The sequence below is a fragment of the Rattus norvegicus genome, chromosome Y (assembly GCF_036323735.1).
Source record: "Rattus norvegicus strain BN/NHsdMcwi chromosome Y, GRCr8, whole genome shotgun sequence".
Classification (NCBI taxonomy): Eukaryota; Metazoa; Chordata; class Mammalia; order Rodentia; family Muridae; genus Rattus; species Rattus norvegicus.
In genome coordinates this window covers 16,085,006-16,373,363 of record NC_086040.1, presented here as the reverse complement: position 1 = coordinate 16,373,363, position 288,358 = coordinate 16,085,006, and positions in this window count along the sequence as shown.

The window sequence follows — 288,358 nt, the reverse complement described above, 5'->3', positions numbered from 1 at the left end:
CCACTCTCAGAAAGATTTTTATGGTCTTAGACAGCAATAGAGAGTATTGGATCTGTGTTGGGATACAGGTATCTTACATGTATTTTCAGTCACAAACAATCATCCTTTTAAACTGTGAAAATATAAAATTATTAATTGATTGAATGAAATCCTAAGATATAATTCCTTACATGAAACAGTACTGTCTGTATATATGACTTTCATACTTAGTATAATATTAGGAGATGAATTCATTTAAAAAATTGTTAAAAGTGTTGTTGTATAGTGGTGAAATACAGTATCTAAGTCTTACAGACTGGGATGGAATATTGGCTATCCATTATCTAATCGTAAAGGAAATAAAAATGTAAAGAGACATGTGACACTAAGAAAACATTCACTATAAAATATAAAATGCCCTTATACATTCAAAAGAATACTATAAATGTTTTAGATCTTCTAAAAGGACATAAGGATGATCATTTTAGAATGGGTTCATATGGTGGCTCCTACCGCTATGTGGTTAGGTGGAATTATAGGATGGATTCTGTGCAACTAAGTGAAAAATGTAAAATCACCGAAGGCCAATGCCAACCAGACTCCCTCGTGTTATTATGGACCTACTGAAGTTGAGATATCTCTGAACTTAAAGCCATTCCTCTTCCTGCCCATCCTCCCGACTCTTGTGTTTGACATGAAGAAAGAATCTTGGTAAAAAATTCAAAACGCTTAAGTCTGGCCCTGGGAAAGCAGGAGGGTAGATATTATAGAACAGATATGTAATGGAACTAGAGATCGTCATTCTATAATCCATGATGTTCTTTGCTTTACTGATGTCTCATAATTTTTGGATGAAATAAGGATTTGGAAGTTTATCATTTGAATGAGTTACACAATATTTTCAGTGTTATATTCACTCTATAGCTGGGCAGGCTTATTTGCTAATTAATTGAAAAAACTGGAATTGCAAAACAATTTTTGAGTACATATTCAGAAATATATACATATAAAGTCTCCTATAAATAAAAGTACTATACAAAAATGATGTACAATATTCAATCAATTAAAGATATGTAGGGAAAATATTGACCTTCAGGAACAGACAAAACCTAGGAAATTGAAGTGTATGTCACAGTAATGGAACTGTTAATGGAATCATTATCCAGAATAAACTCCTTCATGTTTCTAGATGTTTCTAGATTTTTTCTACCCATGCCACGTGTCTGACTAACTTTCTCCATTCTGAGCAAGAAACCACTAATGAAGGAAAAAGAAGTCTCTAGATTTAGAGAGATGGAGAAAATAAAGGTTTCCCCTGTGTCACAGGAGACATACATAGAAAAGGCACTCTTGAATCTGGTCAATGAAAGGAAAGCTGTTCAGAAGGTAGGACATGGCAGTTCTCAGAGACATCATCATTAGGCCCTGCCTGAAAAATATCATGTAACCTGGAGATCCCTATCTTCTTCTGTGAAGTCACAAGTGTTGTCGTGTCTGCAACTGCCTCTCAGATATTCCGTAAGTACGTCTAGGGTTTACTAATTGGCCTCTAGTTCAGAGTAAACATCAATTTGGGATGAAGAACAAAAAGGATGAAAAGATCTGATATGTGGAGAATGATGGAAGGTGACCTTTGTCTTGGTATAAAAAAAGGAAGAAATACATGGTCCTTGGTACAGCTCAGTGAGTACTTGGTAGGGATTTATTGGGATTGCTAAAGAGATAGCCTAGATCTGAGCTTTCCATCTATGGGAATCAGGAGCTGGGAGCCTCTCAGAAGCATCTGGACTTCCCTGTTCTTGGTTCCTGGAAATCAGAGGGTTTATATAATTAATTTCTTTATTCCAAAAACCAAGAGTTGGGAAGGGCACAGTTGTTTTCCTGAGAGATCATGGCCTTTACCCTTTTTGACAAGAAGAAAAAGGACCCAAGGAAAGGGAGAGACAGGTATTAAGTCCCTAGCTCAGAGTAAACTCCTCCATGTTTTGAATATCTATAGTGCAGTCTGGGAAGCAGCAGTGCTATTAGTTGAGACTTCCTCATCTCATTCTTTCCACTAATATTTCCACTGACTACCACTTTACTTTTATGAGTCAATAGGAATGATTTGCTGTCAGTTTTCTCTTCTTTTATTTCTTTCATTTTTTTATTTTTTATCAATTTTTATTGCTTTTTTTAACTTGATGTGTCTATATTTACATTTAATGTTATTTTGCTCCCCCTTTTCCTGCCCATAGGATTCCTACCCGTACCCTTCCCCTTTTTCTCTAACCCTCATGACTGCGACTTCACATTCCCTTGAACTGGGAGACAAACGTAGAGGGGAACAATAGCTTCTGCTTCCATTCGTGGTGAACAAGGCCATCCTTTGCCACATGCATTTTGAGCCATAGCTTTGTCTGTGTACATTCATTGAATATTGGACTAGTACCAGAAAGCTCTGTTTCATTGACATTGTTGTACTTTTGGGATTGAAAGCTCCTTCAGCTCTTGTAATCCTTTCTCAAAATCTGCCAACAAGAGGTCTGTTTCAGTTCACTGGTTTGCCACTAGAGTTCTTGTTATGGTTTGCTCTGAAGGTATCTGTGTTTGATGCTAATTCCAGTGCCCCAAGGTCAGCTGCATAGTCCTGTACTCAGAACTCAGGTAACTTCCCCAGAACCACCTCCCCATTGAATTTTAAAGTATATGTGAATGGTAGGAACAGTATAGAAGGAGGGTTATCATGGAAGTAGAAGGAAGAATGGGCAGGAGAGATGTTTGAAGAAAGAGGAGGGGACTAGAGGAAAAAAGAGAGAAAGGAATATGACAGAGTGAGAAGCCATGGTTGGTGAATTTAAGATTCTGTTCTGTGAATTTACATGTCGTTATTAATGTTCCTAACGGATGGATGGTACCCGGGATTACATGTTTAATTTGTCAATATCTAATCAACTGAATTAAAGATTATTGTGTTGTGTGTATTTTATGTGAACGTTTGAATATAGGGAAGTGTGTGGCGGCACGAAACACTGCACAGCTGAGGAGTGAGAAGATGTTTCTGCCAAGATATCTAGCAGAGAATTTCAGACACATCGGTGATACAGTTAATAGGGTAAAAGAAAATTTTACTTTTATATTTTTACAAGAACACATTCACTTCTGTATATAATATGCTCTAGCTGTGTCTCTAAAGAAATATCTATATCTTTTTCCTGGCAGAATGCACTTCGTAGGTTCACCAATCTTATCCAGCTTTGATGGTTGAATATATATTTGTGTGTGTGTGTGTGTGTGTGTGTGTGTGTGTGTGTGTGTGTGTGTGTGTATTTGGTGTTTCCTACACCTATTAGGTTAGGTGGAATGTTAACATAGATTCTGCACAACTAGGACAAGAATGTAGAATTTACAAATGACAATGTCAAATAGACTCCCTCCTGTACTTATGAAGGTATTGAAGTTGAGGTTTCACTGTTCCTCGTGCATTTCTTCTCCCTGCACATCCTCCTGTTTCTTATATTTAGCATTAAGAAAGAATCATGGTAACACATCTAGAACCTTCAAGTCTGGCAATGCGAACTGATTAAGATAGATACTGTAGTATAGATATCAAATGTGACTTGAGATCTGAAATGTATAGTCCATGTGTTCCTTTGCTATATTGATGTCTGTTAATCTTTGTATAAAATAAGGATTTGGGAGTTTATCATTTGAAGTAGGTACACAGTATTTTCATTTTTATACTCACTCTATAGCTGGAACCATTTTATTGCCAAAATCATTGCAGAAAATGGAATAGGAAAACAGAATATTTGAGTACATGTCCCGCCCTATCGTCTTGCCAGCAAGAAAGCATGCAGACACCAGGATCCTTCTGCAGCAAAGCGTTCATTGCATCTTGAAGAGGAGACGCTGTGGCCCCAGAAAGTGATAGCTTTTTATCCCCCAAAGCAACGTGTTACTTCCTGATTGGCCATGGAGCTGTGATCTAATTGGCACACCCTGGGGTGGGCAAAGACTTTGTGCAAACACACCCTTGCTCATGTGCACAAAGTTTGTTTACAGAGAGGAGCCAGGAATGGATTCCAGCACCATCTCGTAACGCCGGAAGCTATTACAGCTTTCTACATCTCCCCCTTTCTGTTTTACTAGGACGAGGCTGGTCTAGGCTTCTGCAGTTGTGTCTATCTGCTGTGGTTTCTGACTTACTTCATTCCTATAATTTCACAGCCTTATCCTTCATAGGGAAACCTTATCGTCACCGGGCCCCATGTCTTAGATTGGACAGTGTATGAGGAAAGTTGCCCGCTTCTGGATACCGCAGTATCGTGTGATAATAACTGTTAAATTGCCTAGGGCGAACTCCACAAAAGAGGCCAGCCAAAATTGAATTAGTGGGGAAATGATGATCACCCTATAGCTTGCAATGAGGAAACCTCGGTGGTGTGCAAGGGCCTATCAAAGAATCATTGAGTCTCTCATCCAGTGCAATGGATCCACAAATCCATGGTGTGCAAGGGCAGAGAACTCAGATGTCAACTAATTTTTGAGGATAGATAACCAAATTTCAGGGGAGGCCCCTTGTTCATTGGCCACAAGTGCTTGAGTGTTAATGACCTTGTCACGTTTCTGTTGAGATCTGCGTTTGCAGACCAATCATAGCATGAACATTAATCCACAGCATAGGGCTGCACCAAACATAGCCACTGCAACCCATTCTTCAAAGTAAGAAAAGGCTGAAGAAATCCAGGAAGAGAGTCCCTCCGTGGGATATACAAGTGTTTTTTGGGGGAGAAACTGGGCAGAGGAGCATTTGACGTGGCCATACCTTTAAACGGGGTGTAGCCACCTCTGTCTTAGGATCGACCTCAGGAACCCCAGCCTTATATGTCATAGGATCACCTTGTCACCCCCAAGGTTCCATGTCTTAGATTGGTCAAGGGTCAGAGAAAGTTGCCCGTCTCTGAGGAAACTACATTGGGTCTCATTCCTCTTACTTGAGCCCAGGGGTGAAAGAGTAATAATTTTGGAGATTGTGGAGGTTGAGACTCACCCGATGATAAGTAGTGGGCACCTCATCTGGTTCTCCTCATCTGCTATGGCCATACCACCAAGGGCCATAGTCAAGCCATTCCTATAATAGAAATTAGAATTCCCAATTGTTAGCAACTACTCCAGAAAGTTCACCCACTGTGATTGCCTAATAATAGATTGGGGGAGGGTAACTCCAGGCACTGCAGACACAATGGCTGCAGCAGTAAGGGCTGCTACAATAGCAGCAAAAATGCCAAGGTCTTTCCCAGGACAGTTCAGGATCAGTCATTCTTCTCTGGAACAACCAGCAGGCAATGGAACCATGTCTGAGATCTGCAGAACCAGTGCAGAGATCCCCAGTCCACAGCAGCTTCATGCAGATGGCATTCCTGTGAAGCTACAGACTTCAAAATGACAATACCAGTCAAGGCAGCAAGAGTCGCCAGGGGAATGAGGGGGGTAAGGGTAACAGCTGTAGTCCAGTCTTCTCCAGCAAGCAGCAGTGCACATGGGGTCAGAGTGCAGGCAACCGTGGGACAGGATAAAATGACTGCAGCAACGCCAAATTCTCTGTGATGACAAAAGATGAGGGGGAATCCTCCATCTTCCTCTAAGGGCACAGAAATGACACCAGGGACCCAAATCAGGAGAGCTGAATCTTCCTGCTCCCAGGATCAGCAAGTCTCACCAGCCACTCAGGCAGCTGGCACACTCCTGTAGCATCCTGTAGAAAAAACACAAACATTCCCTTTTCCCCATATAAAATACCTGGACAGGATCATGCCAATATGTGGATATTTCTATTTCACCTAGGCAGAAGTATGCCTAGTTGTTGGGTGCCATAAACCTTGGTATCCAAATTTTAAAATTGAAATAAAAAGAGTAGTATTTAGCATACAGGGATAACTCCCCCTTTTTATTTATCGAAATTTTGTTAAAATATTATTTATTAAGATAATTCCTTGAGGATTAAATTGAGGACATGAGCACTTGTATTTATAAATTGTCTTGTATACCAAATTGTTGTTTCCAGCATTATTGTTTTGGTGATATAAAGAATGAGATATTTTGACAAATTGTTTCTATGTAAGACCTATAATCTGCCTGGTATCATTGTCCTCCCTTGCTAAGGGGTCCAGGCAAACCAGTTCAGTTCTTAAATGGCCTATAAAGGAACAGTACTTAGTGCTCTTAACCACTAAGCATCTCTCCAGCCCCTCACCAGCTTTCTTTACCTAAATATAAGAATTAATTAGAAATGCCAAATCCTGTAAACAAGGTCCAGATTTACCCTTATTTAGAAATCCCTGAGTTGGCAGGGTGAGGCTGGGCATTGAAAATAAGCAAATGGAGTCTTCCTCTTTTCGTGATGGTGTGTTATCAACTCCATTACCATTTTCAAAGAGCTGTGTCTATGATTTTGTTTAGTTGTCTGAGCCAGAGCACTGAAAGGACAGTGAGTTGTCAGACATTCACACTGAAATCATCATTCACTGATTTCAAGTAGAAAACCTGCCTCTAATAAAGCGTAAAGTAATTGTAAAATTTGAGGGCTAGTAGTATCTAAAAAAAAAAAAAAAGAATAGTTTTTAATCAATTGTAAAACCACAAGCCACACATTGGCTATCAGTATATGAATTGAAAGCTTGATTTTTAACATTTAAAAACAGTATCTACAGCACATAATTGAATAGTCTGTGTTGAAGCAGGGGAAACTCAAGAGAAAAAACAAGTGATCCAATCATACATGGAGCCTTTTCATTAGATGAACCACCTATAAATACACTAAGAGCATTTTCTATGGGTTGCATGCAGAAATTTACAATAAATCCAAAAGCATGCAATGAGTAAAATTACCAATTTTGCCTGAAAGTTGTATATGTAGTAGGTCAAATATCAGTATTTTTTAATAACCAATTTGATTGTTGTTTGGAATAAGGAATGTTACACCAGGTTTCTTTTTAAAATACTTCCATGACTCTAGCCTACAATTTTGTACTAATACGACAAAAGCTTTATCTCCAATGAGTATAACAAAGGCTTAAGTCCTCTGGTAAGGTGACGTATTTTGGCAATTAACATACTTGGAAGCTTAAAATAAGTCTCAAATATTCTTTCCTCCCCAAATATTAAAGCTCATTTTGAGATCAAAGGTTTGTAGTAAAAATTTCCATATACACCGTAAGACTAAAAGTTCTAACTTCTTACATTGAAGGAGCAACAAAGTTACATAATACAAGGCTATTAGCCATTCTTATGTAAAATTTTTAATGATATCACTTAATGGGCTCTCTAAAATTATAAGGAATCTCTAGAAATAAAAACTCACAATCACCAGGATGTAAACAAATTGCATAAAATCAATCCTCTAAATCTGTCTTGAATTGGCAGTTGGAGTAAGTAAACTGACTGTAATACTCTCAAAAGTTCTAAAACCTCATCAATCCTTTGTAAATCCTGTAACAATCTCTACCTGTTTGGTTTTTTCTCAATTGTAAATAAGTTTGCAACACTGGCAATCCTTAATCACAATCCTTAAATTCTCCTTGTAACACCAGAGTACAACCACAAGGTCACCTGAGTTCTGAGTAGTGACTAGGCAGGTGTCCTTGGGGCAGTGGAATTAGCATCAGAATACAGATAACTTCAGGGCAAACCACAACTTTGGAAAGCAAAACCCAACCTCCAACATCCTAGTATCCAAAAAATCCAGTCTTCAAAACGCTGAGCCTGTCCTTCATTCTACAAAGTTTGACTGCCAATTCCTACATGTGAACGCACAATGGTGCGGTCTCCGATACCTCAAAGAGACATTGCCCTAAATTCTTTTAGAAGCCTGGTTTCTAGAGTAAGAATTCCATAAAGATATTATCTCAATTTAGACCTGTTTCCCTAGGTTGGCTCATGCCACATCTTGTCTAGAATGACTCCATACAAATTACCAGTTTTATGTCAACTTTCTTTTACCAATATAATACCTTTTTAACCATATCCAATAACTTAAAAGCCAATAGTCCATAACCAAGGCATGTAGAGCATATTTTTACATTTAAAACCAATCAGAAACAAAATTGAATTGGCTACACAAGTCTTTAATATTTAGACCAAGCACCATTTTTACTCTTCTTGCTATGATTTTAATAGAAGCACCTTGTCACCTGCTAAGTGTAATAATAAGTCAGGGATTTTTCTAAGAGAAACAGCCATCAGCTCCTGTACCAAAGAAGCTGAGGAGCTGCTGGCACCTTTAAGATCAGCTCGTGCAGACGCTCAGCCCCCCGGGCCAACTTCTCCAGCTGACCTAGACCCCTGGCTACAAGTACAGGGCTCCAAGGACTGATTGAAACTGCTTTTTATTCATTTGTTCCTTTTTTGAAACGAGTTAAAACCAAATCAAGGTGTGAAAGACCAGCAGATAAAAGTTTGTTTTTGTTGTTTTTTTTGTTTGTTTTTTTTTTGTTTTTTTGTTTTTTTTTAACCATTTTCTCTTTTGAACATAAAACATTTAAGCAACAAGAAACAAAAACCACAGACATAAACTGACATATATGGACATCTTGGTGCACAAAGGAAAGACAATAGACAGAGGCGAAAAAACTAGATGGTGTCCAACCAAAGGGACCAAGATTCCAATAGGAGTCAGCAGAGAGGTAGAATTTCCCCTTTACCACCACTTCCATGGTGACCATTCACTTGAGTTGAGTTGATATGGACGATGGATTGTCTCAATTCCTGGACTAGTCCATCAACATGTTGAAACCAAATTCCTGTAAGATACTGAGATATAATAAGGGATATCTGAGCAGCACGACTGATATTCACAAATGGTATGGGAGTGAAACACAGTCCTGAATATTTCCACTCACAACCCAATTACATTACCTTCATCAAGCTGTGCCTGGGCATTGAGATGTCCTTGAGGGTGGGGGTAGGAAAAATGAAACTAATGCTGTAGCTGATGTGTTCTGAATGGTCCCAGCTAAAAGTCCTTGAGACCAGGAATCCAAGTAGGCAGGATCTGTAAAATATAACTCTGAAGATAAAAGTTTAGAATTGAGATATCTTTTTATTTGATTCTCCTGAATAAATGTTTCAGGCGGTCTACCTCTACCATATCTGATCAGTATAACTCTGTGTAGTTTCAGTATAAATCAGTGTAGTTTCCAGAGCCTAATCACACCTTTTACAAGAACAAAGACAAATTTTTTCCCCAAAATACTGTGTTCCTTTTATTTCCTTCTTGTTTCTCTCCCAGGGCGTCCTTTCCCTTATCTCTTGCTTCCTCGGATCCTAGGTCCTTGGCAGGGCCTCTTTTCTTAGGTGCACCTTTCCTTCTTAAAGCTTCTAATCTTTCACCTCGCTCTCTTTCTGACATGCTGTCCTGTAACTCCTCTAATACGTCTTCTCGTGCTATTACTTTTTGGTGGCATGTCTCATCTTCTAGGCATGAATTCTGACTGTGCCTAGTGGCAGCCGCAAAATTGAAAGCCAAAAGAAAAAGAATGAGCACTGCCAAAACAATATAAAAGCTTCCACCGCATTTTCTAATGGGGGAAAGAAATGACAGAGATCAAGACCAAACATGCCTCTGAGCCTACCTTCGTCCTGCAGTTCTGGACCCTCTCCACGAACGGAGGGTTTCCATGGCGCCGGAGATGGTATGGCGTTTTTCCCAGGTTTCGACACCAGATGTCGCATGCCCAACGTCTCGCCAGCAAGAACGATGCGCTGACACCAGGATCCTTCTGCAGCTAAGCGTTTATTGCATCTTGAAGAGGAGACGCCATGGCCCCAGAAAGTATTAGCTTTATATCCCCCAAAACAACGTGTTCCTTCCTGATTGGCCACATAGCTGTGATCTCAGTGGCATGCCACAGGGTGGGCAAAGACTTGGCGTGAACACACTCTTGCACATAGTTTGTTTACAGGGAGGAGCAAGGCTGCCACAACAAAAGCCAGAGCAATCTTGTAAAGGCGGAAGCTATTACGGCTTTCCACAAGTACAAATTCAGGAATATTTATAAAGTCCCCTATCAAGGAATGTACAATAAGAAAGTGAAATACAATATTCATTCAGCTAAAGGTCTGTAGGGAATGTATTGGTCTTTACAAACAGAGAAAACATATAAAATTGAACTGTATATCACAGGAATCTCCTCCACTCCAAGTTCCTAGATCATTTCTACCAATGCCAGGACCCTGAATAACTTTCTCCATTCAGTGCATGTAACCACTATTGAAGCAAAGAGAAGACTCTAGCTTTAGAGAGTTGGAATACATAAAGGTTTCCCATGTGTCACAGGAGACATATCTGGAAAAGGCCTTCTCAAAAGTGGTCAATGTAAGGAAGCTGTTTAGAGTTAGGACCTGGCAGTTCTCAGTTACATCATCATTAGTACCTCCATGAAAAATCTCTTGTGTCCTGGAGTGCCCTAGCTAATCCTGTGATGTCACGATTGTTGTCGTGTCTGCAAATGCCTCTCGGATATTCCTTCAGTACCTATAGGTTTTACTAATTGGCCTCTAGTTCAGAGTAAACAGCAATTTGCGATTGAGAACAAAGAGGATGAAATGCTCAGAGATGGGGTGGACCAAAATGGCCTTCTGTCTTGGAAAAAAAAGGAAGAAATATGTTGACCCTGGGAAATCTCACTGAGTCCTTGGTAGGAATGGAGTAGGTATGTTGAAGAGATAGAATTTATCTGAGCCTTCCACACATGGGATCAGGAGCTCAGTGCCTTTCAGAAGCATTTTGACTTCCCTGCTTCTAGTTGTTCCTGGAAATCAGAGAGTTTATATCATTAATATCTTTATCCCAAAAGCCAGTTGTTGGGAAGGGCACTGTTCTTTTCCTTAGATCTCATGGGTTTTACTTTTTGGCCCAGAAGAAAAAGGTCCTAAGGAAGGAGTGAAAGACAAGTATTGTGTCCTCAGCTCAGAGTAAAATCCTCGATTATTTGGATAACTGTAGTGCAGTTTGTGTCTGATACTGGTATGTGGAAGAGAGACCTTTTTCTAGTTCATCATATCAGTCTTTCCAATAGTATTTCTCTGACTCCAATTGCCTGGTAGTGACCCTTTATATTTCTCAGTCAATATGTGTTTATATGGCAGTTTTCTTACCTTTAACTTATTTAATTTATTTATTTTTAGCATTTTTTTGCTTCATTAATTTGATTTGGCCATTTTACATTTCAAATAGAATCCCTGTTTCCTGACCATAAGTACCCTAACCGGTCCCACTATCCTACTTGTATAATCGCTCTTATTGCCTTTTGACATTCCCTTGAATTGGTAATAAAACCTCGTTTACACCAAGGGCATCTGCTTCCATTGGTGTCCAATACGGCCATTCTCTGCTACATATGCAGTTTGAGCCATAGGTCTATCGATGTACAGTCTTTGAATATCCGTATAGTACCAGAGAACTCTGGTTCGTTGGTATTGATTTTCTTATCGAATTGAAAGAACCTTCAGCTCTTGTAATCCTTTCTCAAAATCTACCAACAAGAGATCTGATTTCAGTAAACTGGTTTGCCACTACCATTCACTTCTGTATTTGACATGCTCTAGCTGTGTCTATCAGGATAGACCTATAGCCGATTTTTTTCGATTCATGCAATTATAAGCTTCATCAATCTTATCTAGTTTTGGATACATATGTGTGTATGTATCTATTTATGCATATCTATATCTATATCTGTATCTGTATCTATATCTATATCTATATACATATATATATACATACCTACATATATATATATACATACATACATATATATATATATATATATATATATATATATATATATATATGATCTACAGCTATGAGGTTAGATGGGATTTTAAATTGGATTCTGGGAAACAAGGTCAAAAAAGTAGAATCCACAAATACAGTGCCAAATAGACTCTCTTCTGTTCTTATGAATCTAATGAAGCTGAGATTTCACTTTAACTCAAGACATTCCTAATCCTGCACATCCTCCTGAATCTTGTTTGGCCTGAAGAAAGAATCATGCTAAAAAATCCAAATCCCTCAAGTCTTTTCCTGGGAACACATGAAGGTAGATATTAGAGAATTGATATCTAATGGGACTACAAAAAACATTCTATAGCCCATGCTGTCCTTTCCTTTAATGATGTCTTGTATTTTTTGGATAAAATAAAAATTTGGAAGTTTATCATGTGAAGAAGATACACAATATTTAAACTTTAATATTCGCTCTATGGCTGTGCCCCTTTTGTTGCCAAAATTATTGCAAAAAATCAATTGGAAAACAGAAGTTTTCAGTATACATTCAGGAATATATATAATGTCAGAAGATAGAATCATGGTAAAGCATCCAAAACCCTCAAGACTTTCCCTGGAACCACAGGAAGGTAAATATTAGAGAACTGATATCTAATAGAATTACAGAACCATATTCTATAGTCAAAGTTGTCCTTTGCTTTAGTGATGTCTGGCAATTTTTGGATAAAATAAGGATTTGGGAGTTTATCATTTGAAGGAGGTACAAAATATTTACACGGTTATATTCACTCTATAGCTGGGCCCTGTTTGTTGACAAATTCATTGTAAAAATGGAATTGGAAAAATTAAATTTTTGAGAACACATGCAGGAACAAATATAATGTGCCCTGTCAATGAATCTACAGTCAGAAATTGTAGCACAATAGTCTGTAGGGAAAATACTGGCACCTGGCAAACAAACAAAACCTAGGGAAATGAACTTAATATCACAGGATTGGACTTGGAAAAAAATTAATCTGCAGAAGAATCTCCTTCCTTCCCTGTTCGTAGATCTTTTCTACCCATTACGAGCCCCTGACTATCTTTCTTCATTCAGAGCATGTAATCACTAATGAAGCAGAAAAAAGTCTCTAGCGTTAGAGAGGTGTAGCATATAAAGGTTTCTACTGTGTCACAGGAGACACTCCTGGAAATGGCACCTTTGAATCTGGTCAATGTAAGGAAAGCTGTTCAGCGGTTAGGCCATGGCAGTTCTCAGTGACATCATCATTAGGCCCTGACTGAAAAATCTCTGGTATCCTGGAGAACCCTAGCTTCTTCTTTGATGTCACAAGCGTTGTCTTGTCAGCCACTGCCTCTCAGATATCCCTTCCATATATCCATGGTTTACTAATTGGCCGCTAATTCAGAGTAAAGAGCCATTTGGTAGGGAGGACAAATTGGATGAAGAGATCAGAGATGGGGAGAAGGAAGATGGCCATCTGTCCTGGTATAAAAGAAAAGAAGAAATGTGTGGTTCTTGGGAAAACACACTGGGATGATGTCTTTAGTTCTTTTGTTCTCTACGTTCACCGAGCTCTTGCAGAAGTTCCTAAACATCCTAAAGACATTTGAGGCATATGGCAAAGATTCTAGATTCCTTTTTTTTTATTTCAATGGTCCTGGGGATTGTATGGCTGATGGAAAATGTTTCCCAGGAAGAGTTCTAGACCCAGATAGATTTTTAGATGCTTTAGAAGACATGGAATATTTCTGATATACTTTGGCTAGCATCACAAGGTCTAAATGATTTTTTTTTTCGATGTGGACTTTCCTTCAGACTTTTGGAAATATAAAAAGGTTTTATATTTTTTGAGTCTAATTTGCACAATGAAAAAAACATTTTGAGCATGGAGAATACTTTTTGGAGCCCTAGAGAGGGGTGAAGAAATTCCCTGAAACCCTGGGGATGACTTTTGTTAGTCAGAGGAGTTACTTGAGCATCTTTGGATGATATGGAATATCCAGCATGCCCTCCTAAGGGTTGGCAACTTTCAACATTTCCTTGGTTATTTTAGGAAAATTCCAAGGCCCTTGGAAAGATGGAGAAGGCGTGGGAATCACCTGAGGAATAGTTGTAGGTTTTTGTGTCTCTTTGGCAGCAGAGGCTGTCACAAGATCCCTTTTGGCAATCTTAACCCTTTGTTTCTAGAAACTGGATGCCTGTGGTCAACTTTGGTAGAGGGAGAATGTCCACTATTTCTCCACTGACTGGACATGTTAAATAAATCTACTTGGGTAGATGGGAATAGTTGTAAAGCATGCTGTTCAGATGCAGTAGATCCTATGACATCCTTCACAGATGAGAAAGGTCATAATGTACCATGTATATGTAGAAATCCTGAATGTGACGACAGAAAAGGGGGAAGGTATTAGAGCTACCTCTGAAGATGTGACCTCTCCTAGAGCATTATGGACATATGTGAGAGGTCTGAGAGCCTCCTGAGCAGATAAGGATATTTCTAGATATCGTTGTGTAATTGTGTAAATTCCAAGAACAATTTCATCTGCTGGAGAAGTGAAAACAGACTTTCGAATAAAAGTGCCAGGTTCCCTATCCTGCTTGATAGGCAAAACAGGATTCAAGGCCCTTCAGAAGATAAGGTAAAATCCAGAGTCTTTGATGTATTTGGCAGAATTCCTGGGCCCACTTGTGGGTATAAAGAAAGACTGTCAACGCTTTGTGCATATTTGGAAGAGTGTTTAGCATCTTCTGTAGTTGGGGAAGATGGCCTTATCTTGAGGAGATGAAGAAGTTCAAATAGCCTCCTGTGAAGTTTGTGTAGGATGTATGCATTCTTTTGCACAAATGGAAAATGAGGAATCCCTTTCCTCGTATATCGAGGATGCTACAGACACTGGGGTTTGCATATCATGTTCCCCCGTTCCTTGTTCACATATGGTTGGATCAAAAACATTCTCTACAGATGGAATGTGGCCTATTCTATGGAATGTGTACATGTGTCATATCCACAAGCCATTTCTAAAGATGTGGCTGTGGGTAGAACTCCTTTTGTTTCTTGTCACACAGTCTCTTTATGAGATAGAGAACTTCTCAGAGAATCCTGCTCATTTTGGAAAATTCTAGCATTTCTGATATATATGTGGAAAATTTTGGAGCCTCTCCTTTCAGGACAGAATGACCTAGAGTCCCCTGAGGAGGAAGAGGATGTTTACTCTTCTCTATACATTGTAGAAATATGGACTGTGAATGGCACATTGACTGTGTGTTATGATAAACTTGGCTCTTTGGGGCCTGATGAAAAGTCAAGAGGGTCCTTTTAGATGGTAGAGGATACTTGAATAATTCTCTGTTGTATATGGACATTGGAAGTACTGGGCGAGTTGGTGAGTGTGCTAGATCCCATTTTTCATATGCAGAATGTACAAGAGTTCCTTGGGTGGACTCAGAATTTTCTACCATATCTTGTGTGGGTGGGGAACTCTCAAGAGTCTCTTCTGGAACTGGCAATGGTCCTTGATCTTATAGTGTACATGCAGAAAGTTTTGTCTCTGCTTTGACTGGTATGTGTGTTATGAGGTTCACTTGGGGAATTGTGACTGCATTTTTCCCCCCTTGGACCATAAGAGATTATTTAAGCCCATTTTTTTTTTATAGTGGAGGACTTTGAAGGTCCTCTTGGTTTAATAGGGAAGTTCTGAAATCCCCTTTGTCAGCAGAATCAGGTTTCTAACTCACTTTACTGGAAGCAGATTGCATAAAGCACTGTGGTGGAGATGGAGCACATCTTTGACTGTCTTTTTGAATAGACATAGCTCTCTGCCCTGCTTTGGCAGATGTCGAAGGTCTTAAAGTATCTCCTGGAGAGGGGGCAGAACTTTATTCATTTCTGGAATATGAAAAATCTCTGAGATTACCTTTAAGAAAAGATGTTTTGCAGCCCTCTTTGTCTGATGGGGCCTGTTGTACTTCCCCTGGACTAGAGGTGTCTTCTCCAACACACTTTGGAGGAGAATTGGAAAGATTGGAGGTGTGTAGTATAGGGAATGAACATTTGAAACTCCTTTGGAAACGCTGTGGGACAGAAAGCTGATCAACCAGAAGTGTGGGCAATATTGAGACCTCAGGGATGTAGAAACTGTCACTTCTGCCCACCTAGGCCCACATCCCTAGCCCAAGAGGAAACTGCCTAGTGCTTCTGGACACATGAATATAGGAGCAGTCAAGCTACAGGAGCCTTGGAGTACAAGCTGGGTCTGAACTGGTACAAACAGCAACCTACTCCCAAATCTCATGTGGGATGGGGAAGACATAGACCATTTGAGGAGCATAAACCCCTGACAACTCTTCTCACATTTCTGACTCAAGAAAAAAACACCTAGATCCATCTGGACCTCCTGTGCATAGGGCCATAGTAGCAGTAGGGCTGATCATTTCTGAATGCGGCCATCATGGAGAGCTGAAAGTCAGCCCGAGGAGCGACTTCAGGCCTGAGACCAGAGGTGAATCCAACTTTTCTGCTCAAAGTCACCTAACTGGTGGACTCAGGACAGGCAGAGGCAGAACTCCTCCGGGTTCAGGAACATCCAGTTTCTAGCTGACTCCAGAACCACGCTGATCCTGGCCCAGTGTTCCCTGCTCCTAGATGCCTTGGGAGAGAGAGAGCTGATCACCCAGGAGTGTGGAAAATACTGAGCCTACAAGGCACAGAGACTGACACTTCTTCCCACCATTGCCTACATCTTTGCCCCAAGATGAAACTGCAAAGTGCCTCTGGACAAAGGAATATAGGAGGAATAAATCATCAAGAGCACGATGTTCCAGATTGTGCCTGGATCTCAAATGAACAGGTCAAACAGCTCCCTGCACCCAAATTCTGAGGGTGGGGAACTAGAACTTCAGAGCAGCAGACACTCCTGGGAAACCAGAGGAGATTACTCTCTGCCCAGATTACTGACTCAAGAGAAAAACATCTTGTGCCATCTGTGACCCCTCCCCCAAAGGAGGGACCTAGGAGAAGTATGGCAAGTTCCTTCTGGTTCCTGCCTACAGGGACGGCTGAAAGCCAGTGGACAGGAGCAACCTCATGCCTGAGAGCACAATACTTTGTTACCACAACTGGGTAAAAGGAAACAGGAAAACAGGTCTACAGCAGTCCTGACACACGATCCTACAGGACGGTCAACCACTGTCAGAAAGAGCAAGACAAGCTAACTCCAGAGACATCCTGATGGCTAGAGGCATGCACAGGAACACAAGGAACAGAAATCAAGACTACTTGGGCTCATCAGAACATAATTCTCCCATCAAAACAAACACTGGATACCTAAACACACCAGAATCGCAAGATCTAGATTTAAATTTATCATGACGATGGAGGATGTTATGAGGGACATAAATAACTCCCTTAAGAAAATACAGGAAAACATAAAATGCAGAAGTAAACAAGTAGAATGCCATAAAGAGGGAACAAAAATTATCTTAAAGAACTACTGGAAAAACAACAAAACGGGAGAAGGAAATGAACAAAACCATCCAGGAGTTAAAAAAGGAAATAGAAACAATAAAGAAAGCACTAAGGAAGACAACCCTGCAGATGGAAAACCTAGGAAAGAGACCAGGAGTCATAGATGTGAGCATCACCAACAGGATAAAAGAGATAGAAGACATAATCTAAGGAGCAAAGATTACATAGAAATCATTGACACAACAGTCAAAGATAATGTAAAACAGAAAAATCTTCTAGCCCAAAACATACAGAAAATCTAGAACACAATGAGAATATCAAACCTAAGGATTACAGGTATAGAAGAGAGTAAAGACTGCCAACATAAATGGAGAGTAATATCTTCAACAAAATTATGGAACAAAGCTTCCCTAATCTAAAGAAAGAAATGCCCAAAAATATACACAAAACCTATGAAACTTCAAATAGATGGGACCAGAAGTAGAAATCCTCCCATCACATAATATTCAAAACACCAAATGCCCAAAACAATTAAAAATACTAAAAGCAGTAAGGGAAAAGGTTAAATAACATATACAGGCAGACCTATCAGAATTACACCAGAACTCTCACCAGAGACTATGAAAGCCAGAAGATCCTGGACAGATGTCATACAGAAACTAAGAGAACACAAATGCCAGCCAAGGATACTGTATCCAGCAAAACTCTCAATTTACATAGATGGAGAAACTAAGATATTCCATGACAAAACCAAATTTACACAATATCTTTCTACATATCCAGTCCTACAAAGGACACTAACTGGCAAACCCCAACACAAGGAGGCAAGTAAAATCATAGATAAAGCAAGAAATTAATCTTTTCACAACAAAATAAACAGAAGCAAACAAACATAAACTAACCTCCAATTATGAAAATAAGAGAAAGTGACCATCAGTATTCTTTAATATCTCTCAACGTCAATGGACTCAATTCCCCACTAAAAAGACCCACATTGACACACTGGATATGTAATGAGGACCCAGCGTTTTCCACTACAGGAAACATAATTCAGAGACAAAGATAGACACTACCTCAGAGTAAAAGGCTAGAAAACAACTTTCCAAGCAAATGGTCTGAAGGTCTAATATCATATAAAATCGACTTTCAACCAAAAGTCATCAAAAAGCATAAGGAAGGACACTCCATATTCATCAAAAGGAAAGATCCACCAAGATGACCTCAAAATCATAAATATCTATGCTCCAAATACAAGGACACCTACATCCAAAAAAAAAAAAAAAAACCTTACTAAAGCTCAAAGAACATATTGCACCGCAAACAAGAATAGTAGGAGATTTCAACCACCGAATCTCATCACTGGATAGATCATGGAAACAGAAATTAAACAGAGATATAAACAGTTAACAGAAGGTATAAGCCAAATGGAACTAACTGTTCTTTAAAGAACATTATATTCTAAATCAATAGGATATACCTTCCCCTCACCACTTCATGGCACTTTCTCCAACATTGATCATATAATCAGTCAAAAATCAGGCCTCAAAGGATACAGAATCACAGAAATGTTCCAACACATCCTATCAAACCACAATGGGGTATGGCTGTTCTTCAGTAAAAATTAAGAAAGAACACCCACATATACATGGAAGTTGAACAATGCTCTACTCAATGAAAACTTGGTCAAGGAAGAAATAATGGAAGAAATTAAAGACTTCTTAGAATTTAATGAAAATGAAGGTACAATACACCCAAACTCTTTGAACACAATGAAAGCTGTGCTAAGAGGAAAACTCATAGCTCTGAGTGCCTGCTGAAAGAAATAGGAGAGAGCATACAGCAGCTGATTGACAGCACACCTAAAACCTCTAGAACAAAAAGAAGCAAATACATGCAGGAGTAGTAGAAGGTAGGAAATAATCAACCTCAGGGCTGATATCAACCAAGTAGAAAAAAAGGGACTATACAAAGAGTCAAAGATTCAATACCTGATTCTCTGAGAAAATCAACAGGATACATTTACCCATAGCCAGACTAACCAGATGATACAGAGAGTATGTCCAAATTAACAAAATCATATAATAAAAAGAGAGACATAACAGCAGAATCAGAGGAAATTAAAAAAAAAATCATTGTACTACAAAAGCCTATGTTCAACAAATCTTGAAAATCTGGAGAAAAAGGACTATTTTCTAGACAAATACAAGGTACCAAAGCTAAATCAGGAAAAGATAAACCATTTAAACAACCCAAAAGTCCCAAAGGAAGACAAACAATCATCAAAACTCTCCAAACCAAAAAGAGTCCTGGACCAGATGGTTTTAGTGCAGAAATCCATCCAAAATGCACTGAAAATTTCATAACAATACTGTCCAAACTATTCCATAAAATTGAAACAGATGGAGTACTACCAAATTGCTTTCATGAAGCTACAAATACTCTTATAACTAAAACACAGAAAGACCCAACAAAGAAAGAGAACTTCATACCAATTTCCCTTATCAATATCGACAAAAACATACTTAGTGAAATTCTTGCAAACTTATTCATTCAACAAATTAAACAATTATCCACTATTTTTAAGTAGGATTCATCCCAGGTTTGCAGGGATGCTGTAATATACAGAAAACAAACAATGCAATTCACTATATAAACAAACTCAAAGATAAATACCACATGATCCTTTCATTAGATGCTGAGAAATATTTTGACAAAATTCAACATCACTTCTTGATAAAAGTCCTGGAAAGTACAGGAATTTAAGACCCACACCTAAACATAGACAGGAAATCCGTAGCTAACATTAAACTAAGTGGAGAGAAACTTAAAGCAATCAGACTGAAATCAGGGACTAGACAAGGCTGCCCAGTCTCTCACAACTTATTCAATATAGTTCTAGACATCTTAGCAAGAGAAAGCAGACACTGAAGGAGGACAAAGGGATATAGATTGGATAGGAAGAAGTCAAAATATCACTTTTTGTAGTTGATATGATAGTATACTTAGTGACCTCAAAAGTTCCACAAGATAATTACTGAGCCTGATAAACAATTTCAGCAAACTGCCTGGGTATAAAAATAACTCTGCACAAAAGCTAAACAAGTGGAGAAAGAAACTAAAGATATGATACCCTTCATAATAGCCACAAATAATATAACATATCTTGGGGTGACTTTATCCAAGCAATAAAATATATGAGCATATGAGCAGAACCTCAAGTCTCTGAAGAAACTGGAGGAGATTTCAGAAGATGGAAAGATCTCCCATGTCCATGGATTGGCAGGATTAATACAGTAAAAATGGCCATTATACCAAAAGCAACCTACAGATTCATTCCAATCTCCATCAAAATTCCAATCCAATTCTTCATAGAGTTAGATAGAAAAATCATATATTCATCTGGAATAACAAAAAACACAGATTAGCTAACACTGTCCTCAACCATAAAAGGACTTCCCTGGGAATCCTTATCCCTGAACTCAAGCAGTATTACAGAGCAACAGTGATAAAAACTGTATGGCATGAGACAGAGGCAGGCAAATAAACCAGTGGAATAGAATTGAAGACCCAGAAATGAACCCATACACCCATGGTCACTTAATTTTTGAGAAAGCAGCCAGAACCATCTATTGGAAAAAAAGTAGCAATTTCAGTAAGTGGTGATGGTTCACCTGCAGGTTAGTGTAGAAGAATGCAGATCAATCCATGCTTATCACCCTGTAGAAAGCTTAAGTCTAACTGGATCAAGTACCTCCACTTCAAACCTGATACACTCAAACTGATAGAAGAAAAAGTGGGGAAGCATCTCGAACACATGGGCACTGGAGAAATGTTCCTGAACAAAACACCAAAGGCTCATGTTCTAAGATCAAGAATGGACAAATGTGATCTCATAAAATTGCAAATCTTGTGTAAGGCAGAGGACACTGTTGTTAGGAATAAATGGCAACCAACAGATTGGAAAAAGATCTTTACCAATCCTACAACTGATAGAGAGCTTATATCCAAAATATACAAAGAACACATAAAATTAGACTGTACGAGACAAATAACCCTATTGTAAAATGGGGTTCAGAGCTCAACAAAGAATTCACAGCTAAAGAATATCGAATGGCAGTGAAATACCTAAAGAAATATTCAACATCTACAGTCATAAGGGAAATGCAAATCAAAACAACCCTGAGATTTCACCTCACACCAGTGAGAATGGCTAAGATCAAAAACTCAGATGACAGCAAATCCTGGTGAGGATGTAGAGAAAGAGGAACACTCCTCCATTGTTGTTGGAATTGTAGACTGGTACAACCATTCTGGAAATCAGTCTGGTGGTTCCTCAGAAAAGTGGACATTGGGTTAACTGAAGACCCACCTATACCTCTCTTGGGCATATACCCAAAAGATGCCACAACATATATAAAGACTCATGCTCCACTATGTTCATATCAGCCTTATTTATAATAGCCAGAAGCTGAAAAGAACCCAGATTCTCTTATCAGAGGAATGGATACAAGAAATATGGTATATCTACACAATGGAGTGTCATTAAGTGATACCAAGTTAATAACGATGGAGAAAAGAAAACTTTACTGGCTCTTTATCTGATGTATGGATCATATCTATAAGACACAAAATACCTTATTCTTCAAAATGAAGTAATGCAATTAAATAAGCTATATTTGAATAAATGCTTAAATAATGGCACAGTAATTATCAAAAATTACATGAAAAAGACTAAAACCACAAATCGTTGGTGAAGAACAAATATAAATGACAGTGTTTGTATAGTTTTGCTGGGACAAAGAACCCTGGTATATGTTTGTTGGGTCTAAAATTTAGTATACCTACTAAAGAAATTAATATAAAACTGAAAACTGAAATTATTTGTGATTCAATAGTACCACTGAAGGAATATATACCTTGAGGAAAATGTCTATTACAGTTTTAACTCCATGAATGTATTTACCTTCTCGCTGTTCAAAATATCCTTGTTACAAAATTGGAAAAATAATTTATATAGGCACTAGACATTAATTTAACCATCAAAAAAGCAAAATTATATCATTGGCATGGATATTGATGAAACCAGATATCATTGTGCCAGTTGAAAATTAAGAAGTTTAAAGACAATTATCTAAATCTTATAAAAGAGGGCAACTGTTTTTTGTTTGAATTTGAAGCCTCTTCTATAGAAGGAAAGTCAGATGTCATATTATAAAACGGTCACAGTTTTCACATAGCTTACAGGGCCATAGAGAGGATCCCACTATTTCTGTTTTGCTAAATGGCCATGTTGTGAAACTGCCTTCCAATTCTTACTGTTTTTTTTTTTCATACATTACTGTTTTATGAGCTGTGGTCAGAGAAATGTATAGGTGTAGTGTGGAGCAATTACTATATATCTGTGTAACTGGTATAAGGCTAAGACCGTGAGAAGAAGAAAGCTGAGCATAAGGCTGGGGAAACATTGCAGAAAAGGAGAAGGCAGAACCTGAGGAGCGAGAGGATGCAATTTTGACATCTAGACATGACACAGTAATTGGACCTATGGACTCACTGCATCTACAGTCGTATGCACAAATCCTGTACACAATTAAGACAATGAATTAGGGAAGATCCCAACAGGCAGTACTCAGTGAACCAATGTATTATAATGAAAATAAAACAGGGAAATATATAGAACATGAAGCTAGAAAGGGAATTTATCCAGAGAGAGTAGAACCAAGTTAATGATCGGTGTGATCAAGGTACATTGTATACATGTGTGAAGAATAAATAAAAATTCCAAAATAAGAAAACAGTTCTGAAAATATATTAAGAATTTTTATATCCTATTTAAGTCATTTTTCCCGAAAAGTAGAATAGAGTATCCTAACTTTTTGTAAATTGCAGAAAAGTCAGTGAAAAAACGTAGTTACCTTAGTCATTAAATGCTGTCTCCATTATGGACATATCAAAATGAGGCTCATTAATTTGTACAGTTAACTTATATCACCTGTTCAAATAAAATAAAATGAAACCCTGTGTAATGATCCACCAACACCAAACTGCACACTGGAGATATAAATGCAAACCGAAAAATGCCCTGTTCTTAACCTCAACCATTTTACTCTTTGAAACTCTGAATACTTATGAACATAAAAGATCTAACCTGATACGCAGCATATATTATGGTGTCTTTGTGACTTACATGGTAAGACTTTTAGGGTTGCACATTGCCATCAATTATGTCATTATTTTTTAAAATCCTAGGACAACAAGATCTAAAATCCATGGGCTTTAGTCGTGACAGCCAGGGATTGCACTCTGTATGTGATCACTTTGTATTAATTAGCTAAACTCAGAAAGGTAATTTGCTGCCTCACAAATTTAAATTGATTCATTCCTATTGTTATGAGAAGGGGATTGGCCCCAGGTTCTCTGGAAGAACAGATAGTGTTATTAATCACCGAATCATTATTTCATCTTCAGCAAACAGCATTTTTTGTAAATATAGTGCCTAAGCTGCCTGTCTTCTGCATAGACCACTGTTTTCTCAAATGTGCTAATTTAATATTAAACACACAGAACTGCTTCTTACCATCATATATATATATATATATATATATATATATATATATATATATATATATATACTCACACAGACAACACACACACACACACACACACACACAACTGCTTCTTTCCTCCAAGTAGACTTAGTTATGTTCATGGTTATTTGTTTATTTATGCACTTTACATGCTGCATACTGGACCCTCCATTTCAACCTTCTCACAATCTTTCTCCCAGCCCTTTCTCCTCTAAGGAGTTTCAGACCCCACAGTGTTATCCCCTCATAATGCATATCCAGTCTCTGTGATGCTAGTCACATCCTCTGCTACTGACTCCAGACACAGCAGTCTAGATGGATAGGGGTGGGGAGGTAGAGGTCATATCCAGAAAGAGGCATAGAGCTGTGCTAAGAGAGACGCCCATGAATCAGTGGGTGTTTCCTTAGCTGACAGTCACAGCCTCAGTGATATCTACCTGAAGTGCCCTCCTCCTGTAGCCAGAGAGCACCCAAAATGGAGTGATAGAGAGACTAAATTTTGACCCAAAATTTATTCTGACCACAGGAAATGCAGGGTCTGTGCATAGAGCAGAGAGTGAGGAATGGTCATCCAATGGTTAGTACAGATTGAGAAGTCCAGCATGGATCAGCACTGATCCCTGACACTATTAATGACACTCTGCTATGCTTGCAGGCAGAAGTCTAGCCTGATTTCTCTCTCAGAGACTACACTAAGCTGCTCACTCAGACAGATGCAAAAACCCATTAGTCAAACCACGGTTGGAGCGTGGGGACTCAGATGGAAGAAGAGAATAAAAAGGATTATGGCCTCTAGGGACAGAGTCACTCCACAGGCTTTGTCTTCCTGTGGGTACCAAACAACTAGAATTGGACTTTCCCAAGACATTTTGTCTGTGATGGGATATCTGTTTCTTTAAAATTCATTTATTTATTTACTCACTTTACATCCCAAAATAGGTGCTCCATCTTCATGGAATGTCCACACACATTGTCGGGGGCACTTGTAAAAAGACAAAGCTACACATTGCTACCTATGTCCTGGGGGCTCAAGTTCAGTCCATGTTCACTCTCTGATTGGTTGTTCAGTCTTTGGCAGACCCCAAGAGTTGCTGTGAGTTGACTCTATTGGTCTTCCTGTGGACTCCCTCATATCATCATGGCCTCAATTCTTCACCTGTTTTCTTTAAAGACTCCCCAAGCTCCAGCTAATGTTTGGTGGTGAATCTTTACACTTGTTTCTCTCAGCTGTTGGGTGGAGTCACTCAGAAGACAGTTATGCTAGGATTCTCTCTTCAAGCACGATACAGTATCTTTAGTAGTGTCAGAGATTTGTGCTAGCCCATATGGTAGTTCTCAATCTGTGCTAACCATTGGTTGGACAGACCTTTCATGTCTGCTCTATCTATCTTTGTCTCTGATAATCTTGTAGGCTGTGTACATTTTGGATTGAGGGTTTTGTGGGTGTTTTTTTTCTTTTTCACATCACTGGGAATCATGCCTGGCTACAGAGTGGCAAATTAAGGATCTGTATCCCCACTGTTAGAGTTACCCCCATAGACACCCTGGGGATTCACCTTTCCCAGGTCTCTGACACTTCCTAGAGATACCCACCCCACAATTTTGATTTACATTCCCTTTTCCCAGCATTCCCTATACCTAAAATCCTACAAACCCACTATACCTAATTCCTCCTACCCATTCCATTCTCTACCTCTCCTACAATTCAGTTTCTGCCCTCCCTCCATCCTCCTCAATATCTATTGTGCTAAATGCATTTTAAAGTCAATATTTAGGAAAAAACACTGAGTAAGTACAGGAAGTATCCCATAAGTAATCGTGGCGGATGTTTAGGCAAGATAAGAACATATTAAATTTTATAGAGGCCAAAATTATTACATATATTCTTAGAAGAGACACTGTCTTCATTACATTCAACATGAAGGAAAACCATTTATATATTGTATTAAGTTATACAAGGAAATCTATTAAATGAGTTACACACATCACACAACTTTATTACTTTGAAAGTTCTCTTTATTGCAAATATTTACACAATGAAAATACAAAGGTTTAAACTCATGTGAGTGTACTTTGCTGTAAAGTTAAAGTTTATATATACCAGATGATGACAAAAGTCATCTCAGATTCGCAAGGGATAAATACATCATGGAGTTCTCTATTACCTTACCTGTCTTCTTTCCTTTATTCCTGATGAAGACTCATCTCATTTTCAGCCCCTACTGTGAGAGATGGATCAGAAAATGCCTGAGAGTCTACAACCCAGAATACATTGGTAGAAGATACAAAAGATAACATCTCCAAATAGTATACGCAATCTAAACTTTCTTGTAGATCGTGAAACAAAATGCAAAGAACAAACCCACACCCTAGGATATTACCATTTACAGGAAACGGTAGCTGTAGGTAGCATTCTCAGGGGATTTTAAACATCTGCACCTAAGACTGAAACTGCCTCCGTGAACATGAAGATTTATTCCTTTGGCAAGAAAGTCAGTCTGTCTCTTGACAGTCGTGTCATCTGTCCATCATTAGAGCAACGACCATGCTTTATGAATGTGTACAGATAAACACATACCATTTTTCACATCCTCAAAGAATTTAAAGAAGAACCTTAAAGAGAATATATAATACAAGAATTTAAGTTATCCAGCATACATATGTTGTTGAAATTTTCTGCCTAATATTATTTAATAATTTTGACTATTCCTTCTGTGAATGAAAATATGGTTATGTAATGTCTACCAATCCCCAAAGCCTGAAACATTGTGAAAAACTGTCTTCTTTCTCCCTAATGTGGGTCTTTGGTCACCAAACTTTTCATTGCTCGTCTAAATTTTGTTTCTCAAATAGATCAGAGGACTACGTGAGGGTGTCCCTCTCATGTAGAAGACCAAGGAACTTTCTGTATTTGCATGTGTTTTCTCTTGGGAACATGTAAATAAAACTTTCAGTTTCGAGAACCAAAACATGGCCGTCCAATCAGACCCACGTGAATCAAAATGTTCCTGCCATCAGTGAACATTAGCACACTGGTAACAGCACAGACAATAATATAATGGAATTATCCTGGAAAAATAAATAATATATGATGATGATGATGATGATGATGATGATGATGATGATGATGATGATAATAATAATAATAATAATAATAATAATAATAATAATAATGGAATAATCCTCTCAAGGGATTACAGAATAAGGAAAGAAAATGTTGAGATGTGTTTTTCAAGGGTTATTGTATCCATGAAAGCTATTTTCACTAGGACACACTCCTCATACATGAAAATAACTCAACCTGTCATGACTTCATAGAGAGAGTTGAGAAACAGGGTGCACTTTTCTTAGGACAAGAGAAAGATTTGCCAACCTTCCAAAAAGAAAAACAATCCAGACAGTCTGTGTGTGAGGATGGTTAGCTTGTGTATGACTAACAGACACACACACATGCACACACACACACACACACACATGCACACACACATGCACACACACATGCACACACAAACACACACACACACAAAGACACACACAGAGAGACATAGATAGATAGACAAATAGACAGACACACACACATATACACACGTACACACAGAGAGACACACACAGACACACACACATACAAACACTCACAAACATAAAAATACACACACACATACACACACATACACACAGAGAGACACACACAGAAAGACACACATACAAACACTTACATAAAAATACACACATACAGACACACACACACAGACACACAGACAGACACACAGACACACACTCACATACAGACACAGAAACACAGAAACACACACACACACACACACACACACACACACACACACATCTCTGATGTGTGATTCCTAGAGTGTCCAGGTGCAAAAGGATGAATTGGCCCGAGGAACTAGTCGGTCAACAGAATATTCGTCTGCATGCAAGTGAGTTGGGGATTGCTCCAAGGTATTCCGTGTCACAGCTCTGTTAGAAGGTATTCAGGGATGCACTGTGTGCATATATTTTACTCAGGTTGAACAAATGCTATAGGAACCTTGGAGAGCGGGAAGGGGTTTTCGGGTGCATTTGCATCGATGGAGGCTTAAGGTACCAGGAAGGCCTCTTTTGCTTGAGCTTTTATAAATCTCTGTCCCAGCATCGGTCTGTTGTTCAGAGATCTCCATTTGACCTCCTCAGAAACCGACTCTACTGAATGTGCCCCATCGCCTACCCTGGGGTCCCACTTGCTTGATTTCAAAAGATTGAAGGTTCGGATTCTGCGTTCTCTATCAGATTAAATCCTCGGGAGGTTGCCCTCTAGATGCCATGAATTAACCAGTGCATCCATCGAATTTCTTCATTAACACGTATGTCCCCTAATTCTGGCCGGTTCTCTCTGCACCGCGCTATCCCTCCGTCTTCCCCACCGACCCTCTGCTTCTGTCCTCAGTCGCCCTCATTCACCCACAGAATCAGTTCCAGTTTTCCTTTCAGAGATCGATGCTTTTCCCATCACGGACCTTCTTGTTTCCTTTGTCCTCTCTGCATTTGTAGATTGTAGATGGAATAAGATTTATCTAACAGCTGATACCATGCATAGGTAAACGCCAGCCATGTCTGTGTGTCTAGGTCTCAGTTCCCTCTCGGGCTGTTTTTTTTTTTTTTTTTTTTTTTTAGTTTCATCTATTTTCTCTTAAACTTCATGATGGGATGCTCCACCCAATGATGTCAAATCCAGCCCCCATTATGTAATATCCCCGCCCCCATGATGTCATGCCCCACCCCAATGATGTCAAACCCCGTCCATGTGATGTCATGTCCCCATCCCCTCTTTGCCAGAATGGTTGTATCTATTCAGCAGGTAACATTCTGAATGCTGCCCTGGCACCACAATCCTCCAGGCCCCCATCATTTACAATCCCTCCTTCTATCCTCTCCCCTTCTTCTCTGAGAGAGTGGATGACCCCTCTAGGTGCACCCTCTCCCCTGGCTCATCAATTCTCTGCAGGACTAGATTCATAGTCAACCACCAGGTACTGAAAACACAGCCCAGGTAAGAGAACAGGATCCACAGACAGGCGGTGGGTTTAGTGACTCCACGTGAAGATTATTGTGCTGCTCTGCCTCTCCAGCCCTTCCCTCAGCTCTTCAGTGAGACTCTGAGTTCCATCAAATATGTGGTCGTGTGCCTCTGCTTCTGTGTCAGTCGACTGCTGGTTGGAGCCTTGCGGAGGACAATAATGCTACCTCCCCGTCTGCAAACATAAGAAAGGACCATTAATAATGTCAGGGTTAGCCGCCGGCCCATAGGTTAAGTCTCACATCCGGCCACTTATCCTGTCGCCATTCCCTCATTTCCTATTCTATCTCTGTCCCTTTGTCTCTTATAGAGAGGGCAATTTCTGGGTCAAATTTTTGGGAGTGGGTTTGGTTCCTTGTCCTTCCACCTTGGCTCCTCCGCGGCTACGGAAAGTGAACATTTCAGTATCCGTATTCCCACTGCTAAAAGTCTCAGCTAAAGTCACCTTCATGGATGCCGGGTACTCTCACCCATCCCAGATTGCTGGCAAATCATAGAGATAGCACCCACCATGGACAGTCATTGATTTCTGTTTATTCTCTTTACCGTCTGTTCCTTTTGGCCGTCTCTCCCAAGAAATGATTCTCAAACCCCATTTCCCTTCCCATAACCACAGCCACCCAATCCTTTCCTTACTTCTGCCTCCTCTCATTATTTTATTCCTCCTTCTGAGTGAATTTCAAGCATTTTTCTTAGGTCTTTCTTCATGTTTAGCCTCTTTGGTTCCATAGACCGTAGTGTGTGAATGCTGTACCTTATAGCTAAAACCCTCTTTTAAGTGAATATGTACATGTTATTTTGGGTCTCAGTTACCTCATTCAAAACAATACTTTCCCATTCCATCTACTTGACCGCATCTTCACAATGTCCTTATTTTTATTAGCTGCGTAGTGTTTCATAGTGTAATTGAACCACATTTTCTGTAGCCATTGTTTGGTTTAGGGGCATCTTGGTTATTTCTATTTTCTACTCATTATGAAAAAAACAGTTAGGAACCTTATGGAGCACATGACCTTGCGGTATGGCAGATGTCTTTTCAGATATAAGGCCAGGAGTTGTATAGCTAGGTCTTTAGGAAGAATATTCCTTGTTTTCTCAGAATCCACTGGATAGATGTGCAAAGTCATTTTTCGATTTTGGTCTTCACCCAGCACATGGTATTTGTCTCCTGATATTTATCTGCTTCCTCAAAGGAGGTTGCCCCTAACTATACATCTATCATGGATTAAGGAGATCGCATATGATTCTTATGTCCATTTTAACTGTTCAGTAAATGCTTGAGACTATGACAGGGAGCCAGAGGAAATTTGATACTGGAGTGTTGAGGGTGGGGTTAGGTAGAGAATCAGAAGAGGGTAGGAGAGATATAGTATTATTACTATGTAATAATTTAATATACCAACATAATATATAAATATTAATTATATTATATCATATTAATACTTAATAATTTAATATATTAATATAATATATCTGTATTTATTATTTATTATAATAATATAATTCAATATATTAATATAGTATAGTAATATTTATTATATATTATCATAAAGTTGATATATAACAATATATTATAATAATGTTGATATATAACAATTAAATATGTTAATATATTATATTAATATTACTTATATTATTATGTTAGTATATAATAATTTAATATATTAATTTATTATAACAATATTTTATATCTGTATAGATACACACACACATATAAATATATTGCATGGTAGGCAACATCCACAAAGTTAACTCCAAGTGGAGCTCGCCTGTTAATGGGAAATGCTGAAGGTAGAGTATTCTTTTTTTCATTTCAGTTTGCTTATATGGTGGATCTCTTTTATGGGTTTTCATAGATTGATCCACTCCTGCATCCTCAGGAAGAAGCCTACATGATGGCATTGAAAGGCGGTATTGATATGCCCTTTGGTATTATTTTCGAGCATTTTACCTAGTATTTTTTCCACCAAGTTCGTAAGGGAAATTCGTCTGAAATTCTTTCTTTGTTGAGTCTTTTGTGATTTAGGTGTCAGGGCAATGGTGGTGTCGTGGAATCAGTTTGGCGATTTCCCTCCTGTTTCTGTTTTTTTGGAGTAGGTTCAGAATTCTTTGAAAATCTGGTAGGACTCTGTGCTCAAACAATCTGGCCCTGGGGCTGTTTCAGTGGGGAAACTTAATTACTGTTTGTAACTCTTTAGATGTTGTAGAGCTATTTACATAGTTTATCTAACCTAAATTTACCTGTGGTCAGTGAAATCAGTCTATACAATCATCCACTTTGTTCAGAGCTTCTAATTTGTGAGACAGCAACTATTTGAAGTGAGACCTAACGATTCTATGACTTTCATCAGTGTCCATTGATACGGCTCCCTGGTTCATTTCTGATTTGTTATGTGGATGCTGGGAAGTTGCTAGGGTGGGGTCTCTCCGGTTTCTTTATAAAAGCGCCCTGTGCTGCATATTCATGTTCCTCCTAGCACTGCTTTCCTTATGTCCCTTAAGTTTGGAGAAGCTGTGCCTTCATTTTCATTGAATTCTAGGAATGCTTTTTTTTTTTTCATGTCTTCTCTGCACTGGTGGTTATTCAGTTTCGAGTTAATTTCAATTATTTTATACAATATTTCTTATTGTAGAAGTCCAGTTTTAATCCACTGTGAACTGAGAAAATCCTATGGTTAGCGCAGTCTTCCTGTATCCGTTGTGGCTTTTTTAGAGTGGGAGAACATGGTCAGTTTAGGATAAGGTTCCATGAGGTACTGAACAGAGACTGTGTACTTTTGTGTTCGTGTTAACTATTCTGTAGATGTCAGTGAGGTCAATTTAATTGATCCCCGTGTTAGTTAAATCATTTATTTATTTACTTTTTAGTTTCTGTCTCAATGGCATGCCCTTGGTCATAGTGGGACATTGATGTCTCCCACTATTAATGTGTGAGTTTCGATGTGATATTTAAGCTTCAGCAATATTTCTCTCACCAATGTTGCTGCTTTTGTCTTTGGCATATAGACATCCTGAATCAAGATGCCATTTTGGTGGATTTTTCCTCTGATGCATAGGAAGTGACCTTCCCCATCTCTTTCGATTAGTTTTGGTAGAAACTCTGATTTGCTGGATGTTAGAATGGCTACACCATCTTGTTTCTTGTGTCCATTTGCTTGGAAAAACTTTTCCAACCCCTTAGTCTGAGGTTGTGTCTATCGCGGTTGCTGGATTGTGCTTCTTGAGTGCAACAGAAGGATGGATCCCGTCTTTAAATCAATTGTATAGAGACCATTAATGCATAAATGTATTAATGAGAAATTATATTTAGTTGATGCTATTTTGATGTTGCTGGAGCAGTTTTTTTTTTTTTTTTTTTTTGCTGGCATGTTTTTTGGTTTTTGTTTTTTCAATTGGGATATTTGAGTATGTATGTGAGTATTAGATCTGTTCTGTAGGGTACATGGATTTTTGTTTGCATGTTTTTGTTTTTGTTTTTGTGGGGAGCTGTTAGAGTATGCATGTGAATATGAGATCCCCTCTGAAGATTATGCTGTGTAATTATTAATTTCTAGTAGGAGTCAGGAATGGTTCAATTTCTAAAAATCCATCAATATAATCCAGAATATAATGAAACTGAAAGAAAAAAAAACACATGATAATCTTATTAGATGCTCAAAAAGCTTGCAAAAATATTCCAAACCCCCTTCATGTTAAAAGCATGAGAGCGATCAGGAATACCAGTTCTATGCAGAAACTTAATAGAGGAAATGGACAGCAAGCCAGTACCCAACATCAACCTAAATGGAAAGAAACATAAAGCAATTCCATTAAAGTCAAGGACAATGTAAGGATCCCCACAGTCCCTACTCAGTATAGTATTTGAAATTCTATCCAGGTTAAAAGCATGGTTCAAATTTGGTTCAGACATGGAGTATGGCCAAGGCCTGTGAAGGAGGAATGACACAGAGCTTTTGAACTCCTGGGGTATGGCCCACTCTTCAGCACAGTCTCGTTGGACCTTGGTGAGTCATGAAACCAACGAGGACTTCATGCAGAGTGTCGCTCGGTTATTGCACTCATATCTCTCTTAATCTAAGAAGTGCATGAAAATCCTCAAGGAGCTTCCCACCACTCGGAGGGCAGCACCATTAGTATTTGCAATAACAGTGGTCAAGGCCTATTAGGAATTGCCTCTGGGGCAGATCAGTGCTTCCATCATTGCCCAAGGAACTGTAGAATGGTCAGAGACGACCACCAACCTTAAAACGCATTTCAAAAAGTAAATTGTTCCTGAAGCTGTCTAAGATGTTGTCCCTACTGACTTTGATGTAAAAAACAATTTATGTAACAATTTGAAGTTTGGAAATGCTGGGACCTTTTAAGGTCAGGGATCAAGAACAATGGCGGCACAGGCTAATGGAGTGACTGTCACAAAGGCTGGACTGTTGATGACTGATTTCTGACTGAGTTTTACCCTCAGCTTCCTGATTGATTTAATAAGGATTGCCAATTACAGATGTGCATTCTTATCAATAAAAGCAGATTTGACATTTTATACAGTTTTTAGATTTCTGTTTTTTTTCAAGATTCTTATAAGAGTACTTTTAAAGATAAATAATACAATACTTAACCATTTCTCCGTAAATTCAATTTGCTTACTTATGAAGTTACGTTGGCCTTGAGAGTAATTTGTTTTCTTTAGGTGTACTATGTAATATTTGTTCTAATACTGTATTGGGTATCACCTTTTTTCAGCAATAAGGAATAGAAGAAAACAAGAACATGATCACATTTGTGTAATACAATATTGAATAAATTAATGGACTATAAGGAAAATACTACCCGTTGGGAAACAGAGAAAACCTAGAAAATTGAACTGTATGTCACAGCAATGAACCTGGGAAGAAAAATATTATCTAGAATAATCTCATATACTCCATGTTGTTAAATCTTTTCTATTCATGCCGAGCCCATTAACAACTTTGTCCATTCAGAGCATGTAACCACTAATGAAGCAAAGAGAAGTCTCTAGATTTAGAGATATGGAGTTTGTAAAGGTTTCCACTGTGTCACAAGAGACTCTCCTGGAAAAGGCACTCTAGAATCTGGTCAATGTAAGGAAAGCTGTTCAGCAGGTAGGCCATGGCAGTTCTCAGTCATCATCATTAGACCCTGCCTGAAAAACCTCTTGTACCCTGGAGAGCCCTAGCTCCTTCTGTGAGGTCACAAGTGTTGTTGTGACTGTATCTGCCTCTCAGATATTCCTTCAGAACTTCTAGGGCTTACTGATTGGCCTTTAATTCAGAGTGAACAGCCATTTTTGAGGGAGAAAAAAGAGGATGAAGAGATCAGAGATGTAGAGAAGGAAGATGCCTTTCTGTCTTGGTATATAAAAAGAAAGAAATATGTGGTCCATTGGAGGGCTAAATTAGTCCTGGGTAGGTTTTTAGTGGGCTCCCTAAAGAGAGCATTGATCTGAGCTTTCCACATATGGGAATCAGGAGCTAGGAGCCTCTCAGAAGAATCTGGACTTGCCTGTTCTTATGGTCCCTGGAAATCAGAGAGTTTATATCATTCATTTCTTTATTCCAAAAGCCAAGTGTTGGAAAGGGCACAGTTGTTTCCTCAGAGCCCATGACCTTCATTGTTTTTTGTCAAGAAGAAAAATGTCCTAAGGAAGAAGGGATGGGCAAGTATCTTGTCCTCAGCTCAGAGTAAACTCCTCCAGGATTATGATCCCTATAGTGCAGTTTGAGTCTGACACTGATAAATGGGAAAGAGAAGTGATTCTAGTTGAGATTTCATCATCTCAGTCTTTTACTATTATTACTCTAACTACCATTCCCTGACAGTGACAGTTGAGATTTCTGAGTCAATAGTTGAGACTAGCTAGCACTTTCTTTTCTTTTATTTCTTCCATTTTTTTTCTTTTTAGCAAATTTTTGGCTTACTTAATTGGATATTTCTATATTTACATTTCAAATGTTATTTTCTTTCCTAGTTTCCTGTCAATAAGAACCCTAACCGATCCCCCTACCCTTCTTCTATAACCTCCCTTACTGCACCTTGACATTCCCTTGATCGGGGAGTCAGACCTGGGAAGGACCAAGGGCTTCTCCTTCCATTGGTGCCCAAGAGGGCCATCCTCTGTTACATATGCAGTTGGAGCCATAGGTCTGTCCATGGACAGAATATTGGTTTAGTATCAGAAATCTCTTGTTCTTTGGCATTGATTTTCTTATGGAGTTGAAAGCACCTTCAGCTCTGTTTGGAGGGACAACCTTGATGCCCTCCATTGTTGATGTTATTATTATGGTTAGAATTAAGTATGACTATTTTCATGGAAAATCCCCAGCCAGCATCATAATACTAATACAAATCTGGTTGTCAAGAAAAATAATAACATTTTAAAGTTGTCCTGCTGACTAATAATATGACAAACCTGTGACTTTTCTGATATTTTGTCAACATCAGCTAATTCCCTGACCACATCAATATTGTGTCTTTGGCCTGAGTAAATGTTTCTTACTTCTCCCCTCACTATGTTACCATTGTTATGGTATAAATTCAGCATTGGAGGAAAATAAAATTTCACCTTGATCAGACTCTTATCTCAATGACCTACTTTGTGACCCTTGTCCCCAGTTCTAATCCAGGTACCCTCAGACCTCTCTCTTACAAATGGCACCCAAGGAGCGGCTCTTTGAAGGTGTCCTAGAGGAGAAAGTCATTCCCTGTGAATAGGCTGGTCTGTCTTCTTTGTTTTTGAAATCCTTTGCCCCCCCCCTTGGAGTTTTTGCTCCACCCCCACCACCTCCCAGAGCTTCTGCTGAGAGATGGGACAAGCATTTTACAGTTATCTTTTGTGATATGACTCAGGCTGTCATTCACAACACAAAGAATACGGTTAAAACTTAAAAATAAAATCTTTGATTTTGTAAAAATATTTGTCCATAGTTCCCCCAGGAGGGAACAATTGATTCATAAGATAGTACAGAGTTAGTGATTGTTTAATGGATGGGCTAACACTTTTACTGAAGTCTACCCTCTGTAATGAATAAAAGTTATGTTCATTTTGGGTACAAGGTTGACTCTCCATGTGTGAATGAGCAACACCAAGTACATGGATTAAAAACCTTATACCCTCATGCTACTACAGCGGTCACTTTGTCAATCTATTCTCCGTGGTTGAGCTCCAGAAGTGGTCCACTATGGAGTCTTACAACATTTTGGTGCATCACAAGGACTGTGATCCCTCCAGACCACAATTGGCTAAGAGATCGGAGGTAAGCTCAAGCAAGTCTGTGTTTTGTGTTCTGTGTTACTTTCTGTTTGTCTCTGTGTCATGTTTCGTCTTTGTTTCATGTTGAATTGAGTTGTCCGCCTCTCCTGTCTGAAGGGTTTTAGTCCCCGGTGGAGAAGGTTTATAGTCCACTCGGTGGTCCTATTGGTCCTGTAAGGGGTATACAGTTGTGACAGGTTGACTTGCTAGTTGTCACAAGCCATAGGCCCTTGAGGATGCTCTAGGAGGAGAAAGGAATCTAGGGGACACTCTAGAATCCCATTGGGAGGTGGGATCAGATGGTCTGCCTCATCCAAGAAGCAGCTAAGGTTAAGATGCATTTTTGGCCAGGTCCTGAAGGTAACAGGCATCTGTGGAATTCACTTACAGAATGATTTTTCTTGGTCTTTTTTTTTCTAGTTTGTTTTCTTTGGTATTGTCGTGTGTCTTTTTTGGCTTTTGTTTCATTTTTGGACTAGGGCTGATGATAGTGTTTGAAATCATGAAACTGTTTGCTTTGTTTCTCAAGAAGTTTTACTTGGTCCTCTTGGTGCTTAACTTGGAAATAATTTGCTTGAGAGAAATTGCTTTCTGCCAGGGAGCCTGCCTTATCTGCTGGCCCTATTGCAAGTGAGGAGTTGATCTTCAGCATTAAGTCACCTTCATTGTTAGTCCTCATTGACATAGACAGTGCCTCTGTTCCTATCCCTGCAGCAGGCAGTTCTTGCCACTATGGTCAAAAAGCTCCAGGTTGGGGGTCAGTGTAGTCCCTAAAATAGTTTCAGAAAACGTCTGCAGCAGATTGCGAGGAAGTTTGTTGTGCCAGACAAACATGCTTTACTCTAGGATGACAAGAGGAGAAAGTCATTGCACCGACTCTTCAGCTTCCTCCAACTGGAGGTTGTGGCCAAGGTCAGGATCAATATTTTCTTTTCCATGGCCCTCTTACTCAGTGAGAGGGCTTGGTGAAGGGTTACTACTGCAGTCCTGGGAGGAATATACTTCTTTAAAGATCAGTACTCCAGTGTTAGTAATCTATTTATTGGTTGCAAGAGGCAGGAAATCCAACGCAATTGTGACCCCTGTCCAGAAATGACAGCTGAAAGAGTCATTAAAACCAATTGTCTGTAACTATAGCTTACTCTCTGATATCTGAGCCTTCAGTTGGATAACACACCATTCAATTCTCAAATGATATTTTTTCCTGATCTTTTGGCTCAAGGTCACCAGGCATGTCTGACAGCCTGGGAGAAACTTCCCCCCTAAAGCAGACGAACCATACAATTATTTTATCAGCCACTTGGCATCTAGCACTCAGGTCCTAACCATCTCTCCATCCTTCTTTTATTACTTCTTACTGGAAGCCTATTGTCCTTCAGAGGCTGAGTCTCTTGAGAGGCAGAGACACTGAGCTGACTCTAAGGAGCTGAGCTGAGCTGAGGAGAATCTAAGTCCAGAGAGAGAGAGATGTTAACAGACCAGCTACCCATCTGCTCTCCTTATTGTTTCACAGGCACAAAGCTTGCCCTTGATTGTGGGCTGGCCTTTTCGCCCCAAGAAAGCTTGCTCATTTAGCTGTGCGACTGAATGTTATTTGTCACCTGATCTGGTTGTTCCAACCACTCTCACTAGGCCAACCCCTATCATTCTTGCCTGGCCCCTTACCACTGTTCTTCAGAATTTTATCATCTAAGACACTGTTCTTTGACTTAAAATATATCCCATCCTGCTAATATGCATGTCCCAGATTCATGTTCTGAAGGTCATAATTCTAAAACAAGGGGATGGTGCATCCTCCTAAATATTAAATTTACCTCTATGGTCTAAACCATGATTGATATATCTGGGGTCTTAGAATGTTTCAATCAGGTGCTGATACAGAGATTATATTTACTATAAAATTGTTAAAAGAGACATTGCATTCCTACTGCCCCGCTTTTGGGCATTGATCCAAAGAAGGAGCCCAGGGTGGCTCTGAACATGTCGCAAGGTACTCACGACTGCATCTACAGCCTGCACTCCACAGAGAGGAGCTGCTTCCTCAAAGAACTGCACTGCTTCCAGAAGAATTAGAAGCCTACCACCCACTCCAGGACAGCTAAAATATGTATTCTTCAACAATGCAGTACATTTCATAGGATTTGAATTTTTGGATAATGCAATTATGATTGTTGCAGGAACACAAATTATATTATCTATTTGATTTATTTTGAGAATTCAAAAAATGTCAATCAGCATGCTATTTTTCCTTCTACGTATCAACACATTATTTATTTTTCAGTTATTGATGCTTTACTTTAATGACATGGGGTTTGCTTATTTCTTATATGACATGCATGGGATACCTATTTATCTCTTTGTCTTTTGCTTATATATTTTGTCCCTTAGAGATTTAATCACTTAACAGGCCTTGTTAAATAACAGTGAGTTAATATAGCAACAAAACATATTCACTTCTATTCTAATAGGCTAAATATTGACGATGCTTTGATGAGGGCCAAGCTCACCTACAAATCTCCATCCCAGTCCATGCAAGGACATTTTTGTTTTTCAGTCAAAGGAGGCAAACATTCTTTTCTGCCTACTGTCCTGATGCCTTTGCAGAAAAACCAAAAAAAAAATTGTCACCCCTGCGTGCTGAGCTGGACAGTCAATGGCGGATAAGTGAGTGATATATTCATGAATAAAAGTCCTAAGAGAGGAGGGCCGACATTAGCTGCTGCCTTATTTCATGATGAGCCTTGGTGACAAGATTCCCTTGGCCATGTGACAAGTAACACCCCAACCTAAGAGAGATGCAGTTTCCAAGGGGTTCATCCCAGGACATGCATGGCCACTGGTCACTTTTACATTTTAATATAAGTAAGGGGGAGATGTTGGTTGCGATGCCCTTGAAGCCCTCCATTGTAGATGTTATTATTATGGTTAGAATTAAGTATGAGTAGGTTCATGGAAAATCCCCAGCCACCTGAAGAAAGCTAATACAAATCTGGTGGGCAAGAAAAATAATAATATGATAATGTTGTCCTGCTGATTAATAATATGACAAACCTCGGAACTCTCTGAAATCCTTTCAACATCAGTTCCATGACCAAATGAATCCTGTGTGGTTGTCCTGAATAAATGTTTCTTAGTTCCCCCTCACTCTGTTACCCCTGTTATGGTATAAATTCAGCCTTGGAGAAAAATAAAATTGATGCCTTGTTCAGACTCTTGTCTTGGCATCCTTCTTTGCATCCTTGTCCCACATTTTTTTCCAGGTACCCTCAGAACCCTCACTTACACAGCATTTGTAATCCTTTCTCAAAATCTACCAAGAACAGATCCCTTGTCAGTAAACTAGTTTGCCACTCACATTCACTTCTGTATTTGATATGCTCTAGCTGTGTCTCTCTCAGGAAAGATCTGTATCCTGTACCTGGCAGCATACACTTCATAGCTTCCTCAATCATATTTAGTTTTGGTGGCATATATATCCTACAGCAATGAGGTTAGGTAGAATTTTCGCAAGGATTCTGTGCAACTAGCTCAAGAATGTAGAATCCACAATTGACAATGCCAAATAATCTCACACCTGTTCTTATGAACTGATTGAAGTTGAGGTTTAACTGGACCTCAAGCCATTCCTCTCACTGCTCATCCTCCTAAGTATTATGTATGGCCTGAAGAAATAATCATGGTAAAACATCCAAAACCCTCAAGACTGACACTGGGAGCACAGGTAGGTAGATATGAGAGAACTGATACTTAATTGGAAACAGAACCGCATTCTATAGTCCATGTTTTCCTTTGTTTTATTGATATCTGTTATGTTTTGGATAAAATAATGATTTGGGAGTTTATCATTTGATGTAGGTACACAATATTTACACTGTTATATTCACTCTACTGCTGGAACCACTTTGTTCCCAAAATCACTGAAAAAAAAATGGAATTGGAAAACAGATTTTTTGAAATCACATTCAGAAATACATATAAAGTCCCCTCTCATGGAATGCTCAATTAGAAAATGAAATACAATATTCACTCAATTAAAGGTTTGTAGGGTAAATACAGGTCTATAGGAAACAGAGTAAACGTAGGAAATTGAACTGTATGTCACAGGAATGAACTTGGTAATAGAATTATGATTCAGAAGACTCTCCTCCATTCTATGTTCCTAGATGTTTTCTTCCCATGCTAAGCCACTGAATAACTTTCTCCATTCAGACCATGTAAACACTAATGCAGGAAAGAGAAGTATCTAGGCTTAGAGAGATGTAGTATGTAAAGGTTTCCACAGTGTCACAGGAGACACCTGCAAATCGCACCCTTGAATCTATTCAATGTAAGGAAAACTGTTCAACAGGTAGGCTATGGCAGGTCACAGTGACATCATCATTAGGCCCTCCTTGAAAAATCTCTTATATCCTGCAGAGCCCTAGCTTCTTCTGTGATGTCACAAGTGTTGCTGTGACAGCAACTGCCTCTCAGATATTCCTTCAGTACCTCTAGGGGTTACTAATTGACCACTATTCAGAGTAAAGAGTTATTTTTGAGGGAGAATAAAGAGAATGAAGAGATCAGAAATGGGGAGAATGAAGCTGGCCTTCTGTCTTGGTATAAAAAAAAGGAAGAAATACATGGTTTGTAGGAAATCTCAGTGAGTCCTGGGTAGGAGTTGAGTAGATTCACTTAAGACACAGACTTGACTTTAGCCCTCCACATGCAGGATTCAGGTGCTGGGAGCCTCTCAGAAGCATCTGGATTTCCCTGCTTCTTTATGGTTCCTGGAAGTCAGAGCATAATATCATTAATTTCTTTATTCCAAAAGCCAGGTGTTGGGAAAGGTACCATTGTTTCAGGAGAGTTCATGGCTTTTATTCTTCTTGCACAGAAGATAAAGGTTCAAAGGAAGAAAGGAAGACAAGTATTGTGTCTTCAGCTGAGGGTAAACCCCCTGATTCTTTAGATTCCTATAGTGCAGTGTGTGTCTGACACTGATATATGGGAGAGAGAAATGTTTCTTCTTGAGACTTCACCATCTCAGTCTTCCACTAGTATTACTCTGAGTGCCATTCTCTGATAGTGACTCTCTAGATTTCATAATTAGTAGGTGTGATTAGCTAGCGTTTTATTTATTTATTTATTTATTTATTTATTTATTTATTTATTTATTACTTTTTACCAAATATTATTACTTTTCTGATTAGATATTTCTATATTTATATATCGAATAATTTTCCTTTCTTTATTTCCTGCACAAAAGTTCCCTAACAGACCCCCCTCCCCTTCTTCTATAAACCCTCTTGCTGCCCTTTGACATTCCCTTCAACAGGGTGTCAAAGCAAGGGAAGACCAAGGAATTCTCTTTCCTTTGGTGCCTATGAAAGCCATCCTCTGCTAAATATCCAGTTTGAGCCATAGTTCTCTCCATGTACAGTCTTTAAATATGAGTTTAGTACCAGATAGTTCTGGTTTGTTGGCCTTGTTTTTGTTATGGGTTTGAAAGTCCCTCCAGCACATACAATCCGATCTTAAAATCTACCAACAAGAGACCCTTTTCAAATTTACTGGTTTTCCAGTAGCTTTCATTTATGAATTTGATATTCTCTAGCTGTGTCTCTCAGGAAAGTTCTATACCCAGTTCCTGGCAACAGGGACTTCTTAGCTTCATCAATTTTATCTAGTTTTGGTGGCTGAATATCTATATACTTTTGGTGGCTCCTACAGGTATGAGGTTAGGTAGAATTTTAACATCGATTCTGTGCAACTAGGTCAAGAATGTAGAATCCAGAAATTACAATTCCAAATAGACTCCATCCTGTACTTATGAAACTATTGAAGTTGAGGTTTCCCTTGACTTCAAGCCATTCCTCTCCCTGCCCATCTTCCTGACTCTTATCTTTGGCCTTAAGAAAGAATTATGGTAAAACATCCAAAACCCTCAACTCTGGCCCTGGGAATACAGGAAGGTAGAGATTATAGAACTGATATCTAATGGGACTACAGAACTCCATTCAATAGTCCATGCTTTATAGATGTCCCGTAATTTTTGGATGAAATATGCATTTCAGAGTTCATCATTTGAAGAAGGCACACATTATTTTTACTGTTCTGTTAACTCCATAGCTGTGCCCTCTTTGTTACCAAAATCAATTCAAAAATTGAACTGGAAAACAGAATTTTTGAGTGCACATTCAGGAATATATATATATTCCCCTATTAAGTAATGTACAATAAGTAAATGTAATACAATAGTCATTCAAGTAAAGGTCTGTAGGAAAATACTGGCCTTTGGGAAACATAGAAAACCTAGGAAATTGAATTGTATGTCTCAGGAATGGACCTGATAATAGAATTATGATCCAGAAGAATCTCCTCTGAGATTCTGAGATCATTTCGCCCATGCCAAGCCGCTGAATAACTTTCTCAATTCAGAGTATGTAACCACGAATGAAGCAAAGACAAGTCTCTAGCTTTAGAGAGATGTAGCATGTAAAGGATTTCACTGTGTCGCAGGAGACACTGTTGGAAAGGGCACCCTCAAATCTGGTCATTGTAAGGTAAGCTTTTTATCTGGTAGGCCATGACAGGTCTCATTGACATCATCATTAGGCCCTCCCAGAAAAATCTCTTTATCTTGCAGAGCCCTAGCTTCTTCTGTGATGTCACAAGTACTGTTGTGAAACCATCTGCCTATTAGATATTCCTACAGTACCTCTAGAGTATACTAATTGATCTGTAATTCAGAGTAAACAGCCATTTGAGAGGGAGAAAAAAGAGGATGAAGAGATAAGAGGTGGGGAGAAGAAAGCTGGCCTTCTGTCTTGGTATAAAAAAGGAAGAAATACGTGGTCCATGGGAAAGCTCTGTGAGACCTTTGTATGGGGTAATTGGGCTCGCTGAAGAGATAGACTTGTTCTGAGCCTTCCACATATGGGAATCAGGAGATGGGAACCTCTCAGAAGCATCTGGACTTCGCTGCTTGTTATGGTTCCTGGAAGTCAGAGATTTTCTATCATTAATTTCTTTATCGCAAAAGCCAAGTGTTGGGAAGGGCACAGTTTTCTTTCCGAGAACTCATGGATATTATTCTTTTTGATCAGAAGAAAAAGGACCTAAGGAAGAAGTGAAGGACAAGTATTGTGTACTTAGCTCAGAGTAAACTCCTCCATGTTTTCTATATCTATAGTGCAGTTTGTGTCTGACACTGATATCTGGGAGAGAGAAGTGCTTCTAGTTGAGACTTCACCATCTCAGTTTTTCTAATATTATTTCTCTGACTACCATTCCCTGACAGTGACCCATTAGATTTCTGTGTCAACAGATGTGATTAGTTAGCAATTTTTTTGTTTTATTTCTTATTTTTTTTAATTTTTACATCTTTTATTTGTTTTTTAAATGTATATTTCTCTATTTACAATTATAATATTACTTCCTGTAAGAGTTTCCTCCCAAAAGATCCCTAACCGGTCCCTCTCCACTTCTTCTATAACTCCCCTTACTGTCCCTTCAAATTTGCTTTAACTCTGAATCAAACCAAGGGAGGACCAAGAGCTTCTTCTTTCATTGGTGCCCAACAAAGCCGTTCTCTGCTATGTATGCAGTTGGAGACATAGGTCTGTTCATATTCAGTCTTTCAATATTAGTCTCATACCAGAAAACTTTGGTTCATTAACATTGTTGTTCTTATGGGGTTGAAAGTCCCTTCAGCTCTTGTTAGTCTTTCTCAAAATCTACCAACAAGAGGTCCATTTTCAGTTCACTGGTTAGCCATTAGCATACACTTTTGTATTTGACATGCTCTAGCTGTGTCTCTCAAAACATATCTATATCCATTTTCTGGCAGAATGCACTTCTTTTTTTTTTTTTTTTTTTTGGTTCTTTTTTTCGGATCTGGGGACCGAACCCAGGGCCTTGCGCTTCCTAGGCAAGCGCTCTACCACTGATCTAAATCCCCAACCCCCAGAATGCACTTTTTAGCTTCTTCAATCTTATCTATTATTTGTGGCTGATACATACATACATACATACATACATACATACATACATACACACACAAACATATATATATATATATATATATATATATATACATGCTTTTGGTGCCTACAGCTATTTGGTTAGGTGGAATGTTAACATGGAATCTGCGCAACTAGGTCAAGAATGTAGAATTTACAAATGACAATGTTAAATAGACTCCCTTCTGTACTTGAGGATGAGGTTTCACTGTTCCTCAAGCTTTCTTAACCCTGTCCATCCTCCTATTTCTTATATTTGTCCTTAAGAAAGAATCATGGTAAAATATCTAAAACCTTCAAGTCTGGCCATGGGAACACAGGAAGGTAGATAGTGTGGTACAGATATCAAATGTGATTAGAGAACTGAATTTATAATCCTGTGGTCCTTTGTTTTATTGATGTCTTGAAATTTTTTGATAAAATAAGGATTTGGGAGTTGATCATTTGATTTATGTACACAATATTTCCACTGTTATATTGACTCAATAGCTGGGTCAAGTTTGTTGCCGAATTCATTGCAAAAAAAAAGGAATTGGAAAAATGAAATTTGAGTACACATGCAGGAATATATATAATGTCTCCTGTCGATGAATGTACAATCAGAAAATGTAAAACAATATTCGCTCAATTAAAGGTCTTTAGGGAAAATACTGGCACATGGGAAACTGAGGAAACCAAGGGAATAGAACTGAATGTCATAGGATTGGACCTGGGAATAAAATTAATCGCCAGAAGAATCTCCTTCACTCCTTTTTCCTATATATTTTCTACCCATTTCAAGCCCCTGACGAACTTTCTCCATTCGGAGCATGTAATCACTAATGAAGCAGAGAGAAGTCCCTAGCTTAGAGAGATGTAGCATGTATAGGTTTCCACTGTGTCGCAGGAGAAAGGGCACCTCCAAATCTAGTCAATGTAAGGAAATCTGTTCAGCAGGTAGGCTATGGCAGTTCTCAGTGCCATCATCATTAGGCCCTCCCTGAAAAATCTCTTGTATCCTGGAGAGCCCTAGCTTCTTCTGTGATGTCACAAGTGTTGTTGTGGCTGTAATTGCCTCTCAGATATTCCTTCAGTACCTCTAGGGCTTACTAATTGGTCTCTATTTCAGAGTAAACAGCCATTTGAGAGGGAGAAAAAAAAAGCATGAATAGATCAGCGATGGGCAAAGGAAGCTGGATTTCTGTCTTGTATATGGAAAGGAAGGAAGATGTGCTGTATGGAAAAGCTCAGTGAGACATGGGAAGGCATTGAGTGGGATCTTGAAGAGATAGACTTGATCTTCCACATACGGGAATCAGGAGCCGGGAGCCTCTCAGAAGCATCTGGACTTCCCTGCTTGTTATTTTCCTTGAAAGTCAGATAGTTTATATCATTAATTTCCAAATCCCTAAAGCCAAGTTTTGGAAAGGACTAAGTTGTTTTTCTGAGAGCTCATGGCCTTTATCCTTTGGAGCCAGGAGGAAAAGTTCCTTAGAAAGACGGGAAAGACAAGTATTGTGTCCTGAGCTCATAGTAAATTCCTCCATGCTTTGGATTATTATAGTGCATTTTGTGTCTGTCACTGATATCTGGGAGAGAGAAGTGCTTCTACCTAAGACTTGATCATCTCAGTCTTTCCACTAGTATTACTCTACCATTTCCTGACAATGACCCTTTAGATTTCTGAGTCAATAGTTGTGATTAGCTGACAGATTTCTCTTCTTTTATTTCTTTCATTTTTTTTTATTTTTTAGCAAATTATATTGCTCTTTTAATTGTATATTTCTATATTTACATTTATAATATATTTATTTTCCCTATTTCTTGCCCATAAGATCCCTAACCGGTCCCCCTCTTCTTCTTCTATAGGCCCCCTTACTGCGCCTTCACATTCCCTTTAACTGGGATCAAACCTAGGGAGGACCTAGGGCTTCTCCTTCCATTGGGACCCAAACAGGTCATCCTCTTCTACAGATGCAATTGAGGCCTAGGTATGCCCATGTATAGTCTTTGAATATTGGTTTTGTAACATATATATATATATATATATATATATATATATATATATATATATATATATATATATACACATATACACATATATATTGGCTCCTACAGCTTTGTCGTTATGTGGAATTTTAAAATGGATTCTGCGCAACTAGTTCAAGAATGTGGAATCCACAAATAACAACGTCAAATAGACTCCCTTCTGTTCTTTTGAACCTATTGAAGATGAGATTTCACTGGTCTTCTAGCCATTCTTCTGCCTGCTCATCCTCCATTATCTTATGTTTGGCCTTAAGAAAGAATCATGGTAAAACATCCAACCCTCAAGTCTTGCACAGGAACACATTAAGGTTGCTATTGTAGTACTGATATCAAATGGAAATAGAGAACTGAATTCTATAACCCCTGTGGTCCTTTGCTGTATTGATGTCTGGTAATCTTTGGATAAATTAAGGATTCAGGAGTTTATCATTTGAAGTAGGTACATAATGTTTACACTGTTATACTCATTCTAGGGCTGCGCCCACTTTGTTGCCAAAATCATTGCAGAAAATCCAATTGGAAAAAAGTATTTTTGAGTACACATTGAGAATTACCCAATCAAGGAATGTTCAATAAGAAAGTGAAATACATATTCATTCAATTATATGGTCTGTATGGAAAATACTGGTCTTTGGGAAACAGAGAAATCTAGAAATTTGTACTGTATGTTAAAGTAGTAAAACTGGGAATAAAAATATTATCTAGGAGAATCCTCTCCATGTTCCTAAATCATTTCTACCCATGCCAAGCCCCTGACTGACATTCTCCATTCAGAACATGTAACCACTAATGAAGCACAGAGAAGTCTCTAGCTTTAGAGAGATGTAGTAAATGAAGGTTTCCACTGTGTACCAGGAGTCACTCATGGAAAGGGCACCCTTGAATCTGGTCAATGTAAGGAAAGTTGTTCAGCAGGTAGGCCATGTCAGCTTTCAGTGACATCAGCATTAGTCCCTCCCTGAAAAATATCTTGTATCCTGAATAGCGTTTTCTTTTTCTATGATATCACAAATATTGTCTTAACAACAACTGCCTCTCAGATATTCTTTCCTTTTCTCTAGGATTTGCATATTGGTCTCTAATTCAGAGTAAACAACCATTTGGGAGGGAGAACAAAGAGGATGAAGAGATCAGAGATGGGGAGAAGGAACCTTCCCTTCTATCTTGGTATCATGTAGGGGTTGTGTGGATTCACTAAAGAGATAGTCTAGACCTGAGCCTTCCACATATGGGAATAAGGAGATTGGAGCCTCTCAGAAGCATCTGGACATCCCTGCTTGTTATGGTTCAGAGAAAACCTAGAAATGTGTACTGTGTGTCAAAGTAATGAAACTGGGAGTAAAAATATTATGTAGAAGAATCTCCTCCACTCCATGTTCCTCAATCATTTCCACCCAGGCCAAACCCCTGACTAAGTTTCTCCATTCAGACCATGTAACCACTAATGGAGCAAAGAGAAGACTCTAGCTTTAGAGAGATGTAGTAAATGAAGGTTTCCACTGTGTCACAGGAGTCACTCCTGAAAAGTGCAGCCTTGAATCTGGTTCTCCTAAGGAACACTGTTCAGCAGGTAGGCCATGGCAGCTTTCAGTGACACCAGCATTAGTCCCTCCCTGAAAAATATCTTGTATCCTGAATAGCTCTTTCTTTTTCTATGATGTCACAAGTGTTGTCGTGACAACAACAGCCTCTCAGTTATTCTTTCCTTACCTCTAGGATTTGCATATTGGCCTCTACTTCAGAGTAAACAACCATTTGGGAGGGAGAACAAAGAGGAAAAATAGATCAGAGATGGGGAGAAAGAACCTTGTCTTCTGTCTTGGTATTAAAAAAGGAAGAAATGGGAAAGCTCAGTGAGTCCTGTGTTCGGGTTGAGTGGAATCAATGAAAAGATAGCCTAGACCTGAGCCTTCCACATATGGGAATAAGGAGACTGGAGCCTCTCAGAAGCATCTGCACTTCTCTGCTTGTTATGGTTCCTGGAAATCAGAGAGTTTATATCATTACTTTCTTTATTCCAAAAGAGAGGTTTTCATCTTGGCACGTTTGTTTTCCTGACAGCTTATGGTTTTTATTCTTTTAGTCCAGAATGAAAACCTCCTAATGAAGAAGAAAAAGACAAGTATGGTGTCCTCAACTCAGAGTAAACTCCTCTATGCTTTGGATACCTATAGTGCAGTTTGTGTCTGACACTGATATCTGGGAGAGAAAGTGCTTCTAGTTGAGACTTCATCATCTCAATCTTTTGACTAGTATTACTCTGACTACCTTTCCCTGAAAGTGATTCTTCAGATTTCTGAGTCCATAGACGTGGTTAGCTGGAAATTCTCTTTTCTTTTATTTTTTTCATTTTTCTTTAATTTTTAACAAAATTTATTGCTTTTTTAATTGGATATTTCTATATTTACATTTCAAATGTAATTTCCTTTCAAACTTTTCTGCCCATAAGATCCCTAATTGGTCCGCCTCCCCTTCTTCTGTAATCCCCCTTACTCTTCCTTGACATTCCCTTGAACTATCAGTCAAACCTAGGCAGGACCAAGGTCTTCTCCTTCCATTGGTGCCGAACAAGGCCATCTTTTGCTACATATGCATTTGCAGTCATAGATCTGTCCACAAACACTCTTTGATTATTGTTTGAGTACCAGAATGCTCTGGTTCATTGACATTGATGTTCTTAGGGGGTTGAATGCACCATCAGCTCATGTAATCCTTTCTTAAAATCTACTAACAAAAGGTCCATTTTCAGTTGACTGATTTGCCACTAGCATTCACTTCTGTATTTGACATTCTCTGACTGTGTGTGCCAGGAAAAATCTATATCTGGTTTCTGGCAGCTTGCACTACTTCTTAGCTTCATCAATCTTACATTGTTTTGTGGTGCATATATATTCTCTTGTACTGCTCTGACTATCATTCCCTGACAATGATCCTTTAGATTTCTGAGTCGATAGATATTATTAACTGACAGTTTTCTATTCAGGTATATTATCATAGGCTAACTATGGAAGAGGATTTGATGAGGGACAAGCTCACCTACACATCTCCTCCCAGCCCAGGTAAGAATATTTTTGTCCTTCAGTCAAATGAAGCCAACATTCTTTTCTGCCTATTGGCCTAATGCCTTTTTTGAAAAATTAAGAAATTGTAAACCCTGTGTACTAACCTGGACAGTCAATGCTGGGTAAGAGTGATATATTCACGAATAAAGGGCCAGACACATGGAGCGGGGGGGTGCCATTACTTTGCTGCCTTATTCTATATCGGACCCTGAGTAAAATATTCTCTTGGCCGTGTGACAAATATCACTCCAACCTAAGACAGACAAAGTTCTCGAGGGGTTCATTCTCGACAAGCACAGCCATTTGACACCTCTTCATTTGACTATAAGTAAGGGGGAGATGTCTGGAGTGAAGCCACTGAAGCCCTACGTTGTTGATGTTATTATTAGGGTTAGAATTAAGTATGACTGGGTTCATGGAAAATCTCCAGCCAGGATCAGGAGACTATTCCAAATCTGGTGGTCAAGAAAAATTATGTGATAAAGTCCTGACGACAAATAATATGACAAATCTATGAACTTTCTGACATCCTGTCAACATCGGGCAATTCCCTTACCACCCAAATATTTTGTCCTGGACTGCATAAATGTTTCTTACTTCCCCCTTCCCTTTGTTACCCCTGTTATGGTATATATTCAGCCATGGAGAAAAAGAAAATTGACGCGTGGTTCAAATTCTTGCCTTGGCATCCTTCTTTGTGTTGCTGGTCCCCAATTCTCTTCCAGGTACCCTCAGACCCCTCATGTGCACAGCTCTTGTAAACCTTTCACAAAATCTACCAACTAGAGGTGCATTTAAAGGTCACTGTTTTGCCCCTATCTCTCACTTCTGTATGTGACATGCTCTAGCTGTGTCTCTCAGGGAAGATCTACATAAAGTTCTGGGCAGGATGCACTTCTAAGCTTCATCAATTATACCTAGTTTGGATATATATATATATATATATATATATATATATATATATATATATATACATACACACAGACATTTGGTGGCTCCTACAATTTGGAGGTTATGTGGAATTTTAACATGAATTCTGAGCAACTAGGTCAAGAATTTAGAGTCCACAAATGACAGTACCAAATAGACTTCCTCCTTCTCTGATGAAACTGTTGATGTTGAGTTTTCCCTGGGCCTCAACCACTCCTCTCCCTGACCCTATTCTTATATCTTAGGTTTGGCCTGAAGAAAGAATTATGGTAAAATATCTAAAACCCTCAAGTCTGGCCATGGGAACACATGAAGGTAGATATTAGAGAACTGATATCTAATGGGACTACAGAACGGCACTCTGTAATCCATGTTGTTCTTTGCTTTACTGATGTCTGGTAATTGTTGTATAAAATAAGTATTTGGGAGTATATCATTTGGAGGAGTTACACAATATTTACACTGTTATATTCACTCTGTACCTGAGCCCCTTTCTTGCCAAAATCATTGCAAAAACTTGAATTGGAAAAAAATTTTTGAATAAACAGTCAGGGATATATATAAACTCCCATATAGAGGAATGTAGAATTGAAATGTAAAAAAATATTCATTCACGTAAAGGTCTGTAGTGAAAACACTAGCCTTTGGGAAACAAAGAAAATCTAAGAAATTGAATCATATATCAGAGGAATGGTCCATTGAATAAAATTATTATCCAGAAGAATCTCCTCCACTCCAAGTTCCTAGAACGTTTCTACCCATGCCAAGCCCCTGACTAACTTTCTCCATTCAGGGCATGTAACTACTAGTGAAGCAAATGACCTCGTACCTGTAGAGAGAAGTAGTACATAAAGATTTCTACTGTGTCACAGGGACACTCCTGGAAATGGAACCCTTGAATCTGGTCAATGTAAGGAAAGCTGTTCAGCCGGTAGGTTATGGCAGTTCTCAGTGACATCATCATTAGGCCCTCCCTGAAAAATCTCTTGCATCCTGGAGAGGTTTAGCATCTTCTGTGATGTCACAAGTGTTGTCGTGTCTTCAACTGCACCTCAGGTATGGATATTCCTTCAGTACCTCTAGGGTTTACCAATTAGACTTCCTTTCAGAGGAAACAGCTATGTGGAAGGGAGAACAAAGAGGATCAAGACATCAGAGATGGGGAGAATGAAGCTGGCCTTGAACTGTCTTGGTATAAAAATGGAAGAAATATGTGGTCCTTGGAAAAGCTCAATTATTCCTGGGTAGGGGTTCAGTGGTTCCACTGAAGAGAAAGCCTTGATCTGAGCCTTCCACATACGAGAATTGGGAACTCTCATACTCTTAGAAGCATCTGGATATCTCTCCTTGTAATGGTTCCTGAAAGTCAGAGAGTTAAATCCTAAAACCTGGGTTTGGGATGGGCACTGTTGTTTTCCTGAGAGCTCATGGCTTTTATTATTTTTGCCCTGAAGAAAAAGGAGCTAAGGAAGAAGGCAAAGACAAGTATTGTGTCCGCAGCTCAGTGTAAACTACTTCATGCTTTGGATTCAAATAGTGCAGTTTGTGTCTGACACTGACATCTGCGAGAGTGAAGTGGTTCTAGTTGAGACTTCATCATCTCAGTCTTTCCACTAGTATTACTCTGATTACCATTCCCTGACAGTGACCCTTTAGATTTCTGAGTCAATAGTAATTAGCTGGCAGATTTCTTTTCTTCAATTTTTTTCATTTTTTTTAATTTTTTAGCTAATTTTATTGCTTTTTTAACTGGATATTTCTATATTTGCATTTCAAAATTTATTTTCTTTCCAAGTTTCCTGTCCATAAGAGACCTAACTATTGCCCCTACCCTTCTTCTATAACCTCCCTTCGTGCATCCTGATTTTCCCTTGAACTGAGAGTTAAACCTAGGTTGGACCAGCAAATTCTCCTTCCATTGGTTACCAACAAGGTCATCCTCTGCTACATATGCAGTTGGAGCCATAGGTCTGTCCACGTACAGTCTTTGAATATTTGTCTAGTACCAGAATGCTCTATTTATTGGCATTGTTGTTCTTATATATTTGAAAGCCCCTTCATCTCTAGTACTCCTTTCTCAAAATCTATCAACAAGAGGTCCATTTTCAGTTCACTGCTCTGCCACAAGCATTCACTTCCCTATTTGACAGACTCTAGCTCTGTCTCTCAGGAAAGATCTATATCTGGTTCCTGGCAGCATGCGCTTCTTACCTTCTTCAATCTTATCTGGTTTTCATTACATATATATTTTTTTTCATTTTATATAACATATTATATATATTATATATATTTTCCATGTGGATGTAATGCTAGGAATGGGATTCCTTCAGTTTCTGCTCTAAATTCATAGATATTTTTATTCCCCCTTTAAAAGAAGTGAAGCATGCACATTTTGGGTGTCCTTCTTGGGCTTCCAGTAGTCTGTAGTCTGCATCTTCGGTAATTTGAGCTTTTTTGGCAATATCTGTTTTCGGTGATTTCATACCATGTGTGTTTTTCTGTGGTTGTGTTACCTCAGGAAGTATATTTTCTAGTTCAATCCATTTGTCTATGAATTTCTTGAAATCATTGCTTTTGATAGCCGAATAGTACAGCATTGTGTAGATGTACCATATTTTCTGTACCCATTCCACTGATGAATGCCATTAGGGTTCCTTCTAGCTCCTGGTATCATGAATAAGGCTGCTATGAACATAGTTGAGCATGTGTCTTTTTTGCATGTTGGAGCATGTTTGGTTTATATGCCCAGGATAGGTATGCCTGGGAACTCAGGTAGTGCAATTTCCAATTCTCAGGTTATCTCCAGACTCATTTCCAGAATGGTTGAACCAGTTTGTAATCCCACCAACAAAGAAGGATCATTCCTCTTCCTTGACATCTTTATCAACATCTGCTGTCTACTGAGTTTTATATTTCAGCCATTCTTACATGTGTGAAGTGGAATCTCAGGGTTGTTTTCATTTACATTTCCTTGATGACTAAGTATGTTGAACATTTCTTCAGATGCTTCTCAGATATTTGATTTTCCTCAATTGAGAAATCTTTGTTTAGTTCTGGAACATAATTTTAATAGGGTTATTTGTCTCTCTGAAGTCTAACTTCTTGTTTTCTTTCTATGTATTGGTTTTAGCCCTCTATCAGGTGGAGGATTGGTATAGACCTTTTCCAAATCGGTTCCTTGCTGTTTTGTTCTAACAGTGTCCTTTGGCAGGCAGTTTTCTACTACAGTGAAGAACTGTCATTTAGTAAACTAGTACATGGCCTGGCTCCACCCTGACTTCCCTACATGTTCTGAATAGTAATTGGGGATACTAAACAACCATGTTATACCCCTACAAGGCATGCCTATCTATATTCGTGTGTCTAGAGAGACCTATCAGTGATTCTGGGCATCTGTCAAGGAAATGTAGGCTGGTGGAGTTTGCAGTTTTCATCTTGGCTTTTTTAACTACAGGGTATGGTGTTGTGAAGACAAGAAACACCATGTGCAGCTGTGAATAAGCCTGAGAAAGCTGACTCTTGGATTTCTGAAGTGTTGCTAAGGGAGTGAGAGGAAATCAGGACCCCTTGCTCAACAGAGCTCTGGGAATGCTGACACTCTTGCTTCAACTCTATATGAAGCTAGGTCAAAATATCACCAGTCAGGAATGTTCTTGAATATCCTTCAGTGTGCTAGCATTGGACTGCAATGAAATACTATGCATGAGAGGTGTGGGAAACACCTGAACTCTTCTTCCATTCAGAATCAGAGAGATGAACTGTATTCACATTCAGTTGACTGCGTATGTTCCTGCTCTTTGGCTTTGATCATGCAGATCTATTGTCTCATACTTAATTGTTCATGTGGCCAAGTTGTGTGTAACCATGACACACAATTATTTCCCACTTTCCCATTCTTCATTCTAGGGTAATAGATTTTAGTGAAACCCTTCACATTTTATATAGTCGCCCAACTGACCTAATTTTTCTTCCATAAGCACTTCTCTATTATCCCTACACCGTGTGTGTGTGTGTGTGTGTGTGTGTGTGTGTGTGTGTGTTTCTGTTTGTGTGCTTAAATGGTTGTTTGTATGCAACTTTACAGAAACCTTGTCACTAAAAGGAGTCTATGTAAGAAATCTATAAAGTGTGAATGGGGCAGCTTCCAAATGTTCTCCCACAACATGACCTTCTAGAAAGAGTAGCATAATCGGCAATAAAATAATACATTTGAAAGTAAAACTTGGAGGAAATGCCCTGGCATGGCTACATTATCACTGTTAACTGTGACATTTTTCTCTTGGATTCTGTGTCCAGACATGAAGGCTCTGAAGCAAATTTGCATCCTGTTGATCTGTGAATAAGCTGAAGGAGGCTGTCAACTGGGTCAAATGAAGCATATGAAAGGCGTGACAAGACAGTATCAGGCCATTGTGACACTGCCCTCCCAATGGAAACATGGAAGTGTTGAAAAACAGAGTGGGTTCTCATGTCTGAACTTTAACACCCAGCAAGGCAAAGTGTAATCTGTCAGTTAGCTTCCTGAGTACCATCCACAAGCCAAGGGTAGGCTCAGATGAAGCAATGTTGAAAATAGCTGCTATTCCTTGTAAGTTACTTTTCAGGGTATGTGGAAGACCATTCAGCATGTTGTGACAAGGGAGGTCAGAGTAATGAGAGGCAGACAGAGGGGACAAATCTGTGCTTTTTCTCTGGGCCACCATAACTGCATTATCCAGGCAAAGATTTTCTCATGTAAGTCTACTTTCTCACATTGATATGAAGTCTCAATAGCACAATTGGCTCCAGGATTCTTTCTTAGTTACTAGGATTTACAGACAGTCATTTATACTTTGTCTTTTAGATATACAATTTTTTCTGGCTTCTTTCACTCTCTCTCTCTGTGTATGGATCTTTCTCTGTCTCTCTGTCTTATCTCTCTTTCTCCTTTTGTCTACCTCACTTTCCTATTTTTAAGCTTTCCCAAAACACTCTTTACTAAGGATAACATATTTCATGTCAGTTTATGCATTTTATTCTCTCATAAACCCCAGTGTGATTGGAACTTGCTGGCTACTGGAGAACCACAATTTAAAATAGAATTGATGTCCAAATCTGCTACACTAGAATTTTAACAACTCAGAAGACGAAGAATATTCAACAACTCCCAACAAGCCTAGGGGCCATAGATTATGTATGGAAGGAAAATGTTCAGAGATCCATGAAATGCATGCCAGTCTGATCATGGACTGGCTTCTCTTTACAGGGACTGGCAGCATCAGGAGAAACTTAACATGGGGCTTTAATAAACATGCATCGTGTAATAATACCTAGTCCCTTCCCTTACGTTACTTTTGGACATAATGACTAACTTCTCTGAAAATTCTGTTGGTTCAATGGTTCATTTCTTCATGTCTTGGCCAGATTTTTTTGTTAAGGGCCAGGGGGACTGCAGCAGGGAGTGAGGCACATGTGTAGTGATCATGGTTGGGAGAAAGAAAATAGCTAATAGGTCCAGCTTGAAGAGAGCTTTCCTCCTATTTCAGTGCTTCCAAGTGTCTGTAGATTTCCCCTTTCGTCATGCTTCATTAGTTGAGTATCATTTTCTGTCCTGTTTCTGGGACATTATTATGCAAGTTCCCTTGTATTTATCTACAGGGTCTGCTGGGTAGGCATCATCCCAACATTCCACCATCAATGAGCAAGTGCAACAGATTAAGAAGTTGTAGAAATTGACTAATGAGCTCCAGAAGATGACCTGTGAGTTGGAAAACTCCCAGGAATGTTGAAACATTAAACCAACAGCATTTTCAGAGAAGTTAGTCATTTTGCCCACTTCTTTGTTGACTGTCCTGACACATCTGTGTTAACCACAGTTTTCTCACACCACAGGAAAATTCCACTGTAATGTCCTCATGTACAAACTAATTTTCTTATGTGCTTCTCAGAGGCACTACATGAAGAAAGGATAGGAGTGTGATAGGAAGCTATTTCTTTTCTCAGAAAAGCAGAAGCTGTGGTTTGAATAACTGTCTTGGGAATCGGCATGTAATGTGTGAGGCCTCATCATGGATTTTAATGGACAGAGAATGCATTTTCTGTCCTCAGAGGAACACAGAAATCTGGTCAGCTACAGAAGCACAATAACTTAAATTTAGATAAGTAAACTTTTATTTTTTTATTTTAAAGATTTATTTTATTTGTTTTGTATGAGTATTCTATTAATGTCAGACACAACAGAAGTGGGAGTTTGATGCCATTATACATGGTTGTCTGTCACGATGATTTTCCTGGGAATTGAACTCAGGACCTATGGAAAAACAGTTAGTGTTCTTAAGTGCTGAATCATCTCACCAGCCTAAACTACTTTTGATGATCATGGTGATGTTGATGGTGGTGGTGGTGGTAGTGATGATAATGATGATGATGATGATGATGATGATTATTATTATTATTATTATTATTGTTATTATAGTGCAACTCTAAATGGATCAATATTTACCCTCCTCCAAAGTTCTTCCCCCTCTTCTGTCTCAAGAAGAACCTACAATAAAATAGACACCATCACAGCTGCCCATCCTCCCCAGCACTAAAGAAAGGAAAGTTTTACTTTGTCTTGGTTATGGAAATATTCTTGTTGACTGGGCTCATAGCTTCAGATCTGAAGCAGGGAGACAATAGATAAGGGAGCTCCTTTAGGAGGAAACTGCATACCTTGGAGGAACGGCTAAAGTGAGCAAAGGTAAGATGTTGTTCCACCACCTTATCCCTAGCTGAGAACAAAATCCCCTCTTCACAGCTTGGGAACTGGGTAAGCAGGCTAAGCAAGCATTTCTAACAATCCAGACCAGATGGGTAAACCTTTGTCAATTGGGTATAGAGGTGGAACATTTTATTGACTATGCTGCCTGTATCTCATGTCCACTGGGTTCTAATCCCTTACAAGGAAAGTTTGGTGGATTTTGTCTGTCCTGTGTCAGAAAAATAGTGTTTCCCATTCTGAATGCTCTTTCTTCACTGATATGAATCTTGAGAGAATGGAGAGAGCCAAGGAAACCCACAGCCAACAACATTCTACATTCTAGAATAAAAAGGTCTTCTCAAAAGAAACACTTTCTTGTAGCTGTGAATTCAGCAGGGAGGAAAATTACAAACAACCTTTGATCATGCCGGATAAAAATTAGCATGAGATAAAAAAAAAATACTTAAAGTGAGTCAGATCTCTGATACACAGCAAGAAGTGGTCCCAGGCAGGGTCACAAATAACATGAAGGTTATTTTGTTGAGCAAGAGTTACTCTCCTGGAGTCCTCAGATATTCATATGTGGTTGAAAATCTGTCACGGAAGACTGTATTGATATCATACTGTAATCCAGAGATACCAAACAAAAAAGTATATTATTCCTTCTGAAGTACTTGGTTGAAATTTATTCACATCACACATTTGTATGTGAGGCTGAATTTAATGTTCTACATAGATAAAAGCATTATCTCAATCCTTGCCTTAGTAATTTCTTTTGTTTTTTTTTTTTAATTTGGAAAATTGATGAGTATTCTTCAATTCCACAACTGAACTGAAGTTACTGTTCCTCAGACTGTATACATAGAGGTCTTCTGAGAAGTAGTTCACATTTTTCATTGAATAATCAAGCATAGACTTATTTCAGCTAAGGGAATCATGTAATATCCAAAACATTACAGGATCCATCTGCTGTAAATATTTTCTTTTACACAGGTGAAGGTAGGTGTATCAAAGGCTGTGTATAAAAGGTTGCAGATATTACACCATCTATAGAAGATAATATATTAAGAAGAATTCTGTAGGGCTACACAGATTGATATAAGTATCCCCACACAATTCTAAGACAGGATGGAGAAGATATCACTTCACCAGGGAACTTTAAATAATATGATGCTATGGTATGTGGAGTGTTAATAGATAAAGTAAAGCCACCTAAAAAGCACATGCATACATACAAGATGCTATTCAAAAATTATCCAGAGGCAGTTTGCAACCTACATTTAGCATAAAGAGATTGATTCCCCACTTCACAGATTCTGACCAGAACCATTGAGTATTAAGAAATCTATATTAGAAGTCACTTGCATATCACATGACTGTATTACTAGGCAGTCACAGCAAACTTGACATTCAAAAAGCATAGCATGAACTTGACAAGAGTGAATGCAGTGCATGTAGAGGATGAGGTTTGGGCATGAAACTCAAAAGTGTCAAATACAAGTTAGATTTGAGTTTTGAGGGCAATAAATATTTAATGAGTTTTGGGACAAAATTTCAAGCTAAAGACTCCAAAAATCATTTGTCAATCAGCTCTGAGTCCCTATGGAGATTGTGGATATTATGAATTTAGTCAATGCCCCAGAGGTATAAGTAAATGGTGTAATTTGAAGTGACTAGATATGCTAAAAAGGCATGCAAAACAAAGTAGGCCATGGTATCTTTGAACAAGTATGCTTCTCCAAAACGTAGCATGATTTACTGTGGAGTGTCCTAGACACTAGACACACACACACAAACACACACACACACACACACACACAGACACACAGAAACACACACACACACACACACACACATACACACACACACACACACTAACCCACAAATAACTGACTTCCTCTGTGCTGTGTGTGGCATGTTGGATTTATCCAAGATATGAAGTGTATTCTCCACAGGTAAGTGAAACCTGAAGTCAATGAAAAATTTAGAATTCCTCCTCCTTTCTTGAGAAAGCATTCTGTGCATGAGCAATGCTTACATTTTAAAATTTAAGAGGGATGAATTGAAAACAATAACTACCTAATCCCACTTTAAAACAGCATTTCAGAGATGTGTAGTGATTCAATTTTGATTTTATGGAACTGTAGTTGCACAGTTCTCACGATTGTAGTACTGAACCAGTTCGTTACTGGACATAACTCTGTAGGGACAATAAGAGCTTGGAGAGTTCTTCAAGTTGAAAACCTAAGAAAAGGTATTGGCAACAGCTTAATTCATAATGGAGAAAATTGTGCTTAAGTAAGGTCCTGTACCTAAGACCGAGCAGCTGGTTCAAAGCCAAGGACAAACAGTGCATGTAAACCAGGACTACTGGGTACAGAACCTGTTACTAAAATGAAGAAAGCTAAGGGCTTCAGGAAACATGCATGAGGAATACTTTGAATGGTAGAAATTATATGCTATAAATTTAGTGGTACACATTGAGTGTATTAATTTTTGAAATATTTATCTCCTTAGGAGTGTAAACATTTGAACTAAGTAAATGCTATAGCCTAGTTAGGAAAGGGAAGTGAGTTTCCATTCAGACATTGGAATACCATTTATACTGAACATGAACATGGGAGGGTTTCAAAGAAATGTTGAACCACATCAAGAGCTTCTGAGAATCCAGTAGGAGTCTCAGAGGATTAATTTGTTCTTTTTATGGGGGATTTTCAAGTTTATTATTGGAAATCAGTCAAGAGAATTTCAAAGTCTAGAAACCAAATTCTGTACAAGTCTCATATTAGCTTTGTAAGACCATGACCTGTAAAGGCCCCAAAAAGGCATAGCTAGATTCACCTTTTAAAATGTATTACAATTGGTGACTGACTGTCTTTCCGCTATGTTCCCAAGGCCAGCTATAGGGTACGACTGTGGTTCTAAACCTTCAGCAGGAGAATTCTGCTTAGCTTAATTACTGTGTTTTGTTTTTGATTTGAGTTGTGCTTGCTTCAAGTATTATTACTGTTGGTTTGGTTGGAAGTTTAGTTATTCATTTTTTATTAATTTTTGTTCTTTTGGTGAATTTGTAGTTCTGCTAATGTCATGCACATTACATTATGTTTGTATCATTTAAGCCCTTTTTAAAAAAATTATTATATATTTTTCAGAATATAATGTGTTTTTCAACTCATAAGAAACAAGTTTTTTCTTGTGTAATGTTGCATCCTGTAATCCCAGAAAACATATGCAGACAGAGGTCACTGAAATTTGCAGGGTCTTGGAATTCACAATTGTTCCTAGCAAGACAGAGGAACACATGTGGATTGGCCTTTCGATGTGGCAAGTGTGGCCTACTCTGTATACCAATTTCATGATGGGAAAGGTATCCATACTGTATCCTTGTGGTCATATATTTAGCTAATCCTAAAATATAGTACTTTAGGAAAGATCCTATAGAACAAATTAATGAGAAAATCAACAGTATTGGTCTAATGACTCCCCGGAAATGAAAACATTCACCTATGGATTGGAAATAAAACTCAGGAAAATCAGACCTAATCTGTCTCTGGTTTCTTGAAATATAGTCTCAGTGGGAACCACAAAGAAGAGATAATGATTTCAATGTCTTTAAAACCTTTTATATACTTAATTTTTATGTTGTTGGCCTTGAATATGTATTTGGTACCTATTTTGGATAGTTGATTGGTTCAGATTTTTATAAATACTGTTATTATTGCTATTATTTCATTTATGCATAAGTGTCTCGCTTGATGTAAGTGCTGTGCACCACAAACATGCAATTACCACAGAATCCAGTCAGGGTCCACGATTTCTACCTGGAACTGGATTATCCATTGGTTCTTTGTTAAGAAAATGCTCAAAAGGGATGAACTATCTCTCCAGGCCCTGCCCATGACATTTATCCATACTTCTGTACTGTATTAGTTGAACTGGATCAAACTCAACCAAAGAGAGAAGTTTTATGAGAACTACAGGAATACATATATGGGATAGGAATGCTTATTGTCTAAACTGCCCGTCATCCATCAGGTCATTAGTGAATACAGCATCATACCGCAGCATCTCTTATTGTAAGGGTTGGAGCAGAACTGCCAAATCTCATCCTGTGTTAAAACGTAGATTAGACACATCAGATTAAATTAAGAATTGAAAAACTATCCTGGGGTTGAAAGGGGTAAGAAAATCATGCTGATGTATCATAAATGCAGTGCAAAGAGCAGGATTCAAACCAGTCTGGGGGGATGAAGCCTGCAGCAGAGACCACAGATCTTTGGTGGAGAATGATTCAGTTCAAAACTGGAAAGGGAGAAGGATGGTTGATATTGTTCTAGAAGATCTCCCAACATTAAAAAAGTGTTTCTTTCAGATCAGTGAATGATTTTTGTAAAGCAACTCCTGGAATGAACTTCTGAGGACAACCATCAGCCAGAGAATTTATGTGTGAAAGAAGAAATTCTGTGTCTCTCCAGACTGTTGCTTTCAAAGCAACAGCCAAAAGTGTCCATCCTATGAATGATACATATATACACACACACACATTATAGCAGGATGGATACCGAGAATCTTCAGGTCCAGGAATGAGGTATTCAGCAGTAGACCTGGCTCAGCAATTAAGGAAATTTGTGCCAACTCTTGAGACCTGAGCTCCTTCCCTATGAGCCCCATGATTGAAGAAAAGAACAAACTTCAGACAACTTGTCTTAGAATTTATGTAGTTGTGGTTTCCTGGTATTGGTCCATAGAAGGATGGAAATCTAGTTTTCCAATTCTTGTTTATCCTATAATAATATTTCCTGATAAACTCATGCAGATATATTACTGTGCATTTCATTGATAGATTATGTTTGTTATTTTAATTCTGTTGCCAATAATTATAAGAAATAAGAAGCCCTGTATCAAAGCATCATATGAAAATCATCCTAAGGGAATGGGGCCATTGGCAATTTGTAATTGAGCTGAAACTCTTCCTAGACACAAACTGGTGTAAAAGGTCTTCTCTAGATTCCTGGTGTAGAAGTTGGTTTTCCTTAATAGAGAATAGAGGATGGATCTCTCTGTACAGAGAAAAGGGATTTATCACAATGATCACAGGCTGTGGACCACAAAATTTAACAATGAATGGATATTTTGAAAGTCCAAGATTCCAGGAGTTGATCAGTCCACAAGACTAGATGTCTCATCTGGTCATTATTATATGGTTAAATCCTCAGTGAGCAGGTTATATTGTCTGTGAGGGTTTGGTAGCAATGTGAGTGCAAGCTAGAATAAGTAAAAGCTTCTTTCATCCATGTTTTCTATGGGATTCAGGTAGAATTCATTGTTACGAATACATCGAGATTGCCATTTTTCAATAGACCAGTCCCTTAAACTGAACATTCTTTTCAGGGAAGCTGCAGCCTCACAGCATGGCTCAGGTGTATGGAAACTGTAAGACACAGTCTGGGAAGATGTTCCTGTTCATCAAGCCCACCTTCCAGTATTGCAGAAACACCGAAGAAATCCTTAATCAACTCCTTTTCTAACATGGTCTTCTGGGATTTGTTGACATCACAGCTACTAACAACACCAATTCACTTCAAGATTACTTACAACAGCTCATTGGAGTGAGAATAGTTCTTGGGTCTTTATAGGTAATCAAAGACTTCACAGGCAGACACAGTGATCTAATCTTCCTGCAACAGAATGGGGAGCTGAAGCAGATTGGTGCTCTTCTGTTATGAAAAGGGTGGCAGTAAATCCCATGCTGACAGCTGTCATCCAGGCATGCTGAAGGCCAGCGCACCTGGGAGTTGATGTGCGTCATGGAGGAGGACAGTATTTTCTTGTGACTTGGATTTTCTAAAAATTTTCTTTTATTCTATTCCTCAGTACTTAAATATGATGATGTTTACATGAAACCATGGGGTAGGGAAGCTTAACAGATCACACAGAATTGATTATCGATACTTCATGTACTGACGTGTCTCTACCTCTAAGCCCACGGTTAACAATCCAGTGCATCTAAATCTCCAGTGAATCAATTACTGTTTTTATACCGTGCTGCTCTGCTGAAGTCATTTTGAAGAAGTCCACTTCCTAATTATTATTAAAACAATGAATATTGTGAAGTTGTTTATGATCTACACACAGGCCTTTCCCACTTTGGCATTTACAGCTCTCCAATGGTGTTCTCAAACTTTCCCTCCCACAAGCACAGAAGTCCACAATGGTATGAGGATGCTGTTTGAAATATCAGACGAAGAGTTTTAACTTATTTGTTCCTCCCTGTAGAAATATTAGCATAGATGACAGAGCATATGTAGAATTCTGCTCTGTTCAAAACTGGTTAATTGTCAAGAAAATCCCAAACGGTTGTGAGTTGATTCTAGTCAGAGTCCCAGAGAACTCAAATATGAAATGTAAAATTTCAGAGCTCTATGTCAAATACTGTCTATGAAAGAAGTTGCTTGCAAAACACTGTCCTAAAGTATTTATTCCATTCACAGTTTTACATTTTGCTTTCATGTCTTGCAATGACGTTTATTAATCATGGAACTGCAGGTCGCTTCTCTGGTCTCCAGTGAGAAAGATTCATTCCTAAAAAGGATGTATCTGAAGATGACTAATAATATAAAAATAATGAATTGACCTTGATTAAAGTTCTGGGTTAAAAATGCAACATCCTACCACAAAGATCAGATTAAAAGTAGATTTGACATATATATATATATATATATATATATATATATATATATATATATATATATATATGTGTGTGTGTGTGTGTGTGTGTGTGTGTGTGTGTTTGTGTGTGTGTGTGTGTGTGTGTGTGTGTGTGTGTGTGTGTGTGTTAAATCAGACTTGTGTTTTTGGGGATTTAGCTCAGTGGTAGAGCGCAAGGCCCCGGGTTCCGTCCACAGACCCAAAAAAAAAAAAAAAAAAAGGTATTTTAAAAAAAACTCAGACTTGTGTGTCTGGTAATTTAAGAAACCTTACCTGGTTGAAGATTATTTTTAATGTCGTCTTGAATCAGTTCACAAGGATTTTATTGAGAATATGTGTGTATCGGTCTTCCTCTCTTTCTGTCAGTCGTCTGTAATTCTTTCTCCCTCTCTTTGTACCTTTCTGTTTACCTCAATTTCCCCCTACCTCACTCTCTCTCTCTTTTGTTCTCTGTCAATTTTTGGATAATTCCAGATTCAAAATAGAATTTTAATGTAATCAATCCTTTTGTCTACTTTGTGGAATCGTCTAAGAAAATTTCAATGCTCTATAAATGAGTAATAAAATTTTTAAACTAATACATGTGGTCCTATGATATTTTAGGAGGGTGATATTAAATGCCCAATTATGTGCCATTGTTCAGTATAGCGGTGTTTAAATTATGCATATTGAGGTGATTTAATATTGCTATATCCAATAAAATCAGTAAATCATTAATGGTTTTAAGGATATTCTAAATTTGGGACAGTAAATATAAAAAGTGTTTTCTCCATGTCTCCTCTCTTCTCTTTAATTTTGATAATTCTATCTTTTCTTTAACTTACTTGGCCAGAGGTTATGACAATCTTGTTAATACTTTCCACAAATGAACACTTACTGTCATTCATTATATTATTGTCCTCATTTTATTGATTTCTGACAAGATGAGTTGGATGTACATGTTATACACCTTCCACAAGACTCAAAAGCCACCCTGAAACAAGATGCAAAGAGACTGTAGGTGCCCAAAATGTGGGGGTGATCAAAGGGAAATCGTGTCTTCTGGATACACAGAGTGCTCACCTCATGACACATAGCAGCTGTGGTTCCCTGCACAGCTTCAAGCCAATCAACAGTCCAGAATGCAGTGTAAATGCCTGAAAGTTGTTACTACTAACTGACACACTATGAACAGTTAGTGTCTTTTGTGGGAGTGTTGAGCGATTTTTGTATGGGATCATCATGGGGTTATTAAACAGTATTTTAATGTAGAAGATATACGAAGGTAGGATTCAAAGAAATATTGTGATGTAGGTAAAATAATTGGGAGAATTATCATCAAAATATTTTGGTGGAAAATCTCAAAAAAATAAAAGAATTAATATATATTCCTCAATATTATCTACAAAGAGAATGTTTTACTATATAGGGATGTTTCATAAAATGACCTTAATGAATTCTGTTAGTTACAACCGATCTGCCAATTCTGTGAGTATAGTGGTAGCACATTATCTGATTTGAACTAAGTAAATTTAAAGTGGCTGTTTTCAAACATAGTAAGCGTTTTTTCCATGTACATGTTCAGCAATGGGCTTTTTTAAATCATAATGAAAAAAATAAAACTGTATATACAAAAAAACATAATTAATTTGTACATATCTAAAAATATTCACAATTGAAGAAACTTAAACGACTAAGAATCTAATGCAAAATATATATCATCCTTTTCCGTTCCAGAAATGCAAATCAAAATTATTCTGACAATTTTCATCCCTTTCAGAAACCTTAGTTTAATAACACATGAACCAACTTATCTTTACTGTGTTATGGAGAGAGGAGAACATTGCTATTCTCCTGGTGGGAAGCCACACTTCTACAGCAACTTTAGAAATCAGTATGATGGTTCCTCAAGAATGTAGAAATGGATACACCTAAAGATATAACTCGAGGACATATATCCAAATGTTGAATTATTCTAGTAGAGAGATCCTTGATAATTTGGAAATATTCAAGGTGTTCTTTAGCAAATGAATTCATAAGGAAAATATGGTGCATTGACAGACTATAAAAAGGAAAGCATGTAATTTTCAGGACAGTGAATGGATCTTGTGAAAGTCATCATAGGTGACTTAACCCAGATCAAAAAGGGAAAATGGGATACTTTTCACTTTAATCTGAATGTTAATTCAGCAAACTGTGTATCTGTATGATCAATTTAATGTCCGCTGTCCCCATTTTGGGAAATACAAGTGCACTTATGAATTGCTGAGGGACACTGTCAGGAACAGGAATGTCAAATGTGAAGATACAGGGAAGAGGGCGACAATGGAGGAAATATAGAGATGTACAGCTAAAATTGAGTGAATTTCAGTCACAGAATGTAAAGCTAATGGTGGAGAAACACTTATTTTAATTTTTATCAAAGCTAATAAAGATTTATAATAGGTACAGGGACAGAAGTTAAAATATTGATTGGGATTATCTATGTAAAATTTCAATAATAAGCACATCTCAAAAATTATGGATTTCAGCTTTCAGTAAATCTGTAGTACACATAATGACTGTATAGTCCTTAAGGAGTGAGATGTGAATGTCTCTGTTAGAAACATAAATGTGTTATATAATAAACATTATATGTATACAATAATCTCATTATTTCTTTACATTTCAAATGTCATTTCCCCAATTTGTTTTTCTTCCTTGAATCACCCAACCATTCCGATGCTCCTTTTTTTCTAAGATTGTGCTCTCCCATCTACATGCCCACTTCCACTTTAGTCCTCTACCATCCCCCTTCTCTGAGATATGATGTCTCCACAGGAGCAATTGACTCCCTTCCCAGATATGGCAGATGAGGCAGTTGTCTTCCACATATGCTCTGCTATCTGTGTAGCAGAAGTCTTGGACTGGCCAAAGCATACTCTAGGAGGTGGAAACTTTCCTGAACCTTTGAAGGTTAAACTTAATTGATCCTGTTGTTCTTCATATTGGGTTCCAATCCCTTCCAGATCCTTAAGGCATTCCCCTAACTCTTCTTTTGTGGCTGTAAGGCACTGTCTAATGCTTAGGTGTTTCTGCTCTGTCACAGTCAGGAAATGGCAGAGCCTCTCATAGGCCATATTAGCATCTTATCTGGAAGCACATCTTGACATAAGGAATAGTGTCAGGATTTAGAGTCTGTGGATGAAATTGTTCTTTTGGTGGGGTGGTTCCTGAAGGGACTTTCCTTCAGTCTCTGCTCCATTTTTTATTTACATTTTTTTAGATTTGATATTTATAGGTAAAAAAATTGTGAGCTATGTGGGCAGCACCATCCCTTCACTGGGGGGCATGTCTAACTATAGGAGGCAGATTCTAGTTGTTCTAACTTTTTGCTGCTCGGTATTTAAACTACCACCATCACATTAAGTTTCTGGGAGACACTTGCATCCCTGGCATCTGGGATTTTCCTGGGGATACCCAAGTTCATCACCCACCACTGATGCTTATTTTTATTTACTCCACATTTCCTCTGAACTTCTCTCTTGTCTCTTTTAATTGTTCCAACTCCCACCACATTGTCCATCATTTTCTAACTCTAGCTAATTTCTTCCACCCCTCTGCCTTCCATGATTTTTTTTTCTCCCTTCTAAGTGGGTTGCAGGCATCCGCAATTTGGCCTTCTAAATATGTTATCCTTCATGTTATAAAATATTTGTATAGTGGGTATTTTGTTAGCAGGGTAACATCTACTTTCACTAAGTGCATCCCATGTCATAACCTTTTCGATCTCTGTTACTTCACTATTTTCCTGTTCCATCTTTTGTTTACAAAGTTCTTGATGTCCTCATTTTTAATACCTGAGTAATGTTCAATTGTTTAAATATAGCACACTTTCTGTATTTATTCCTGAGTGGAGATGAGGTATATTATGATTGTTTCCAGCATTTGACTATTATAGGTAGGATGCTGTGAATACCTTCAACCACATGCCCTTGTTATGTGTGTATCAAGTTTGGGTATATGTGTTGAAGTGAGTGGTAAAGCTGGGTTTTCAAGTAAAGCTATTTGCAATTTTCTCTGAACCTCCACACTGATATCCAAAGTGGCTATCCAGCTACTAATCCCACAAGCAGTGGAGGAGTGTTCAACTTTCTTTACATCCTAGACCACTCTGCTACCACATCAGTTTTTTGTCTTAGCCAATCCAGATTTCATCCCTCTCCCAGCCCATACTCTGACTGATCTACATCCCATACCTGCTACCCTCATCCCCATCTGAATGAAGCTGTCTCCTACTCCACCCCCAGTCTACCAGACCTCTCCACTCCCTGGGGACTCAAGTCTCTTGATGGTTAAGTGCATCTTCTCTTCTTGTGTCCTGAACCAGCACTCCAGTCTTAGAGGCCTCATATTTGCTGGTGCATGATGCCACATTGATGGCTCAGTGTCTGAAGAAATCACTGGGGTCCAGGTTAGTTAACACTGGTGGTCCTCCTACAGGGCTTCTCCCCTCCTCACCTTCCTCCAGTTTATTCCTAGTTCAACCACAGGGCTTAGCAGCCTCTGTTCATTGGCTGAGTCTAATTGTCTGCATCTGACTCTTCAGCTGCTTGTTGGGTCTTTCAGAAGGCAGTCATAACAGGTCCGTTTTGTGAACATGACAAGGCATGAGTAATAGTGTCAGGAACTGGGGGTCTCTACTTAATCTGGTTGCCAAATATGGCTGGTCACTGGAATTCCTTTTACTCAGGTTCTTCTCTGGTTTTGTCCCTGAAGTTCTTTCAGACAAGAACAAATTTGGGTCAGAGTTTTGATTGTGGATTGCAACCCTATCCCTCAATTGATGCTCTCTCTTCCTAGTGGAGGTAGACTGCACAAGTTCCCTCTCCACTCTCCTGGATATTTCACTGAGTCCTGATAGTCTCTTACCTGTCATATCTCTGGAATATTCTAGAGCCACCCCCCCAACCACTTCCATGTTAGCTCCTGCGGTTTCCTGCTTCCATTTATTCTGCTAGCACTCAGGGCTTCAGTCCCATTACCCATCAATAGCTGACCATATTCCCCTCGTCCCCTCACTATCTCCTTTCTCATTCAGGTCCCTCACTCTCCCCTCCTGTGCTTCCTTTTTTTCCCTTAAAAGTGGGATTGAGGCATCCTCTCTTTGGCTGTTCAGTTTGTTAAATTTTTATTTTTTCTGTTTTTAAAATTGGATATTTTTTCTTACATTTCCAGTATCATTCACTTTCCCAGTTTTCCAGTCGTAAGACTCTTATCACTTCCCCCACAATTCTAAATGATGTTCCCCCTCGTCAACCACCCCAATTTCTGCCAACACCTTCATTTCCCTACATTGGGTTATAGTAGGCCCAAGACCTTCTCCTCCCATTGTTGTCCAACAATGCCATCCTCTGCTACATATGCAGTTGGAGCCATGTGTACCCTTTGAATAGTGGTTTACCCCCGGGGAGCTCTCTTTTGTTGGTATTGTTGTTCTTATGAGGTTTCAAGCTCCTTCATCTCCTTCAATCCTTTCTCTTATTCCTCCAACTGGGACACTGTTCTCAGGTCAATGGTTGGAAGCTAGCATTCACCTATCTACTTGACAGGCTCTGGCTGTGCCTTCAGAACACAGTAATATCTGATTCCTGTCAGCATGCACTTCTTAGGTTCATCGTTCTTACCTTGTTTTGGTGGATATATATATATATATATATATATATATATATATATATACATTCATACGTACATACATATATACATACACACACATATTTATGTATGTGTATATATATATATATATATATATATATATATATATATATATATATATATATATGTTCCCAAAATGGGGCAGGCTCTGAATGGTCATTCATTCACTCTCAGTTCCAAACTTTTTCCCCATATAACCTCATATAAATATTTACCTCTTTTAATAAGGACTGAAACATATGCACATTGATTTCCTTTTTTTTTCAGCTTAATGTGGTCTGTGAATTGTCTCTTGGGTAATTAGAGCTTTGGGGCTAATATCCACTTATCAGTGAGTGCATACCATGTGTATTTTTTCTGTCATACGGTTACCTCATTCAGGATGATATTTCCTACTTCCATCCATTTGCCTATAAGAACAACAATACCTACCAACTAGAGCTCCCAGAGTCTAAAACACCATACAAAGAATACACATGGACACATCCATGGCTCCATCCTCATACGAAGCAGAGGATGGCATTATTGGGCATCAATGGTAGGAGAAGGCTTTTGTCCTGCCAAGGCTTGACCCACTATGGTAGGGAAATGTTAGGCAGGAGGGCAGGAAGGGTGAGAGAATTAGTGGAGCAAAACCCTTATAGAAGCAAGAGGAGGGGCATGGGATAGGGCATTCATGGATCCGAAACCAGTGAATAGGAAAACATTTGAAAGTAATAGTATATTCAGTAAAAAAAAAAAAATTAATTGCTTCTGGGAAAAGGAAAGACAGTTTTCTTCTTAGTAAAAAATTATTTTACTTGTTATCATGTGTATATCTGTATCATATATTTTTGAATATGTGCCGTGAGTAGGTGACAATGAATCCAGAGCCACTGGAACCCCTGGAGCTAGATTTAGAGGCAATAATGTGTCCATGATATGGTTCCTGGGAATCCATCTTGGATCACCTGTAAGAGTAAAGTGTGTTCTTGAACAACAAGTAATTCCAACACTCAAAGATTAGTAGTTGTTTACATTGGTGTAACTATCTGTTAGGCCAATCACAATACAGACAAAAACCAATTCTCAAGAGTACTTGAGCAGGACAAATTGAACATGGTGTTTGTTTTTAATAAAAAAAATTCGCAAAATTGGAAAACATTAATTACAGAGCTTAACAATAAATTCTCTATTGAGGAATTTTGAATGACCTAGAAGCACTTAAATAAATTTTCACTATCTGTAGTCATAAGAGAAATTAATATCAAAACTATCTTGAGAATCCACCTTACAAAAACCAGAATAGCTATGAAAAAAACAAAAACAAACAAAAAAAAAACCTCTCGTTACATCAGATACTGGTGACGATGTGGAGAAGGAACTCTCCTCAATTGTTGGTGGAATAGGTAGCTGGTAGCACTACTCTGAAAACCACTCTGGTGCTTCCTCAGAAATTTGGAAATTATTCTCTTTGAGGACACAACTATATCACTACTGGATTTATATCTAAAAGATTCTCCAAAATAGAAGAAGGACAAATGCTCCACTATGCTTATAGAGGCCTTATTTATAAGAGCCAGAAGGTGGAGAGAACACAAATGTCTCTCAACAAAGGAATTGATACAGAAAATATGATACATTTACACACTGGTCTACTACTCAGCTATTTCAAAAATGACTTCATGAAAATGTTAGGCAAACGGATAAAACTAGAAAATATCTTCCTGAGTGAGATAACTCAAATACAATAGGACACACGTGGTACGCACTCACTGATAGGTGGATATAGGTCCAAAAGCTCATAATACCTTAGAAAAAATTCATGGACCGTATGAAGTTCAGAAGAAGGACAAACAAAGTTTACATGCTTCAGTGCTTCTGAGAAGGAATAGCAAAATATTCACAGGATGAAATATGGAGAAAAAGTATAGGGCTGGGACTACAGAAAAGGTTATCCAGAGACTGCCCCTCCTGGGGATCCAACCCATAAACATTTACCAAACCCAGGGACAATTGTTGATGCCAAGAGATGCATGCCGACAGGAGCCTGATATGGGATTCTCCTGAGAGGATTTACCAGAGCTTTACTGATACAGATGAGGTTGTATAACCAACAGATTGAGCACATGGACCCCAATAGAGGAGTTAGAGAAAAGAGAGAAGGAGCTTAAGAGTTTTGGAATCCTGTAGGAAGAACAATAATATAAACCAAAAAGACCCCCTCCTCCATTGAGAACTCCCAGAGATTAAACCACCAACCAATGTGTTCTCATGGATCCACCTGCCTACGTAGCTGAGGATGGTCTTGTCAGGCATCAGTTGAAGAAGAAGCCCTTGACCTAGTGAAGTCTGCTTCCCCAGTGTAGGGAAATATCAGGGCGTTGAAGTGGGTGTGGGTGGGTGGAAGGGGGAGCATCTTCATTGAACTTGGGGTATGTGGTAAGGAAAATAGAAGAGGGGTGACCCAAGAAAAGGGATAATATTTGAAACATAAATACATGATGTATCCAATTAAAAAAGTTAAAGAATTGAAAAAAATCTTCCAACTGTAATATATTTTCTTTCTTTTTTAAACTTTTTGGATATGTTCTTCTTTACACTTCAAATGTTATTCCCATTTTGGGACTCCTACCCATAAGCCCCAAATCCCATCCCCGTTATACCTTCTTTTATGAGGGTGTTCCTCCAACCCCTACCCCTTTCGCCTCTCCACCCTGACATTCCTCTATGCTGGTGGTCTCTAGCCTTTTCAGGACCAAGGGTGTCTTTTCTCATATGTGTAAAACAAGGCCATCATCTGCATACACATATGCACCTTGAGACATGGGTCTGTCCATGTGTAATTTATTGGTTGTGGTCAAAATTTTTATTATTTATTTACTTTTACACTCCAGATTTTATTCACTCCTGGTTTACTCCCTGACATTTCCACATCCCATACTTCCTCCCCACCTAATGCTTAGCTACATTTTTTCTAACTGATACCAGAAACAGGAGTCTCTCCTGTATGTGTGCTGGAGGCCTTATCTCAGCTGGTAAACATTGCCTGATTGGTGAGCCAGTGTCTGAGAGATGTCAAGGGTCTAGGTGCTCCTCCTGGAGGGATGCCGTCATCCTCAGCTTCCTCTATCTTTTCCGTAATTCAAGCATAAGACTCAGAAGCTTCTGTTCATTGGTTGGGTACACATACATGCATCTGATTCTTACAGCTACTTGTTGGATGTTTTCTGTGGGGGAGCAGTCATGATAGTTCCTTTATGTGAATGCCCAATAGCATCAGTACTGGTGTCTGGTGTTGGTGCTTCCATTAGAGCTGGATCCCGTTTTGGCTTTCTGTTCCTCAGGCTTTTCTTCATTTACATCCCTGCATCTCTTTCAGACATGAATAATCATGAGCTTTGTCTGTAGGATAACAACCCAATCACTTACTTGATGACCTGTCTTTCTACTGGAGGTAGATTCAATAATTTCCCTCTCTCCACTGTAGGGGATTTCATCTATCCACCCATCCTGGAGTCCTGAGGGTATCTCCCTTCCCAGTTATCCAGTACACTCTATAAAATCCTCCTAAGCTACTTTCTCATCGGTTCGCGTGTTTCCCTTCTTTCTGTTGGCCCTCCGGTTTCAGTCCTGTTTTCCCACATAATAGAAAAACATGTCCCCTCTCCCCAAACCTTTATCCTTTATCATTCCTCAGTCCCATCCTCCATCTCCCCTTCTGGTTTCTTTCGTATCCCTCCAAATTGGATTGAAATGTTTCCACTTGCACCTTATTCCTTGATGAACTTTCTGAGTACTGTGACCTGCATCTTGAGTATTCTTTACTATTATTGTCTAATGTCTACATATTATTGAGAATATACAATGATTGTTCTTTTAGGTCTGAATTACCTCACACAAAGTGATATTTTTTAACACAAATGTATAATTCCATTCATTTGCCTACAAAGATAAGGAAGACACTTTAAAAAAAAATTAGGTACTTTTCTTACTTACATTTCAAATTTAATTCCACTTCCTGGATTCATGTCCAAAATCCCCCATCCACTCACCTTCCACTTCCCCTATGGTTATAGCCCCACACATTCTTCTTACCTCCCCCCATATTACCCTGGACTGGGTTCAAACCTTGAAAGGACCAAAGGCTTCCCTTTCCACTGGTGGACCAACAAGGCTATTCTTTGCAACATATAGAGTTGGAGCTCCAGGGTCAGTCCATGTATATTCTTTCAGTAATGGGTTAGTCCCTGGACTCTGGTTGGATGTCATTTTTGTTCTCCTGGAGGTGCAAGCTACTTCAACTCTTTCCATGCATTCTCTAATTCACCCATTAGGTCCATTTCTTTGTTCAGTGTTTTGATGCTACCATTGACCTCTTTATTGGAATGCTCTGGATGTGTCTCTCAGGAGAGATCTATATCTGGTCCCTTTCATTATCCGTTATTAGCATAATCAATCCTATCTAGTTTTGGTGGATAGGCATAGATGTAGATTAGATATAGATATAGGTAGATATAGATATGGATATGGTTATGGATATGGATACAGATACTGATATATATATATATATATATATCATATGTATCAGATATGATATATATATAGATATGTATATATATAATATGTATCAGATATATATATATATATATATATATATATATATATATATATATATATATATATATATACATGCCACATGTGTGCCAGACTTTGAGTGGCCATTCCTTGAGTTGCTTCTCTAATATTTGCTTCCATTTCCACTACAATTTATATTTTTTCCCTTTTTAAATAGGAGTGGGAGCATCTGCAGTTTGGTGATTCTTCTTCTTGAGCTTTCTGAGTTGTGTAGATTGCATCTCAAGTAATCGAGCTGTTTGGCTAATATATATTTATCAATGAATACATACCAAGTGTGTTTCTCTGTGATTCAGTTTCCTAAATCAGGATGATATTTCTAGTTCATTTCATTTGCCTGTGAATCTCATGATGTTGTTGTTTTGGTAGCTGATTAGTATTCCATTGTGTATTTGTACCACTTTTTTTGAATCCATTCCTCTCCTGAAGGTCATCTTGGTTCTTTCCACATTCTAGCTATTACAAATATGGCTGCTATCAACACAGTGGATCATGTGTCTTTTTCTTATGTTGGATCATCTTTTGGTTATATGCCCAGGCGTGGTATAGCTGGGTCCTTACGTAGTGTGAATTCCAAATTTCTGAGGAACCTGGAGACTGATTTCAAGAGTGGTTTTACAAAGTTGCAATCCCACTAAAAATGGAGGAGTGTCCCTCTTTCTCCACATCCTCACCAGCATCTGTTTTCACCATAGTTTTTTTTTTTTTTTAACTTGGCCATTCTTACTGGTGAGAGGTGTAATCTCAGGGTAATTTTGATTTGCATTTCCCTGATGACTAAGGATGTCGAACATTACTTTTGGTGCATTTTGACCATTTGATAATCCTCAGCTGAGAATGTTTAGCTTTGTACCCTACTTTTAATAGGATAATTTGTCTCTTTTGTGTCTACCTTCTTGCGTATTTGTATATTTTGGATATTAACCATCTCTCAGATGTAGAATTGATACTGACCTTTCCCAATCTGTTGGTTTCTCTTTGGTCCTAATGACAGTGTCTTTTGCCAGGAAGGCATTTTCTTAAATAGTGATGGATGTTGGGAGGGATTATGGGTGGTATCATCCTTGGGCTGATGTTCCTGGGTCCATGGGTCAGAAAGCAGGCTGAGTAAGCTATGTGACTCACACTAGTAAGCAGCATCCCACCTATTCTCCCTGCACCAATTTTTTGACTGTAGGTTCCTGCCCTGCTTAAACTCCAGTCTTGCTGAAACTCCTGTCCTGACTTCCTTTGGTGATAAGCAATGATGTGGAAGAATAAATCAGATAAACCCTTTCCTCTACAAAAAAGATATTTTTTAAAGAAATTTTCATGTTGAAAGTGTTAAAGTTGCTTTTAGAGTTCAAAATAGCACAATTTTGACTATAGAACAAGGAATTTTTTTCGAATTTTCAATTTTTTTACAATCAAGTGTTTGCCCCCCTCCTTGACAACCAACCCACAGGTCCTCATTTCACTCCTTTCAAACTCCAGATTTTTCTAAGCTCAGGAAATAATAGCAATGGCAGCCCCATTCCTACCAATAAGCATGCCTTTCTTGCGAAAGCTGGCCTGGTAATCAGGTGATGATTAGTGCCTTGTACACATTTTACCATCAGTTTAATGATATTATTTGATAAGAAATAATGAATAGATGTACACTGTGAGAATTCAAGGAAGAAATGGCGAATTGTTTTATATAAAAGTTTAGTTTTATAATTTTTTATGAATTTCATAAGATTGCTTTTTTCAGATAAACAATAAAGAAATTGATCCTTTCTTTGTAACTGCAAATTGCATACTGCCAGTAAGAGAAACTGGCTTACAAAATTACCTTTTTTGCTTATACCTTGTTAATCTATAACACGTTTCTTAGTTAGAAATGTGTGTGGGTTCTTCGCAACAATTCATCGTTTTAAGTCCAAAATTTATAAACAGTTGATCATGGTGAGATATTGGGGAGATGCTTTTTCTTACATGTATTCACAATTACACTAGAAGAAAGTAGAATATAATTACATTTTCATTTTTTACTACTTCGTTTTGCTGGAATATGTAGGAAATGCTTGACAATAATAAAGTTTAGACTTTTTCCATTCAACAAATAATAGCATGTATGCAAAGTGGTTGAAGATTTACTTTATCCACCAAATGTGTAGATGTGTATGCATTTATTAAAAATTGTTACATCTCTTAATGGTTGCTTTTTCCACTAAGTCTGTAAATGAATCTGTACCTGCTTTACATGCTACCAAACCAAAATCTCCTCCTTGAATCACTGAACACATTGTCCTAGCTAATCTTAGACAAACAGGCATACATCCAAATGCTTATTGATGTGGCTTGAGCACGCATGCAATCCTAAACCCCATATCTACTCCAATAAGGCTACACCTCCTTATACTTGCTAAAGTCCTATGGGGACCAATTACATTCAAACCACAACACATACCTAGCTACATGCATACCTACATTCATAGATGACAACTAAAGAAAGAGGTAAATAAACAACGAGAGTGATATATAGATGATAGTATTTGGAAACATAACTACCTAAGTTCATTCATACATATTTACATACATACATACATACATACATACATACATACATAGATACATACATACATACATACATACATATGTACATACATACTTATATACAGAGAAGATTGATAGAGAGACACATAGAAGTGATTATATTCTAAAAATTATTCCCTTTAATGGTAATCTAAAAATTATTCCCTTTACTTCACATACACACACACACACACACACACACACACACACACACACACACACTGAACATAGTCTCTTATCCCCAATTAAAACATAAAGTTGGGACATACAAATTTCAAAGTCTTCTACAAACACCTTCACAAAACACAGAATGTTTTTGGATATAGATTTGATAAGTAAACTAGGGTTTCCTTTGTTTCTGGCTGTTTCTATTTACTGTACCCTAAAATCTCTTTCCCATACTTGTTCATTACTTCAGTTATTGCTGTGTAGTAAATGATACTTTTAAACCAATGGACAGCAATGCTACAGAATCTGTTTTTTGTGCTGGAGATATTCAATCATATACTCTCAGCTCCAAACAACATCTTTTAAAGACACATCAGAAAGAAATGATCTTCCAAATGACTTCAAATGAAGCTGTCACCCAGTGAAAAAGAGCACATAACAGGAAATAGATTTGTATATAAAATATATACTCAAGTGAATATTGGTTAATATGATTACATTTGTAAAAGACATTTACATTGTGCTATGTCTTTGGAACACTAGGGGAAAAGATATGTATACATTGTGATTTCCAAATAGAATAGAAAAATGTGAAATATTTCAGCAGCAAGTTGTTGGTTTTTAATGACAGTAGATGACTATCAAAACCCCAATATTACAAATAAGGCTGCGATGAACATAGTGGAGCACGTGTCTCTTTTATATGTTGAGGCATCTTTTGGGTATATGCCCAAGAGAGGTATAGCTGGATCATCAGGCAGTTCAATGTCCAATTTTCTGAGGAACCTCCAGACTGATTTCCAGAATGGTTTTACCAGTCTGCAATCCCACCAACAATGGAGGAGTGTTCCTCTTTCTCCACATCCTCGCCAGCATCTGCTGTCACCTGAGTTTTTGATCTTGGCCAATCGCACTGGTGTGAGGTGAAATCTCAGGGTTGTTTTGATTTGCATTTCCCTTATGACTAAAGATGTTGAACATTTCTTTAGTTGTTTCTCAGCCATTCGGCATTCCTCAGCTGTGAATTCTTTGTTTAGCTCTGAACCCCATTTTTTAATAGGGTTATTTGTTTCCCTGCGGTCTAACTTCTTGAGTTCTTTGTATATTTTGGAAATAAGGCCTCTATCTGTTGTAGGATTGGTAAAGATCTTTTCCCAATCTGTTGGTTGCCGTTTTGTCCTAACCACAGTGTCCTTTGCCTTACAGAAGCTTTGCAGTTTTATGAGATCCCATTTGTCGATTCTTGATCTTAGAGCATAAGCCATTGGTGTTTTGTTCAGGAAATTTTTTCCAGTGCCCATGTGTTCCAGATGCTTCCCTAGTTTTTCTTCTATTAGTTTGAGTGTGTCTGGTTTGATGTGGAGGTCCTTGATCCACTTGGACTTAAGCTTTGTACAGGGTGATAAGGATGGATCGATCTGCATTCTTCTACATGTTGCCCTCCAGTTGAACCAGCACCATTTGCTGAAAATACTAGAGACTGAAGGAACACCCATTCAGAGCCTGCCCCACATGTGGCCCATACATATACAGCCACCCAATTAGACAAGATGGATGAAGCAAAGAAGTGCAGACCGACAGGAGCCGGATGTAGATCGCTCCTGAGAGACACAGCCAGAATACAGCAAATATAGAGGCGAATGCCAGCAGCAAACCACTGAACTGAGAATAGGTCCCCTATTGAAGGAATCAGAGAAAGAACTGGAAGAGCTTGAAGGGGCTCGAGACCCCAAAAGTACAACAATGCCAAGCAACCAGAGCTTCCAGGGACTAAGCCACTACCTAAAGACTATACATGGACTGACCCTGGACTCTGACCCCATAGGTAGCAATGAATATCCTAGTAAGAGCACCAGTGGAAGGGGAAGCCCTGGGTCCTGCTAAGACTGAACCCACAGTGAACTAGTCTATGGGGGGAGGGCGGCAATGGGGGGAGGGTTGGGAGGGGAACACCCATAAGGAAGGGGAGGGGGGAGGGAGATGTTTGCCCGGAAACCGGGAAAGGGAATAACACTCGAAATGTATATAAGAAATACTCAAGTTAATAAAAAAAAAAAAAAACAATATTACAAGACGTCCTCCTCTAAAATTACATGAAAACAACATCACCAAGGACACAGCAACAATCAAAGTAACTATGTCATCTGTGGAGCCTTCAGGAAGAGGTGCAGCAACCTGAACATGGTTCCAAGATGTGGGTTAGTATGTAGTGCTTTGTCACCCAGGTAGGTTGACAGTGTAATGAGAAAGTAATGTCTGAAGTGCACTTGGCCAGAGATGGAGTTTTAAGATTCCATTAGAGTATGTGGTCACTGTGGATGTCTTCATATACAGACTGAAAATGACCCAAACATTAGTCAGGGACTGACTACTGGAGAGAGACAAAAGGACAAGGAGCATTGGGAAGAAATGAGGCCTGAAGAGCCATTAAAATTATACAAGAGTCCGAGTGTCAGAGGGGAAATATGTGAGGGTATCTTGGGTTGATATTGGAAATCTAAAGACCTTTGTAGAGGGAACCAGCATATTAGGTGGGGTAGAGTTTAAATTTGCATACTATTTCCTTGACAAGAGATCAAAGACCCAGTCTACCTCATGGAGTATAGCACATTCCAATGAATGTCTTTTCAGTCACTACATCATCATCAGAGTCTAGAGCATCTTCCCAATCTAGTGAAAGTGCTACACATTCAGGTTGCAGGCCGAGCGTTCATAAAAATCTGGGTGACATTCACATGTTGGTTCACCTACTCTACCATATCTTCACCTGCTAGGTATGAATGGTGGAGAATTTATCATTATGTTTTCTTCCTGGAGACAGTGAGTTTCTGTTCTGGACTGTACTTGCTAATCCTGGGTGATCTAGAGGCTCCTTCTGGAGGATGGAAATGTTATAGGTCCTAAAATTTAGAGGTCTGTGTGTGTGTGTGTGTGTGTGTGTGTGTGTGTGTGTGTGTGTGTAAAACTTACTGTATCAGAGGAAGACAATACGACTTCCTCCTTGTACAGAAAGGCATATTTGAAGACTTATTAGGAAAAATCAAATCAGAGGGCCATTGAAAATATTCAGAGGTTAAAATAGAAATTCCTTTGGTCACAACAGAAGGACTGGGGGCCCAATTAAATTGACTAAGTAAAAGCACTCCCACAAGATAATATATAGAAGGTCTCAAAGCCTTTTGGATTCTGGAGGTCAGTAGAATTTTATTCGAATAGGCAGGGTTGGGATCCTTTGATGAGAAGACAAATATTTGGGATAAAATTAGAGATAGGAAACAGCTTAAAAGCCATTTCTGTCAAAAAGGACACTGAGTGTACATAGGAGCAGTCCATAGTAGGAATTGGCTTCTTTCTTCCAGTGCCTAGAACTGAACAAAACCAGTACCATAGCTCCCTGCAACCATGGGGAAGAGAGCTGGATCTTCAGAAATGCAGAAACTCCTGAGAATCCAGAGGAGACAAGTACTTTCTGAGTACATTCTTGAACAAAGAGGAAATCACCTAGTGCCGTCTGTCCACCTTGGGCACAGGGACCTAGGAGAAGTCAGCTGAAGGACATTATTGTTGTCTGGCTGTGCTGAGAGCTGAAAACCAGTTGGTAAGAGTGCCTACACACTTGAAAGTAGAGGTAAGACCTACTTTTCTTCTCAAGTTACATGCCGTTTTGACTCAAAGACACAATGAGAAGATCGAATGTAAGAATAATAGGTATAAAAGAGAGTGAAGACTCCCAACTTAAAGGGCCAGTAAATATCTACAAAAAATAGTGAAGAAATCTTCCCCAATCTAAAGACAGAGATGCCCAAAAACATGCAAGAAGCCTACAGAACTCTAAACAGAATTTACCAGAAAAGAAATTACTCACATCACATGACAGTCAAAACATCAAATGCACAAAATAAAGAAAGAAGTTAAAAGGCAGAAAGGGAAAAAGGTCAAGTAACATATAAAGTCAGACCTGTGATATTTACAGAAGGTTTCTCACCCGATACTATGAAAGTCAGAAGACCCTGGAAAGATATTCCCTAGACCATAAAAGAACACAAATGCCACTCCAGTCTACTATAGCCAGGAAAATTCTCAATAAACACATATGGAATAATGAAGATATTCCATGAGAAAACCAAATTTATACGGTATCTTTCTACAAATCCAGCCCTACGAAGCATAATAGGTAGAAAACTCTAACACAGAGAGGGGAACTACACCCTAGAAAAAGCAAAAAACTAATCTTGCAATGAAATCAAAAGAAAAGAGACACACAAACATGATTCTACCTCTAACAACAAAAACAAAAGAAGCAACAATCACTATTTCTTTATATCTTTTAACAACAATGGAGTCAATTCCCCAATAGAAATACATAGATTAACTGAATGGATACATAAAGAGGACCCAGCATTTTGTTGCATGTAAAAAACACAACTCAGAGACAAAGACAGACACTACATGAGAATATTAGGCTAGAAAACAAATTTTGAAGCAAATGGTCTGATAGAAGGAAGTTGGAGTTGCCATTCAACTATGGAATATAATCGCCTATCAACCAAAAGTTTTCCAAACTGGTAAGGAAGGAAATTGCATATTTATCAAAAGAAAAACACACCAATAGGAACTCGCAATCCTAAATATGCATGGTCCAAATACATGGGCACTTGCATACATAAAAGATACCTTACTAAAGCTCAAACACCCACTGCTCCTCACATAATAATAGTGGTAGATTTCAACACCACATTCTCATCAATAGACAGATCATGGAAACAGAAATTAAACAGAGACCTAGACAAACTAACAGAAGTTATGAACAAAATGGATTTTACAGATTTTTATAGAATATTTCATCCTAAAACAAAAGAATATACCTTCTTCCCAGTACCGCATAGTACCTCCAAAATTGATCATATAACTAGTCACAAAACAGGTCTCAACAGATCCAAGAAGAAATAAGTTCATGCATTCTATCAAACCATGACGGAATAAGGCTGGTCTTCAATAGCCACAAAACCATGAGATAGCCCACAAATACATCGAAGTTGAACAGTGCTCTACTCAAAGATAACTTGTCTAGCAAGAAATAAAGAAAGATTAAAGACTTTTTTTTAGAATTTAATAAAATTGATGGCACAACATACATATGCAATACTCAATAATAAAAGAACTTCTGGGGGAATCACCATTCCTTACCTCAAGCAGTACTACAGGGCAATTGTAATTAAAAAAAAAAATCTGTTGTATTTGTACAGAGCCAGGAATGTTGATAAGTGGAATAGAATGGAAGACCCCAAATCAACACACATATCAATGGTAACTTGATATTTGACAAAGAAGCTAAAACCATCCAATGAAAAAAAGATAGGATATTCAAAAACTGGAGGTCAGACACCGCCGGAACCTGAAAGAAACAGACCGGATAAACAGTTCTCTGCACCCAAATCCCGTGGGAGGGAGAGCTAAACCTTCAGAGAGGCAGACAAGCCTGGGAAACCAGAAGTGACTGCTCCCTGCACACACATCTCGGACGCCAGAGGAAAAAGCCAAAGACCATCTGGAACCCTGGTGCACTGAAGCTCCCGGAAGGGGCAGCACAGGTCTTCCTGGTTGCTGCCGCTGCAGAGAGCCCGTGGGGAGCACCCCACGAGCGAACCTGAGCCTCGGGAACACAGGTAAGACCAAATTTTCTGCTGCAAGAAAGCTGCCTGGTGAGCTTGGGACACAGGAAAGCAGAATTTCTCTAGGACCGGGCACGTTCTGTGTTTACCGGAAGTCCCACACCCGCGGATCCCGGCCCGCAGCAGCTCTCTGCTCCCAGACCCGGTGAGAGAGAGACCCAACCGCCTGGTCAGGTGGGCACTCCTGAGGCTGCAGAGTGGAAGAGACCACCAACTCTGCTCACCCCTGCCCACATCCCTGGCCCAAGAGGAAACTGTATAAGGCCTCTGGGCTCCCGTGGGGAAGGGCCCAGGAGCGGCAGGACCCGTGTGCCTGAGACACCGCCGGAACCTGAAAGAAACAGACCGGATAAACAGTTCTCTGCACCCAAATCCCGTGGGAGGGAGAGCTAAACCTTCAGAGAGGCAGACAAGCCTGGGAAACCAGAAGTGACTGCTCCCTGCACACACATCTCGGACGCCAGAGGAAAAAGCCAAAGACCATCTGGAACCCTGGTGCACTGAAGTTCCCGGAAGGAGCGGCACAGGTCTTCCTGGTTGCTGCCGCTGCAGAGAGCCCGTGGGCAGCACCCCACGAGCGAACCTGAGCCTCGGGACCACAGGTAAGACCAAATTTTCTGCTGCAAGAAAGCTGCCTGGTGAACTCAAGACACAGGCCCACAGGAACAGCTGAAGACCTGTAGAGAGGAAAAACTACACGCCAGAAAGCAGAACACTCTGTCCCCATAACTGACTGAAAGAGAGGAAAACAGGTCTACAGCACTCCTGACACACAGGCTTATAGGACAGTCTAGCCACTGTCAGAAATAGCAGAACAAAGTAACACTAGAGATAATCTGATGGCGAGAGGCAAGCGCAGGAACCCAAGCAACAGAAACCAAGACTACATGCCATCATCGGAGCCCAATTCTCCCACCAAAACAAACATGGAATATCCAAACACACCAGAAAAGCAAGATCTAGTTTCAAAATCATATTTGATCATGATGCTGGAGGACTTCAAGAAAGACATGAACACACTTAGGGAAGCACAGGAAAACATTAATAAACAAGTAAAAGCCTACAGAGAGGAATCGCAAAAATCCCTGAAAGAACTCCAGGAAAACACAATCAAACAGTTGAAGGAATTAAAAATGGAAATAGAAGCAATCAAGAAAGAACACATGGAAACAACCCTGGATATAGAAAACCAAAAAAAGAGACAAGGAGCTGTAGATACAAGCCTCACCAACAGAATTCAAGAGATGGAAGAGAGAATCTCAGGAGCAGAAGATTCCATAGAAATCATTGACTCAACTGTCAAAGATAATGTAAAGCAGAAAAAGCTACTGGTCCAAAACATACAGGAAATCCAGGACTCAATGAGAAGATCAAACCTAAGGATAATAAGTATAGAAGAGAGTGAAGACTCCCAGCTCAAAGGACCAGTAAATATCTTCAACAAAATCATAGAAGAAAACTTCCCTAACCTAAAAAAAGAGATACCCATAGACATACAAGAAGCCTACAAAACTCCAAATAGATTGGACCAGAAAAGAAACACCTCCCGTCACATAATTGTCAAAACACCAAACGCACAAAATAAAGAAAGAATATTAAAAGCAGTAAGGGAAAAAGGTCAAGTAACATATAAAGGGAGACCTATCAGAATCACACCAGACTTCTCGCCAGAAACTATGAAGGCCAGAAGATCCTGGACTGATGTCATACAGACCCTAAGAGAACACAAATGCCAGCCCAGGTTACTGTATCCAGCAAAACTCTCAATTAACATTGATGGAGAAACCAAGATATTCCATGACAAAACCAAATTTACACAATATCTTTCTACAAATCCAGCACTACAAAGGATAATAAATGGTAAAGCCCAACATAAGGAGGCAAGCTATACCCTAGAAGAAGCAAGAAACTAATCGTCTTGGCAACAAAACAAAGAGAATGAAAGCACACAAACATAACCTCACATCCAAATATGAATATAACGGGAAGCAATAATCACTATTTGTTAATATCTCTCAATATCAATGGCCTCAACTCCCCAATAAAAAGACATAGATTAACAAACTGGATACGCAATGAGGACCCTGCATTCTGCTGCCTACAGGAAACACACCTCAGAGACAAAGACAGACACTACCTCAGAGTGAAAGGCTGGAAAACAACTTTCCAAGCAAATGGTCAGAAGAAGCAAGCTGGAGTAGCCATTCTAATATCAAATAAAATCAATTTCCAACTAAAAGTCATCAAAAAAGATAAGGAAGGACACTTCATATTCATCAAAGGAAAAATCCACCAAGATGAACTCTCAATCCTAAATATCTATGCCCCAAATACAAGGGCACCTACATACGTAAAAGAAACCTTACTAAAGCTCAAAACACACATTGCACCTCACACAATAATAGTGGGAGACTTCAACACCTCACTCTCATCAATGGACAGATCATGGAAACAGAAATTAAACAGTGATGTCGACAGACTAAGAGAAGTCATGAGCCAAATGGACTTAACGGATATTTATAGAACATTCTATCCTAAAGCAAAAGGATATACCTTCTTCTCAGCTCCTCATGGTACTTTCTCCAAAATTGACCATATAATTGGTCAAAAAACGGGCCTCAACAGGTACAGAAAGATAGAGATAATCCCATGCATGCTATCGGACCACCACGGCCTAAAACTGGTCTTCAATAACAATAAGGGAAGAATGCCCACATATACGTGGATATTGAACAATGCTCTACTCAATGATAACCTGGTCAAGGAAGAAATAAAGAAATAAATTAAAAACTTTTTAGAATTTAATGAAAATGAAGATACAACATACCCAAACTTATGGGACACAATGAAAGCTGTGCTAAGAGGAAAACTCATAGCGCTGAGTGCCTGCAGAAAGAAACAGGCAAGAGCATATGTCAGCAGCTTGACAGCACACCTAAAAGCTCTAGAACAAAAAGAAGCAAATACACCCAGGAGGAGTAGAAGGCAGGAAATAATCAAACTCAGAGCTGAAATCAACCAAGTAGAAACAAAAAGGACCATAGAAAGAATCAAAAGAACCAAAAGTTGGTTCTTTGAGAAAATCAACAAGATAGATAAACCCTTAGCCAGACTAACGAGAGGACACAGAGAGTGCGTCCAAATTAACAAAATTAGAAATGAAAAGGGAGACATAACTACAGATTCAGAGGAAATTCAAAAAATCATCAGATCTTACTATAAAAACCTATATTCAACAAAATTTGAAAATCTTCAGGAAATGGACAATTTCCTAGACAGATACCAGGTATCGAAGTTAAATCAGGAACAGATAAACCAGTTAAACAACCCCATAACTCCTAAGGAAATAGAAGCAGTCATTAAAGGTCTTCCAATCAAAAAGAGCCCAGGTCCAGACGGGTTTAGTGCAGAATTCTATCAAACCTTCATAGAAGACCTCATACCAATATTATCCAAACTATTCCACAAAATTGAAACAGATGGAGCCCTACCGAATTCCTTCTACGAAGCCACAATTACTCTTATACCTAAACCACACAAAGACACAACAAAAAAGAGAACTTCAGACCAATTTCCCTTATGAATATCGACGCAAAAATACTCAATAAAATTCTGGCAAACCGAATTCAAGAGCACATCAAAACAATCATCCACCATGATCAAGTAGGCTTCATCCCAGGCATGCAGGGATGGTTTAATATACGGAAAACCATGAACGTAATCCATCATATAAACAAACTGAAAGAACAAAACCACATGATCATTTCATTAGATGCTGAGAAAGCATTTGACAAAATTCAACACCCCTTCATGATAAAAGTCCTGGAAAGAATAGGAATTCAAGGCCCATACCTAAACATAGTAAAAGCCATATACAGCAAACCAGTTGCTAACATTAAACTAAATGGAGAGAAACTCGAAGCAATCCCACTAAAATCAGGGACTAGACAAGGCTGCCCACTCTCTCCCTACTTATTCAATATAGTTCTTGAAGTTCTAGCCAGAGCAATCAGACAACAAAAGGAGATCAAGGGGATACAGATCAGAAAAGAAGAAGTCAAAATATCACTATTTGCAGATGACATGATAGTATATTTAAGTGATCCCAAAAGTTCCACCAGAGAACTACTAAAGCTGATAAACAACTTCAGCAAAGTGGCTGGGTATAAAATTAACTCAAATAAATCAGTTGCCTTCCTCTATACAAAAGAGAAAGAAGCCGAGAAAGAAATTAGGGAAACGACACCCTTCATAATAGACCCAAATAATATAAAGTACCTCGGTGTGACTTTAACCAAGCAAGTAAAAGATCTGTACAATAAGAACTTCAAGACACTGAGGAAAGAAATTGAAGAAGACCTCAGAAGATGGAAAGATCTCCCATGCTCATGGATTGGCAGGATTAATATAGTAAAAATGGCCATTTTACCAAAAGCAATCTACAGATTCAATGCAATCCCCATCAAAATTCCAATCCAATTATTCAAAGAGTTAGACAGAACAATTTGCAAATTCATCTGGAATAACAAAAAACCCAGGATAGCTAAAGCTATCCTCAACAATAAAAGGACTTCAGGGGGAATCACTATCCCTGAACTCAAGCAGTATTACAGAGCAATAGTGATAAAAACTGCATGGTATTGGTACAGAGACAGACAGATAGACCAATGGAATAGAATTGAAGACGCAGAAATGAACCCACACACCTATGGTCACTTGATTTTTGACAAAGGAGCCAAAACCATCCAATGGAAAAAAGATAGCATTTTCAGCAAATGGTGCTGGTTCAACTGGAGGGCAACATGTAGAAGAATGCAGATCGATCCATGCTTATCACCCTGTACAAAGCTTAAGTCCAAGTGGATCAAGGACCTCCACATCAAACCAGACACACTCAAACTAATAGAAGAAAAACTAGGGAAGCATCTGGAACACATGGGCACTGGAAAAAATTTCCTGAACAAAACACCAATGGCTTATGCTCTAAGATCAAGAATCGACAAATGGGATCTCATAAAACTGCAAAGCTTCTGTAAGGCAAAGGACACGGTGGTTAGGACAAAACGGCAACCAACAGATTGGGAAAAGATCTTTACCAATCCTACAACAGATAGAGGCCTTATATCCAAAATATACAAAGAATTCAAGAAGTTAGACCGCAGGGAAACAAATAACCCTATTAAAAAATGGGGTTCAGAGCTAAACAAAGAATTCACAGCTGAGGAATGCCGAATGGCTGAGAAACACCTAAAGAAACGTTCAACATCTTTAGTCATAAGGGAAATGCAAATCAAAACAACCCTGAGATTTCACCTCACACCAGTAAGAATGGCTAAGATCAAAAACTCAGGTGACAGCAGATGCTGGCGAGGATGTGGAGAAAGAGGAACACTCCTCCATTGTTGGTGGGATTGCAGACTGGTAAAACCATTCTGGAAATCAGTCTGGAGGTTCCTCAGAAAATTGGACATTGAACTGCCTGAGGATCCAGCTATACCTCTCTTGGGCATAGACCCAAAAGTTGCCTCAACATATAAAAGAGACACGTGCTCCACTATGTTCATCGCAGCCTTATTTATAATAGCCAGAAAATGGAAAGAACCGAGATGCCCTTCAACAGAGGAATAGATACAGAAATTGTGGTACATCTACACAATGGAATATTACTCAGCTATCAAAAACAACGAGTCTATGAAATTCGTAGGCAAATGGTTGGAACTGGAAAATATCATCCTGAGTGATCTAACCCAATCACAGAAAGACATACATGGTATGCACTCATTGATAAGTGGCTATTAGCCCAAATGCTTGAATTACCCTAGATCCCTAGAACAAACGAAACTCAAGACGGATGATCAAAATGTGAATGCTTCACTCCTTCTTTAAATGAGGAAAAAGAATACCCTTGGCTGGGAAGGGAGAGGCAAAGATTAAAACAGAGACTGAAGGAACACCCATTCAGAGCCTGCCCCACATGTGGCCCATACATATACAGCCACCCAATTAGACAAGATGGATGAAGCAAAGAAGTGCAGACCGACAGGAGCCGGATGTAGATCGCTCCTGAGAGACACAGCCAGAATACAGCAAATACAGAGGCGAATGCCAGCAGCAAACCACTGAACTGAGAATAGGTCCCCTATTGTAGGAATCAGAGAAAGAACTGGAAGAGCTTGAAGGGGCTCGAGACCCCAAAAGTACAACAATGCCAAGCAACCAGAGCTTCCAGGGACTAAGCCACTACCTAAAGACTATACATGGACTGACCCTGGACTCTGACCCCATAGGTAGCAATGAATATCCTAGTAAGAGCACCAGTGGAAGGGGAAGCCCTGGGTCCTGCTAAGACTGAACCCCCAGTGAACTAGTCTATGGGGGGAGGGCGGCAATGGGGGGGAGTGTTGGGAGGGGAACACCCATAAGGAAGGGGAGGGGGGAGGGGGATGTTTGCCCGGAAACCGGGAAAGGGAATAACACTCGAAATGTATATAAGAAATACTCAAGTTAATAAAAAAAAAAAAAAAAAAAAAAAAACCTGGAGGTCAGCATGTAGAAGTATGTAAATTGATTCTTTTTTTTGCCCTGTACAAAGCTTAAGTCCAAGTGGATAAAGACCTCTACAAAAACCCAATATACTGAAACTAATAGAAGAAAAAGTAGAGAAAAGTCTTGATCACATGGGCACTGGGAAAAAATTCCTGAACCAAACACCAGTGGCTTATACTGTAAGATCAAGAATCAGAAATGAGACTTCATAAAGCTGCAGAGCTTCTGTAAGTCAAAGGACATTGTTATTAGGACAAAATGACCACCAAATAATTGGCCAAAGATCTTTATCAATCCTACACCTCATACAGAGCTAATATCCAAAATATACAAAGAACTCAAGAAGTTAGACACAAGAGAGCCAAATAATCCTATGAAAAATGGGGTCCAGAGCTAAACAGAGAATTCTCAACTAAGGAATATCAAATAGCTGAGAAGTGTGTGAAGAAATGCTCGACATCCTTAGTCATCAATGAAATAAAAATAAAAACAGTCCTGAGATTCCACCTCACACCAGTCAGAATGGCTAAGATCAAAAACTCTTGTGACAACGGATGGTGGTGAGGTTATGGAGAAAGAGGAACACTCCTCCATTGTTGGAGGGATTGCAAACATGTATGATCATTCTGGAAATCTGAGATCATTCTGAAGTTTCTTGAGAAAATTGGATAGTGCCCTAACTGAGGACCCAGCTGTACCTGTACTCTGCATACACCCAAAAGATTGTGCAACATACAACAATGACACATGCTCCACTATGCTCATAGCAGCCTTAATTATAATAGCCAGGTACAGAAATAATCCAGATGCCCTTCAACTGACGAATGGATACATAAAATGTGATACATCTGTACAATGTTCTACTACTCTGCTTTAAAAACAATGAATTCATGAAACTCATAGGCAAATGGATTGATCTAGAAAGCATCACCCTGAGTGAGGTAACCCAATCACTGAAAAGGACACATAGTATGCACTCTCTGATAAGTGGATTTTAGCCCAAAAGTTCCAATTCGGCAAGATATAATCCACAGACCACATGAAGTTCAAGAAGAATGATCAAAATGTGGAAGCTTCACTCCTTCTTAAAAGGGGGAACAAAAAACATTCACAGGAGGGTTTGTGGAGGTAAAGGTAGAAGCAGAGACTGAAGGAATTCATGCCCCACATGTGGCCCATATACATATATACAGTCACCAAAAGTATATAAGATTGATGAAGCTAAGAAGTGCATGCTGACTGGAACTGGATATAGATGTCTCCTGAGAGACACAGCCAGAACAGGTCAAATTCATAGTTGCATCCTAGCAGCAAAACATTAATCTGACAATGCAACACCTGTTGGTGGAATTATAGAAGCGATTGAAAGACCTGAAGGGGCTTGCAACCTCAAATGACAATAATGCACAACAACGAAAGGTTCCAGGGAGTAAAGCATAACCAAAACTATATACATGGATTGACTCAAGGCTATAGATGCATATGTAGAACAGGATGGCCTTTTTGGGCACCAAGGGCAGGAAAAGCCCTTAGTCATTCCAAATGTGGACTCCTAGTATAAGGAAGGTCAGAAAGACTAGACGGGTGGATGATGTGGATAGGAACACCATTATTGAAGAAGGGGAGGGAGAGCAAATAGATGTCTTATTAACAGGAAACCAGGAAAGGGCATATTTGAAATTTAAATTAAAAAATCCAATAAATAAAAAGAGGATACTCAGATTCCTTTGAATAGGTGGATGCATATCTAATTTCCCTGTGTGCAGAAGAGGAATTGTCGCTGTCCCTCCAGGATCAGGTGATAGATCTATGACATTTTAAAGTAGAAGGGTGGAATAGGATCTCCCCTGGACTGTACGGAGTGTGGATAGCTTCTCTTCCTCTTATGTCTGGAGCACTATTGAGCAGAAGTTGAAGGTTGATTGATACCTTGAAAATTATAGAACATTCCAGCCAAACACTACTTCTGCAACTCCAAACTGGAAATCACAGTAAAGAATACACATGTGAAAGTCCATGGTAGGCAGTCAACAGTCTTAGAAGTCTTGTTAGAGGCTCTAATGCAGTAGTCTTAGGTTCAGTGTCTTATTCAAACATAAGTGATCTACACATTCCTCTGCATGTGAAAGGACATCTCCGTGTAAGGGAACACAATGAAGACAGTGTGCTTGCTTTTAGACTCTTGTTTGAGACCTCAGTCCAGATTACTCTGAGATCTCTTATGTCAGAACAATGTTTCCCAAACCAATAAACTTAGAAATTGTAGAGAGGAAATGCATTTGGGATATGGGGAATCTGTGGTAATTCCTTGGCCTCCTGGAATCCTCTTAATTGTGAAAGTCTAAATCATACTGGGGAAGATGGTGGAGGTAGGGAACTTGCACAGAAGTAAGAATGTTGTGTCAGTCATCAAAAAGTTAATATGCCAGACTTCATGGGCAAAAGCTGTTATTGCACCGTGGACATCACCCGGATTTCTGAGAAAATGTGCAAAGGAGTTATTCTATAACTGTTTGTTAGAGGGGTAAAATCTCTGGCTATTTTTAAAATAATAAGAAAGACCATTTCTGGAGAAATTGCAAGTACCTTGTGGAGCAGAGGAAGATTCAGTATTGCTTGATCAGCTTCCTATTCTTTTTCAGTATTTAGAATGTCCATATATGTTTGTGCCATTTGAAAGTCCAGGCAGAAATTCTTCCATTATTCCTACAGGTTGCATTTTATTCCAACAGATGTCTTTGGGCTTTGAAGACTTTTGTCAGACAGGAAAAGATCAACGCCCCTTTCTTCAGTGGAGGAATGTCTCAGACCACATGTAGCAGGAAGAAGTTTGGATGTAATCCTAAACAGTTGGGATATAGCATGCTCACAAAATCAAGAGAAGAGGTGTTATTGATGGCTACAAGAGAGTGCAGGTATGAGTACACCTTGGGCAAAAGAAGATATTTCAGGCCAATGTGGGCTTTTGGTGAAAGTGTTCTTGCCCAGTATACAGAGAAAAAAGGTGAAATCCTTGTGTGTAGATGTGGAGTGTTGATACTCCCATAGGGAAAAGGAGAGACACTGAAGCTCTTCTATGAAAGGATTACATTTACAGACCCCTTGGACAGATGGTGTGAATTTGAGAACAACTGGAGCCAAAGGTGTCATTCTGATGTCCCTCCCAGAGGAAGTTTTGAATGTGACACACAGTTAAGTGTAATTCTTGTGCCATCTTTCATCAAAAGTAGCATGGTTCAGAATCATTCTTTGTCAAATAGGGTAGCTCCTGTGGACCTTTTTGACTGGAAGTGGAGTTTGAGACCTGGATGCCAGAGATGATCTCAGGAATTGTCAGTCTTATAAGACAGATATCGGACACTCTTATATACAGAATGTACATTTGACATACAGTGGACATAAATTGGTGATCTAAATTAATGACGTTTAAGAGTAGAATATTAAAGAACACGTAGAATCTGCTTAAAGTGACAAACCTATTTAAGGGTAAGTGAGTTTCCAAGCCTACCTTGAGCAGGAAATCTAGGACTACTTCACATATTCCCATCTTCAGTTATAACATGGTAGGCCTGTCTGGAATCCAAGCATTAGTATTATTCAGCAGTCATGATTTTCAGTCTCTAAGTCCTCTTGAAGCTAATCATCAACGACATGGGTATAAGCATGAAGGATGATATATAGGACAAATAATGAAAGTTTTACCATCTACTAACACAGATCATAATTAGGTGAAGTACTTTGGTCACACCTGTATTTTGTTAGTGGTCATAATTAGATGGACATGATCTAAAGCTCCCTATTAGAGCGTTATATATGAAGCCCATATAAAGGTTGAGTATGCTCTGAGGACTCTTTAATCTTGGTCCCCTAGGGCAAAAAGAAAATTCTGTGATCTCAATAGTAAACTCCAGTCATTCTCATAACTGATCTTGGACAGAAGGGGATGGTGTAAGGTATTATTTGTCAAAGAATAAAGGCCTGAAATCCACCAATCAAAGTGAAGTGCTGATTCCCCTTCGTCTAAAGGGGATGGTGTTGAGATTTCTAGGAAATAGGTGCATTTTCAGTAACGTGTGTTCAAAACTGCAACTTATGGGGTCATCCTGAACTGCCTTGCTTAACAAGAAAGTGCCTGGTCATTTTAAACCAATTACCAAGATCCAGTCACCTAACTGTGAAGAAGGGAAAATTCTAGCTCACCTTTGATGGTGGGAAAACAGTATCGTATTGCATAATTGTTTTCCCATTATTCTTTCCAGCTTCCATTAGTCAGCATGCTCTTCCATCAGGGTAAGTGATTGAACTCTGATGCTCCATCTATACATATATATGTATATGTATATATATATATATATATATATATATATAATGTATGTATGAATATATATTATATATATATGATTTATATATGTAAACATATGATTTATATATGTATATACATATGATGTATATATGTTTATATGTGATGTATACATGTATATATATATATATGTATATGTATATATATATACATATATATATGTATATGTATACGTGTACATGTGTACACATCCATGATTTAGAGATGGGAAAATTGCATTTCTAACAACCATCTGTAGTAAGATTGCATATATGTTTATTTTAGCTTTCTATACTCTGCCCTCTGATCTACACCAAGAATCTTATGATGTCCCATTGGGAGATTTCAATTACGATTGCCTGGCAATCTTGGTCAAGATTGGCCATTCAGTAAAATGAGTTTAAATCAGGTATAAGATGCCCTTGTAATTAAGTGATACTCTTGTGCCTTCCAGAGCTAGAGGCTACAACTGAAACTGCTCACATGTATAGATGGAATCAATGAGACTTGACAATAGGAGCCAAACCTGAGATATTTCTGTTAGCATCATTCCATAGCATATACACCCTTGACCAGGAACTGGCTGCCTATAGTTTTTGTGGTTAAAGCTCCCATTTTGTACTACATTGAACTGCATGTTAGTGAATCTGATTCTGGCTTCTACAGATGTGTGCCATGGTACCACGGGGCCTCTTTAATCAGAAGTGAAGTGACTTGAGCCGACTTTTAAAGAATCAAAGTTTGGTGGTCTTTATATGAGTACCTGAGAGGACAGAGGACATAAGGCAAACAGGGAATGTGCAGAGTAGGCACAATTTTAGGAGGGAGGTCTGACATTCTGTTCAATGACTTAGGTAATTGAGGGAAAAAGGAAGCTCTCCACCCCTATAAGAAAGAGAAAATTTTTGTATTTGATTTTGCAATGGTATGTCTTAGAAAACCCTTGGAGTTGTCGTTGGTAACATGCAACATCCTGTGAAACATGGATGTCATTGTTACCTGATTTGGTGAAGAAAGTTCCAAACAATGCTCTTCAGTTTCTACACTTCTTTAGTTGGTAGAAATTTTACATCTTGTGTTCAGACTGGGGAAGTTCAGGTATCATCCCAAGCCTTTTTTAAGCAGCCATCATGACTGTCTCTGGCTCTGTTGCTCCTTCAGTTTGTCTTAATATGTCCATATATGGGCAACAACAAAGTGTGCTCTTGATTTCTAGTGATTGGATTGAAGAGCATAACATGGGAATCAATCAATGATTCTATATATAGGACGTGGGACCTCAAACCCGAGTGGAAGAACATATTTCCCTATCCACCATGGTAAAAAGTAAAAGCCTTGAATCTCTATTATTTAGAGTATATCCATGTGAGGTAATTCAAATTCATGAGGGAATTCTTTAGAATACAAGGAATGGCACACTATTATTTGAAAAAGTATGTCTGAAGTCACCCTGTGAATAAAGGAATTTGTGAGTTTTCTTTGGTCAAAGACAGTGTACTCCATCAAGAGGTGGGCGAGATGCAAGGCCACACTGATTGGGAAGGAGTCACATCATCATTCAGGGTAGTTCTCAGGGCCTCTTTAAAGAGGAAGGAGTCTAGGAGGTATCTCAGAACAGGAGAATTCTGAGAAGAGATTCGCAGAATGAGAATTTCTGAGAAAATCTTTAGCAAAAGAGAATTTCTGAATGTATTGTTTCACGATGTGGAGGTACCTAGTCATATATTGTAGAAAAGAAGTATCCACTTCACCCATGGTCAGCAGTGGAAGGTTTTCAGCTACATTGGGTTGTTGAGGAATGTTTTGTCTCTGTCTCAGTAACTTCTAAGTATGTTCCCTATATGTATACCCTATATATCTTTTAGTCCAGGCAATGGTCACAACAACAGTAGAAGTGGTTAAGGAAGCGATGATGTTTCTTCAAGGATGTGTTCAGCTGCACACATATGTGAATAAATGATAGGAATGGTGCATATTTTGATGACGTACTTTAAGGCAAATGGTATAAGGGTCAATTTAGCTTTGTGTCTTCTGAATTAGGAGTCAGAAGCAGAGATATATTAGATACCAGTGGTTGTATATGTGTTGTATGAATACCTTGAATAAAGAGGTTAATTTTAAGCAAACTTAGTTAATAGGGGTGTTGTAAGACATAGGCCGAAGTGCAGCTCTAGTGATTCATTACTTCTACAGGTACTCCAAAATTCCCATAGTGCACAGGGTGGAGGTCTGAGACAATCGATGTGCACTGGGATTAATTTTTAGAGCCCTTTCAATAGAATTGTATTTCCCAGGCTCCCATTTGCAGAAGATGAAGGTCTAACATCAACTTAGTGGATTGATGTAGACAATTTGCCCACAACCTACTGGAGAGACAGGGAATGTTAGATGTTCTTTCATGTAGGATGAGTTTTATAAGGCACCCTTGGTCTGGCAGCCCTTTAAGAAGAAAAGACAAAACTACTTGATGGGAATAGGAATATAAAAGGGCTATGTAAGGCTTCAAACAGTTTTTAGGCCCCTTTACCAAAAAGGGTGTAGGGTAATGTTATACTTAGGCAAGTACTGACATACTCTACAATATAATCAGAAGGAGTAAGTTAACACTGGGTAAAGTGAACCCCATGCAAGAGAGGAAAACTCTAAAGCCCTATTGAAAGTGAAGAGAAACTTCTTCAGGCATAGGCTATATAGGTGCCATATACATTTCTGTCAACAGAAAAGGTCCCTGGTACCTTAAACAGTGGATAAAGTTTCCAGCAGTAATCATAAGTTTCAAATTCTCATTAAGAGCTTTATATTTCATAATTTCTGTTAATGCAGGAGAGGAAAGACAGGAACATATTTCTTCTGCCAAAGGCTTTGGATAATTGTTGCTAGCTAGGTTAATACTTCTGGTTGTTCAGCTGTTCAGATCTAAGCAGAAATGTTGAAATTATTACATTTCTATTGATTTGCCTGATGGCAGTTGGCAAGAGTTACATACTCTGATTCTAAACTTCGACTCTGGAACTTCAAACTGGAGTGGAATATAGTCCCTGGTTTATAAAAGTAGTCACTTTTGAAAATATATCTGATCAGTTAGGTATATGACTACTTTGTTGGAAAGTCATGTGCCCGTTATTCAGAGAGAACATTTTAGGAGGATAGGAAAGAGCGAAAAGTTCACAGAATCCTTCAAGCAAAAGTTTTCCTTGGGAACTGGAAGAAGGCAATCAGATGCAACTGTTTTCACAGTCCAGAATAACCATGTGTCTGGGGACTCTGAGGCGTGCTTGCCAGAAATTAGGGAATTTGTTACTACAAATTGTGTGGTAATCTCTGGATTTATGTTTTCCACAAGTTGTTCAGCAGCAGGAAAATCATGAACAAAGATGAAACTGCTCCATTATCAGTGACAAACCTTAAAGGCAGAACTTAGGTTAGGGCTCAGGTTTGCACTGACATGTCTGAGGACATCATGTCCATGTGGTCTGCCATCCCTTCAAACATTTAGGTATGCCTGACCACCCAGGTCAGAAAGGAAATATTAAGACCTCTTAGAAGAATAGAACTGAGATTCTATGGATAGAAGTGGATTCTCTGAAGAAGCCATTGTCAAGGGATATAAATTTAAAGTGTCCTTAAGAAAAAATAAACATCTGTATGAGATTTCATTTCATTTGCTTTTCTGTATGTTCTTTAATCAGAAGAATTTGTATTAAGCCCCATTCAACTTTAAGGGCATGTCTAGATTTTCTTATTCAAAGAAAGTGGAATTTATTCATCCTACTTTATAGAATATGTTTGTCAGGGGATCTTCATTGCATCACAATTGAACCGCCAGTTTACCTTGACTTTAAGGAGAAACCTGGGAAAAATTAGGAAATATATCTGTGTCACAGTCCATAACATCAGGAAATAGTGTGGGTTTCCTCACCCTAAATTAATATCTAAAACTACTTTGGACAAACTAGAATGATCTGAAGTAACCTTTCCTTCAGGGATGAAATGTGATGACTCCTTAATCAAAGAAAGAATGGATGAGTACCCCCTAGAAAAGAAGAGTTGCTGATGTACCTGTGATAGGAGAATTGATTAGAGTATTCAAATTCTCCTAGTATTTGAGAAAATTTAAAATGCTTACAATAGCTCAGGAGGTCATAGCATTGCATCATCTTCTAAATGTACTTCAAAGTCTACCATATCCACATCTTTAAATGAATCTGCAAGATACTGAATAAAGATTCCATGATTCATGAAAAGTTGAGGGTGTCCTAAGCATGATTGCCTCCTAAAACCTATATGCAACCAAAAAGAAATGAGCACCAGACTGATGACTTCACAACATATCATATGACTTTACTCAAGGAAGTAGCATAAGATTCCAGGATTTACTCTCCCCTTTTGGATTTCAGTGAACCTTGACCAGAGGGAGCAATGCTCCTTGGTCCGAGGTGAAATATCCCATGGGCCCCAAGCAGAATGGATTGTTCTGAGAGACCATTTGGTCCAATAGGTAACTCTAAGGCCTAATCATCCTGAGTATAAAAATAAAAACAATGTTTTTGAAAGGAGAAAGGTCTTAACCGAGTTTGAAAGTAGGGGACTATCCCTGATTACCTTCTATAGAAGATGATGGTCCCTGCACTCCAGGCCTCCACATTTTCAGAGAACTCAAGAAAATTCTTATCTCTGAGGCCTCCACTACAGTCTTGACAGCAATCTGAGGTTTCTTCTGAAATGTTGGGTCAAAGTCACTATCCCTATTTCAACTTACTATAATCCGCACAGGTATGGGTGTGAGGGATATTGACCCTTCTGTTGAGAATCTTAGATAAGTGTCCTTGGATCCAGGCTGGAATTTTTATTCATTGGCCATGGGACTTCAATCCTTTGTTCTTGGAGATTTTTTGGTGGTCAAAGTTGTATTGGCTACGCAATAAAGTGTGAGGAACAAGTTCTCTTCTTTCTTAGTTGAATAGTATAACTGAGTCAGCCACGAGCAAAGTGAGAATCTCCTATGGATTCTTGTTCACAAGGATTCAGTCTCAGGTAAACTATAGCAGAGGCTGAATGTTTGAGACACACTCCTCAGTCACAAGGTCAATTCTAGATCTTGTTCCATCAGATGGCCATGTCTCTGACCCCTCCATTTTAGACAGCGTACGAATAAAGTGTTTTAATTCCAGGGCAGTTGACTTCTATTATATGTCGTTTTATGGGTATTTGAGTTCTTTGATGTTTAATGATATCAGGGACAAATGATTGGTTTTCTCTATTATTTTTCTTGTTAGATGTCGAATTATGTTTCTGTGGTTATCTTCTTTATCTTCTTTTGTGTTTTTTCAAAGGAGATTATTTTCTATCTTTTCCTGGGTGTAGTTTCTGCCTTGTCCTGGAATTTTCCATCTGTCATCTTTTATAGGACTGGATTTGTGAAAAAATATTGTGTAAATTTGCTCTTCTCATGGCATATCTTGGAATCTCCATTTATGGTAGTTGAGAGATTTTATAGTAGCCTGGGCTGTCATTTTTGTTCATTTAGGATCTGTGTGATATATCCTCAGGATCCGCTAGCTTTCATAGTCTATTTTAAGAAATGTGGAATTCTAATAGGTCTGCCTTTTTATGGTACTCGACGTTTTCCCTTACTGCTTTTAATACTTTTTCTTCGTTTTGTGCATTTTATGTTTTGACTATTATATAATGGGAGAAATTTCTTTTCTGCTCCAATTTTTTGGGAGTTCTTTTTGCTTTTTGTATTTAAGGTTGTCTGTCTCTTTAGGTTAGGGAAGATTTCTACTATAATTTTGTTGAAGATATTTACTGACCCTTCAAAGTGGGAGTCTTCATTCTCTTCTATACCTATTATCCTTAGGTTTTATCTTCTCATTTTGTCTGGGATGTCCCGGATGTTTTGGGTTAGGAGTTTTTTGTTTTGCATTTTTTGACAGTTGTGTCACTGTTTTCTATGGCATCTTCTGCCCCTGAAATTCTTTTCTATATATTTATATTCTGTTTGTTGATGCTTGTGTTTATGACTCCTAAGCTCTTTCTCAGGTTTTCTATATCCACAGTGTCTCCCTTTGTATGGTTTGTTGTTGTTGTTGTTGTTGTTGTTGTTTCCATTTTTACTTCCTGATGGTTTGTTCAACTCCTCCAGCTGCTTGGTTATGTTGTCCTATAATTCTTTAAGGGATTTTTGTGTTTCTTCTATAAGGGCTTCTATCTCTTTACATCTGTTTTCTTTTATTTCTTTGATGAAGTTATTTATATCCTTCTTAAAATCCTTTAACCCCATCATGTATAGTGATTTGAAGTATAAACCTTTCTTTCTCTTTTCTGGTGTGTTGAAGGTATACTGTGATTGTTTTGGTGGGAGATCCGGGTTCTGATGATGTCTAGTAACCTCAGTTTATGTTGGTTAGGGAATTATACTTGCCTCTCACCATCTGGTTATCTCTGGAGATAGCTGGCTTTGCTGTCTCTGACAGTGGCTTGAATCTTCTCTAAGCCTATGTGTCAGAATTAACGGGAGAGTTGCTCTCTCTTGAAGTATCTTTTGTACCAAGAACTGTGGATCAGGTTCAGCTATATGGAATAGATAGAAACCAAAAGTATGCTGTAACAGACTGCACCTCTTTTCGTGGGTTTTGAGTGCTCCAGGAAGTTACCTCTGAGAAGAGGTTGCCTCTCCCGTGCTCTTGAGTGTGTCAGCACTCCTGGAAGTCCATATATTTCCTTGTGGGATCTGAGGACTGAGAGCTGAGGTACAGGTTCAGCTCTGGGAACACAGCTCAGGGTCGTCATGGTTTTTAATCTTTCACTGGAACAGCTCACAGAAGAAATTTGACTGCCTGATCATTAAGCGCCTAAAAATGATCATCTCTCTGTCTCTTAAGAGATGGGACCAAAAACATATGGCACTTGGCATTGTCACATGGGTGCTGTGAATTAAACTTAGGAATCTCATTCTTTCATGTCTAATATATTCCAAGCTAAGATAATTGCTCAGTGAACAAAGTATTGTGTTGAATATGAAATAGACTATCTGTGACAAATTAAAATGTTTAGGCAATGTCAACTAGGTCATTGAATTGTAATATATTGAAGAACTCCCATAATTACTACATGTTGGTCTAACCAATGTGTGGAATGCATATTCATTAAAATGAAGAATAGTATAAAGTTTATTTTGACAACTTACTGAATCATGTAATTAACAATAAGTCTCCATTACTGTGCCAGGTCCATAATAGTGGTATAGATTAGGAATGAATAAAAAGTATTATGAACTTTCTTTTATAAAAATTGCATTATAGTATAAGAAAAAAGAAAGAAATTAATGCATAAATCAGTGTGTTGGACTTGATAGTATGCAAGTATTTAAAGAATCTATTTTAGAAATAAGGTCATAGAGATTGTCCTAAGGAAGTGACATTTAAGTTAAATTAGATGAAAAACAATTGATCTATATTTTGGGCAAAATCACAGTAAATATAAGGTCGATAAAAGGACAAAGACCTTGACATATCAAAAAAGTAAATATAAGAGTAGTTGGTATTGATTAAGAGATAGAAGAGTGGTCCAAATAAAGCTGAAGCTTAGGCAATGTCACATATGAGAATATAAAAACAATATTAGAGATATAATTTTTATTCACTGAAAATTTCTTAGAAATCAATGAATAGTTTTAAATAAGTTTGTTTTAATCACCATGTATATAGTAAGGGACTATGGTTACTTATGTATTATTAAATGATACAGAGAATGATTTGAAGGATATTTTTGAAGTCTATCTGGAAGTAGTGTCAATGTTAATGAAAAAGAGTCATACCAGAGAGCTATGTTGAAAATTGATGTGTTTTGTAGTAGAATGAGGGTGGGGTGGGCAGGAAGAAAAGAAGGCCAAAGTCTTTTTTTTTTTTTTTGAGCAAATGAAAAGATGTTGGTGTTAATTACTCTGAAGTGGATTATTTCATGATTAGTGCGTTTAGGAGAATTATAAATGAATTTATTTTAGATCCATTTACTTGAAGATGCTTGAAAGAACCTCTAACTCACTAGATATTCCTACTTACTGTTCATGGTTTGGTGATTTAAGCCATTACTCAGACCATTATTAGCTTTTATATAACAAAAACACTTGGGGTTGGGGATTTAGCTCAGTGTTGAGCGCTTGCCTAGGAAGTGCAAGGCCCTGGGTTCGGACCCCAGCTCCGAAAAAAAAAAAAAAAAAGAACAAAAAAAAAACAACTTACATTTTGGATTGCAATTAGAATTTAGTCCAAGTTTATGGGGGCTGACATGACTGTTTGATTAGAATTTAAAAGCTCATGAATGTGAATTTCACAGAAAGAAATCATTTGCTCAGATTTTGTAAATTTACAAACCCTAGAAGAGTAAAAATATGTAGTAAATTCTAGCTCTTCTACATTATATCTTTAGTATTTTAGTGTTTTATGATATACATGAAAAAATTCCGAATCCAGATGATTTTAACTATAATATACAGTACAATTAAACATATCAACAGCATTTTACAACTATGAATAATATAAGCTTTCAGAAAATTTTCATCAAATGAGCCAGAAATTCTTCATGATTTCAATACACCATGGCCATTAGGAACAGAATAAAACAAAAATAAGGAAAGGCAGAAAATGATTGACACATGAACTGTTCTTGGTTTTAAATTTAACAATCTTGCAAGTTACAGGATAGAGCTTTGAAAGTAGAGTCAACGAGAGGATGAAAAATACTGAGGAAGAGTAGGTAAATTGAATTCTTGTTACATGAAAGAAAACATGGGATCTGAAGGTAAGGTACAATTTTATACAATGACCTTTATCTTCTGCCACTATTTATTCAATGCTTTGGTATTTGTTCCTATATTATGTTCCAGAAACATATCAATGATGTCCCGCGCTATCTCGCCAGCAAGAACACGCAGGGACACATGAATTCTACTGCAGCTAAAATTTTTATTGTATCTTAAAGAGAGGGCCCTGGGCACCAGCATGGCACAGCTTATATACACCTTAGCGCAGCGCATCCACACCTGATTGGTCGCTTACCTATTATCTCATTAGGCATGCCCAGGAGTGGGCAAAAACCTGGCAAAAACACACTCATGCACATGCGCACACAGTTAACTTCCTGAAAGGAAGTCGGCTGGCGCGGTGGAGGCCAGCGCCATCTTGTAATGGCATAAGCTATCCCGGCTTTCCACGTGGGGTGCAGTGGAAGCCAGTGCCATCTTGTGCCGAATGTTATTGCAGTTCTCCACATCTCCCCCTTATTGTTTTATTAATATGATCCCCCGAATTGTATTATTACTATGGGGCTGGTCTAGGTCCCTGCAGTTACGTCCGTCTGCTGTGACTCCTGTCTTAGTTCGTTCCTCTATGTCACACCCTTATCCGTCGAAGGGTAACCCTATCGCCACCGGGCCCCGTGTCTTAGATTGGTCTGTGCATGAGGAAAGTTGCCCGTCTCTGGATACCGCAGTGCTGTTGGACAGTAACTGTTAAATGACCTAGGGCGCACTCTATAAAAGAGGCCAGTCAGTAAATGAGTTAGTGGGGAAATCATGATCACCCTATCGCATGCAATGTGGAAACCTCAGCGATGTAGACGGGTTGATCAAAGAATCATTGAGTCTCTCTCATCCCAGTGTAAGAGCAGAGAACTCAGATATCGACTAATTCTTGAGCATAGATAATCAAATTCTAGGGGAGGTCCCTTGTTCAATGGCCACAGGTGCTTGAATGATAATGACCCTGTCACGTTTCTGTTGAGATCTGAGTTTGCAAACCAACCATAGCATAAACACTAATCCACAGCATAGGGCTGCACCAAACAGAGCCACTCCCGATAAGTAGTGGGTACCTCATTTGGCTCTCCTCAGCTGTTACCACCAAGGGCCATAGTCAAGCCGCTCCTATAATAAAATTTAGAATTCTCAATTGTTACCAACTACTCCAGAAATTTCCCCCACTGTGCTTGCCTAACAATAGATTGGGGGAGAGTAACTCTAGACACTGTAGACACAATGGCTATAGCAGTAAATGGCTGCTACAATAGCAGCGGAAATATCAAGGTCTTTTCCAGGACAGATCAGGATCAGCCATCCTTTTCTGGAACAACCAGCAGGCAATGGAACCATGTCTGAGATCTGCATATCCAGGGCATATTTCTCCAGTCCACAGCAGCTTCACGAAAGTGGCATTCCTGTGAAGCTATAGACAGCAAAATGACAACACCAGTTAAGGCAGCAAGAGTCAACAGGGAAATGAGGGGGGCAGCAACGGCTGGAGTCCAGTCTTCTCCAGCGAGCAGCAGTGCACAGAGGGTCAGAGAGTAGGCCACAGTGGGACGGGACACATGCAGCGGTAACACTGACTGCAGCAACACCAAAATCTCTGGGATAAGAAAAAATGAGGCGGAATCTTCCATCTTCCTCTCAGGGCAGAGGAATGACTCCAGGGACCCGAACCAGGAGACCTGTATCTTCATGCAACCAGGACCAGCAAGTCTCACCAGCGACTCAGGCAGCTGGCAAACTCTTGTAGCATCCTGTAGAAAAAACACAAACATTCCCTCTTCCCCATATAAAATATCTGGACAAGATCGTGCAGATATGTGCATCTTTCTATTTCACCTAGTCAGAAGCATGTGTATTTATAGAGTGCCATAAACACTCAGAGTGTTCCTTGACACCCAAAGTTTAAAATTGAAATAAAAGGAGCATTATTTAGCATACAGGGATAACTCCTGCTTTTTATTTATTAAGATATAGTAAAGATATTCTTTATTAAGATAAGTCCTCGAGGATTAAATTGAAAACACTGAGCACTTGTCTTTATAAATTGACTTGTGTACCAAATTACTGTCTCCAGCATTATTGTTTTGGATATATAAAGAATGAGATTTTTGACTAATTGTTCTTATGTAAGACCTATAATCTGTCTGGTATCATTGCCCTCCCTTGTTAAGGAGTCCAGACAATCCAGTTTGAGTTCTTAATGTCCTATAAAGTAACAGTATTTAGTGTTCTTTACCACTAATTTATTTCTCTAGCACCTCACAAACTTTATTTACCTAAACATAAGCATTAATTAGAAATGTCAAAACCTGTAAACATTGTCCAATTTCAGTCTTACTAGAAATCTCTGAGCTGGCAGGGTGAGGCTGGGAATTGAAAGTAAGCAAATGGAGTCTTCCTCTTTTCATATCAACTCCATTAAAAAACTCCTTTTTAAAAAGCTGGGTCTATGGTTTTGTTTCATTTTCTGAGCCAGAGCACTGAAAGGACAGTGAGTTGTCAAACAATTCACACTGAAATCATCACTCCCTGATTCATGTAGAAAACTTGTCTCTAGTAAAGCATTAAGTAATTGAAATCAATTGTAAACCACAAGCACACATTGACTATCAGTTTATGAATTGAAAGCTTGATTTAAAAATAGTGGCTAAAGCACAGAATTTAATAATCTGTGATGAAGCAGCAGAAACTCAAGAGAATAAACAAGTGATCTAATCATACATGTAGCCTTTCATTAGATGAACCACCTATAAATACAGTAAGCACATTTCCTATGAGTTGTATGCACAAATATACAGGCAGTACAAAAGCATGTAAAGAGTAAAATTATCAATTTTGCCTGAAAAATTTGTATATGTAATAGGACAAATATCAGTATTTTGTAATAATCAATCAATTCTTGTTTGGAATAAGGTATGTTTTACCAAGTTTCTTTTTAAAATACTTCCATGACTCTAGCCTACAATTTTGTATTAACACAACTGAAGTTTTATCTCTAATGTGGATAACAGAGACCTAAGTCCTCTGGTAAGTTGAGGTACTTAGCCAATTAACATATCCTTAGAAGCTTAAAATTAGTTTCAAATATTCTTGTCTGGAGTAGTGTAACAGCTACTTCCCAAATATTAAAGCTCATTTTGAGAGAAAAGATTTGTAGTAAAAATTTCCATGTACGCTGAAAGATTTAAAGTTCTAACTTCTTACATTGAAGAAGCGACAAAATTACATAATAAAAGGCTGTTAGCCATTCTTAATGATATCACTTTATGGGCTCTCTAAAATTATAAGCAAGCTCAGGAGATGAAAACTCACAATCGATCCTCTAAATCTATCTTGAAATGGCAGTTGGAGTAAGCAAACAAGCTGTAATGCTTTCACAAGTTTCAAAACTTCATCAATCCTTCATAAATCCTGTAACAATCTCATCTGTTTGATTTTTTTTTCTTAATTACAAATAAGTTTGATTTGGTCAAGAAACACTGGCCATCTTTAATCACAATCTTTAAGTTCTCCTTCTAACACCAGAGCACAACCACAACTTTGGAAAGTCACATGAGTTCTGAGTATGTGACTAGGCAGATGTTCTTGGGGCAGTGGAATTAGCATGGAAATACAGATAGCTTCAGGGCAAACCACAACTGTAGAAAGCAAAATAAACCTCCAACAAACGATCCAGTCTCCAAAAACACCAAGTCTATCCTTCATGTTACAAAGTTTGACTGCCAATTCCTACATATGAATGCACGATGGTGTGGTCTCCAATACCTCAACAAAGAGACATTGTCCTAAAATCTTTTAGAAGCCTGGTTTCTAGAATAATAATTCCATAAAAATATTATCTCAATTTAGACCTGTTCCCCTAGGTTGGCTCATGTCACATGTTGTCTAGAATGACTTCATCCAAATAACCAGTTTTATGTCAACTTTCTGTTACCAATATTATACCTTTTTAACCATATCTAATAATTTAAAAGCCAATAATCCATGACCAAGTCATGTAGAGAAAATTTATACATTTACATTATATATTTAGACCAAGCACCATTTTTACCTTTTTATCTATGTTTGTAAGAGAAACACCTGTTGAGTCAAAGACTTTCTAAGGGAAACAGCCATCAGTTTTATTACCATAGAAGCTGAGGAGCTGCTGGTGCCTTTAAGATCAGCTCATGCATACGCTCAGCCCCCGGGGCAGCTTCTCCAGCTGACCTTGACTCCTGGGTACAGGTGCAGGGCTCCAAGTACTGATTGAAACTGCTGTTTATTCATTTGTTCCTTTTTTGAAATGAGCTAAAACCAAATCAAGATGTGAATGACCGGCAGATAAAGTTTTTACCATTTTCTCTTTTGAACATGAAACATAAAACATTTAAGCAACAAGAAACAGAAACCACAGACATAAACTGACATACATGGACAGCTTGGTGCACGAAGGACAGACAACAGACAAAGAGGAAAAACTAGATGGTGTCAGCAGAGAGGTAGGATTTCTCCTTTCCCACCACTTCCATGGTGACTATCGAGTGGGGTTGATATGAATGATGGATTGTCTCAATTCCTGGACTAGTCCATCAACGTGTTGAAACAAATTCCTGTAAGATACTGAGATATATTACAGGATATCTGAGCAGCACAACTGACATTCACAAATAGTATGGAAGTGAAACACAGTCCTGAATATTTCCACTCAGTACCCAATTACATTAACTCCATCAAGCTGTTCATGGGCATTGAGATGTCCTTTTGTTTGATTCAGTGAATAAATTTTCAGGCGGTTTACCGCTATCAAATCTGATCAGTATGACTCAGTGAGGCTTCCAGAGCCTAATCACACCTTTTACAAGCACAAAGACAAAATTATTGTCCCAAAATATTGTGTTACTTTTATCTCCTCCCTTTTTCTCTCCCGGGGCGTTCTTTCCCCCAGCTCTCGCTTCCTCAGATCTGAAGTGTTTGGAAGGTTCTGTCTGCTTATATTTATCTTTTCTCCTCGAGCTCTTTAATATTTTATCGCACACTGTTTCTGACATGCTGTTTTGTAACTTCCCTAGCACTCTCCATCACGACACCACAGTTGAGCGGGATTTCCCATCTTCTAGGCGCAACCTCTGATGGTATCTAGCAGCAGCCACAAAACCAAAAACCTAAAGAGAAAGCATGAAGGCTGCTAAAACGATAATAAAAACTTCCGCCACATCTTCTAGCAGGGGAGAGAAGTGGAACAGATCAAGACCAAGCATATCTCTCAGAGCCTACCTGAAAAAACACTGCAGTTCTGAATTCCCTCTGTGGACAGATAATCCCTCTCTCGGCGCCTGGCAATGGTGTGGCGTTTCTATCCCGGGTTTCGGGACCCAATGCCCCGTGCTATCTCGCCAGCAAGAACACGCGGGGACACTCAAATTATTCTGCAGCTAAAATGCTTATTGTATCTTAAAGAGAGGGCCCTGGGCACCAGCATGGCGCAGCTTATATACACCTTAGCGCAGCTCATCCACACCTGATTGGTCGCTTACCCATTATCTCATTAGGCATGCCCCGGTGTGCGAAAGACCTGGCAAGAAGGCACTCGTGCACATGCGCACGCAGTTAACTTACTGAATGGAAGTCGGCTGTCGCGGTAGAGGCCAGCGCCATCTTGTAATGGCAAAAGCTATCCCGGCTTTCCACATGGGGCACAGTGGAAGCCAACGCCATCTTGTGGTGGCGAATGTTATTGCAGCTCTCCACACAATGATTCTGGTTATTCTTAATTAAATGAACATGCAGTTCCGCTGATTTAATATTCCACATTATCTTAATGTTCTTCTGTATCGTTAGATATTAAAATTATAGAGAATTATTTTGATTAGAGTAAACTTTTATTGTTTGTTTATCATATGAGAGAAAAAATTATTAACAAAGAATGGATACCTGATATTTTCTAAAAAATGTCAATAGAAGTTGAAACCGTATATGTAAGCTAAACCATTTATACCTTCTTCAAATGAAACTCATTGAAATGTCACTATACATATAGTACGTAGAGAGAGTGATATATAGGAATAAAAACATCCTCCATGCATCCAGAATCATCTATTATCCCCATGATGAAGGCCAATATTAGGAAGAGATGATGGTACAGCCACATTGCAGGATAAAGCAGCTTCAATCAAAATGAAGATAGAGCTGGAAAGTGATTTGAACTAAGTATAGTTAAGAATAATGTAAATCCCCCAAAATAGCAATCTCACTAGGTGGTATGTCCTTGTTGCAGGAGGTATGTTGTTAGGGGTAAGCTTTGAGGTTTCAAAGGACTGAAGGTATTTCAATCTAGTTTTCTTCACCTTCTGCTTATGGTCTGAGATGTAATCTTTCAGCAACCTCTGCCTGTGTATCTTTGCTCTGATATCACCCATCACTGACTCTGATATTCTGGAATGTAAGCCCAAATAAAGTATTTCTTTTATAAAGGAAAGAATAATATAAATGAGTTGAATGTTATGAGAAGCAGACCTGGTTTACCTGATATGGTTGCCTTTTCCCTTCTTAGCTTGGGCCGTCACACTTCTGCTATGTTGAATGAGACGTCTCCACATTCTCTACTCTCACATACTGCAATTTGTCACTTGGTCCTCAGGACCTCGTTATACCTGGGGCTCTATTTTTGTTCTTGGAATTTAGAAAGTTTGGATTTCCTGACTTCGGAGGCAGGGTAAAAAGTAAATGGGAAGTGAGTGACATACCATAACTCTTCTGTTTTAGTCCCTAAATGGGGGTTATTAGAGGATGGGATTATTGAGGTGAGAAGAAAGGAAAGGTGCTGCTTTATTTGAAATGTTTTCTTACCTCATTCTGTGCCCCTGTAAAGGACCAGCCTTATCTCTCAGGCCTGGCCATGTTCCTGTAACTGCTCCCCAGCCTATCTCTTGCAGCTCTTAATTCCAGTACCTGATTGCCACTCTACATTTCATCTTGACCATATTTAGCGCATTTTCCAGTGCTCCTGCTCTGAAACATACACAAGTGTTTTTTTCTTTTGTTTTATTTTCAATCTTTTAATGTTTCTCTTGGTTTTTGTTTTACCTATTTTATGGAAGCCTTAGAGGAGAATCATTCATGGATGTCTGATTTGACTGGAATGAGTAAATAATGAAAAAAAATCTCTTTTTAAAATTACAGGAAATTTTCATGTCTAAGTTTTTCTCTTATATACACCCGCCATGCTGGTTTATTTCCCTGTCTTGTGCTTAGTTCTTTCTTCCCATGACTACTTCGATACTGCCTCTTAAGATTTAGTGCAGACACATGAATGCTGGCATACACAAGGAACATGTTGATTCTTCACCACTTTTCTAACCCTTTTTTCTTCCTTCTCTCTTGAGCTGTTTGAATTAATTTGGATAACTGTACTTAATAGTACAGTGTTATAGTGATTGGGCCTTGAAAATATCTGTTATTATTGCCTTCTCATAGTTTTACAGCTCAGGGTTGGGCCTAGTAACACTTTGGAATCTTAGTCCAAGAAGTTTGAGAAATTTAATAAAACCTTGTCAGGAGCTAAAGATATTTTAAATGATTCCTTAATACATGAGGCCTATAAAACCCTTTAATAAATCATGGAAAAAGCAGTCTGAGATTCTTGTTTCTGTAAAGAACTTGAAAAACATGAAAGCAAGAAAGGCCATGGCTTGCTTACTCCTGTTATCAGATAGGGCACTCAAACATGACTTTAGTTTTCCTGCGATTTCTGGTTAGAACATAAAGATGTCTGTGGTAATTTGCATTAGCGGATTGCTTATATTAATTCCCCCTTTTGCTATTGTCTTGGTTTTCTGCCTTCATTGTTTCCATTAGGGCCATAGCTCCCCACTCTAAGTAGATAAAAGGTGGGTTCAGTCTAGCTGTTATTGTTATGGCACACAAACCACTTTTTGGGAACAAATGTTCACCATTGTATAGTTGACAGTGGTTTGAAATTCTTCCCTTGTCCTCACTTTTTTGTAACAACATACTTCTTTACATCTTCTTCAATTAATTGTATTGACGACCCTGTAATCCTTTTATGTATCTGTGAGTATGGAAGAAAGTGTTTCTTTATATTTTCTGTGTTTGTGTGTTTTTTACTTCCTTAAACTATTTCTGAACAGCTCATGACTTCAGGCCATTACTGGACATTATTGTATGCTGGGATCATTGGTGGAGGATACTGTGAAATTCATCACTGTCCTTTGTTTCAGAGATTTTTTATTTTTAATAAGTAATCCATACTATACACATAGCTAACTAACTCTTGTCTTGTCCTTCCTGTATGGCGGCTGGTGTAAATAAATTGAAATTTTTGATTGATAAACAATAATAAAATCACATAAAGACACAAACATCCTTAAAGACAGAAAGCATTCACAAAGAAAAATCCATTTAAAATGGAGATAAAATATAAACAAAATGAGATTAATAGATCTATTCAGAAAACATGATATTAAAAATGTCATTATCAATCTACAAATTTGTAAGATGAGATAATAATAATATATTTTTAAGTAAAGAGGAAAAACATTAAATGCACTGTGTGCCCAAAGAGTTCACTCAAAATGAAATATATAAACCAAGAATGGAATGGGGCTTTCACTCTTGCTACTATAGAGGCAAAATGGAAGGATTACTACTATGCTAAACCAAACCTGGATTGCATAGTGCTAAAATATCAAGAAAGATGATGTTTCAAAAATACCACATAAAGAAAATATTGATAATAAAAACAAATATAAAAATAAGAATATATTGAAGACCAGCCCCAGTCCATGGTAATCTGATAGGGTGCATGGGATTTTTTCAATATTCTGTTATCTATTGAGACCTGTTTAGTGACTGGGTATATGGTCATGTTTGGAGAAGTTACTTTCAGGTGCACAAAAAAAGGTATATTCTCTCGTTTTAGGATGAAATATTCTTTAAATATCTTTTGAATCCAATTGGATAATAATTTCTGTTATTTTTGCTGTATCAGTTTAGTTTCAGTTTCCACAAAAGGTCCATTGATGAACGTGGAGTATTGAACTCTCCCACTATTATTGTGTCGAGGGCAATATATGCTTTCCGATTTAGTGATGTTTCTTCTGTGAATTTACGTGCCTTAGTATTTGAAACATAGTTGTTCAGAATTGATAGTTCATCTTAGTATTATTTTTTTCTTTGACAATTATTTTGTCCTTCCGTATCATTTTTGATATCTTTTGGTTGAAAGTCAATTTTATTCAATGTTAGAAAGGTTATTCTGTTTTGTTTCTTCTGACAATTTGCTTGGAATTTCTCTCCATCCTTTACCTTGAGATAGTGACTGTCTATATAACTAAGGTGTGTTTCCTGTATTCAGCAATATGTTCGGTCCTCTTTATGTATCCAATACCTTATTTTATATCTTTTTATTGGAGAATTAAGTTCATTGATGATAAGAGACACTAAATAAAATGTATTGTTGTTTCCTGTTATTTTTATGGTTAGAAATGGAGTTACGTTTGTGTGGCTATCATCTTTTGGGTTTTTGAAAGATTAATTCTTTACTTTTTCCTAGGGTGTAGTTTCCTTCCTTGTGTTGGAAGTTTCCATCTACTATTCTTTGTAGGGTTGGATTTGTCTAAAGTAATTTGTATATTTGGCTTTGTCATGGAATACCTTGGTTTCTCCATCCATGGTAATTGAAAGTTTTACCAGATATGCTAGCCTGGAGATCCACAAATGAATGCAAACACCTATGGTCACTTTATCTTTGACAAAGGTGCTAAAACCATTTAATGGAAAAAGACAGAATTTTCAAGAAATGGTGTTGGATCAACTGGAGGTCAGCATATAGAAAAATCAATTATTTAAACAAACTCACAGGGTGGGGGAACAAATGATCATCTTGTTAGATGCTGAAAAAAATGAAAAAATAAATCAATCCCTCTACATGTTAAAAGATTTGGTACATATCATAAATTCATGGTCCATACATAAACATAGTAAAAGCAATATTACAAAAAACCAGTAGCCAACATCAACCTAAATGGAGAGAACCTTGAAGCAATTTACCAAAAATAAGGGAATAGAAAAGGATGCCCAATCTCAACTTACTTATACACAGAAATTAGAAAACAAAAGGAGAACAAACGGAATTTAAGAACTGAAAATATCACGATCTGTACATGATATGATAGTATATTTTAGTGACCCCAAAAAATCAACCAGGGAAGTCCTTAAGCAAATAAACAACTTCAGGAAAGTGGCTGGATATAAAATTAACTCAAACAAATCAGTACCCTTCCTCTACTTCAAGGATAAACTGGCTGAGAAGAAATTAAGGATATGACAATCTTCACATTAGTCACAAATACTTAAAAATACCTCAGTTTAACTCTAATCAAGCAAGTAAAAGGTCTGTGAGACAAGAACATCAAGTATGTGAAGAAAAAAATTAAAGAAAATGTCAGATCGAAAGATTTTCCATGCTCATGGATTGGTAGAGATAATATTGCAAAAATGGCCAACTTGCCAAAAGTAATCAACATATTCAAGGCAATCACCGTCAAAATTCCAACTCAATTCTTCATAGAGTAAGAAAGAGCAATTTGAAAACTCATTTGGAATAACAAAAACCCTATGATAGAGAAAAATATCCTCAACAATAAAAGAACTACTTTGGGAATCAGTATCCCTTACATCAAACTGTATAATAGAAAATAATGATAAAAAATTAATGTTTATGATACAGAGACAGATACCCAGATTAATGTAATAGATTTGAAGACTCAGAAATGAAGGCAACACCAGGAACTTGATATATGACAAAGGTGACAAAACCATCTAATGGAAAAAAGATAGCATTTTATACAAACAGTGCTGTTTTGACTGGAAATTAGTATGTAGAAGAAGGGAAATCAATCAATTCTTATCACAGTGTACAAAGGTCAAGTCAAAGTGTATCAAGGATCTCCACATAAAATCATATAACCAAACACTAATAGAAGAAAAATGCGAAAATGTCTCAAACACTTGCGCACTGGGGAATTTCCTGAATATAAAACCAATGGCTTATGCTCTAAGATCAAGATTTGATAAATGGAACTTCATAAAATGGTAAAACTTTTGTAAGTAAAGTGCACTGTCATTAGGAAAAAGGAGCAACCAACCGATTAAGAAAAGACCTTTTCCAATTCAAAATATGATAGAGGGCTAAATTCAATCTATACAAAGACTCAAGGATTTATGTTACAGGGAATAAATAGTCTTTTCAAAATCATGTATAGATCTAAACAATGATTTTTTTTTATTAACTTGAGTATTACTTATATACATTTCGAGTGTTATTCCCTTTCCCGGTTTCCGGGCAAACACCCCCCTCCCCCCTCCCCTTCCTTATGGGTGTTCCCCTCCCAACCCTCCCCCCATTGCCGCCCTCCCCCCATAGACTAGTTCACTGGGGGTTCAGTCTTAGCAGGACCCAGGGCTTCCCCTTCCACTGGTGCTCTTACTAGGATATTCATTGCTACCTATGGGGTCAGAGTCCAGGGTCAGTCCATGTATAGCCTTTAGGTAGTGGCTTAGTCCCTGGAAGCTCTGGGTGCTTGGCATTGTTGTACATACGGGGTCTCGAGCCCCTTCAAGCTCTTCCAGTTCTTTCTCTGCTTCCTTCAACGGGGGTCCTATTCTCAGTTCAGTGGTTTGCTGCTGGCATTCGCCTCTGTATTTGCTGTATTCTGGCTGTGTCTCTCAGGAGCAATCTACATCCGGCTCCTGTCGGTCTGCACTTCTTTGCTTCATCCATCTTGTCTAATTGGGTGGCTTTATATGTATGGGCCACATGTGGGGCAGGCTCTGAATGGGTGTTCCTTCAGTCTCTGTTTTAATCTTTGCCTCTCCCTTCCCTGCCAAGGGTATTCTTTTTCCTCATTTAAAGAAGGAGTGAAGCATTCACATTTTGATCATCCGTCTTGAGTTTCATTTGTTCTAGGGATCTAGGGTAATTCAAGCATTTGGGCTAATAGCCACTTATCAATGAGTGCATACCATGTATGTCTTTCTGTGATTGGGTTAGCTCACTCAGGATGATATTTTCCAGTTCCAACCATTTGCCTACGAATTTCATAAACTCGTTGTTTTTGATAGCTGAGTAATATTCCATTGTGTAGATGTACCACATTTTCTGTATCCATTCCTCTGTTGAAGGGCATCTGGGTTCTTTCCATTTTCTGGCTATTATAAATAAGGCTGCGATGAACATAGAGGAGCACGTGTCTCTTTTATATAATGAGGCATCTTTTGGGTATATGCCCAAGAGAGGTATAGCTGGATCCTCAGGCAGTTCAATGTCCAATTTTCTGAGGAACCTCCAGACTGATTTCCAGAATGGTTTTACCAGTCTGCAATCCCACCAACAATGGAGGAGTGTTCCTCTTTCTCCACATCCTCGCCAGCATCTGCTGTCACCTGAGTTTTTGATCTTAGCCAATCGCACTGGTGTGAGGTGAAATCTCAGGGTTGTTTTGATTTGCATTTCCCTTATGACTAAAGATGTTGAACATTTCATTAGGTGTTTCTCAGCCACTTGGCATTCCTCAGCTGTGAATTCTTTGTTTAGCTCTGAACCCCATTTTTAATAGGGTTATTTGTTTCCCTGCGGTCTAACTTCTTGAGTTCTTTGTATATTTTGGATATAAGGCCTCTATCTTTTGTAGGATTGGTAAAGATCTTTTCCCAATCTGTTGGTTGCCGTTTTGTCCTAACCACAGTATCCTTTGCCTTACAGAAGCTTTGCAGTTTTATGAGATCCCATTTGTCGATTCTTGATCTTAGAGCATAAGCCATTGGTGTTTTGTTCAGGAAATTTTTTCCAGTGCCCATGTTTTCCAGATGTTTCCCTAGTTTTTCTTCTATTAGTTTGAGTGTGTCTGGTTTGATGTGGAGGTCCTTGATCCACTTGGACTTAAGCTTTGTACAGGGTGATAAGCATGCATCGATCTGCATTCTTCTACATGTTGCCCTCCAGTTGAACCAGCACCATTTGCTGAAAATGCTATCTTTTTTCCATTGGATGGTTTTGGCTCCTTTGTCAAAAATCAAGTGACCATAGGTGTGTGGGTTCATTTCTGGGTCTTCAATTCTATTCCATTGGTCTATCTGTCTGTCTCTGTACCAATACCATGCAGTTTTTATCACTATTGCTCTGTAATACTGCTTGAGTTCAGGGATAGTGATTCCCCCTGAAGTCCTTTTATTGTTGAGGATAGCTTTAGCTATCCTGGTTTTTTGTTATTCCAGATGAATTTGCAAATTGTCTGTCTAACTCTTTGAAGAATCGGATTGGTATTTTGATGGGGATTGCATTGAATCTGTAGATTGCTTTTGGTAAAACGTCCATTTTTAATATATTAATCCTGCCAATCCATGAGCATGGGAGATCTTTCCATCTTCTGAGGTCTTCTTCTTCAATTTCTTTCCTCAGTGTCTAGAAGTTCTTATTGTACAGATCTTTTACTTGCATGGTTAAAGTCACACCGAGGTACTTTATATTATTTGGGTCTATTATGAAGGGTGTCGTTTCCCTAATTTCTTTCTCGGCTTGTTTCTCTTTTGTATAGAGGAAGACAACTGATTTATTTGAGATAATTTTATACCCAGCCACTTTGCTGAAGTTGTTTATCAGCTTTAGTAGTTCTCTGGTGGAACTTTTGGGATCACTTAAATATACTATCATGTCATCTGCAAATAGTGATATTTTGATCTCTTCTTTTCCGATCTGGATCCCTTTGATCTCGTTTTATTGTCTGATTGCTCTGGCTAGAACTTCAAGAACTATATTGAATAAGTAGGGAGAGAATGGGTGTAGAGAGCGGCGCGGCGAAACAAAGATGGCGCCGACATCCAGCCTTGTCTGGATATAAACGACTTACTGCGCATGTGCAGGCTTGTCCCCTTGCTAGGGCTCCCTCTAGTGGTGAACAGCGGTACTGCACATGTGCGGTTTATTCACCAGGTGTTAGTTGACCGTTAATATGCTAATGAGGTGATTCATTCTCCACCAATCCCTGGAGGACAAGTAGTGGGGTGATCCAAGCCCCACCAATCCCTGAGAGATAATTAGCATACTGTTGTCTATATAAGCCGAGCGATTTTGCTGCTCGGAGTCCCTGTTCAAGAGAGCTGTAACACTAAGAGAGCTGTAACACTAAGAAGAGCTGTAACACAGTAAAGGCTTGCTCGCAGAAGAATCCTGTTGCCACGCGTCGTTCTTGCTGGCGGGACATTGGGCGCGCGACAAGTGGTGCCGAGACCCGGAAACCAACATCGCCGGTGCCAGGGGACCCTTCAGTGTGCTGTAGAGGATTCAGAACTGCGAGAAGGTAAATTAAAAGGTAAGCTTCGAGAGGCATGCCCCTTTTTGGAAGAGAGCATGTCAGAAACGGAGCAGAGTGAGAAATTAGGCTTCGAGAGGCATGCCCCTTTTTGGATTTAAGAGAGCATGTCAGAAACGGAGCAGAGGCAGAAACGGAGCAGAGTGAGAAATTAGGAGCTCAAATTAGGAGCTCGCTAAAAGAAAAAGGTTACTAAAACAAAAGTGAAAGAGATACAAAAGGCAGAAAAAATGCCGCTGGAGGAAAAAATAAGAGTGCCCCGGAGGACGAAGTACAAGTCATCCGGAGAGGATACTTTGTATCCATTAAAAGAATTAGAAGCCTTAGAACTGGCTGGCAGTGACTCTGAGCAAGAGTTGTCAGAGTCCGAGGAGGAGGAATTAGAGGAAGAGGCAGCCATATATGAGGAAGAAAGATATGGGCCTAGGTGGAGAGCCACTGTGAAGAAACCTAAAGTTATGGATCCTTTGTGGGCAAGGCTGGTAATTTTGTTTCTTTTTTTCTTTGTGTGGGATAGAGAAGCCACAGACGGCAAGCTTAAGCCCGGACCAAAACCTCTTTGGCAAATGGTCCCTGCCTGCTTAGAGGATAAACAATGTGAGGAAGCCATTAGAGCCGTTAGGACAGATCAGAGGGTCCTTGCAGAGCAACAAAGTATGTCAGAGGGAGAAAAGGTCTCCAAAGAAAAAAAGAAAAGAAAAGGAGATAAAAGGAACAGAGAGAAGGCAGAGATAAAAAAAGAGGATAATCAGGACCAGGAAACAAATAAGATATATTCTTTAAAAGCCTTGACCTTAGAAATGTCAGACAATCTAGAAAGCATCACCGACAGCTTAGAGAAAGTGAAACTAAAGGTAGAACCATCGGGTCCCGGGCCTCCCGCAGAGCAACAAAAGGAAGCGCAGGACTCGACCTCAGTTCGACCACCAGACTCGTATTGACCCCTCGAATGGGAACTCAGGTGGTGGATACAGATTTTAAAGGCCCCAGTAAGCAGAATTCAGTAGGATCACAGAAACTGAAAGCATGTGCAAAGATAAAGATTTGGGGTAGTGGTAGTGGACAAGGTAATAATGGTAAAATGTTTTTGTGTATGTGTTCTTTTAGAGTTATGTTAAAATCTAGAGAAGCAAAGTCGATTCTCATAGATGCTTCTAGTCTTTGAACCCTGACTAGAGACAGTTTACACCGTGGACAAGAGAGAGAATGGGGTTGAGAAAAACATTCCTCCCGAACTCTCCACAGATGCTTTGGCAAAAGAAGGAAATGAGCTTAAACTTTTTGGAGCTCTCCTGGGAACAGAAGGAGGTGGGAGACGTCTTGCCTCCTTGCTGGCTCCTATTGGAGAAGTGCTTATTTCTGGTTCTGGGTTCTTTAGGTAGGATGTTTGGGTCCTTTTGGTGGAACACCATCTAGTTCTTTTCCTCTGTGTCTATTGTCTGTCCTTGGTGCACCAAGCTGTCCATGTATGTCAATTTATGTCTGGGTTTTGCTTCTCCTTGCTTGAATGTTTTGTGTTTCATGTTTAAAAGAAAAGGTTAAAATTTTAAATGCTGGTTGATTCACCCATTGATGTAGCTTTAACTCCTTTCAAGAAAGGAACAAATAAATAAAAAGTTTCAATTGGCTTTTGGAGCCTGCATCTGTAGCTAGAAGCCTAAGTCGGCTGGGCAAGCTCCCCAGGGGGCTGGCTAAATGTTTACACTAGCCGATCCTAAAGACACAAGGAGCTTCACAGCTTCTAAGGTAACAGAACTGATCGCTGTCTCTCTTAGAAAAATCTTTGACTGTGATTATTGGACTCAACAGGTGACAAGGTGTTTCTCTTAAAACTACAGCTAGAAAAAGTAAAAATGGTGATTGATTTAAATATTAAAGGTATGTGTAGCCACTTCAATTTTGTTTTCTGATTGGTTTTAAATGAATGAATATTCTCTACATGCCTTGGTTATGGACTATTGGCTTTTAAGTTATTGGATATGGTTTAAAAAAATGTAACATTGGAGGAAAGTAGAAGATTAGAAAAGGCAATGCTAAGAAGGTACAAGGAAAAGGAAGATCTGCTTTTGTGTATACTAAGAACCTTTTGTCAGCCTACAGGAGTGCTATGGCAACAAGGTCCACTTCTTTGGATTTATCCCCATACTTCTCCAAATAAGACCCTTGAATATTTCACTTCTGCTGTTGCACAGCTTGCTGTGTTAGGCGTTAAATCTTGTATTCAGCATTTTGGTATTTTACCTAAGAAAATTATTATACCATATACAACAGCTCAAATAGAAACATTGTGTGCCTTGATAGATGATTGGGCCATATTACGCTGTAGTTTTGATGGAGAGTTTGACAATCATTATCCTAAGGATCCTTTGCTACAATTTTTTTTTACTGAACATCCAGTGATCTTTCCTAAGATCACTGCCTCAGAGCCTTTGCCAGAGCCTTTGTTAGATATTTATACAGATGGCTCCAAAACAGGTGTAGGTGCCTATATGGTTGATTCTCAAGAACCAGTATTAATTCAATACAGTCCAGGTACCCCCTAAATTACAGAATATAAAATTGTATTGAAAGTTTTCAAAAGATTTCATGATTATTTTAATTTAATTTCTGATTCTGCTTATGTAGTTAATGCTGTGCACTCACTTGAAATTGCAGGGCCAATTTGGTCGAGTTGTTACCGTATGTCAAATTCTTTTAGAATTACAAAATTTGATTTGGGCCAGAAAAAATAAAATTTTTATACAACATATTCGAGCCCATACTAATTTGCCTGGTCCCATGACCAGTAATAACACCCTGGTGGATGCTAGTACTCGTAGAGAGTTTATTTTTCATGCCACTCCGGTTGATCTCGCTAGAGGATTTCATCAAAAGTTTCATGTACCTGCTTTTACTCTTCAACAAAAATTTAAAAATCTCTAGAGCTGCAGCTTGTGATGTGGTGTTACGTTGCCAAAATTGTGTTCAATTTCACCACCCTCCTCATGTGGTATTAACCCTCGTGGTCTGATCCAGCTAAAACTTTGGCAGATGGATGTCACACACATATCTCAATTTGGAAATTTAAAATATGCTCATGTTTCTGTTGATACCTATTCCGGTATTATACATGCTACTCTGATGACTGGTGAAAAGGCTCGTAATGCCATTAGCCATTGCTAAAACTTTGGCAGATGGATGTCACACACATATCTCAATTTGGAAATTTAAAATATGCTCATGTTTCTGTTGATACCTATTCCGGTATTATACATGCTACTCTGATGACTGGTGAAAAGGCTCGTAATGCCATTAGCCATTGCTTAGAGGCATGGGCAGCCTGGGGAAAGCCTGATAGTCTCAAGACAGACAACAGGCCTGCCTACACTGCAAAGTCCTTTCAGGCATTTTGCCAGACAATGCAGGTCAAACATACTACAAGATTGCCATACAATCCCCAAGGTCAAGGAATTGTGGAAAGAGTACATCGTACCTTAAAAGAGCTTATACAAAAACAAAAAGGGGGAATTGCCAGCAGCTGAACACCTAAAGAACAACTTTCTTTAGCTCTTTTTACTCTAAATTTCTTAATTCTGGATGCGCATGGCCGTTCTGCCATGGATCGCCATGCTGCTACTACACCTATAACTAATGTAGAAGTAAAGTGGAAGGATGTCTTAACTGATGAATGGCGTGGCCCAGATCCCGTGATTTCGAGATCTAGGGGAGCGATTTGTGTTTTTCCGCAGAATCAAGAAAATCCAATTTGGGTACCTGAGTGTTTGACTCGAAAATTGCCTTCTGCTCTTCCTGAAGATGAGACTACGAACCCTACTATTACTACTGGGAATGGTAATACAGGTTAATTTGCTCACCCTGTGGGCTATTGCCAGATCCTGGCCAGTACCCATGCCAGTTCATAGCAATTCTACTGTTTTGAGAATAAGACTGACAAGCATAATCTCTGGTCTTGGTTTCAATGGGTGCTGTCCAATGAGCAAGGGTTATATACATCCCTGACCCCCTTTGCTAGGTTGATGGGAGAGAACTTCGTGCTGTATAATGTTTCAGCTACCAGAAAAAGGTGATACCAGGTTGATCAATATTCAATATAATAACCTCTTGGTAAATAATACTGCCACTAGTACTTCAGTATGTGCTAGATCACCTTTTTTCTGATAAGCACTAATGTAAGCAGTGGTGCTTTAAATTGTAATAGCTCTGATGTAGTCTGCTATTTAGCTGAATGCTGGGATGGCACTAATGACACCGCAGTGATAGTTAAGATTCCCTCCTTTGTGCCAATCCCAGTGGAGGCAAACCCAGATAGCTTTCCTATTCTTAATTTGCTGAGAGCCAAAAGAGATTTTGGAATTACGGCAGCCATAATTTCAGCCATTGTGCTGTCTGCTGCCGCAGCTACCACAGCTGAAATCGCTATGACCAATCAAATACAGACGGCTGAGACTGTCAATCAGATTGTAGAAAGAACTGCAGTGGTGCTAGAGATACAAGAAGAATTTAATACCCATTTGGCATCTGGCCTTCTATTAGCCAATCAAAGGATAGATTTAGTTCAAGAACAAATTGAAGCACTGTATCATATGACACAGCTGTCTTGTGTTTCCTCCCTTAGAGGTTTATGCATTATTCCTTTGTGAGCTAACTTTTCTCAGAATTTTCAACAGAGCAAAGAAATCTCGAATTATCTGAAAGGAAACTGGTCCGTGAAAGCAGAGCAACTATCAAGACAATTGCTGAGCAGATTGCTGTCCTCAACAGCACTAGGCTGGACCCCATCACAGTTGAAGACTTTACCTCATGGATTACCAATGCTTTCTCCCTTTTCAAGGAGTGGGCGGGCATGTTTGTCCCGGGGAGCTATTGTCCTCCTGGGATGCGGAGTAGGTCTCTGGCTTATTGGCTGTTTAAAAAGAGAACATGCCAGACACAAAATGGTTGTTTACCAGGCTATGACCACCATTAAAAAGGGTGCTTCTCCCAACATATGGCTGGCCTCTTTGAAAGATCAAGAGTTCGCCCTAGATCATTTTTGTCACAGTCATGTGGAGTCATTGTATCCAGGGACGGGCAACTTTCCTCGAACTCGGACCAACCTAAGACACGGGGCCCGGTGGCGATAGGGTAACTCTATGACGGGTAAGGCCGAGTTTGGATGAGAACGACCTAAGACAGGAGCAATGACAAGATTGACGTGACACCCAGATCTAGACCAGTCATTTTATTAAACAAAAAAGGGGGAGATGTAGAAACAAAGATGGCGCCGACATCCAGCCTTGTCTGGATATAAACGACTTACTGCGCATGTGCAGGCTTGTCCCCTTGCTAGGGCTCCCTCTAGTGGTGAACAGCGGTACTGCACATGTGCGGTTTATTCACCAGGTGTTAGTTGACCGTTAATATGCTAATGAGGTGATTCATTCTCCACCAATCCCTGGAGGACAAGTAGTGGGGTGATCCAAGCCCCACCAATCCCTGAGAGATAATTAGCATACTGTTGTCTATATAAGCCGAGCGATTTTGCTGCTCGGAGTCCCTGTTCAAGAGAGCTGTAACACTAAGAGAGCTGTAACACTAAGAAGAGCTGTAACACAGTAAAGGCTTGCTCGCAGAAGAATCCTGTTGCCACGCGTCGTTCTTGCTGGCGGGACATTGGGCGCGCGACAAATGGGCAGCCTTGTCTACTCCCTGATTTTAGTGGGATTGCTTCAAGTTTCTCTCCATTTAGTTTAATGTTAGCAACTGGTTTGCTGTATATGGCTTTTACTATGTTTAGGTATGGGCCTTGAATTCCTATTCTTTCCAGGACTTTTATCATGAAGGGGTGTTGAATTTTGTCAAATGCTTTCTCAGCATCTAATGAAATGATCATGTGTTTCTGTTCTTTCAGTTTGTTTATATAATGGATTACGTTCATGGTTTTCCGTATATTAAACCATCCCTGCATGCCTGGGATGAAGCCTACTTGATCATGGTGGATGATTGTTTTGATGTGCTCTTGAATTCGGTTTGCCAGAATTTTATTGAGTATTTTTGCGTCGATATTCATAAGGGAAATTGGTCTGAAGTTCTCTTTCTTTGTTGTGTCTTTGTGTGGTTTAGGTATAAGAGTAATTGTGGCTTCGTAGAAGGAATTCGGTAGGGCTCCATCTGTTTCAATTTTGTGGAATAGTTTGGATAATATTGGTATGAGGTCTTCTATGAAGGTTTGATAGAATTCTGCACTAAACCCGTCTGGACCTGGGCTCTTTTTGGTTGGGAGACCTTTAATGACTGCTTCTATTTCCTTAGGGGTTATGGGGTTGTTTAACTGGTTTATCCTTTCCTGATTTAACTTCGATACCTGGTATCTGTCTAGGAAATTGTCCATTTCTTGAAGATTTTCAAATTTTGTTGAATATAGGTTTTTATAGTAAGATCTGATGATTTTTTGAATTTCCTCTGAATCTGTAGTTATGTCACCCTTTTCATTTCTGATTTTGTTAATTTGGATGCACTCTCTGTGTCCTCTCGTTAGTCTGGCTAAGGGTTTATCTATCTTGTTGACTTTCTCAAAGAACCAACTTTTGGTTCTGTTGATTCTTTCTATGGTCCTTTTTGTTTCTACTTGGTTGATTTCAGCTCTGAGTTTGATTATTTCCTGCCTTCTACTCCTCCTGGGTGTATTTGCTTCTTTTTGTTCTAGAGCTTTTAGGTGTGCTGTCAACCTGCTGACATATGCTCTTTCCTGTTTCTTTCTGCAGGCACTCAGCGCTATGAGTTTTCCTCTTAGCACAGCTTTCATTGTGTCCCATAAGTTTGAGTATGTTGTATCTTCATTTTCATTAAATTCTAAAATGTTTTTAATTTCTTTGTTTATTTCTTCCTTGACAAGGTTATCTTTGAGTAGAACATTGTTCAATTCCCACGTAAATGTGGGCATTCTTCCCTTATTATTATTGAAGACCAGTTTTAGGCCGTGGTGGTCCGATAGCACGCATGGGATTATTTCTATCTTTCTGTACCTGTTGAGGCCCGTTTTTTGACCAATTATATGGTCAGTTTTGGAGAAAGTACCATGAGGAGCTGAGAAGAAGGTATATCCTTTTGCTTTAGGATAGAATGTTCTATAAATATCCGTTAAGTCCATTTGGCTCATGACTTCTCTTATTCTGTCGACATCACTGTTTAATTTCTGTTTCCATGATCTGTCCATTGATGAGAGTGGGGTGTTGAAATCTCCCACTATTATTGTGTGAGGTGCGATGTGTGTTTTGAGCTTTAGTAAGGTTTCTTTTACGTATGTAGGTGCCCTTGTATTTGGGGCATAGATATTTAGGATTGAGAGTTCATCTTGGTGGATTTTTCCTTTGATGAATATGAAGTGCCCTTCCTTAACTTTTTTGATGACTTTTAGTTGGAAATTGATTTTATTTGATATTAGAATGGCTACTCCAGCTTGCTTCTTCTGACCATTTGCTTGGAAAGTTGTTTTCCAGCCTTTCACTCTGAGGTAGTGTCTGTCTTTGTCTCTGAGGTGTGTTTCCTGTAGGCAGCAGAATGCAGGGTCCTCATTGCGTATCCAGTTTGTTAATCTATGTCTTTTTATTGGGGAGTTGAGGCCATTGATATTGAGAGATATTAACAAATAGTGATTATTGCTTCCCGTTATATTCATATTTGGATGTGAGGTTATGTTTGTGTGCTTTCATTCTCTTTGTTTTGTTGCCAAGACGATTAGTTTCTTGCTTCTTCTAGGGTATAGTTTGCCTCCTTATGTTGGGCTTTACCATTTATTATCCTTTGTAGTGCTGGATTTGTAGAAAGATATTGTGTAAATTTGGTTTTGTCAAGGAATATCTTGGTTTCTCCATCAATGTTAATTGAGAGTTTTGCTGGATACAGTAACCTGGGCTGGCATTTGTGTTCTCTTAGGGTCTGTATAACATCAGTCCAGGATCTTCTGGCCTTCATAGTTTCTGGCGAGAAGTCTGGTGTGATTCTGATAGGTCTCCCTTTATATGTTACTTGACCTTTTTCCCTTACTGCTTTTAATATTCTTTCTTTATTTTGTGCGTTTGGTGTTTTGACAATTATGTGACGGGAGGTGTTTCTTTTCTGGTCCAATCTATTTGGAGTTCTGTAGGCTTCTTGTATGTCTATGGGTATCTCTTTTTTTAGTTTAGGGAAGTTTTCTTCTGTGATTTTGTTGAAGATATTTACTGGTCCTTTGAGCTGGGAGTCTTCACTCTCTTCTATACCTAATATCCTTAGCTTTGATCTTCTCATTGAGTCCTGGATTTCCTGTATGTTTTGGACCAGTAGCTTTTTCCGCTTTACATTATCTTTGACAGTTGAGTCAATGATTTCTAGGGAATCTTCTGCTCCTGAGATTCTCTCTTCCATCTCTTGTATTCTGTTGGTGAAGCTTGTATCTACAGCTCCTTGTCTCTTCTTTTGGTTTTCTATATCCAGGTTTGTTTCCATGTGTTCTTTCTTGATTGCTTCTATTTCCATTTTTAATTCCTTCAACTGTTTGATTGTGTTTTCCTGGAATTCTTTCAGGGATTTTTGCGATTCCTCTCTGTAGGCTTCTACTTGTTTATTAATGTTTTCCTGTGTGTCCCTAAGTGTGTTCATGTCTTTCTTGAAGTCCTCCAGCATCATGATCAAATATGATTTTGAAACTAGATCTTGCTTTTCTGGTGTGTTTGGATATTCCATGTTTGTTTTGGTGGGAGAATTGGGCTCCGATGATGGCATGTAGTCTTGGTTTCTGTTGCTTGGGTTCCTGCGCTTGCCTCTCGCCATCAGATTATCTCTAGTGTTACTTTGTTCTGCTATTTCTGACAGTGGCTAGACTGTCCTATAAGCCTGTGTGTCAGGAGTGCTGTAGACCTGTTTTCCTCTCTTTCAGTCAGTTATGGGGACAGAGTGTTCTGCTTTCAGGCGTGTAGTTTTTCCTCTCTACATGTCTTCAGCTGTTCCTGTGGGCCTGTGTCTTGAGTTCACCAGGCAGCTTTCTTGCAGCAGAAAATTTGGTCTTACCTGTGGTCCCGAGGCTCAGGTTCGCTCGTGGGGTGCTGCCCAGGGGCTCTCTGCAGGGGCAGCAACCAGGAAGACCTGTGCTGCCCCTTCCGGGAGCTTCAGTGAACCAGGGTTCCAGATGGTCTTTGGCTTTTTCCTCTGGCGTCCGAGATGTGTGTGCAGGGAGCAGTCTCTTCTGGTTTCCCAGGCTTGTCTGCCTCTCTGAAGGATTAGCTCTCCCTCCCACGGGATTTGGGTGCCGAGAACTGTTTATCCGGTCTGTTTCTTTCAGGTTTCGGCGGTGTCTCAGGCAGGGGTCCTGCCGCTCCTGGGTCCTCCCCCACGGGAGCCCAGAGGCCTTATACAGTTTCCTCTTGGGCCAGGGATGTGGGCAGGGGTGAGCAGTGTTGATGGTCTCTTCTGCTCTGCAGCCTCAGGAGTGCCCACCTGACCAGGCGGTTCGGTCTCTCTCTCACCGGGTCTGGGAGCAGAGAGCTGCTGCTAAACAATGAATTCTTAACTGAGGAATATCAACATCCTTAGCCTTCAGGTAAATGGAAATCAAAAAAAAAAATCCTGAGATTCCACAGAACACCAATCAGAATGGCTAAGATAAAAAAAAAATTCACTTGACAAATGATACCTAAAAGGATGTGGAGAAAGAGGAACACTCCTCCAGTGTTGGTGGGATTGCAAGCTGGTATAACCAGTCTGGAAATCAGTCTGGAATTTTCTTACAAAACTGGTACTACATGTGTATCCTGCAATACCATTATTTGGGTATATACCCAAATGATGCTCCAACATATAACAAAGACACATGATGCTATATGTTGAAAGCAACCATATATATATATATATATATATATATATATATATATATATATATATGCCAGAAGTTGAAAAGAACTCAGGTGTCCCTCAACAGTGTAATGGATAAAGAAATGTGGTATATTTATACACCTGTACTTCTAAGCTATAAAAAACAATGTTTGCATAAAATTCTTAGGATGTAACTAGAAATTATCATTCTGTGTGACGTAAGAACACAAATAGTATAAACTAATTGGAACTGTGTATCAATCCAAAAGTTTGGAATGCATAAGAAAGAATCCACAGGTCATATGAAGCCCAAGCAGAATGAAGACCAAAATGTGGATGCTACATTCTTTCTAAGAATGGAGAACAAAATATTCATGGGAGGAAATACAATGATAAAGAGTTAAGCAGGGACAGAAGAAAGGGTCAATCAGAGACTGCCCCACGTGGGAATTCATCCAATATGCAGTCACACAATCCAGACTTTATTGCTGATGCCAACAAACCCTTGCTGAAAGAAGTCAGATATGGATGTCTCCTGAGAGTCTCTAACAGATCCCTACTGATATAAATGAGGATGGTTGCAGGTAACCATTGGATTAAACAAAAGAGGGTTTCAATGGAGGTTTTAGAGAAAATACTTAATGAGTTGAAGGGATTTGCAAAACCCCAGGAGGAACAACAATATGAACCAACAGGATTCCACCAGAAATTCGGGTTATTCAACAACCCACTAGTGAGTACAGATTGAGGAACCCATGATAAATGCCACATATGTGGCAGAGAAATGCACTGTCCAGCATGATTGGAATGAAAAGTCCTTAATCCTGTGAAGACTTGTTTCCCCACTGTAGGGGAATGCCAGGGCATTGAGATTGAAGTGGGTGGGTGGGAAAGGGAACATCCTGAAAGAGGCTGGAGGGGGGGTTTATAGGAGAGGGAGGAAAGGAGATAACATTTGAACTGAAAATAAATAAAATATTCAGGAAAAATTATTAAATAAAAATGACATTTTGTCTCATTCAATTAATAGTAATATATCATTTTCCATTTCTGATATTGGAACAAATATTAGAGTTTGGCATTAATTCCCTTTGGTCTCTTTTGCTCTCTATAGCCAATATGTCCCTTTTTGTTATGACTTATTTAAACAATACTGTATTTTAAAATTTAAAGGAATATAGAATGAAAAAATACTGACATCATTTGTGATTCAAAGATACTATTTTACTATATTTCCCTTTACTAAAAGTTAGACAACTCCTTGAAGAAATTCCAATGAATAATATGTAAATATGTTTATAGGAATGGTACATCAAATACTATATGTTAATAGCCTCAATCAGGAAATGGTTCTAATATTTATGCATTATGGCAATTGATTATGGAAGAAACTGAATGTTCTTAGATTCTGAAATAATGTATATAAATCATTAAGTCTTAATGTTTGTTGACAGAAGGAAGTTATCAACGAATACACATGTACAATGTGGCATACGTTTTTAATATAAATAAAGCAAATTAAATATATAATTTATGAACTAATGTGAGCAATCATGTAAAAAATATATATATATATATATAATTGATTCTACCTACAGTTGGAGTTAAGATATAATTCATGCATCCATGTATTTCTTTCTAGATATATAATGAGATAAAATTAGTGTGGAAAAAGCTAAAACTGCAATTATCAGGTTTGATCTAGTATACATATTTAAAAATTTCTTTTGAAACAATACACAGACAATATTTTCAAGGTTATATATATAGCATATACAAAAATTCACTGTGTCCATAAATTATCAATATTGCTCAAACATTTTCTCTGGTCTTATTAGATTTGAATTATCAAAAATACATACATATGTATGAATGTATACACACACAGGAACACTAACACACACACACACAAACACAAACAAACACACATAATTCTTCTAAAAATTTAAAAAAAATAGTAAATAATAGTCATTCAGAGAAAACTAATGAAAAAGGATGAACCAAATTTCAAGTATAATGTACTCCCAAATGTATACTTTCTATCATATAAAACTTTGCCTTATAATTTTTAAAATATACGTATGGGTCCAATATATGTAATCAGATCACATTTGGACTTATCACTCAGAATTGAAGAAGAAATTGAAATGGAGAGGGAAAATATTAAATAACAAGATTTAGCTGTATTTTTTCAATTATACAAAAAAATCTGAGAAACAGTGAAATGACAAGATAAGTAAAATTGCTTTCTATTAAGTATTGATATCTAAGTTTAGACTTCATAGTCTATATAATGGAGAGAACAAAATCTCACAAGTTATTTCCTGGCTTAAATACAATTTTCCTGGCTTGTGAATATACACAGAACCAATCAATACAGTGAAAATGGATAGATGTTGTGTTACAAAAAGTAAAATACATTTTGTTTATTTATTCGCTATAAATTTATTTTTGTAGAATTTCTTCCCATGTTTCTGTTGGATATTTTATAAACCCTCACTTTGGTGTGGTTGGTGCTTAAATTAAACTGAACATGGCTGAATATGACAATATAATAGAAATGGATTCTTGGGGCAGAGAATATGTTTGGGTTAAACCTTGTATTAATGAAATGGTGGTCACAGTGTGCACAACCAAATAGAAGGTAAGAAACTGTGGCTTCAGGTACAAGAGTCATTATAAGATTTCACTTTGTAGTGTTGGAAGAATAGTTACGTGATATCATGAGATTGTGCAGTGAACAGTCCTTTTCTTTATTCCTGTAATAAAAGCCATAATTTGTTGTTTACAGTTACTTCAGAGGGCTTGCTAGGTGACTAGATCAATCAGGAACTGGGGAAGAGGGACTTAGATGTGCAAAATATATTTTTGGCATTGGATTTCTTCTGGGCTCTTAAGCGAATTAACTTCATATGATTTGGAATATAATGAGACAAGAGCTTGTTAAAGATGTAGAAAAGCACAGGGTGTAGGGGCACAGGCCTTTAATCTTAGCACTGGGGAGCAGAAGCAGGCAGACTCTAAGTTCGAGGCCAGCTTGGTCTACAGAGAGAGAAAGAGAGAGAGAGAGAGAGAGAGAGAGAGAGAGAGAGAGAGAGAGAGAGAGAGAGAGAGTGTGTGTGTTCTGGTACTTCCAGTTATATAAAAGAAACACTGTCTCAAAAAATGTTCAAGAATAAGTTCTGTATTATAAAAAGAAAAAAAACTCTCATTTTATTTTAGAAAGATGTTAATAATTTTATCTTGATTCTACTGAAATGTCTTAGCTATAAAATAATGTGAAGGCACCGAAAATGTATGAAAAGATGTTTTCCATCACTATACCCCTTAATCTATAAGCTGAATTTGTATTTAATAAACCTATGTAAATACACTTTGAAGGCTTTTCTGTGATTAGCTAAAGGGTTTTTACATTGTGAATTAAGAATGGTGGATTTCAGGCCAATCTTGAATGCTCATCACTAAGGTGTAGAAGCATATTAAGCATACAAAATCAAATATAAAATTTTGCACAATATACAATGAGAAACTTTAATTGGTTTTCCTCTAATGTAAACACCTTCTATTTGTTGGAGTGAAGATCAGATGATTTGAACTAATTTTGTGAGAAATACCACCTGCTCTCAGAAGAAAAGAAACAGAGAAACATAAGCAAAAACGTATGCTATGGAACAACGAAATGGGAGAGAGTATTCTATGGAATATATAGAACAATAAACTTAACCTGTCTCTACTGGTCAGCTGGGGACTTCATTACACATATCAATCTACTTTAAAACGTTTTCTTTTCCTTCTTAAGTTTGTATGGGTGCTCTGTAAATTCGGGGTTTTGTGTTAAGATCTTTGCATATTTAATGATTGTTTTGAAATGTTAGTGTTATAATCAAAACCGTGCTTTGTACATAGGTTTGAAGCAACAAAAAAGAGAAGTGTCTGCTTGGGTTTTATGAAGAAAGTAACTATGTTAAAGATAAATTTATTTTTCTGATATATACATTCTCTTCATGTACCATGCTTGTTGATGAAACCTTAGCGCATAGGAATGCATAGTAACCATCTTAGTAGAGTTTAAGGATTTTATTGTATTTTGTTTAACGTGCACTTTTATTAAAATGCTACCTTTTTCCTAAGTCTCTTAATTTACCTGGAGAGGTTTTCAATAACTCCTAGTCTGTTGTTTATTCATATAACCGGTCTTAGGTGTTGTTACTGAGTTTTTTGACAGTAACTTCTTAATGTTCTTTAATATATATATATATATATATATATCCAAAATATGTTATAAAAAGATGAAATTTTTAGTGGAAATATCACTTAGTGATGTGCAATTTTATAAGCATTCTCTAAAGTATTGAATATTCTACATTTTTAGTTAGTATAAAATATTATAAATACCACATCATTTATTAACTTTATCATACACTGCTCTAGTTAATATAACCACAAATAAGTTAGTTATTTTTATCTTTGAACATTTTTTCTTAGTTTGTCAGTAATTAATCTTGACTTCTCTATCTGAGCTTTGTCATCGATATTCACAGAGAAATCTATTGCTCTTTTATTGAGAATATTAAGGAATGTTCATTGATACATAGATACATAAGAATGTGCCAGTATACACAATGGTACTTCATTCTCCCCTAGGAAAACTAAACTATGATGGTTTCAGGAAAATAGATGTAACTAGAAATTATACCGAGTAAGGTAACAAAGACTCAGTAAGGCAAGTACCATGTGTTCTTTCTCATATAGATCAAAGAATCTCATTTTAATATACTTGCATTTATGTGAAGCTGTGGGTGGTTTGAGTTCATTTAACTGGTATAGGTCACAGAGATTAGAAAGTAGGGTTTTAAACAGTGTGGTATGGAAGATATTGGACATGTTGGATATGAATGTAGAAGTAATAATAATGAAGAGAGACTAGTATAAGTGGTGAGGGACATAGGGCAGGTGGGAACAAAGAACTGAGGAAGCGAGGATGAGGTTGAATGTCTACAAACATAACATAAGACAGCCTGTTACTTTATAGGTTAGGTTAATATAAATATTAAAATTTAAAACTAATACCATAATGTTTAATGCTATATAAATAATATTTGAGGAAAAATGCCAGGAAGTGATATCAGAATGAAAACAATATATTTATCTCATTTGATCTTAGTCATATTATCCATAATTATTTGGTTAAAACATCATTTGTCTCACAAATTTATGGTACCAATTAAAAAATTGCCAATGATATAATAATTCCTTATGATAGTAGAGAATTTTTATTATTAGGTCAATTTTTAAAATCTGTGATTTGATCTATGTTTTAAGTTTCCTTTTACTTAAATTTGCTCCCCCTGACATTCAGCAGGGTTTTTGAAATTGCTCAATTATAAGTAATATTATCCATAAACTACAGGACATCCTCCACTAAGCTCATAGAGACAAAGAAGATAAACAAGAAGAATGGCCCAAGTGCATATGATTGACTCTCATGTGGAATGGGGAATAAAATAATCTAGGAGGCAGATTGAGGAAAGGAACTAGATGGGAGATAGAAGGAAGAGGAGAATGGATCCTGTGTGGGAAGGGGCAGGAGATATGACCCAATAGTCAGGAGAAGGAAAGGAAATCTTGAACTTTTAGAGATGAGGAGGTAGGGGAAATCTCCAGGATGAGAAAGAGACCTGGAATAAGGGAGGTACCCATCAATCAACGGGGGTAACCTAAGCTGTTACTAACATTGGTGATATGGAACATTAAGAGGCCAACTCCTGTAGCCCGGAAGGACCACCAGTGGAGGGATAAAGACACAAATACACCCACAAAACTTTCTGGGAAAAATTTTTCAAGCCTAAAAGAAATTCAGAACCGCATTTTTGGGTCCATGCTGTCCTTTGCTTTACTGATGGCTGGTGATTTTTGTATAAAATAAGGATTTGGGAGATTAACATTTGAAGTAGGTATACAATATTTATATTGTTATATTCACACTTTAGCTGGGCCCACTTTGTTGTCAATATCATTGCAAAAAATAAAATTGGAAAACAGAATTTTTTTTTCCTTTGGAGCTGGGGACCGAACCCAGAACCTTGCACTTGCTAGGCAAGGGCTCTAACACTGAGCTAAATCCCCAACCCCAAAAACAGAATTTTTGAGTACACATTCAGGAATATATATAAAGTCCTCTTTCAAAGAATGTACAATAAGACAATGTAATACAATATTCATTCAGTTAAACGTCTGGAGGGAAAATATTGGACTTTGGGAAACCGAAAAACCTAGGAACTTGTACTGTATGTCACAGGAATGGACCTGGGAGTGGAATTATTATCCAGAAGAATCTCCTCCACCCCATGTTCCTAGATCTTTTTTACCCATGCCAAGCTCCTGACCAACATTCTCTATTCTGAACATGTAAATACTAATGAAGCAAAGAGAAGTCTCTAGCTTTAGAGACATATAGTATGTAAAGGTTTCCAGTATGTCACAGGAGACACTCTTGGAAAGGGCACCCTCAAATCTGGTCAATGTAAGGAAAGCTATTCAACAGTTAGACCAGGGCAATTCTCAGTGAAGTCTTCATTAGGCTGTCCCTGAAAATTCTCTTGTATCCTGGAGAGCCCTAGCTTTTCTGTGATGTCACGAGTGTCATGGTGACAGCAACTGCCTTTTGGATATTCTTTGAGGACCTCTAGGGTTAACTCATTTACCTCTTATTCTGGCTAAACAGTCATTTTGGAGGGAGATAAAAGAGAAGGAAGCTGTCCTTCTGTCTTTGTATAAAAAAAAGGAATAAATAATTGGTCTATGGGAAAGCTCGGTGTGTCTTAGGTAGGGATTGAGAGTGTTCTCTGAAGAGATAGACTTGATCTGAGCCTTCCACACATGGGAATCAGGAGCTGTGGTCTTCTCAGAATCATCTGGACTTACCTGCTTGATATGGTTCCTGGAAGTCAGAGAGTTTATATAATCAATTTCTGCATTCCAAAAGCCAGTTGTTGGGAAGGGCACAGTTGTTCTCCTCAGAGCTCATGGCTTTTACTCTTTTTGCCCTGAAGAAAAAGGCCCAAAGAAACAAAGGAAAGACAAATATTGTGTCCTCAGCTCAGAGTAAACTCCTCCATGCTTTGGATACCTATCGTGCAATTTGTGTCTGACACTGGTATCTGGGAGAGAAGAGTTTCTAGTTGAGACTTCATCATCTCAGTCTTTCCACTAATTTTACTCTGACTACCACTTCAGATTTACGCGTCAATATGTGTGACTACTTGGCAGCTTTTTCTTTCTTTTATAACTTTCATTTTTTTTAGCAAATTTTATTGCTTTTTTAAAAGGATGTTTCTGTATTTACATTTCAAATATAATTTCCTTTCCCAGTTTCCTGACTATAAGATCCTTACCCATTCCCATTTCCTTCTCTAACCAGCCTTTTTCCTGCATGACATTCCCTTGACCTGAAAGATGTACAAGGAAGGACAAGGATTTCTCTTTCCAGTGCTTCCCAAAAAGTCCATAGTCAGCCACATATGCATTTGGAGCCATAGCTCAGTCCATGTACTTTCTTTGTATATTGGTGTAGTATGAGAAAGCTCTGGTTCATTGGCATTTTTGTTCTTAAGGGGTTGAAAGTACCTTCAGCTCCTCTAATCCTTTTTCAAAGTTTACGAAGAACAGTTCCGTTTTCAGTTCACTGTTTTGCTACTAGCATTGACTTCTGTATTTGACATGCTGTATCTGTGTCTCTCAGGAAATATCTTTTTCCGGTTCCTGGTAGAATGCACTTCTTACCTTCATCAATCTTATCTAGTTTTGGTGTCTGATGTATACATATATACTTTTGGTGGCTCTTACACCTATGAAGTTAATTGGAATTTTAACAAGGATTGTGATCAACTATGTCAAGAATATAGAATTCAAAAATGACAATTTCAAAGAGACTACCCCTGTTTTCTTGAACCTATTGAAGTAGATTTTATTTTTTCTCTTTTATTCAGAGCTGGGGACCGAACCCAGGGCCTTGTGCTTGCTAGGCAAGCGCTCTCCATTGAGCTAAATCCCCAAACCTGAAGTAGACGTTTAACTGCTCCTCAAGTCACACTTTTCCCTGCACAATATCCAGTATCTTACATTTGGCCTGAAGAATCATGGTAAATCATCCTAAACCCCCAATTCTAGCCATGGGAACACTTGAAGCTAGATCCTGTAGTACTGGTATCAAATGGGACAAGAAACAGAATTCATATTGTCCTTTGCTCTCCTGATGTCTGGTAATTTTTCTATAAAATAAGAATTTGGGAGATTACCATTTGAAGTAGGTACACAGAATTTACACTATTATACTTACTCTATAGCTGGGGAACATTTGTGACCATATCATTCCAGAAAATGGTATTCAAAAACAGAATTTTTGAGTACATTGAGAAATATTTACTACGTCCCGTATCAAGGAAATTATAAAAATAAATTGAAATACAATATTCAATCAATTATACGTCTGTAGGGAAAATACTGGCCATTGGGAAATAGAGAAAACCTACAAAATTGAACTGTATGTCAAAGGAATGAACCTGGGAATACAAATATTATCTAGAAGAATCTCCTACACTCCATGTTCATACATCTTTTTCACCCATGCCAGGGCCACAGCATGTAACTACTAGAGAAGCAGCGAGAAGTGTCTAGCTTTAGAGAGAAGGAGTACATAAAGGTTTCCACTGTGTCACAGGAGACGTACCTGGAAAGTGCAAACTTGAATCTGGTCAATGGAAGGAAAGGACTTCAGCAGGTAGGCCATGACAGTTCTCAGTGACATCATTATTAGGCATTCCCTGAAAACTCTCTCGTAACCTGGAGAACACTAGCTTCTTCTGTGATGTCCCAAGTGTTGTTGTGACTGCAACTGTCTCTGAGATATTTCTTCAGTACGTTTTGGGTTTATTAATAGGTGTCTACTTCAGAGGAAATTTGGGAGTGATAACAAAGAGGATTAGTAGAACAGAAATAGGGAGAAAGAAGCTGGTCTTCCATCTTGGTATAAAAAACAAGGAAGAAATAGGTGGTCATTTGGAAAGCTCAGTGGTTCTTTGGTAGGGGTTGAGTGGTATCGCTGAAGACATAGCCTTGATCCGAGTCTTCCACCAGAGGGTATCAGGAGCTGGGAGACTCTCCAAAGCATCTGCACTTCTCTGTTCTTATCTGGACTTCTCTGTTCTTATGGTTCCTTGAAGTCAGAGAGTTTATATCATTAATTTCTTGATACCAAAAGCCAAGTGTTGTGAAGGGCATAGTTATTTTCCTGAGACGTCATGACCTTTATTCTTTTTGTCAAGTAGAAAAGGTCTTAACGAAGAAGGGAAAAACAAGTATTGTATCCCAAGCTCTGAGTAAACTCCTCCATACTTTGGATACCTATAGTGCAGTTTGTGTCTGACACTGATATCTGGGATAGAGAAGTACTTGTTGTTGAGACTTCATCATCTCAGTCTTTCCATTAGTATTACTCTGAATAACTCTTCAGATTTCTGTGTCAATATGTCTTTTTACTTGGCAGCTTTCTTTCTTTATATCATTCTTTTTATTTTTTGGCAAAATTTATTGATTTTTAACTGGATGTTTCTATAATTACTTTTAAAATATTATTTCCTTTCACAGTTTCCTGCCCATATGGTTCCTACCCATTCCATTTCCTTCTGTTCAAACAAGACTTTCTGCCACAATGCATTCCCTTTAATTGGGAGACAAGGTAGGGAATACAAGGGCTTCTCTTTCCAATGTTGCCCCAAAAGGCCATCTTCTGCCACATATGCTTTTGGAGCCATAGGTTAGTCCATGTACTTTCTTTGTATATCGGTCTATTATGGGAAAGCGATGGTTCACTGTCATTGTTGTTCTTTTCGGCTTGACAGCAACTTCAGCTCTTCGAATCCTTTTTCAAAATTTACCAACAAGAGGTCTGTTTTCAGTTCACTGGTTTGGTACTTGCATTCACTTCTGTATTTCACATGCTGTATCTATGTCTCTCAGGAAATATCTAAATTCAGGTCCTGGCAGAATGCATTTCTTCCTTCATGAATCTTACCTAGTTTTTTTGGCTGATGTGTACAAATATAGTTTTGGTGGGTCTTACACTTCTTTCGTCAAGTGGCATGTTCACATGGATTCTGCCCAATTATGTCAAGAATGTAGAAAAAAGAAATGACAATGCAAATAGTCTCCCTTCTGTTTTTAGGAACCTATTGAAGTAGAACCTCAAGCCATTCTTTTTCCTGCCCATCATCCTGTATCTTACTTTTGGCTTTAAGAAAGAATCATGGTAATATGATTCATTTCTTGCCATGGGAACACCGGTAGCTAGACAGGGTAGTACTGATATCAAATGGGACTAGATAACTGAATTCATTAGTCCATGTTGCCATTTGCTTTCCTGATGTCTGGTAATTTTTTGTTAAAATACGGATTTGGCAGTTTATCATTTGAAGGAGGTACACAGTATTTACACTGTTATACTCACTTTACAGCTGGGCCCATGTTGTGACCAAAATCATTGTAGAAAATGGAATTGGAAAACATATTACTGAGTACACATTGAGGAATATTTACACAATCCCCTATCAAGAAATTTACAATAGGAAATTGAAATATAATATTCAATTAAAGGCTGTAGGGTAAATACTGGCATTTGGGAAACAGAATTGAGAAATCCCAGAAAATTGAACTGTATGTCACAGGAATGAACCTGGGAGTAACACTATTATATAGAATTTTCTTCTACATTCCATGTACCTAAATCTTTTCAACCCATGCCAAGTCCCTGTCTAACTTTCTCCATTCAGAGAATGTAACCACTAGTGAAGCAGAGAGAAGTCTCTAGCTTTAGAAAGATGGGTTATGTATAGATTTCCACTGTGTCACAGGGAACATATTTGGAAAGTGCAAACTCAAGTCTGGTCAATGTAAGGAAAGCTGTTTAGCAAGTAGGCCATAGCAGGTCTCAGTGACATCATCATTAGGCCCTACCTGAAAACTCTCTTCTATCCTGGAGAGTCCTAAGTTCTTCTGTGATGACACAAGTTTTGGCATGACAGCAATTCTCTCGGATATTCCTTCAGTACCTCTAGGGTTTACTATTTGGCTAATAATTCAGAATAAACAACAATTTGAGAAGGAGAACAGGGAGGATGGAGAGATTAGAGATGGGGAGATGGAAGTTGGCTTTCTGGCTTGGTATAAAAAAAATTGTCATCCATGGGAAATCGCAGTGAGTCCTGGGTATGAGTTGAGTGGGTTCTGAAGAGATAGCCTTGATCTGACCTTTCCACATATGGGAATCAGGAGCAGGGAGCCTCTCAGAAGCATCCGGTCTTCACTCTTTCTTATGGTTCATGGAAGTCAGAGAGTTTATATCATTAACATCTTTATCCCAAAATCAGGTATTTGAAAGGCACAGTTGTTCCTTAGAGTTCATGGCTTTAACTCTTTTTGCCCAGAAGAAAAAGGTCCTGAGGAAGAAGGTAAAGACAAGATTTTGTCCTAAGCTCAGAGGAAAATCCTCAATGATTTGAATTCCTATAGTGCAATTTGTGTCTGACACTGATATTTGGGAGAGAGAAGTGCTTTTACTTGAGATTTCATCATCTCAGTTTTTCCACTAGTATTAATCTATCATTACCTGACAGTGACCCTTTAGATTTCTGAGTCAATATGTGTGATAAGCTTGCAGTTTTCTTCCCTTTTTCTTCTTTAATTATTTTTTAGAAAATTTCATTCCTCTTTTAAATTTATTGAATATATATTTATTTCAAATGTTATTTTCTTTACCAGTTTCCTGCCATAAGATCCCTACCCAGACCCCTCCACTTTTCTATAACCCCATTTACTGACCCTTGACATTTCCTTGAAGTAGTTGTCAAAACTATGTTGGACCAAGGGTTTCTCCTTACATTGGTGCCAAACAAGGCAATCCTCTGCTACATATGCAGTTGTAGCTATAGGTATGTCCATGTACAGTCTTTGAAAATTTGTTTAGCAACAGAAATCTCTGCTTCATTGGCATTGTTGTTCTTATGGTATTGAAAGCCCTTTCAGCTCTTGTAATCCTTTCTTAAAATCTACCAAAAAGAGGTACGTTTACAGATCACTTGTCTACCACTATCATTCACTTCTGTATTTGACATGTTCTAGCTGTGTCTCTCAGGAAAGAATTATATCTTGTTCCTCTCAGTGGCACTTCTTTGCATTATCTAGATTTGGTGGCTGATCATATATATACATACATACATACATACATACATACATACATACATACATACGAACACACTTTTGCTGGCTTCTACAGCTATGAGGTTAGGTGGAAGTTTAACATGGATTCTGGGAAACTAGATCAATGTTGTGGAATCCAGAAAGAACAATTCCAAATATACACCCTCATGGTATCAAGAAACCAATGAGGTTGAGGATTAAATGGACCTCACCCATTCCTCTCCATGCCCATCCTCCTGAATCTTATGTTTGGCCTGAAGAAAGAATCATGGTTAAATATTCAAAATGTTCAAGACTGTCTCTGGGAACACAGGAAGGTAGATATTAAAGAACTGATATCTAATATGGATACAGATCCACATTCTATAATCCATGTTTTCCTTTTCTTTACTAATATCTGGTATTTTTTGGATAAAATAAGGATTTGGGAGATTATACTTTCAAGTAGTACACAATATATACACTGGTATAATCATGCTATAGCTGGGCCCCCTTAGTTGCCTAAATCATTACAAAAATTGTATTGGAAAACAGAATTTGAGTAAACATTCAGGAATATATATAACGTCACCTACAATGAAAAATGTAATAATATATTCATGCAATTAATGGTCTGTAAGGAAAATACTGGCCTTTTTGAAATAGAGAAACCATATAAAATTGAACTGTATGTCACAGGAATCCACCTGGAAAAAATATTTTCCAGAAGAATCTCCTCCACTCCATGTTCCTAGATCTTTTCTACCTATGCCCAGCCCCTGACTAACTTTCTCCATTCAGAACATGTAATCACTAATGAAGCAAAGAGAATTCTCTACCTGTAGAGAGTTGTAGTATGTAAAGGTTTTCACTGTGTCACAGGACACACACCTGTAAAGGGCACCCTCAAATCTGGTCAATGTAAGGAAAGCTGTTCCCGAGGTAGGCTATGGCAGTTCTCAGTGACATCATCATTAGGCCCTCCCTGAAAAATATTTTGTATCCTGAAGAGCCCTAGCTTCTTCTGTGATGTCAAAAGTGTATATGTGTCTGCAACTGCCTCATCGATATTCTTTCAGTACTTCTAGGGTTTACCTATTTGCCTGCAATTCAGAGTAAACAGCCATTTGGGAAGGAGAACAAAGAGCATGAACAGATCAAACATTGGGAGAAGTAAGCTGTCCTTCTGTCTTGGTATAAAAAGAGGAAGTAATATGTTGAAAATGGGAAAGCTCAGTGATTCCTCGGTAGGAGTTGAGTGGGTTCGCTGAAGAGATAGCCTTGTCTGAGTCTTCTCCCACATGTGAGATGGGAGCCTCTCAGAGCATTTGGATTTCCCTGCTTGTTATGGTTCCTGGAAGTCAGAGAGTTTATATCATTATTTTATTTATTCCAAAAGCCAGGTTTTGGGAAGGGCACAGTTGTTTTCCTGAGTGCTCTGGCTTTTACTCCTTTCCGCTCATGTTTGTAAATATTTTAGTCCTTGATAACTTGATCTCTTCAAATCTGTAGGAAGGCATATCACTTTTGCCACAGTGTTAGAGTCAATTGCTCACTGTTATTACTAATAACACTACTCGCTGGGGACAGCACACACGATACTTGACCTTTGGCCAACACTTAGTTTCCAAACAACACCCTTCGTATTTTATCACTTACACAAACAGGAAATCTGATTACTGTGTCTTCATATTCTTTGAATTTTATCACTCTTCACTCTATCCATTATTACTATCTTTGTCTCAAGAGTTGTTTCTTGTTTACCATACAACAGTGTGCATCTACCGTGAGCGTCATCTAACCACGTGTCTGTGCAAGTTAATTTTCTTCTGTTCTCTTTTCTTCATCCTCTCCTTCTCCATAGTAAAGAGTATGTTTAAGGATGTTGAACCTTAGTTGTTGGTTACTTCCTGTCTTGTCTTTCTCCCCGTGTTCACTCAGTTGTATTCACTAGTCTTTGAACACATCTGTTGCTTAGGGAGCTCTTTCCCAGGTTGTCTCTTTGCCTTATTCTTTCCCTTAATTTAGATCTGTTTATTGCTGTATTTTCAGTGAGGCATTCTGTGATCACACTACACTAAAATGGTCTCCTTTCCCTTTTTCTATCCCTTTAGCCAATATTAGTTTTCTTCAGATGTTTGGGACATGCCAGTGCATCACATACTCCTGTCTCTACTTGCCACTTATATGTAAGAAATAGTTGCACTTGGTACCAAACACCTTTATGCCTGGACTGTTGTCTCTAAGTGCTAGAATACTACATGGAGCATAATAGGAGTTTAACAATATTTGGAGAAGTTTGAATGGATCGAAGAGAAACCAATTGAAATTAAGTGATGTACAGAACTTTATTATTTCTTGGATGCTTTTTCCTCAGAATTGCCTATTTTATATCATAAAGTTATAACCCTAGTTGCAAGCGCTTTTACATGAACATTCCTACTGACTGTATGTTTTCATTGTATTATTAGAATTCTGTAGCTAGAAAGACAGGTCAAACATTACAGCCAAAACTTTAAGGTTCTCATTTCCACTAGTTGCTAAAAGTATTATGCACCGAAGTCATAAAATTTAACATTGCTGAGAGTTATGATAATTTTGTAACCTGTTTCTGTGCATATAGGGTAATTATAGTTTACAGTCTAGGATACATGAAATGTTTACAGTACACATGACCAACCAGATTACCAAGCTGCCATGGAAAGAGCATAACTCGGCCTGACATTCAGTTCCAGCTCCACCATTGGTGGGTTGCTGTTTTGGTCGTATGGACAATTCTTCTTTTCTAAATCAGTGTCCTCATCTATTCAATAAACACAGTACCTTAAATTTACAGGATTACTATAAATGTATCTTTATTTGTTCATGTGTAAGTAATTTAAAACCTGACATGTTTGTATTTTCCATGAATGTAAATGTGAGCCCCTGCACTGGTAGAATATCAGAGGACCACGGTAGGCATTGTTCCATCTTGTTTTGATGCAAGGTTTCTATTGTTTACCTCGGCTATGCCAGTCAAGCTGGCCTATAGGTGTCTAAGATTCTCCAATCTCACCCTGCCATACAGTTGCCGGAGCACAGGGATTATAGACTCATGTTTATAAAATCTAGCTTTTTATGTGGATTCCTGGCACTCAAACTCAGGTCCTCACACTTGCACCTTAAGCTCTATGCTCACTGTGTTATCTCCCCAGTAAACCCACAAGTCACCTCTATGTATCTAGTAACTGGCCTTGACCCCCAAGAGTCTTCAGACAAAAAAAGTGTTTGGGGGTCCAGAGAAAGGGGAGGGTTGTGTAGCTCAGTAGCAGAATGCTTGCCTGTCTCAAATGGACTCCTGAGTTCAGTCCCCAGTACTGAAAAACAGGAGAAGTCACTCCTTAAGAGTTTAAGTAAGTCAGGGAAAGATTTCTTTCTTTTCATGTGAATTAAAGGGAAAGGTTTTTTTTTTTATTTTTTAACTTAGTTGACAAGCTGAGTTTTTAGTAAACATAGACTGTATTACTCTGAGTTTATTTTTAATGCATGCATTTTATACATCCAATATTGTGCATTATACTCTAACATCAGAACAATTTTTTGTTTGATATTTGTGTGCATTGGTGAGGGGGAGGGTAAACAGAAAAGGCCAGCTGTCTGTCTTTTTTTATCTCCCCTCAGGTACTGAGAAGATAGCTATCATGAGAGTCAGAGGGAGACGCAGCAGCAGTAATGCATGTGCAAGAACAATTCTTTTCTTTGAGAATTCACATAAAAAATTATGTGAATATGTAAAAAATTGCTATGGTCTCTCAAGGGGACATGACCTAGTGTTCAATAATTTGCCATAAAAAAAATTCTCATATATTTTTTCTTTCTATACAGATTTTTGTTTTTCAGTTTTTCTTCTATTAACCTTTGCTCAATTTGAAATAATCAAATTATGCCAGATTTCACTTACAACTTAAAATTTGCAGTAGACATAGGATATAAAATAAGCACTTGTAAACTAATGGTAGGACTATTGATTGTTCAAATAATTATTGAGTATAGTTGGTTGTATATGTAAACCGTTGTAATCATTTTAATTAATTTATTTTTTACAAATGTGCAGCCTAAGAGGCTACAATACAAAGAAATAATTTTGTGCCATGTTGCCTACAACAGTAGCAGCTTAGAAGCCTCTCACATAGTCATAAATTGTGGAGTGTGTACATGAGTTGTGTTGCCCTGTACAGTGGCACATCTCGGCAGTAATGCTGGAAGTGAAAGGTAGGCATAGCACTTCAGAGTGCTACTAGGCACTATTTACCAAAACGGAGGTAACCTATGTTTGTGGGCAGTAACCTATGATCCGTCACTAGGAAGAGAGATGATGGCATAGATCCAAGTAAGCACTCGAGAATATTAGCAACTGTACTATGTTAATGTCCCCAAACTGGAACAATCCAAAGTTCTATCAACAACGTGATAGATGTTATTTCCCAATGGGATGTTGTGGAGAAAAGAGGAATGAAGTGTAGACACATACAGGACACAGTTGAAAGTTTATAAGTGGTTTATAGTACATGAAATTAACCATTTAAAAATAAACAAAAGAAGCCAAACACCAAAAATACACATTATTTGATTTACCTTGCAAAAAGATTGACAATTCGTGTTAGAAGACAGTGCTTACTTACCATGGCCGGAAAGTGATGTAAAGTGCATGCACTGTTTTGTGATGAGTTTCAACAGTAATTCAGGACCCAGAACAACAAAAGAAAACATATCCAGCAACTGGACGCAATGCAGAAAAGACTATAATGAAAAGATTTAGAATAGAATTCTGTTTGGGGCATTGCTTTTTGTTTTGAGTTAACATCCATGTGGTCATTTGTATATAATTTACATACAAATCAAGAAGGATCTGAAACCAGATTACTGAAATTAAATTTTTGTTTCCTTAGATTGAGCACTTGATTTAACTGTTTCTTCATATTCTGTAAAATAATGTATGTTTTTACTGTGAAAATTAAATTAGTACAAGCAAGCAAGCAAGCAACACATAGCATCACTTAGCCCAGGAGATTCTAATGAATGTTAGTATCCACTCACTAAGAATTTAAACTATGTGAGAGTTTAGAAAGGAACAGTATGCAACTTTTATTATATGGAACCGTTATTCACAGAGATGGCATTCTTATTCTTAAATAGAAACTCTATGAACTCAGCTTATCCCATAATTACTTGAGTTTTTTGGGGGCCCTCTCATATCAGCCATCAGTCAAGACAGTCTCCCAGAGACACAGTCACAAGCACATTCTCCATAGTGGTCCCTCTTCCCAGGTCACTCTAGGTTATGTCAAGTTGACTAGAGAGGATTAGAAATTTTGGGGGGTGGGGGATTTAGCTCAGCAGTAAAGCGCTTGGTAACAAGTGAAAGGCCCTGGGTTCGGTCCCCAGCTCTGAAAAAAAAGAAAAAAAAACAGAAAAAAAAAGAAATTTTGTAATGTTAGAGCAAACCTGTGAGTGGTAAATAGTTAAAACAATTAAACTTAAGATGGAATTGCAATGTCAACTTCAATATTTTATTACTTCCCCCTTTTTTAATTATTTCTTTTAGTGAAATGAAGTGAATAAAAGATGAAGACTATTCCTTTCTCTCTCTCTTTCTATCTCTCTCTCTCTTTCTCTCTCTCTCTCTCTCTCTCTCTCTCTCTCTCTCTCTCTCTCTCTCTGTGTGTGTGTGTGTGTGTCTGTGAGTCAGATTCCTGTATACAGGTATACCCAGCATGTGTCCATGTAAAAATCCAAAAGAGGACAATTGGTGTCTTTCTTATCCCTGCTTTATTCCCTTAGGCCAGGTTGCTCACTGAACGTGAGGCTGGTCATTTTGCTCGGCGGCTGGTTAGTGAAATTTCCAGGCCTGCCTGGCTTCATGATACAGCAGTAAATTATAAGTATCTATGACAAAGCCTGCTTTTATATGGTGCAAATTCACTTTGTCACGCTTGGTTAGGCTGTTTCTTTGACTTCAGAATTAACTATTTTACAATAAGAAGTCAGTGTTGTTGCACAATCTATCTATATCTTTTATCGTACTAGAAGGAAGCCCAGTCACAAATGTCTATTGCTCCAGCTGTCGACAACTACTGTCCTTTTCTGTCTTTATGGATATACCTCCTGTAGATAGTCCATGTGACTGAAGTCTTGTGGCCTTTTAACTTAGTGTGTACTCAACATGCATTCATGTTGTGGCATCATTCTGTACTACATTCCACATATCACAGTTTGTTTATCTATTTGTCCATTCATAGATTCTTTGGGTCTTCTAAGTTTAATATTTTTCATTGCTTGTATTATTATATTAGGAGCTATGGGCATGTGCTTGATATGGCTCACAGGTAGTGATCAGAAAACACTGTACTGGTGACGTAAGTAAGCAAGTTGTTTCCCTCCTATTAGGGCAAGAAATGGACAAAGGTAGGTGTGCAGGCTTGGGGTATGTTTAACTTTATAGGAAAGCATCTTATTTTCTTCTATAAAGGTTAAACCCCATTCCATTTCTACCAGTAATGTATGAGGGTGCTGTTAGTTCCATCCAAGTGGATGAGAGATATTATCTTAATTTTTTTAATTTGCATTTTCCTAATACCTAATCATTTTAAGCATTTGTCTTTTAGACCAGTATGAGAACATGATATTTCCATTGACCAAGAGGAAACTGAGAACCAGAAAGTCTAAATTAAATAATTTGTCCTACTAGGGTTTGATATCTGATTTATATATTTGATTTCAAAGCAACACTTTCTCTGACCTGTTATTTTTAATTTACTAAATATTTTTATAAACAATAAATGATTAGTTAAATTAAGTAAGTATAATTTGGTTGAGATGAAATGGAAGAGCACAGTAGGTGCTGGGGAAAAACTCACTTTTTAAAAAGATAAGATGCATTGGGACTGTCACTGGGAGTAGTGCAGGGTAGGTTTGGGAAAAGTAACTTGGAGAGTAGATGCCTTTAAGAACTTGAATGTGCAGAGCTAAGGTGTTTGAATATTAGAATTGTAGGAAGCTGTAGATCAATAGTGGTCCCAAGTGGTTTCAATGGGCGTATAAGCAACATAGTACTGGAGAGCACCAGCTTCATGCACAATTATAAAAGTTTCAGCCAGGTGTGGAGGCAGAGGAAGATGGGTACCTTCAAGTACAAGGTCAGGCCAACAAAACGCTACATTTTCTCAATAATCCAGAGCATATTACTCAAACAATCTCTGCTCATGTTTTCTCAGTCAATATAGGCATAGTAATTTAAATTCAGGAAACTATTATAATGATTTAAACTATTTTACATGTAAAAGTACCAAAACTAACTAAACTCTTAGCGTACTAATCACTCCATAGATGTCAACTATTATTATGTGATATTTAGATCCCCACATTGCCTTTTGTTTTGTATCTTTTAATTTTACAACAAATCTGTGCAGTAGATCATTTAATTAGTGTAATGACAAAGAAGGCAATGGAGAAGAGGTTTTATCATATAGAAAGCTCCCATTGACAAAACTAGTCTTTTACTAGGCATGGCAGATATTTAATGTCAGCATACAGGAGGCAGAAGAAAGAGGATACCTATGTTTGAAGCCAGCCTGGTCTACATAGCATACTCCAGGATACCCACGACTGTATATCTCAAACAAAAACAACATCTGGTCTTACTGTTCAATGCCATTTAACCCTGCTGTCATATAATTTAGAAAATAAATGGAAATTAAAAAACATATAGAACAATGGAATAACATGATTAAAAAAGTTTGATGAAAATTATTCTAATGGCACTCTGCAGCGTAAAGAGGCAGAAGAAATATGCCTAGAGGCACATTTATTGACCCTTAAGATTATCTAGATTCAGATTGTCTTTGTAGAAACATTCTGTCCTAGGTCTGTGTCTTAGAGAATGATGAGAAAAGATAATTAAAGGGAACATGGTAGATAACTAATGAATAAATTTCTTTCGTCTGTATATAAACTTGAAATAAATAGAACTGTATTGGCCTTGATAAGAATCGATTGGGGTAGCTATCTTCTGATTGAATTCCTTTTTCTACTGGGCATCAACACAAATGGTTGGAGAAAAGCTGGAGTAAATCATGTCCTCGACTTTCAACTTAATTCAAGAAACAATTTGTCTCATCACCATCTCTTTGAGGTAATAAAGCACAGAGTCTTGTGAACATGTCCTCGCTAAATGAACGGCCAGCTCATTGGGAGTCTCATGAGTGTTCTCCACTGTCAGAGTGTCTTACTCACTGGGATTCCATGGATGTAATCCACTCTGAGTGACTGACTGAATGGGTGTTTATGAATAACCTGATCAGTGATCAAGTATATCTCCCACTAGAGGATTATTGAACTGTTCATCATTTTTCATATCTTTGTTTATTAAAGGCTATTCTGTGTAATGATAAGAAGAAACTTTCTCTCTTTTGTCTTCCCTCTGCTTTACAGATTGCCGAATTCCTGGGGATATTATGGTGCCTGAGCCTTCTGCCATGCTTCTTTGCTCCAATTAGTATCATCCCTATATATGTGTACTCACTTGCCCTTTATGGGTTTATGGTCTTCTTTCTTATCAATCCCAACAAAACTTCCTACTATAAATCCAGATTTGGCTGTTTAAACTTCTGATAAGTCTAGAAGGCATGCACAACATTTTGAGAATAGTACAATAGCATTGACTTCCTCAAATGTCTAACTCAACTGTTGGATTGCACAGCATTAGAGGCAGGATTCACATTGGGACAAGGGAATAGTGGCCAGATTCAGGAGTTAGTGCTTTTGTTGGATACCAGATAACCTTGAACATTTATAACATGGTAGTCAGATGGTGAATTGATTGTAAATATTATAATTAATTAATCAGTGCGGTAATATATAGCACTTTTTTTTCTTTCTAAAGAAAAGAGAGTCAGGCAGAGTGTCATTGTGTAATTCCTTACTTAGGATTTGAATGTAGAAGGATCAGAAATCCAAGGCTAATTTATACTTCATTTACTTCAGTATTCTCTTAGATTACCTATATCTATAAATCCCTATGAAGTGTTTATTTTTGTCTGAATCCTAAAAGTGAGTGTCTACATATACGTATGGGTACCACGTGTGGGGTTTGTATTCATGAACACCAAACGAGTGTATCTGATCCCTGAAGCTTGAATTGTAGATAGTGGTGAACAAGCCTGGGTGATGGGAACTCAGCCCCTTCTTCCACAAGAGCAGCAGTACAAAACTACTGAGCCACCGCTCTAGCTTTTCTATAAACTTATTTCTAAACGAGGTTTTTGGAAGATTCAGAAAGCTTACTGTGATGATGTTGCAATTGCAGGATGGTATAGATGCATACTTTGTGTGCAGTGCCTCAGTGAGTCCTTTTTTTAAGTAGGAAGCCATCATTTAATGCATGGTTACTTTCTCTGATGAGTACAATGATCCCTTTTGAATGGATGTGTATCTGCGTCTTAACTGTGTGATGATAAATTTAGACTGATTGGTTGAATAGGCTGGAGTGAAGTATAAAAGGGATTAACACACTAGTAAAAGTCTTCCCTGAAGCAGTGATTTGTTGCTTTTGAAATATCGTTACTAAAACACATGTGTTATTGGGTATAGGTCATTTAAATTCAGTTGGACTATTTATTCAAACATCATTAATAAAGTTATTCCCTATAATGTATGTCAGAGTATTAACAGAATTTTTTCACCATATTTTTATTTATTGAAAATGTTTTGTAAACACTTGTCCTAAAATAAAAATCTTATTTCCCTGGTTTTTTACCTTTACTTTTACTGAAAAACACTTGGTCTTAAAAATATAGATTGCTCACCATATATATTCATAGTTATGTGGGAATCTTTGTAATTGACTTATGCTACCTTCCCTCCCCAAAAAAATAAAATTAAGAACTTTAAGTACTAACTTTCTGCAATGTTAGTGTGTCAAATATAGTTCATTCTATTTATACTAAGTAAGTCTTTGTCCTCTATCCTATCATTGTATTTGCACCAACTAGCAGGACAATTAGATAGCACAAAGTCCCAGACTTTCCAATAGTAACATTACCTCATTCTTCTAGTAAGCTAACTAAAGTTTTAAAATAGAGTCCTTAGTTATCTCATTAGCGATCAATTATTTTGTTTTGTTTAGTTGTTGTTGTTGTTGTTGTTGGTGGTGGTGGTGGTGGTGGTGGTGGTGGTGGTGGTGGTGCTGCTGCTGCTGCTGCTGCTGCTGCTGTTATTTTTCAAGGCAGGGTGTTTCAGTGTAGCCCTGGTTTTCCTGGAGCTGGATCTACTGAACTGGCTAATCTTGAACTCACCCAGATCTGCTGCCTCTGTCTCTAAAGGCATGTGCAATGACTGCCTGGGCACAGATCAGGTTTTACCAATTTTTTTATTTTTTGAGTTTAATCGTGTGTGTATGGACATGAACTTATGGGATCTAGAGAGGTTTCAGTGGTTGACAGCACAGGCAGAGGGTCATGGAATCAAAATATATCGGCTCCAGAGACCAATATCTCAAAACTTGTTATTATTGCTTCCATAGCTAGCTTCAAGCAGTATCTGATATAGATGATATTCAAGATTGATTCATATTATATAATCATGTATCCCTCTGAAGAGAAATGCTTATAGAATAAAGAGAAAGAACCAACCACATCTGAGGGGAGGCCTGCCATAGATTCCCAGGTTGAATGTGTCTACTAAATCAATACAGCTATATATCCAGAGAGGTAGGAATTTAAACTCATTTTCAGAATTACTACAGTGTCAGAGGAATGCATTATTATCTATGCATTTTCTTCTGTATGATAAAGTCAAGGGAGTCTAAGAGGATAGAGTTAAAAGCTATCTCTATCCATTCTCCTCCATGCAGTCAAAACCAGGTCCTCTGCACAACTTGAGTTTATACCTGATGGTTGCATTAGGGTCTGGTTTTGCTCTGCCATGCCAGGATTTTTTTTTTTTGTAATTATAACAGATTTAGAGAGAACAAGTCAAGGTGAGTTTCTGTTGATGGGAATAACAAAGGACTATCTTAGGAATTGCTATGAGAAAGTTAACCGTGCTGTTACAAACTATGATCCTGGCACTTAGTGAGTGAAAGCAGGAGAATTTCAAGTTAGAGGCCAGCCTGGGCTACATAGTGAGTTCTGTCTCAACCTACTCCCCTTAAAAGTATTGTTATAAGAATTGAGCTATAGCATTCCATAATCTCTAAGAGAATATATTGCATGAGTTAGTTGCTTAACAGATTTATAATTATTTTCAGAATAGTGGTCAGAGGTGATTTTTGTGGAAAATATAAGGCGAACATAGCCATTGCCATTACATTAGTGAAATCAATATTATATAGTCTGGGGGTGCACTCAAGTGGTAGAGTGCATGCCTCATATGCATAAGATCCTGGCTTGAAACCCAATGCTCTAAGAGTGTCATTTAGGTTAGAGAATGCAACAGGCTTCAGATGATGTAATCACACTCCCTGCCTGTTTTTCTCTCCCTGATTTTCTGAGACAAGGTTTTTCTGTGCAGCTGTCCTATAACTCACATTGTAGACCAGGCTGGCCACCAATTCAGAGATCTGCATGCCTCTTCCTCCCTGTTTGGGGATTAAAGGCATGAGCCACCACTGTCTGGCCCTTCCTGTCTTTTATAGGCAAAGAAGAGCTTTGTAGTCAGCCAAGTGTTCCCCTGTCCAACAAATGCTTTGTAGGCTAACACCGGGTTGATTCTTGTGCTTCCATCACTTATTTTTTTCTTGAAAGTGTCTTATTCGGTAGCACAGGCTAGCCTCAAATTGTTGCATTGCTGCTTCAGGTTTCTAAGTGAAGGCCTACAGGAATGAACCACTATGGCTCGCATATTCTCTCTCCCCTTGTTTTCTGCTTTCCCCAACCACAACCACACACTCATCCACTGTTTGCGTTCCAATTTTGCATTCAACTCCTTCCTACTTTACTACTTTACTCACCCTCGTTGTCTGGGCATTCTGTATGTGTCTGATTTATTGGTTTCCTTTTTACCAGCAGTCACTCTGAATGATCAGCCATTGAAGTAGAGAACTGTTTCTATGTTTTCTCATTTTTTCCTTTCTTTTTCTCAGTTTCGAGTATTTACTGCTCCTTTCCATAAGGTAGGCTTTGCCAATTTCTGGCTGGGTGATCAGCTGAACAGACTGTCAGTGATTCACATGGACATGGAATATATGATTGGCTTTTACAATTTGAACTTGAATGAGATGAGAGTAAGGGCCTATTGCCAAATGATCCACAAGTTAGGGTATGATTTTTGTATTCACACTAGTGAATAACAGAATAAACAAAGAACTATTGGTAATGATAACTACGACAGTTAAGGTCATGATGAAAACTCATCCAATAGCATTACACATGTAATTAAATGTGCTTGGCACCCTGTTCACAATCTCCTTATCTGAAATCATTTATTTGGCTTTTAAATTGTGTTAGGATTTTAGTTAACCACTTGCCAATACATTTTCAACTTACACTTAAAGAAATCTGCAGTTATCTCTCAACTTTCATATGTATTGGTAGCTGTATCACAACTGCTAGAGTGCCAGCAACTTGACCTCATAGAAATGCTCAGGATGCCATTTTAGGTGCCAGTGGTCCAAGTACTGATTGCTTAGAATCAGGTCGATGCCTTGAGAAAGACCATCCTGGTAAATTCAGAAGTCTTGACCTTCTTCTGGCTCTTTATCCATGCTTAGGTGACGCCAAGTTCATTTAGTTAGTAAGTTTGCATTAATAACAAAGATCTAATGGAGACAGATCTAGCATGTGTCACAAAAGATAATGGTAAATTGGATATGGCAGGCCATCACTCCCTGCAATCCCAGCACTGAGGAGACTGAAGTCATAGGATGGTCAATCATCCCGGGGTGCATAAATGAAATCCTGTCCCCAAACCAAAACTTCTGCAGAGCAGTAATAAAAAAATAATGAACCATAAGCTTTCTAGGATTATGAGGAGGTAATAGAGCGCGTGCTCTGGGTGTATGTTTATAGTAACTTGCACTTACAAAGCTGTCTCAGTACCCATGATATTTCTACATATTCCTATGTTTAAAGTCATAGAACAAAGCATGTATTTTTCTTCCTTTTATTCATAGACTCTTTTCCTATAGTTTTAGTTCCTTTGAAAAGTCCAAAATTATTTGAGTTGGTTCTAGGATATTCAGAAATCACAAAAACCATTGCCCAGTAGTCACCTCAGCTTTTCCGGTTTCTCAGTCACTAAAGAGGTTGAACAAGTATTGTCTGCATAGGAGAAAGTGACTGTGAACCCACGGATTAGTGTTTTATGGATATGCTGATGGGTAGTTGTTCTGTGTGACTAAATGGTATGAACAGTTTATTTATTTGAATTGTGATATTGTTTTCCTTCTTCTTTGAAATCTCCACAGAACCAGAATTTTGCCACAGATATACATATGGAGTGCGAGCCACTGTTCAGTGCATTGGCTTCACTTAATCCATTGCCTGTTCTATACCGTGACACAGAAGAGCCTTTCCTCGTCCAGTAAATGTTGCCTGGCAAATACTCTACGACATTCTTCACCTTGACATTTCCAGCCCTTTACATCACCCACAAAGGTAACCTGAGGTCTCCCATCTGATCCCTTACTACTGCAATCTGTTGCCCTGGACTCTGCCATCCCTGCTGCTGGTTCTGCTGAGGCTCCAGAACCCAGTCATCTCAATTTACCCATGAATACAGTTTTAATCTCATTTCAATTAACAGTTATTTTCAGTAAGACTTTCAGTCAGTTGGTAAGAATTGCGATGCTGTTTCAGGCCTGTCTGTTGGTCAGTGGCTTTAATCTATGGGTGCCTTGGATTTTAATTTAGTGCTTTAGAATTTTCTTTTTTTTTTTTAGTTTTGTTGTTGTTGTTTTTTCTTGGGGGGGTTGGGGAGGTTGGAATTTCCTTGTTTATTAATGAGGTTAAGAAATGGCTAGGTGCACAAGAATCCCTCTGGCAATCAAGTATATTTTTAATCATTTTCTTTGATGAACTTGTAAAGATTGTTTACAGCCCATTTAACTGCAAATTGAGTTCTCTGATCCCTCCAAGTTTCTCATATCCATGCCATCCTGCTGTGACTTGCTACTGCTCTTCTGTTGGGAATAGAAAATAAGAAACTTTTTTTTTCTTTTCTTTTCTTTTCCTTTTTTTTTATTAACTTGAGTATTTCTTATTTACATTTTGAGTGTTATTCCCTTTCCCGGTTTCCGGGCCAATATCCCCCGAACCCCTCCCAGTCCCCTTCTTTATGGGTGTTCCCCTCTCCATTCTCCCCCCATTAACACCCTCCCCCTTACAACCTAGTTCACTGGGGGTTCATTCTTAGCAGGATGCTGAGCTTCCCCTTCCACTGATATTCTTACTATGATATTCATTGCTACCTATGAGGTCAGAGTTCAGGGTCAGTCCATGTATAGTTTTTAGGTAGTGGCTTAGTCCCTGGAAGCTCTGGTACTTGGCATTGCTATACATATGGGGTCTCAAGCCCCTTCAAGCTCTTCCAGTTCTTTCTCTGACTCCTTCAACGAGGATCCTGTTTTCAGTTCACTGGCTTGCTGCTGGCATTTGCCTCAGAATACACCAAAAAAAAAAGCTTTTAAGTTCAGAACCACATGCAGACACTCCTTTTGAATTTTTAACCTTTTCCCAAGAACTGTCAATCAGTGACTTCCCATCCTTGCATTAAAATGCATTCCTTCTTTGTCTGCTGAGTAGAGAGCATCAGCCCACACCTTACACAGTGCAAAGAGCTGTGACTAATGCAGATTAGTAAAGTGCTTTTTAAATACTCACATAAATTGTTCTCAGAAACCTTTTCTGTGCAGCTCTAGAGGGAGATATATTTAGAAGTACAAGACTACAGTTGCTCTAACATTTATCTGATGCCATGTCAGATGAGGGCACTGTTAGTACCGTGATATTGGTCTCCCTGAGTATTCAGAGTATGACATAGGGTCTGTGCTAGACTAGTATTGATAAATGTAGCCATTCTAGTTAAGTGATAGAATTTAATTGAGTACCTCAGTGAAGGAAACATATCCCCACGACTTCCATAATTTTAGTTCTTGCTAAGGAATGACAGTAGTCAGTACCAGTATGCAACCGTGATTTATAGAATTGACACTTGATTTGGTAAAAGGTGCTATATGGATTCTATTACTAAATTATTACTAAATTATCAGAAATTATTACTAAATTATTACTAAATTATCAGAAATTATTACTAAATTATTACTAAATTATCAGAAACGTCTGCCTCCCTTCTAAGATATAATTGAGTGCTGGGATAGATTATACTAGTAATATGTTCATTAGGAATTTAAAATTGCTGGTAGGTAGGTACTATTGACACAAAATACAGCACTCACCTCAGTAAATAAGAGATAGTTAATACTTGAGGCAAACTTAAGTGGTAGTATCCTGGGACCACAGACTCAGGTTATAACCACTGGAGGTGATCACATAATATGTTATTTAATACAGAACAAAGAAAAACTTAAATCAGTGCATTTATAACATTGGTAGTCACTGCCAGTAAGCAGGCTAGACCAAAACAAGGGGAACTCTGTATAGATCTGGGATGTCTGATAACATGTCTAGCTTTCAGATTGGTAAGGGCTGGTGCCCTGCTTAGCATACATTATTGGGCTGTAGAGAATTTGGTCCCTAACACCCATGTAAAGGCTATGGAATGCAGCAAACACCTATTACTCCAGCTCTGGGAAGATAGACACTATGACTTGCTTGCCTGTCATATTATGGTGTCATTGAGCTGCAGGTTCATTCAGAAACCTTGTCTCAAAAAATAAGGTAGAGAATTCCTGTAAAGACACTGATGCCAAGCTCCCCACACACAGAGAACACATTTGACATACTTCGATAATGACAGGCACATTCAGACACAGGCGTGAACAGTGAGTAACTTTCAAAGGGACAGTCTAAGGTAGTCTTGTTAGGGTCTTCACACCATCTACACTCACAAATCTCAGAATTGAGACTCAGCCTTGAGGATCTTACGTTTACATAAAGATCTTTAACAACACAAAAGGATTACAAGTCCAAGGCCTGTCTTATTTACAGAATGAGTTCAGGCCAACGTGGTAACATAGTAAGATCCTGTCTTAAAATAAGCAATATGTAGCTTACCTGTCATTAATGGAGCTCTGTGGTCAGTCCTTAGCACGATGTAAGAAGAAGTATAAAGGAGGTTGGGATGGGCCAGCAAAATGGATTCACAAGTAAAGGCACCTGAAGCAAAACTTGAAAGCCTGAGTTCAGTCCCTGAGCACCCATGGTAGAGAAAACGAACTGGCTCCATCAGGTTGTTTTCTGACCCCTGTGTTTTAACAGTTGGCTAATGAGGAAATGGATGCTTTGTCCCCAGTATCACAGGGGGCTGGGGAATGTGAACAGAAGTTTGAGCCAGCATAATTTATTTATACATGATGCAGTTCTGTACTAGTAAATATATATACTTCCTATTTACGATAGTTTAATGTGGTATAGTTTTACCTTGATATATGTGATGCATTGATGACTTATCTGATGCATATATATGCAAACTGATAGTAAATTATATTATTTTCTCAAAAACAAAAAATAACAGATTACATTATTCTTTCATTACAAGGTACTAAGAGAAGTTTCCTTATATCTGATTTAAAATTATAGAGCTTTGTTTAACTTTATATACTATAGAATGATTAAAGTGGTAAGTTTATGGAGGTTTAAAACCACATATTTTGAAAGGCTTCTATTATACTAGTTTGTGCAAGCAGGGATCACTAAAACCCTTAGCACAAATCTGTCACACAGCCTGCTAGGCCACAGATAAAAGTTGACATTCAGAGAACATGCAGCTGAGAATGATAGTGAAGGTCTGATCCTCCTGCCATAACCACTCAAGTTCTGGGATTAGAGAAGTGAGTAACCATGCCTGGCTCCTTATTTTTATTTTCTGATACCAGAATAGTGCTCAGGACCCTGAATGTGGTGTGCCATGTGGTCACTCTTCCACTGGGCTCATCCAGCCTCACCTTGCAGTGTAAGGGAGACGTAATTCTGCTTCCTTCTTCTGTTTCCCATGACCCCATTTGTCACAGCTGTTTTTGTCTTACACATAGATATATCTTTAAAGTGGAGATAATAATACCTATATCTATTTACTTCACAGAATCTTTGTTAGAATTGTCCTGAAACCATAGTATAGACTTTATAGGTGTGCTTGCTGCATGAATGCCATGGAGAGAAAAATGGAGTGGCTATTTATTAATTTTATCATATCCCTAACGTTTTTAAAATATTCAAATATTGCTTCATATTGGATACATAAATAATTTTTGTACCAAAAAGTCTAGAACTTGTCATGGGAAATTTTTGACATTGAATTGTGATCAGGTTTCATTTCCTTCCATCCATTCTTCCTTCCTTCCTTGCTTCCTTCCTTCCTTCCTTCCTTCATTCCTTCCTTCCTTTCTTCCCTTTTTTCTTTCTTTAAGATGGGGTCTCATGTCTGGTGATATCAGTGCATAGCTTTAATCCCAGCAGAGGCAGGTAGATCTATAGACCCTTGTCTATAGACTGAAATCCGGAATAGCCAGATTTACGCAGAAAAAAAACCTGTCTTGAAGGAGAAAAAAAAAAAAAAGAACAGAACAGAACAAAACAAAACAAAACAAAAAGTACAAGTCTCACATAAAAATTAAAGAATGACAGGGCTAGGCCACACATAGGTCTGATTAGGTTCAAATTCGTTATGTAGCAAGCATGACTTTGAACTTCTGTCTTCCTTCCTTCTCTTTCCCTCTTAAGTGCTGGGATTACAGGAATGTGCAACAACAACAACTGGTTTTATGTGGTGAGGGACATCAAACTCATGGCTTCAGTTTGCTAGGCAAATGTCCTACAAGTTGAGCCAACACCCCAGCCCTAGTTAGGTTATTTTATTGGACAGTGTCCTAAAAAACAAAGTCTTTAGAAATAATTACTGAGATAAAAGTATCTAGTCAATATGGCTAATTATGTAGATACTGTTCTATTGAGGCCATTGCAAAAGAAACAATAGTGAGGAAAGAAGAATAAAAGACCATGACATGACATTGTTTAGACTCCGATGTGATTCTTTCAACGAACTAGTCTGCCTGGGTTACCATAGTAACAGCACTGTATTAAGTGCACTTTCAAAATTGTTAAAGTGGTTGTTTTTATTTTATGCTGCATGATTTGTTAAGATAGAGGTGTATGCATTAACTCTGCACTTAAAATGATTGTACATGAGGATTTAGGCAGCCTATTTAGGAAGAATAATCATGACAATATTTATTTGGCCTCTTTTGTTATATAAAAAAAGAAACATATGAAATAAGTTATTTGCTATCATTTATTTTTGGAGACAAAAGAATTCAGCTATCAGCCAATCTCTGTGTTCAAAGATTTATATTTCATTCATGATCACATTTGAAACAACTCCTACAAGTGTTTTCTTGGAAATTTGGATTGGAAAAGGTGGGAATTATATTTAATGTGTTTTTTTTTTTTTTTTTTGCTTTGGAAAGAAAGGTATTTGGGAAATATAGGAGCAGAAAAATGTGACCTTAATGCTTCTAGCAAATTGTAAGGAGAGAGTATTTCATTAGATTGAATGGCATTTGTAGCTTCTGACTTTTTTTTCGGAGCTGAGGACTGAACCCAGGTTCTTGTGCTTGCTAGGCAAGTGCTATACCACTGAGCTAAATCCCCAACCCCAACTTCTGATGTTTTGTAATACACATAAAATCCTAGTTAATTATAACCTTACTGTTCACATAAATAATAGGGATTGGAGTCGAGTGAGAGCTGGGGAGTTACATTTCATGTTTCCTGAGACTTCTTAGGTTGAGGTAGGATTAGCTATTGCATTTTTGAAGGAGACACTCTGTAGAGCTCACTCACATCCATGTTATTGGTGCCCAGTTCTTGTCTGGGTATCTTTGTACACTCTGAAGGCTGATCCTCTCAGAGAGGTTTTCTCGGCTCCAGTCTAGACCTCTGCAGATGTAGCTGCTTCATTATTCTGAGTAAGCACACATAGTCCTGAAGTGCTGCTTCTCTGGGGTTCAGCCAGTTGCTCCTCTTTTGCTTCCCTGAATAATAGGCTTCTGGTCCACATTTTAATCTGCTTATAGTGTAATAAAAATGTTAATTGTGGCTTTTTATAATCTAGGGAAATTTTTGTTCTATTAATATTAAAACATATATGTGCTATTAGCAAAAAACCAAAAAACTCATTTGGATAAATGTTCTCATTTTTGCCTTACTATTGAATGTAGCTCAAAGAATTAACTCTTTTGGAAGTTATTATATTCTGTTGCAATGCCTGCACACAGGAAGAAAATGATTTACAATCTGTCTCAAAAAAATTAGCTGAAGACCTGTTGATACAAGGAAACCAAAATATAAATATACTGTTTTTTTTCCTAATTAGTAATTGACATTTTCTGCTGTTATTATGCTGATTTTTAAACTGGTATAATTGTTTTTATATATAAAACATGTATACATAAATTATTTCTCTATATAATATTAATTTTAGCTTTGAAAAAATTAAACCTTTACCTTCTTCACTGAAGACCTGTAAAAAGTAACACCTGTGGTGACACCTAAATTCTGTTTTGATTCTTTTCTCTTGTCACATTAATTTTTTAATTGTTCTTATAATAAAAACAGCATTTCAACTGGATAGTGGTGGCAGATACCTTTAATCCCCACACTTGTGAGGCAGAGGCACGCTTATCTCTGTGAGTTCAAGGCCTGGTCAGGATAATCAAGGCTATACAGAGAAACCCTGTCTCACAAAACAAACAAACAAACAAAAAACAAAACAAAACAAAACAAAAAAAAAACAAAACAAAAATAAAAAGCAACAACCAAAAACCAGCATTTTAAATATAAGTTATATAGCTTTTGTAGTACTCATACAAAATAGTATAAAGATTTTAAGGTATCTATAATATTTTATTGTTCTGAAGTTGTAAGATTTTTGAGGCTTAAAGGAAGCAAAGATATTATTATTGAATTTAACTTATACAACAATGTCTGATTGGAGAGAAAGATGAGACATGGTAGAATCCTAAATTTTCATTTTAATCAATACATATGACTTCATATTGATGCTATCAGTGAAAATCAATGAATTTATTATATTGACATATTTTTGCTGGAAAAGAAAAGGCAGAAGAAATGAGCAGGCAAATAGAAAATAAGGCCTCATTTCTACTATATGTCATACTTTGGGATCAGTCAAGACTATATATTGAATAGCTCTCAAAGAGAACTTTCCCTTGGGAAGGAGAACCTCCAACCCAATGATCAGACCGAGACCACAGGATGCAATCAGCAAGAGGATTTGGTTTATTGTCAGGATACACAGGCACCTGTGGGCGCTTCAGTCAACTCTGGGGACTGGTGCGCCCAGCAGAACCAAGAATGGGCTTTTTATAGGGCTCTGGGAAGCAGAAGCAAGCATACAGAAGCAGATGCATGGTTACAGGGATATAATTGGTGGATTCTAATGTGGCGAGGGTTCAGGCCAGGGGCAAGTTGCCTAGCTGCCTTCCTGGAATATAATGTCTGGCTCGGCCCCCCACCAGGGTGCGGGACCTCTCCCTGGGCATTCCACATTCCTCTTTTTCATTGTCAGGCGCTCAACCGCAATCATCCTGTAGCCAGGCTCTCAACCACACATGTCCTACTTGGCAGTTGCTGTGTACTCAGTGTTCTGACCTTTCCCTGAACTAGTCAGTTTAAGTACAGTCTTGCAAAATGGCATTACTGCTGCTAAGCTGTAGTCTTTCAATATGAGTCTATTCAAAGTGTTTTATAGTTCACCATAGTAAGAATACTCATCAGCTGTTGTTGCCACATATAAATGCACCCAAAATTTTGTAACTTAAATAATTGTAACTTGTTCTTGCTGGAAACTCTTTGGGTCAGCTGGAAACTCACTGGAGTAGTTTGAACTCATCCAGTAGAACTGCTTCTGCCCTGTTTTATCTGTGTTAGCTCTTATTTTTTCCTTTTTTTTCGGACTTGGGGACTGAACTCAAGGCCTTGTGCTTGCTAGGCAAGTGCTCTATCACTGAGCGAAATCTGCAACCCCTTGTGCTTAGCTCTTAAATGTCTATTGAGAGTGCAGTTGTTCCATGGGTGTTAATTCTAGAGCCCCACCCCCTGAAGCAAGCCTTCCCAAGGGTATCTCCTCCTGTGGGACTGAGGAAAGCAAGTCCTATTGCACAAATGCTTTTAAAGCCTCTTTTCTTGCTGTCTAAGAAATCCCACAGCAGGTCCAAAGGAAGCCTGCCCTGCCTAACACAAAAGCAATCACCAAACCCAGCATCACTGAGGCAAAGAACACTCTTACCTTGGGAATGGGGAGCTGAAAGGAATGATATTTCAGCTGCAGCCTGACCTCTACATGGAAAACAATCAAAATTGACTCCTTAATTGGCAAAGGTCTTAATCATAATATTGCAGAATAAACACATTAGCAGTGTTTCAGTTCACTAGAAGCAGAATAATGCAAGTTAAGGTAATATCTGCTGGGTGATGGTGTCACTGCCAGTAAAGTTACAGGGCAGTGAGCATTTATTCTCAGGTAGTTGTTATTTTGTAAAATATATCTTGTATGAAGGTGTGGTAGTTCATGCCTTTAATCCCAGCACATAAGAGGCAGAGGTAGACACATCTCTGAGATGAAGGCAGCAAGGTCTACAGAGTGAGTTTGACACAGAGAAACCGTGTCTCAAAAAACCAAAATATATATCTTTCGATCTAGTAAATACTTTTCCATATCTAGATTAGGAAGAGAATTTGGGGAAAGTTAAGACTTTCTTATGGCATTCTACAGTAAGAAAATGAAAGCATGTAACCAGATTACAGTAGATTTAGCAGCTGCAGGACAATACACATCACATGGTAGCCTGACAAAAGATAATACCATCACCTGGAAGGAGTAGGCCAACCAGTCCTACTTGACAAGTTTAAGGGTAAGAGAGGCCCTATCGCAGGGGGTAAATGAAGATGGATGTCCCTGAGCAAAGACCTCTGACATTGTCTCTGGCCTTTATGCCCACAGAAGAAGCACAAAAAATATTGATGTCAAATGTGACATTTCTGGACTGTGTCCATGGCTAGACACTATTGGAAGTATTTAACATGTACTAATTAACTTTGCTCATAGCAGCCCTGGATACAAAGAGCAGAGCTAGGCATGTCTAAAGGTGGCATTTTGTGGATAAACATTGCTATTGTAAAAAAGTGATCATTATTCTTTCTGTGTTTCCAACTCCACTTACATCAGTAATAAAGAAATGAGGGTTTATAGCCAAGAAGTTAAGGAAAGGGAATTCCTAAAGGGAAAATTGGATTAGAGACCCTGGCTAAGTCAACCTGTCAGATTCTTACTGAAGACAGATGTAGGTGCTCCGATGCATGTTGGGTTTGCACAGTCTAGACTTACTTAGCAAGATGCTTGTTAGGACTAAGTGATATACACCCCATGTATAAAGTACAAAAGCTAGGACTGAGTCCTGCAGAGGTTAAAAACATTTAGCTAAGCAAATCAAGGAAAGAGTCTTTGAGAGAGACAAACGCTTGATTTTCATTTTATAGTGAAGGGAATTAAAGAAGTGGTTAAGATATTTTCCCAAGTCCCCCGTTTAGGAAGGAGAAGAACCAAGGGTATGAAAATGCATAAAAGATTGAACTTCAAAATCAACACTACCAAATGGATAACTCTGCTAGAATTCACTTCAAGGGCTTGTGATCATTTCTGTTATACTAGTCTTCTTTCTAACCTTGCTGAATGCCCCAACTACTACCCAATGTCACAGTGTTAAAATCTAGGTAAACAAAACAGAACCAATCAGATAGGGTGTTAAGCTGTCATTCCATGTTACAGAGTTGTGTTTGAGAAAGCACAGAAGTACAGTGAGCAAGAATAATGCAAGGTGTGTTTATCAGAAGATACACCCATTTCCTGCTTCCCTGTCCTAATCTTCACATTCACTGAGTGCCAAGCCAGGAACTTGCCCGTCCCACTAACGGCCACAGCATTTGTTCAGGCAGTGTGGAGTCACCTCCAATACGAAAGTAAGTCCTCCCTCTGCCATGGAATTAGTTATCTCTGAATAAGTGGAAAACAGAGCCATTAATGCTATTTCAAGTGGGAAATGATTTAGCTAGTATGTTTAATTTGCCTAGCATTATGTTCATTGTATATTTTTATTTCATTATTAATGTATATGTAATGGGGGCTCTGTGCATGCTGTTATGTGCATGTGATATGCGAAGCCAAATTTGTGCAGTCTGTGTTCAACTCCCTTTTATGTGGGGATGGAGATCCATACATATGTGTGTGTATCTATATCTATATCTATATATCTATATCTATATCTATATCTATCTATCTATATCTATCTATCTATCTATCTATATAGATAGATAGATAGATAGATAGATATTCAGATTCTTCTGGAACTGGAGTTGAAGACATTTGTGAGTCCTGCCATGTAAGTCCTAGGAATTATACCCAGATCCTCTGGAGGAACAGCCAGTGCACTTACCATCGAGCCATCTGTCCAGCCCTAATAAAAAACATTTTAAAGGAAGTATGGGGAAAAAATTAGGAAGTTGGCTGTTGTGCTAATAAATAAGTCATGTCATCTATATATCTCTTAGAATGTAGTGGACAAAAATGTGCACATATTGCACATACACATGATGGGGATTTACAACAAACCTTGAGCATGCTAAGCATATCCTTATACTCAGCTACACCATGGACTGTTCAGTGATACTCTGAATACTATGAAGTATATGGTTTTCATTGAAACATTGAAAAAAATTTGATTCATACAGTAAAATAGTGCTTCTGTTCTATTTAGTGGAAAAGAAAAGAAAAATCTAGTCATCACCTAATTGTTCATCGACACATAGCATTTGCATTTGAGTCAGACAGGCTTCTCAGTGCTTGGTACACATTTATTTAATGGTTTTGAAGGAGATCCTAGAGCATATCTTCTTTAAAGGCAAAATTTTTACCTGTTTACACAAGAGGAATCAACACTTACCAAATAAAGTGAAATACTATAACCTACTCAATATATTTTATCTCTGGTACAGAAAGACTAAAGCAAAGAAAACTGATACAAAGTGTAGAAACTGCTGGGTGGTCCTTCTTGTCCCTGACACTTACACACACACTATTTTGATTCTTATATCAAGAACTTAACAGCTGGGTGTGGCCCATAGCTCAGTAATCCCAGCACTTGAGAGCCTGAGTTAGGAGGATTTTGAGTTTGAGGACACCCAAAGCTACACACCAAGAAGCTGTCTCAAGCAACTCCCCACCCAAGTCTTCCTCCTCAAACAAACACTACTTAAAAGATTCTAATTGCTTTTTTTCTAATCTCCCATATAATTTTGCATTGCCTACAGTAAGGTTTCATTACCTCCCTCCTTCAACTTAACCAAGTCTTCTGCCAGAAATAATTTTAAAGAAGCGTTTGAGTGAAAAGCCCCAAGTGTTAAGTGCTGGAACACGGCCTTCAGAACAACCATATGGATGCAGGGAATTAAACCTGGGTCCTCTGGAAGAACAACCAGCCATCTCAAACCCTGACCCAGTCCCAGAAAGTAGCTTTGTCTTGTTTTTAGCACCCTCCTGGAGAACTTCAGTAAATCAGAGGTCGCTTCAGTTCTCATCTGTCACTCTGCAGAGAAATTTGCAAGCACAGGTGCCACTCTGCTAGATGATTAATTTGGAATTTAGTCATTTCATTTGGAACTTCTTGTTTCTTGATGAATTATCAGTGTATATTTTTAAACCAGCCTTGGTTGAATTTCCTCTTTTTTTTTTTTAAACTTGTTGAGTTCTTTACATATTACGTAGAATTCATCTTGTAGTTTTTAAAATCTGGAAGGTTTTATGAATAAATATTACCCCAGACATGCTGTGGTGGCCCAAGCCTTCAATCCCAGCACTAGGAAAGCAGAGGAATGTGTATCCCTGAGTTTCAGATCAGTCTTGTTTACAGAGAGTTCCAGGTTGGCCAGGGCTACACAAAGAAGATTCTGCTGCAGCATTTCCTCCTAACATGGCCTTTAACAGGCAAAGTTTAGTTTATCAATATTTTCTTGTATGAATGACTCTTTACCAAGATCTTGGTCTGAAGTTTTCTTTTGTTTCCTTTCTTTCTTTCTTTGTTTCTTTGTTTCTTTGTTTCTTTCTTTCTTTCTTTCTTTCTTTCTTTCTTTCTTTCTTTCTTTCTTTCTTTCTTTCTCAGTCTTAATGTTTTTATTGGTGTCCTATTTTCTTCTTTTACATGTAAGTCCATGAACTATTTAGACACAGACATAGACAGATATAGATATTTGTATTTTTGAAGTCTAATTTTTAAAATCACAAATCACTTTGAGCATGGAGAACACTTTCTGGAGCCCTAGAGAAGGGTGAAGAAATTCGCCGAAACCCTAGGGCAGATAGTGAACATGTCTTTTTGGTAGAAGGGGGAGTCACTTGAGCATCTTGGGACAATTTGGAATGTCCAGCATTCTCTTGAAAGGATTGACAACTTTCCACAATTCCTTCATCATTTATGGAAAATTCCAAGGCCCTTTGGACTGATGGAGAAATTGTGGGACTCACCTAAGGAGTAGTTGTAGCTTTTGGTTTCTCTTTTGCAGAAGAAGATGGCACAAGATAACTTTTGGCAGAAGGGGGAAGATTGAAACTAACTTCCTTAGAGGAGAAATGTCTCAAGACTCCATCAGAAGGATCAAATCTTAACCATTTGTTTCTAGAAACTCAATGCCTGTGGTCCATTTTGGTAGAGGGAGAATGTCGACTATCTCTCCCCAGAGTGGACATGTGAAATAAATATACTTGGGTAGATGGGGATAGTTGTAAAACATTCTGTTCAGATGCAGTAGATCCTAAGACATCCTTGTCAGATGAGGAAGGTCTTAATGTACCATGTATATGTGTAGAAATCCTGACTGAGATATCAGAATGGAGGGGTAGGTATTAGAGCTACCTCTGAACATGTGACTTTTCCTAGAGCATCATGGACATATGTGAGAGGTCTTAGAGCCCCCAGCAGATAAGGATGTTTCTAGATATCCTTGTGTAATTTAGGAAATTCCAAGACAATGTTCTTCTGCTGTAGAAGTGGTAACAGACTTTTATATAGAAGCGTCAGGTTCCCTAGACTGATTGATAGGCAACAGAGTTTCCAAGGCCATTTAAGAAGATAAGGTATATTCCAATTCCTTTGAGGTATTTGGCAGATAATCTGGGTCCATTGTGGGTACAAGTAGGACTGGCAACCGTTTGTTCATATTTGGAAGAGTGTGTAGCATATTCTGTAGTTGGGGAAGATGACTGATATTGAGGAGATAAGGAAGTTCCTATAGCCTCCTCTGAAGTTTGTGGAGGTCTTATGTATTCTTTTGCACTAATGGATTCCAAGTAATCCCTTTCCTGAGATGTCAAGGATGCTAGAGGCAGTGGTGTTTGCATATCATATTCCCCTACTCCTGGTTCACATATGGTTGGATCCATAATCTTCTCTACAAATGGACTATGTCCTAGAAGATCTTTTGTACATGTCTCACATCCACAAGCCATTTTTAAAATTGTGGCTGTGGGTAGAACTGCTTTTGTAGATGTTTCTTTTCCCACAGTCTCTTTATGTGATAGAGTACTACTCAGAGAAAGCTGCACAGTTTTGGGAAATTCTAGCATCTCTGATGTATATGTGGAAAATTTGGAGCCTCTCCTTTCAGGACAGATGGACCGAGAGTACCCTGAGGAGGTAGTGGAGGTTTTTTCTTCTCTGCACATTGTATAAATATGGATTCTGCATGGCTCATTGACTGTGTGTTGTGATAAACTTGGCTCTTTTGGGCCTGGTGACATGACAGAAAGGTTCTTTTATGTGGTAGAGGATATTTGTATAATTTTCTTTTTTTTTATAATTTTCTGTTGTATGGGGACATTTGAAGCACTGGGAGAGATGGTGAGGGTGCTAGATCATATTTTTTATGTGAAGAGTGCACAAGAGTTCCTTGGGTGGACTCAGAATTTTCTACCACAACTTCTGTGGGTGTGGAACTCTCAGGAGCCCCTTTTGAAACTGGCAGTTGTCCTTGATTGAATGGTGCACATGCAGAAAGTTTTGTCTCTGCTTGGTCTGGTATGTGTGTTATGAGGTTCACTTAGAGATTTGTGTCTGCATTTTGTTCCCCTTGGACCATAAGTAATGATTTAAGCCCATTTTTAATAATGGAGGTCTTTGAAGGTCCTCTTGGTTTAATAGGGAAGTTCTGAAATCCCTTTGTCAGCAGAATCAGGTGTCAAACTCATTTTTCACGTAGCAGACTGCATAAGGCACTGTGGTGGAGTTGAGGGACATCTTGGTCTGTCTTTGTGAGTGGACATAGCTCTCAGCCCTGCTTTGGCAGCTGGAGAAGATACTATAGTCTCATGTGGACAGGGGTCAGGACATAATCCATTTGTGGAATATGAAAAATCACAGAGATTACCTTTATGACAAGAACTTTTGCAGCCCTCTTGTTCAGATGGGGGCTGCTGTACCTCCCCTTGACCAGAGGAGTCTTCTCCAACACACTTTGGAAGAGAATTGGAAAGACTGGAGACTTGTAGGATAGGGCATGAACATTTGAAACCCCTTTGGAAACTCTGTGGGACAGAGAGCTGATCACCCAGAAGAGTGGGCAATACTGAGACCTCTGGGAAGGAGAGACTGCCACTTCTGCCCACCTGGGCCCACATCCCTAGACCAAGATGAAACTGCAGAGTGCCTCTGGACACATGAATATAGGAGCAGTCAAGCTGCAGGAGACCTGCAGTCCAAACTGCACCTGCATCTGTACTGGTCTAAACAGTATTCTACAACCCAAATCTCGTGTGTGGTGGGGAAGTCTTAGACTGTCAGAGGGGCAGAAACCCCTGATGACTCTGCTCACATTCCTGACTCAGGAAAAAAACACCTAGCTCCACCTGGGCCTTCTTTGCATAGGGACCTAGAACCAGTAGGGGCAGGACATTTCTGGTTGCAGCCCTCATGGAAAGATGATAGTCACCCAATGAGCAAGTTCAGGCCTGAGACAAGAGGTGAATCCAACTTTTCTGCTCCAAATGACCTGACTGGTGGAGTCAGGATGTGGAAAGGCAGAAATCCTCTGGGACCAGGCACTTCCACTTCTAGCTGGCTCCTTAACCTGGCTGTTCCTAGCCCAGAGCTCCCTGCTCCTAGACGCTGTGGGAGAGAGAACTGACCACCCAGGACTGTGGGCCATACTAAGCCTACAAGGCACAAAGACTGCCACTCCTGCCCACCATTACCCACATCTCTGGCCCAAGACAAAACAGGATAGTGCCTCTGGACACAGGAATATAGGTGGAGTCAAAGTGCAGGAGCACCATGTTCCAGACTGTGCCTGGATCTGAACAGAACTTAAAAAGCAGCTCCCAGCACAAAAATCCTAAGGGTGGGGGAACTAGACCTTCAGAGAAGCAGACACTCCTGGGAAACCAGAGGAGACTACTCTCTGCCCAGATTCCTAACTCAAGAGGATAACACCTTGTGCCTTCTGTGCCCCCTCTCCCCACATAAGGGCCTCGGAGAAGTATGGGAAGTTCCTTCTGGTTCCCACCCACAGGGACATCTGAAAGTCAGTGGTCAAGAGCAACTGCATGCATGAGAGCTGAATACTCTGTTCCCATAACTGGGACAGAAAAAACAAAACAAAACAAAACAAAACAAAAACAAACAAACAAACAAAAAACAACAGGAAAACACGTCTACAGCAGTCCTGACACATGAGCTTACAGGATGGTCCAGCCAATATCTGAAAGAGCAAGACAAGATCATCCAGAGACAACCTGATGGGTAGAGGCAATCACAGTAATGCAAACAACAGAAATGAAGACAACATGGGCTCATCAGAGCCCAAATCTCCCACCAAAGCAAACACTGGATATCCAAACACACCAGAAAAGCAAGATCTAGATTTAAGGTCACATTTTATCATGACGATGGAGGATGTTAAGAAAGTCATAAATAATTCCCTTAAGAAATACTGGACAACAGAAAATACAGAAGTAAACAAGTAAATCCCAGAAAAAGAGAACACAAAACTACCTTAAAGAACTACTGCAAAAATAGCAAAACAGGCGAAGGAAATGAACAAAACCATCCTGGAATTAAAAAGGGAAATAGAAACAATATAGGAAGCACAAAGGAAGACAACCCTGTAAATGGAAAACCTAGGAAAGAGACCAGGAGTCATAGATGTGAGAATCACCAACAGGATAAAAGAAATAGAAGACATAATCTCAGGAGCAGAAGATTCCATAGAAAACATTGACACAACTGTCAAAGATAATGCAAAACAGAAAAAGCTTCTAGACCAAAACATACAGGACACAATGAGAAGATCAAACCTAAGGATAACAGGTATAGAAGAGAGTGAAGACTGCTAATATCAAGGGACAGTAATATCTTCAACAAAATTATAGAATAAAATTTCCCTAATCTAAAGAAAGAGATGCCCATAAACGTACACAAATCCTAAATTACTCCAAATAGATTGGACAAGAAAAGGAAATCCACCCATCACATAATAGTCAAAACACCAAATGCACAAAACAAATAAAAATATTAAAAACAGTAAGGGAAAAGGTTAAATAACATATAAAGGGAAACCTATCAGAATTACACCAGAAATCTCACGAGAGACTATGAATGCCAGAAGATCCTGGACAGATGTCATACAGACACTAAGCGAACAAAAACGCCAGCCCACATTACTATATCCAGCAAAACTCTCAATTAACATAGATGGAGAAACAAAGATATTACATGACAAAACCAAATTTACACAATATCTTTCTCCATATCCAGTTTTACAAAGGACACTTACTAGCAAGCCCCAACACAAGGAGGCAAGTAAAATCATAGATACAGCAATAAATTAATCTTTTCACAACAAAACAACGAACTAAACTAACCTCCAATTATGAAAATAAGAGAAAGTGACCATCACTATTCCTGAATATCTCTCAAATTCAATGGAGTCAATTCTCCACTAAAAATACACAGATTGACAAACTGGATGTGTAATGAGGACCCAGAGTTTTGCACTACAGGAAACACACTTCAGAGACAAAGACACACACTACCTCAGAGTAAAAAGGCTGTAAAACATCTTTCCGAGCAAATGGTCTGATGAAGCAAGCTGGAGTAGCCATTCTAAAATTATATAAAATATACTTTCAACTGAAAGTCATCAAGAAGCATAAGGAAGGACACTTCATATTCATCAAAGGAAAAATCCACCAAGAAGAACTCGAAATCATAAATATTTATGCCCCAAATACAAGGGCATCTACATACTTAAAAGAAACTTTACTAAAGCTCAATGAACAAATTGCACAGCAAATAATAATAGCAGGAGATATTTACCCCTTACACTCATCACTAGACAGATCATGGAAAAAGAAATTAAACAGAGACATCTACAGACTAACAGAAATTATAAACCAAATGGACTTCAAAGATATTTTAGAACATTCTATCATAAAACAAAAGGATATAACTTCTTCTCACCACTTCACAGCACTTTCTCCAAATTGATCATATAATCAGTCAAAAAGCCGGCATCAAAGCATATAGAAAGATAGACATAATCCAATGCATTCTATCAGACCACCATGGGCTAAGGCTGTTTTCAATAACAATTAGGAAAGAACACCCACATATAGAGCTTTATAGAGATGGAGTATATAAAGTTTTCCCCTGTGTCTCAGGAGACAGACCTGGAAATGGCACTCTCGAAACTGGTAAATGTAAGGAAAGTTGTTCAGAGGTAGGCCATAGCAGTTCTCAGTTACATCATCATGAGGAATTCCATGAAAAGTCTCTTGTATCCTGGACAGCCCTAGCTTCTCCTGTGATGTAACAAGTGTTGCCATGTCTGCAGAAGTCTCTCAGATATTCATTCCTTCAGTACCTATAGGGTTTACTAATTGGCCTCTAGTTCAGAGGAAACATCAATTTGGGAGTGAGAACAAAGAATATGAAAACCTTAGAGATGTGGAGAAGGAAGATGGCCTTCTGTCTTGGTATAAAAAAAAAAGGAAGAAATATGTCGACCCTGGGAAATCTCACTGCCTCCTTGGTAGGAGTTGAGTAGGTACGGTGAAGAGATAGAGTTGACCAGAGCCTCCACTCATGGGATCAGGAGCTCGGAGCCTGTCAGCCACATCTGGATTTCCCTGCTTCTTGTGGTTCCTGTAAGTCACAGAGTTTACATCATTAATACCTTTATCCTAAAAGTCAGGTGTTGGGAAGGGCACTCTTCTTGTCCTTAGAGCTCATGGCTTTTATTTTTGCCCAGAAGAAAAACTTCCTAAGAAGAAGTGAAAGACAACTATTGTGTCCTCAGCTCAGAGTAAACTCCTTGATTAATTGGATACATATAGTGAAGTTTATATCTGATACTGGTATTTGGGAGAGAGACCTTTTTCTAGATCATTATATCAGTCTTTCCAGTAGATTTACTCTGACTCCTATTGCCTGATGGTGACCCTTTAGATTTCTCAGTCAATATGTGTGATTATCTGGCAGTTTTCTTATCTGTAACTTATTTATTTTTTTTGTTTTTAGCAAATTTTTTGCTTTATTAAATTGATTTTTCCATATTTACATTTCAAATATTTTTACCTTTCCCAGTTTCCTGCCCTTTAGATTCCTTACCGGTCCACTTACTTTTCTTGTATTAATCCCCCTTACAGCCCTTTGACAATCCCTTGAATTGGTAATAAAACCTAGTTTAGACCAAGGGCATCTCCTTCCTTTTTTGCCCAAAAATGCCATTCGCTGCTACATATGAATTTGGAGCCATAGGTCTTTCCATGTACAATCTTTGAATATTTGTAAAGTACCAGGAAACTCTGGTTCATTGTAATTGTTTTTCTTATTGGATTGAAAGCTCCTTCAGCTCTTCTCTTTCTTTCTCAAAATCAACCAACAAGAGATCTGTTTTCAGTTCACTGGTTTGCCACTACCATTCACTTCTGTATTTGACATGCTCTACCTGTGTCTCTCATGAAAGACCTATATCCGTTTCTTCTAATCATGCCAAATTAAGCTTCATCAATCTTATCTAGTTTTAGTGGCTGATATATCTATCTATATCTATATATCTGCATCTATATCTATATCTATACCTATACATATACGTACATTTATATTTATATCTATATATCTATACACATACATATATACAAATATATATACATATATATATACTACCTCCCTCTTGGATATTCCTTCATTGTCTATAGAGTTATCTATATCTATACCATATCTATATCATATCTATAGATATAGATTAGATATAGATATAGATATAGATGTAAACTGCAGCTAAGAGGTTAGATGGAATTGAAGGTCTATAGAGAAAATACGTGCCTTTGAGAAACAGAGAAAGCCTAGGAAATTGAAGTTAGGATATTGAAGTATATGTCTCAGGAATGGACCTGGGAATAAAATTATTAACCAGAAGTACCTCCTCTTCTCCATGTTCCTATTCCTTTTCTACCCATGCCAAGCCCCTGACTAACATTCTCCATTCAGAGCATGTAACGACTAATGAAACAAAGAGAAGTACTTAACTTTAGAGAGATGTAGTACTTAAAGGTTTCCATTGTGTCACAGGAAACACTTCTGGAAAGGGCACCCTCGAAACTTGTCAATGTAAGGAAAGCTGTTAAGCAAGTAGGCTATGGCAGTTCTCAGTGACATCATCATTAGGCCCTGGCTTAAAAATTCTTGTATCCTGGAGAGCCCTAGCTTCTTCTGTGATGTTCCTAGTGTTGTACTGACAGCAACTGCCTCTAAGATATTCCTGCAGTACATCTAATGTTTACTAATTGGCTTCTAACTGAGAGCCAACAGCCATTTGGAGGGAGAAGAAAGAGGGTAAAGAGAACAGAGATTGTTTGAAGGATGTTGGCCTTCTGTATTTGTATAAAAATGAAGGGATACTTGGTCCTTTGGAAAGCTCAGTGAATCTTGGTTAGGGATTGAGTGGGTTTCCTGAAGAGATAGCCTTTATCTGAGTTTTCAACACATGGGAATCAAGAGTTTAGAGCCTCCCAGAAGCATTTGGACATTCCTGCTTGTTATAGTTCCTGGAAGTCAGAGAGTTTATATCATTAATTTCGTTATTCCAAAAGCTAGGTTTTGGAAAGGGCCCAGTTGTTTTCCTGAGAGCTCATGGCTTTTATTCTTTTTCCCAGAAGAGAAAGGTCCTAAGAGAGAAGGGAATACAAGTATTCGGTCATCTGCTCAGTGTAAACTCCTCCATTCTTTGCATTCCTATAGTGCAGTTTGGGTCTGACACTGATATCTGGCAAAGAGAAGTGCTTCAAATTTGAATTTCATCATCTCAGTATTTCCACCAGTATTATTTTGACTGCAATTCCCTGACAGGGACTCTTTAGATTTCTGAGTCAATAGGTCTGATTAGCAGCAAAGTTTCTTTCCTCTACTTTATTTCCTTTTTTTATTTTTTCAAAAATTTTATAGATTTTTTAATTGGATATTTCTATATACATTTCAAATGTGATTTCCTTTCCCAGTTTCCTGTCCATATGATTCCTAACCGATCCCCTTACACTTCTTATATAACTCCCCTTACTGTGCCTGGACATTCTCTTGATCAAGCATTAAAAACTAGGGAGAACCAAGGGCATCTCCTTCCATTGGTGCCCAAAAATTCCATTCTCTGCCACATATGCAGTTGGAGCCATATGTCTGTCCATGTACAATCTTTGAAAATTTGTATAGTACCAGAAAACTCTGGTTTGTTGGCATTGTTTTTATTATTGGATTGCATGCTGCTTTAGCTCTTGTAAATCTTTCTCAAAATCTACAAACAAGAGATCTGTTTTCAGTTCACTGGTTTGCCACTACAATTCAATTCTGTATTTGACATGCTCTAGCAGTGTCTCTCAGGAAAGACCTATATCCATTTCTTCTAATCATGGTATTCTAAGCGTCATCAATCTTATCTAGTTTTGGTGGCTGATATGTCTCTCTCTCTCTCTCTATATATATATATATATATATATATATATATATATATATATACATATATATACATATACATACATGTATATATACACATATACATATATACATATACATACATATACACACACACACACATATATATATATATATATGTATATATATATATATATATATATATATATATATATATGACCTACTGCTATGAGGTTAGATGTAATTTTAACATGGATTCTGGGAAACAAGATCAAGAAAGTAGAATCCACAAATGATAGTGCCAAACAGACTCTCTCCTGTTCTTATGAACATAATGAAGCTGAGTTTTCACTGGACCTCAAGTTTTTGCTCATCCTGCACATCCTCCTGAATCTTATGTTTGAGCTGTAGAAAGTAGCATGGTAAAACATCCAAAACCCTCAAGTCTCTTCATGGGAATACAGGAAGGTGAATATTAGAGAACTGATATCGAATGGGACTATAGAAACAAATTCTATAGTCCATGCTGTCCTTTACATTAATGATGTCATGTAATTTCTGGATAAAATAAGGTTTTGGAAGATTATCATTTGAAGAAGGTACACGATATTTACACTTTTATATTCACTCTATAGCTGTGCCCCCTTTGATGCCAAAATCATTGCAAAAAATTGAATTGGAAAACAGAATTTTTGAGTACACATTCAGAAATATATATAATGTCCCCTCTCAAGGAATGTACAAAAAAATTAATACAATATTCATTCAATTGAAGGTCTGTAGGGAAATACTTGCCTTTGAGAAACAGAGGAAACCTAGGAAATTGAAGTCTATGGCACAGGAATGTACCTGGGAATAAAATTATTATCCAGAAGAATCTCCTCCACTCCATTTTCTTAGATCTTTTCTACCCATGCCAAGTCTCTGACTAAATTACTCCATTCAGAACATGTAACTACTAGTGAAACAAATAGAAGTACTTAGCACGTAATGGTTTTTACTGTGTCACAGGAGGCACTCCTGGAAAGGGCACCCTCGAAATTGATCAATGTAAGGAAAGCTGTTTGCAGGTAGGCCATGGCAGGTCTCAGTGACATCATCATTAGGGCCTCACTGAAAAATTCTTGTATCCTGGAGAGCCCTCACTTCTTCTGTGTTGTCACAAGTGTTGCACTGACAGCAACAGCCTATCAGATATTCCTGCAGAACATGTAGTGTTTAGTAATTGGCCTCTAATTCAGAGCCATTTGGGAGGGATAAGAAAGATGGTAAAGAGATCAGAGATGGAGAGAAGGAAGCTGGCCTTCTGTATTTGTATAAAAATGAAGAAATACTTGGTCCATTGGAAAGGTTCCTAGGTCCTGAGAATGGCTGGAGTGGATTTGCTGAAGAGATAGTCTTTATATGAGCCTTCAACATATGGGAATCAGGAGTTGAGGGCCTCCCAGAAACATCTGGACATCCCTGCTTGTTATCGTTCCTGGAATTCAGAAAGTTTATATCATTAATTTTGTTTTTCTAAAAGCCAAGTGTTGGAAAGTGCCCAATTGTTTTCCTGAGAGCTCCTGGCTTTGATTCCTTTTCCCACAATAGAAAGGGAAAGACAAGTATTCAGTCCTCAGCTCAGTGTAAATTACTCCATGATTTGGATTCCTATACTTCAATTTGTATCTGAGACTGATACCTGGGAAAGAAAAGTCCTTCAAATTTGGATTTCATCATCCAGGTCTTTCCACCAATATTATTCTGACTAAAATTCCCTGACAGGGATTCTTTAGATTTCTTAGTCAATATGTCTGGTTAGCTGCCAATTTTCTTTTCTTTATTTCCTTTTTTTTCTCAAATTTTATAGCTTTTTCAATTGTATATTCCTATATTTACATTTCAAATGTTATTTTCTTTCCCAGTTTCTTGTCCATAAGATTCCTAACCGATCCCCTTACCCTTATTATAAACACCCCTTACTTTGCCTGGACATTTACTTGAACTAGCAATAAAAACTAGGGAGAACCAAGGGCATCTCCTTCCATTGGTGCCCAACAATGCCATTTTCTGCTACATATGCAGTTGGAGCCATAGGTCTAGCCATGTACAATCTTTGAGTATTCCTATAGAACCAGAAAACTCTGGATCTTTTGCATTATTTTTCTTATTGGATTAAAAGCTCCTTCAGCTCTTTTAATCCTTTCTCAAAATCTACTAACAAGAGATCTGTTTTCAGTTCACTGGTTTGCCACTACCATTCACTTCTGTATTTGACATGCTCTAGCTGTGTCTCTCATGAAATATCTATATGCAGTTCCTGGCAGCATACTCTTCTTAGCTTCAACAATCTTATCTAGTTTTGATGCTTTATATATCTATATCTATCTCTATATCATCTATATCTATCTCTATATCATCTATATCTATATCTATATCTATATCTATATCATCTATATCTATATCATCTATATCTATATCTATATCTATCTATATCAACCCTATCTATATCTATATCTATACCTATATCTATTTATCTATCCATCTATATCTATCTATCTATATCTATCTATCTATCTATCTATCTATATATATATATAATCTATATCTATATCTATATCTATATCTATATCTATACATATATATATATGTATGTATATATATATATACTTTTGGTGGTTCCTACAACTATGAATTTTGATGGAATATTTACATAAATTCTGTGCAAGTAGGTTAAGTATGTAGGATCCACAAATGACAATGCCAATTAGACTCCATTCTGTTCTTATAACCTATTTAATTTGAGGTTTCACTGGACCTCAAGCAATTCCTCTCGCTTCCCATCACCCAGAAACTGATGTTTGGCCTGAGAAAGAATCACTGTAAAATATCCAAAACCCTCAAGCCTTTCCCAGGGAAAACAGGAAGTTAGATATTAGAGAACTGATATCTAATAGAACTTCAGAACCACATTCTATAGTCCATGTTGTCTTTTGCTTTACTGATATCTGGTAATTTATGGATAAAATAAGGATATGGGTGTTGATCATTTGAACTGGGTACACAATATTTCCACTCTTATATTCATTGTATAGCTGGGCCCCGTTTGTAGCCAAATTAATTGCAAAAAATGAACTGGAAAAATGAAATTTTTGAGTAGACATACAGAAACCTATATAATGTCCCCTGTCAATGAATTCACAATCAGAAAATGTAGCACAATATTCAGTCAATTAAAATTCATTAGGGAAAATACTGGCACCGGGAAAAAAGAGAAAACCTAGGGAATTGAACTTTATGTCACAGGATTGGACCTGGGAATGAAATTAATCTCTAGAAAAATCTCCTTCCTTACATATTCCTCAATCTTTTCTACCCATGACAAGCCCCTGAGTAACTTTCTTCATTCAGAGCATGTAACCACTATTGAAGCAAAAAGTAGTATCTAGCTTTAGAGAGATGTAGCATGTAAAGGTTTCTACTGTGTCTCAGGAGACACTCCTGGAAACGGCACCTCCAAATCTGGTCAATGTAAGGAAAAGTTTTTAGAGGTAGGCTACGGCAATTCTCAGTGGCATGATCATTACACCCTGCATGAAAAATCTATTGTATCCTGGAGAGCCCTAGCTTCTTCTGTGACATCATAAGACAGCTACTGCCTCTAAGATTTTCCTTCCATATATCGATAATTTCATAATTGGCCTCTAATTCAGAGTAAAGAGCAATTTGTGAGGGAGGACTAATAGGATGAAGAGATCAGAGATGGGGAGAAGGAAGCTGGCCTTCTGTCTTGGTATAAAAGAAAAGAAGAAATATGTGGTTCTTGGGAAAACATCCTGGGAAGATATCTTTAATACTTTTGTTCTCTGGGTTAACCGAGCTCTTGGAGAAGTTGCTGAACATCCTAAAGATCTTTTGGCAGACAATAAAGTTTAGAGATACCCCTTTTTAGATTATGATGGTCCTGGGGATTGTATGTCTGATGGTAAATGTCTCCCAGGAAGAGTGCTAGAGCCAGATTGATTTTTAGACGCTTTAGAATACATGGAATTTTTCTAATATACTTGGGCTAATGGCACAAGGTCTAAATGATATTTTTCGATGTGAACTTTCCCTCAGACCTTTGGAAATATAAAAAAGCTTTTGTATTTTTGAAGTCTAATTTGCACAATGACAAATCACTTTGAGCCTGGAGAACACTTTCTTGAGCCCTACAGAGGTGTGAAGAAATATCCTGAAACCCTAGTGCACACGTTGAACATGCCTTTTTGGTAGAAGGAGGAGGTACTTGAGCAACTTGGGACAATATGGAATGTCCAGCATTGCCTTGTAGGGATTGTCAACTTTCCCCAATTCATTCGACATTTTTGAAAATTCCAAGGCCTTTTGGACAGATGGAGAAGATGTAGTACTCACCCGTGGAATATTGGCAGCTTTTGGTGTCTCTTTGGCAGCAGAAGGTGGCATAAGATCCCTTTTGGCAGAAGGGGGAAGATTGAAACTTTCTTCTTTAGAGGAGAAATTTCCTAAGACTCCAACAAAAGGATAAAACCTTAACCCTTTGTTTCTAGAGATTGGATGCCTGTGGTCCATTTTGGTAGAGGGAGAATGTCGACTATTTCTCCCGAGAGTGGACATGTGAAATAAATCTACTTGGGTAGATGGGGATAGTTGTAAAGCAGGCTGTTCAGATGCAGTAGATCCTAAGACATCCTTGTCAGATGAGGAAGGTCTTAATGTACTGTCTATATGTGTGGAAATCATGACTGTGGCATCAGAATGGGGGTAGGTATTAGAGCTACCTCTGAAGATGTGACCACTCCTAGTGCATTATGGACATATGTGAGAGGTCTGAGAGCCTCATGAGTAGATAAGTATGTTTCGAGATATCATTGTGTAATTGTGGAAGTACCAAGAAAAATTACTTCTGTTGGAAAATTGGAAAAAAGACTTTCGTATAAAAGTGTGAAGTTCCCTAGCCTGCTTGATATGCAAAACAGGTTCCAAGGCCTCTTCAGAAGATGTGGCAAAATCCAGAGACTTTGAGGTATTTGGCAGATGTTTTGGGTCCACTTGTAGGTATAAAGAAGGATTATCAACCCTTTGTGCATATTAGGAAGAGTGTGTAGCTTCTTCTGTAGTTGGGGAAGATGGCTGATCTTGAGGAGATAATGAAGTTCCAATGGCCTACTGTGAAATTTTTGGAGGTCATAAGCATTCTTTTGCACAAATAGAATCCAAGGAGTCTGTTTCATTAGATGTCAAAGATGCTACAGACACTGGTGTTTGCATATCATGTTCCCCGGCTCCTCATTCACATATGGTTTGATCCGTAACCTTTTCTACAGATGGAATATGTCCTACAAAATCTTTTGTACATGTGTCGCATCCACAAGCTATTTCTAAAGATGTGGCTCTGGGTAGAACTCCTATTGTAGATGTTTCTTTTCCCACAGGCTCTTTATGAGATAGAGTACTACTCAGAGAATCCTGCTAAGTTTTGGGAAATTCTAGCATCTCTGATGTATATGTTGAAAATTTTGGAGCCTCTCCTTTCAGGAAAGAATGATCCAGACACCCCTGAGAAGATAGGGAATGTTTTATCTTCTCTGCACATTGTATAAATATGGAGTCTGCATGAATCATTCACTGTGTGTTGTGATAAACTTGGCTCTTTTGGGCCTGATGAGAAGTCAGGGGGGTCCTTTTTGGTGGTAGCGGATATTAGATTAATTCTCAGTTGTATAGGAACATTGGAAGCCCTGGGGGAGATGGTGAGGGTGCTAGATCCCATTTTTTATGTGCACAAAGCACAAGAGCCCCTTGGGTAGACTCAGAATTTTCTACAAAATCTTGAGTGGGTATGGAACTCTCAAGAGCCCCTTCTGAACTGGCTATGGTCCTTGACCTAATGGTGTACATGGAGAAAGTCTTGTCTCTTCTTTTGGTATGTGTGTTATGAAGTTCACTTGGGGATTTGTGACTGCATTTTGTCCCCCTTGGACCATAAGTGACGATTTAAGCCCATTTTTTAATAGTGGAGGACTTTGAAGTTCCTCTTTGTTTAATAGGTAAGTTGTGAAATCACCTAGTCTTGTCAAAAACACTTTGGAGGAGAATTAGAAAGATTGGAGAACATTTGTATAGGTAATGAATATTTGAAACTCCTTTGGAAACACTGTGGGACAAAGCTTTGCCCAGAAGAGTGGGCAATATTGAGACTTCAGGGAACGAGAGACTGCCATTTCTGCCCACCTGGGCCCACATCCCTAGCCCAAGAGGAAACTGCATAGTGCCTCTCGACACATGAATATAGGAGCAGTCAAGCTGCAGGAGCCCTGCAGTCCAAACTGCTCCTGGATCTGAACAGGTCCAAACAGCATCATACACCCAAATCTCATTTGGGGTGGGGAAGAATTAGACCATCAGAGGGGAGGAAACCCCTGAGAACTCTGTTCACATTCCTGACTCAAGAAAAAAACACCTAGCTCCATCTGGGCCTCCTGTGCATAGGGACCTAGGAGCAGTAGGGGCAAGACATTTCTTGATCCGGCTCTCATAGAGAGCTGAAAGTCATCCCAAGGAGCGACTTCAGGCCTGAGACAACAGGTTAATCCAACTTTTTTGCTCTAAGTGACCTGACTGGAGGACTCAGGAAACGCAAAGGCACAACTTCTCAGGGACAAGGCATTTCCAGTTCCTAGCTGGATCCTGAACTTCACTGATCCCGGGCCCTGCTCCTAGATGCTGTGGGAGAGAGAGAGCTGATCACCCAGGAGTGTGGGCAATACTGAGTCTATAAGGAACAGAGACTGCCATGTCTGACCACACATACCCTCATCTCTGGGCCAAGAAAAAACAGCATAGTGCCTCTGTACTCAGGAATATAAGAAGAGGAAAACTGCAGGAGCACCATGTTCCAGACTGGTAAAAAAGCTCCATGCTCACAAATCCAGACGGTGGGGGAACTTGACCTTCAGAGGAGAAGACACTCCTGGGAAACCAGAAGAGACTACTCTCTGCCCAGGTTCCTGACTAAAGAGGTAAACACCATGTGCCTTCTGTGCCCTCTTCCCCCGAAGAAGTACATAGGAGAAGTATGGGAATTCCTTCTGGGTCTTGCCCACAGGGAGAGCTGAAAGCCAGTGGACAGGAGCAATGGCACGCATGAGAGCAGATTACTCTTTTCCCATGACTGGGGTAAAGAAAAAAAGGAAAACAGGTCTACACCAGTCCTGACAAATGAGCCTACAGGACAGTCAAGCTACTATCAAAAAGAGCAAGACAAGCTAACTCCAGAGACAAACTGATGGCTAGAAGCAATCCCAGGAAAACAAACAAGAGAAATCAAGTACTTGGGCTCATCAGAGCCCAAGTCTACCACCGAAGCAAACAATGGATATCAAAACACCCCAGAAAAGCAAGATCTAGATTTAAGTTCACATTTAATCATGAAGATGGAGATTATTAAGGAGGTTATAAATAACTCCCTTAAGAAAATACAGGACAGGGGTTGGGGATTTAGCTCAGTGGTAGAGCGCTTGCCTAGGAAGCACAAGGCACTGGTTTCAGTCCCCAGCTCCGATAAAAAAGAACAAAAAAAAAAGAAAGAAAGAAAAAAGAAAATACAGGACAAAAGAAAATACAGAAGTAAACAAGTAGAATCCCATAAAGAGGGAACACAAAAGTACCTTAAAAAACTCCTGGAAAAAAAAAAAACAAAACTGGAGAAGGAAATTTACAAAACAACCAGGAGTTAAAAATCAAATAGAAACTATAAAGAAAGCACAAAGAAAGTCAAACCTGGAGATGGAAAACCTAGGAAAGAGACCAGGATTCATAGATGTGAGAATCACCAACAGGGTAAAAGAAATAGAAGACATAATCTCAGGAGCAGAAGATTCAATAGAAAACATTGACACAACTGTCAAAGATAATGTAAAACAGAAAAAGCTCCTAGACCAAAACATACAGGAAATCCAGGACACAATGAAAAGATCAAACCTAAGGATAACAGGTATAGAAGAGAGTGAAGACTGCCAACATCAAGGGACAGTAATATCTTCAACAAAATTATAGAATAAAATTTCCCTAATCTAAAGTAAGAGATGCCCATATACATACACAAAGCCTACAGAACTCCTAATAGATTGGACCAGAAAAGGAAATCCTCCCATCACATTATAGTCAAAACACCAATTGCACAAAACAAATAAAAATATTAAAAGCAGTAAGGGAAAAGGTTAAATAACATATAAAGGCAAACTTATCGGAATTACACCATAATTCTCAACAGAGACTAGGAAGGCCAGAAGATCCTGGACATACAGACATTAAGAGAAAACAAACACCAGCCCAGGCTACTGTATCCAGCAAAACTCTCAATTAACATAGATGGATAAACCAAGATATTACATGACAAAACCAAATTTACACAATATCTTTCTACATATCCAGTCCTAAAAAGGACACTGAATGGCAAACCCCAACACATGGAGGCAAGTAAAATCATAGATAAAGCAAGAAATTAATCTTTTCACAACAAAACAAAGAGAAGCATACAAACATAAATTAACGTCCAAGTGTGAAAATAAGAGAAAGTAACCATCACTATTCCTTAATATCTCTCAAAATCAATGGACTCAATTCCCCACTAAAATTCCCCAGATCGACACACTGGATATGTAATGAGAACCCCACATTTTGCACTACAGGAAAGTCACTTCAAAGACAAAGACATACACTACCTCAGACTAAAAGGCTGGTAAAATATTTTTCAAGCAAATGGTCTGAAGCAGTAAGCTGGAGTATCCAACCTAATATCATATATAATCCAATTTCAACCAAAAGTCATCAAAAAGCATAAGGAAGGACACTTCATATTCATCAAAGTAAAAATCCACCAAAATGAACTTGAAATCATAAATATCTATGCTCCAAATACTAGGGCATCTACATACATAAAAGTAAACTTACTAAAGATCAAAGAACATATGGCACCACAAAAAAAAAATAGTAGAAGATTTCAACACCCCATTCTCATCACTGGAAAGATCATGGAAACAGAAATTAAACAGAGACATAGACAGACTAACAGAAGGTATAAACCAAATGGACTTAACAGATATTTAGAGAACATTCTATTGTAAAACAAAATGATATTACTTCTTCTCACCACCTCTTGGCACTTTCTCCAACATTGATAATATAATCAGTCAAAAAGCAGGCCTCAAAGAATACAGAAAGATAGAAATAATCCAACACATCCTATCAGACCACCATGGGCTATTGCTGTTCTTCAATAACAATCAGGAAAGAACACCCACATATACATGGAAGGTGAGCAGGGCTCTACTCATTAATAACTTGGTCAAGGAAGAAATGACGAAAGAAATTAAAGACTTCTTAGAATTTAACGAAAATGAAGGTACAATATACTCAAACTTTTGGGATACAATGAAAGATGTGCTAAAAGGAAAACTCATACTTCTGAGTGCCTGCAGAAAGAAACAGGAGAGAGCATACATCAGCAGCTTGACAGCAAACCTAAAAGCTCTAGAACAAAAGGAAGCAAATACATGCAGGAGTAGTAGAAGGCATAAAGTAATCAAACTCAAGGCTGAAATCAACCAAGTAGAAAATAAGGGACTATACAAAGAATAAACAGAACCAATACCTGGTTCTCTGAGAAAATCAACAGGATATATTAACACATAGCCAGACTAACCAGAGGATATAGAGAGTGTTCCAAATTAACAAAATCAAATATTAAAAGGTAGACATTACAACAGAATCAGAGGAAATTAAAAAAAAGTCATTGTACTACAAAAGCCTATGTTCAACAAAACTTGAAAATCTGGAGAAAAAGAACAATTTTCTAGACACATACTAGGTAAAAAAGCTAAATCAGGAAATGATAAACCATTTAAACATCCCATAACTCCCAAAGGAATAAAAGAAATCATCAAAATTACCCCAAGGGGTTGGGGATTTAGCTCAGTGGTAGAGCGCTTGCCTAGGAAGCGCAAGGCCCTGGGTTCGTTCCCCAGCTCTGAAAAAAAGAACCAAAAAAAAAAAAAAACCCAACCAAAAAGAGACTAGGATCAGATGGGTTTAGTGCAGATATCCATCCAAAATTCATTGAAAATTTCATAACAATACTGTCCAAACTATTCCATAAGTTTGAAACATATGGAGTACCACCAAATTGCTTTCATGAAGCCAAAATTACTCTTATCAATAAAACACAGAAAGACCCAACAAACAAAGAGAGCTCAGACCAATTTCTCTTATCAATATCGACACAAAAATACTCAATGAAATTCTTGCAAACCTAATCCTACAACACATTTAACAATCATCCACTATGATTAAGTAAGATTCATCCCAGGCTTGCAGGGATGATTTAATATACAGAAAACCAACAACCTAATCCACTATATAAACAAACTCAAAGATAAAATCCACATGATCCTTTCATTAGATGGTGAGAAAGATTTTGACAAAATTCAACATTCCTTCATGATAAAAGTCCAGGTAAGTACAGAAATTTAAGGCCCATACCTAAACATATACAGCTAATCAGTTGACAACATTAAACTAAGTGAAGAGAAAATTAAAGCAATCACACTGAAATCAGGGACTAGACAAGGCTGCCCAATCTTTCACAACTTATTCAATATGGTTCTAGACATCTTGGCCAGAGCAAGCATACACTGAAGGAGGTCAAAGGGATATAGATTGGAAAAGAAGAAGTCAAAATAGCACTGTTTGTAGATGATATGATACTATACTTAGTGACAACAAAAGTTCCACAAGAAAATTACTAAGCCTGATAAATAATTTCAGCAAAGTGTCTGGGTATAAAAATAACTCTGCACAAAAGCTAAATGAGTGGAGAAAGAAACTAGGCATATTACACCCTTCACAATAGCCCCAAATAATATAAAATATCTCGGGTGACTTTATCCAAGCAAGTAAAATATATGGGCATAAGAGCAGAACCTCAAGTCTTGAAGAAACTGAAGGAGATTTCAGAAGATGGAAAGATATCCCATGTTCATGGACTGGCAGGATTAATACAATAAAAATGTCCATTATACCAAAAGCAACCTACAGTTTCATTCCAAACCCCATCAAAATTCCAATCAAATTCTTCATAGAGTTAGACAGAAAAATTCATAAATTCATCTGGAATAACAAAAAACACAAAATAGCTACAACTCTCCTCAACAATAAAAGGACTTCCTTGGAAATCACTATCCCTGAAGTCAAGCAGTAATACAGAGAAACAGTGAGAAGAACTGCATGTCATTGAGACAGAGGCAGGTATATAAACCAGTGGAATAGAACTGAAAACCCAGAAATGAACCCACACACCCATGGTCACTTAATTTTTCAGAAAGGAGCAAAAACCATCCAATGGAAAAAAAAAGAGCATTTTCAGCAAATGGTGCTGGTTCAACTATAGGTTAGTATGTAGAAAAAGGCAAATTGATCCATTCTAACTGCTATGTAGAAAGCTTAAGTCCTAATGGATCAAGTACCTCCACATGAAACCAGATACACTCAAACTAACAGAAGAAAATTGGGGACGCATCTCGAACACATGGGCACTGGAGAAAATTTCCTGAAGCAAACAACAATGGCTCATGCTCTAAGATCAAGAATCAACAAATGCGATCTCATAAAACTACAAAGCTTCTGTACAGCAGAGGACACTGTTGTTAGGACAAAATGCAACCAACGGATTGGAAAAATATCTTTACCAATCCTACAACACATAGAGGACTATTATCCAAAATATACAAAGAAATCATGAAGTTACACTACAGGGGGACAAATAACCCTACTGAAAAATGGAGTAGAGAGCAAAACAAAGAATTCACAGCTGAAGAATATCGAATGGCAGAGAAACACCTAAAGTAATGTTCAACATCTTTAGTCATAAAGGAAATTCAAATCAAAACAACCCAGAGATTCCACCTCACAACAGTCAGAATGGCTAAGATGAAAACTCAGGTGATAAAAGATGCTGGTGAGGATGTGGAGAAAGAGGAACACTCCTCCATTGTTGGTGGGATTGCAGACTGGTACAACCATTTTTAATATCAGTCTGGAGGTTCCTCAGAAAATTGGACATTGAACTCCTTGAGGATCCATCTATACCTCTCTTGGGCATATTCCCAAACGATGTCCCAACATATAACAAAGATACATTATCCACTACGTTCATAGCAGACTTATTTATAATAGCCAGAAGCTGGAATGAACCCAGATGCCCTTCAACAGAGGAATGGATACAGTAAATCTAGTACATCTACACTATGAAATATTACTCAGCTATCCAAAACAATGACTTTATGAAATTCATACGCACATGGATGGAACGGGAAAATATCGTCCTGAGTGAGGTAACCAAATCACAGAAACACACAAATGGTATGCACTCATTGATAAGTGGCTATTAGTCTAAATGCTGGAATTACCCTAGATGCACAGAACACTTGAAACATAAGAAGGTTGACCAAAATGTGAATGCTTCACTCTTTCTTTAAAAGGGGAACAAGAATACACTTTGGAGAGAATGAGGAGGTAAAGTTTACAACACAGGTATAAGTAAAACCCATTCAGAGCCTGCCCCACATGTGGCCCATACACATACAGCCACCTAACTAGATAAGATGGATGAAGCAAAAAAATGCAAGCTGACAGTAACCAGATATAGATCTCTCGTGAAAGACACAGCCAGAATACAGTAAATACATAGGCGAATGTCACCAACAAACCACTGATCTGACAATGGGACCCTTGTTGAAGGAGTCAGGAAAGTCAGTTAGAACATGAAGGGGCTGGAGACCCCATCTGAACAACAATGCCAACCAACCACAGCTTCCATAGACTAAGCCACTACCCAAAGACTCTACATGGACTGACTCTGGGCTCGAACTTCATAGGTAGCAATGAATATCTTAGTAAGATCACCAGTGGAAGGGGAAGACCTTGGTCCTGCCAAGACTGAAGTCCCCATTAAACGGGATTTTAGTGGGGAGGCACTAATGGGGGAAGAAGGGGAGCTAACACCCATATAGAAGAGGATGTGTAGGGAAAACGGGTATGTGGATCCAGAAACTTGGAGAGGGAGTAACAATTGAAATGTTAAAAAAACAAAATAACCAGGGTTGTGGATTTAGCTCAGTGGTAGAGCGCTTGCCTAGCAAGCGCAAGGCCCTGGGTTCGGTCCCCAGCTCCGAAAAAAAGAAAAAAACAAAACAAAACAAAAAAAAAAAACAAAAAAAACCAAAAAATAACCAAGTTAATAAATATGGAAAAAAAGAAATTTTCAATATGTTTATTCATAAATAATATGAAAATCAAAACAACCCTGACATTCCACCTCATACCAGTCTGAATGGCTACAAAAAAACATCTCAGGTGACTGCAGATTCTGCCAAGAATGTGGAGAAAAAAAAGAGCACTCCTCCATTGTTGGTGGGATTGCAGTCTGGTAAAAACCATTCTGGGATTCTGTCTGAGAGCTTCTTTAGAAAATTGGACATTGCACTCTCTATGTCCCCAAGTATATCTCCCCTGAGCATATACCCAAAACATTCTCCAACATACAACAAAGACACATGTTCCACTATATTCACAGAAGAAGCTGGAAAGTAACCAGATGCTCTTCAAGAAAGGAATGGATACAGAAAATGTGATACATCTACACAAAAGAATACTACTCAACTATCAAAAAATGGCAGCATATAATTCATAGGCAAGTGGATGCAACTAGAAAATATCACCCAAAGTGATGTATCCCAATCACAGAAAAATCAACATGTTATGCAGTCAATGATAAGTGGATATTAACCCAAATGCTAGAATTACCCAAAATCCACATACCACAGGAATCTCAAAAAGGATGACCAAAATGTGGATGCTTAAATCCTTCTTTAATAGGGGAACAAGAATTCCCATAGTAGGGCATATTGTGGCAAAGTTAGAAAAGAGACTGAAGGAACAGTCATTGAGAGCCTGACCCACATGCGGCCCAGACATATACAGCCACCAAACTAGATAAGATGATTGAAGCAGCAAAGAAGTGCAGGCAGACAGGAACCGGATGTAGATCTCTACTGAGAGACAAAGCCAGAGTATGGCAAATACCTAGGCAAATGCCAGCAGTAAACCACTGAATTGAGAAAGTGATCACGGCTAAAGGAATCAGAGAAAGACCTGAAGGAGCTGAAGGGGCTTGAGACCCCATAAAAAATGCCCATCAACCACAGCTTCTGAGACTAAGCTACTACCCAAAGACTATACATGAACTAACCCTGGTCTCCAAACTCACAGATATTACTGAATGCCTAGTAGTGGGACCAGTGGAAAGGGAAGTCTTTGGTCTTCCCAATACTGAACCCCCAGTGAATGGCATTGTTGGGAGAAGGGCAGTAATGTGGGGGTGGATCGGGAGAGGAACACACCTAGAGATGGGGAGTGGGAGAGGCTAGGAAATGTTATCCTGGAAACCTGGAAAGGGAATAACATTTGAAATATAAATAAGAAGTTCCCAAGTTAATAAAGATTGAAGAAAAAAAACACTCCTTCTGGAAGAGGAGAATGTATGTTTTTCCATTCAGGCTCTGTGTGAAGAATTTTGGACACCTGGGCAAATGTGGAATAACCCTATAGTACATTGGATACATTTGGTTATTTCTGGAAAGTCTTGGGTGGTAGGAACATCTTGGGGAAAAAGGGGAGATCCAAGTTCTCCATATCTAGATGGGGACAGATGTTGGGAACCTGGAATGTGTGGGGAAATTACCTGTCCCAGTTTGTCAGTAGAAGAGTCAGCAGAAGGTGGCCCAGGCACAGTGTGATCTTCTTTGAATCTTTCACTGTTCTCTCCAGTACTGTTTTGTAGATATTGCAGGCACTCTGGCTACCAACTCGTCAACGTCCATATGTTTTTCAAACCCAGTAGACATAACCCACTTTTCTTTTTCATCTTCCCAAGAATGGGCACTAAAAATGAGGCCACTCTTTCTGGTAACAGGATGTAAAGCAGATGTTCTGGTATCCCTGGTCAGTGGGTTACTCAGTGATCTGCTATCCTTGGTCAGTGGATTACTCATGCCCTAAGGAACCCTCAGAGGAAGTGGAAATGTCGATTTCTTGTTCTCTGTCAGTTAACTTCTGGGGTCTAGGGCCCTCTTATTGACTGAAGCCTTTATACGATCTTTGAGTTTCTGTAGCTTTTCTGTAAAACGAGCATCAGGTTTTTTGAATCTCTTGTCTTCATAGGGTTTTGTGCATCAGAACTTGTGCCAAGTCTGTAAAAGTAGTCCCGGAGGTGGAAAGTCGCTCGGGTCTCTGCTGTTCAATTGCTTCCCCCATTGGGGTAGGATGTTGCAGTCTGGTTGGGGGACACTGAAGACTGTCTAAGGTGTCGAAGGCTGGAAACCCTTCAAGTGCTTCCCCCATTGGAGTCCGGTGTTATAATCTGCTTGGGGGACAGTGAATGGGCTTCCAGGCTGTGGAGGCTGGGAATCCTTCTACTGATTCCCCTTTTGCACTCCGGTGTTATAATCATCTTGGAGGACACTGAAGGGGTTCCCAGGCCGAGGACGCTGGGAAATCAGCAGTGCATGGTCTGAGGGTAAAGCACGGGATGAGGCCCGCTGGCCTTTCTCCACACATCTGGCCGTTTAGTCGTTAAGGAAATTGAACAAGAAATGGCGAATGGGCTACTACCCCGTGAAGGGGCAGTGAATGTACTTGCCAGTGGTGAGTCATGTTGAGCATGAGTGACCTGTATCCTTTGAGTATTGCTTTCTCTCCCGAGAACTGTGGACAAATCCGGAAGGGAAAGCAGGGAAATCTCGAGTGATCGTTGATCTTAGAAAACAACCAAAGCTGGAGAGGGTCTGTCCTCGAGTTTGCACGGGCAGTAGCAGGTCTGCATGGGGCAGTCGCGAGTTCTGCACCAGGCAGTTGTAAGGTATCCATGGGTCAGTCGCGATGTCTGTAAGGGGAAGTCACGAGGTCTGTACAGGGAAGTTGCGAGGTCTCAACGCGGCAGTTGCGAGGTCTCCATGGGGCAGTGGCGATGTTTCCACGGGCCAATAGCGAGGTCAGCATGGGGCAGTCGCGAGGTCTGCACAGGCCAGGCAGGAGCTGCCTCACTTGTCAGTACTTGTATTAGCGGGGTGATCATCCAAGCTTTCTGAATGAGGAGGAACCTTGTCGACTCTCTTTCTTTGAGTCCATAGTGCTACCTCTTTTGTGCACAGTGTCAGGGGTTATGAAAAGGGATTCCTGAAGGAGCAACATGAATGAAAGGTCAAAGGGTGCTTTGGAGACTGTGCTTTCAAGTGCCTCTTACACCTCCATTGGTGCATTGATGTGTCTTGGAACCACCTAACCGAATGGGAAAGGTTGACCCAGACCCTTTCTCCTCAGAGACTGCAGGGACTAGAATATCAGTGGTGGACTGCATTAGGAAATGAACATGTGATAGGATTTGAATAGAGCATAGAATGTGTGAGATTGATATTAGAATTCCATGTAAGTTCCATGTGTTACTGTGATGCTTCTGCCTTCATGTCTCACTCACTAATTTTTCTTGTCGTAAAGCTCTTAATATTCTTTCTGTCATGACATTTTTGAAATATTGAGAATGCTACACAATTGAAAGTATTTTCTCTAGTCACATATATTGAAATACTAAATGTCTCTTGATATCCTATGCAGTTGCCTGGCCAGAGATCCTGGGATGCTTTCAATAGTGGTAAGGTGATAAAACACAACCTGTTTGTGTTACAGGCTTTGCTTGTAAATAATTCTTTTGGTGACCCCTAATTAGGTTGTACAAATGCCTCCTGCCTTTTACAGACAAATCTACAATCACCCTTGCTTGGAGAAAGGAGTTAATTTAAAAAAGGAGTTAAGCTTCTTTCAATGAAAAGGAAGATATTAGGCTACACTCCTCAGAGCAACAAGAATCAGCTACTGTAGGAAGAAATATGCATCTAGGCAACAATGAATGTTCCAAGCTAACATGTGCAGTAAAAGAATGTATGGAAAATACCACTCCTTTATTGTTAGTATTATTAATCATTGTATTTGTTTTCATTGCAAATATTAACCCCTTTCCAGTCCCCATTAATAAACCCCACCACCACATATTCCTCCTCTTTTTTTCTAAGCAGATGCCTCCACAACTCTCCCACTCATTCTTGCCTCACCCCTCTAGAATCACTCTTCTCTGAATTGCTCTTCTCTGGGACATCAAGCATCTAAAGGACTAATTGCTTCCCCTTCCACTGGTGTGAGATGGGGCAGTTCTCTGCTACATATGTAGGGTATCAGACCATGTATATCCTATGGTTTTTGGTTAGGGCCATGGGAGCTCTAAGGGGTCTGGTTAATTGATATTGTTGTTCCACCTCTAATTACAATCCCCTTCAGCTCCTTCAGCCCTTCCCCTAAATCTTCCATTGGAATTTTCAGGTTCACTTCCATGGTTGGCTGTGTATCTGTATCAGTCTGCATCTGTATCAGTCAGGTGCTGGCAAAGCCTCTCAGAAGACAGGCAGATCAGACTCCTGTTTGTAAGCACATCTCAGCAACAGCAACAGTGTCCGGTTTGGTGTCTGCAGATCTCTGGATGGCCTGTCCTTCAGCCTCTGCTCCATATTTGCCCCAGAATTTCCATTAGACAGGGACAACTCTGAGTATATTTGAGATGGGTGAGTGGTCCCATCCTTGCACTGGGGGCCATGTCTATCTACTGCAGATGGTGTCTTCAGGTTCAATTTCACTGTTGTGTATGTTGGCTAATGTCATCCCTGTTGGGTCCAGGGAACCTGTCGCTTCCCTAGTATCTGGGCCATTCTAGAGATTACACCCTTACCACTGAGTGCATGCTATGTGCCTTTATTTGTGTTTGGGTTACGTCACTCAGGATGATATTTTCTAGTTTCATCCATTTGCCTATGAATTTCATGAAGTCATTCTATTTAATAGCTGAATACCACACCATTGTGTAAATGGACCACATCATATCAATCTGTTTCTCTTTGGAGGGACATCTGGGTTCTGTCCAGCTTCTGTCTTTTATAAATAAGGCTGGTGTCACCATAGTGGAGCATGTGTCCTTGTTGTAGGTTTGAGCAAGTTTTGGGTATATGCCAACCAATGGTACAGCTGGGTCCTGAAGTAGTAAATACTATGTTCAATTTTCTGAGGAACATCCAGCTGGTTTCCAGATAAGTTTTAAGAGCTTGCAACTTCAACAGTGACAGAGTGTTCCTTTTTCTCCACACCCTTGCCAGAGTCTGTTGTCACCTGACTTTTTTAACTAAGCCATTGTGACTGGTATGAGGTAGAATCTCAGGATTGTTTTGATTGGCTTTTCCCCAATGAGTAAGGATGTTGAATATTTCTTTAGGTGCTTCTCAGCCACTCAATATTTATCAGTTGAGAATTTTTTTGTTCAGAACTGTAGTCCACTATTAAATAGTGTTATATGATTCTCTGGAGGATAGCTTATTGAATTTTTGTATATATTGGTTATTAGCACTCCATCTGATATAGGATTGGTAAAGATCTTTTCCCAATCTCTTAGTTGCTGTATGGGACTTATGACAGTTTCCTTTGCCTTACAGAGACTTTGGAATTTTGTGAAGTTCCATTTTTCAATTTTTGATCTTAGGAGAAAAGCCTTTGATGTTTTATTCATGAAATTTTCCACAGTACCAATGTGTTCGAGGCTTTTCCCTGCTTTTTCATCAGTTACTTTCAGTGTATCTGGGTTTATGTTGCAGTCTTTAATCCACTTTTATTTGAGCTGTGTACAAGGAGATAAGTATGGATTGATTTGAATTCTTCGACATTCTGCCCTTCAGTTGAAACAGCAAAATTTTTAAAAAATGCTATCTTTTTTTTTCACTGGATGGTTATAGATCCTTTGTCAATTATCTAGTGGCCATAGCTGTGTGGGTTCATTTCTGCGTCTCAATTCTATTCCATTGATCTACCTGCCTGTCTCAATACCAATACAATACAGTTTTTCATCACCATTGCTCTGTAATAAAGCTTGTGCTCAGGGATGGTGATTTCCCCAAAATGCTTTTATTTTTCAGAATAGTTTTCTCTATCCTGGGATTTATTTATTCCAAATAAATTTGCAAACTGCCAATTCTATGTTTGTGAAGAATTGAGTTGGAATGTTGATGGGGACTGCATTGAATCTGTAGGTGGCTTTTGGCAAAATGTCCATTTATACAATATTAATCCTGCCAATACATGAATATGGGAGACATTTCTACTTTCTGAGATTTTTCAATTTATTTCTTCAGAGACATGTGTTCTTGTCATATATATATATTTCACTTGCTTGGTTAGAGTCACACTGAGGTATTTTATATACTTTTTTGACTATTTTCAAGTGTGTCATTTCCATATTTTCGTTTTCAGCCTGTTTCTCTTTTGAGTAGAGAAAGGCTACTTATTTGTTTGAATCAATTTTATACTCTGCCACTTTGTTAAAGTTGTTTATCAGGATTAGAAGTTCAGTTGTGGAATTTGTGGAGTCACTTATATACTACAACATCATCTGCATATACTGACATTTTGAATACTTACTTTGCAATATGTATCTCTTTACCTCCATTTTTTGTCTAATTATTCTGGTGAGGACTTCAAATACTGTATTGAAAAGGTAGGGAGAGAGTGGGTGTCCTTGTCTAGTTCCTGATTTTAATGGAATTGCATTAAGTTTCTCTCCATTTAGTTTGAGGTTAGCTACTGGTTTGCTGTATATTGCTTTTACTGTTCTTCAGTATGGTACTTGAATTTCTGATATTTCCAAGAGAGTACCAGGAAGGGGTAGGTTCTATAAAATGCTTTCTCAGCATCTAATGAGATGATTGCTTGTTTTTTTTTTCATTGAGTTTGTTTTTGTAGTGGATTAGGCTGATTGGTTATTAGGTTCTGTATATTAATCTATCCCTGTGTCTCTGGGATGAAGATTAATTGTTCATGATGGATCGTTGTTTTGATATGTTCTTGGATTTGGCTTGCAAGAAATTTACTGAGAATTTTGGCAAGGATATTCATGAAAAAATTGGTCTGAAATTCTCTTTCTTTGTTGGGTCTTTGTTTGCTTTACTTATAAGCATAACTGTGGCATCAGAGAAGTAATAGTGGTCCTTCTATTTCTAGTTTGTGGAATAGTTTGGAGAATATTGGTATTAGGTATTCTATGAATGTCTGAGAGAACTATGTACTAAACCTTACTCGTCCTGGGATCTTTTGGTTGTGGGACATTTAATGACTGCTTCTACTTCTTTTTAAATTATGGGAGTATTTAGATGGTTTATCTGATCGTGATTCAACTTTGATATCTTGTTTTGTCTAGAATGTTTTCCATTTAATCCTTACTTTCCTGTCTTGTTAAGTGTAGGCTTTTATACTAGGATCTGATATTATTTGAGCTTCCTCATTTTCTATGGTTATAACTATTTCACTTTTGATTTGTTATTTTTAATTTGAATACTAATTATTTACCTATCTTCTGGATTTTTCAAAGAACCAGCTCCTGGTTTTGTTGATTCTTTATATAATTCCTTTTGTTTCTTGGTTGATTTCAGTCCAGAGTTCGATGATTTCCTTCTGTCTAGTCCTCTTGGTGTATTTGAATTTTTATTGTTTCTGAGATTTCAGGTGTTCTGTCAAATTGCTAGGGTATCATAGCTCCTGTTTCTTGGTGGAGGGTCTCAGAGCTATGAGCTCTCTTCTTAGCATTGCTTTTATGTTTTCCCAAGTTATGCCTTCATTTTCATTAAATTCTAGAAAGTCTTTAATTTTTTTCTTTATTTCTTCCTTGAACAAGTTCTCATTGAGTAAATCATTCTTCAGCTACCATGTATATGTGGGTCTTTGAATGTTCTTGTTGTTATTGAAGACCATTCTTAATCTGTAGTGATTTCATTGGATGTATGGGATTAATTCAATCCACTTTTATCTGCTGAGGCCTGTTTTGTGATGGATCATATAGTCAGTTTTGGAGAAGGTACCATGTGAGACTGAGAAGAAAGTGTCAGGACCCATAACAAGACAAGCTAATAATTAGCAGGCCATCATCCTGAGATGGACAGCCTTGGATTATTTTATAATCCACAACTGGTTCACCCTTATTAAGAAAGGCTATAAGGGATTCATTTTGGGAAAGTTTCCTGCTATCAAAGTGCTATTCCTGGCGTTATTAGTAGACATATATAACAGTCATTGAGTAAAAGCACAACCCTTTGGAGCAGATCTCTGCTGGCCTAGGAAGTTGTACTGTCCCTTAGTTATGCTATACAGACAAATAGATGAATTCTTTAGTATTAATAATGACCTTACAAAAATTCATAAAATTATGTCAACGTTTATTAAGCTCTTTTATAGTGGATCTGCTAGAAGTCTCTTTCTAATAATCAAAATTGCAATGACAACTCTGCCAGTCTATACAGTGTAACCAGTTAATTGCTCTGAGATAGGAAACAGACTTTCTCCTACTCAGAACACATTGCAAGAGGTTGCAAAACAGTTATCAAGAGTCATAAAAAGAGAACAAATGATTTGTTACAGGTGCAAGGACAGACGATAAGATATTGACTGGATATATCTATATATAACTTCTCTATCAACTATGGTTTTGGATCTTCAGTGAGCCTGTGGAGCTGACACTGGTGATGAACATTTAGCCAGATAATTACTCCGGATAGATATTCTTGTAAACATTCTTTGTTGTAAACTTGGATTTCAATTTATGCTTTGATCTTTCATATGAGGTAGTGATGAACTTTGTAACACGTGATCATGTATTCTGAAAGATATTTAAGTCTGAGAATAAAGAAAAGACACACAGAAGGACAGAGAGAAGGACTGAACTGGAAGGACAGAGAAAGTTGGACTGAGCTGGAGATGGGCCGAGCTGAAAAGTCAGCTTTGAGCTAAGGAGAACTGAGCTTAGTAGAACAGAGCCAAAAAATTCTGGGATGAGAATAAATGTAAAGATGAAAAACATATGTAACATAAGAGAGCAAACTGCAAAATGCAGAGGAAAAGAAGAAAAAAAAAAGAAGTTGGAAAGAACAGAAGGTGCAGGCAGGTTTCTACTTACCCTGGGACAGAAAAGGTCATTTCATAATAACAATGCAGGCTTAGTCTTGTTAAAAGGAACAAGCCTTTTCTTTTACAAACTTGGGTTTAATTCATTTAGCATTAAAAGGGTAGAAGCGATTTCTTTCTCTCTTTAATAAAGACTGGAGTTCATCATTCTTCATTGGTCCTTAGTCTTTTGCTCCATATGCATATGTAAGTATGGATATCTGTGTAAGTATGTAATTACGAGAATGTATGCATGTGTGTGTGTGTAAGAATGTAATTGTGAGATTGCATATAAGTTGGGCCCAGCTGAATTTGAGGGGAAAGGTATCAATTCCCATTTATTGAATCCAGGTGTGAAATTATATGTTTATGCATATTTGACTTTGTAAAAGTTTTTACTTCTGTAATTGCTATGCACTTCTCATTGTTTAATAGACAATAGACATCCTTTAATTGCTCCAAGCTTCTCTCTAGCCTGTTAAGCAAGAAGCATAAGGGCAAAAAGGAAAAGGCTCCAGCAAGTAATCCTCTACTTTATCTCCTGCTGTTTTAGAATGAGGTTGTAAGTGCCAGAGCCTGCAGTTTCTGGTCTCAGAAGGCAGACCAGTTACAGTAGCCAACCATAGTGACTTAGACATAGATAAGTAAATCAGATACAGTAACATAGTAACTTAGAGTTAGATAAGTAAACTTATTATTATACAGCAATCTGAAATATCTTGTAAGACAAAATCTTATCACATATCTCATAAGACAAAGTCTTACCCTCCGCTAACACGCTTCCTCCTCAGCTGCCTCACGAAGAAACAACAGGAGAAAGAAGATCAATCTTAGGGCTGGCCCATGGCAAGGAGGTGTATTATTTGTTTTAGGATGAAATGTTCTATTGATATTTGTTAAATATATTTGGTTCATACATTGTTAGTTTCTTTGTATCGTTGCTTAGTTTCTCTTTTCATGTTCTGTACATTTATAAGAGTGGGGTATTGAAGTCTCAAACTATTATTATATATGGTATAATGTATGCTTTGAGCTTTAGTAAAGTTTCTTTGATGAATATGTATGCCCTTCAATTTGTAACATAGTTGTACAGTATTGAGTTTATCTTGGTATATTTTTCGTTTGATGAGTATGAAATGTCCTTTATTACCTTTTTTCATAACTTTTGCTTGAAAGTCTCTTTCATTTGATATTAGAATGGTTATGCCAGGTTCTTTCTTGGGAATATTTGCTGGGAAATTGTTTTCCCGCCTTTCACTCTGAGGAAGTATTTGTCTTTGTCATTGAATTGTGTTTACTTTATGCAGCAAAATGCTGGGATATATATATATATATATATATATATATATATATATATATATATATATATATATGTGTGTGTGTGTGTGTGTGTGTGTGTGTGTGTGTGTGTGTGTGTGTGTGTGTGTGTGTGTGTGTGTTCAGTTACTGTGTGTCTTTTTATGTAGGATTGAGTCCTTTGATATTTAGTGATATTTGGGACCAGTTGTTTTTTTCTATTAATTTTTTTTGTTAGATGTCAAATTATGTTTCTGTGGCTATCTTCTTTAACTTATTTTGTGATTTTTCAAAGTAGATTATATTCTTTCTTTGTGTGGGGTGTTGCTTCCCTCCTTGTGCTGGAATTTTAGCTCTATTATCTTTTGAAGGACTGGATTTGTGGAAATATATTTTGAAGGTTTGCTATTGTCGTGGCATATCTTGTTATCTCCATCTATGTAGTTGAGAGTTTTATAGTAGCACGGTGACATTTTTATTCTTTTGAGATCTATGTGATATATGTTCAGGATCTGCTAACTTTCAAAGTGTCTCTTATGAAGTCTGGTGGATTTCTGATATGTCTGCCTTTTAATGTTACTCGACCTTTTTCCCTTACTGCTTTTAATACTTTTTCTTTGATTTCTGCACTTTATATTTTGACTATTATGTGATGGGAGAAATTTCTTTTCCAGTCCAATTTTTTGTAGTACTTTATTCTTTTCATATGTTTTAGGTTGTCTCTTTCTTTAGGTTAGGAAACATATCTAGTATAATTTTGTTGAAGATATTTACGGACCCGTCAAATTGGGAGTCTTCATTCTCTTCTATACCTATAATCCTTAGATTTTATCTTCTCATTTTGTCTGGGATATCTGGGATGTTTTGGTTTAGGAGTTTTTTGTGTTTTTCATGTTTTGATAGTTGTGTCAATGTTTAATATGATGTCTTCTATGCCCGAGGATCTTTTCTATATTTTATATTTTGTTGTTTGATGCTTGCATTCTTGACTCCTAATCTCTTTCCCAGGTTTTCCAAATTCAGAGTGTCCCTCTTTGTGTGTTTTTGTTGTTATTGTTGTTGTTGTTGTTGTTGTTGTTTCTGTTTAAATCTTTACTTCCTGATGGATTGTTCAATTCCTCCACCTGTTTGTTTATGGTCTCCTGTTATTTAAGGGATTTTTGTGTTTCCTCTATAAGGGTTTCTCTCTCTTTACATCATGTCCTGTATTTCCTTGATTTATGTCCTTCTTAAAAATCCTTTAACATCATCATGTTATGTGATTGAAGTACAAACATTTCTTTTTCTTTTCTGTTGTGTTGAGGGTATCGTAGCCTTGCGTTGATATGAGAACTGGGTTCTGATGAAGTCATGTAGCCTTTGTTTATGTTGCTTAGGTTATTATACTTCCCTCTCGCCATTTCGTTATCTCTGGGGTTAGCTGGTTTTACTGTCTCTGACAATGGATTGATCCTCCTGTAAGCCTGTGTGTCAGCACTCCAGGGAGTACAGCTCTCTCCTGAAGGATCTTGTGTACCAAGAGCTGTGGATCAGTTTCAGCTACAAGAAATATATAGAAACCAAAGTATCCTGTAACATACTTCCTCTCTTTTCCTGAGTTCTGAGGACTCCAGGCAGTTCTCTCTGAGAAGTGGTAGTCTCTCCCATGATCTTGAGTGTGTCAGCACTCCTGGAAGTCCAGCCATTTCCTGGTGGAGTATGGGCACAAAGAGATGTGGTACAGGTTCATCTCTGGAAACACAGCTTTGATTCCTCTTGGTTTTTAATATTTCACTGAAACAGATCACAAATGAAATTTGAATCCCTGACCAGTAAGTCTCTTTGTATCTTCAGAGATGGGACCACAAAACAATGGCACCTGGGATTTTACCTGGTTGCTGTGAATTATAATTAGCTATCTTACCCTTTCATGTCAAATGCACTCCTAGTGGAGATAATTGCTCAGTCAACAAAGCATTGCTGTTGAATATGAAATAGACTATCGTTGACAAATGAAAATGTTTAGGCAATGTCATCTAGGACATTGAATTGTAATATATTTATGATCTCACATAATTACTTCATGATGGTTTAACCAATGCATGGAATGAATATTCATTAAAATGAAAAATAGTAAAAAATTTACTTTTACAACTTACTGCATCATGTAATAAAATTAAGTCTTCATTAATGTATCAGGCTCCATAATAGTGGTGTAGATTAGGAATGAATAAAAAGTATTATGAGCAATCTTGTATAAAAATTGCATTACGAAATAAGAAAAGAGAAAGAAATGAATGCATAAATCAGTGTGTTGAAGGTGATTGTATGCAAATAACCTTAGAAATAAGGTCATGGAGATTGTCCTAAGGAAGTGACAGTTAAGTTAAATTAGATGAAAAATAATTGAACTATATTTCGGGCAGTATTGCAAAAAAATATTGTCGATAAAAGGAAAAAGAGCTTGACATATACAAAAAGTAAATGTGAAAGCAGTTTGTATAGATTAAGTGATGGAAGAGAGGACCAAATAAAACTGAAGCTTAGGCAAATATCACATATGGGCTTATGGAAACAATATAAGAGATATAAATTTTTATTTATGGAAAATCTCTTAGAAATCATTGAATAGTTTTACATAAGTTTGTTTAACTCACTATGTAGATAGGAAGAAACTCTGGTTGCTTATGTATTATGAAATGATACAGAGAATTATTTGAAGGATGTTTTTGAAGTCAATTTGGAAGTTTTATCAGTGATAATGAAAAAGATTCATATCAGAGAGCTATGTTGGAAATTTTTGTGTTTCGTAGTAGACTGATTATGGGGAGGGCAGGAAGAAAAAGACAATTTCTTGTTTTGAGCAAATGAAAATATGTTGGAGTTATTTACTGCGATGTGGAATATTTCATGATAAGTATATTTAGGAGAATTTTAAAGGAATATATTTTAGATCGATTTACTTGAAGATGCTTGTGAGAACCTCTAACTCACTAGAAATTCCTATTTACTGTCAAGGTTTGGTGATTTATGCCATTACTCAGAGAATGAATTAATAGCTGTTATATGACAAAAAATGTACTTAAATAGATGTATTATTTTTACGTTATATTTGGTAGTTCTTCTTTCATTAAGAGAAAACCTATGCTTACATGACATGCTTGTTTAGTATATGCACACAAATAATTTGCCCATTTATTTACTACAAACATTATGGATTGCAATTAGCATTTAATCCAACTTTATGGGAGCTGACACAACAGTTTGATTAGAATATAATAGCTCATTAAAGTGAATTTCACAGAAAGAAGTGATTTGCTCATATTTTGTAAAGTTACAAACTCTAGAAGAGTAAAAATATATAATAAATATCTAGTGCTTCTACATTTTCCCTTTAGTATTTAATCGTGTTATGATACTCATGCAAAAATTCCTTATCCAGACGATTTGAACTATAATATCTAGTACTATTAAACATATTAATAATATTTTACAACTATATATGCTTCAGAAAATTTTCATCAAATGAGCCAGAAATTCTTCATGACTTCAAGACGACATTGGGAACAGAATAAAACATACAAAGGGAAAGGCAGAAAAGGATTGACACATGCACTGTTCTTGGTTTGAAATTTAACAATCATGCAAGTTATAGGATAGAGCTTTGAAAGTAGAGTCAATGAGAAGATGAAAAATGCTGAGGAAGAGTAGGTAAATTGAATTCTTGCTACATGAAAGAAAATACTGGATCTGAATGTGAGGTACATTTTATATAATGACCCTCTTCTTCTGCCACTATTTATTCAATGCTTTCATATTTGTTCCTATATTAAGTTCCTAAAACATATCAATGATTCTGATTATTCTTAATTAATGAACATGCAGTTCAGCTATTTTAATATTCCACATTATCTTAATATTCTTCTGTATCTTTCAATATTAAAATTATACAGAATTATTTTGATTAGAGTAAAATTTTATTTTTTATCATATGAGAGAAGAAATTATTAACAAAGAATGGATACCTGATATTTTCGAAAAAATGTCAATAGATGTTTAAACTGTACATTTAAGCTCAACCATTTATACCTACTCCAAATGAAACTCATTGATATGTCACTACACTTATAGTACGTAAAGGGAGTGATATATAGGAATGAATACATCACCTATGCAGCCACACTCATCTATTATCCCCATTATGAAAACCAATATTAGGAAGAGAAGATGGTACAGCCACATTGCAGGATAAATCAGCTTCATTCAAAATGAAGATTGAGCTGGAAAGTGATTTGAAATAAGTATTGTTAAGAATAACGTAAATGGGGGTTGGGGATTTAGCTCAGTGGTAGAGCGCTTGCCTAGGAAGCGCAAGGCCCTGGGTTCGGTCCCCAGCTCCGGAAAAAAAAAAAAAGTACACCTAAGAATAACGTAAATGCTCAAAAATTGCAATCTCACTAGGTGGTATGTCCTTGTTGCAGGAGGTATGTTGTTAGGGTAGGCTTTGAGGTTTCAAAGGACTGAAGCTATTTAAAACGAGTTTTCCCCACCTTCTGCTTGTGGTCTGAGATGTAATCTTTCAGCAACCTCTGCCTGTGTATCTTTGTTCTGATATCATCCAGCACTGACTCTGATATTCTGGAATGTAAGTCAAAATAAAGTATTTCTTTTATAAAGGAAAGAATAATATAAATGAGTTTAATGTTATGAGAAGCAGACCTGGTTTACCTTATATGGTTGCCTTTTCCCTTCTTAGTTTATGCTACGTTGAATGAGACGTCTCCATCTCCACCTTCTCTACTCTCAACATTTTGCAGTTTTTCACTTGGTCCTCAGGACATCCTTATACTTGGGGATGTATTTTTGTTCATGGAAATTTGAAATTGTCGTATTTCCTGACTTCAGAGACAGGGTTAAAAGCAAATGGGAAGTGAATGACATACATACCGTAATTCTTCTTTATTATTCCCTAAATGGGGGTTTTTCGAGGATGGGTTACATGAGGTGAGCAGAAAGGAAAGGTGCTGCTTTATTTAATATTTTTCTTACCTCATTCTGTGCCCCTGTAAAAGGCCCAGCCTTATCTGTCAGGCCTGGCCATGTTCCTGTAACTACTCCCCAGCCTATCTCATGCAGTTCTTAATTCTAGTTCCGGCTTGCCTCCCTAGGTTTCATTTTGTCCAGATCCAGCTCATTTTCCTGTGAACCTGCTCTGAAACATACACAAGTTTTTTTTTTTCTTTTGTTTCTTTTTCAACCTTTTAAATATTTATGTTGGATTTCATTTTACCTCCTTTATGGAAGCCCTAGAGGGAATCATTCATGGATATCTGTTTTGATGGGAATGAGAAAATAATGAAAAATCTCTTTTTAATTTTACAGGACATTTTCATGTCTAACTTTTTCTCTTACATATACCCGCCATGCTAGTTTATCTCCGTGTCTTGTCCTGAGTTCTTTCCTCCCATTGCTAGTTGGATACTGCCTCTTAGGACTTACTGCAGAACCATGAATGCTGGCATACACAAGGAATGTGTTGATTTTTCACCACTTTTCTAATCCTTTTTAGATGTATCTTCCTTCCGTCTTGAGATGTTTGAATTAATTTGGATCACTGTACTCAATAGTATAGTACTATAGTGCTTGGGACTTGAAAATATCTGTTATTATTGCCTTGTCGTAGTTTTACAGCTCAGGGTTGGGCCTGGTTACACTTTGGAACTTTAGTCCAAGAAGTTTGTGAACTTGAAAAAAACCTGGGCAGGACCTAAAAAATATTTTCAAATGATACTTTAAAACATGAGGCCTATAAAAACCCTTAGTAAATCATGGAAAAAGCAGTCTGAGATTCCTGTTTCTGTCAAGTAATAGAAAAACATGAAAGCGAGTAAGGCCATGGCTCACTGACTCCTGTCAGATAAGAAACTCATATATGACTTTAGTTTTCTTGCCTTTTCTAATTTTAACATAAAGATGTCTGTGGTAATTTGCGATAATTGTTTGCTTATGTTAATTCCCCCTTTTGCTACTGTTTTTGTTGTCTGTCTTCATTATTTCCACTAGGGCCATAGTTCCCCATTTTGTGTAGATAAAAGGTGGGTTCAGTCCAGCTGCTATTGTTCTGGTACACAAACCACATTTTGGGAACAAGTGCTCTCCATTATGTAGTTCACAGTGGTTTGAAATTATTCCCTTGTCCTCACTTTCTTGTAACAACATACTTCTTTACTTCTTCTTCAATTAATTGTATTGACCACCCTGTAATCCTATTATGTATCTGTGTGTATGGAAGAAAGTGTTTCTTTAAATTTTCTGTGGTTTGTGGGTTTATTCTTCCATAAGTTATTTCCAAACAGCACATGATTTCAGGCCATTACTGGGCATTACTGTATGCTGGGATCGTTGGGGGAGGATAGTGTGAAATTCATCACTGTCCTTTGTTTCAGAGATTTTTATTTTTTTAATAAGGAATCCATACTATACAAATAGCTAACTAACTCTTTTGTTCCTCTTCCTGTATGGGGGCTGGTGTAAATAAATTGCACTTTTTTCATTGGTAAACAATAATAAAATCACATAAAACACAAACATACTTAAAGACAAAGTATTCACAAAGAAAAATCCATTTAAAATGGAGATAAAATATAAAGAAAATGAGATAAAAAGATCTATTCAGAAATCATGATATTAAAAATGTCATTATCAAACTACAAATTTGTAAAATGAGATAATAATAATATATATTTAAGTAAAGAGGAAAAACATTAAATGCACTGTGTGCCCAAAGAGTTTACTCAAAATGTAGTATATAAACCAAGAATGGAACGGAGCTCTCACTCTTGCTACTATAGAGGTAAAATGGTTGGATTACCACTAGGCTAAACCCAACCTGGATTGCATAGTGCCAAACTATCAAGAAAGATGATGTTTCAAAAATACCAAATAAAGAAAATATCGATAATAAAAACAAATATAAAAATAAGAAAGTATTGAACAGCAGGCCTATTCCATGGTAACCTGACAGGGTTCATGGCATTATTTCAATATTCTGGTATCTATTGAGAACTTTTTAGTGACTGAGTACATTGTCAGGTTTGGAGAAGTTACTTTGAGGTGCAGAGAAAAAGGTATATCCTCTTGTTTTAGGATGAAATGTTCTTTCAATATCTGTTATATCCATTTGGATAATAATTTCTGTTATTTTTACTATCAGTTTAGTTTCAGTTTCCACACATGGTCCATTGATGAACATAGAGTATTGAAGTCTCCCACTTTATTGTGTCGGGGGCAATTTATGCTTTGAGCTTCAGTGATGTTTCTTCAGTGAATTTAGGTGCCTTATCATTTGAAACATAGTTGTCCAGAATTGATAGTTCATCTTAGTATTATTTTTTCTTTGACAATTATTTTGTCCTTCCTTATCAATTTTGAAATCTTTTGGTTGAAAGTCAATTTTATTCAATGTTAGAAATGCTCTTCTGTTTTCTTTCTTGGGAACATTAACTTGGAATTTCTCTCCAGCCTTTTAACTTGAGATAATGATTGTCTATATAACTAATCTGTGTTTCCTGTATGCAACAGAATGTTCGGTCCTCTTTATGTGTCCAATCCCTTAGTTTATATCTTTTTATTGGAGAATTAAGTCCATTGATGGTAAGAGATAATAAACAAAATGTATTGTTGTTTCCTGTTATTTTTATTCTTAGAAATGGAATTACGTTTGTATGGCTATCATCTTTTGGGTTTGTTGAAAGATTAATTCCCTACTTATTCCTAGGGTGTAGTTTCCTTCCTTATGTTGGAAGTTTCCATCTACTATCATATGTGGAGTTGCATTTGGCGAAAGATATTTTGTAAAATTGGCTTTGTCATGGAATATCTTGTTTTCTCCATCCATGTTAATTGAAAGTTTTACCGGATATTCTAGCCTGGAGAACCGGAAATGAATGCAAACACCTATGGTCACTTCATCTTTGACAAAGGTGCTAAAACCAGTTAATGAAAAAAAGAACGAATTTTCAAGAAATGGTGATGGTTCAACTGGATGTCAGCAAATAGACAAATCAATTCTATAAACAAAGTCACAGGGTAGGGGAACAAATGATCATCTTGTTAGATGCTGACAAAAAATGAAAACAATCAATACCTCTACATGTTAAAAGATTTGGTACATATCATAAATTCAAGGTCCATACATAGACATAGTAAAAGCAATATTACAAAAAACCAGTAGCCAACATCAATCTAAATGGAGAGAACCTTGTAGCAATTCAACAAAAATCAGGGAATAGAAAATGTTGCCCACCTTTTTTTTTTTTTGCTCAACTTACTTCTTTAATATAGTATTGGAAATCTTATTCACAGAAATTAAACAACAAAAGAGAACAAACGGAATTTAAGAACTCAAAATATCACGATCTGTACTTGATAGGATTGTATATTTTAGTGACCCCAAAAATTCAACAAGAGAACTCCTTCAGCCAATAAACAACTTCAGGAAAGTGGGATATATAATTAACTCAAACAAATCAATATCCTTCCTCTACTGCAAGGATCAACAGTTTGAGAAGAAATTAGGGATATGACAACCTTCACATTAGCCACAAATAATTAAAAATACCTCAGTTTGACTCTAATCAAGCAAGGAAAAGATCTGTATGACAAGAATTTCAAGTCTGTGAAGAAAAAAATTAAAGAAAATCTCAGATGTAAAGATTTTCCATGCTCATAGATTGGTAGAGATAATATTGCAAAAATCGCCAACTTGCCAAAAGCAATCAACATATTCAAGGCAATCACTGTCAAAATTCCAACTCAATTCTTCATAGAGTTAGAAAGAGCAACTTGAAAACTGATTTGGAATAACAAAAAACCGATGATAGAGAAAACTATCCTCAACAACAAAAGAACTTCTTTGGGAATCACTACCCCTTACCTCAAACTGTATAACAGAAAAATAATGATAAATATTTAATGTTTATGATACAGAGACAGATACCCAGATCAATGTAATAGATTTGAAGACTCAGAAATGAAGGCACACACCAGAAACTTGATATTTGACAAAGGAGCCAAAACCATCCAATGGAAAAAAGATAGCATTTTCAACAAAGAGTGCTGTTTTAACTCGAGATTAGTATGTAGAAGAAGCAAAATCAATCAATTCTTATCACCCTGTACAAAGCTCAAGTCAAAGCGTAACAAGGATCTTCACATAAAACCAAGTAACCTAACACTAATAGAAGAAAAATGCGAAAGAGTCTCGAACACTGGGGAAATTTCCTGAATATAAAACCAAGTGCTTATGCTCTAAGATCAAGATTTGATAAATGGAACTTCATAAAATTGCAAAGCTTTTGTAAGCAAAGGGCACTGTCATTAGGAAAAAGGAACAACCAACAGATTAAGAAAAGATCTTTTCCAATCCTACATATGATAGAGGGCTTAATTAATTCTATACAAAGACTCAAGGAATTATGTTACAGGGAATAAAATAGTCTTTTCAAAATCGTGTATAGAGCTAAACAATGAATTCTTAACTGAGGAATATCAACATCCTTAGTCATCTGGTAAATGGAAATCAAAAAAAAAAAAAAGAACCTGAGATTCCACAGCTCACCAATCAGAATGGCTAAAATAAAAAAAAAATTAATTGACAAATGATACCTAAAAGGATGTGGAGAAAGAGGAACACTCCTCCAATGTTGGTGGGATTACAAGCTGGAATAACCACTCTGGAAATCAGTCTGGAATTTTCTCACAAAATTGGTACTACATGAGGAACCTGCAATACCACTATTTGGGTATATACACAAAAGTTGGTCCAACATATAGCAAGGACACATGATGCTATATGTTGAAAGCAAATATATATATATATATATATATATATATATATATATATATATATATATATGCCAGAAGATGAAAAGAACTCATGAGTCCCTCAACAGAGTAATGGATAAAGAAATGTGGTATATTTATACACCTGTACTTCTAAGCTATCAAAAACAATGTTTGCATAAAATTCTTAGGATGTAACTAGAAATTATCATTCTGTGTGAGGTAAGAACACAAATAGTATAAACTAATTGGAAGTGTGTATCAACCCAAAAGTATGGAATGCATAAGAATGAATCCACAGGTCATATGAAGCCCAAGCAGAAAAAGACCAATATGTGTATGCTACATTCTTTCTAAGACAGGAGAACAAAATTTTCATGGGAGGAAATACAATGATAAAGAGTTAAGCAGGGACTGAAAAAAGGGTCAACCAGAGACTGCCCCACGTGGGGATCCATCCAAAATGCTGCCACACAATTCTTACTTTATTGCTGATGCCAACAAACCCTTGCTGATGGAAGTCAGATGTGGATGTCTCCTGAGAGGCTCTGACAGATCCCTACTGATATAAATGAGGATGGTTGCAGTTAACCATTGGATTAAACAAAAGGGGCTTTCAATGAACGTTTTAGAGAAAACATTTAATGAGCTGAAGGGATTTCCATAACCCTGGCAAAGACAACAATATCAACTAACAAGATCCCACAGAAATTGGGTGAATTACCCTAGTGAGTACAGAATGAGGAACCCATGATACCATCCACATGTGTGGCAGTATGATAGGACAGAAAAGCCCTTAAGACTGTGAAGACTTGTTTCCTCAGTGTAGGGTAATGCCTTTGCATTGAGGTTGGAGGGGGTGAGTGGGAATGGGAGCATCCTCAAAGAAGCAGGAGGTGGGGTTTATGGGAGAGGGAGGAAAGGAGAGAATATTTGAACTGAAAATACATAAAATATTCAGGAAAAATTGTTAAATAAAAATGACATTTTTCTCATTAAATTAATTTTAAAATATCATTTCCCATTCCGGGTATTGGCACAAATATTAGACTTTGGCATTAATTTCCTTTAGTCTCTTTTGCTGTCCATAGCCAATATGTCCCTTTTTGTTATGACTTATTTTAAAAAAAACTGTATTTTACAATTTAAAGGAATACAGAATGAAAAAATACTGACATCATTTGTGATTCAAAGATACTAACAATTTTACTATATTTCCCTTTGCTAAAAGTTAGACGACTCCTTGAAGAAACTCTGATGGATAATATCAAAGTATGTTTATAGGAATGGTACATCAAATACTGTTTGTTAATAGACTCAATCAGGAAATGTTTCTAATATTTATGCATTATGGTAGTTGATTATGGAAGAAACTGAATGTTCTTAGATTCCATAATAATGTACATAAATCATTAATTCTTAATGTTTGTTGACAGAATGAAGTTATCAATGAATTCATATATACAATGTGGCACACGTTTCTAATATGAATAAAGCAAATTAATTATATAATTTATGAACTAAAGGTAAGCAAAAGAAAGATATATCATTGATTCTACCTACAGTTTGAGTTAAGATACGATTCATGCATCCATGTATTTCTTTCTAGACATCTAATGAGATAAAATTAGTGAAGAAAAAGCTAAAACTGCAATTAGCAGGTTTAATCAGTATACATACATAAAAACTGCTTTTGAAAAAATACTCAGCAAATATTTTAAGGTTATATATACAGCATATAAAAAAATTTACTACGTCCGTAAATTATCAATATCACTTGAGCAACTTTCTCTGGTCTAATTAGATTTGAATTATCAAATATACATAAATGTATTATGTATACACACACAGGCACACACACAAAAAAACAAACACACAATACTTCTAAAAATTTTTTTAAAAATTAGTAAATAATAGTCATTCAGAGAAAACTAATGAAAAAGGATGAACTGAATTTCCAGTATAATGTACACCCAAATGTATACTTCCTAGCATATAAAACTTTGCCTTATAATTTTTAGAAAAATTACGTATGGGGCCAATATATGTAATCAGATCCCATTTGGACTTATTACTCAGAATTGAAGTAGAAAATGAAATGGAGTGGGAAAAATATTAAATAACATGATTTAGCTATACTTTTTCAATTATACAAAAAAATGTGAGAAACAGTGAAATGACACAACATGTAAAATTGCTTTCCATTAAGCATTGATGTCTAAGTTTAGTCTTCATAGTCTATATAATACAGAGAACTAAATTTCACAAGTTGTTTCCTGGCTTAAATACAGTTTTCTTGGCTTGGGAATAATCAAAGAAACAATCAATACAATAAAAATGGATAGAAGTTGTGTTACAAAACGTAAAAGACATTTTGTTTATGTGTTCGGTACAAATTTATTTTTGTAGCATTTCTTTCCATGTTTCTGTTGGATATTTTATAATTCCTTACCTTGGTGTGGTTGGTGCTTAAATTTAACTGAACATGGCTGAATATGTCAATATAATAGAAATTATTCTTGGGGCAGAGAATACCTTTGGGTTCAACATGGTTATAATGAAATGGTGGTCACAGTGTGCACAACCAAATTGAAGGTAAGAAACTGGGGCTTCAGGTACAAGAGTCATTATAATATTTCACTTTGTAGTGTTGGAAGAATAGTTCCGTGATATCATGAGAATGTGCAGTGAACAGGCCTTTTCTTTATTCCTGTAAGGAAAGCAAAAATTTGTTGTTTTCAGTTCCTTCAGAGAGCTTGCTAGGCGACTAGATCAGTCAGGATCTCGGGAAGAGGGATTTAGATGTGCAAAATATATTTTTGGTATTGGATTTCTTCTAGGTACTTTAAGGAACTAACTTCATAAGATTTGAAATATAATCAGAAAAGAGAATGTTAAAGATGTAGAAAAGCTTGGGGTGTGGTGGCACAGGCCTTTCTTCTTAGGACTGGGGAGCAGAAGAAGGCAAAAATCTAAGTTTGAGGCCAGCTTGGTCTAGAGAGAGAGAGAGAGAGAGAGAGAGAGAGAGAGAGAGAGAGAGAGAGAGAGAGAGAGAGAGAGAGAGTTCTGGTACTGCCAGGGATATAAAAGAAACACTGTCTCAAAAATTTTCAAGAATAACTTCTGTATTATACAAAGAAAAAATTCCATGTTAGAAAGATGTTAATAATTTTATCTTGATTCTAATGCAATGCCTTAGCTATAAAATAATGTGAAGGCACCAGAAATGTATGAAAAGATGTTTTCCATCACTATACACCTTAAACTATAAGCTGAATTTGTATTAAATAAACCTATGTAAATACACTTTGAAGGCTTTTCTGTGATTAGCTAAAGGGCTTTTACATTGTGAATTGAGAATGGTGGATTTCAGGCAAATATTGATTGGTCACCACTAAGGTGTAGAAGCATATTAAGCATACAAAATCAAATATAAAATTTTACACAATAAAGAATGAGAACCTTTAATTGGTTTTCCTCTAATGTAAACAGCTTCTTTTTGTTGGAGTGAAGATAAGATGTTTTGAACTAATTTTGTGAGAAATACCACCTGCTCTCAGAAGATAAGAAACAGAGAAAGATAAGCAATAATGTATGCTAAGGAACAATGAACTGGGAGAGAGTAATGTATGGAATATATAGAACAATAAATTTGACCCTTTTGTTACTGGTTAGCTGGGGACTTCATTACGCATATCTATGTACTTAAAATGTTTTTTTTTCCTTCTTAAGTTTGTATGGTTGCTCTGAAAACTCTAGGTTTTGTTTTAAGATCTTTGCATATTTAATGATAGTTTTGAAATATTAGTATTATAATCAAAAGTCTTGCTTTGTAAATACTTTTTAAGCAACAGAAAAGAGAATTGTCTGCTTGGGTTTTATGAAGAAAGTTACTATGTTACATATGAATTTGGTTTTCTGATATATACCTTCTCTTCATGTACCATACTTGTTGATGAAACCTTAACACATAGGAATGCATACTAACCATCTTAGTATAGTTTAAGGATTTTATTGTATCTTGTTTGACATGTGCATTTCTTTTTAAATGCTACCTCTTTTCTAAGTCTCTTAATTTACCTGGATAGGATTTCAATAACTCCTAGTTTGTTGTTTATTCATATAACTGGTCTTTTGTGTTGTTATTGAATTTTATGACAGTAACTTCTTAATGTTCTTTATTTTGAATGTAATACATATATATATATATATAACCAAAATATTTTATAAAAATATTAAATTTTTAGTGGAAATATCACTTCGTGATGGACAATTTTATAAGCATTCTCTAAAGTACTGAATATTCCACATTTTAATTAGTATAAAATATTATAAATAGCACATCCTTTATTAACTTTAACATAGAGTGCTCTACTTGATATAACCACAAATATGTTAGTTATTTTTATCTTTGAAAATTTTTTTCTTAGTTTCTCAGTAATTAATCTTGACTTCTCTATCTGAGCTTTCTCATCTTTATTCGCAAAGAAACCTATTGCTGTTTTATTGAGAATAGTAAGGAATGTTCATTGATGTGTAGATATATAAGAATGTGACAATATACACAATAGTATTTCATTCACCCCTATGAAAACTAAACTATGAGAATAGGAGAATAGATGTTACTAGAAAATATACCGAGTAAGGTAACAAAGACTCAGAAAGGCAAATACCATGTTTTCTTTCTCATATAGATCAAAGAATCTCTTTTTTTTTCTTTTTGTTCGGAGTTGGGGACCGAACCCAGGGCCTTGTGGTTGCTAGGCAAGCGCTCTACCACTGAGCCAAATCCCCAACCCCAAAATCTCTTTTTAATATACTTGTATTTATGTGAAGCTGTGGGTGGTTTGAGTTCATTTAATGATATAGGTCGCAGTTATTAGAAAGTAGGGTTTTAAACTTTATTGATATTATACATGTGGGATATGAATGTAGAAGAAAGAATAATGAAGAGAGACTGGTAGAAGTGGTGAGGGACATAGGGCAGGTGGAAACAAAGAACGGAGGAAGTGAGGATGAGGTTGAATGTCTACATACAGAACCTAAGGCAACCTGTTACTTTATAGGTTAGATTAAAATATAATAAAATTTAAATTAATACCATAATTTTTAACGCTATATACATCATCTTTAAGGAAAATTGCAAGCAAGTGATATCAAAATGAAAACAATATATTTACCTTATTTTGATCTTAGTCATATTATCCATAATTATTTGGTAAAAACATCATTTGTCTGTCAAGTTTATGGTACCGCTTAAAATATTGCCTGTGATATGATAATTCCTTATGATAGTAGAAAATTTTTATTATTAGATCAATTTTTAAAATCTGTGGTGTGATCTATGTTTTAAGTTTCTTTTTATTTAATTTGCTCCTCCTGACATTCACTCATACTAAAGTATAATGTTCAATGTTAACATACTTCTATAAAAATATGAATAAGCAGGATTGTTGAAATTGTTCAATTATAAGTAATATTATCCATAAACTACAGGACATCTTCCACAAAGCTTATAGTTACAAAGAAGATAAAGAAGAAGAATGGCGGGGGCTGGGGATTTAGCTCAGTGGTAGAGCGCTTACCTAGGAAGCGCAAGGCCCTGGGTTCGGTTCCCAGCTCCGAAAAAAAAAAAAAAAGAAGAATGGCCCAAGTGCATTGGGGCCACTTAGAATTCACTTACAATGGGGAATAAAGTAATTTAGGAGGCAGAATGAGGGGAGGAACTAAATGGGAGTAGGAAGGAAGAGGAGAATGGATCCTGTGTGGGAAGGGACAGGAGATATGACTCGGTAGTCATGAGAAGGAAAGGAAATCTTGAACTTATGGAGATGAGGAGGTAGGCAAAATCTCCAGGAAGAGAAAGAGACCTGGGATAATGGAGGTACATACAAATCAATGGGGTGACCTAAGCTATGACTTACATTGGTGATATGGAAAATTAAGAAGCCAACTCCTGTAGCCCGGCAGGACCACCCATGGATTGATAAAGACACAAATACACCCAAAAAAACTTTCTAGGCAAAATTTTTCAAGCCTAAAAGAAATTCAGAACTGCATTTTCGTGTCCATATTTTCCTTTGTGTTACTGATGCTGGTAATTTTTGTATAAAATAAGGATTTGGGAGATTATCATTTGAAGTAGGTATACAATATTTATACTGTTATATTCACGTTTTAGCTGGGCTCACTTTATTGCGAATATCATTGCAAAAAATAAAGTTGGAAAACAGAATTTTTGAGTACACATTCAGGAATATATATAAAGTCCCATTTCAAAGAACGTACAATAATAGAATGTAATACAATATTCATTCAAATAAACTTCTTGAGGGAAAATATTGGACTTTGGGAAACAGAGAAAACCTAGGAACTTGAACTGGATGTCACAGGAATGGACCTGGGAGTGGAATTATTATCCAGAAGAATCTCCTCCACCCCATGTTCCTAGGTCATTTTTACCCATGCCAAACCCCTGACCAACATTCTCTATTCCGAACATGTAAGTACTAATGAAGCAAAGAGAAGTCTCTTTATATCTTTAGAGATATATAGTATGTAAAGGTTTCTAGTATGTCACAGGAGACACTCTTGGAAAGAGCACCCTCAAATCTGGTCAATGTGAGAAAGCTGTTCAGCAGATAGGCCATTGCAGTTCTCAGTGAAATCTTCATTAGGCCCTCCCTGAAAATTCTCTTGTATCCTGGAGAGCCCTAGATTTTCTGTGATGTCACAAGTGTCATGGTGACAGCAACTGCCTCTTGGATATTCTTTGAGGACCTCTAGGGTTAACTCATTGACCTTTTATTCCGGCTAAACAGCCACTTGCGAGGGAGATAAAAGAGAAGGAAGCTGGCCTTCTGTCTTTGCATAAAAAAGGAAGAAATAAATGGTCCATGGTAAAGCTCAGTGTTTCTTGGGTAGAGATTAAGTGGGTTCGCTGAAGAAATAGGGGCTGAAGAAATAATGATCTGAGCCTTCCATACATGGGAATCAGGAGCTGCGATCTTCTCAGAATCATCTGGACTTCCCTGCTTGATGTGGTTCCTGGAAGTCAGAGAGTTTATATAATCAGTTTCTTCATTCCAAAAGCCAGTTGTTGGGAAGGGCACAGTTGTTCTCCTCAGAACTCATGGCTTTTACCATTTTTGGCCTGAAGAAAAAGGCCCAAAGAAAAAAAGGAAAGACAAGTTGTCTCCTCAGCTCAGTGTAAATGCCTCCATGCTTTGGATTCCTGTAGTGCAGTTTGTGTCTGACACAGATATCTGGAGAGAAGAGCTTACAGTTGAGACTTCATCTTCTCAGTCTTTCCACTAGTTTTACTCTGAATATCATTCCTTGACAGTGACTCTTTAGATTTCTAAGTCAATAGGTTTGATTAGCCTGCAGGTTTCTTTTCTTTCTTTCATTTTTTTTCTTTTTTATAAAATTTTATTGCCTTTTTAATTGGATATTTCTACATTTCCATTTCAAATGTTAATTCCTTTCCCAGTTTCTTTTCCATAATTGCCCTATCCGATTCTGCTCTCCTTATTCTATAAACCACCTTACTGCCCCTTCACATTGCATTGAACTTGTAATCAAACCCAGTGAGTACCAAGGACTTCTCCTTCCATTGGTGACCAACAAGGCTATCCTTTGCCACATATGCAGTTGGATCCATAGTTTTGTCCAAGTACAGACTTTGAATATTGGTTTAGTACCAGAAATCTCTGGTTCATTTGCATTGTTGTTCTTATGGGATTGAAAGCACCTTCAGCTCTTGTAATCCTTTCTCAAAACTTACCAGCAAGGTATCCATTTTCAGTTCACTGGCAGCATAGACTCCTTAGCTACATCAATCTTATCTACATTTTGTTGCTGATTGTGTGTGTGTGTGTGTGTGTGTGTGTGTGTGTGTAGAGCTAAAAAATGAATTCTCCACTGAAGAATATCAACATGCTTAGCCATCAGGTAAATGGAAATCAAAAAAAAAAATCCTGAGATTCCACAACACACCAATGAGAATGGCTAAGATATATTTGGTGCCTCGTACAGCTATGGTGTTTGGTGGATTGTTAACATGGATTCTGTGCAACTAGGTCAAGAATTTAGAATCCACAAATGAAAAAGCCAAATAGACTACATCCTATTCTTATGAATCTATTGAAGTAGATGATTCTCTGTACCTCAAGCCACTCTGCTCCCAGCCCATGTCATGAACCTTATATTTGGACTGAAGAAAGAATCATGGTAAAACATCCAAATCCCTCAAGTCTGTTCCTGGAAACACAGGAAGGTAGATATTAGAGAACTGCTATCTAATGCAACTGCAGAAGTGCATTATATAGTCTATGTTGTCCTTCACTTTACTAATGTCTGGTATTTTTTGGATAAAATAAGGATTTGGGAGTTTATAATTTAAGTAAATACAAAATATTTACACAGTTATGTTCACTTTAGAGCTAGGCCCCCTTTGTTTCAAAATCATAGCAAAAGAATTGGAATCTGATAATAGAACATTTGATTACACATTCAGCAATATATATATATATATATATATATATATATATATATATTCCACTATCAAGGAATGTACAATAAGAAAATGTAATAAAATATTCACTCAATTAAAGGTCTTTAGGGAAAATACTGCCCTTTAGAAACAAGAGATATCTGAGGAAATTGAACTATAGTCCAGAGGAATGGAACTATGAATAAAATTATTATGCAATAAAATCTCCTGCACTCCATATTCCTAGATTTTTGGGACCCATGCCAAGCCACTAACTTTCCCCATTCAGAGCATGTAACCAGTAGTGATGCAGAGAGAATTCTGTAGCTTTGGAGACATGGAGTACATAAGGTTTCCACTGTGTCACAGGGGATGGACCTGGAAAGGACACCCTCAAATCTGGTCATTGTAAGGACAGCTCTTCAGCAGGTAGGCCCTGGGAGTTCTCAGTGACATCATAAATAGGATCTCCTTGAAAAATCTGTTGTAACTTGGAGAGCCCTAGCTTCTTCTGTGATGTAACAAGTATTGTCCTGACAGGAACTGCCTCTCAGATATTGGTTCAGTACCACTCCGGTTTACTAATTGGCCACTAATTCAGATAAACAACCATTTGGGAGTGAGAACAAACAGGATGAACAGATCAGAGATGCGGAGAAGGAAGCTTGCTTTTGTCTTAGTATAAAAAAAATGAAGAAATAAGTAGTACTTGGGAAAACTCAGACAGCCCTTGGTAGGGGTTAAGTGGTATTGTTGAAGAAATAGACTTGATCTGAGCCTTATACATATGGGAATCAAGTGTTGGAAGCTTCACAGAAGCATCTGGACTTCCCAGTTCTTATGGTTCCTGGATGTCAGAGGGTTTATATCATTCATTTCTTCATTCCAAATCCAAGAGTTGGAGAGTGAACAGTTGTTTTTCTGAGAGCTATGACCTTTATTCTTTTTGTCCAAAGTTAAAGGTCCTAAAGAAGAAGGGATGGACAAGTACTGTGTTCTCAGCTCAGAGTAAACTCCTCCAAGCTTTGGGTACCTATAGTGCAGTTTGTGTCTGACACTGATATCTGGGAGAGAGAAGTGCTTCTAGTTGAGACTTCATCATCTTTGTCTTTCCACTAGTATTACTCTGAATACCACTTTAGATTTCCGAGTAAATAACTGTGATTAGTTGATAGTTTTCTTTACTTTTATATCTTTCTTTTTTAAGTTTTTACCAAATTTTAGTGTTTTTAAACTATATATGAATCTATATATACATTTAAAATATTATTTACTTTCTCAGTTTCCTTCCCATAAGATCACTACCTGTTCACAAGCAGTTCTTCTCTAACCATACTTCTACCCCTTGACATTCCTTGAACTGGGAGACAAACCAAGGTAGGACCAAGGGCTTTTCCTTCCATCGGTGCCAACAAGGCCTTTGGAGACATAGGTCTGTCTGTCCATGTTCATTCTTTGAATATTAGTCTAGTACCAGAAAGCTCTGGTTCATTAGAATTGTTGTACTTTGGGGTAAAAAACACCTTCAACTCTTGTAATCCCTTCTTAAAATCTCCCAAAAAGATGTCCACTTCAGTTCACTGGTTTGCCACTAACATTCACTTCTGTATTTGACATGGTCTAATTCTGTCTCTCAGGAAATTTCTATATCCTGTTCCTGGTAAAATGCACTTCTTAGTTTCATAATTCTTATATAGTTTTGGTGGCATATATATATATATATATATATATATATATATATATATATATATATATATATGGCTCCTACAGTTATGAAGTTAGAGGGAATTTTAACATGGATTCAGTGCAACTAGGTCAAGAAAGTAGAATCCACAAATTGCATTGGCAAATAGATTCTCTCCTGTTCTTATGAAACTATTGAACACGAGATTTCCCTGGTCAAGAAGCCATTCTTATCACTTCCCATCCTTCTCTATCTTATGTTTGGCCTCAAGAAAGAATCATGGTAATACATCCAAAAACCTCAAATCTAACCCTGAGACACTGGAACAGAGATATTGAAGAACTGATATCTAAAGGGATCTGAGAACCAAATTCTTTACTCCATGTGATCCTATGCGTTTCTGATATCTGGAAATTTTTGGATGAAATAGGAATTTGGAGTTTACCATTTGAAGTAGGTACACCCTATTTACACTGTTATAATCACTCTATAGCTGGGCGCCTTTGTTGCGAAAATCATTGCCGAAAATTTAAGTGGAAAAGAGAATTTTTGAGTACACATTCAGTAATATGGATAAAGTCACCTATCAAGGAATATTCAATAAAAATTGAAGTACACATGCATTCAATTAAAGGTCTGTAGGGAAAATACTGGACTTTTGAAAACAGAGAAAACGAAGAAAATTGAACTGTGTGTCACAGGAATGAACCTGAGAATGAAAATATTATCTAGAAGAATCTCCTACACTCCCATTCCTAAATATTTTTGACCCATGACAAGATCCTAACTATGTCCATTCAGAGCATGTAACCATTAATGAAGCAAAGAGAAGTCACTAGCTTTAGAGAGATGGAGTACGTAAACATTTCCACTATGTCACAGAAGACATACCTTGAAAGGGCACCTTCAAATCTGGTCAATGTAAGGAAAGCTCTTTAGCAGATAGATCATGGCATGTCTTAGAGATATCATTATTATTTCATTCATGAAAAATCTCTGGTATCCTGAAGAGACATAGCTTCTTATGTGATGTCACAAGTGTTGCTGTGACTGCAACTGATCTTTAGGGTTAACTAATTGGCCTCTAATTCAGAGTAAACAGTCATTTGGGAGTGAGAAAAAAGGAGATGAAGAGATATGAGAAGGTGATTAAACTGGCTTTCTGTCTTGGTATAAAAAAAAAAAAAAGGAAGACATATGTGGGACTTGGAAAGCTCTGTGAGTCCAAGATAGGAGTCTTGTGGGATTGCTAAAGAGATAGCCTTGATCTGAACTTTCCACATATGGGAATCATGAGCTGTGAGCCTCTCAGAAGCATCTGAACTTTCCTGTTCTTATGGTTCCTAAAATTCAGAGAGTTTATGTCATTCATTTCTTTATTACAAAAGCCAAGTATTGAGAAGAGCACAGTTGTTTTCCTGAGTTCATGACCTTTACTCTTTTTGTGAAAAAGAAAGGTACTAACGAAGAAGGGAAGAACAAATATTGTGTTGCTAGCTCAGAGTAAACATCATTGTTTGGACACCTATAGTGCAGTTTGTGTCTGACATTAATATTACGGAGACAGAAGTGCTTCTAGTTGAGACTTCATCATCTTAGTCTTTCCACTAGTATTACTCTGACTACCAATTCAGATTTATGAGTCAATATGTGTGATTATTTGGCAGCTTTTACTTTCTTTTATATCTTTCTTTTTTTATTTTTTAGCAAATTTTATTGCTTTTTTAAACTGGATGTTTCTATATTTACATTTCAAATATTATTTCCTTTCCCAGTTTCCTGCCAATAAGATCCCTACACATTCCCATTGCCTCCTTCTCTAACCAGCCTTTCTACTGCATGACATTCCCTTGAACTGAAAGATGTACAAGGGAGGACAAGGGCTTCCCTTTCCAATGTTGCCCAAAAAGGCCATTATCTGCCACATATGCATTTGAAGCCATAGTTCAGTCCATGTACTTTCTTTGTATATTGGTATAGTATGAGAAATATCTGGTTCATTGGCATTGTTGTTCTTATGGGGTTGAAATTCCTCCATCTCTTCTAATCCTTTTTCAAAGTTTACCAAGAACAGGTCCATTTTCAGTTCACTGGTTTACTACTAGCATTCACTTCTGTATTTGAGATGCTACATCTGTGTCTCTCAGGAAATACCTTTTTCAGGTTCTTGGCAGAATGCACTTCTTACCTTCATCAATTTAGCTAGTTTGGTTGGCTGATGTATACATATGAATTTGGTGGCTCCTACACATATGTGGTTAAGTGAAATGTTAACATGGATTCTGCCCAACTATGTCAAGAATGTAGAATTCACAAAGGACAATTTCAAATAGACTCCGTCATGCTTTTACGAACCTATTGAAGTAGACGTTTAATTGCCCCTCAAGCCATGTTTCTCCATGTGCATTATCCAGTATCTTAGGTTTTGCCTAAAGAAAGAATCATGGTAAAACATCCTAAACCCTCAAGTATGGCCATGGGAACAATGGAAGGTACGTAGTGTAGACCTGATATCAAATGGGACAAGAAACCAAATTCAATAGTCCATGTTGTGCTTTGCTTTCCTGATGTATGGTAATTTTTTTAATAAAATAAGGATTTGGGAGTTTATCATTTGAAGTAGGTACACAGTATTTACACTGTTATACTCACTCTATAGCCAGACCCACTTGTGACGAAAATCATTGAAGAAAATAGAATTGGAAAACAAAATTTATGAGTACACATTGAGGAATATTTACAAAGTCCCTTATCAAGGAATTTACAATAAGAAATTGACATACAATATTCATTCTACTGAAGGTCTGTACGGAAAATACTGACCTTTGGGAAACGGAGAAACCCTAGAAAAGTGAACTGTATGTAACAAGAATGAAACTGTGACATATAGAATAAAAATATTATCTAGAAGAATCTCCTACTCTCCATTGTCCTAAATTTTTTTTACCCATGCAAAGCCCCTTAATAACTTTATGCATTCAGAGCATGTAACTACTAGTGAAGCATAGAGAAGTCTCTAGGTTTAGAGAGATGGAGTACATAAAGGTTTCCACTGTATCACAGGAGACATACCTGGAAATTGCAAACTCGAATCTGGACAATATAAGGAAAGGTGTTCAGCAGGTATTCCATGGCACTTCTCAGTGACATCATTATAGGCCCTCCCTGAAAAGACTCTCGTAACCTGGAGAGCCCTAGCTTCTTCTGTGATGTCACAAGTGTTGTTGTGACTGAAACTGCCTCTCAGATATTCCTTCAGTACCTCTAGGTTTTAATAATTGCCCTGTAATTCAGAGTAAACAGCCATTTGAGAGGGAGAACAAAGATCATGAAGAGATCAGAGATGGGGATAAGGAAACTGGTCTTCGGACTTAGTGTAAAAAAAGGAAGAAATACGTGGTCCTTGGGAAAGCTCAGTGAGACATTTATAGGGGTTGAGTGCTATCGCAGAAGCCTTGATCTGACCCTCCCATATAAGGGAATCAGGAGTTGGGAGACATTCAGAAGCATCTGGACTTCCCTGTTCTTTTGGTTCCTGGTGAGTTTATATCATTCATTTCTTACTTACAGAAGCCAAGTGTTGTGAAGGGCAAAGTTGTTTTCCTGAGAGCTCATGACCTTACTCTTTTTTTCAAGAAGAAAAGGTCCTAAGGAAGAAGTGAAAAACAAGTATTGTGTCCCCAGCTCTGAGTAAACTCCTCCATGCTTTTGATATCTATAGTCCAGTTTGTGGCTGATACTGATATTTGGAAGAAAGAAGTGCTTCTAGTTTAGACTTCATCATCTCAGTCTCTCGACTATTATTACTCTATCACTTCAGATTTCTGAGTCAATATGTGTGATTACTTCGCAGCTTTCTTTTCCTTTATACCATTCTTTTTTTATTTTTTAGCGAAATTGACTTTTTATTTGGATGTCTCTATATTTACATTTAAAATATTATTTCCTTTCCCAGTTTGCTGCCCATAAGATCCCTAACCGTTCCAATTCTTTCTTCTCTAACCAGCCTTTCTGCTGCATGACATTCCCTTAAACTGGGAGACAAACTAGGGAGGACAAGGGCTTCTCTTTCCAATGATGCTCAAAATCTCATCTTCTGCCACATATGCATTTGGAGCCATAGGTTCAATGTTCGTTCTTTGTATATTAGTCTAGTATGAGAAAGTGGTGGTTCATTGGCATTGTTGTTTCTATGGGGTTGAAAGCACCTTCAGCTCTTCTAATCTTTTTTCAAAATTTACCAACAAGTGGTCTGTTTTCAGTTCACTAGTTTGCTGCTTCCAATCACTTCTGTACTTGACATGCTGTATCTGTGTCTCTCAGGAAATATCTATGTCCAGTTCCTGGTAAAATGCACTACTTACCTTCATCAATCTTATCTAGTTTTGTTGGCTCATGTATACATATAAACTTTTGGTGGGTCCTACACCTATGTAGTTAAGAGGAATATTAACATGGATACTGCACAACTATTTCAAGAATGGAGAATTCACAAATGGCATTTTCTAAAAGACTCCCTCCTGTTTTTATAATCTATTGAAGTAGACCTTTAACTGGTCCTCAAGCCATTCTTCTCCCTGAACATCATTCAGTTTCTTACTTTTGTCCTTTGCAACACTGGAAGCTAGATAGTGTAGTACTGATATCAAATGGGACAAGAAACCTAACCCAATAGTCCATGATGTCCTTTGCTTTCCTGAAGTCTGGTAATTTTTCAATAAAATAAAAATTTGGGAGTTTACCATTTGAAGTAGGTACACAATATTTACACTGTTATACTCACTCTTTAGGTGGGCCCCCTTTGTGACCAAAATCATTGCAGAAAATGGAATTGGAAAACAGAATTTTTGAGTACATATTGACGAATATTTACAAAGTCCACTATCAACGAATTTTCAATAAGAAATTGAAATACAATATTCATACAATTAAACGTCTGTAGGGAAAATCCTGGCCGTTGGGAAACTGAGAAAACCTAGAATTTTGAACTGAGTCATAGGAATGAAGCTGAGAATATAAGTATTATCTAGAAGAATCTCCTACACTCCATGTTCCTATATCTTTCTACCCAAGCCAAGACCCTGACTAACTTTCTCCATTCAGAGCATGTAACCACTATTGAAGTAGACAGAAATCTCTAGCTTTAGAGAGATGGTGTACGTAAAGGTTTCCTCTGCATCATTGGAGACGGACCTGGAAAGGGCACCCTCTAACCTGTCAATGTAAGGAAAGCTGTTCAGGATGTAGGCCATGGCAGTTCTCAGTGACATCACCATTAGGCCCTCCCTGAAAACTCTCTTGTAACCTGGGAGTCATACCTTCGTCTGTGATGTCACAACTGTTGTCATGACTGCAACTGCTTCTCACATATCCTTCAGTAACTCTAAGGTTTACTAATTGGCCCCTAATTCAGAGAAAATTGGAGAGTGATAACAAAGTGGATAATGAGATTGGAAATAGGGGGAAGGAAACTGGCCTTCTGTCTTGGAATAAAAAACAAGAAAGAAATATGTGGTCCTTTGGAAATCTCAGTGAATCCTTGGTAGGGGTTGAGTGCTATCGCTGAAGAGATAGCCTTGATCTGAGCCTTCCACATAAGGGAATCAGGAGATGGGAGCCTCTCAGAAGCATCTGGACTTCCCTGTTCTTTTGGTTGCTGGATATCAGAGTGTTTATATCATTCATTTCTTTTTTACAAAACCTAGTGTTATGAAGGGCACAGTTGATTTCCTGAGAGCAATTGACCTATACTCTTTTTGTCAAGAAGAAAAGGTTCTAAGGAAGAAGGGGGAAAAAAGTATTGTGTCCCTAACTCAAGTTAAACTCATCAATGCTTTGTAAACCTATAGTGCACTTTTTGTCTGACACTGATGTCTGGGAGAGAGAAGTGCTTCTAGTTTAGACCTCATCATCTCAGTCTTTATACTAATATTAACCTGACTACCACTTCAGATTTCTGAGTCAATATGTGAGATTACTTGGCAGCTTTCTTTTCTTTTATATCATTCATGCTTTTTTTTATTTTTTAGCATTTTTTTTCTTTTTTAACTTGATGTTTCTATATATACATTTAAAATATTATTTAATTTCCCAGTTTCTTTCATTAAGATCCCTACCTGTTCCATTTCCTTCTCCTCTAACCAGCCTTTCTGCCACATGATATTCCCTTGAACTGCGAGACAAACGGTGGAGGACAAGGCCTCTCTTTCCAGTGTTGCCCAAAAAGGAAATCCTCTGCCACATATGCATTTGGAGCCAGAGGTCAGTCCATGTACTTTTTTTGTATGTTGGTGTAGTATGAGGAAGCTCTGGTTCATTGGCATTGTTGTTCATATGGGTTTGAAAGCACCCTCAGCTCCTCTTTTTTTTGAAATTTACGAATAAGTGGTCCGTTTTCAGTTCACTGGTTTACTACTAGCATTCACTTATGTATTTGACATGCTGTATCTGTGTCTCTGTGTCTCTCAGGAAATATTTATATCCGGTTCCTGGCAGAAAGCACTTCTTACCTTCATCAGTCTTATCTAGTTTTTTTTGTTTTGTTTTTTTTTTTTTTTTTTGCTGATTTACACATATATATTTTGGTGGCTCCTACATCTATGTGGTGTAGTGGAATGTTAACATGGATTCTACACAACTATGTCAAGTACATAGAACTGACAAATGAATGACCATTTCAAAAATACTCTCTCCTGTTTTTATAAACCTATTGAAGTAGATGTTTAACTGGTCCTCAAGCCATTCTTCTCCCTGCCCATCATCTGGTATCTTATGTTTGGCCTTAAGATAGTATCATGTTAAAACATCCTAAAACCTCAAGTCTGGACATTTGAAAACTAGAAGCTCAATAGTGTAATACTGATATCAATTGGGACAAGAAACCAAATTCAATAGTCCATGTTGTCCTTTGTTTTCCTAATGTCTGGTAATTTTTCAATAAAATAAGGATTTGAGAGTTTATCACTTGAAGTAGGTACACAGTATTTACACTGTTATACTCACTGTATACCTGGGTCCCCTTTGTGACCATAATCGTTTCAGAGAATGGAATTGGAAAACAAAATTTTTGAGTACAAATTGAGGAATATTTACCAAGTCCCTTTTCATGGCCAACCTCGACCAGCAAGGAAGACATGACCAATGAAGATCTTCAAGGAGTTTTACTCAGGAACCTTGATATAATCTTCTGACCCTGGGTAACTCACGGAGCACACTTAAATAGCCAGTGCTAGCCAATCCCAGCAAGCTACGAGGGTCATGCAGATAGGCTGTCACTATGTGGAAGCTAGCAGGCCAGGGAGGTATAGCCACATAAGGACTTGCTTATTACAAGGAGCACACACCATTGGGAGGGTGGAAGGCAGAAACCAGCGCCATCTTTGAGGCGTGCAACGTTGCAGCTGCCTATAGTTCCCCCTTTTTGTTTAATTAATCAAGCAGGCAAAGGCACCGCTGGAGCATGGCGACCCCCCAACCCTCTGTCTTTGGAACATCTGTTCATTAAACTAGTCTTAGGACACCTCGTCTCCCACAAGGTTTCATGCCTTAGAAATAATGGAGGTTGCCCATCACTGGGCAAGGTCACTCACACATACTCAGGCCTGAGGTACAACAAGGTCTTCTGAATGACCTTAAGCCAGGCTTGAGGGGACTGTCCTGCTTCAATGGCTGCAAATACCTGTACCACCATAACCGCGTGAACAAACCTCATTCTACAGAGACACCAAAGGCACACTAGGGAGACCAGCAGCAAGAGTCCAGCTAGATTTCCCATACACGCCTACTCCTTAAAATGATTCATAGCAGCAGCAATCCAAGATGACAATCCCGTAGCCAGTCTAGTATCTGCACATGTGGAGTTCACGGTCAGGATGGCTACATGTACTTGATACATTAAGAAATCGAATTCTCCCGTCCAATTGTCTAGAAAATAACTTGACAACTGTTTAGACAAATTAGAGGAGTGGGTTTAAAAGTCACAATGGATCGGCATGAGTCTCGGCAACAACGATTGTATCCCCCATGGGGGTTCCATTTGGACCAGCGTTTGGGTCACACCAAGAAGTGTCAACAGCAGCAGGATCTTCATTCTTGTTGCACCTCCTGTTCAAACATTCAGGGACCCACAACGGATCTTGCTTGTCCTGAGGAAACACACAAACAGACCCTCTTGCCCATGCCAACATGGGATCTGTTCCATGCAATAAGCCAGTGATCACATCTTTCCATTTCACATAACCTTTCAACATGCCTGCCCGACAATGATGTTGGTCAGCGGCGGAAAGGACATCATCATCCAAAATTAAACAATTAAAAGTAAAAAGGGCTAAGGATATCTGTTCCTTGGGGGTTCTAACATGGCCTATTCCCCCTTTTTGTTTAATTACGCATTCCTTCAGGTACTATGTGCTTGCTCAACAACACCTTGATGTTGAGGATTATACGCCAGGCAATAGCACAACTGCACATCTATCTGTTTATATAAGGATTAGAAAGATTTGTCAGTTTATGCTGGGTCATTTTCAGTTTTTAAGTGTTGAGTCATTCCCCAAGCAGCACAGGCTTATAGGCAGTGTCCAACAACATTGTTTGCATTTTCTCCACTCCTAGGGGAGCATGAATGACTCCTCAACAAGTATCCACAGAAACATGAATGTATTTTAGAGTCCCAAATCCAGATATGTGAGTTACATCCATTTGCCAAAATTTTAGGGGCAAGAGGCCTCTAGGATTAACCCCTACACTAGGGGGATGGTGAAAAGTAATACAGTGTTGACATCCTAAAACTATCTGTCGAGCATCTGCTCAAGACATATGAAACTTCTGCTCTAAGGTCTTAGTTGGCAAAGGAAATTGTTGATGAAACTGTCAGGCTTGATCCAATGATGAGCTTAAGAAGATGAACTCCATTTGGGTACATCTATCCACAAGATCATTTCACTCACTGAGAGGAACAGGCAAAGCTTTAGGAACTCTAATATGTTGGACAAAAAACTTGTGACCTCTTTTCCAGATCAATTCCTGAATTTCCCTCAGCAGCTGGCATACCGTGCTGCTAATTTTAATAGGGCCAGCCATTTCTTTTTTTTTTTCTTTTTATTAACTTGAGTATTTCTTATATACATTTCGAGTGTTATTCCCTTTCCCGGTTTCCGGGCAAACATTCCCCTTCCCCCTCCCCTTCCTTATGAGTGTTCCCCTCCCAACCCTCCCCCCATTGCCGCCCTCCCCCCATAGACTAGTTCACTGGGGGTTCAGTATTAGTAGGACCCAGGGCTTCCCCTTCCACTGGTGCTCTTACTAGGATATTCATTGCGACCTATGAGGTCAGAGTCCAGGGTCAGTCCATGTATAGTCTTTAGGTAGTGGCTTAGTCCCTGGAAGCTCTGGTTGCTTGCCATTGTTGTACTTTTGGGGTCTCGAGCCCCTTCAAGCTCTTCCAGTTCTTTCTCTGATTCCTTCAATAGGGGACCTATTCTCAGTTCAGTGGTTTGCTGCTGGCATTCGCCTCTGTATTTGCTGTATTCTGGCTGTGTCTCTCAGGAGAGATCTACATCCGGCTCCTATCGGTCTGCACTTCTTTGCTTCATCCATCTTGTCTAATTGGGTGGCTGTATATATATGGGCCACATGTGGGGCAGGCTCTGAATGGGTGTTCCTTCAGTCCCTGTTTTAATCTTTGCCTCTCCCTTACCTGCCAAGGGTATTCTTTTTCCTCATTTAAAGAAGGAGTGAAGCATTCACATTTTGATCATCCGTCTTGAGTTTCGTTTGTTCTAGGGATCTAGGGTAATGCAAGCATTTGGGCTAATAGCCACTTATCAATGAGTGCATACCATGTATGTCTTTCTGTGATTGGGTTAGCTCACTCAGGATGATATTTTCCAGTTCCAACCATTTGCCTACGAATTTCATAAACTCGTTGTTTTTGATAGCTGAGTAATATTCCATTGTGTAGATGTACCACATTTTCTGTATCCATTCCTCTGTTGAAGGGCATCTGGGATCTTTCCATTTTCTGGCTATTATAAATAAGGCTGCGATGAACAGAGTGGAGCACATGTCTCTTTTATATGTTGAGGCATCTTTTGGGTATATGCCCAAGAGAGGTATAGCTGGATCCCCAGGCAGTTCAATGTCCAATTTTCTGAGGAACCACCAGACTGATTTCCAGAATGGTTTTACCAGTCTGCAATCCCACCAACAATGGAGGAGTGTTCCTCTTTCTCCACATCCTCGCCAGCATCTGCTGTCACCTGAGTTTTTGATCTTAGCCATTGTCACTGGTGTGAGGTGAAATCTCAGGGTTGTTTTGATTTGCATTTCCCCTATGACTAAAGATGTTGAACATTATTTTAGGTGTTTCTCAGCCATTCGGCATTCCTCAGCTGTGAATTCTTTGTTTAGCTCTGAACCCCATTTTTTAATAGGGTTATTTGTTTCCCTGCGGTCTAACTTCTTGAGTTCTTTGTATATTTTGGATATAAGGCCTCTATCTGTTGTAGGATTGGTAAAGATCTTTTCCCAATCTGTTGGTTGCCATTTTGTCCTAACCACAGTGTCCTTTGCCTTACAGAAGCTTTGCAGTTTTATGAGATCCCATTTGTCGATTCTTGATCTTAGAGCATAAGCCATTGGTGTTTTGTTCATGAAATTTTTTCCAGTGCCCATGTGTTCCAGATGCTTCCCTAGTTTTTCTTCTATTAGTTTGAGTGTGTCTGGTTTGATGTGGAGGTCCTTGATCCACTTGGACTTAAGCTTTGTACAGGGTGATAAGCATGGATCGATCTGCATTCTTCTACATGTTGCCCTCCAGTTGAACCAGCACCATTTTCTGAAAATGCTGTCTTTTTTCCATTGGATGGTTTTGGCTCCTTTGTCAAAAATCAAGTGACCATAGGTGTGTGGGTTCATTTCTGGGTCTTCACTTCTATTCCATTGGTCTATCTGTCTGTCTCTGTACCAATACCATGCAGTTTTTATCACTATTGCTCTGTAATACTGCTTGAGTTCAGGGATAGTGATTCCCCCTGAAGTCCTTTTATTGTTGAGGATAGCTTTAGCTATCCTGGTTTTTTTGTTATTCCAGATGAATTTGCAAATTGTCTGTCTAACTCTTTGAAGAATCGGATTGGTATTTTGATGGGGATTGCATTGAATCTGTAGATTGCTCTTGGTAAAACGGCCATTTTTACTATATTAATCCTGCCAATCCATGAGCATGGGAGATCTTTCCATCTTCTGAGGTCTTCTTCAATTTCTTTCCTCAGTGTCTTGAAGTTCTTATTGTACAGATCTTTTACTTGCTTGGTTAAAGTCACACCGAGGTACTTTTTATTATTTGGGTCTATTATGAAGGGTGTCGTTTCCCTAATTTCTCTCTCGGCTTGTTTCTCTTTTGTATAGAGGAAGGCAACTGATTTATTTGAGTTAATTTTATACCCAGCCACTTTGCTGAAGTTGTTTATCAGCTTTAGTAGTTCTCTAGTGGAACTTTTGGGATCACTTAAATATACTATCATATCATCTGCAAATAGTGATATTTTGACTTCTTCTTTTCCGATCTGTTTCACCTTGATCTCCTTTTGTTGTCTGATTGCTCTGGCTAGAACTTCAAGAACTATATTGAATATATAGGGAGAGAGTGGGCAGCATTGTCTAGTCCCTGATTTTAGTGGAATTGCTTCAAGTTTCTCTCCATTTAGTTTAATGTTAGCAACTGGTTTGCTGTATATGGCTTTTACTATGTTTAGGTATGGACCTTGAATTCCTATTCTTTCCAGGACTTTTATCATCAAGGGGTGTTGAATTTTGTCAAATGCTTTCTCAGCATCTAATGAAATGATCATGTGGTTTTGTTCTTTCAGTTTGTTTATATAATGGATCACGTTGATGTTTTTCCGTGTGTTAAACCATCCCTGCATGCCTGGGATGAAGCCTACTTGAACATGATGGATGATTGTTTTGATGTGCTCTTGGATTCGGTTTACCAGAATTTTATTGAGTATTTTTGCATCGAAATTCATAAGGGAAATAGGTCTGAAGTTCTCTTTCTATGTTGGGTCTTTGTGTGGTTTAGGTAAAAGAGTAGTTTTGGTTTCATAGAAGGAATTCGGTAGTGCTCCATCTGTTTCAATTTTGTGGAATAGTTTGGATAATATTGGTATGAGGTCTTCTATGAAGGTCTGATAGAATGCTCTACTAAACCCGTCTGGACCTGGGCTCTTTTTGGTTGGGAGACCTTTAATGACTGCGTCTATTTCCTTAGGAGTTATGGGGTTGTTTAACTCGTTCATCTGTTCCTGATTTAACCTCGGTACCGGTTTCTGTCTAGGAAATTGTCCATTTCCTGTAGATTTTCATGTTTTGTTGAATATAGGCTTTTATAGTAAGATCTGATTATTTTTTGAATTTCCTCTGAATCTGTAGTCATGTCTCCATTTTCATTCTGATTTTGTTAATTTGGACACACTCTCTGTGTTCTCTCCTTAGTCTGGCTAAGGGTTTATCTATCTTGTTGATTTTCTCAAAGAACCAACTTTTGATTCTGTTGATTCTTTCTATGGTCCTTTTTGTTTCTACTTGGTTGATTTCAGCTCTGAGTTTGATTATTTCCTGCCTTCTACCACTCCTGGGTGTATTTGCTTCTTTTTGTTCTAGAGCTTTTAGGTGTGCTGTCAAGCTGCTGACATATGCTCTTTCCTGTTTCTTTCTCCAGGCAATCAGCTCTATGAGTTTTCCTCTTAGCACAGCTTTCATCGTGTCCCATAAGTTTGGGTATGTTGTACCTTCATTTTAATTAAATTCTAAAAAGTTTTTAATTTCTTTCTTATTCCTTCCTTGAACAGGTTATCCTTGAGTAGAGCATTGTTCAACTTCCACGTATATGTGGGCATTCTTCCCTTATTGTTATTGAAGACAAGTTTTAGGCTGTGGTGGTCCGATAGCACGCATGGGATTATTTCTATCTTTCTGTACCTGTTGAGGCCCGTTTTTTGACCAATTATATGGTCAATTTTGGAGAAAGTACCATGAAGAGCTGAGAAGAACATATATCCTTGTGCTTTCAGATAGAATGTTCTATAAATATCCGTTAAGTCTATTTGGCTCATGACTTCTCTTAGTCTGTCTACGTCTCTGTTTAATTTCTGTTTCCATGATCTGTCCATTGATGAGAGTGGGGTGTTGAAATCTCCTACTATTATTGTGTGAGGTGCAATGTGTGTTTTGAGCTTTAGTAAGGTTTCTTTTACGTATGTAGGTGCCCTTGTATTTGGGGCAAAGATATTTAGGATTGAGAGTTCATCTTGGTGGATTTTTCCTTTGATGAATATGAATTGTCTTTCCTTATCTTTTTTGATGACTTTTAGTTGAAAATTGATTTTATTTGATATTAGAATGGCTACTCCAGCTTGCTTCTTCCAACCATTTGCTTGGAATGTTTTTTTCCAGGCTTTCACTCTGAGGTACTTTGTCTCTGAGGTGTGTTTCCTGTAGACAGCAGAATGCAGGGTCCTCGTTGCATATCCAGTTTGTTAATCTATGTCTTTTTATTGGGGAGTTGAGGCCATTGATGTTGAGAGATATTAAGGAATAGTGATTATTGCTTCCTATTATATGCATATTTGGATGTGAGGTTATGTTTGTGTGCTTTTCTTCTCTTTGTTTTGGTGCCAAGATGATTAATTTCTTGCTTCTTCTAGGGTATCGCTTGCCTCCTTATGTTGGGCTTTACCATTTATTATCCTTTGTAGTGCTGGATTTGTAGAAAATATTGTGTAAATTTGGTTTTGTCATGGAATATCTTGGTTTCTCCATCTATGTTAATTGAAAGTTTTGCAGGATACAGTAACCTGGGCTGGCATTTGTGTTCTCTTAGTGTCTGTATGACATCAGTCCAGGATCTTCTGGCCTTCATAGTTTCTGGCGAAAATTCTGGTGTGATTCTGATAGGTCTGAACCTTTTTCCCTTACTGCTTTTAATATTCTTTCTTTATTTTGTGCGTTTGGTGTTTTGACTATTATGTGCAGGAGGAGTTGCTTTTCTTGTCCAATCTATTTGGAATTCTGTAGGCTTCTTGTATGCCTATGGGTATCTCTTTTTATTTTAGGGAAATTTTCTTCTATGATTTTGTTGAAGATATTTACTGGTCCTTGAGCTGAGAGTCTTCACTCTCTTCTATACCTATTATCCTTAGGTTTGATCTTCTCATTGAGTCCTGGATTTCCTGTATGTTTTGGACCAGTAGTTTTTTCTGCTTTACTATATCGTTGACAATTGAGTCAATGATTTCTATGGAATCTTCTGCTCCTGAGATTCTCTCTTTCATCTCTTATATTCTGTTGGAGAAGCTTGTATCTACAGTTCCTTGTCTCTCTTTTTTTTTTTTTTTTTTCTATATCCCGGGTTGCTTCCATGTGTTCTTTCTTGATTGCTTCTATTTCCATTTTTAATTCCTTCAACTGTTTGATTGTGTTTTCCTGGAATTCTTTCAGGGATTTCTGTGTCTCCACTCTATGGGCTTCTACTTGTTTATTTATGTTTTTATGGAATTCTTTCAGGCATTTTTGTGATTCCTCCCTGTAGGCTTCTACTTGTTTATTAATGATTTCCTGGGTTTCTCTATGGAAGTTCTTCACGTCTTTCTTGAAGTCCTCCAAGAACATGATCAAATATGATTTAGAAAATAGATCTTGCTTTTCTGGTGTGTTTGGATATTCCATGTTCGTTTTGATGGGAGAATTGGGTTCTGATGGTGCCATGTAGTCTTGGTTTCTGTTGCTTGGGTTCCTGCGCTTGCCTCTTGCCATCAGATTATCTCTAGTGTTATTTTGTTCTTCTATTTCTGATAGTGGTTAGACTATCCTATATGCCTGTGTGTCAGGTGTGTTGTAGACCTGTTTTCCTGTTTTCTTTCAGCCAGTTATGGGGACAGAGACTTCTGCTTTCGGGTGTGTAGTTTTTCCTCTCTACAGGTCTTCAGCTCTTCCTGTAGACCTGTGTCTTGAGTTCACCAGGCAGTTTACTTCCAGCAGAAAAGTTGATCTTACCTGTGGTCCCGAGGATGAAGGTCGCTCGCGGGGTGCTGCCCACGAGCTCTCTGTGGAGGCAGCAACCAGGAAGATCTGCGCCGCCGTTTCCGGGAGCTTCAGTGCACCAGGTTTCCAGATGGCGTTTGGCATTTTCCTCTGGTGTCCGAGATGTGTTCAGAGTGCAGTCTCTTCTGGTTTCCCAGGTGTGTCTGCCTCTCTGAATGTTTAGCTCTCCCTCCCATGGGATTTGGGTGCAGAGAACTGTTTATCTGGTCTGTTCCTTCAGGTTCCGGAGGTGTCTCAGGTGCAGCAATCCTGCTGCTCCTGGGCCCTCCCCCACAGGAACCCAGAGGCCTTATACAGTTTCCTCTTGGGCCAGGCATGTGGGCAGAGTTGGGTAGTGTTGGTAGTCTCTTCCGCTCTGCAGCCCCAGGAGTGCCCACATGAGCAGGCAGTGAGGTCTCTCTCCCATGGGGTCTGGGAGAAGAGAGCTGCTGCGGGCCGGGATCCGCGGGTGTGGGACTCCTGGTAAACACAGGAAGTGCCCGGTCCTAGAGGAATTCTGCCTCTGTGTGTCCCAAGTTCACCAGGCAGGTGTCTTGAAGCAGAAAAGTTGGTCTTACCAGTGGTCCTGAGGCTCAAGTTTGCTCACGGGGTGCTGCCCATGAGCTTTCTGTGGCGGCAGCAACCAGGAAGAACTGCGCCGCCCAACCATTCTCACCAATCCCTAATTTTTATGTGAACAATAAGGTTCTACTTCCACTAGGATTTTATGTGTATTAAAAAACGTCATAAGTTGGCGTTGGGGATTTAGCTCAGTGCTAGACCACTTGCCTAGCAAGCACAAGGCCCTGGGTTCAGTATCCAGCTCCAAAAAAAAAGTCAGATGATACAAATGCCATACAATCTAATAAAATACTCTCTCCTTGCAAATTGCTAGAAGTAATAAGGTCACATCTTTCTGCTCCTATACTTCCCAAATACCTTTCTTTGCAAAGCAAAGAGATCTTGAGGAAACCAGAACCCATTTACAATAATTCCCTCCTTTTCCAATCCAAATTTCCAAGAAAACACTTGTAGGAGTTGTTTCAAATATGATCATGAATGAAATATGAATCTTTTAACACAGAGATTGACTGCTATTTGAATTCTTTTGTCTCCAAAAATCAATGATAGCTAATAACATATTTCAAATATGTTTTTTTAATATAACAAAAGAGGCCAAATAAATATTATCATGATTAATCTTCCTAAATAGGCTGCCTTAATCCTCACCTACAATGATTCTAAGTGCAGAGTTAATGCATACACCTCCATCTTAACAAATCATGCAGCATAAAATAAAAACAACCACTGTACCAATTGTGAAAAGTGCACTTAGTACATTGCTGTTACTATGGTAACCCAGACAGACTAGTTCTTTGAAAGATTCATATCAGAGTCAAAACAAGGTCATGTTATGGTCTTTTACTCTTCTTTCCTCACAAATGTTACTTTTGCAACAGCGTCAATAGAACACATCTACATAATTAGTCATTTTGACTAGATTCTTTTGCCTCTAATTATTTCTAAAGACTTTGTTTTTTAGGACACTGTCCAATAAAATAAACTAACTAGGGCTGGGGCCATGGTTTAACTGGTAGGACGTCTGCCTAGCAAACTGAAGCCCTGAGTTTGATGTCCATCACCACTTGAAACTGGTTGTTTTTGTTGTTGCACATTCCTCTAATCCAAGCACTTCACAGGGAAACAGAAGGAAGGAAGTCAGAAGTTCAAAGTCATGCTTGCTATGTAATGAATTTGAAGCTAGTAGGACCTGTGTGTGGCCTAGCCCTGTCTTTTTTTAATTTTTATGTGAGACTTGTACTTTTTCTTTTGTTTTGTTCTGTTCTGTTTTTTTTTTTTTTTTGCTATTCCAGAATTCACTCTATAGACAAGGGTGGCCTCAAACTCAAAGATCTACCTGCCTCTGCTGCGATTAAAGATATGCACTGATACCACCTGAGAAAAAAGAAGAGGGAAGAAAGGAAGGAAGGAAGGAAGGAAGGAAGGAAGGAAGGAAATAGGGAAGGAAGGAAGAAAAGAAGGAAGGAAATGAAACCTGATCACAATTCAATGTCAACATTTTGCCATGAAAAGTTCTAGCCTTTTTGGTACAAAAATTATTGATGTATCCAATATGAAGAAATATTAAAATATTTATAAAACTTTAGGGATATGATAAACAAAATTAATAAATGGCCACTCCATTTTTTCTCTCCAGGGCATTCATACAGCAAGCACACCTATAAAGTCTATACCATGATTTCAGGACAATTCTTACAATGATTCTATGAAGTAAAAGATGGGGTCAAGGGAAACAGAAGAAGGAAGCAGAATTACCACTTACACTGCAAGGTGGGACTGGATGAGCCCCGTGGCACAGTGACTACATGGCATATCACACTCAGGCCCCTGCGCACGAGCCTGGTATCACAAAATAAAAATAAGGAGCTAGGCAGGGTTACTCACTTCTGTAATCCCAGAAATTGAGTGGTTATGGCAAGAGGATCAGACCTTCACGGTCATTCTCACCTGCATGTCCTCTGAATGTCAACTTTTATCATTGGCCTAGCAGGAAAGCAATAAATCACACACATACACAAAGCCCAGACAATGAGGGTGGGTAAAGTACTAAAGTAGGAAGGAGTTGAATGCAAAATTGGAAGTTAAACAGTGGATGAATGTGTGGTTGTTGTTGGGGAAAGCAGAAAGCAAGGGGAGGGAGAATACACTAGCCATAGTGGTTTGTTCCTGTAGGCCTTCACTTAGAAGGCTGAGGCTGCAATGCAACGAGTTTGAGGCTAGCCTGTGCTAAGCAGTAAGACCCTTTCAAAAAAAATAAGTGATAGAAGCACAAGAGGCACCCTGGTATTAGGCTACAAAGCATTTGTTGTACAGGGGAACACTTGGCTGACTAGAAAGCTCTTCTTTGCCTATAAAAGACAGGAAGTGCCAGACAGTGGTGGCTCGTGCCTTTAATCCCAAAACAGGGAGGAAGAGGCATGCAGATCTCTGAATTGGTGGCTAGCCTGGTATACAATGTGAGTTCTAGGATAGCCAGGGCTTCACAGAAAAACCCTGTCTCAGAAAATCAGGGAGAGAAAAACAGGCAGGGAGTGTGATTACATCATCTGAGGCCTGTTGCATTCTCTAACCTAAATGACACTCTTAGAGCACTGGGTTTCAAACTCAGGATCATATGCATATGAGGCATGCACTCTACCACTTGACTACACCCACAGACTATATAATATTGATTTCGTTAATGTAATGGTAATGACTGTGTTCGCCTTAAAATTTCCACAAAAATCACCTCTGACGACTATTGTGAAAATAATGATGAATCTGTAAAGCAACTACCTCATGCAATATATTCTCTTAGAGTTTACAGAATGGTATAGCTCAATTCTTATATCAATTCCCTTAAGGGGAGTGCATTGAGACAGACCTCCCTATGTAGCCCAGGTTGGCCTCTAACTTGAAATTCTCCTGCCTTTACTCACTAAGTGCCAGGATCGTAGTGTGTAACAGCACGCTAAACTTTCTTATAGCAATTCCTAAGCTAGTCCTTTGTTATTCCCATTAAAACAAACTCACCTTGACTTTTTATCAATAATTCTGTTAAAATTACAAAAAAATTTCTGGCATTGCAGAGCAGAACCAGACACTGGTGCAACTATCAGGAATACATTCAGTTTGTGTAGGGGACCCAGTTGTGCCTGCATGGAGGAGAATGGATAGAGATAGCTTTTACCTTTATCCTCTTAGACTCCCTTGACTTTATCTTACAGAAGAAAATTCATACATAATATTGCATTCCTCTGACATTATAGTAATTCTGAAAATGAGTTTAAATTCGTAGCTCTCTGGATGTATAGCTGTATTCATTTAATAAACACATTTAACCTGGGAATCTATGGCAGGCCTCCCTTCAGATGTGGTTGGTTCTTTCTCTTTATTCTATAAGCATTTCTCTTCAGAGGGATACATGACTATATAATATGAATCAATCCTGAATATCATCTATAGCAGATACTGTTTGAAGCTAGCTATGGAAACAATAATTACAAGTTTTGAGATACTGGTCTCTCGAGGCGATATATTTTGATTCCATGATCCTCTGCCTGTGCTGTTAATCACTGAAACCTCTCCAGATCCCTTAAATTCATGTTCATGCACACACGATTATACTCAAAAAAATAAAAAAAATGGTAAAACCTGATCTGTGCCCAGGCAGTATTGCACATGCCTTTAGAGGCAGAGGCAGCAGATCTGGGTGAGTTCAAGATTACCCTGTTCAGTAGATCCAGCTCCAGGACAACCAGAGCCACACTGAAACACCCTGTCTTGAATAATAACCACAGCAGCAACAGCAAAAACAACAACAACAACAACAACAACAACAAAAAAAAAAACAAAAAAAAAATTGGTGGCTAATGATATAACTAAGGTCTCTAATTTAAAACTTTAGTTAGCTTACTAGAAAAATGAGGTAACATTACTATTGGAAAGTCTGGGACTTTGTGCTATCTAATTGGATTCCGAGTTGGAGCTAATACAATTATGGGATAGAGGACAAAGGACGTACTTAGTACAAATAGAATGCACTATATTTGACACACCAACATTGCAGAAAGTTAGTACTTAAAATTCTTAATTTTTTTGGGGGGGGGACAGGGAAGGTAGCATGTCAATTACAAAGATTCCTGTATAACTATGAATGTAAATGGTGAGCAATCTTTATTTTTAAGATCAAATGTTTTTCAGTAAAAATAAAGATAAAAAACAAGGGAAAGAGTATTTTTATTTTAGGACAAGTGTATTCAAAACATTTTCAATAAATAAAACAAGGGTGAAAACATTCTGTTAATTATTTGACATACATTTTAGGGAATAACTGTATCAATGAAGTTTGAATAAATAGACCAACTGAATTTAAATGACCTATACCCAATAACACTTGTGTTTTAGTAACGATATTACAAAAGCAACAAATCACTGCTTCAAGGAAGACTTTTACTAGTGTGTTAATCTTTTTATACCTCACGCCAGCATATTCAACCAATCTGTCTAAAGTTATCATCACACAGTTCAGACCCAGATATACATCCATTCAACAGGGATCATTCTACTCATCAGAGCAAGTAACCATACATGAAATGATGGCTTCCTACTTAAAAAAAGGACTCACCGAGGCACTGCACAAAAAGTACGAATCTATACCATCCTGATATTGCAACATCATCACAGTAAGCTTTCTGAATCTTCCAAAAACCTCATTCAGAAATAAGTTTATAGAAAAGGTAGGGTGGTGGCTCAGTAGTTATGTACTGCTGCTCTTGTGGAGGAAGGGGCTGAGTTCCCATCACCCAGGCTTGGTTCACCACTGTCTACAACTCAAGCTCAGGGATCAGATACACTCATTTGGCTTTCATGAATACCAACCAGAGACGTGTTACCCATACATATACATACATGTATGCACTCACATATATGATTTAGACAAAAATAAACACTTCATAGGGATTTATGATTATAGGTAATCTAAGAGAATACTGAGGTAAATGCAGTATGAAGTAGCTTTGGACTTCTGATCCTTCTACTTTCAAACTCTAAGTAAGGGATTGCACAATGACACTCTTCCTGACTCTCTTTTCTTAAGAAAGAAAAAAAAGTGCTATATATTACCAACCTTGTTAATTAATTATAATATGTAAAATCAATTCACTATCTGGCCACCATGTTATAAATGTTCAAAGTTATCTGGTATCCAACAAAAGCACTTACTCTTGAATCTGGGCACTATTACCTTGTCCCACTTTGAATCCTGCCGCTAACGCTGTGCAATCCAGCAGTCCAGTGAGGCATTTGAGGAAGTCAATAATAATGAACTATTCTCAAAATGTTGTACATGCCTTCTAGAATTACCAGAAGTTTAAACAGCCAAAATCCGGATTTATAGTAGAAAGTTTTGTTGGGGTTGATAGGAAAGCCCATAAACCCATAAGGGGCAAGCGAATACACATATGTAGGGATGATACTAATTAGAGCAAAGAAGCATCGCAGAAGGCTCAGGCACCATAATATCCTCAGGAATCAAGCAATCTGTAAAGAAGAGGGAAGACAAAAGAGAGTAAGTTCCTTATTATCTTTACACAGAATAGCCTTTAATAAACAAGGATATGAAAAATGATGAACAGTTCAATAATCCTCTAGTGGGAGATGGACTTGAGCATTGATCAGGTTATTCATAAATACCCCTGCAGTCAGTCACTCAGAGTGGAGTACATCCATGGAGTCCCAGTGAGTCAGCCGCTCTGTGAGAGTGGAGAACACTCAGGAGACTCCCAGTGAGTTGGCCATTCATTTAGGAAGGACATGTTCAGAAGAGTCTGTGCTTTATTACCTCAAAGACATGCTGATGAGACAAATGGTTTCATGAATTAAGTTCAAAACTTGTCTCCAACCATAAGTGTTGATGCCCAGTAGAAAAAGGAATTCAATCAGAAGATAGCTACCTCAATAGATTCTTATCAAGGGCCATACAGTACTATTTCAAGTTTATATACAAGTGAAAGAAATGTACTGGTAGTTGTCTAACATGTTCCCTTTAATTATGTTTTCTCCTAATTCTCTAAGGCACAGACCTAGGACAGCATGTTTCTACAAAGACAAACTGTACCTAGATAATCTTAAGAGTCAATAAATATGCCTCTACGCATATTTCTTCTGACTCTTTACGCTGCAGAGTGCCTTTAGAATAATTTCCATGAAACATTTTTCATCATGTTATTCCATTGTTCTATATGTATTTTTTAATTTTAATTTATTTTCTAAATTATAAGACAGCAGGTTAAATGGCATTGAACAGTAAGACCAGACTTTGTTTTTCTTTGCGACATGCAGTCTTGGCAATCCTGGATCATGCTATGTAGACCAGGTTGGCTTCAAACAGAGGGATTCTCTTTCTTCTGCCTCCTGTATGCTGGCATTAAATATGTGGCATGCCTAGTATAAGACTAATTTTGTCAATTGGAGCTCTCTATATGATATGACCTCTTCTACATTGCTTTCTCTGTCATTACACTAATTACATTAACTTCTACTGCACAGATTTGTTGTAAAATGAAAAGATACAAAACACAAGGCAATGTGGGGATCTACATGTCACATAATAATAGTTGACATCTATGGAATGACTAATATGATAAGACTTTAGGTTTCTTTGGTACTTTTACATGTAAAATAGTTTAAATCATTATAATAGTTTCCTAAATTTAAATTACTATGCCTATGTTGACTGAGAAAACAGGAGCACAGATAGGTTGAGTAATTTGCTCTGGATTATTGAGCTAAATGTAGCATTTGGTTGGCCTGGCCTTGTACTTGAAGGTACCCATCTTCCTCTGCCTCCACACCTGGCTGCACCTTTTATAACTGTGCACGAAGCTGGTGCTCTCCAGCTTATATATCAAGAATCTATTGGGGTAGCTATCTTCTGATTGAATTCCTTTTTCTACTGGGCATCAACACTTATGGTTGGAGACAAGTTGGAGTACATCATGTCCTCAGCTTTGAACTTAATTCATGAAACCATTTGTCTCATCAGCATGTCTTTGAGGTAATAAAGCACAGACTCTTCTGAACATGTCCTTCCTAAATGAATGGCCAACTCTCTTTCGACAGCTGGAGCAATAGAAATTTGTGACTGGGATTCCTTCTAGTAAGATAAAAGTTTTAGATAGATTGTGCAACAATACTGACTTCTTATTGTAAAATAGTTAATTCTGAGGTCAAAGAAACAGCTTAAGCAAGCATGACGAAGTGAGTTTGCACCATATAAAAGCAGGCTTTGTCATAGATACTTATAACTTAGTGCTGTAACATGAAGCCAGGCAGGCCTGGAAAGTTCACTAACCAGCAGCTGAGCAAAATGACCAGCCTCCAGTTCAGTGAGCAACCTGGTCCAATGGAATAAAGCAGGTATGAGAAAGACACCTGTTACTCTCTTTTGGCCTTTTTCATGTACACATGCTGGGTATTACTGTATACAGGAATCTCACTCACACACACATACACACTCACAAATACACACACACACAGAGAGAGAGAGAGAGAGAGACAGAGACAGAGACAGACAGAGAGACAGACAGAGAGACAGAGAGAGAGACAGAGAGAAAGAGAGAAAGTGTTCATCTTTTATACACTTCATTTCACTAAAAGAAATAAATACAGAGGGGGAAAGTAATAAAATATTGAAGTTGACATTGCAATTCCATCTTAAGTTTAATTAACTGTTTACCACTCACAGATTTGCTCTAACATTCCAAAATTTCTAATTCTGTCTGGTCAACTTGACATATCCTAGAGAGACCTGGGAAGAGGCACCCCTATTGCTTGTGCTTGGGACTGTGTCTCTGGGAGACTGTCTTGACTGATGGCTGATGTGAGAGGGTCCCCCCAAAACTCAAGTAACTATGGAATAAGCTGAGTTCCTAGAGTTTCTATTTAAGAATAAGAATGCCACCTCTATGAATAATGGATCCATATAATAAAACTGCATACTCTTCCATTCAAACTCTCACGTAGTTTCAATACTTAGTGAGAGGATACTAACATTCATTAGCATCTCCTGGGCTATATGATGCTATGTGTTGCTTGCTGTGTATAATTTTTATTACTTTTCACAGTAAAGCCATACATTATTTTACAGGACATAAATGAAGATAAAGAGTTAAATCAATTGCTCCACCTAAGGACAGGAAAATTTAATTTCAGTAATCTGGTTCCAGAGCCTTCTTGACTTGTATGTAAATTATATACAAATCACCACATGGATGTTAACTTAAAACAAAAAGCAATGGCCCAAACAGAAGTCTATTCTAAGTCTTTTCATTATAGTCTTTGCTGCATTGTGTCCAATTGCTGGATATGTTTTCCTATGCTGCTCTTGGTCCTGAATCACTGTTGAACCTCATTACAAAACAGTGCATGCACTTTACATCCCTTTCCAGCCATGGTAAGTAAGCACTGTCTTCTAACATGAATTGTCAATCTTTTTGCAAACTAAATCAAATAATGTGTATTCTTAGTGTTTGGCTTCTTTTGCTTATTTTTAAATGTTTAATTTCATGATCTATAAACCTCAGTTATAAACTTTCTTCTGTGTCCCTGTATGTGGCTACACTTCATTCCTCTCTCTTCTCCACACCATCCAATTGGGAAAAAACATCAATCACGTTGTTGATAGAACTTTGGATTGTTCTAGTTTGGAGGCATTAACATAGTACAGTTACTAATGTTCTTGAGAGCTTACTCGTAGATCTCTGCTCTCATCTCTATTCCTCGAGAGGGATCATAGGTTACTGCCCACAAACATAGTTTACCTCCATTTTGGTAAATAGTGCCTAGCAGCACTCTGAAGTGCTTTGTCTACCTTTCATTTCCAGCATTATTGCCGAGATGTGCCACTATACAGGGCAACACAACTCCTGTACACACTCCATAATCTATGGTTATGTGAGAGGCTTCTAAGCTGCTACTGTTGTAGACAACATGGCACAAAATTATTTCTTTTTATTGTAGCCTCTTAGGTTGTACATTTATAAAAAATACATTAATTAAGGTGATTGTAACAGTTTATATATGTTACCAATTATTCTCAAAAAGGATTTCAACAATAATTAGTCCTACCATTAATTTAAAAGTACTTATTTTATACCCTTATGTCTACTGCAAATATTAAGTAGTAAGTGAAATCTGCCATAATTTGATGATTTCAATTGGGCAAAGGTTAATAGAGGAAACACTGAAAACCAAAAATCTGTATAGAAAATAAATTAATTTTGTGAAATAAAAACTCTGGGATATGTGATTTTTTATGGAAAATTATTGAACACTAGGTCATGTCCCCTTGAGAGACCATAACAATTTTTCCCACAATTTTTTATGTGAATGCTCAATGAAAATAATTGTGCTTGTGCATGCATTACGGCAGCTGCATTTCCCTCTGACTCTCAACACTTCTATCTTCTCAGTACCTGAGGGGAGATAAAGAAAAACAGACAGCTGTCCTTATCTGTTTATCCTCCCCCTCACGAATACACACAAAAATCAAACAAAAATGGTTCTAATTTTAGAGTGTAATGCACAATATTAGATATATAAATTGCATGCATTAATAGTAAACTCAGAGTAATATAGTCTATGTTTACTAAAATCTCAGCTTGTTAACTATGTTAAAAAATAAAAAAAAAAAAGAAAACCCCCTTTCCCTTTAATTCACATGAAAAGAAAGAAATCTTTCCCTGACTTGCTTCTTCCCCGACTTACTTAAACTCTTAAGGATTGACTTCTCCTGGTTTTTCTATACTGGGGACTGAACTCAGGAGTCCATTTGAGACAGGAAAGCATTCTGCTACTGAGCTACACAAGCCTTTCCTTCCTCTGCACCCCCAAACACTTTTTTTTGTCTGTAGACTCATGGGTGTCAAGGGCAGTTACTAGACACATAATGTTGACTTGTGGGTTTACTGGGGAGATAGCACAGTGAGCAGAGAGCTTAAGGTGCAAGTGTGAGGATCTGAGTTTGAGTGCAAGGAATCCACATAAAAAGCAAGATTTTATAACATGAATCTATAATTTCTGTTCTACAGTAACTGAATGGCAGAGTGAGATAGGAGAATCTTAGACACCTATAGGCCAGGCTGTCTGGCAGAGCCGAGGTAAACAATAGAGAAACCCTGCCTCAAATCAAGATGGAACAATGCCTGCCGTGGGCCTTTGATAATATACCTGTGCAGGGGCTCACATTTACATTTATGGAAAATACAAACACATCAGCACTTACGTTACTTATAGATGAACAAATAAAGATAAATTTGTACTAATCCTGTAAATTTAAGGTACTGAGTTCATTGAATAGATGAGGAAACTGTTGTAGAAAAGAAGAAGTTTCCATACGACCAAAACAACAAACCATCAATGGTGGAGCTGGAACTGAAAGTCAGGCAGAGTTCTGCTCTTTCCATGGCAGCTTGGTAATCTGGTTGGTCGTGTGTACTGCAGATGTTTCATGTATCCTAGACACATAAACTATAATTACCCTATATGCAAAGAAACAGGTTACAAAATTATCCTAACTCTCAGCAATATTAAACTGTATGATTTGAGTGCATAATACTTTTTAGCAACTAGTGAGAAGGAGAACCTTGAAGCTTTGGTTGTAATGGCTGACCTGTTTTTCTAGCTACAGAACTCTAATAAAACAAAGAAAACATACAGTCAAAAGGAAAGTTCATGTAAAAGCCCTTGCAACTAGGGTTATAACTTTATGATATAAAATAGGCAATTCAGAGGAAAAAGCATCCAAGAAATAATAAAGTTCTGTACATCACTTAATTTCAATTGGTTTTCTCTTCGATCCATTCATACTTCACAAATATTCTTAAACTCCTATTATGCTCCATGTAGTATTCTAGTGCTTAGAGACAACAGTCCAGGCATAAAGGTGTTTGGGACCAAGTCCAACTATTTTTTACATATTAGTGGCAAGTAGAGATAGGAGTATGTGATGCACTGATGTCACAGGCATCTGAAGAAAACTAATATGGGCTAAAGGGATAGAAAAATAGAGAGGAAACCATTTTAGTGTAGTGTGATCACAGAATGCCTCACTGAAAATACAGCATTAAACAGAGATCTAAATGAAGGGAAAGAATAAGGCAAAGAGACCCCCTGGGAAAGAGCTCCCGAAGCAACAGATGTGTTCAAAGACTAGTGAATACAACTGAGTGAACACGGGGAGAAAAACAAGGTAGGAAATAACAACAATTAAGGTGCAACATCCTTGAACATACTGTTTACTATGGACGGGGAGGGGGTGAAGAAAGGGGAAGAGAAGAAAACCACCTTACACAGACTTGTGGTTAGAACAAGCTCACGGTAGATGCACACTGTTGTACGGTAAACAAGAAACAACTCTTCAGACCAAGATAGTAATAATGGATGGAGTGAAGAGTGATAAAATTCAAAGAATATGAAGACACAGTAATAAGATTTCTTGTTTGTGTAAGTGATAAAATACAAAGGATGTTGTTTGGAAACTAAGTGTTGTCCAAAGGTAAAGTATCCTGTCTGCTGTCCCAAGTGAGTAGTGTTACTAGTAGTAACAGTGAACAACTGACTCTAACACTGTGACAAATGTGATGTGCCTTCCTACAGACCTGAAGGGTTCAAGTTATCAAGGACTAAAATCTTTGCAAAAATGAACCAAAAGGAATTAAAGCCATGAGCTTTCAGGGAAACAACTGTGCCCTTTCCAAAACCAGGCTTTTGGAATAAAGAAAATAATGATATAAACACTCTGACTTCCAGGAACCATAACAAGCAGGGAAGTACAGATGCTTCTGAGAGGCTCCTGCACCTGATACCCATATGGGGAAAGTTCAGACAAGGCTGTCTCCTCAGCAAACCCACTCAACTCCTACCCAGGAATGACTGAGCTTTCCCATTGTCAACATATTTCTTCCTCTTTTTATACCAAGACAGAAGGCCAGCTTCCTTCTCCCCATTTCTGATATCTTCATCCTCTGTTCTCTTTCCCAAATGGCTATTTACTCTGAATTGGAGGTAAATTAGTAAACCCTAGAGATACTGAAAGAATATCCAAGAGGCACTTGCAGACACAACAACACTTTTGACATCACAGAAGAAGCTAGGGCTCTCCAGGGTACAAGAGATTTTTCAGGGAGGACCTCATGATGATGTCACTGAGTACTGCAATGGCCTACCTGCTAAACAGCTTTCCTTACATTGAAGAGGTTTGAGGGTGCCCTTTCCAGGAGTGTCTCCTGTGAAACAGTGGAAACCTTTATGTACTCCATCTCTCTAAAACTAGAGACTTCTCTCTGCTTCATTATTGGTTACATGCTCTGAATGAAGAAAGTTAGTCAGGGGCTTGGAAGAGGTAGAAATGATCTTTGCATATACAGTGGAGGAGATTGTTATGGATAATAATTTTATTACCAATTTCACTCCTGTGACATACAGTTCAATTTTCTATGTTATATCTGTTTCCAAAAGGCCAGTATTTTCCTTACAGAACTTTAATTGGGTGAATATATTATTTCATTTTTTCATTATACATTCCTTGCTAGGAGACTTCATATATATTCCTGAATGTGTACTCAAAAATTGTTTTCTAATTCAATTTTTGCAACGATGTCGGCAACTGAGGGGGCCCAGCTATAGCGTGAATATACCAGTGTATATTTTGTGTACTACTTGAAATGATAATCTCCCAAATCCTTTTTTTCTCCAAAAATTACCAGACATCAGTAAAGAAAAGGAAAACATGGATTATAGAATGTGGATCTTTAGCCATATTAGATATCAGTTCTCTAATATCTTCCTTTTTGTGTTCCCAGGGACAGACATGAGGATTTTGGATATTTAACCATGATTCTTTCTTCAGGCAAAAAATAAGATTCAGGAGGATGGGCATGGAGAGGAATGGGTGAGGTACATTGAATCCTCCACCTCATTGGTTTCATAATACCATGAGGATGTATATTGGGCATTGTTCTTTGTGGATTGCACATCTTTGGTCTAGTTTCCCAGAATCCATGCTAAAATTCCACCTAACCTCATAGCTGTAGGAGCAGGCAAAAGTGTATATATATATATATATATATATATATATATATATATATATATATATATATATATGTATGTATGTATTCAGCCACCAAATCTACATAATGCAAAGAAGTGTCACTGAGAGAAACAAGATATAATTCTTTCCTGAGAGACACAGCTAGAGCATGTCAAATGCTGAAGTGAATGGTAGTGGTAGACAAGTGAACTGTAAACGTACATCTTTTTGGTAGATTTTAAGAAAGGATTAAAAGAGCTGAAAGTGCTTTCAATACCAGAAGAACAACAGTGCCAATGAAGCAGAGATATCTGTTACTAAACCAATTTTCAAAACTGTACATGGACATACGTATGGCTACAGATGCGTATGTAGCAGAGGATTGCCTTGTGTGGCACCAATGGAAGGAGAAGCCCTTAGTACAAACGAGGTTTGACTACTAGTTCAAGGGAATGTCAAGGGGCAGTAAATGGGGTATTAGAAAAGGGGAGGGGTCTGGGTAGGGGTCTTATGGCAAGAAACTGGGAAAGAAAATAACATTTGAAATAAATATATCATCAACAAATTTAAAAGAGCAATGAAATTTTCTTAAAAAAATAAAAAAAAGTTAAAAAGAGTAAGAGAAGAAAATTGCAAGCTAATCACACCTATTGACTCAGCAATCTAAAGGGTCACTGTCAGGCAATGATAGTCAGAGTAATACTAGTGGAAAGTCTGAGAGGATGGAATATCAAGTAAAAGCACTTCTCTCTCCCAGATATCAGTGTCAGACACAAACTGCACTATAGGAATCCAAATCATCGAGGAGTTTCTTCTGAGCTGAGGATAAAATACTTGTCTTTCCCTTCCTCCTCAGGACCTTTTTCTTCTGGGCAGAACAAATAAAAGCCATGAGCTCTAAGGAACCACTGTTCCTATCAAATAATCTGACTTTTGGGATAAAGATGTTAATGATATAAACTCTTTGACTTCCAGGAACCATAAAAAAAAGGGAAGACCAGATGCTTCTGTGAGGCTCCCTGCTCCTGATTCCCATATATGGAAAGATCAGAAATCAAGGCTATCTCTTCAGAACCCACTAAACTAATACCCAGGACTCACTGAGATTTCCCATGGACGACGAATTTTTTTTATACCAAGACACGAGGCCAACTTCCATCTCCCCATCTCTAATCTCTTCATCCTCCCTGTTCTCCCTCTCAAATTCTTGTTTATTCTGAATTATTGGCCGAATAGTAATAGGTTTCCTCTATTTCCCAAAGGCCAGTATTTACACTACACAACTTTAGTTAACTGAATATTGTATTACATTTTCTTATTGACATTCTATGATAGGGAATTTTATATATTCCTGTATGTGTACACAAAAATTGTATTTTCCAATTCAATTCTTTGCAATGATTTTGGCAACAAAGGGAGCCCAGCTATAATGAATACAGGAGTTTAAATATTGTTTACCTACTTCAAATGATAAATTCCAAATCTTTATATTTTCCAAAAATTCCAGATATCAGTAAAGCAAAGGACAGCATGGACTATAGACTGTGGTTCTGTACTCCCATTAGATATCAGTAATCTAATATCTAAATTCCTGAGTTCCCAGGGACACACTTGAGAGTTTTGGATATATTTCCCTGATCCTTTCTTCAGGCCAAACATAACGTTCAGGAGGATGGGCAGGGAGAGGAATGGCTTGAGGTCTAGTGAAAACTCAACTTCAGTAGTTTCATAAGAACAGGAGAGATTCTATTTGGCATTGTCATTTTTGGATTCTACATTCTTGACCTAGTTTCCCAGAATCCATGTTAAAATTCCACCTAACATCATACCTCTTGGATCCACCAAACGTGTGTGTTTGTGTGTGTGTGTGTGTGTGTATAATCAGACATGAAAACTAGATAAGATGGATGAATCTAAGAATTGCACGCTGCCGGGAACCAGATATAGAATTTTACTGAGAGTCACAGCTAGATCATTTCAAATACAGAAGTGAATCCTAGTGGTAAACCAGTGACCTATAAACTGACCACATATTCATAGATTTTGTGAAAGGATAACAAAAGATGAAAGAGCTTTCAATCCAATAAGAACAACTATGAGAACAAACCAGAGCTTTCTGTTACTAAACAAATATTTGAAGACTGTAGATGGATTGACCTATGACCCCAACTGTATATGTAGCAGAGGATGGCCTTGTTGGGCAAAAGTGGAAGGAGAAGACCTTCGTCCAAACTAGGTTTGATTCCCCATTCAAGGGAATGTCAAGGTGCAGTAAGGGAGGTTATACAAGAAGGGTAGGGGGACAGGTTAGGGGTCTTACAGACAGCACACTGGGAAAGGAAAAAAAAACCTTTGAAATGAAAATATAGAAACATCCAGTTTAAAAAAAACATTAAAATTTGCTAAAAAATTAAAAAATAAAAAATAAAAGAAAGGATAACTACAAGGTAATGTCAACAATTATCTCAGAAATCTAAAGGGTCATCGTTAGGGAATGGGAGGGTAATACTTGTGGAAAGACTGAGATCTTGAAGTCTCAATTAGAAGCACGATATCAGTGTCAGACACAAACTGCACTATAGGAATGCAAAGCATGGGGGAGTTTCCTCTGAGCTGAGGACACAATACATGTCTTTACCTCCTTCCTTAGGACCTTTCTCTTCTAGGCAAAAACAATAAAGCCATGAGCTATCAGGAAAACAACTGTATGCTTCCCAACACCTGGCTTTTGGTAGAAATAAATGAATGATATAAACCCTCTGACTTCCAGGTAAAATAACAACAGGGAAGTCCAGATTCTTCTCAGAGGCTCCCAGCTCCTGATTCTGATTCGTGGAAGGCTAAGACCAAGGCTTCTCTTCAGCGAACCCACTCATCCCCTACCCAGAACTCGCTGAACTTTCCCACGGACAGCATATTTCTTCTTCTTCTTTTTTTTTTTTTTCAAAACAGAAGGCCAGCTTCCTTCTCCCCATCTCCGGTCTCTTGATCCTTTTTGTTCTCCCTCCCAAATGGCTGTTTACACTGAATGAGAGTCTAATTAGTAAACCTAGACTTACAGAAGGAATAACCCTTAGGCTGTTTTGGTGATGACATCACTTGTTACATCACAGAAGAAGCTAGTGCTCTCCAGGATACAAGAGATTTTTCAGGGAAGGCCTAATGATGATTTTACTGAGAATTGCCATCGCCTGCCTCCTGAACTTCTTTCATTAATGGCTAGATTTGAGGGTGCTCCTTTAAGGAGTGTCTCCTGTAAAACAGTGGAAACCTTTATGTATTCATCTCTCTAAAACTAGAGAGTTCTCATAGCTTCATTAGTGTTTACATGCTTTGAATGGAGAAACTTATTCAGGGGCTTGAAATGGGTAGAAAAGATATAGGATCAGGGAAGGGAGGAGATTCTTCTGGATAATAATTCTAATCCAAACTCCATTCCTGTGACATTCAGTTCAATTTCCTAGGTTTTCTCTGTTTCCCAAAGGCCAGGATTTTCCCTACAGCCCTATTATTGAGTGAATATTGTATTTCACTTTCTTACTGTACATTCCTTGACAGGGCAATATATATATATATATATATATATATATATATATATATATATGTATATATATATACACACACATATATACACACACACACACACATATATATATATATATATATATATATATATATCTGAATGTGTACACAAAAATTCTGTTTTCCAAGTTAATATTTTTGTAATTATTTTGACAACAATGGAGGCCAAGGTATAGAGTGAATATAACAGTGTAAATACTCTGTACCTACTTCAAATTATAAACTTCCAAATCCTTTTTTTTATCCAAAAATTAACACAGATCAGTAAAGCAAAGTAAAACATGGACTATAGAATGCGGTTCTGTAGTCCCATTAGATAACAATTCTCTAATATCTACTTTCCTTGTTTCCAGGTGAAGACTTGAGGAATTTGGATGTTTACCATGATTATTTCTTCAGGACAAACATAAAGTTCAGGAGGATGGGCAGTGAGAGGAATAGCTTGATGTCCCATGAAGCCTCAAATTCAATAGGTTCATAAGTACAATGGGGAGTCTATTTAACATTGTCATTTGTGGATTCCTCATTTTTTACCTACTTGCGAAGAATCCATGTTAAAAATTCCACCTACCCTTATATCTATAGGTGCAATATATATACATATATATATATATATATACATATACATCTCTCTACATATATATATGTATATATATATATATGTAGAGAGAGAAAGATTGGTTGGATAGATAGATAGATATATAGATAGATAAATATATAGATAGATAGATAGATAGATAGATAGATAGATATAGATATAGGTACAGATATAGATAGATAGATATAGATGTAGAAATAGAAGTGTAGATATAGATATAAATATAGATATAAATACAGATAGATAGATATAGATATATAGATAGATATAGGTATAGATATAAATACAGATAGATAGATATAGATATATAGATAGATATAGTTATAGATATAAATACAGATATAGATAGATATAGATATAGAAATAGATAGATACATAGATCGATAGAGAGATAGAGAGATAGATAGATAGATTGGTGGATATATCAGCCACCAAAGTTAGATAATATTGTTGAACCTAATAAGGACATGCTGCTAAGAACCAATACAGGTCTTTCAGAAATACACATCTATAGAAGGTCAAATACAGAAATGAATGCTTGTGGCATAGCAGTAATTTTGGCAATGAAGGAGGCACAGATATAGAGTGAATATAACATTGAAAATACTCTGTACCTACTTCAAATGGTAAACACCCAAATTTTATTTTATCCAAAAATTACCAGACATTAGTAAAGCAAAGGACAACATGGACAAGAGAATGTGATTCTGTAGTACCATTAGATGTTACTTCTCTAATATCTACCTTCCTGTGTTTGGAGGGTCAGACTTGAGGGCTTTGGATGTTTTACCATGGTTCTTTCTTCAGATAAAACATAAGATTCAGAAAGTTGGGCTGGGAGAGCAATGATTTGAGGTCCAGGAACACCACAACATTACTAGTTTCATAAGAACAGAAGGAAGTCTATTTGACATTGTCATTTGTTGATTCTAAATAATTGACGTAGTTCCAAAGAATTTATGATAAAATTCCACCTAACCTCAAGGCCTTATGAGCCAACAAGAACAACAACAACAACAACAACCACAAAATAAATATATATATATATTATATATCTTATATAATATTTTATATTATATTGTATATTATATATTATATTGTAGTATATATATATTACATATATATTATATTGTATTATACACTTACATATATAGATAGATAGATAGATATAGATATAGATATAGATATAGATGTAGATATAGATATAGATACCACCAAAATTAGATAAGTTGGTTGAAGCTAACAAGTGCATGCCTCCAGGAATAGGATATAGGTCTTTCCTGAGAGACACAGCTAGAGCAGGTCCAATACAGGAATGATAGGTAGTGGCAAACCAGTGAACTGAGAACGGACCTCTTGCTGGTAGATTTTGAGAAAGGATTACAGCAGCTGAAGAGGCATTCAAATCCATAAGAACCAGAGATATCAGGTATTAAACCAATATTCAAAGAATGTATATGGGCAGACCTAAGGATGCAACTGCATATATAGCAGAGGATGGCCTTTTTGGGCACCAAAGGAAGGAGAAGACCTTTGGTTTCATCACCCGGTTTAACTCCTAGTTTATGAGAAAGTCAAGGGACAGTAAGGGTGGTTTCAGAGGAATTGGATGGGGACTGCTTAGGGGTCTTATGGACAGGAAACTGTAAAAGGACAGAACATATCTAAAGAAAATATAGAAGTATCCAATCAAAGAGGCAAAAAATGTTAAAAATGAAAGAAATTATAGAAAAGAGAACTACCTGCTAATCACCCCTATTGACTTAGAAATATAAATAGTCACTGTCAATGAATGGTAATCATAGTAATACTAGTTGAAAGACTGAATAGTTGAAGTCTCAACTAGAAGCACTTTTCTCTCCCAGATATCAGTGTCAGACACAACATGCACACTGTAGGAATCCAAAGCATGCAGGAGTTTTCACTGAGCTGAGGGTACAATAATTGCCTTGCCCTCTTTCCTTAGGATGTTTTTCTACTGGGCAAAAAGAATAAAATTGATGAGCCCTCAGGAAAACAGTGTCCTTCCCAACATTTGGCATTTGGGATAAAGAAATTAGTAATATAAACTCTCTGATTCCAGGAACAATAACAAGCAGTGAAGTCCAGATAATTCTGAGAGAATCCCAGCTCCAGATTTGCATATGTGGAAGGCTCAGATCAAGGCTATCTCTTTAGTTAACCCACACAGTCCTTACCCGGGACTCATGTAGATTTCCCATGGACCAAGTATTTCTTCATTTTTTTTATTCCAAGACTGAAGGCCAGCTTCCTTATCCTGTTTGTTCTCCTTCCCAAAGGCTGTTTACTCTGAATTATAGGTTAATTAGTAAACCCTAGAGGTACTGAAGGAATATCAGAGAGGCAGATGAAAAAACAACATTTGTGACATCACAAAAGAAATTAGGGCTCTCCAGGATACTAGAGATTTTTTCAGGGAGGGACAAATGATAATGTCACTGAAAACTGCTCACTATACCTGCTGAAAAGCTGTCTTTACATTGACCAGATTTGGCAGTGCTCCTTCCAGGACAGTCTCCTGTGATGCTGTGGAAAACTTTACTTACTACATCACTCTAAAATTAGAGACTTCTTTGTGCTTCATTAGTGGTGCCTGCTCTAAATGGAGAAAGTTAGTCATTGGCTTGCAAATGGTAGAGAAGTTCTAGGAAAATGGAGTGGAGGACATTCATCTGGATAATAATTTTATACCCAGGTCCATTCCTGTGAAATAAAGTTCAATTTCTTAGGTTTCCTCTGTTTCCCAATGGCCAGTATTTTCTCTACAGACATTTAGTGAGTGAATATTGTATAAATTTTCTTTTTTTTCTTTTTTTCTTTTTTTTTCAGATCTGGGAAATATATACATATATAGATATAGATATAGATATAGATATAGATATATAAACAAACACAGCTAAAACATGGTAAATACTGAAGTGAATGTTAGTGGCAAACCAGTGACCTGAAAACGGACCTCTTGTTGGTCTATTTTCAGAAACAATTACAAAAGCTAAAGGGGCTTTTAGTCCAATAAGAACAACAATGGCAATGAACCAGAGCATTCCGGTTATAAACCAATATTAAAAGACTGTACATGGCGAGACCTATGGTTCAAGATACACAGGTAGCAGAGGATGGACTTTTTTGGGCACCAATGGCTGCAGAAGCCCTTGGTCCTCCCTAGATTTGACTGCCATTTAAAGGGAATGTCAAGGGGCAGTAAGAGGGATTATAGAATAATGGGAGGGGGACTGGTTAGGGATCTAACCGACAGGAAACGGGATTGGAAACAATACTTGAAATGTAAATATAGAAATATCCCATTCAAAAAAGCAATAAAATTTGCTTTAAAAATAGAAAAAAAATTAAAGCAATAAAAGAAAAGAGAATTGCCAGCTAATCACAACTATTCACTGAGAAATCTAAAGGGTCACTCTCAGGGAATGGTATTCAGAGTAATACTAGTGGAAAGACTGAGATGGTGAAGTCTCAAATAGAAGCTCTGCTCTCTCCCAGATATCAGTGTCAGACACAAACTGCACTATAGGTATCCAAAGCATGGAGGAGTTTTCTCTGATGTGAGGACACAATACTTGACTTTCCCTTCTTCCTTAGGACATTTTTCTTCTGGGCAAAATGATTAAAAGTGATGACCTCTTAGGAAAACAACTCTGCCTTTCACAACCCCTGGCTTTGGAATAAAGAAATAAAAGATATAAACTTTCTGATTTCCGGGAACCATAACAATCAGGGAAGACCAGATGAGAGGCTCTCATCTCCTGATTCTCAGATGTGGAAGGCTCAGATCAAGGACATCTCTTCAGTGAATTCAGTCAACACCTACCCATGAAACACTGAACTTTCCAATGGACAACATATTTCTAGAATTTTTTTTATACCAAGACAAAGGCCAGCTTCCTTCTCTCCATCCCTGATCTCTTCATCCTCCTTGTTCTTACTCCCAAATGGCTGTTTTCTCTGCATTAGAGGCCAAATAGTAAATACTAAAGGTACTGAAGGAATATCTAAGAGGCAGTTACTTTTCAGCACAACACTTGTGATATCATGGAAGAAGCTAGAGCTCTCCAGGTTACAAGAGATTTTTCAGGAGGTCCTAATACTGATGTCACAGAGAACTGACATGGCCTACCTGCTGATCAGCTTTCCTTACATTGACCAGTTTTGAGAGTGCCTTTTCCAGGATGTCTCGTGTGATACAAGGGAAACCTTTACATACTCCATCTCTCTAAATCTAGAGAATTGTCTTGTCTTCATTAGTGGTTACATGCTCTGAATGGAGAAAGTTAGTCAGGGGCTTGGCATGGGTAGAAATGATTTAGGAACATAAAATATAGGATATTCTTCTAGATAATATTTTAAATCCCAGGTTCATTCCTATGACATACCATTCAATTTTCTAGGTTTTCTATCTTTCCCCACAGGCAGTATTTTCCCTATAGACCATTAATTTATTTAATATTGTATTACACAAATGTGCTCATGTTCTAGTTTTCTTCTCTTGCTTAGTGCTGAAAAAAGTGTTACCCATACTGTATTAGAACAAATATTACATAGTCACCTAAAGAAAACAAATTACTCTCAAGGCCAATGTAACTTCCTAAGTAAGCAATTTGAATTTACAGAGAAAAGGTTAAGCATTGTATTATTTATCTTTAAATGTACTCTTATAAGAATCTTTAAGAAAACAGAAATCTAAACATCTGTATAAAAATGTCATATCTGCTTTTATTGATCAGAATGCACATCTGTGATCGGCAATCCTTATTAAATCCTATCAGGAAGCTGAGGGTAAAAGTCAGTCAGAAATAAGTTATCAACAGTCCAGCCTTTGTGACAATCACACCAATAGCCTGTGCTGCCATTGTTCTTGATTCCTGACCTTAAAGGTCCCAGCCTTTCCAAACTTCAAATTGTTACATTAATTGTTTTTTACATGAGAGTCAGTAAGGACAACATCTTAGCCAGCTTCACAAACAATTTAGTTTCCCAAATGTGTTTTTAAGGTTGTTGGTCTTCGCTGACCATTCTACATTTCCCCGGGCAATGATGGAAGCACTGATCTGCCCCACAGGCAATTCCTAAAAGACCTTGGACACTGTTATTGCAAATGCAAATGGCGCTACCCTCTGAGTGGTGGGAAGCTCCATGAGGATTTTCATGCACTTCTTAGATTAAGCAGGATATGACTGCAATAACCAAGTGACACTCTGCATGAAGCCCTCGTTGGGTTCATGACTCACCAAGGTCCAACCAGGCTGTGCTGAAGAGTGGGCCAAACCCAAGGATTTCTAAAGCTCTGTCCCATTCCTCCTTCACAGGCCTTGGCAATACTCCATGTCAGAAACAAATTTGAACCATGCTTTTACTACCTGGATATAATTTCAAATACTATACTGAGTAGGGGGTGTGGGCACCCTTACATTGACCTTGACTTTAATGGAATTGCATTATGTTTCTTTCCATTTAGGTTGATGTTGGGTACCGGCTCGCTGTCCATTTCCTCTATTATGTTTCTGCATAGGACTGGTATCCCTTATTGCTCTCATGCTTTTAACATGAAGGGGGGTTGGAATATTTTTGCAAGCTTTTTCAGCATCTAATGAGATTATCATGTGATTTTTCTCTTTCAGTTTCATTATATAGTGAATTATATTGATGGATTTTCAGAAATTGAACCATCCCTTCCTCCCACTAGAAATTAATCATTACACAGCATAACATACAGAAAGGATCTCACATTAACATGCATACTCCAACAGCTCCCAAAAAATTAAAAACAAAAAAATACAAACAAAAAAACCATGCACCCTACTGAACAGATGTAATACTCACATACATACTCAAACATCCCAATTGAAAAATCAAAAACCACAAAACATGCAAGCAAAAAAAACCCTGCTTCCGCAACATCTCATTAATACCTTTAAACATTAATGTCCTCTACTCAACAGTAAAAGAACACAGGATAACACCATGTATTTAAAAACAGGATCCATCCTTCTGTTGCACTCAAGAAACACAATCCAGCAACCGAGATAGACACAACCTCAGACTAAGTGGTTGGAAAAGGTTATCCAAGCAAATGGACACAAAAAAACAAGATGGTGTAGCCATTCAAACATCCAGCAAATCAGACTTTCTACCAAAAGTAATCAAAAGAGACGGGGAAGGACACTTCATATGCATCAGAGGAAATATCCACCAAAATGGCATCTTGATTCTGGATGTCTATATGCCAAAGACAAAAGCAGCAACATTGGTGAGAGAAATATTGCTGAAGCTTAAATATCACATTGAACCTTACACATTAATAGTGGGGGACATCAATGTCCCACTCTCACTAAGGACAGGCCATTGAGACAGAAATTTATAAACAAAATAAATGATGTAACTAACACGGGGCTCAATTAAATTGGCTTCACTGATATCTACATAATAGTTCACCCGAACACAAAAGCGAATCTCTATTCAGTACCTCATGGAACCTTATCCTAAAATGATAGAGTCCTCCCACTCTAAACAAGCCACAACGGATACAGAAAGACTGCTCTAACCATTGGATCTTCTCAGATCACCATGGATTAAAACTGGACTTCAACAATAACAAAAAGTGTATAAACTCATTGAAATTCAATAGCTCGCAACTGAAGAACCACCAGATCAGAGAAGACATGAAAAACAAAAAGGGTTCCTAGAATTTAATGAAAATGAAGGCACAGCTTCTCCAAACTTAAGGGACATAAGGAAAGCAGTGCTAAGAAGAACGTGCATATGCAGCACAGGGCGCTTTCATAAAGAAACCAGAGAGACCCCACACTAGCAACTCCCCAGCACACCCTAAATCTCTAAAATAAAAAGAAGCAAATACATATTAAAGGAGGAAAGAGCAAGAAATGACCAGACTCGGGGTGAAAGTGATCCATCATAAAAAAGAGAATACAAAGTTCAAAAAAACATCAACCCGACAGAAAATTCCTCAGAAAGATAATATAATAGGTGGATAGACAGGGCACTTTGCGATCATTAATTAGCTATTTATTATCAGAACTTTCTTCCGACACAGATTTCTTAGCTGTGCTGACTCGACTTCTTGGTTCATTAAGGTATAGATGTTGGGGTTCAGCATGGATGTCACTGTGGTATGGAAGATGACCATGAATTTATCAACTCCTTGTAGGTGGTTAGATTTGGATTTCAAGTAGTTTTTTTCTCAACCCTACAAGGCAACATATTCCCCATGAAACAATTGCCAAATGAGCATATACCTCATTACTCATTTGTGTTGCATAGTGAAGCGGGACACACAATGGCCAATAGGCAGCACTCAGTTAAACCAAAAAGGGTGAAGAAAAACATTTGTGTGGGACATCCCTCCTGAGAGATTCTCAGATCTCATTTTCAAGGCACTCCATATCTTGGGTATGACAGAGTCAGTGTAACAAATTTCCAGGATACATAAGTTCACCAGAAAGAAGTACATGGTGTTTTATACAGATGGACTAGTGTAGATAGCAAAGGCTATAAGAGCAGAATGAAGGTGAACAGGAGGAACCATTCTCCAGGAACCTCAAAGTTCTTGGCAATTGCAAAGCATTAGACAGACAAACCCTTTTCCTGCCAAAAAGAGCAATTGACACATTTGACACTCATCTCCTGGAAGACAGAGCATTAAGCCATTAGAAGGATTCTTGCAGATGAGAGATATTGATTTTTTAATACTTTTAGACACTCAGTTACATCAGAGTCAAAGTCTTTGTCTGCAGCCACAAAAATCAAAGCATAGAAGTGATTTATTCTCACAGATTTTCATGTCTAATATTTCTCTCTTAACACCAGGGGATTTTCAAAAGTGTGCTAAGGATTGAGCCAAGTGTCCAAATATTTACAAAGATGGTGAAAACTTGTAGTCCTGGCACTATTGAAGCTCAGGCAGAAGGTTTATCATGGGTCTGAGTTCAGTTTCACATGCTGTATAAGCACTCATTCAAATTATGGAAAAGAAAATCTTGACTGTATCTCAATTTTTTAACCACTTTATCATTAGTCATCAATGTTATGCAGAAAAACAGATCAACCCACTCATTTCTATGCTTTCGTGTTGCCAGAGGTATTGTCCCTCCAACCACCCTGTGTGTGTGTGGGACCCGGGTTATCCTCTGACTGCTATTATGAATATTCAAACCCACACAATAAAGGTATCATTTCCTCAAGACTCATTATTTTTGAAGATAAAGTAAAATCAAATAATGATTTGATAAAAAAAATGATTACTTGTTTTAATACATAGAATTAAAGTCAAGGCAAATCTTAAAGTCTGCACAGTAATGAGGTCATCAGAGAAGATTTTTAAGATGTGTAAAGTGAGCCATGAAAGTGAAGAAGGATCAACCAAACAACACAATGCCCCTTATGCCACAACCTTCAATATATCAGCTTGTATTTGTAACTGAATAGTTCCTGTCTCTTTATAGAACATGTTTTCTTAGCAGGAGAATCACTGCATAGTCATTAAATTTCGTTTTTTTAAATATTGTTCATGATATTATAACAATCAGACTATTGATTTAAATAAAGATAAAAATAATGAAATATGTATTGTCTTGATATGTAGTCCAGACTAACCTGAAATTACTAATTCCTCTCCCTCAGTCTCTTGAATGTGAGTATTCTAAGAGCAAACATGGTGCCTGGCTTGATAGGAATTCCTTCCTATTCTTTCATCTCAACATCTTAGAATTCCACCAAACTACCTGTATTTCTGTAGACATAGTATCTATATAATTCATTCCTCTTTGCTAACTTTTGCATATGGCACCTGCTGTGTCCTTACTTGGTAACTTACATGGAAAATTGTTCAGTTTCAGCACAGCCTTGTCTGTTTTCAAATATAATTCTTCTCTTCTTTCTATAGTTACACACTGTTATTCACAATGTAACTGCTAAAGTAGCTGTTAGCGCTGCAGTGGTGACTCCTTTTCATCTTGTTCACATTGTAGCCTTATATGGAGACTGAGAATGGACTGCAAAGTTCTCATCATTATGTTTACCATCCTCACCAATCTGTGACCTCTCACATAATCAGAAGCTCCAGTGTTTAGTTTACTTTGGTTCCTTGGGGATTCTTCCTGTCCTTTCCCATTATATCTTCTGAAGTTCAGTCTAATGTCCCTCAAATATTGGAACGTGGCAAACTCATTTTTCTCCCAGTCTGATAACTTTTCCCTTCAAATGAGATGGCCTTTCCTGTTTTGTGAAGTTTATATGTCTTTGCTGAAGTTTGTGTTTTCTTGCCAAAAGATACACCACATTTTCCTGACAAGAGGAGAGTGGGAGATATCACCAGCCTTTTAGGCTCTCTCTCTATTCACTTGATATAATGAAATGTCAGAAGTATGTGAGCAGATCAGCACAAGGTTGATCCACAAATCAAATGTGGGTTTCAGTATTTCCAAATTAAAAATAAGTAAACATGCTACCTCATAGATACCATGAAAGACACACTCCCACATGCACACACACACAAACACACACACACACACACACACATACACAATCACTTGTATTCCACATACACATGTGTGCCTGTATATTCATGCACAGACAGAGACACATAGAAACAAAATAGAGAAAGAGCACGTAGAGATTGTACATGAATTAAAATGTTAGTATAAGCAACAATAAAGGGTAACAGTATTTGTTTGTTTACATAATGCTTCACCATTTGGTCACTCATAAACACAGCTAAGAAAAAAATGTATTCCCCATAAATTTTCTTCTTTGTGAATAAGATAATTTCCCAAATCACTTAAGTTGATTGGGTGTGGAATGCTTGTCAGCTACATGGGTCATGAGCATGTGTGCATGTCTATCCACAAACATTTTAGGTTTACCTTTGTGTACACTCTATTTTGGGGAATTTCTCACCATAATACATAATTTTTGTATCTATTCACTAATTGATCACTAGAATAATTTTCTTTTGGTGATAATGAAAACCACAGCTCCCCAAAACAACAACAACAACAAAAAAGATAGACGATGCATAGTTTTCTCATGGGGTCAGGGGACATAGTCAGGTATAGTAGCTTATTAGATCTATTAGATTAGATCTGACCAATACATTCAAAGTTATAAAAATCTTGATGTAGAGAACATAGGGTAGACTTACAGCTCTGACAATTATGAAGTATGAGTGCTGTTGTAAATACTTGACAATTCAGTGGACTCTGCTTTGTAGAAAAAAATGCTGGAATGCATAGGATTCTATTGTGATGCATTTCAAACTTATTTGGTGTATTGTAAATATTTCTCTACACTAAATTAAAGCATACAAACAAACAAAAACAAATAAACAACCTTCCCACAGTCAGCACAGAAAATGACTACATTTTTAATTTGAAATATCTTTAAAGCAACTTCTTTTCATTCGTAGGTTCAGTATTTGTATAGGTAGCTCTCTAATTAGAGAGTGAGGCCTTGCCTTTCCCAGTTAAATTTCCAGAATATCAACTCAATAACCAGAATGTTATATTTACATTTGATTTTATGCAATAAAAATGATTCACCAGATATCCTGAGGTTTCATAAAAGAAATCTTACTAAAGCTAAAAGCACACTTTGCATGTGACGTGATAATAGTAGGAGATTTCAACACCCCACCCTCATCACTGGTGAGATCTTGGAAACAGAAAGTAAACAGAGATGTAGAGAAAGTAATAGAAGTTATGAACCAAATGGATTTAACAGATATTTATAGAACATTCCATCCTAAAAAATAAGAATATACATTCTTCTCATAACCTCAGGGAACCTTCTTCAAAATTGACCACTTAATTGATCCCTCAACAGACCTTAACAGATACAGGAAGATAGAAATAAACCCATGGATTCTATCAGATCATCACTCACTAAGACTGGTCTTCAACAATAGCAATAATGACAGAAAGCTCACGTATACATGGAATTTGAACAATGCTCTACTCAACGACAGCTTTGTCAAGGAAGAAATTAAAGACTTCTTAGAACTTAATGAAAACGAAAATACAACATTCTGAAACATATGTGACACAATGAAAGCAGAGCTAAGAGAAAAACTTAAATCTCTGAGTGCTTGCAAAAAGAAACAGGAGAGTGCATATGTCAGGACCATGATAGCAAATGAAAAGCTCTAGAACAAAAAGACATAAGTAAACCCAATGAGGGTAGAAAGAAGGAAATTATCAAACTCGGAGCTGAAATCAATGAAGTAGAAATGAAAAGGATGATACAAAGAATCAACAAAACCAGGAGCTTTTCCTTGAGATAAACAATAAGATAGATAAACCCTTAGCCAAACTAACCAGAGGTCAAAGAGATAGTACCCAAATTATCAAAATCAGAAATGAAAAGGGAGACACAACAACAGAATCTGAAGAAATTAAAAAAAATCATCAGATTCTACTATAAAAGCCTATATTCAACAAAACTGCAAAATCTGGAGAAAATGGATAATTTTGTAGACAGATACCAGGAAGCAAAGGTAAATCAGGAACAAATAAACTATCTAAACAACACCATAATTCCTAAAGTAATAGAAGCAGATATTAAAAGTCTCCCATCCAAAAACAGCCTGGTCGAGATGGGTTTAGTGCAGAATTCTATCAGAACTTCTTAGAAGACCTCATACTAATATTTTCCAAACTATTCCACGAAATTGAAACAGACAGAGGACTACCGCATTCCTTATATGATTCCACAATTACTCTTATACCTAACCCACACAAAGATTGAATACAGAAAGAGAACTTCAGACCAATTTCCCTTATGAATATTGAAGAAAAAATAATCAATATAATTCTTGCAAACCAAATCAAAGAACACATCAAAAAAATCATCCATCATGATCAAGTAGACTTGAACCCAGGGATGAAAGAATGGTTTAATATAGGAAAATTAATAAATGTAATCCATCATGTAAACAAACTCAAAGATAAGGAGCACAAGGTCATTTCATCAGATGGTGAGTAAGCATTTGTTAAATACAACAACCCGTGTGGATAAAAGTCCTGGAAAAATCATGAACTGAAGGCTCATATAAAAACATAGTGTAAGAAATATACCGCAAACATGTAGCTAACATCAAACTAAATGGAAAGAAACTTGAAGCAATCTCACTAAAATCAGGCACTAGACAAGGCTGCCCAACTCTCTCCCTACTTATTCAAACAGGACTCCATGTCATAGCCAGAGAAAGCAGCCAGAAAAGGGGGGGGGGGGTCAAACGGATACAAGATGGAATGGAAAATATCAAAATATCACTATTTGCAGATGATATGATAGTATACTTAAGTAATCCCAAAGGTTCCTCCAGAGAACTTAATCTGATAAATAATTTCAGCAAAGTGTGAGCATATAAAATTATCTCAAATGTACCAGTGGCCTTCCTCTCCTCAATGGATGAACAGCCTGATAATGAAAAAAAATGAAATCATACTCTTCACAATAGTCCCAAATAATATAAAATACCTTGGTGTGAGTTTAACCAGGCAAGTGAATGATCTGTATGACAAGAAGTTCAAGTCTCTGAAGAAAGAAATTGAGGAAGATCTCAGAAGATAGAAAGAGCTTCCATGCTCATGGATAGACAGGATTAATAGAGTAAAGATGACCATTTTGCTAAAAGCAATGTACACATTCAATGCAATCTCCATCAAAACTCCTACTCAATTCTTTAATTGAGATAGAAAGAGCAATTTGAAAATTCATTTAGAATAAGAAAAAGCCAGGATAGTGAAAACTATCCTCAACAATACAAGAAGTTTTGGTGGAATAATCACCCCTGAACTCAAGCACTATTACAGAGCAATAGTGATAAAAACTGCATGGTATTTGTAAAGAGACAGATGGATAGACCAGTGGAATAGAATTGAAGGTCCAGAAATGAACCCACCCACCTATCATTTGATATTTGGCAAAGGAAATAAAACTATCCAAAGGAAGAAACATAGCATTTTCCAAAAATAGTGCTGGTTCAACAGGAAGTCATCATGTAGAAGAATGCAAATTATCCTATTTTTATGACCATGTACAAAGCTTAAGTACAAGTGAATCAAGGACTTACACATCATACCAGATACACTGAAACTAATAGAAGAAAAGGTGGGGAAGAGTCTTGAACACATGGACACTGGAGAAAATTTCCTGAACAAAACAACAAGGACTTGTACTCTATATCAAGAATTGACAAATAGTACTTCATAAAACAGCAAAGCTTCTGTAAGGCAAGAGACATCGTAATTTGGACAAAACTGTAATCAACAGATTGGGAAAAGATTTTTAACAATCCTATATCTGATAGAGGGTAATATCCAAAATATACAAAGAACTTAAGAAGTTAGACTGTAGAAAGCAAAAATACCCTATTAAAAATGGGGTACAGTGAGTTACAAAACCTTCTCAGCTGAAGGTTATCAAATGGCCAAAAAACAACTAAATAAATGTTCAACATCCTTAGTCATCAGGGACTAAATCAAAATATATCTGAGATTCCACCTCACTGCACTCAAAATGGTTAAGATATAAATCTTAGGTGACAGCAAATGCTGGCGAGGATGTGGTGAAAGAGGTTCTCTCCTCTATTTTTGGTGGGATTACAGACTGGTACAACCCTTTTGAAAATCAGTTTGAAGGTTCCTCAGAAAATTGGACATTTCATGACATGAGGACCCACTATACCTCTCTTGGGCATATACCCAAAATATGGTCCAATATACAACAGTGAAATATAGTTGACTCTGATCATAGCAGTTTTATTTAAAATAGTCAGAAGCTGGAAAGAAACCAGATGCCCTCAACAGAGGAATGGATACAGAAATGTGGTACATCTTCACTATAGAATATAAAACAGCTATCAAAACAATGACTTCAAGAAATTCATTGGCAAATGGAATGAACTAGAAAATATCATCCTGAGTGACATTACTCAATCACAGAAAAACACACTTGGTATGCATTAATTGAAAAGTAGATATTATCCAAAAAGCTTGAATTACCCATCATGCAATACACAGACCACATGAAATCCAAGAAGGATGAGCAAAATGCAGATGTTTCACTCCTTCTTTAAAAGGGGAACCAAAATACCCATGGGAGGGATAAGGAGGCAAAGTTTATAACAGAGACTGAAGGACCTGCCATTCAGAGCCTGGCCCACATATAGCCCATGCATATACAAACACCAAAACTAGATAAGATGGATGAAGCTAAGAAGTGCAGGTTGACAATGACTGGATATTGATCCCTCCTGAGAGTCACAGCCAGAATATGTCAAATAGGAGGGAAATTCCATCAGAAAACCATTGAATCAAGAAACAGAACCCTGTTGGAGGAATTAGAGAAAGGATTGAAAAAGCTGAAGTGATTTTGCAACCCCATAATAACAACAATGCCAACCAACAAGAGCTTCCAGGGACCAAACCACAACAGAAAGACTATACATGGTCTGACCCATGATTCCAAATCCATATGTAGGAAAGGATGGCCTTGCTGGAAACAATGGAATGAGAAACTCTTGTTTCTGCCAAAGTTGGAGACCCAGTGTAGGGAAATGTGGGGCGGTGAGGGGAGGCCGTGGGTGGGGATGTGAACACTGTTATAGAAGGGTAGGGGGAAAGGTTAAGGGGCTTGTGGACTGGAAAACTGGAAAGGGAATAACATTCAAAATGTAAATAGGAAATAGCCAACAAGGAGAGAGAGAGAGAAAGAGAGAGAGAGAGAGAGAGAGAGAGAGAGAGAGAGAGAGAGGAGGGAGGGTGAGGAGGAGTGGGAGGGGGAGAGGGAGAGAAAAAAAGAAGGAGGAGGAGGAGGAGGAGGAGGAGAAGAAGAAGAAGAAGAAGAAGAAGAAGAAGAAGAAGAAGAAGAAGAAGAAGAAGAAGAAGAAGAAGAAGAAGAAGAAGGAAAACTAAACTTCCATTCTTTTCCATTCCCTGTCTTCTTCAGCTCTGGTTTAGTCAATCATGTTCGTGAGATGGTATAAGTGTAATTTCAGGTGTTACTTTGAGACACCATCTCATGGTAAACTTTAGTCTCTTACAATCTTCTCGCCCCCTCTTCTGTAATGTTCCTCAGTCTTGAATCAAGTGACATTTTATAGATAGAGCCATTGAAACTGGACTTGAAGTTTCTATCCTGCATTTTGAATGGCTGGGATTTTTACTGTGATCTTTGCTGCAGAGACTGTAATTAATTCTGTATATAAGGACACAGGGCTATGATTGTTGTTAGGTATGATACTGGCTTAAGTAAGTAAGGGGCTGTACATTCTCTCCCATAACCACAGCTTCAATAGCCTTATATACATGGCTAAATTACCAGTACCATCCATGTTCATTGAACAAACTTAAGCAAAATTAGAGAGCTGTTGGCTATCACCAAACTATTTATGCCACTGCACTGCCCTTATGATTATCCTGTCATGTTGATCATTGTGTTTTACAGGCATGATGTGAACAATCACTAGAAACTGACAAGACTGGTGATTGTAATTACATAATATACTAGAAATTAGACCTGTGCCGGGCATATCTTTCTGTTTAAGAATAGTGACTTTCTGATACGCAGGAGAATGTAAAAGTTAAATTTAGTCTTAATCAAACAAAAGGAAATTAAACATTTTCCTGCTATAGTGAGTTTAATTTTTTGAAGCAAAATAAAATCTATTTGCTTGTTGTGGGGGAAATATAATTTAATAATATAAACGTAACTCCTTTTAAGTGATTAAAAATCACATGTAGTTGGTAGCTAATCCAACCTTGGCAGAAAAAAAAGTTTCTCATTCCATTCTTTCCAGCTAGGTTTCAAGTACATAATAATTATGATTAAATTATTAATTAAATATTAAAATAAACATACTTGGTTTAACAAGTGGACATGGAAAATAAAATATATTAGAATAACCAAAATATTTATTAAAAGCAAAATGATGAAAACATTGTATATATAAAAGCAGCCTGGAGCTATATGTCAACTTAAAGTTTTATAGTGTGTTCCAGTGAGGTGGCCGAGCAGATATAATTTCATGCCATGAAAAACGAAGAACTTAAATTTGATACCTACACATATATTTTTTGAAGATTTCCATATTCACTACATGACCTGAATACATAAAAGCTTACACAGAGTATTAATAATGAGACTAAAGAGAACAATAATAATAAGAAAAACACCTCTAGGAACATTTTAAAGCAATAATGTATTGTATTGGCCTTAAAGTAGGAAATTCAACACATTTTCTTAGTACATTAATTATTCAAAGAAAAACTAGAAGGCTTTTACTTCATTCTATATGAAAGCAAAAACACATGAGATGGATTTTGTAAAGAAAGAGAGAACTGCAAACTGTAAAATTACTATAGTCACTGCAGAGGAAAGAAACAGACACTAACCCAAGGTTCTATAAGTATACATTTGAAAAATTTACTGCATAATATTAACATATTTAATCCAACAAATCTTACTATGATAAAGGAAAGAAAACTGGAAAAAAATAATGCCTGAATGTGGTCTCAGAAACTAGAATGTGGTCTCAGCAACTAGAATGTGGCAAGATGTCTCAAGTTCAAAGATATCCTGAAATACATGAGAAAATTAGAAATAGGTTGAGTTTATTACGGAATAAGTATTGTAGTGTTAGTTTAGTAGTGAAGATCACTTACTACTCTTTAGAGCAAACACATTCAGTTTACAACATGAAGCCACTTGCAACCAGCTGTAAAAGCAGCTCCAGGGAAACTGACATCTCCTGGTCTCCCCAAGTGCCTGTGTTCATGTGCACAAATCTATACATATGCATTTACACATAACAGATCATTAAAATAAAAAAGATTCATGAATGTATTTCTGAACATATTATGAATATTAACAATTCTACATATGGAAACAACTCATGCAAAGTAATAAGAATGGAGAAAATCGCAAATAGTATGAAGAGTAAATTAAGGATTAATGCTTACACAGTTCAGTAAGCAAAAACACTAAACTTCACGTTTGAATTGCAATGTAGATGTTAAAAAGAAACTAGCATTTGAATTTAGGAGTGAAACTATTTTAAAAAAATATTTTATTTATTTACATTCCTGCCATTGTGCCATGTCCCTTCCACAGTTCCTCATCCCATTCCACCTCTTCCTCCCCTTACTCGAAGAGGATGCTCCCCAGACCCTGCCAGGCACCATAATTCCTGGGGCCTCAAGTCACTCAAGGAGTAGGCCAAACCAGGCAGTCCTCTGCTATACATGTGTCAGGGCCTCAGATCACCTTATGTGATCTGGTTGGTGGCTCAGTGTCTGGAAGATTTCAGCGGTCCAGAGTAGATGTGACTGCTTGTCTTCCTATAGAGGTCGCCTTCCTCTTCAACTTGTTCAATTCTTCCCCTAATTAAAGAACTGACAGAAGTCAGAGACTGATACCTTTTAATATATATGTACCATTTAATTTTGAATGCTATAGTATGTTTTCTCATATAAAATTGATGGCAATATGCATTTATTTTAGTCTTCTGAGATGGAAATTTGGCATTATTTAGACAAGTATTACACTACTTAACAGCCTTGTCATCATTCCAACAACGTGTTTTGTAATTTATACAAATTATAATGGAAAAATCACCATTGAATACAGTGCCTGAATCCGTGTCCATGCTGATATTCTGAAGCAAACTTTAGTTAATGAAAATGAAAATAATCTGAGTGGCACAATTAGGTTATTACTTAAACAAATGAGTATACTACCATTTTTTAAATGCATGATATTCCATAAAGAAATTCCCCATGCACATGTATTCAAGATATATTGTTAACTGAAAAACAAATGACAGAATATTGCATTATGAAATCAAATTTCAGAAACAGAAGATTTACACATATTCTATAATTTTGTCAATGTTGAGTAAACCTGCTACAAGAGCAGGGGATGCAGGAGACAGAACACTGGCAGTTCTAGGTCAATTAGAGCTACACAATGAGACCCAATTTTTAAGACAAATAGAGCAGACTTGAAAGAATAACTCCCAAATTTTCTTGGTGGTTACATATAAAAGTTTTATGAAAGCAAGTTATTCTTTGACAATTCCATACATGCAAAACATATGTATGGAAGCCCTCTACACTCTCAACCTCATCCTCCCCAACCAACATACCCTCTTTGGACTAAATACTGATAGTACGTGCATATATTTATATTTTGCTTCATGGCACCTGGATATAACCTGAGACTTTTTGGTGAACAAGGGCATGAAGCTATACATGTAACCACTAGTAAGACACCAGTGGATACATCATTTTTTATTTTCCAGCACTGCCCTTATTTACTTTGAATAGGCAGGGTCAATATAATTTAGGGTCTGTTCAGATAGATCTAACTATTGCGACTTCCTTAGTGTTACCACTGAATAATGTTCAGATGACAGCATCTCACAGATCCCGTTACCTATTAATTAGCCCTTGAAAGACACCAAGCCCTGAACATCTCCTTATCTCTAAACCAGAAATTATCTCCAATGTGTAATCATTTGAAAATGAAAACTTACTTTTCTCCAAGGGACTCTCACTGCATACACAAACTCATTTTAAGGGCAGACTGCATAAAAAGCACTATGGGAACTCAGCATTATCTTTGGAGGATCCTTGTCTCATAACGGGTCAGTACTTTTCCTTCACATTTTCTATTTTCTTTTTTAATTAGTTTGATTATCTATTAATTGTTACTCGGGATGTTTTTTATATATTTTGTATATATTGTTTCCTGGTTTATGTTTTATGTTTCCATGGACTTCTCCAGTATGTGAATGGAAGTCTGGATATCTGTGTCTGTACCTGATTCTTGTGCCTTTTATTGGTTCTTTTCTCTCTGGTTGTTTTGTTCTACTCCAGTTCACTGACTTTTATGTTATTTTTATCGCTTAGATGACTGTTTGTTTTCTAGTGAGAGTCATAAGGAGTGTAATTACAGGTGGCAGGAGTGGTATAGAAGAAGGGGGAGAAATAGAGGGAAGTGAAATGATAATCCAAACGTATTTCATGAAAAAGTCTAATTTTAAGAAAAGATTTACATAAACATACTTTGTAGGGCCTGTCTAATCCCTTTTCTCAAAATCCTAACTGGTTTCATATCAAAACTTAATGAAAATGTTTTAAAAACTTTTCAACGCATAGAAAGTGATTTGTTTACAGCCAACCTGGAAAAGCCACTATGGGAGTGAAGCTTCTGTAGAGTTGCAATAATGCAGTAGGAGAGTCTTTAAATGCATTCAGAGACATCAATCCATTTAGCTCAGTGGGACTTACACATGATGGATGTTACAAGTTTTGATTAGAAAGATATATATTTTCGATACTTCAGTTTTCATGAAACTCTTCAAGATCAAATTAAAATTTTATGGGATAAAATAATGGAATAGGTGTCTTCCTTTGAAATTTTAGCAATTAGTCAAAATAATTCTAAAATACCATTAATAAATCAGAATATATTGTATCCTAATCCCATATCAACATGACAATTAAGAAAAAGAAGTAGATGTGTTTTATTGGATAAAAGCTATTTCTGGAGAGGCCCTATAATATTTCTGGGACAATTTTACTTTGTTGGTAGATGGGGTAAATCAAAGTCTGATAATGAAGGCCTTGTTGCAAAAGACCATTCTCTCACTAAGGGACTCTCAAACCCTGATATATAGGACACTATCATTTCAATCAATCATCTGAAGCAAATTTGGCAATGTCTTTATAACAATAAAATGACTGTACAGGACTTATACTTCTTATTTCATTCTTTGGTGTAACAAAATTCCAAATTCAATTTCATGTAAATTAGATGATGATGGTGATGATTATGTTTATGGTGGTGGTGGTGGTGGTGGTGGTAAAGATTATGAATAAGAAGTCAAACATGGTATTTTGGGACAGAGAACAAAGCCCATACTATTTTCAGTGTTTTTCCTATCTTTAGTGTGTCTAGGATCGACTGTGAAAAATAATCTATTGTAAGTGCTATGTTGGGAAGGAAGAGGTTTAAGCTCATAAATAGCCCACAAACCACCAGAAGAGAAAGCAAATTTTGTCATGAGAAATTTATATCTCTTCTCACAAGAAACCCTTATCATAACCACAGCAATAAATCAATTTAATTTTGTGAGGCAGCAAATTGCGTTTCAGAATTTAGCTAATTAAAATAAAGTGATCATGTACAGAGTGCAATCCCTGGCTGTCAGGACCAAAGCCCGTGGATTTTAGATCTTGTTGTCCTATGATTTTAAAAATGAATGACATAATTAATGGCGATGTGCAACCCTAAAAATCTTACCATATAAGTCACAAAAACACCATACTCTAGGCTGTGTATGAGGTTAGACCATTTTCATTCATATGTATTCAGAGTTTTAAAGAGTAAAATGTTGAAGTTTAGAACAGGACACTTTTCCTTTTGCATTTAAATCTCTAGTGTGCAGTTTGGTTTTGGTGGCTCCTTACACAGTGTTTCATTTTATTTTATTTGAACAGGTGATAGAAGTTAACTGTACAGATTAATGAGCCTCAGTTTGATATTTCCATAATGCAGAGAGCATGCACTGAACCAATGTAACTATGTTTTTTCACTGACTCTTCTGCAACTTAACAAAAGTTAGGATGCTCTATTCTACTTTTAGGGAAAAATGACTTCCGTAGGATATAAAAGTCCTTAATATATTTTCGGAACTTTTTTGTTATTTTAGGATTTTTATTTATTATTCACACAGGTATACAATGTACCTTAATCACACCGATCCTTACCTTGGTTCTGCTCTATCTGGATACATTCAATTTCCAACTTCATGTTCTTTATATTTTCCTGTTTTATTTTCTTTATAATCCATTGTTCCACTAAGTACTGCCTTCTGGTATCTTCCTTAATTCATTGTCTTAATTGTGTACAGGACTTGTGCTTACGACTGTAGATGCAGTGAGTCCATAGGTCCAATAACTGTGTCATGTCTAGATGTCACGATTGCATCCTCTCGCTCCTCAAGTTCTGTCTACTCCTTTTCTGCAATGTTTCCCCAGCCTTATGCTCAGCTTTCTGCTTCTCACGGTCTTAGCACTTATACCAGTTACACAGATCTACAGAAATCGCTGCACAGTACAACTATACATTTCTCTGACCTCAGCTCATAAAAGCAGTAATGTATGAACAAAAACAATAAGAATTGGAAGGCAGTTTGACAACATGGCCATTTAGCAAAACAGGAATAGTAGGATCCTCTCTATGGTCATGTGAGCCATGGGAAAAACTGTGACCATGTTCATAATATGACATCTGACTTTCCTTCTATAGAAGAGGCTTCAAAGTCAAACAAACAGCAGTTGCCCACTTTCATAAGATTTAGATAATTTTCTTCATACTTCTGAATTTTCAACTGGCACAATGATATCTAGTTTCATCAATATCCATGCCAATGATATAATTTTGCTCTTTTGCTGGTTAAATAATGGTCTAGTGCCTATATAATTTATTTCTCCAATTCATGGATATTGTGAACAGCGAGAAGTTAGAGACATTCATGAAGTTAAAACTGGAATAGACAGATTCCTTCAGGTACATATTCCTTCAGTAGTAATATTGAATCACAAATAATTTCAGTTTTCAGTTTTATATTAATTACTTTAGAAGCTATATTAAATTTTAGACCCAACAAACATATACCAGGGTTCTTTGTTCCAGCAACACTATGCAAAAACTGTCATTTATATTTGTATTTCATCAACGATTTGAGGGTTTAGTATTTTTCATGTAATTTTTGATAATATTTGTGCCATTATTTTAAGCATTTATTCAAATATATAGCATATATAATTGCATTACTTTATTTCTGATAAATAAGGTATTTTTGTGTCTTATAGATATGATCCATATGTCAGATAAAGAGCCAGTAAAGTTTTCTTTTTTCCTACATTATTAACTTGATATGTCTTAATGAAACAACATTGTGTAGATGTAACATATATCCTGTATCCATTCCTCTGTTGAAGAGCATCTGGGTTCTTTCCAGCTTCTGGCTACTATAAATAAGGCTGCTATGAATATAGTGGAGCATGTGTCTTTGTTATATGTTGGGGCATCTTTTGGGTATATGCACACGCGAGGAGTAGCTGGGACTTCAGGTAACTCAATGTCCAATTTTCTGAGGAAATTCCAGACTGATTTCCAGAATGGTTGTACCGGTCTACAATCCCACCAAAAATGGAGGGGTGTCCCTCTTTCTCCACATCCTCACCTGCATGTGGCCTGAATTTGCTGTCACATGAGTTTTTGATCTTAGCTTTTCTGACTTGTCTGAGGTGAAATCTCAAAGTTCTTTTGATTTGCATTTCCCTTATGACTATAGATGTTGAATATTGCTTTAGGTATTTCTCTGCAATTCGATACTCTTCAGCTGTGAATTCTCATTTTTTCTCTGGACCCCATTTTTCAATAGGGTTATTTGTCTCCCTGCAGTCTAACTTCATGTGTTCTTTGTATATTTTGGATATAAGCTCTCAATCAGTTGTAGGATTGGTAAAGATCTTTTTCCAATCTTTTGGTTGCCATTTTGTCCTAGCAACAGTGTCCTCTGCCATACAGAAGCTTTGCAGTTTTGTTTTCCTTACATTGACCAATTTCAAGGGTGTCCTTTACAGAAGTGTCTCCTGTGACACAGTGGAAACCTTTACATACCACATCTCTCTAAAATTAAGTACTTCTATTAGATTCATTAGTGGTTACATGTTCTGAATGGAGAAAGTAAGTCAGGAGCTTGGTGTGGGTAGAAAGGATCTAGGAATAAGGTGTGGAGGAGATTCTTTTGGATAATAATTTTATTCCCACGTCCATTCCTGTGACGTACATTTCAATTTCCTAGGTTTTCTCAATTTCTCAAAGGCAAGTATTTTCCCTACAGACCTTCAATTGATGAAGTATTGTATTTTTTTTTTTGTCTACAGTCCTTGAGAGGGTATAATATACATATTCCTTAATGTGTACTCAAACGTTCTGTTTTCCAATTCAATTTTTTGCAATGATTTTGGCAACAAAGGGGGCACAGCTATAGAGTGAGTAAAACACTGTAAATACTGTGTACATTCTTCAATGATAAACTTCCAAATCCATATTTTATGCAAAAATTACCAGATATCATTAAGTAAAGGACAGCATGGACTACAGAATTAAGTTCTCTAGTCCCATTTGATATCAGTTCTGCATTATCTACCTTACTGTATTCCCAGGAAGAGACTTGAGGGTTTTGGATGTTTCGCCATGATTCTTTGTTCAGGCCAAACATAAGATACAGGAGGATGTGCAGGATGAGGAATAGCTTGAGGTCCAGTTATACCTCAACTTCATTAGGTTAATAAGAACAGGAGAGAGTCTATTTGGCACTGTCTTTTGTGGATTCTACTTTCTTGTTTGTTTCCCAGAATCCATGTTAAAATTCAATCTAACCTCATAGCTATAGTTTACATATATATATATATATATATATATATATATATATATATACACATATATATGATATTAACATATATATAGATATAGATAAATATATAAATAAATATATAGATAAATATATAGGTATAGATATAGATATAGATATAGATGATATAGATATAGATATAGATGATATAGATATAGATAAAGATATAGATGATATAGATATAGATAGATATATCAGCCCCCTAAAACAGATAAGATTGATGAATCTTAGAATTGCATAATTAAAAGAAAAGGATATAGGTCTTCCCTGAGCGACACAGCTAGAGCATGTTAAATACAGAAGTGAATGGTAGTGGGAAACCAGTGAACTGAAAACAGATCTCATGTTGGTAGATTTTGAGAAGGGTTAAAAGAGCTGAAGGAGCTTTCAATCCGATAAGAAAAACAATGACAAGGAACCAGAGTTTTCTGTACTGTACAATGTAGATGCTTCTGAGAGGAACCGAGCTCCTGATTCCCATAGGTGGAAGGCTCAGATCAATGCTATCTGTTCAGCAATACCACTCAACCCCTATGAAGGTGTCACTGAGCTTTCCCAAGCACACATATTTCTTCCTTTTTTTAGACCAAGACATAAAGGCAGCTTCCTTCTCCCCATTTCTGATCTCTTCATCCTCTTTGTTTTTACTCCCAAATGGCTGTTTACTCTGAATTAGATGCCAATTACTGGACCCTAGAGGTACAGAAGGAAAACCTGAGAGACAGTTGAAGTCATGACAACACTTGTGACATCACAGAAGCAGATAAAGTTCTGCCATGGCCTACCTGGTGAACAGCTTTCCTTACATTGAACAGATTTGAGGGTGCCCTTTCCAGGTATGTCTCCTGTGACACAGTGGAAACCTTTATATCATCCATCTCTCTAAAACTAGAGATTTCTCTTTGCTTTATTAGTGGTTACATCCTCTGAATTGAAAAAGTTAGTGAAGGGCTTGGAATGGGTAGAAAAGATCTTATAACATGGAGTGAAGGAGATTCTTCTGGATAACAATTTTTTTCCCAGGTACACTCATGAAATACAGTTCAATTTTGTAGGTTTTCTCTCTTTCCCAAAGGCCAGTATTTTCCATACAGACCTTCAATTGAATGAATATTGTATTTCACTTTCTTATTGTGCATTCCTTCATGTGGGATTTTATAAATATTGCTGAATGTGTACTCAAAAATTCTGTTTTCCTTTTCCATTTTCTGAAATGATTTTTAGCAACATATGTGGACCAGCTATAGAATAAGTATAACAATGTAAATATGGTGTACCTACTTGAAATGATAAACTCCCGAATCCTTATTTTATCCCTAAATTACCAGATATCAGCAAAGCAAAGGACAACATGGACTATGGAATTCAATAGTTCTCCAGTCCCATTTGATATCAATTCTGCATTATCTACCTTATTCTGTTCCAAGAAAGAGACTTGAGGGTTTTCAATGTTTTACCATGATTCTTTCTTCAGGCCAAACATAAGATTCAGGAGGATGTGCAGGAGGAGGAAAGGCTTGAGGTCCAGTGAAACCTCAGCTTCATTAGGTTCATAAGAACAGGAGAGAGTCTATTTGGCACTGTCATTTGTTGATTCTATTTTTTGACCTTGTTTCCCAGAATGCATGTTAAAATTCCATCTAATCTCATAGCTATACGTCATATACATATTATAGATAGATAGATATAGATATAGATATATCAGCCACCACCACTAGATAAGATTGATGAACCTTAGAACTTCATGATTAGAAGAAACAGGTATAGGTCTTTTCTGACACAGCTAGAGCATGCAAATACAGAAGTGAATGATAGTGGCAAAGCAGTGAAGTGAAAACAGATCACTTGTTGGATGATTTTAGGGAAGGATAACAAGATCTGAAGGAGTTTTTTATCCAATAAGAAAAACAGTGCCAACGAACCAGAGTTTCCTGGTACTACATGAGTATTGAAAGATTGTGCATGGATCGTCCTATGGCTCCAACTGCATATGTAGCAGAGAATGGCCTTGTTGGACACCAATGGAAGGAGATGCCCTTGTTTTGAACTAGGTTTTATTTCCAATTCAAGGGAATGTCAAAGGGCATTAAGGGGGATTATACAAGAAGGGTAGGGAGACCGGTTAGGGATCTTATGGACAGGAAACAGGGAAAGGCAAAAATATTTAAAATGTAAATATGGAAAATCAAATTAAAAAGCAAAAAAACTTGCTAAAAAATAAAACAAATTAAATAAGTTAAAGATTGACTGAGAAATTTAAAGGGTCACAATAAGGCAATGGGATTCAGAGTAATACAAGTGGAAAGACCTTTTACTTCTGGACAAAAAAATAAAAGTCATGAGTTGTAAGGAAAAGAATAATGCCCTTCCCAACACCTGACTTTTATGATAAAGATATTAATGATATAATCTCTGTGACTTACACGATCCACTAGAAGCAGAGAAGTCCAGATTCTCCTGACAGGCTCTGAGCTCCTGGTCCCATGTGTGGAAGGATCAAATCATTTCTATCTCTTCAACGTACCTACTCAACTCCCAGCAAGGATTCAGTGAGATTTCCCAGTGTCCACATATTTCTTCCTTTTTTTTATACCAAGGCCATCTTCGTTCTCCCCATGTCTGAGCTTTTCATACCCTACGATCTCACTCCCAAATTGATGTTTCCTCTGAACTAGAGGCCAACTAGTAAACCCTATAGGTAATTGAGGAATATGTGAGAGGCATTTGCAGACAGAACAACGCTTGTGACATCACAAGAGAAGCTAGGGCTCTCCAGAATACAAGAGATTTTTCATGGAGGGTCTAATGATGATCTAACTGACAATTGCCATGGCCTACATCTAAACAGCTTTCCTTATATTGACCAGTTTTGAGAGTGCTTTTTCCAGGTATGTCTCCTGTGACAGTGGGGAAACCTTTATGTACTCCATTTCTCTAAAGCTAGAGATTTCTTTTCACTTCACTAGTGGTTACATGCTCTGAATGAATTAAGTGTCCTGTGTAGAAATGATCTAGAAACTTGAAGTGGAGGATATTCTTCTGGGTAATATTTTTATTCCCAGGTACATTCCTGTGACATATAGTTCAATTTTCTAGGTTTTATCTATTTTCCAAAGGCCAGTATTCTCCCTACATATATTTAATTGAATGAATATTGTATTTCACTTTCTTATTGTATATTCCTTGATAGGGGACTTTATAAATATTCCTTAATGTGTACTCAAAAATTCTGTTTTACAATTCCATTTTTTGCAATGATTTTGGCAACAACGGGTGCCCAGGTATAGAGTGAATATACAGTGTAAATATTGTGTACCTACTTCAAATTATAAACTCTCAAATCCTTATTTTCTTCAAAATAGTTTTGGTGTATATATATATATATATATATATATATATATATATATAATTATTTATATGTGTGTGCGTGTGTGTGTGTGTGTGTGTGTGTGTGTGTGTGTGTGTGTGTGTGATACATGTCCAGCAGACTCTGAATGGCCATTTCTTCAGACTCCTAAAAACAATGCCTCCCTACTCCTCTTATTATTATTATTTTATTTACCCTTCTATGGAAGGAGTGAAAATCCTTCTTGAGTTTCATGAGGTCTATGCATTGTATCATAGGTAATTAGATCATTTGGGCTGATAGCCAACTATCAATTAGTGCATACTTAGTGTGTTTTTCTGTGATTGGGTAACCTCACTCAGTATGATATTTTCAAGGTCCATCCATTTGCCTAAGAATTTGCTGCACTCATTGTTTTTGATAACTGGGTATTAGTCCATTGTGTACATATAGGTCATTTTCTGTGTCTATTTCTCTGTTGAAGGACATCTGGGTTCTTTCCAGCCTCTGGATATTATGAATAAGGCTGCTATGAACATAGTGTAACATGTGTCTTTGTTGTATGTTTGAGAATCTTTTGGTTATATGCCCAGGGGTGGTATAGCTGGGTTTTCAGCAAGTACAATGACCAATTTTGAGGAAATTCAGGACTGATATTCAGAGAGGTTATACCAGTTTGCAATCCCAACAATAATGTAGGATGTTCCTCTTTCTCCACATCCTTGCCAACATTTGCTGTCACCTGAGATTTGATCTTAGTCATTCTAACTGATGTGATGTGGAATTTCACGGTTGTTTTGATTTGCATTTCCCTGATGACTAAGTATGTTATACATAACACAAAGCATTCTAAGAAATGATGTTACCCTAACTGGTGGTCTAGATATAGCTGGGTGCCAATTGATCCATTTCTTTCTCCTTCTTCAAAGTTCAAGTCCAAATACATCAAGGAAATCCACATAAAGTCAGATATGCAGAAGCCAATAGAAGGACAGTGTCAGAAAGTGCCTAGAACACATTTGCACAGGAGAAAATATTCAGAACCGAACACCAAAGGTTCAGACTCTAAGAGCAACAGTCGTTATATGAAATCCCATCATTCTCAAAACTTTCTTTAAAGCCAAGTACACTGCCAATAGGAAAATAACAACCTACACATTTGGAAAAGAGTTTTAGGAAACCTACATCTGAGAGAGTGCCAAAATAAAAAATATAGAAAGAACTCAGAAAGTAAAGTCCTAGACAACAAAGCAACCCAACTTTTAAACTGGATTAGAGAGCTAACAAAGAATTCTCAACTGAGGTATCTCAATAGGTGAAAAACATATCGAGAAATATTTAACATCCATAGGTCACAAAAAAGCAAATCAAAATGAACATAAATGTCTTCGTTTAACCAGAAAGGCTAAGACAAAAAACTAATGCAGTAGCAGAGTAGACTAGGATGTAGAGAAAGTGGAACACTCCTCCACTGACGGTGGGATTAGTAGCAGGATAGCCACTTTGGATATCAATGTGGAGGTTCAGAGAAAATTGCAAATAGCTTTATTAGAGAACCCAGGTTTATCACTCACTTCAAAAAATATACTCAAACTTGATCCACACATAACAAGGACATGTGGTTGAAGATATTCACAGCAGCCTTACTTATCATAGTCGAATGCTGGAAACAATGGTGATATACCTCATCTCCACACAGGAATAAATACAGAAAGAGTGCTATATATAAACAATGGAACATTACTCAGGTATTAAAAATGAGGGCACCAAGAACTTTGTTGACAAAGGATGGAACTGGAAAATAGTGAAGTAACAGAGATTGAAAAGGAAAGAACATGGGAAGCAGTTAGTGACAAGTAGATGTTAGCCCTGCTAACAGAATAACCACTATACAAATCTTTTATAACATGAAGGGTAACATGTTAGAAATCCAAATTGTGGATGCTGACAACCCACTTACAAGGGAGAACAAAATAATCATGGAAGGCAGAGGGGTGGAAGAACCTAGCTAGAGGTAGAAAATGATGGACAAAGTGGTAGGAGTTGCAATAATTAAAAGGGACAGGAGAGAAATTCAGAGGAAACATGGAGTAAATAACAATAAGCCTCAGTGGTGGGTGGTGAATTTGGGTATCCCCAGGAAAATCCCAAATGCCAGGTAGGCAAGTGTCTCCCAGAAACTTACTGTGATCGTGGTAGTTTAAATACCGAGTAGCAAAAAGATAGAACAACTAGAGACTGCCTCCTGTAGCTAGAGATGCCCCCCAGTGAAGGGATGGTGCTGCCCACACAGTTCACAATTTTTTACCTACAAAACTACAATCTAAAAAATGTAAATACAAAAATGGAGCAGAGTCTGAAGGAAAGACCCTTCAGTGACCACCTCACCAAAAGAACCATTTCATCCACAGATTCTAAATCCTGACACTATTCCTGATGTCAAGATGTGCTTGCAGATAAGACCCTAATATGACTGTCCTCTGAGGTGCTCTGCCATCACCTGACTGTGACAGATGCAGAAACACCTAAGCATTTGATAGCACCTGACAGCCAAAAAAGAAGAGTTAGGGGAATGCCTTAGGGATCTGGAGGGGATTGGAACCCAATATGAAAAACAACAGTATCTATTAAGTTTACAATTCAGAGGTTCAGGAAATTTTCCACCTCCTAGGGTATGCTTTGGCCAGTCCAAGACTTCTGCTACATAGATAGCCGTCAATTGTTCCGGTGGAGATGTCATATCCCAGAGAAGGGGGATGTTAGAGGGCAAAAGTCGAAGTGGGAATGTAGATGGGGGAGCACCATATAAGAAAAACGAGGATCGGAATAGCTTACAGGATTCAAGAAAGAATGAGCAGTTTGGGAATTGACATTTGAAATGTAAACAAATAAATAGATTATTTTACACATATAATGTATATAATATAATACATTTATGTTAACAACAGAGATATTCACATCTGTCTCTTTAAGTGACTATATATTTCCTTATCTGTACTATAGGTTTATTGAAAGTTGAAATCCATAAGTTTTGTGAGTTTCTTATTATTGAAATTTCACATAGATACACCCAATCAATGTTTTATCTTCTGTCCTTACAGCTATAAATCTATAGTTACCTCGACAAGAAAAAAATAAATTTTTTTTCTATTCCATTAGGTTTCCATTCCATGCCTCAAATGTCTCCCAATTTAACAGTACATCTTTATATTCCCTCCATTGTCATCCTCTTCCCTCTTCTTTCACATTTGACATTCCCGTTCCTGACAGTGTTCCTCTGCAATCCATAAGTACATTTGTACATCCCAAAGTGAGGACAGTCTGGACCACATCCCTTGACTTTTACACTAAACTAATACAGTGTAAAGAATTAACATCAAGATTAAAGTGAAAATGTATCCAATTTTCTTTTTTGATCTGGATTATCTCATCTATGATGACTTTGGGAAGATCCATTCATTGTCCTGAAAATTACATCCTTTCCTTTTCCAATCTGTAAAAGCCCCACATTTTCATTTGTTAAGGGGCAACTTGAATATTTCCAAATATTCAAGGGTCTCTATAGTAGGATGAATCAACATTTGTATATATTGTCCTCGAGTTATATCTTTAGGTGCATCCATTTCCGCATTCCTGAAGAAACATCATACTGATTTCCAAAGTTGCTATAGAAGTTTGCATTCCCACCAGGAGTATAGGAATGGTCTCCTCTCTTCATAACACAGTAAACATAGTTGACTCATATTTTATAAAACTAAAATTTTGGAAATGGAGGAAAAAATCTCAGAATAATTTTGATTTGCATTTCATTAATTTATAAGGATGATAAATATTTCACTTTCGATCCTTAGTCACTTGAGTTTCTTCACTTTTGAATATTTTGTTTAGATATGTAGCCCAATTTAATTATTTTTCTTGATATATAGTGTTTTAGTTTTTATAATATGATTTATAGAAGCCTGTTGTTGAACATGTACATGGAAATAATGCTTATTATTTTTGAAAATAGCCACTTTAAACTTATTAAGAACAAATTATATAATGCACTCATTAAACTCACAGAACTGGCAGATCTGTTGTAACCAACAGAAATTATAAGGTCGCTCCATGATATACCCCTATATAATAAAACATTTTCTATGTACATAATATTGTGGGATATAGTTTATATATTTTACTCTTTGAGAATTCCCACCAATGAATTTTGATGATAATTTTTCCATTTATTTTACCCACACCACTCTATTTCTTTGAATCTTACCTGTGGATATCTTCTACATCAAAGTACTCTATAATAACTCTCTGATAAACCCTTACAAATAATTTTTCAACCCTCCAACAGAAGAAACTAACTGTCCATAGTCTGTCAGGTAGGTATAGCAGCTTTCAGGCCTTTTCATTGCATTCTTGACTGTTGACTGGCTTGAAGCTATCCAGGAAACCACAGCTGCTATGTGACATGAGGGCAGCCCTACTTGTATCCAGAAGTCACGCTTTATGTCTGATCCCATCCACAATTTGGGCACCTACAGTCTCTTTGCACCTTGTTTCAGGATGGCTCTTTAGCCTTGGGGAAGGGTATAACATGTATATCCAACTCATCATGGCTGAAATCAATAAAATGTAGACAAGTATATAATGAATGAAAGGAAGAGGTCACTCTTGGAAAGTATTAACAAGATCGTCATAACCTCTGGCCATTTTAGGCAAAGAAAGGTTTGAATTAATAAAATGAAAGAGAATATAGGAAACATGGAGAAAACACAGATTATTTAGATTTACAATCGCAAAACTAGAATATTTTTTAAAGCATTCGTGATTTACTGTGGGGAGCGGGTGTAGCGGCAATCCCAAGATGGAGCCTGCGACTGCTGCCGAGTCTCATGACTAGCACCTGAAATTAAACCACACCCCATCGTGAGATGTGCGCAGGAGTACCATGACGATAGATCAGGCCATGTGACTTGGACCTATGAACAGAGGTTACACAGACTGGACGGTTGAGGTGGTTGAGGGAGGACATAAAGGAGTGTGCTCAGCGGCTGGAAGAATGCATTGTTCCTGCTTGGAGACAAAAGGGTTCCTGTATGAACTGCTTTGAGAAGAACTTCATGCTGTTGCTCCTTTTCTGCTGGTCAGGGTTGGAAGCGGGAGTAAGAACTAGATGTATTTGACATACCAATATTAAATCAGCTCATTTTGCAGAACTTAAACAGATCTATACTAAACAATTACATAGAATTAGGTATTTACTTTCTCCCATCTCAGATATCATAGGACCACATGTATTTAGTAAAAAAAAAAGATTATATATTTAAATAGCATTTAAAGTGTCTAAGACTATTCCATAAAGTAGAGAAAAGGATTGAATACATTAAAATTCTATTTTGAATCTGGTATTATCTACCAATGACAGAAAAAATAAGGAGAGAGAGTGAGACAGGGGGATAATCTGGCAAAGGGGAAGGTAATGAGAGAGGGAGAAAGAGTTATAGACGACTGGCAGAAAGAGAGGAAGAGAGAGTATTACACATTAATTTACACCTATACACACATATTGTCAATAAAATACTTGTGAACAGATTCAAGACAACATTAAAAATAATCTTCAACCAGGTAATCTTTCTTCAAATCCCAGACATACAATTTTGATTAGTCCTGGGTAAGCTGTAGGTATAGAGGATATAGTTCAACATAATAAAAACAAGAATCCCACCACAAGCATCGTGCTAAAGAGAGAAAAATTCAAATACAAGCAGGAAGAAGACAAGAATATACACTGGTTTCATACCTATGTATTACAGTATTTGTAATTTTAGCTAGAGCAATATGACAACTGAAGAAGTTCCAGGGAATACAAATGAAAAATGAAGAAATCAAAATGTTCTCATTTACAGATGTCATGATACCATTTTAAAAACTCTAAACATGTATCAGTCTCTTAAGACTGAAAAATAGAGTCATAAAAGCAGAATATCATACGAACACACAAAATTCCTTAGCCTTCCTTTATGCCAATCCAAACCATACTGTGAGAAAATATGGGTAAAATTCCCCTCACAATAATCTGAAAATATAAAATAAAATATTGTGGATGAAAATATTTAAAATGCAAAACCACTATGAATTAGCTAGAAGTGATCCTGAATAGAGACAATTGTTCTCTAAAAGATTAGGTTTCTTAAAGCTGAAAATACATTCATAAAATAGAATTCAAAGTGAACACTCAAAATACATTATATTTCCTGCTTTCCAATTTCAAAAACTGGGAGAAAAATCAGGGAAATATTCCACTTGAATCACTCTTAAAATATATAACAAAATACCCCGGATTAGCATAGTTATAAAGCATACTATTAGTTAGAAGACATATGAAGTAACCATGTTCCATCCAGAATATATATGAGAACGTTCCAGCTGATGTTCTGAAGGACCTTAAAGACTTGAATAAATCAAAGCTTTTATAGTTTTAAGGATAAGTAGATAATATAATAATGTCAACTCTGGATTAATAAACTTAATGCAATAAATATTGTTTAGAAAATTTTACTACAATAAATCACCCACTTTTATGAAACTCAAGAATTTGACTATAATTATTCTACTATGGGACAGAGGACAACTTTAAAATACAAAGTGCTAACGAGTTTAGGGAGATAATTTTAAAGAGAAACAAAGAGGGAGGAAAATATCATGAGATTAAAAAATGTAAGAGTTACATACGTGTGATGTTTTTGGCAGAGTGAACATTTCAAAAGATTGGAGCATCCAGGATTTTTTATTTATTTAAAAGTTGAGGTTACGTGCCAGTAGGAGCATGGAGTATCGGATCAGATCTCAAGAAAATGCCAAATGTTCCAGTTAGTACTACTATGCTTTAGTAAACATAAAAATTCCAATGTGGGAAATTGAAGGTTTTAATCACCGCACAAGTTCCAATTCATACTCAATGGTATCCAAGAAAAGAACGCAAGGAAGCAGCATGAAAATAAAGAGGAACTCTGCTTACTAATCTGCTCAGATACCTTTTATCTATAATCTCCTCAGCTTACTAGTGCTGGTACCATCCACAGTGGGCTAAGTCCTCATACATAAACTAGCCATCAAGAAAATGAAAAATACTGATGCCCGCAAGCCATTCTGATGGAGTCAGTTGCTCAATAATGCATCATTTAGACAGCCACAATAAGCAATCACAGCAACCCATAAAAGGAAAATAGAAAACTTAGCCAACGAAAGATAAGAGTACCCCTTCATGAATGGAATTTGAGGTCAAAAGTGAAGCTCTATGTGAGCAAGAAATTAGAAGGACTTATGCCAGAAATCACACTTTATTTAAAATAAAAAGTGACTACAAGACAAAGCCACAAATGAAATATTGTTAAGTTTGACATTTTGAAACCTGTTCTGGAGATTGCAGGGTAGAGTCAGGACATGGTTTTTGGCTGGCAGCATCATTGACCATCCAGTGTATTGGTGGAGGATTTTCCATCAGAAGCCTTAGCTTTACCACAGAGGCTAGTTCCAAAATACAAATCATAGTCAGTCAACTGTTTGCCAAATCTTGTGCTCCAAAGAAAAGGAGCAGTTCATTTAGTCATGATTTGGTGATGACTCTAACTCATTTCAGAGTCATAGATAGTGCCAGCATAGAGAAAACCACAAGACCCATTGTCAAACACCAGTAATCTCCGCAGTCACCATAGTAATACAATTGGTGAGCTCTACAGTGTGATTTGTTTCTGTTTCCTGTTGTTGCAGCGTATAAACCTTGTTTCATTGACCCACAGAGAAGTTTCAAATAAAATAATGAATAATTTTTGCATGGAAAGCTATTGGTGGCTTGTAGTTGTAGTGAAAAATGAGGACCTCAAGCAATCTTCACTCGGTCCTCTCCTTTTAGGAATGGTGTTGATTTACTTTTGCTTTTGCTTTTTGTTATATTTTGGTGATTTTTTATTTTATTTTGTTTTCTTTTTCTTTTCGTTCTTTTCTTTTCTTTTCTTTTCAAGAAGTGGTCGGAAGAATTTCAAGTACAAATTCAGATGGCTGGAAAGAGCCCAGTCTTTCTAACAGGTCCACATTGTTTGCCTTACTAGGTTTTTTGTTTTTTTTTTTTTTTTTTTGCATTTAATGATATATCCATTTCCACTTTCTTGGATCCTTTTTTCCTGGCATAATTAATACTACATATATTATGATTATTTGAATTTCAACTCTGAAATTCTAATTGCTCTATCTCACTCCCAAAACCAGAGACATATGATTGAGTCTTGTATGGTCTCGTTTTGATTCTTAGATCGGGAATCTTCTTGTGAACACTGAAGGTCCTGTTCCCAAATTGATTCTGTATAGTTCAATAAAGATGCTATTTGCCAGCCAGTTGTGTGGATATCTAGTATTCCTGCAGGCAGGCTAGTAGACAAAAGTCTGGAGAAATGATTTAATATTTCAGATGGAGTAAGAACTACCAGTCATGTGAGATCTCGTATGGAGTGGCCATTGGTGTAGCAGGCAGGATGTTAGAAACACACTAAGATGAGAGCATATTTGGGGTGCTGAGCAATGACTAATGTCAACTGAGCAATTGAGCTAGGGCAGATTTAGAGGTGATGAGAAGGGAGTAAAAAGGACATCTTGCTATTTGGTAGAGGCTAAAAAAACCTGACAATAGAGTTAAAGCATATCAAAAGTTCCTCACTGTACGTGGCTTTCAAGTGCATTCTAAGGGAACCTGATCAGCTCTGGTAGCTTGGTCATCCTGGAGCTTACACTGAGGCAGTAGAAACAACCTTCTGCAGAGTCTTATGAGAGCAATCCATGACCATAATGAGCGTGTCCAAAGTCACCTTGACCATGAGAGTTAGAACTGACCCGCATGTATCTTTTGATTATAACCATTTCTTCTTTGTGATGTTTTAGTGGTCCACTTGCTCAAAACTATTAGTGAAGATGGTAAAATGATTCTAAAGGCTACTCTTGGTTGTGAACTATTCATCTGAGATTACTTAAACCCCAATGATAGAGGGAATATCTGAATAATTTCTGCATAATATAAGGTCAATGTCAAATGTACTTCTTATATGGATCTTTGGAGTAGGATGATGCATCTTTAACCTAGAACTTTATCAAGGTCTATTCTTTATATTTATTTTTTCAGGCATCTGCAGATACATCCTTTTGAGGAATGAATCCTTCTCACCGGAGACCATAGAGGGGACCTGCATTTCAGTGATAATTAAACGTCACTTCAAGACATCAAAGCAAAATATCAAAGTGAGAATGGAATAAATTTATTAGGACAGTGTTTTGCAAACAACTTCTCTCACAAACAGCCTTGGAAGAAGAGTTCTGAAATTTTGCATTTCATATTTGACTTTGATGGTACTCTGGCAGAATCACCTCACAACTGTTTGGGACTTTATGGGCAATTAAACACTAGAAACAGAGCTGAATGCATCATATGCTCTGCCTTCTGTGTAATATGCCTACAGTGAAGAACAACTATGCTAAAGCTATTCATCTGTTTTTCCATCAGCATCCTCATACAAGGGTGGACTTCTCTGGATTCTTGGATGGATAGGTTGAGAACACTGGCAGAGATCTGCAAATGCATAAGTGGGATGGTACATGCTTGGGGCATGAAAGGCCTGTGTGTAGATCATAAACAACTTCACAATATTCATTGCTTTAATAATTACTAGGAAGTGTACATCTGTAAAATGACTTCAGCAGACCAGCATGGGTAGAGAAACAGTAATTGACTCCCTGGAGATTTAAAAGCACTGGATTGTAACTTAGAGGTCGAGACATGTCAGCACATGAAGGCTGGATAATCAAACCGCTTTTGTCTCTTAAGATTCCCTTCCCTATGGTTTAAGGCAAACAGCAACAGATTTTTTTTGCACTGAGGAATAGAATAAAAGCTAATATCTTGAAAATCCAAATCATAAGACAATACTGAAATCATCTGCGACGAACATCAACTCTCAGGATGGCTTCAGCATGCCTAAATGTCTGCTGTCAGCATGGGCTTTTACTGCCACCCCTTTTATAACTGCAGAGATCGAATCTGCTTTAGCCACATCATCATCTCCTCATTCTGTTGCACGTAGATTAGATCACTGTGTCTGCCTATTCAGTTTTTCTCTACATATAAAGGCCCAAGGAACTATTTTCATTCCAGTGAGCTGGTGTAAGTAATCTTGAATCACATTGGTGTTGTTAGTGGCTGTAATGTCTTCAAAACCCAGAAGACCATGTTTGCAAAGGAGTTGATTGAGGAAGTCTTGGGTATTTCTGTAATAGGGGCAGTTGAGATCGATGAACAGGACCACCTTCCCAGACTAGATCTCGCAGTTCACGTACACCTGAGCCATGCTGACAGGGTGCAGATTCCCAGAAAAGAATGTTCAGTTGAAGATACTGGTCTGTTTGAGAATGGCAATCCCAATGTATTCTTAATCATGCATTCTATTTGAATCGCCATAGAAAACATGGAAGAAAGAAGGTTTTACTTTTTCATGTTTGCACTCACAAAGCTACCAAACCCTCACAGACATTAGAACCTGCATACTGAAGATTTATCCATATACCAATGACCAGATGAGACATCTAGCCTTGTGGATTAATAAACTAATGGATTCTAGGGCTTTACAAATAGTCAGCCATTGTTAAATTATGTGGTCCATAGTCTGTGATCATTGTGACCAGTCCAATTTCTCTGTACAGAGAGTTTCATCCTTTAATATCTGTTGGGGAACACCAACTACTGCACCAGGTATCTAGGGAAGACCTTTTAGGGCAGTTTGTCTCTAGTAAGACTTTCAGGTCACTTACAAATTTCCAATGGTCACATTCCCTTAGTCTGATTTTCAAATGATGCTTTGATACAGTCCTTTTTATTTTCTAGAGTTCTTGGCAACAGAATTAAAATAGCAACAGTAATCTATCAATGAAATGCACAGTAATTTATTTCAAAGAGTGCATCAGAGAGAATGATTATAGCATAAACAAGAATTGGAAAACAAGATGTCCTTCCTTCTGAGGACAAAGACCAGGAAAACTGAACTACATAAAATTCTCAGACAAGTTGTCTGAAGTTTGTTCTTTCCTTCAATCATGGGGCTACTAGTGAAGGAGATCAGGTCTCAAGAGTTGGCAAAAATTACCTTTATTGCTGAGCCAGGTCAACTGCTGCATACCTCATTCATGGACCTGAAGAAACTCTTTATACATCTTGCCAAAATGTGTGTATATCTATATATCATTCATAGAATGGACACTCTGCTGTTGATTTGAAAGCAACAGTTTGTCCCTGGAGAGACACAGATATCTTCTTTCACACAATATTTCACAGGCTGATGGTTGGTTCATTCCGGGAGTTACTTTACAGTAATCATTCAATGAACTGGAAGAACACTTTTTAATGTTGTAAGATCTACTAGAACAATATCAACCATAATTTTCCCTTCCCAGTTTAGTACTGAATCATACTCCACTAAAGTCTGAGCTCTCTGATGAAAGTAGCATCCCCCCAGACTAGTCTGAATATTGCTCTTGGCACTGCAGTTATGATACATCAATGTGATTTCCTTACCACCTTCTTCCTTAGGAGAGTTTTTCAATTCTTCAATTCATTCGATGTGTCTAATCTACATCATCACCCAGGATGAGTTTTGAGAGATTTGCAAAATAAATAAATACATAAATACATAAATACATAAATAAATAAATAAATAAATAATGAGAGAAAAAGTAGAAAGGAAAACTGCACGCTTATCTCACCATTTGACTCAGAAATCTAAATGTTAGTCAGTGGTAATACTAGTGTAAAGACTGAGATGATGAAGGCTTAACTAGAAGCACTTCTCTCCCAGATATTAGTGTAAGACACAAACTCCACTATTGGTATTCAAAGCATGGAGGAGTTTACTCTGAGCAGAGGACACAATACTTGTCTTTCCCTTATTACTTAGGACCTTTTTATAATTGACAAAAAGAATAAATTTCATGAGCTCTCAGGAAAACATCTGTGACCTTCCAAACTCTTGGATTTTGGAATAAAGAAGTGAATGATATAAAATCTCTGACTTCCAGAAGCCATAAGAACTGAGAAGTCCAGATGTTTCTGAGAGGCTCCCAGTTCTTGATTCCCATATGTGGAAGGCTGAGATCAATGCTATCTCTTCAGCAAATCCACTCAATCTGTACCAAGGACTCACTGACCTTTCCCAAGGACCATGTATTTCTTCCTTTTTTTTTTATACGAAGACAGAAGACCAACATCCTTCTCCCCTTCTGTGATCTTTTCATACTCTTTGTTCTCCCTCTCAAATGGCTGTTTACAATGAATTACAGGCCAATTAGTAAACACTAGAGATTCTGAAGGAATATCTGAGGCATTTGCAGACACGACAACACTTATGACATCACAGAAGAAGCTATGGTTCCTCAGGTTACAATAGATTTTTCAAGGAGGGCCTAATGATGATGTCACTGACACCTGCCATAGCCTACCTGCTAAACAGTTTTCCC